The 288,358-nt window shown below is 43.3% G+C and overlaps 1 protein-coding gene across 2 annotated transcripts; it reads right to left on the bottom strand.

Annotated features, from left to right (window-relative positions):
* Positions 1-49,213: 49,213 nt before the first annotated feature.
* Positions 49,214-214,622, bottom strand: KLF12 (KLF transcription factor 12). 2 transcript variants are annotated; one of them, XM_066581095.1, is made up of 6 exons: positions 214,582-214,622; positions 117,450-117,537; positions 86,289-86,829; positions 78,384-78,519; positions 75,291-75,448; positions 49,214-54,998 (listed from the first exon to the last, which is right to left on the bottom strand). In XM_066581095.1, the coding sequence occupies exons 2-6, from the start codon at positions 117,513-117,515 to the stop codon at positions 54,817-54,819; spliced, it is 1,083 nt and encodes a 360-aa protein (XP_066437192.1). In that variant the 5' UTR covers positions 117,516-117,537; positions 214,582-214,622; the 3' UTR covers positions 49,214-54,816. The 2 variants fall into 2 exon arrangements, with proteins under 2 accessions (XP_066437192.1, XP_066437182.1); XM_066581085.1 differs by lacking the exon at positions 214,582-214,622 and adding an exon at positions 214,407-214,520.
* Between the last annotated feature and the right edge of the window lie 73,736 nt (positions 214,623-288,358).

The following is a 288,358-nucleotide window of genomic DNA, read 5'->3' as shown; positions in this document are numbered from 1 at the left end:
CTCTCTTATGTATAAACTGAGTATGTGTCAAGCAAGGCTTATTTTCATCTAAGTGGAATTGGGTGAAGAAGCTTCGAATCTGTTTGAAAAGGTATCCTGGCCATATTTTTATGGGCTGCTTGCATTGAAAATAGCACTTTAGATAAGTTCTATGTCTTGAAGATTATGCAACCCAAGCATTATGTGTATGGTATACTTGAGTTTAAGAGGTGGGATGTGATTTCCTTGACCAGGAGAGCACAATTTATTAAGAACAATTGTTTTAAATGTAGCTGTGATCGTGGTGTTTAGGTCCAGGATGTAATGCTTTTTAGAAGGGGCAATTGACTTTATGGATTCTATTTGCCGTGGGGAGACAGATGTTCAATGCCTCCAATTTACTGAGAGTTATCTTAAAATTTAAGCTTCAGCAAAACTCCTAAAAACATTCAGAATGCTAAATCATTGGGGTTAGTGAAGGGTCTGCAATTCATTGGCAAACACATGTGTACTGTTTGTTTGTAAAGTTTCCCACTTTCAGGCTTTCAATATCAGTTATTCCCATCTTTTGGTGATGACATATTACAAGGATATGCAAGCTAGGAATTTGACCCCTGGGCCAATGCAAGTTACATGGCTGATTCAGTCTTTCTCTGCACAGCAGTGCCATGCTATTCAATTGAATGGGGCTGCTTGCAGTTCCATGCACAGCTGTACAGTCTAGAGAGGTGGTGGATGTTGGGGGTTTCAGATGTCTTACCCCCAGTGATACATTCTAGTGATATGTCATCACTTTATGAGATAGGAATGGCCCCTTAACAGTTTTTTCATATACAGGTTTCCATTACTAAAATGAAATGGGTGGGGTAAAGTGGTCAGTGTGCCATAACTCCACCATCGTTGCCCACCTGAGAGTAGAGGGGTATGCACTAAAGAAAATCTGGGAAGGAAGGTATTTTGAAGTTTTTTTCATTAGGAAATAGGCTGTCCAACTGGAACTGGGCTCTTCTCATTGAGGATGGAGGTTAAGATTTCTAGATATTCATCTTAAGTAAAGAGGGCAATCACTCTATTTCTCTCAATTAAGTTGCATGTAGGAGGGAGACCGACGAAAAAGGAGAAAATAACTTTAGAGCTTCCATGTTATGCAATATGTCACATAAATAACAGAAGTTTTGTAAGATTTTCTCTGTAACTTGTATGAAGGATCTTTTCTTCTTTATCTTGAATAATAATTATGTTTTGGATTTCCTGCCTCCTTGTACTTGCATAATTGCAAAGCCTTGGATGCAGATTCAGGAACGAAGGTCCACGCCATTGTATTAGAAAGTTATTATTCTAGTAAGAGATATGTGTGGAGGCAGGGACGTATCTAAAGGCTCATGGGCCCGGGTGCAGAAGCTTATCTTGGGGCCCCCAACGTCTCTTGAAGCTTGATGCTCGTGGACCCCAATGCAAAACCTGTAACAGGGGCCGCAACTATAATGCTTTATTCATAGTACTGGGCTCCCTATATGAAGAAGAGAGGCCTTATGGGCCCCCTAAGGCTCCTGGACCCGGGTACAACTGCATCCCTTGCATCCCCTATAGTTATGCCAGTGTGTGGAGGGGTAAGTGACCAACAGCGACAGTAGTACCATACCTCCTGCATACTCCTCATGATAAATGTGTGATGACAAGTGCCCCTAAGGAGGCACACCTGTATCACTAGTAATTTGCAGTAATGAATTACAATCTAGGAAGCTGCAGTGATATAACCTGCATACCTGCATCATTATCCATATACATATCTCTATCAACATGCTATATTCATTGTTTGCACTGCACCATGCATTTAGAAAACTAAGCGGCTTTATGTAAATGTTATTGCGTTCACCCACTAATATCTAAATGGTAATTTGTTACCATATTACTTGTATAAGTATTACCCTCAGGGCCAGGACGAGGGGTAGGCACCTATCAAGGACACCACCTTGCCACAGCTGGGGTGAGGTGGTGCCCTAGGCAGGCGCCTACCCTTTCTCCCAGCCATGAGGGTAATACTTATACAAGTTACCATTTGGGTATTAGTTTTATTGAAAAAAAAATCTTGCACTACTTATCTTTCTAGGCAATGGTCGATTCCATCAGTGAGAGAAGAACTCATTGCTAGAGGAGACTTGGGGAGCGGTGACAGGAGACCTGATAAACATACTTTACATTGCTACTCCCTGTTCCTCCAGGTCCCAACACTGCGACTGCATTCTGACACTGGTGCTGGACCTCGTACTGACGCTGTGCAGCATCAGGGCACCGTGTGCGCCAGTGCCTAGTGCGCTACAGGACCCCGTGTGGTGGCTGCAAGTATGACTTCCCCTGATACTATTGAATTAGGACCGGTGTGGTGGTGCCAAGAACAGGAGAAGAACAGAGAGGTGAGGACATTTTTTTAGTTTCTAGTCTGAAGTCTCAACAGAGGATGGGCTGCAGGATCAATGAGCCAATGTCAGAGATGTAAAATAAATCTCCTGGTACTCAATGCAAAATCTGAAGCAGGGTGCTCCAACTGCCATTTATAATACTGATGTCTTCTCCAGGCTCCCAGAGTTAAGTGCGACTACTACCTTTTTACTCCTTTCAGCTGTGCTCCTGGTCAAAGATGTCTGAGCAAAATTAGGCAGTCCCTGGGAGAAATGTGAAAATGACCACAGGCCCAATTTCCAAGAGTATCAGTGTTCATTCAAACCCTGAAAATATCAGCGTAGTAGAAAAGCAGTTCAGTTATATGTCAGGTGAAAGAATGCACATTTTGAATATGTGAGAATCCTTATTAGTGCCACCTCTATTTGTATCACGGGTGTATTCGCACACACGATACGTAGAGAATAGAATCGCTTGATTTCAATGGGTTCGCTCACATGTGTGCATTTTTCCTGCATTTCAGGTCTTGTTCACATGGGCGTATAAGTAAAGCACCGCAAGTCTCACAGTGTTGTACTTATCGCAGCCCCTATGCTCTGCTAACAGAAGAGCCATCAGAGATTGCGTAGGGCTGCAATAGACACTGCGTATTCCCGAGATTATGTCGTTGCGGACAAGCGCTGTGTAACTTTTTTTTTTTCAAATCCTTCAAGGGCTCCATATGAAACGCAGAGATATAGAGCATGCTGCGATTTATATGTCCTGCCTTTTATACGTATGTCCCCTCGCAGCTCCAACGCAGGTGTGAATGGAAGAATGAAAGTCCATAGACTTTCATTGCCTCCATTCACCATGTGTTACACACGGGAAATACACTGCGTGATACGCGGCGACAATATGCTGGTGTGAATGAGCCCGCAGTCACGCAAAAAAACATACAGCATGCTCTATTTTCCTGTGCACATACGTGCCCAAAGTCCTCATAGAAATCAATGGGGATGCACAAATGTGTGCACAATATGCTAGGAGATGCGTGAAATACTGCGTAATTGCACAGGAAAAAGAAGACCAATTAGTCATTTCAATCGGTGTCTTTGTTTGCCATTTGCAAAAGAACGTGCCTTGTGGGTGCAAAAAGTACAGTAAAATATGGTGATGTGCACACAGAAAAGCATAGTTCATTCTGCAAATATGCAGGCACTTATGGTGTATCACAGACATGCAATACTGTCACAGCAGATGGTCCTCTAGTGACATCTAGACAGGTTATGGCTGAATCTTGCCAGAGAATCAGCAAAAAGTCTTTAATGGCATTCAAATTGTTTTGCGCAGTACCCGTATGGGAACGACTTGCTGGTTGGCCTAGACCCAAAGATCTATAGAAAATGATTTTCCCTTCATTTTGCTATATGCTTTTATTTCCTTTACTGTTACAATGGAAGATCCACATTATGTCAATTACTGTAATTCTCTCCTTTATGCTGTGCTCTTGCGGCACAAAGAGCTGCATTAACAATAGTCAGCAATGGCCTCCTTGTTTACTTTGATCTGTAAGTAAATCTATTGTCGATGGCTAACAGTGATGTCATCCCACCAAACACATAAAATATTTCTCAGCATTGTTCCCACAGTAGAGACATTCACTCGCTATAGTTACAAAGGACAGCAATTTATTTCATTAATACATTCAATAAAGAGGGAATTGTTTTCGCATCTCCCCTAATAATAATGGAAATACAACCGTTACAGAGTGAAGTGGTTGATCTTCACCTGGTTTCAGGAATTCCTTCCTTGAAATTACTTCTTAATAAGTTTGTGAAGGTTAAGTGGTTTCCATTCTGTAAGTGATGTGGTTACAAATATTTATAACCCTGACGATAGTTGCTTCAACTACAAAGGTGCCTGTCTTTCAAAGAATATTTATGCTGGAACTATTACAAGGTTGTAGAGTCACACAGTGCAGACAGCGCAGACAGTGGTTGAGAGGATGCATTTAGTTGCATCAGTATACCAATGCTAGTAAACCATTTTTAAAATCTTTCATTTAGTCTTAGATGGAATGCCTCACATTAATTAGATACAAATCGGTAGAAGATACTTGATATGTTTATTTTTTTTTAAATGTTGTAGCTATTTATTTTTCACTTATTGGAGACACACATTTCCTTTTTGTATTGTGTATATATATATATATATATATATATAGATGGTGTCACAGTTAGAGGTATAGTGACGCAGGATTCAGAATATGATGCAACAGATGGAGTAACCAAAGTGTACAATATTTATGTAAGAATGCAAAAATAAAACGTAAAAATAAAATAAGAATCATTATGCAATTGAATTTTCACCTTCAAGTTCCTAGGTGCTATGGGTATTATTGTATCTTGTCACCACCCGGAAGCTAGGCGTTTGACAGGGCTTGCATGGAGGAACACCCCTGTCTCACCCCTAGCTCCCGATAGGCTGACTTCTGTAAGGTCCTAGCAGCAGCGTATATATAGACTTTTGGCTACCCTGGAGAGTTAGGTTTAGGGATTATTTTCGTGTTAGACTTACATTACTAGTTGTAAATACTTCCATGTCACACCTGTAACATGGAAGTATTTACAGTTAATAATCTAAGACTAACAGCAAAACAATCCCTAACCCTTCAGGGCAGGCAAAAATCAATACACACAATACAGCTATCAGTTTCCCCATAGCAGCCGTTCCCCTTCCATCTCCCCTTGCCAACCGGTAGCCGCCACCTCCGCTGATTGTGTGATGCTGGCAGTGCTGCAGGAATCCCCCTGCAGTGAGGCACTGTTATGTGTGCTGCTGAGACATGTTGCACTATTGTGATTCCAGCAGCACAGCACTCTTAGGGTTAATGATTGAGCTGGCTGGGTGTGGTACTTTCTGCTAGCCAATCCCCTGGGTCTGTGCTCACATATAAACCCAGCTCCTGGTCAGTCTGTATGGCCACTAAGGTGAGCAGTCATGAATGCTTGTCTGGTGAGGTTTGCAGTGTGATCTGGTTCATGTCTGTTTGTACGTTTAAATTCTGTCAGTTTTGTGTTAGTTTGCTGTGTGACCTGCAATCTGTGTTGTGTCCTGTTGCAGCGTGCGGTGTGAACGGTGTACGGTTCTGCTGGACTCCTGGTTAGTGTAGGGACTAGCAGTATAACCAAGAGCCGTGAAGTGACCTGCTAGCTTTCAACATCTTGTACAAAATGTCAACCAATACCTGGTATTTATATTCAGCTTCCTATCTGTTACTAGTGGTTGCATGTTGTATGCGGTGTATTCTGGGTCTGTCATGTGGCATGTGAATGCATCCTGTTCTGGTGCGTGGCTCCCAGGATCAGCTAGGGCCCAGATCCGAAGACCGCTGGGCTGCCCTTATTGGGGCAATGTCCCCGCTTAGGTAGGGCCATGCCAACCTCCCGGTAGCCAGGGCCAGTTGCATGAAACCCGTGTGTGTCCCCCTTTGGTCACGATCGTGTGGGTCCCGTGCTTTGCCTGCCCACACGATCGTAACATAATGCCCCTCCACTTACAAAAGGGGGTGCACGCTATGTTCAGGTGTGGAGTATGTTGTATGTTATATGTTGTATGCATTAAATGTTGTGTGTGAACAGTGACTAGTCCAGTGTCTGTGCTGGTGGCCAGGCATCAGGTGTGGATAGTCATGTTCTGAGGATGTTGGTGTTCATATGTATGGTAGACACATTGTGTTGTAGTGTCTGTTGCATGCGGTTGTTGGAGCAAGTTTCCCCGTACTTCCCCGCAGATAGTTTGGACACCTGCTGTTCCTTCCCTTCCTGGCGTTCTGGGGTGGTGCACTCAGTAGGTGCGGTACGGTGACCGCGCAAGTGTAGCCACTCGCAGGTTTCTCCTTTCCCTTGGCAGGTGCGGCCTCCGAACATCTGATTTTTGTGTGTGCGTGGTGCGAGCTGGTGACGCCGTCCACGATTTTCCTTATAGCCAGATAGGTGTTCTGGTGGTCCTACCCCTTGTACGGTGGGTGTGGTGGCTCCATACAGCTTTGGTGGCATGCATGTTGTGTCTGAGTTCCATCTCAGTCTGTATTCCTGTTCCGGTGTCCGTTTTGTGGCGAGGTGCGCCCTGCGGACGTAATTTGTTGTAGACCCCTGTGCGGGAGGTACCAGGGTGTACTTCCTTCTCCTGCTGACAGGCTGGCGTCCGTATCAGGCCCGTAGTGATAAGTCCTGTTCACGCTATGTCAGTAGGGAGGGTAGCCATCTTTCCCTCTGGATTGTGCATATTCTATGCAGGCTACTGTTCGGTGGCCTTTTGGTATAAGGTGCAGTGGTCCTGCTTAGTTATTCCCTTACTCTCTCCCATTTTGTCATCTTTGCCTTGGTGTCAGGTCCTTTTTAGATAAATCCTGTACACGTGCGCGGTTTGGAGGAGTTGCATAATTTTTTTTGGTTATGCTTAAAGGGTCCAGAGGCCCCTTTTTTAAAGGGGAGGTACTGTTATGTGTGCTACTGAGACATGTTGTACTATTGTGATTCCAGCAGCACAGCACTCTCAGGGTTAATGATTGAGCTGGCTGGGTGTGGTACTTTCTGCTAGCCAATCCCCTGGATCTGTGCTCCCATATAAACCCAGCTCCTGGTCAGTCACTGCATGGCCCCTAAGGTGAGCAGTCATAAATGCTTGTCTGGTGAGGTTTGCAGTGTGATCTGGTTCAAGTCCGTTTGTACGTTTAAATTCTGTTAGTTCTGTGTTAGTTTGCTGTGTGACCTGCAATCTGTGTTGTGTCCTGTTGCAGCGTGCGGTGTGAAAGGTGTCCGATTCTGCTGAACTCCTGGTTAGTGTAGGGACTAGCAGTATAACCAGGAGCCGTGAAGTGGCCTGCTAGCTTTCAACATCTTGTACAAAATGTCAACCAATACCTGGTATTTATATTCAGCTTCCTATCTGTTACTAGTGGTTGCATGTTGTATGCGGTGTATTCTGGGTCTGTCATGTGGTATGTGAATGCATCCTGTTCTGGTGCGTGGCTCCCAGGATCAGCTAGGGCCCAGATCCGAAGACCGCTGGGCTGCCCTTATTGGGGCAATGTCCCCGCTTAGGTAGGGCCATGCCAACCTCCCGGTAGCCAGGGCCAGTTGCATGAAACCCGTGTGTATGGTCACGATCGTGTGGGTTCCGTGCTTTGCCTGCCCACACGATCGTAACAGGCAGTCCCTCCACTCCCTGACTGCTCTGGCTGTGTGTTTGCTGCCGCCACTAGAGCTCCAAACCTTCCCACTGTGGTCCTCGATGGACGTCACTCTCCTGATGCTGCTGCTTCACCATAATGTGGATCTCCTGCCATCGCCGCTCAGTAAAGAATGGAGATTGACAGCAGGGAGCAACAGCAGCGGGGAGGTATCATTATGGCCAGGGAAGAAACAGCAGCAGCGGGGAGCTAACATAACAGCCGGAGAATAGACGAGGAAAACACGCACAGCGGGTAGCCAGGGAGAGTGACACCAGCAGCGGGAAGGTTAAAACTGGCCCGGGAGCCAAGACAGGAGAATAATACTGGCCTGCCAATACCTGCAGGGGAGGCATCTCTGCAGCCAATCAGGAATAGGGGGTGTCACTGGTCTGTCACTCTTGTCTCCACAACTACTTCCTGGTGGTGACAAGATACAACAATACCGGTGCTATGTACTGCTAGCTAAAAGATAGGAATATGAACAGTAATACTCTGTAATCAATCCATAGCAATAGTAATACCTTGCAAACTATATCAATAACACTCAGTTAACACCAGTGCCATCTCAAAGAAATACAGATTGCAAAATATAATGTGCAGCTTCTCTTTTCAGGTAAACACCTTTTCACCTCTGTCATTTCTATTTACCCTTACCAAATGTCTCAACATTAAATGTCTCTCACAGACCTGTTTCATTGGTACAATCCATGTATGTGGCAGCAGGCCTGCTGGGTATTTAGTACTTGTCCCTAATGGTGTGCACACCTAGAATCCTTACTGAGGCCGGCCTCACTTACGAGTTGATGTGCAAGGATCACAGCTTCCACCGACCCCACTAATACTACAGCATGTCTGAGGAGTTAGAAGTGCACCTCTCCACGCCTCTCCCTGCCTCTCCCTCTGTGGTTCTGGTTGTAGTCACAGCATTCTACTCACTCCTGGATTGTGCAGTGACTACTTCTCTCCCTCTCAGGAAACACCATCCCCAATGTGCTCAGGCTCGTTTTGCAGCAGTTGAGCTCCATCAGTCCTCCTTACAGTATCTTCACAGCCACTTACACAGCAAAAATTGTCCATTTTATGTTAGGAAATCATCCAATCAGCCAAATTCCAGTTACCATTCTCAGCTCTGCTGTGTCAAAATTTGGTGCATGCAGCAATTTTGGTGAATTTTTCCAGTTCATCCCCATGGCAACATTAACCCTTTTCAGTTAGTTCCTTACAACAGTACAGCAGGGTGTGTGTGTGTGTGTGCACACGCATATGCTTTTTGACCTTTGTAATGAAAGGAAGTTAAAGGTTTTTTGATGAATACACCTTCATGGCTTATTCTAAGGGCCGGCATGAATATTTGATCAGTTAGGGTATGACATCTAGGACCCCTGCCAATCTATAGCCTAAGGGCTGCAGTTCTGCAGTAAGTGCCACAGTTACTTAAGTGACTTTCCAGGCTCGGTGGCATGTTGGCAGATGTGACTGTGTTTCATGCTGCAACTCAGCCCTCTTTGTTCTTCTGATGGGTCAGACTTCCACAATTCACAAATTGATGACCTAACCTAAGAATAAGTCATCTATATGTAGTCATAGAAAACCCATTTAATGGACAACAAAATGTGTCTATAGACAATATTTCCAAATGTATAATAATGCACTTGGTGATAACGAATCCTCCGAATGAGTATCTTATTGGCTGTTCTATATTACCCAGAACTTCAGAAGAGAAGGATTTAGGGCTTCTGATTTCTGACAACCTCATAATGAGTTCACATTGCGGTCAGGCAGCAGAGAAAGCAAGTAGGATGATCAGCTACATAGCTAGAGGCAGGGGCGTAACTATAGAGGGTGCAGGTGATGCGGTTGCACCCGGGCCCAGAAGCCTTAGGGGGCCCATAAGACCTCTCTTCTCCATATAGGGAGCCCAGTGCTATGAATAAAGCATTATAGTTGGGGGCCCCGTTACAGGTTTTCCATTGGGGCCCAGAAGCTTCAAGTTATGCCTCTGCATGGTTTAGGTATGGGTACGGGTACAGATACAGATAGAAGGGGGGGGGGGCCCAGTTCACCTTTTGCATCAGGGCCCCTGAGCCTTTAGTTACGCCCCTGGCTAGAGGTATTACCCGTAGAAAGAGGGAGATTGTGATCTTGCTGTATACGATCACATATTGAATATTGTGTTCAGTTTTGGAGATCTTATCTACAGAAAGACATTGATAAAATAGAACAAGTCCAAAGTTGGGCTACAAAAATGGTGGAAGGCCTCAAGAACAAAACTTATCAGGAAAGACTTAAAGAACTTAGTCTGCATAGCCTGGAGGAGAGAAGGGAAAGTTTTGGAAACTCTTACATATGTTAAAGGTATAAATAAGGTTCAGCAAAGAAGTATATTTATTAGTAAACCAAACACTAGAACAAGAGGGCGCAATCTGAGATTATTTGGGGGAAGATTAGAAGCAATGTCCGGAAATATTATTTTACTGCAAGAGTAGTAGATACCCGGAACAAACTTCCAGCAGACGTGGTTGGAAAATCAACAATAAATGAATTCACGCATGCTGGCGATAAGCATAGATCTGTCCTAAGAGAGAAATATAAGGGTGGACTAGGTGAACCATGGGGTCTTTTTCTGCTATCAATTTTCTATATTTGTATGACAAGTTTTTAATTTATTTATTGGAGTGCCGTGTATCCTTGTAGAATCTTTTGTTTTTCAATTAAAAAGAGAGAGAAAACCACAAAAAAATGTTTTATGATAAAAACCTGCATTTAAATAATATGTCATTTTTCAATGACACATAACTAGGACTTGTCTCCTAACGTTTCCTGTGCTGGGTGCACAGACTCCCATAAAGTGTTATGTTTCTACATAGTTTACAGTTATCTTGATGTATAAAACCTCTACATGCAGAGACATGCAAATTAGCAACAGAACAAGTTTTTTGTCTAGTCTCTACCAGTTTAATAAGAAACCCCCTGGGCATAAAGTAAGAACAGAACTACCTATGCCATTACTCACTTCATTGGAATTTTAATTTATCTGATTTTTTCGAGATCCCACTCAGTGCTGTGAAGTGATTCTGAAAGGAAATCATGCAAACACGCATTACATAAAGATACATATAAGTGGAAGCAAAGCATTTCTGAAATCTTGTACCTATGTGAATTGCTTCTCTGGTCATTTAATTGGCCACTAACAAAAGATATCTATCATTTCATCATTTGACTGTATGCTCTTCAGTTCCTCCATTACAAACCTACTCAGTTCGTACAATCAGGCATGTTCATAGTAACATAGTATGTAAGGCTGGGTTCTCACAGGGTGGATTCTCGGCGGAAATCTCGCGGTTTGGCTGCAGCGAAAAACTGCAAGATTTCCGCCGTGAGAACGGCTGCTGCAAAACCCGCAGCGGCTTTGAAGCGGCCTGGCCGCTCGCTCTTCCGCTGCGGCCGGTGCTCCTAAAGAGGAGAGCGCGGCCGCAGCGGGAAAAAAAAATTAAAATGCATACGCTGTGGTCGGCAACTCCGCAGCGGTGGCTTCTGCCGGCTTAGCCGCAGCGGATTTGCCATTCCGTGTGGACGAGATTTCTGAGAAATCTCGTCCACGTGGCTGGCTAATCCTGGGATTAGCGGCCGCATGCGGATTTGCTGCGGCGAAATTCCGCACGGAATTTCCACTGCAAATCAGCCCCGTGTGAACCCAGCCTAAGGCCGAAAAAAGAAAGGTGTGCATCCAGTTAAACCTATTAGCCTGCCATGTTGATTCAGAGGAATGTTGTTTCTCTAAATTACTGAATGGCCACCAATAATGCTTAACCTTTATTCATAACTAGAGATGAGCGAACGTACTCGTCCAAGCTTGATACTCGTTTGAGTATTAGCGTGTTCGAGATGCTCGTTACTCGAGACGAGTACCACGCGATGTTCGAGTTACTTTCACTTTCATCTCTGAGACGTTAGCGCGCTTTTCTGGCCAATAGAAAGACAGGGAAGGCATTACAACTTCCCCCTGCGACGTTCAAGCCCTATACCACCCCCCTGCAGTGAGTGGCTGGCGAGATCAGGTGTCACCCGAGTATATAAATCGGCCCCTCCCGCGGCTCGCCACAGATGCATTCTGACAGAGATCAGGGAAAGTGCTGCTGGTGCCGGAGCTGCTATAGGGAGAGCGTTAGGAGTTATTTTAGGCTTCAAGAACCCCAACGGTCCTTCTTAGGGCCACATCTGACCGTGTGCAGTACTGTTGAGGCTGCTTTTAGCAGTGTTGCACTTTTTTTTTTTTTTGTATATCGGCCGTGCAGAGCATTGCATCCGCAGTCTGCAGTCATTGTACAGAGTATAGGGCCAGTACTGGTGAGGCAGGGAAAGAGATATTCAGGCTATATAGGCAGTGGGCTTTTTCCAAAAAAATTGATCGCCGTCATCCTGCCAGAGGGAAAGAGTATACATAATATTATACGCTGCCTACAGTATCTATCTGCTGGGGGTAGTAGTCCTAATTAATACGCAGCTAAGCGTTACAGCAGGCTTGCGCAAAATTGTTTCCTGGATCTGCTGTCTCTGTTACATGATCGCCGTCATCCCGCCAGAGGGAAAGAGTATACATAATATTATACGCTGCCTACAGTATCTATCTGCTGGGGGTAGTAGTCCTAATTAATACGCAGCTAAGCGTTACAGCAGGCTTGCGCAAAATTGTTTCCTGGATCTGCTGTCTCTGTTACATGATCGCCGTCATCCCGCCAGAGGGAAAGAGTATACATAATATTATACGCTGCCTACAGTATCTATCTGCTGGGGGTAGTAGTCCTAATTAATACGCAGCTAAGCGTTACAGCAGGCTTGCGCAAAATTGTTTCCTGGATCTGCTGTCTCTGTTACATGATCGCCGTCATCCCGCCAGAGGGAAAGAGTATACATAATATTATACGCTGCCTACAGTATCTATCTGCTGGGGGTAGTAGTCCTAATTAATACGCAGCTAAGCGTTACAGCAGGCTTGCGCAAAATTGTTTCCTGGATCTGCTGTCTCTGTTACATCAGCGCTGTCATCCCGCCAGAGGTAAACAGTGTACATAATATTATACGCTGCCTACAGTATCTGTCTGCTGTATCAGCTCAGCATTTTAAAAAAATAGAAGGAAAATACTTAAGGCCTACTACTGGCCTTTGGCCACTTGTTTCCTGGATCTGCTGTCTCTGTTACATGATCGCCGTCATCCCGCCAGAGGGAAAGAGTATACATAATATTATACGCTGCCTACAGTATCTATCTGCTGGGGGTAGTAGTCCTAATTAATACGCAGCTAAGCGTTACAGCAGGCTTGCGCAAAATTGTTTCCTGGATCTGCTGTCTCTGTTACATGATCGCCGTCATCCCGCCAGAGGGAAAGAGTATACATAATATTATACGCTGCCTACAGTATCTATCTGCTGGGGGTAGTAGTCCTAATTAATACGCAGCTAAGCGTTACAGCAGGCTTGCGCAAAATTGTTTCCTGGATCTGCTGTCTCTGTTACATCAGCGCTGTCATCCCGCCAGAGGTAAACAGTATACATAATATTATACGCTGCCTACAGTATCTGTCTGCTGTATCAGCTCAGCATTTTAAAAAAATAGAAGGAAAATACTTAAGGCCTACTACTGGCCTTTGGCCACTTGACTGCTTCTGCGCTGTGAATTCCACTAGCTCAGTCATACGCACCTACGTCTCACTACTGGTGTGCGCAAAATTGTTTCCTGGCTCTGCTGTGCGTTCTGTAAGGTAGGTCAGCCTCCAACCACAGGCCAATAAGCGGCACATTTAATTACAGCGTTCTGTTTCTGCACTACTGGTAATACAGCATGCTGAGGGGTAGGGGTAGGCCTAGAGGACGTGGATGCGGCCGAGGACGCGGAGGCCCAAGTCAGGGTGTGGGCACAGGCCGAGCTCCTGATCCAGGTGTATCGCAGCCGACTGCTGCGGGATTAAGAGAGAGGCACGTTTCTGTCGTCCCCACATTCATCTCACAATTAATGGGTCCACGCGGTAGACCTTTATTAGAAAATGAGCAGTGTGAGCAGGTCCTGTCGTGGATGGCAGAAAGTGCATCCAGCAATCTATCGACCACCTAAAATTCTGCGCCGTCCACTGCTGCAACTCTGAATCCTCTGGCTGCTGCTCCTCCTTCCTCCCAGCCTCCTCACTCCATTACAATGACACATTCTGAGGAGCAGGCAGACTCCCAGGAACTGTTCCCGGGCCACTGCCCAGAATGGCCAGCAATGGTTCCTCTCCTACCGGAGGAGTTAGTCGTGACCGATGCCCAACCTTTGGAAAGTTCCCGGGGTCCGGGGGATGAGGCTGGGGACTTCCGGCAACTGTCTCAAGAGCTTTCAGTGGGTGAGGAGGACGATGACGATGAGACACAGTTGTCTATCACTCAGGTAGTAGTAATTGGAGTAAGTCCGAGGAAGGAGCTCACAGAGGATTCGGAGGAAGAGCAGCAGGACGATGAGGTGACTGACCCCACCTGGTTTGCTACGCCTACTGAGGACAGGTCTTCGGAAGGGGAGGCAAGTGCAGCAGCAGGGCAGGTTGGAAGAGGCAGTGCGGTGGCCAGGGGTAGAGGCAGGGCCAGACCGAATAATCCACCAACTGTTTCCCAAAGCGCCCCCTCGCGCCATGCCACCCTGCAGAGGCTGAGGTGCTCAAAGGTCTGGCAGTTTTTCACTGAGAGTGCAGATGACCGACGAACAGTGGTGTGCAACCTTAGTCACGCCAAGATCAGCCGGGGAGCCACCACCACCAGCATGCGCAGACATATGATGACCAAGCACCCCACAAGGTGGGACGAATGCTGTTCACCGCCTCCGGTTTGCACCACTGCCTCTCCCCCTGTGCCCCAACCTGCCACTGAGATCCAACCCCCCTCTCAGGACACAGGCACTACCGTCTCCTGGCCTGCACCCACACCCTCACCTCCGCTGTGCTCGGCCCCATCCACCAATGTCTCTCAGCGCACCGTCCAGCCGTCGCTAGCGCAAGTGTTGGAGCGCAAGCGCAAGTACGCCGCCACGCACCCGCACGCTCAAGCGTTAAACGTGCACATAGCCAAATTTATCAGCCTGGAGATGCTGCCGTATAGGGTTGTGGAAACGGAGGCTTTCAAAGGTATGATGGCGGCGGCGGCTACTCAGTTCCCAGTCACCACTATTTTTCCCGATGTGCCATCCCAGCCCTGCATGACCACATCTCCCGCAACATTGTACGCGCCCTCACCAACGCGGTTACTGGCAAGGTCCACTTAACAACAGACACGTGGACAAGCACAGGCGGGCAGGGCCACTATATCTCCCTGACGGCACATTGGGTGAATTTAGTGGAGGCTGGGACCGCTCACGTCCTACCCACCCCCAGAATTGCAGGCCCCAGCTCGGTGGTGGTATCTGTGGCGGTGTATGCTTCCTCCACTCAACCACCCTCCTCCTCCTACGCAACCTCTGTCTCGCAATCAAGATGTGTCAGCAGCAGCACGTCGCCAGCAGTCGGTGTCGCGCGTCGTGGCAGCACAGCGGTGGGCAAGCGTCAGCAGGCCGTGCTGAAACTACTCAGCTTAGGAGAGAAGAGGCACACGGCCCACGAACTGCTGTAGGGTCTGACAGAGCAGACCGACCGCTGGCTTGCGCCGCTGAACCTCCAACCGGGCATGGTCGTGTGTGACAACGGCCATAACCTGATGGCGGCTCTGCAGCTCGGCAGCCTCACGCACGTGCCATGCCTGGCCCACGTCTTTAATTTGGTGGTTCAGCGCTTTCTGAAAAGCTACCCACGCTTGTCAGACCTGCTCGGAAAGGTGCGCCGGCTCTGTGCACATTTCCGCAAGTCCCACACGGACGCTGCCACCCTGCGCACCCTGCAACATCGATTTAATCTGCCAGTGTACCGACTGCTGTGCGACGTGCCCACACGGTGGAACTCTACGCTCCACATGTTGGCCAGGCTCTATGAGCAGTGTAGAGCTATAGTGGAATACCAACTCCAACATGGGCGGCGCAGTGGGAGTCAGCCTCCTCAATTCTTTACAGAAGAGTGGGCCTGGTTGGCAGACATCTGCCATGTCCTTGGAAACTTTGAGGAGTCTACCCAGATGCTGAGCGGCGATGCTGCAATCATTAGCGTCACCATTCCTCTGCTATGCCTCTTGAGAAGTTCCCTGCAAACCATAAAGGCAGACGCTTTGCACTCGGAAACGGAGGCGGGGGAAGACAGTATGTCGCTGGATAGTCAGAGCACCCTCATGTCTATATCTCAGCGCGTTGAGGAGGAGGAGGGGGAGGGGGAGGAGCATGAGGAGGAGGGGGAAGAGACAGCTTGGGCCACTGCTGAGGGTACCCATGCTGCTTGCCTGTCATCCTTTCAGCGTGTATGGCCTGAGGAGGAGGAGGATCCTGAAAGTGATCTTCCTAGTGAGGACAGCCATGTGTTGCGTACAGGTACCCTGGCACACATGGCTGACTTCATGTTAGGATGCCTTTCTCGTGACCCTCGCGTTACACGCATTCTGGCAACTATGGATTACTGGGTGTACACACTGCTCGACCCATGGTATAAGGAGAACCTTTCCACTCTCATACCCGAAGAGGAAAGGGGTTCGAGAGTGATGCTATACCACAGGACCCTGGCGGACAAGCTGATGGTAAAATTCCCATCCGACAGCGCTAGTGGCAGAAGGCGCAGTTCCGAGGGCCAGGTAGCAGGGGAGGCGCGGAGATCAGGCAGCATGTATAGCACAGGCAGGGGAACACTCTCTAAGGCCTTTGACAGCTTTCTGGCTCCCCAGCAAGACTGTGTCACCGCTCCCCAGCCAAGGCTGAGTCGGCAGGAGCACTGTAAAAGGATGGTGAGGGAGTACGTAGCCGATCGCACGACCGTCCTCCGTGACGCCTCTGCCCCCTACAACTACTGGGTGTCGAAGCTGGACACGTGGCCTGAACTCGCGCTGTATGCCCTGGAGGTGCTTGCTTGTCCTGCGGCTAGCGTCTTGTCAGAGAGGGTGTTTAGTGCGGCTGGGGGAATCATCACAGATAAGCGTACCCGCCTGTCAACCGACAGTGCCGACAGGCTTACACTCATCAAGATGAACAAAGCCTGGATTTCCCCAGACTTCTCTTCTCCACCAGCGGACAGCAGCGATACCTAAACAATACGTAGGCTGCACCCGCGGATGGAAGCATTGTTCTCTATCACCATCAAAAACGTGGACCTTTTAGCTTCATCAATCTGTGTATAATATTCATCCTCCTCCTCCTGCTCCTCCTCCTGAAACCTGACGTAATCACGCCGAACGGGCAATTTTTCTTAGGCCCACAAGGCTCAGTCATATAATTTTTGTAAACAATTTTTATACGTTTCAATGCTCATTAAAGCGTTGAAACTTTCACCTGAACCAATTTTTATTTTAACTGGGCTGCCTCCAGGCCTAGTTACAAATTAAGCCACATTAACCAAAGCGATTAATGGGTTTCACCTGCCCTCTTGGTTGGGCATGGACAATTTTTCTGACGTACATTAGTACTGTTGGTACACCAATTTTTTGGGGCCCTCGCCTACAGTGTAATCCAATTAATTTTTTGCCCACCTGCATTAAAGCTGACATTACATCAGCTGTGCTGGGCACTGCAATGGGATATATTTATATACCGCCGGTGGGTTCCAGGGAGCCACCCATGCTGTGGGTCCACAGGGAGTTGTAACTGCATGTGTCTACTTCTAAAGAACCCCAGTCTGACTGGGGCATGCAGTGTGGGCCGAAGCCCACCTGCATTAAACATGACATTACCTCAGCTGTGATGGGCAATGCAATGGGATATATTTATGTACCGCCGGTGGCTTCCTGGCACCCACCCATGCTGTCGGTCCACACGGAGTTGTAACTGCATGTGTCCACTTCTAAAGAACCCCAGTCTGACTGGGGCATGCGGTGTGGGCCGAAGCCCACCTGCATTTAATCGGACGTTACCTCAGCTGTGATGGGCACTGCAGTGGGATACATTTGTGTACCGCCGGTGGGTTCCAGGGAGCCACCCATGCTGTGGGTGCACACGGAATTCCCATTGCGGAGTTGTACCTGCCTGTGACTATTTATAAAAAAACGCGGTCTGACTGGGGCATGCAGACACCTTGACAGAATGAATAGTGTGTGGCACATAGGTTCCCCATTGCTATGCCCACGTGTGCAGCTCCTGATGGCGGTGGCACAGGATTATATTTCTCATTGCTTCTGTACAGCATTGTGGGCTATCGCCCCGCCCCTTTTAAAGAGGGTCACTGCCTAGCCATGCCAACCCTCTGCAGTGTGTGCCTGCGGTACCTCCTCATGGCAGACGCACTTATAAATAGACATGAGGGTGGTGTGGCATGAGTGCAGCTGAAGGCTGCGCGGGGACACTTTGGTGGGCGCTGTGGACACTGCGTCGTGCGGGGGGGGGGGGGGGTTGGGCAGCATGTAACCCAGGAGAAGTGGCAGCGGAGTGTCATGCAGGCAGTGATTGTGCTTTGTTGGAGGTAGTGTGGTGCTTAGCTAAGGTATGCATTGCTAATGAGGGCTTTTCAGAAGTAAAAGTTGTTGGGAGGGGGGGGGGGGCACTCTTGCCGCTATTGTGGCTTAATAGTGGGACCTGGGAACTTGAGATGCAGCCCAACATGTAGCCTCTCGCCTGCCCTGTCCGTTGCTGTGTCGTTCCCATCACTTTCTTGAATTGCCCAGATTTTCACAAATGGAAACCTTAGCGAGCATCGGCGATATACAAAAATGCTCGAGTCGCCTTCAATGGGGTTCGTTACTCGAAATGAACCCTCGAGCATCGCGAAAATTTCGTCCCGAGTAACGAGCACCCGAGCATTTTGGTGCTCGCTCATCTCTATTCATAACCTCTAAAAATCACATAAGTAATATCTAGTAGACGGAGCAATAATCCAAAACAAGGATGGGAAAGGGGTGGGGGGCACAATTCTCACCCAATAATATCTTATCCTTCCTACCCTGCCTCACAGTCAGGATATTCACCTGGATAAGGGTCACGGGGAGCAGGGCAGGTGGGTATGGCTTTTGTTATGTTTCTACAGTATATTTGGCAACTTTATAAAGTAATACATGGCCCCCAGATAACCTTTAATGCATTATAAAGTAGTATTGAATGAGTTGGCGTCATAACAATGCAATGACAGTGACACTTTAAAGGCCAAAGTGATTCTGGGATGACCAACATGTGGAAGTATGAAGTGTGTTTTCTCTGTCTTACAGCTAGCTGCATGCAAATATTTAAATACTTATATTTGTGGTTCTCCATAAAAGACATTCAACAACCATTTCCCAAGCCTGCTGTAAAATACTGTTAAAAACAGTGTATATTTAACACAAGTACTTAGAATGCTGGAAACCATAAGACAAGCTACAAGTGTCTAGCCCTTTTACTGTATTACTAATATTTTCGTGTTTTACAGCACTCCACACTCTTTACACATGCGATATCACAATAGCCTTAAGGGCACCAACGTTTGTTTGCCTGATCATCTGCAAATACTCATTCATTGGCTGATGAAAAGAAGGTTCTTGTTGAATAACTATAAGAACTGATCTTAAAAACATGTGGAATTGGTATAGAACATAGTAACATAGTATGTAAGGCCGAAAAAAAGAAACATGTCCATCCAGCTCAGTCTATTATCCCCCAATGTTGATCCAGAGGAAGGCAAAAAAGCCCAATCAGGTAGAAGCCAATTTTCCCCATTTAAGTAAAAAAATTCTAGAGTCTAATCTGGAAATCGCAATAATCCCTGGATCAACAAACCTTCTGAAGTTATTAATGATTATAACATACAATATTGTAATGCTTAAGAAAGGCATTCAGGCCCCTCCTGGACTCTGTTAGTGACTTCACCATCACCACATCCTTAGGTAGAGAGTTCCATAGTCTCACTGCTCTTACAGTAAAGAACCCCCTTCTATGTCAGTGTAGAAACCTTCTTTCCTCTAGACCAGGGTTTCCCAAACTGTGCTCAGTGGAGCCCCAAGGGCTTCGCAAGCCATTTTCAGGGGCTCTGATGAGGGTCTAGGGCCACGCTATACTCACCACTGTAGTGGGGTCCCGACAGGCTATGCTAAAGAAAGCAATATCGAGGACCTGGGGTCGGCATAGCAATGTGGATCATATGAGCCGGCTCCGGTCATGTGATCTGCGTTGCTATGCCGACCCCAGGTTCTGGACGTTCATTTGCTCATAACAGTGGTGAGTAGAGCGGAGACCAATGGCTCCTTCACACTGGCGTAGACAATATCTGGCCATGATTCACGGACCTATAATGCCTTCGCCATCCATCTGAGCCCCCTGGATCTGAGGTGTTTTCATGTGAGATGCACAAATATGAACTCCATTCTTTTGAATGGGGTCATACACATGAGCGATGTTTTCTTGCATGGCACCACGATGTGATGCGGGAAACAAATCGCAGCACTTTCTATCTTCCTGTCATATCACCCAATATTTACAAAGGGGCCAGCAGCAGCGCCAGCCACAGTGAAACCAATGGAAGAACTCTGTGATCCTCTGATGTGGCTATGACAGCCATGGCAGGGGTTTGGATCATCCCCACAGTGGGCCACCAATATAGGAGGTCACTATTACTACTGGGGCCAATATAGTGAGCGCTATTACTACTGGGGTCACTATTACTACATGAGGCGGAATTTGCTGTGGCAGCAAAGTGGTTGACATTTTGAAAATCTCATCCACACTGTGGAAAAAATCTGCACAAAACCCGTGCGGATATTGACATGTGGTGCGGGATTTAATTCTGTAGCATGTTAATTTTAAATAGAATGTGTATGAATAGACCATCCAGTGCTTCAGCCTTCCTCCCTGTTTTTCTTTTTAAATGGCCCTGTTCTTTTTTATAATGACGGTAAAAATCATATGTTGTGATAAGCCACACTCCTAACCCCCCCTTGACCACACCCTCTGTCCCATTTTGGGGCTCCATGAGAAAATTTTGCTTCAAAAGGGGCGCTATGGCTGAATAAGTTTGGGAACCACTGCTGTAGACGTATATTGGAAATTGTATAACTTTTTCACTAGACAAAAAGTAATCCATATTTACTCTAACCATAATACTCATTTGACCCATCACTGGGATTATGCTGTCATAAATGTGTAAAAGTGGCGTATCTTTTCTGGGTTCATGCTGCCCGTAGTTTTGGCAGCATGAACCTGCTGGCGAGTTTCCTTTACTACAGCACTACACTCTTTTTAAGCACAGGGTAGTATGTGGACAGGTTTGTTGCCCTATTAGCCCACATTTCACAGAAATTGCTGCTGTTTGGCTAATAGCAGCTATCAAAGAATACAGTAGACTGATAGTTATGAGTCCTCTCTATTAATGAGCGGAATGATCCCTCCACCCCTCCCTGGCACATTTTGCCTCTATCAGTAATGACTGATAACTACTGTGTGCTTATTTTTGCATTTAGCTGTAAAGGGGGCTATAAACTATATGGCCATACTTGTGTTTTAATATTTACTTTTGATTTATTATGACTTGAACTTAATAAAGAGATTTATAATACACCAAGCAGAAAACTGCAAGAACAAAGAAAATACTACTGGACATAACAGAACTTCTCTTTTGTGGAACATCACCTGGACTAAATTAAAAGGCAGTTATTTTGACAGAAGCAGCAAAGATTCAGGATAAATAATCTGATCAAATTCCTGGGTGACTGCCCAATAAGAGCAAGAAGAATTCTGAGCCTACAAGACCCTTATCACATTTTTTTCATCGCAAGCAACTTCTCTGGAGGTCTGTTTATTGTTATGAATGTAGCACGGAAAGAATCTTTGCAGGTGTAGATTGCATGGAAGTGTGTTTCCAAGTAATGTTTGTTGTGTTGAGATATATGCCAAATTAGGCTTAATCTCCTTGTGTCTAATCTTAAGAAAAGAATTACAAGGTCTAACACTTAAATAATACATCCAACCAAGACAGGGCCGGCTCCAAGTTTTTGTGGGCTTTTGGGCGACAGTGTCTCAGTGGGCCCCTTTGCAGTGTATTACAACAGTAAATCTACAGTGACCATATAATGGTAGATACCAGCTCTACAAAGGTGCTTTGCAGACTATATAAGTGATTACAGTACCGTTTTATACATAGATTACAGGTTATGTTCTCTCTGGCTGGACTTGTTCAGTTCCCCCTTTCTCCTGCATCTGGCCTAGACCGCCATGACAAGTTCTTCCAACCAAAACTTGTCTCTGTGGAATTTGACATCTTTGGCTCCTTGATTTTCCAACACCCTCCCTTTGTTATCTACACCTTTACACAGTCCCCCTTCTATAGTACCCAAGATATTAATAATACCACATGTGCTATCACACACAGTAGCACTGTTCCCATTTTTGTGCCATGTGTAGGCCCCACACAGTAAGTGCTGCTTATAGTGACGCTCACACAGTAAAAGTGCCCCTACTTTGCAGTAATGACTTCTTTATGCCCCCACTCAGTAATAATAACTGTTTGCTCCCCTCAGTAATACTGTCCCTTTTGTCTCCATTCACTAACACCCTTTTTTTTTAGAAATAATGCTTCCATTTGCACTCTTTTGAAAATAATGTCCCCAATGCCCCCTTTCAACAATGTCCCCATCTTCTCCTTTTAGAAATAATGTCCCCCTTTGCCCCTTTAAAGAAATAATACCACTGTTTGCCCCCTTTTAAAATAATGCCCCTGCTCCCCCTCACCAACTAAATTTCAAACCCAGTTTCTTTACTATATCCTTGTTTCACAGTTACTACTTTAGGCACAAATCTTGAGGTATGCTACAGTTAGGGCCAGAAATATTTGGACAGTAACACAATTTTCGCGAGTTGGGCTCTGCATGCCACCGCATTGGATTTGAAATGAAGCCTCTACAACAGAATTCAAGTGCAGATTGTAACGTTTAATTTAAAGGGTTGAACAAAAATATCTGATAGAAAATGTAGGAATTGTACACATTTCTTTACAAACACTCCACATTTTAGGAGCTCAAAAGTAATTGGACAAATAAACATAACCCAAACAAAATATTTTTTTTTCAATATTTTGTTGCGAATCCTTTGGAGGCAATCACTGCCTTAAGTCTGGAACCCATGGACATCACCAAACGCTGGGTTTCCTCCTTCTTAATGCTTTGCCAGGCCTTTACAGCCGCAGCCTTCAGGTCTTGCTTGTTTGTGGGTCTTTCCGTCTGAAGTCTGGATTTGAGCAAGTGAAATGCATGCTCAATTGGGTTAAGATCTGGTGATTGACTTGGCCATTGCAGAATGTTCCACTTTTTTGCACTCATGAACTCCTGGGTAGCTTTGGCTGTATGCTTGGGGTCATTGTCCATCTGTACTGTGAAGCGCCGTCCAATCAACTTTGCAGCATTTGGCTGAATCTGGGCTGAAAGTATATCCCGGTACACTTCAGAATTCATCCGGCTACTCTTGTCTGCTGTTATGTCATCAATAAACACAAGTGACCCAGTGCCATTGAAAGCCATGCATGCCCATGCCATCACGTTGCCTCCACCATGTTTTACAGAGGATGTGGTGTGCCTTGGATCATGTGCCGTTCCCTTTCTTCTCCAAACTTTTTTCTTCCCATCATTCTGGTACAGGTTGATCTTTGTCTCATCTGTCCATAGAATACTTTTCCAGAACTGGGCTGGCTTCTTGAGGTGTTTTTCGGCAAATTTAACTCTGGCCTGTCTATTTTTGGAATTGATGAATGGTTTGCATCTAGATGTGAACCCTTTGTATTTACTTTCATGGAGTCTTCTCTTTACTGTTGACTTAGAGACCGATACACCTACTTCCCTGAGAGTGTTCTGGACTTCAGTTGATGTTGTGAACGGGTTCTTCTTCACCAAAGAAAGTATGCGGCGATCATCCACCACCGTTGTCTTCCGTGGACGCCCAGGCCTTTTTGAGTTCCCAAGCTCACCAGTGAATTCCTTTTTTCTCAGAATGTACCCGACTGTTGATTTTGCTACTCCAAGCATGTCTGCTATCTCTCTGATGGATTTTTTCTTTTTTTTCAGCCTCGGGATGTTCTGCTTCACCTCAATTGAGAGTTCCTTTGACCGCACGTTGTCTGGTCACAGCAACAGCTTCCAAATCCAAAACCACACACCTGGAATCAACCCCAGACCTTTTAACTACTTAATTGATTACAGGTTAACGAGGGAGACGCCTTCTGAATTAATTGCAGCCCTTAGAGTCCATTGTCCAATTACTTTTGGTCCCTTGAAAAAGAGGAGGCTATGCATTACAGAGCTATGATTCCTAAACCCTTTCTCCGATTTGGATGTGGAAACTCTCATATTGCAGCTGGGAGTGTGCACTTTCAGCCCATATTATATATATAATTGTATTTCTGAACATGTTTTTGTAAACAGCTAAAATAACAAAACTTGTGTCACTGTCCAAATATTTCTGGCCCTAACTGTATAACTATAAAACGGCATAGTAAACTAGGGAGGCTTGAACAATCCCGCTGTTGGGAATTACAAGTGTTCTACAATGGGTAGTATGTGATATGTATGCTATTGTTTGATATCTACTAATACCTTCAGTAAAAATGATCGAACAAGAACATAATGCGCCTGCTTCCCCCCTTTTGGAAACAACGCCCATTTATGTCCTTTTGGAAATAATACCCCCATTTGCCTTATTAAAAAATACCACCCCCAACATCCCCTTGTATATTGTTAAAAAAAAAAGTATGTAGATCCTGTATTGCTCCTTGACAGCTGTAATGGGCGCTGCTGTCCACCGCTGACTTCTGCATTGTGCAATCATGTAACAAACACATGATCACTGCGAGCATTCCCTGGCCTTACTAATGCTGAGGTCAGAAATTTACTACAGCGATCACATGACCGCACAACATGGAAGTCAGTGGTAGACAGAGGCACCCATTACAGCTGCCGGGGTGTGATACAAGAGGGGAGTATGTATGTTTTTTTCCCTTAATTAAACACACTGAAAATTAAAATTATGGGATCTAACTGCTATGCCTGATCCAACAGCCTGGGCACCCCTCTGACTCATCCATGAGACCAGTAAGTTAAGTATGCCCCCTTGGCTCACAGGGCCAAGGCTTAAAGAAGGTCACAATAATGTCTTAAAGAGGACAAAGACTGCAATTAAAATGACTTTAAGGACAGCTTCACATGCCCACAGTAATATCTACATTATAGGTTCCCTATCATGGCTCAAATACCCAGGGCTTTACTGAACGAAAACCTAGATAATCACCAGAGACATAGGTGGTTTTGATTATCTTAATTTTGATTGGGTAGAAATTTGGGAATCCAAGGGTTGCTGCTAAAACAAGAGCCTGTTACAGCTGTGATACTGACCCTAATTTGCAATTACAACAACTAATTTGACTAATATTAGTATGATAAAATCTGTGTGTGGAAACCCATGTAGTTTGAAACCATGTACAAGAATGTGAAAGGGAAACTTTAAAGTACATCTTTGATCAGGTCCCTGGACATATTTTATTTGCTATAGTATATAACTATTACAATATGTAGAAAAAGCCTGTTTCACACAGCTCTTTTCACCCATAAGACAAAGAGACATGCACAATCCGGGTCCGACTGGCCCAATAGTGAACCAAAGGGTTCATGGTATAGCACAAAAGTAAGCCTTAAAATCTGACACAAACCAGTCCTACTTTGGAGCTAACTTTAAAGCCAATTACTTGCAGCTAGGGTCTATTTTTATGGATTGGTTTACTATTATTATTAATAATAATAATAATAATAATAATAATTAGACCTTATTGATGATATGACAAAGTGGTAAAGTAGGGTTGAAAGAAATGTTTCCATCAATTTCAAACCGAGGAATGGAAAGAATGTGGATGAATAGAGAAGGGGGGTTAAATATTAAAAACTTTTCCCCCTATATGGCCAAGGGAAAAAAATAAACCTAAGGCTAGAACCAATCTGCCCTAAGTGTGAAAAAAACCGCCCCTGATCACAAGTGGGAATGCAACTGGATGAACATTTATACAAGAATTCTATATATTAACATAAGATTCCATCTAATGTTCTTCTAATAAACCCACAGACCTACCTTGAAACCATCAAAGGTTTGCTAAAACTAGTAGCTGAGGTGACTATTCCTCAATGTCATAGTTCTTATGGTAAAGAAGCTTTATTGACTCCTTACGTGAAACCTTTTTATCTTCAGCCAGAGCAAGGGCCCCGTTTCATTGACTTTTGCATAGAACAGTTTTCACCATTTTTATTATTAATACTTATACGAATTAACCATGCCCCTCCCCCTTTGACATGTCTTCTCAAGACTAAGTACATTTAATATTAATTTTTATTTATATCTAACATCAATCATGCCATTTTTTGCTGCATTGTTTTTCTTTGTATCTTTTCTATTTCCAGAGCCTCCTGTCTATTAGTTGATCAGCTGGGGTCCGCTTTGTATTTGCAAGCACAGTGCTCATTAATTTTAATGGGAGTTACGCCTGCTATTACCAGTGCCGGCCACTACACAGGGGTCGTTGCTGTCTGCTTCTGCTCTGCACACTGTGTTGTGGTGCTTACAGCAGGCACCCGAACAGCTGATCTGCCAGGGTCCTGAGCAATGGACCCCAGCCAATCAACTTTTGATGACCTTTCTTGAGGATGGATCAATGAAAATTGTCTGCAAAACTCCTTTAACTTACATTTTTCCATTATCCATTTACGTTGCCAAAGTGAGTGCCCAAACACTCAATGCCTTCACATCATGAAAACAAATCGTATTTTGCCAGTAACACAACAGTGCTAGCTAGTAACTCTGTGCTAAACCCTTGTTGACTGTGTTCAGCAATACCATCAAAGTTTATGATGCAATTAAAACTGAATGTACACATGTTGTGTATGGATGGTGGGTGAACCCTCAGAATCATATTCCCTAGTGAACCCCAGGAACCTAGGTCCAATTCTCTGCAGAGAAACGTATATATATTTTAAATGATGGCCGCTTGGATATATGATAATTTAAAGTTTCATTTTAGTTTTTGCCAAAGTGTTTTATTCCTTTTTTGCAAATTACTGCATTCATTTAATTACACATTTATTTTTATAGGCTTATTGCTGCGAAACGTTGAAAAGTTTATAACCCAAAACAACTAGGAAAAAGAACAGGGCACTCGTAAATAGTGAAGCAAATATTAGTGAGTATTCTCATGTGCTTTCTTGTGTGTATCAGTATCCATAAAAGATCATTAAACCATAAGAGTTTAAGACATGTGAAGACCATTAAAATAAGACTGGATGAACACAGCGCAGTTCATAGAACACTGTAAAACCACACACAATCATACTCCTACAGGACTACATAATGTGGGAATCCTTCCCAACAGTTAATCAAGGAGGTGTTGAGAGTTTGGATGAAATACCGTACATTATTACATGGAATTACAGACGTTGTTTCTGCGCGTTAAAGAACTTCAAGTTAGAGAATTGGTTTATGATGATCATATATCTCTCCTTTCTTATTTTAGATAGATAGAAATGATATAGATAAATAGATGTGAGATAGATGAGATAGATAGATGTAAGAGATAGATATGTGAGAGAAATAGATAGATGAGAGAGAGATAGATATGAGAGAGAAATAGATAGATATGAGAGCGAAATAAATATGAGAGCGAGATAGAGAGATATGAGAGAAAGATAGAAAGGTTTGAGATAGATAGATAGTAGAGATCTCTCACTCTCCCCCCCGCTACCCATCCGCTATCCCCCCGTCGCCCCCAGCCCCCCCCCCCTCCCCTCCCCGAGCACACTTGGGCAAGAATGCAGTTACTCAAGAAGAGCGAGGCTCGCTCGAGTAACTGACATATCCGAGCGTGCTCGCTCATCTCTAATAGATAGATATGAGACAGATATGAGATAGAGAGATAGATAGATAGATAGATATGAGATAGATTGATTTGTGGAGTCTAAAATTAGAGAAAAATAACTAGTTTAAGCTAGCAGGAAGGTTTCACAGTGTTATGCATATGAGCATCTCTGAATGTAAAAAACATTTAAGGGGTTATCCAACTTTAGGGAAAAAAAACAAAAACTGTTGCCATTTGTAACAACAACAAAAACAATGCTCTTCAACTGGTATTATTGCTCTGGATGTGGGTCATAATGCCAGGAGTACGGCATGTGACTGCTGAGGCTACTAATTTTCTGCACTTCAGTGGCAAATGTTTCTACTCCCCATATATAAAACACAAACCAGCAGAGGAGAGCAAGTGCTGGATTACCAGAAGACATGAGAGACCAGTGCTTTTTTTATGCACAAATGGAAGCAGTTTAATTTAATTTTTTTCAAAGTTGGATAGCCCCTTTAAAAGTTGGATTGGGTGGGCTACAGCAGCATAGAACTGTACCACAATAGCCTTTACTCCTGTCAGCTAACACTGACTCTATGGCCGTCTCTAGTGCAAATAAAAGGTCACAGTCATCTCAGAATGACATTTAGGAAGTTTTTATCGTTGGAGATCGAGGTGCAGAGACCACCACTGATTTCTAGAATGAAGAAGCAGAAACATTTGACTGAGCAAAGTGTGTCTTTCGCTCTCATCATCAAAGTGCTAACGACCACTTGTCTGTAAGTCCGCGAGTGAGTTACATGCTCCGTCCCTGATCACATGGCTGTGATGTCATTGCAGGTCCTAAAGCATAAAAACATGCAGAGCCTGACAACAACGTGTGCTGACAGGACCTGTGATTATAAATAGTATAAAGAATGTGGCAGCAGAAATGGTGAATATTAGGTCAATAAATCTTTATTCCTCCATGTCTTTAAAGAAAAAGCTATGTTTCAACCTGCATTCGGTCTTTATCAAGCTTGATCAAGACCAAATGTAGGAAAATGCATTTGTATTTGCTGCGGGATCCGTGTGCATTTGGCCTTAGAGTGCAGGAAGCTTTTATTGCTGGAGGTCTATTGCCGATGTGGAGATCTCCACTGATTGCTGGAAAAAAGAGGCAGAAACATTTGACTGAGCAATGTGCTCCTTTGGCTCTGATCATCATTGTGGTATGAACCACAGAAAATGCATCCACATCTAATCCCAGAAAGTGTGGAAAAAATGGCCAAAAGAGCACCTCTGTGCTAAGCACCTCCTAGTAATTTTTCTTCCTAAGGCCTCAGTCACACGAGCACTGTTTTGGCGCATTAGAGGCACGTAAAAAGATCGCTTCTAAAAGAACCAATGGTTCCTATAGAACCGTTCAGATGAAGGAATTTTAGACATGCTAAACACTTGCACCTAACAAAGGTAGAACATGTGTGTGCAATGCACGCATCTAAGGTCTGTGGTGCATGAAAAGATAGGACCTGACTAGAGATGAGCGAACGTACTCGTTTAGGGCTATTTCGCAATCGAGCATCGCTTTTTTCGAGTAACTGCCTACTCGGGAGAAAATATTCAGGGGGCGCCGGGGGTTGCAGAGGGGAGTGGGGGGGGGGGAGAGCTCCCCCCTGTTCCCCACTGCTACCCCCCACTCCACCACGCTGCCCCCCACGCCCCCCGAATCTTTTCACCTGAGTAAGCAGTTACTCGAAAAAGCGATGCTCGATTGCGAAATAGCCCTAAACGAGTACGTTCACTCATCTCCAGACCTGTCCTATCTTTGGTGCATGCTTTCCATAGACTCCTATGGGAGATGGATAACACACGCCATGCACCTCCAATTGTGTGAACGGGCTAATTAAAATAGCTGGAAATCACCCGTCAACGCGATCTTTAGTGTAGTTTAGCCGCGATCTTTTCACTAGCCTATACTATGCTAAAACAGCGCTGATGTGAACGAGGCCTAAGATTAAATTTCTGTATTTTCATGTTGGTCAGAAATATTTGCAGACTTTTACAAACTTACTGCTGCTTGCGGCACTTTAACAACATCTTCATTGACATGAACCTCTGCTACACAAGGCACTCAAAGATCGCAGGTTGTAGGAGATGCACTATAAGGGAATTATTTTTGCACTGTAAATCACATCAGTGCGGCCAACTATAACTTGACTCTTCTCAATGCCTTCAGCTGTGTCAACTTAAAGTTTGCTTCGACCGTGTATTTAAAAGGGCTATCTGGGGGCAAAGTATTCTGTAAAATCTTGCTCAGTTTGCTGTAGTAAAATAACAGATTATTCACCCTTTCTCTCTCCGCTGCCACTGCCATCTCGCCAGCCCTCCGGTCCTTTATCAACCTAACTTCATTACTTTAGCACTGTAAATCACGCAGCAAGTACCTTCAGTGTTGTTGTCTTCACTTCTAAGTGTTTTTCAATTTTTTTTTCTTCCATCTTACTTTTTATTTTATTAAGGTTAGGTATGAAAGTAATATCACCACTTCCATCACTACTGATGAATCGGTCATGTAGCCTCAGGTCCCTACAGCCAACGCATACTGAATCTATGCACGATTAGGCCTCCTGTCCACCGCCGGGTCGGACCCCGCAGGTGGGATTCCAGCAGCGGAGTTCGACCTTATGCCCGGCCGATGACCCCTGCGTAGCCACATACACACGGGCGGGTCGGACACCGCATGCGGGATTCCCGCAGCAAAGTTCGACCTGGTGCCAGGCCTGCTTACCTGTCCGGCGTCTTCTCCTGAGTTGCAATGTGCCAGGCGGCACATGCGCAGTACAGGAGGGGACGCCTTGCCATCACTATCGCGATGACGTGGCCTCCTCTGCTGCAAATGTGCCGGCCAGACGCCAATGATGATTGCGGAATGGCTGTGGCATGGACGGCTTCCATTGACTTCAATGGAAGCCGGACGTGCGTAGCCCGCGGCAAATCGGAGCATGCTGTGATTTCTTTCCCGCGAGCAGGAAATTGCAATTGATTTCCACTCATGGGCAGGAGATCGCGTTTTTCCATAGCATGCTTTAGGTTCAATTTGCTGCAAAATCCGGAGGTGGAATCCCGCTCTGGATTTCGCTATACAAATCCGCCCGTGGACAGGGGGCTTTACTCTGTGCATCACAGTAAATACATAGAAACTATGGAATTAAAACTTGAAAAATGATATACAGTACTGTGTAAAACTTTTAGGAAGGTGTGGAAATAGTACTGCAAAGTAAGACTGCTTTCAAAAGTAGTATGGTTAATAGTTTATTTTTGTCAATTAATAAAATAAAAGAGAAATTTAAGAGAAATCTTAATCAAATCAATACAAATAAATATTTGGTGTGACCCTGATTTGCCTTCAAAACTGCATAATTTCTTCTATGTACACTTGCACACAGTTTTTCAAGGAACTCAGCAGGGAAGTTGGCAACATTTGGAGAACTAACCACAGATCTTCTCTGGATGTTGGCTTGCTCAAATCCTTCTGTCTCTTCATGTAATTCTAGACCGACTTAAAGGGGTTGTCCGGCCATAAACATTAGGTCTCATTACTTCTGTTTGCCCATTTCCATGCACTTTGTAATATACATTGTGCATGGAAAATGAAGCAAACAGAAGTTTTGGACTTACCTGAAGGGATGCCCCCCCCCCCCTGTGTTGCTCCTCCGTCGTCCCTGGTTACCACAAGAATCTTCTCTTCTTCTTGTCGGGCCGCAGCAGCTCTTGTCGGCGCGGGAACGAGCCCCTTCTCATCCGCGCATGCGCAGTTCTTCTCTCTGCAGCCGGGACCGATATACGATCTTCTTGTGTGCAGGGGGGGGGGAGGATGGAAGAGCCTCAGAGCAGGAACTGAGCTCCCGCCCTCTCTCTGCCTCCTCTCCGCCCCTCGGCACTATTTGCAATGGGGAGAGGCGGGACGGGGGCGGGGCTAAGGTTCGAGAATTAGCCCCGCCCCCATCGCGGCTCTCCCCATTGCAAATAGTGCAGAGGGGCGGAGAGGAGGCAGAGAGAGGGCGGGAGCTCAGTTCCTGCTCTGAGGCTCTTCCATCCTCCCCCCCCCTGCACACAAGAAGATCGTATATCGGTCCCGGCTGCAGAGAGAAGAACTGCGCATGCGCGGATGAGAAGGGGCTCGTTCCCGCGCCGACAAGAGCTGCTGCGGCCCGACAAGAAGAAGAGAAGATTCTTGTGGTAACCAGGGACGACAGAGGAGCAACACAGGGGGGGGGGGGGGGGCATCCCTTCAGGTAAGTCCAAAACTTCTGTTTGCTTCATTTTCCATGCACAATGTATATTACAAAGTGCATGGAAATGGGCAAACAGAAGTAATGAGACCTAATGTTTATGGCCGGACAACCCCTTTAATGATGTTAAGATCAGCACTCTGTGTGAGGCAAATCATCACCTCCTGGACTCCTTGTTCTTCATTATGCTGAAGATAGAGCCAATGTCATTAAGAACTACAGGAGGTAGATAACAATGTGGAAACATTGTACAAAATTCTTGCCTTAAATTACATGGGATTCTAAATCATATTTTAATAAGATATGTAGAGACCGGTTTTAAGTGGAGGTAATATGATACAGATGCTGCCGGGCAGAAGTGAACATCTGCCGGAGCAACAAGCTTCCATTGATCAGGAGTTTGGACCACTCAGCTGCTGTTACCAACTGGCTCCCAAAACTACCCAGAGCAAGGCAAGAGGTGAAGTAAACACAAATTTGTCAGGAAAGCTCCCTGATAATCAGGGGTCAAAAGAGTAGTTCAGTGCAAATGATTAAAATTCCACGCATTTCATACGGTATTTCCATATTTTTGTCCAACCTCTGTATGTTTATGGTCGTTGTCCTGCTGCATAATGAATTTGGACCCAATCAGATGCCTCCCTGATGACATTGCATGACGGTTAAGTATCTGCCTGCATTTCTCAGCATTGAGGACACCATTAATCCTGATCCAATCCTCAACTCCATTTACTGAAATGCAATTCCAAACTTGCAAGGAACCTCCAAGATGCTTTACTGTTGCCTGCAGACAATCATTATTGTACCGCTGTCATTTTTCTGTCCCCCAGTTTCTATGTTTTCGCGCATAGTTGAGTCACTTGGCCTTGTTTGCTTGTTGAAGGTATGGTTTTTGGCCGCAGTTCTTCCATGAAGACCACTTCTGACCAGACTTCTCCAAACAGTAGATGGTGTACTTGGGTCCAACTGTTTTTTGCCAGTTCTGAGTTGTTGGCACTGTTGGACATCTTCCAATTTTGAAGAAAAGTAAGCATGATTTGTCTTCCATCTGCTGCACTAACTTTCTTTGGCTGACCATTGCATATATGGTCCAAACTTTGCCTGTTTCTTTGCGATTCTTAAAAAGAGCTTGAACAGCCCATCTTGAAACCAGAGTTTTCTTTGAAATCTTTGCTGGGATAGACCTTGCTGATGCAGTATAACTACCTTGTGTCTTGCCATTGCTGGCTCAGTCTTGCCATGGTGTATGACATGACATGAAATTGTCTTCCATAACATCATCTTTTTCCAGAGTTTGGCTCTTCTGCCTGTTCCTCACCCAGTTTTAAGCCTCTTAGGGCTTTTTCACAAGAGTGCATATTGGCCGCCGTTTTCTTGGCCAGCCGATATACGCTACCATCTGATGCATTGGAATCCAATGCATCAGATGAGATGGGTGATTTTCTGCCGTGTAAAAGCGCCTGGCCAGCCAAAATAGCGAATTTTGGCTGGGCGCTTTCATGACAGCCAGAAAATATAGTCCTGGAACTATCTTTCTGGCTGGAATACGTCACCCGCTGCATAGACTCCTATGGAAGCCTATGACAGCTGCCAGAGAAAGGGGCTACCAGAGAGTTTAGCAGCTAAGCTCCTGCCCCATCCCACCCACTACCATAGCAGGCTGCTGACAAGGGGCGGGAGCTTAGCACACTAGCTTCCGCCCCGCTCCACCTCACTTCTTTACCTTGGCGAGACAGCTAAACTGTCTCCCCTCGCCTGATGGTACCGCAGGCTCGGCGTATATGTGGCGGGCCATTTGAACAGGTGCAGAAATGGCAGATTTGTGCAGCTGTTCACACAATTTTACGGCAGCGGCGGGCGCACGTAAAAACGCCTACACCCGTGTGAAAGAGCCCTTATGCAGTGTTTTCTAATTGATTCACCTTGAATTAAGTTAATTAAGTTACAAATATAAACTATTAACTTCTAATTTTGAAAGCGTTCTTACTTTACAGTATTTTTTCACACCTGCTTAAAACGTTTGCACAGTACTGCGTGTACATTATATATATATATATATATATATATATATATATATATAATCTATAAACACACACAACCACACAGGATGTAGTGTATAGCAAAATTTTACTTAACAGTTGTGTCTGCTTCAAATGTTTGTGTGCGTATGTATGTGTGTGTATATATATATATATATATATATATATATATATACACAGAGAGATCTGTGTGTATATATATATATATATATATATATATATATATATACAGAGAGAGAGAGAGAGCGCTATCTATATATCTAGACATATCTCAATCTCATATATATATATATATATATATATATATATATATATAAAATCGCAGATTATATATATTCCATATATACATGTGCAAATATTTGTATACACACACACTTTTGACTATACAAATTTTTGGAAAAGCGTGGGAAACAGAGTTGAGAGTGAAAAGAAAAAAAAGAAAAGAAAAGTGATATCACATGGAGTGGTGGGCGAGATTATTAAATCTGCACAAAATCCCTACAGTGCAAGAGATCTTAGAACATGAAGAGAGTAACTAATCATTTGAGGGCTGTTTAGCTTGCATCAAATGTGCACATGAGGAAAGCATTAAATATTTCACTTGGTTGCTGTTTCAGTCATATCTTTGCATGTCAGATAAGTGCCTAGAGATGTTTTCCACGTTTTGTGTGTAGGTTGGGATCCCACAACTTCTGAAATAAAAAGTAGGTTCACACAGTAAAAAGTATTTGGTAGCCAAAGATGAAAACCATACGTTCTGAAAGGTAGAAGAAAGTCCAAGGAGCCCCACACAGGCTGATATAGCTGAATGATATGCATTTATTGATTCTCGCAATATTTCATTATGGTTATTAGGATGTTTCAGTTTATAACTCAAGGGCGGCTGGCCTCAGGGGATAAAATGAGACCAAGCATGAAATCGTGCAAGGATAGCAAAATAGGTTATGAAGAAATTGAGAGCTCTTTGGATTAATTCCATATATAGATGGAGGATAGAAACATCTGTCTCTCCATCATCACACTAATGTAAATGAAGACCAAATAGGCTTGATAGGAACAGCATATCTGGAATGAAAAACTGCAAAGTAACAGATATTTGTATCCTTGCATCCATTCGTGTTAATATAATTAGAAGCAATAAAAAAGGGTCTATAAAAACTATGACGGACAACTGATGACAACCGTTATAATCTTACCGTGAACGCTTGTGAACATTTCATGATAAGAAAAAGCAAAAATCAAGAAAACGCCTAAATTGCCCCCCAGCGCATATTAGCCTATTACTCCCCCACTTCTACACAAGCCAGCCTAAACAACCAATCACCGAGAACCAGCCAAACTAAATAACCAATCACTGGGAATAAGTAAATCCAAACAACCAATCAGGTTGTGAATGGTGTGCATTTGGGGAGCGATATAGATATATGCACCCCGCGTGGCTGCTAGAGGAAGCCATAGACTATTACTACTACTGAGTTCAGCAACAGAAAGAGGGAGATCTAACCAGTAAAATAGATGGATTGGCCAATTAATAACCAGAGTATTTTGGTCCTAAATGGCAGGCACTTTTTAGCAATTTTACACATGTGGTGGTTGAACGGCCCATTTTTATTTCTCAGACTACCAACATCATTTTCTTTTCCCATGAAATATGGGAATGTTAAACACTTTAATATACATTTTTTTGTTTTATAAAAAGTTCAAAACATTTAAAGATTTTTTTTTTAATTCAGAGTTCTTTACTCCTTAAATTCTCACAAAAACAAAGAGTTAAAATGGTTTCAGGTAAACAGTGCAGCTATGGCAACAGTTTGTGTTGGTGTAGGTGGTGTGATTTTTAGTTTCTTTTTTTTACTATGTTTCTATTTTTTTTTTTTAACATAATGTGTCCCCCACAAGGTCACAACTACCCTGCTTCCCTGAAAATAAGACCTACTCTGAAAATAAGCCCAGGCATACTTTTTCAAGATTTTTGAGGATGCAGCATGATTTTTCAGGTTTTTCTTTGAAGATGCTTGAAATATAAGCTACTCAAAAATAAGTCTTAGTTACAGTTAATAAAAACAAGTCAATCTAAATAATGCCCAGACATCTGTATATGTAAAAAAAAAACTATAAAATATTTTGGCGCAAAAATTAATATACGACCTGGTCTTATTTTCGGGGAAACATATGCATTACAGATTTTATTTTAGCACTTTGTAGTTTTATACGGTAACTGGAGCATTAATAAGAACCCCAATTGCAGCGAGAAAACAGCCCCCTTTGGTGACAGTCATGAATAGTGCTGATCTACTGAGACAGCAGTTTTGCCATCCTGGCGGACCTCCGACAGCCTTGTGGGACCACCAGAGGCAGTGATATTGCCAATTACTATGTAGGCTACTAAAGAAAAGACAGAAGTTGATATCAACAGCTCCTGTCTTCTCCTCGGGATCCCCGGCTGTCTTGGACAGCCAGAAACCTGAGCTGATCCTGTCAGTCGGCAGAAATATTAGACTTGCGATATACATGTATAAACAATGCAAGATTAATGCCCATGTCCATATGATATACATGTTTGCCACTTTGTCATTACTGGGTTGAGAAATTAATCAGCCTACGATGTTGGACCTACTTAGATAGAAAATAAAATGGACATTTACTTTGATTGAACTACTTTTTAGGGTGAAGTCAAACGAACGTATATCTGCCCGGTTTTCACGCCGAGCGGATATACGTTGTCCTCATCTGCAGGGGGGGGGAATGGAAGAGCCAGGAGCAGGAACTGAGCTCCCGCCCCCTCTCTGCCCCTCTGCACTATTTGCAATGGGGAGAGGTGGGTCGGGGCGCGGCTAATTCTCGGAAATTAGCCCCACCCCCACCTCTTCCCATTGCAAATAGTGCAGAGGGGTGGAGAGGAGGCGGAGAGGGGGGGGCGGGAGCTCAGTTCCTTCTCCTGGCTCTTCCATCCTCCCCCCTGCACACGAGGACAACGTATATCGGCTCGGCGTAAAAACCGAGCCGATATACGTTCGTGTGACTTCACCCTTATACTGTAAATGAAGGCAGGCACATTGCCAACAACTCACTTCTTAAAACGATCTTCCCCGCCAATAAGTATGTAAGCCACTTAACCTGCTCCCCACATTCCTATAAGTATGTAAGCCCCTTAACCTGCTCCCCACATTCCTATAAGTATGTAAGCCCCTTAACCTGCTCCCCACATTCCTATAAGTATGTAAGCCCCTTAACCTCCTCCCCACATTCCTATAAGTATGTAAGCCCCTTAACCTCCTCCCCACATTCCTATAAGTATGTAAGCCCCTTAACCTCCTCCCCACATTCCTATAAGTATGTAAGCCCCTTAACCTCCTCCCCACATTCCTATAAGTATGTAAGCCACTTAACCTCCTCCCCACATTCCTATAAGTATGTAAGCCACTTAACCTGCTCCCCACATTCCTATAAGTATGTAGGCCCCTTAACCTCCTCCCCACATTCCTATAAGTATGTAAGCCCCTTAACCTCCTCCCCACATTCCTATAAGTATGTAAGCCCCTTAACCTCCTCCCCACATTCCTATAAGTATGTAAGCCCCTTAACCTCCTCCCCACATTCCTATAAGTATGTAAGCCACTTAACCTGCTCCCCACATTCCTATAAGTATGTAAGCCCCTTAACCTGCTCCCCACATTCCTATAAGTATGTAAGCCACTTAACCTCCTCCCCACATTCCTATAAGTATGTAAGCCCCTTAACCTCCTCCCCACATTCCTATAAGTATGTAAGCCACTTAAGCTCCTCCCTAGATTCCTATAAGTATGTAAGCCTCACACCAATGTAATGCATACAGGTATAGATGAAAACGGATGAAACTTACTCCCCACATTCCTATAAGTATGTAAGCCCCTTAACCTCCTCCCCACATTCCTATAAGTATGTAAGCCACTTAACCTCCTCCCCACATTCCTATAAGTATGTAAGCCCCTTAACCTCCTCCCCACATTCCTATAAGTATGTAAGCCACTTAAGCTCCTCCCTAGATTCCTATAAGTATGTAAGCCTCACACCAATGTAATGCATACAGGTATAGATGAAAACGGATGAAACTTACTCCCCACATTCCTATAAGTATGTAAGCCCCTTAACCTCCTCCCCACATTCCTATAAGTATGTAAGCCACTTAACCTCCTCCCCACATTCCTATAAGTATGTAAGCCCCTTAACCTCCTCCCCACATTCCTATAAGTATGTAAGCCACTTAACCTCCTCCCCACATTCCTATAAGTATGTAAGCCCCTTAACCTCCTCCCCACATTCCTATAAGTATGTAAGTGTCACACTTGAAAAAGGCCTCCAGGCCGAAACGCGTTGTGTACCTCGATTGCACGCAATAAAACTTATGAAAACACCTCCGCTGCCGCTGGCTTTCATCCCCGTGCGACAAGCTAATCCTGGATTGGGAGGCGCCTGGGCTATAGGCGCCTCCACCGAGTAAGTTTCATCCGTTTTCATCTATACCTGTATGCATTACATTGGTGTGAGCGCTGAGGAATTTTTCTCTTTTTGTCTTGCCATTATATTGTCTCCTTCACTCTGTGAATGGAGTATCCTCTGGCTGCCGTCTCATCAGTGATATGAGATCTCTTTGGAGCACCTATACATTCCTGGCTATATCTGAGAAGATTGACCTTCTACTATAGAATATTCTGCAGGACCACTACAGTGTTGACATCTTCGCAGTGAGAGCTCTTCCATACATATTCTAGATTCCTATGTGAATTACTTAACGATCAGTGTTTAAACTGCCCGATAAGTTAACAAGCCGGTGCTGATTTTTATGCCGGCTGAAACTAAACGATGAATGAGAGCCTCACCATTCTCACTCTTCGTTCAGTCGTTGGCTCGCATTTAAGCTGAACGGTTGTCATTCACTTTAGTTCATTGGAACGATTCTGTGAATGATAAACATTCCATCTAAACGCAGCATAAGGCTCTGTACTAGTTGAAATGTGTTGGAAATATTTCCAGTCATGTGCATATTGGGCTTTTTATGCGTTTTTTATTAACGGATTGATATAAATGGAAATATCTGTGGATTGGTGCTGGACTTCGTTTACTATTCTACTTCGACACCGGGACCTGGCTTGGAGTAAATGCTTCCGTGCACCACTTGAATATACAACCGAGGACTTATTCCAGCTTTCTCAATTTTTGATGAATGCAGAATGGTGAGCGGGGTCTTATTTTTTTTTTACTACTTTTGTAGACACCGGCAGAATTTTTCAAAATCGTCTGCAGGCATGTGATGCATTATGTAACCACACATGATGCCTCACACTCACTCATCATCACCCTAGCATCTACAAGGAGGGCCACGGAACTCTTATGAAAATAGTCTAAAAGAAAGGTCTTTGTTGCCCATAGCAACCAATTACAGCACAGCTTTCATTTTACATCAGCAGTATAAGAAATGAAAGCTGTGCTGTGGTTGGTTGCTATGGGCAACAAAGACCTTTCTTTTAGACCGTTTTCATAAGAGTGTGGTGTCGGGATACTTTTCCACGGCCCACCTTGTAGAGGCTTTGGTGATGATGAGGGAGTGTGAGGCATAATGTGTAGTTACAAATGCATCCACATGAGGGCAGAGTTGTTTGGATAAACTGCACCACATCTGACTAAGAGGTTTTATATGTATGTGTATTTAGTATGTCAGTCAGTTATGATACCCAGTAGGAAGCAAAATATAATTGTACACACAGGATGATAAGGTATGGATACCAATTTGGGTGTGCAGTGTCAGACATGTGTATTTTGTCCCACGTGTATACAAAAATGCAATAAAATTCTTCAGAGAAGTTAATTTTATTCAATACAAAATGATGTTTTACCTTCATGCCTCCATTCAAATAATTATACAAATGCATACATTTAAAGTGTTTAAACTAGATTTCAGTTCACAGCTCAATCCATAGGAAAGTTGAATACAGAAAAGCAAAGCACCAACAAAATAGGTCTGAGACACTATGTAAAACGATAACACTTGTTCATCAAAGTCTCAGAGTAGAGACTGGAATTTTCATCCTCTGACAGAATTTTAATAGGTGTCCCTTTTACAGTGACATAGGGTAAAATCACCATAGTACAAGTAAAAGAAAAAGAAGTCTTATTCTATTTACAATACATACACTTTACATAAATACAAGAACCACACTTACATTATATTATTAACTTAGAGCAAAGGTATTGCCTAAATTCTACTTAGTATATGATGAGCAGAAAAAACACAAAGGGTCAGAAGTTACTGGAGGTGATTTCCATTGTAGGAGGATTTAGAATTCTTGAAGTATAAAACAATAGCTTTTCATAGATATTTTCTAGCTTTGCTGTCAATGCTTGTCATGCTTTCCACATACGGGTTTCAAATAAGATGACCTCATAACTGCAATCTAAATAGACCTGTACATAATAATGAATATTTTGCTTAATGTCGTAGTCCCACAATTAAGTAAAAATACATGTATGAGTTTACTGTATTATGTAAATGTTTAACCTTTGGTAGGATTTATTTATATATTATTTTAAAGGACATATCTACCACTTGCATAAATAACAAAGAAAGCCTTTCAGTATTTACTTGTAACATATCAGATTTTGATATAGTTATTATTTGTTAGACATTGTATAAATCTCTACAGAAGTAAAGTTAAAGTTCTCTGTAAGGGGGCAGAATTCGCTCCCATTGCTGGTACAGACCTGGAGATCAAGGTCTCTTAAAACTTGGCCCTTGGCAATATACACTGGTGTAAAAAGTTGTCACGTTCCACCAATTTTAGAAGACCACTCATCTCCAGGCCAGTGCTGGTATCAGTGGTAAGAGTATCCACCACTAGATAAAAGACATTTAAAGAATGTTCTCTCCTTCAACCGATTGTCTTCAGGCTTTAGAAACTTGGGAAATTATCACTTTATTTTACTGGTTACAATGGGACTTCGTATATGTGGTCAAATGACATCTCAACATACTTTACTATTATGTTTATTTCCTAATATAGTATAGATGCAAAACGACATAAAACTACAACCAGCCTATAAGAGACAAATAATCTGATGAACTGCTTTAGTTCATTGAAGTTGTGCTGCTAATTGTGCTAGGATCCTTTTCGGATAACCATTCTTTACAATCACTGGCCCTTTATAGTATCTAGGACTTGGAGGAAAGTTAGAAGAATATAAGCTAGAGATTCGATTCTATTGCTGCAAGCAGAAGGAATTAGTTTGGGGATGATCAAGAAAGTAGGTACAAAAGGTATTAAAATAGTGTTCCTTAATATACCTAAGCAGAGTATCTTCTACTCATATTAAAGTACCCCCAATACCATAACTATACACTGTGCTGCTTTTCAAAAGCATCGTTTAAGGGCAATGAAAGGTCTCCCCTAATGTGCTGTATTATAGATTGAAAACCTAGAACTTTGAGGATCACATGGCCTAGTGAGAAGTTACTAGATTATCAGCATAGAGGAAGGTGCTAGAGCATAAGTGCAAAAAGTAAAAAGTCATCTCACTCAAACCAGACTGCTACACACCATGAATTCCATTATTATGAGCGTTGGCAGGGTGCCACCATTGGCTGGCCTTGTTTTTAATGTGTTGTATTTTTAACATTGCCACAATTAAGAGCGTAACGCGCTCGACACGCTTAGGCAAATGGAATCGTATTGAACCAGTGATATTTTTTAACCAATGTGATTAATAAAGAAATACATTTTATCGCTTTTGTGGCGCTGGAGAACACTTTACTGCAATTGGCAGCTAGAGCATAAGCATTATTTGCTGCTTAGAAGGTTCATGGATGTGATTTCATGAGCAGATATTAGGTCATGATCTCCAGAGTAAACTACTAGAAAAAGCTTCAAATAGTATGTGGTCAAAGTAATATGGGAACAGGAAGCGCTTTTTGTTTTAAAGTAAACTACAACTGATGAAATCTGTTGGCCAAGGTCCTATGTCTTCACTTTCTACAATCAATATATGACTCCTATTGCTCATAGACCGTTGCAGAAAAGAGTTATTAAATCTCAATTGATAGTAAGTTTGCTACACTTTTAGACAAAAGTTTCTACTGAGGTTCCAAGACCATTTGCATTTTCAACGTCGCATATACATATAAATATACATGTTACAGTTTTTAATATAAGTAAAAGTCAATAATCAGGTTGTAAGTATCCCTACGGTAATTATTCAACTGCAGCAACAGCTTAAGAATTGTGCATACTATATGAGCTGAAATCATTTTTGTGAAATATTGAAAACTAAGACAATTTTCAATAGTGTAAAATAATCCTTTAATAACCCCACAATTGAGCCTAAGCAATCTATTGTAATGTGTTTAAATGAGATAGTTTGTGTTGACTTCGCTTTGTGCTTTGCTTATTGCATTGTTATGAAAGAATTTTCTATAGAAATCATTTTGACTCTTGATGTCCCAAATGTACAGCACATTGTAAGTCCTATAGAAATATTCTCAATCACCACCTAATCATTACAAGGCTTCCACTTTAAAAATGTAGATATTAGATTGATGCTAGATTAGTACTTCATACTTTATTTTCAGTGACATTGAGAAAAAAAGAACAGTTTGCACATTTTTGCCTGAACTCATTTTACATGTATTTCATGAGTCCCTCTAGAATATTAACACTATTGATCATGATGATTTTTTGCTTCAGTAAACATGTTGCTGTTGCAGCCCCAACATTTGTATCTTTCTTTATCAGTGTAAATAAACATAACTGTGCTTGTTGTGCTTTTAATTGTATACAATATCAAGTACTAAATACTAAATTCTGTATGGCCATGCTTTTTAATTTTCCTTTGTAAGGTCTATAAATGAATCCACTTGCCAATATTCTGTGCTTCTAAACAGTGCAATGATATGCAGATGATTCTTTTGAAAGGTACTGCGAGTATGTAAGGGACTTCTGTGCTTCTAACACCTATTGAGTATCAATTGAAAGCCTCTTTTACATGGCTGTGTTATGTCTATGTACAACCTCCTAGTAGACTTTTATGGTTCCTTTTTGAACCTCCATATGCCTCTAATAACATTCAGCAGTTAAAATAAATGGGCATTGGAAGATAATATACATCCATCAAAAATAATGATTAAGGCCCCCTGTCCATAGGTGTTGCGAAGTCCCGCGGCGAAATCTCCACCATGGGAGCCGCCGCTCGGGAGCAGGAGCCAGCAGACAGCATGCTGCGAATTGCCATCCACGAGTGGAAAAATCGCAATGATTCTCTGCTCGTGGACAGGGCTTTCCACAGCAGCGCTATGGAAAGCTTCAGACGGCGTGTTTCGCCGGCAAAATCACACCTGTGGACAGGGGGCATTAGTTTTTTTTTTTAAATGTAGAAGTCAAAAGAGGGGGTTGAACGCAGTCTTCAGGAGACAAGTAGATATCAGTGTTACCGTATGTTCAATTGTAATACAAAATAAACCACAATTCTGTATATTTAAGAAAGGTAGAGTTCAGAAAAGAATATTTCAGTACTTGCATTTGTCTCTTCACCTAAACGGGAATTAGATTGGTAATAAAAAGTAGTTTGACACTTGACCTCTCTGTAGGGTCTGGATTTGCAGAGGCCAGACAGTGAATGCACTAAGTAAACTCAGCCTTTAAAAAAAATTGCTCTGCTCCCCTGCCATCGCTGGCCCCTCCTTCAGCCTCCTTCATTTACCCTACCAACGTTAGTGAAGAGCAAGCTGCTGCAGTGACAATGCTATGGCCCAGCATTGTTCACTGCACTCTTCTGATGTGTTGCACCTATTTTTACATGGGATTTACAAAAGGAAGTAAGCAGATCCAGACAGAAGAACCCTTAAAGCAACCCTCTGGTCCTGGGTAAAAATGGCCAAACCACTTCTGACTACCTGAAGCACAGTGTGCATAGCATGCAATGGTAGTTTTAGATACTACATGCTGCTCTGACTGGTCAGCACTGCTGTAGTGTCTGACTTCAAGATGCACACTGTACATTAGTATGCATTATTAGACTAAGAAGCAGTGCAGCCATCTTTTTTTGTCCAGGTCTGGAAAGTCACTTTAAAGGGAGCCTGATATGGGCCTCAATGAGCCTCAAACAAATTACGGGCTCATAAGAGAGGGTTTGCCGAGTCCGGGATTGTGATTTTTATAGTTGCCCGTTTCTTCATTTTCCGTTGTCATAGGCCAAAGTGGCGTGCTTGGTGCATTCAGCGGACTCCTACTTTCCATTACTTGTGAACCAACACACTGTCCTCTCATTATGGACAGTGTGTGTGCATGTACGCAATGATGAAAAGGAGTCCGTTCAATGAACGGAGTGGTGGCTTTATTGCCAGATAGTAAGGAAACGGGAAGGTAGTATAAAAATCGACTTTGCTACCCCTCTACCATGAGCCATGGGATGTGCCAGCTTTCTGCATCTGTACAGAATAATGTCACAATAGGAGTCCCCACTGAAATTCTATAACTTTTACCTCGTTGTGCAATTTTCTTATGTTACTGCCCCTTTGTACTTATAGACAGTATATACTTTATGGGCACTGGGACTCAGTCTTAAAGTACACCGAACCAATTTTGAGGACCAGCACACTCTAGTTTTCAATACATAATTACGTTATGTAAAATACCCATGGTGGCCCTAAAACTTGATTACTGAAAAAGAAACATTAGTGCCCGTACAAGGTAAGATGATAATGTAAGTTCTATTTTTTATATTGCTAGCTACTGTAATAAGTAAAAGCTGTAGTACAATGAAATAAGTATCACTTTTGAGGTGTTAGTAATACTGTGTGCTAATCTATGGTTCTTACATTTCTTCACCTCAACTCTATCAGTGTAGGGCATTAGAATTAATATTTTTTCAGGGTGTGCCATGTATAACAATTTCAAACAACGTTCTTTACAGTTTGATTTGTAAGAATGAGTGACTTCTTTTGGGAAGTCCGGTAATGCACATAACACCTGCTGTCATAGAACAGAAGGACCAGTTTGACCAGTAGCTAATCAGTGACTGATAAATGTCTCTAGACTAACGAAAATAGACCACTAAAGGTTTGTTGACACACTACAAAATTAAGGAAGCAAGGGATGACATACAAGTCATATCACAATATTTCTACTCTCAATCACAGAAACTTATTTATAGATTGCAACTATTTTAAAGGTATTTCTCACATTTAGAGACAATTTATGTTTATAATAGGAAAGAGAAAGCTCTCAGTCCTAAACGCCTGCTAAAAACAAGCAAGGCAGAAGAAACCCACTAATCCTGGAAACAAACTTAAGACCCATTTACAATGGTCATATCTCATTGGCCAATCAGAATGCAGGAAAAGATCAATGAGAAAACATATCAATCATACAGAAATACAAATCCCCACCCATCAGACCATCACCACTGACTGTTCGAACCATCGATCATTTAAAAGCCGTAGCATGTAAAAGGTACCTTTCCAATGTTAACTACAGTTGGATTGTTTGGTCAGATAAGTGGGGTGTACGGGGCTAAGCTGCTAAACCAGACATAGCCCATGTACAAAAGTGGAAGAAAAAGGATGAAATGCAAAACCATTGGAAAGCATTCTTAACTTTTTGAAAGGGAGAATTCTTCATTTGTTATGCAGAATGCTATAATGTAGGAATTGTTTTTGTAAGTAACGCCTACAAAGCAGTTATCACTTGTCTGTTTATGCACTTTTGTTAATTAAAATGGCACTTAATAGATTTTATAGGCTATTTATACCAATAAAAAAAAAAAACATTTTGTTGTAACCATCATAGGACAGTAAACTTGAAGCGACCCTCTGAGCCTGAACAAACAAAGATGGCTGCTCTAAGTCTTTGTTTATTCGATGCTCACAGTGTATTCGTATACAGTGGTAGTCTAAGACACTATATGCTGCTCTGACTGGTCGGTGCTGCTCATGTGGACAACACTGGTTAATCAATGCAGATTTAGTGTCTCAGACTAATAATGCAATACTAATACACAATGTGCATCAGGTAGTCAGAGAAAAGGTGTGGCCATCTTTGTTTCTCAAGGTCTGGAATGCTGCTTCAACATGGGTTGTACCTTTCTATATTGTTATATGCCATTTGCTTAGCTTTTGTTAAATCATTAAAAAAGGTCTTCCCAACTTATTCAAATATCTCAAAAGCTCACCAAGTCTAAAAATAAATCCACTTCTATTCACATCTCCCGGCTCCCTGCTGTATCTAGCTTCACAGGTCTGGGTCTCTTCTCTGAAGTAACACTCACAGGCTGCAGCAGCCAGTGTACGGGATATTGCTGGCTGCAGCAGCCTGTGACGGAGCTCAGTGATCCATCAGTACGCTCTCTCATTGGCTGGAGCAGCCAACAATATCCTGTAGACAGGCTGCTGCAGCCTGCAAACATTAGGTCAGAGGGGAGGACTTGGGGCGGTAGTGCTGGACACAGTGGAGACCTGGGAAAGGTATCAGCTGGTTTGTAATTCTTAGACACGAGGACCCTTTTTAGAATATTTAAATAAGTTGGACAACCCCTTTTAAAAACTCCCAAATGTAGAAATATATTGCTGGAGCAACAATGAATAGAACATCTTGCAAAATATATCCACTAAACAGTTATTCCACATCTAATTTAAAGAGGGGTGGTAATAAAATATACTGCCAAAATCTAATAGCATATGTAATTTAAAAAAAAAACAAAAAAAAACAAAAAAAAACATTTATGGTCTAATTACAAACGAATGTAGAGTTCAGACAACTGAAATACTATTAATATGGTAGACACTGTAGCCTAGCCAGGGGACCATTCATTATTGGAAGTACATCTGTTTTAAACCCCTAAGACATGTCAACTACAGCAGCAGTAGAGCAGTGATGAGTTTGAAGGGTTGACCAGGAGGTTTGGGATTTTTTCATGCCCTCAGGCCAGATCATCAATAGATGATCGATGGGGATTTGCTGCTCACAATACCTGCTAATCAACTGACCGCTGATGCCATCACTATGAACCGTGAAAGAAGCATATCCCGCCGACCATAGAACAGCAGCCTGGTTTGGTTCTATACGTAGAGCTCCCACTGAATTCAATGGACGCTGCGCCTGAAGCACAATCTAGGCCGCTGCACTTTGGTCAGCATGATCTACTACTTCCTGTGCTGCTCGCAGTGACAGTGGCACTGGCAATCAACTGATCAGCAGACCCCGTGTCGATCACATATTGATGACCTGTCCTGAGGACAACAGGTCAGGTCATCCACAGAAAAAAAATCCAGAAAGTTGCCCCTTTAATACTAATGGTAAAAGAGTATTTAAAGTTCTTTCAGTACAGTATTCTGTTGGTAGCCAGTAACACTTATTGCTATGGAAATACTAGCTGAAAAGTAGACATATTGGATTCAGAGCGCTCATAAAAAAATTACACAAATGACACATTTTATAGTATATATATATATATATATATATATATATATATATATATATATACATACATACACACACACATACACACACACACACACATCCCAGATATCCTATATGGATTCTTTGATTGTAATCTGTTAATCTCTCAAATCATGCCATATGCCCTTTTACCTTTTTGATAATAATGCATTGCTGAAGACATACAAAGGAAATCAATTTACAAAAAGGAGAAGATCTACTTACAGTAAGTTCACAAACAGATGACAAAATGCTGCTATATTCTACATATTGACCCTGGACGGTTAACAAGTACCATAGACTGATTCCTGTCACCGCAGTACTACATGCTGACTGCAGACTTTGTGCCTTTTTATTAATAAAATTGGTCATATCTGTGCTTTCACACCAAAATCCGTCAACTCCATCAATGTTATCAGGGCCACCAACAGCACACGTCTACACAGTGATTCATGTCCCTCAGCACACTGTGTTCTTATTTCCAGCTACTCAAGATATGAATGTTAATGCTTTTTGATGCAGTTGTTAGCAAATTGTGTATATTAGTTGTCTCCGGAGAGACAATCCACCCACACACTATATATCAACTTGCAGTTAAAGTCTTCATTCATACTGGGAGTTGTCCTGTGTGGGCTAAAATTTGTAGCCAGGCATTCTGGTCAATAGGCTTCTATCACAAACATATGTGGTGGGGATACACATGTGGTCCAATCTGGAATTGTTTTACTGTGGAAGAACATTATAAAATTTCTATGTAAAATAGAGAATAATCACATTTTTAAAAAGACTCATTCTGCACTCAATTGTGTAATGTGAATTTGCTGACTATTTGAAACTTGGCAAATTAACTTTTTAGGTTAAAAACTGTCAGAACTGCATTTGGCCTTACTTTTTTTTTTCCATGCACAGATATTGTTCAGGTTTACTTGCAGTTTTTGAAGTCAAAACTTGCAGTAGGTTCAAAAACTTTAAAAATAGCGTTTTTCCTCTATAATTGCCTTTCCTTTTTTGAGGACACCTCATTTTGCTTTAACACGGCCTAAAAAACCTGAACAAAACCTACATCAGCATTTCGAAAGGGGATGTCATGACTTCCCGGATCACAGCTTTTAATTGCTGGTTCCCCCATACTCAGAACAAAGCAGTCTCATCCTCAGTTTTTCGGTTGGCACAGTGATGCTCCCAACCTACCATCATTAAGGTAACTACAACATACCCTATTCACTTGCATGGGGCTGGGTAACAAACCTCTACACAGCAGGTAGACAAGGATGCCACACAGCAGAGGAAAAGTCAAAAGAACCTCAGTCAGTTCTCACTATTGACCGTGGTTCCAGAGGTCGGACCTCCACTTATCAGAATAGGATGAAAGGTCTTGAAATATTTCATTAAAATGTTCCTAATTTTAGAATTGTATTATTTAGACTTCTTACACTGCCTGCTAAAGTTATGAACATCTTCAATACTATTACTGCACAGAGATGGAATTTATAGAGGTTGCCGACATGAAGCCTTCACCATCCTTAACACTTCTAATCCTGTAATCCGTACGGTTATACCCTAGGGTGTTCATACTGCTGTGTTCAAGATTAGCATCTACATGATGTTCAACACTGATAGGAGGAACCACAAGACTGAGTGCTGCGATCAGGGACAGGATTGGAGGAAGTAATAATATGAAGAGTCATTATTTGTATGTAATTGGCTGGCTCACCATCTGTCCTGCAAGCTGCATACGACCTTTCTGACTATAGCGCAGGCTATCCTATACAGGAGTTGTCCTATTACAGTACCCGCTTTGGTGTACGAGTTACTTACGGTGTATTGTTAACCATTATTAAAATGCATGTCCTGCAATAAACCGTAAAACTGCTTTCACAAACATTTATCAATACTCAACAATATTCCATAAAACATTTCCTATAGTTTCTAAAATCATCTGTTGTGCTTTATTTTAAATATTAGGTAAATACATAAGAGATTTTAGACTAACGTTTCCATACAAACTCTTGTATTCTTTGTGCCCTAATAGCAACTGAAAATCAGTGTATTCATTCTTCCCCCTACCGATGCAGAAGAGCTGACTATCATTAAACATAACGGGACACATTTATAAAATACTGGACAATTTTTTTTCATTCTGTGCAGATATTTGATTGGTGCATGTATAGGCAGAATTTGGCTCTATAGTGATGCTGTAAAGTTTGTGAACCCTTCAGAATTTTCCATATTTTTGTTTAGATTTGACCAAAAACTATAGCGATTTTCACACAAAGTCCTAAAACTAGATAATTGAATCGAACAAATGAGTCAAAAATATTACACCTAGGGTGGCTTCAACAGGCGGATTGCACACGCAAAATTTGTGCATGCGATATACAGAGAATAGAGCCCATTGATTTTAATGGGGTCATTCTTAGTGTCCTTTTTTGCATGTGTGAATAAAAATGCAGCATACTGTAATTTTGTGCGCGCCACCAGTCCCCATTGAAGTCTATGCAGTGTGTGCAAATGCACGCTCAATGCACGTACTCAATACGCTGCAAAGTTGTATGAAGAAAAAAAACACGTCTGGACCTCATTAGGGTGACCTCATCAGCGTTTTAAATTGGGGTGTGGTAGTGTCCTGTGCACAAAAAACGCCGACTTGCATGCGCAAAAAGCATAGTAATCCACTGCAATTGTGCACATGTTCATGTGAATCCGCCCATAGTCATTTATTTATTGAGGAAAATAACCCAATATCACGTCTGACTGACAAGTATGTGAATCTTTAGGATTAGCAGAGTCAGGCGTTTTCAATAAATGGGTTGACCATCTGGAGTGGATGATGTTTTAACCACTTAAGGACACAGCCCCTTAATCTTGTTTTTTTGTTTTTTACCCCCACTTTACAAAAAAACTACTTATTTTTTTGTTGAAGTAGCTGTCTGAGGCCTTTTTTTGTGGCAAGACTTGTATTTTTCTATTGTACTGTTTAACGTACTGAAAAACATAAAAAGAATTAAGTGGAGTGAAATAGAAAAAAAATGCTATTTCACCATATTTATTTTTGTGGCTTACACACTGCAGCAAATATGACATAAATTTATCCCGTGGGTGAGTACAATCTCACTGATACCAAGTTTTAGTTTTTGCAGTATTAAAAAAAAATAAAAACAACAATGCAATAACCAATAATATGGGATTGCATTATACTATATTTGGACAGGCAGTCTATCAAGATGTGCCACAGGCATGCCTTGATAGGCAATTCTTCATGGGAGCTCTGGGGGCCTTCAGAAAACCCTGGACTGACATGACAAAAGGAACAGCACCTTGTGATCTCATGAGCGAGCTATTCGGTACTCCTGAACACCAATCAGGGCATTCAAAGGGTTAAAAGCCATGAATGCCTTAAGCGTGGATTACGCCTGTTGCAGGCAGCTGTCATCTGTGAAAGACCCCCGATCCCACTCTATACAAACCCCCCAAAGTCAGAGGGTATAGATGTATGCCCTTTAGGCTTAAGGGGGTGAAAGAACAGGAATCTATAAAAATCTGATCATGGCATGAACAAAGGAGATTTCTGAAAACCAGAGAAGAGGCGTTGCTGATACTGATCAGGCTGGAAGAGGTTACTTAACCCTCTCTAAAGAGTTTGGATTCCACCAATCTAGTTAGATTACGTACAAATATAGGAGGAAATTCAAGACCATTCAAGATGTAAAACAGCATGAGGTCACAAAAGAACCCAAGTGTAACCTCTAAACAACTAAAGGCCTTTCTCACTTTAGCTAATGTTCATGAGTCCACCACAGCAGGAGACTGAACAATGGTGTGCATGGCAGGATTGCAAGAAGAAAGCCACCGCTCTTTAAAAGGAAAAAAAGAACATTGCTGCCAGTCTGCAGTTTTCTAAAGATCACCTGGACAAGCCAGAAGGCTATTGGAACAATGATTTTTGGACGGAGGACATCAAAATGGAGCTTTTTTTTTGCTTAAACAAGAAGTGTTTTTGGATAAAGAAATACACTGCATTACAGCATAGCAACCTCATAGCATCTGTGAACAAGGTGGTGGAGGCCACATAGTTTGGCTCCATTTTGCTGCATATGGGCCAGGACAAATTTTAAAGGAAAATCTCAGGACATCTGTCTGTGAGCTGAATCTCAAGAGAACGTGGGTCATGCAGCAAAACAATGACCCAAAGCACACAAATCCTTCTACAAAAGAATTAAAACAGAATAACGGTAAAGTTTTGGAATGGCCAAATCAACATCATGACCTTAATCCTATAGAAATATTGTGGAAGGACCTAAAGCGAGAAGTTCATGGGAGGAAACCCACCAACATCACCGAGTTAAGGCGTTTTGTACAGATTCCACCAAGCCGATGTGCAGGACTAATCAACAATTACCGGAAACATTTAGATGCAGTTAATGCCGCACAATGGGGCAGCAAAGCATACTAAAAGCAAAGGTTCACATACTTTTGCCACTCACAGATGTGATTTTGGATCATTTTCCACAATACCTAAATAACAAAGTTAAGAATCATTTGTTTTATTTGCTACTCTATCTACTTTTAAGACTTGTGTGAAAATAGGATATAGCTTTAGGTCAAACATAAGCAAAAATATGGAAAATTCTGAAGGGTTCACACATTTTTCACCCCCACTGTGCTATATACTGGAGTAGAGTTACCTGAAATCATTCACTGAGGTAGACTGACAATTATTAGTAACTTTTGGGTGTTACTGCTGAACTTTGTAAGGACTATGGCAGGTATGGCTGAATAGAATGGAAAACCGCTTTCAAGTTTGCATCTACAAGGTATATTGTACATTATGCCTCAGTTTTACTGACTTACAAAATTTTTGTCGTACAGAATACATGTGCCTTATAAGACTAGATTCATGCGGCCATAAAGGAGAGAGTTGCAAGAAAGTTGGGGGCAACGCACATCGGACTGCACAAGAACACCAGTCTGTGTTCTGTCTGATCTCCACAGACACTGCACGTCCTGTTCTCTCCCGTGAAAATGCACAATAGGCCCCTGCAGTGGTTTACATTAAAAATGGTTTATGTGAATAACCTTATAAGCTAAAATGGGGATGTATGCTGTCCGTGGAATACATGATCACACCCCCTGTATGAACTGGCCCTAATGGAGGCAAAAACACTGCAACATTTTCGAATGTTCAGACAGAAAAAAAAAAAAAGTGCAGCATTCGACAGACTTCTATCAGCACCATTTTCTATTTTACATTAACCCTTTCCAATCCACTGTCTGACGTCTAAAGACATTCTGATTGAAGGTTGTACAGTTTCCAATGTCAGAAGACGTCCAGCAGGGTATAATTACTGTATATTACTGGCCGCTCTGTTGTCGGGGGACTCTCAACAGCATGTCCAATACCATAGTACTGGCTCTAGCCAGCAGATGGCGCCATTGTATAATGACAAAGAGAAAACCCCCTAGGAAACCCTGAATCCACAATTGGATTGCAAAGGATTAATCCAAAAATACCTTCCACCAAATTTTATTAATGGTCCCCTGTGGTTGCGAATGACAAGCTCAGCTCTGCTACATCAGTATATCTTTCCTAGGACATCCGTGAAGAAGTTTTTATTTGCCATGGTTATAATTCATATCTGGTTAGTTATACACTGTGTGCAAAAGATTAAATTTTGTAAAAAGATTTTTTCTGTTTTTTGCTATTCTGAATTACAGATAATATCAAGAGGCAAAAAAACATAAAAACACAAAACTTCATCTCAGAAACATCACCGAACACAAGTAAAAAAAAAAAATAGTCACACTAAACACAAACTTTAAAACACATGTACCCCATCTGTTATAAAACAAGTTGTATATACCGACATATACTGTACATGCTTGCAACTTTTTGTTTCCTTTCCCTTCTTGTGTGTAACAGGGCAGGCTAGCAGTAGGTTAGACCCTCCAAGTAAAAACTTCCAAGATGACAGAGCCATCAGTCCTGGCATGGGCAACTGTGTGGTTGTCAGTAATCTAGATGAAAACAATTGATGCACCGTGATCATATTGCTTGACATTAAAACAATACTATAATTAGGAATGAGTGTGCTTAATATTGTATAAGAATACAATCTTCAATTTAGTGCTGAACAGAGCATTTATGATATGGTATTACCGATACTGATAGTTTATAGCTATATAATACTAAAAAATAGATCTCAATGCATATAACGATCATGCATTTTATTTGCAGTTAATACTGGTACTGATCCCATTTTATGCATCAGTTTACTCAGATCCTCTATTGCTTGCTTTTCTCACTCAACATAAAACCATTACGTCTACGGAGCAAGCTGGTATTAGGATGCCATTGGGAAGCAAATGATACATTGCTTCCTAGGTAAAAGCTGGTGAATGTTCCCTTTTCTTACACAAAAAGTTCTGCAGAACTACAAAATATACTTGACCTCAAGTCCAACTGACTTAGATGGGATACTGTTTATACATTTTATTCACATTATTTCAAATTGTCAAATTTTACCATAAGCAGCCTTTTTAAACTTGTAAGGGTTTTAATATCTAATATAATATATTTAGATAAAGGCCTCCTGTGATGTGGTAAAAAATGCAGTTTAAGTACTTGATCTAGTAAATCCATATAAGACAGTCATTATTGCTAATTAGCAGCAAGAAGTGCAACCGTTCCAGTTTGTGCTATCTGATTCCCCCTATATCCCTATTCAGGAAAGGGCCAAACTCCACCATAATACCTCAAATTGTGTTCTTTAAAACAGAATAATACTGAGAGCCTGTAGAATAGTTTAGAATTTCGATGTATAAATGTGGAGAAAATATAAGAAGGCTTTAGGCAAGGCCAAGTCAATTCACAAACACAAATAGTACTTCACTTAAGATACCGGCCTATATACTTTCACAGACAACAAAGAAAGAGGAAAAAAATCTGAATACTCAAAGGAGGAGTATGATATTGTTATGCCCACTTTGCTTGATGAAAATGATGAGGGACATCTCATTACCATTGCGGTTATTGCAAAATCCCATGTTCTGATGAAGGAACTTGCCATCAGTCCACTTTATACATGTACTTGTCATCAATTGTCCACTATTTCATGGTTACCTTACAAAAAAAACATTTCCCAAAAGAAAAAAAAAGGATCAATCATCAATTGAACGTTTCATCATCTTGAAAACAGTCTATGATACATCATTTTCGAAAAATTAGGAGAAAATCTTTCAAAAAGATCTGTCCGTATAGAAGGGAAATGTACAATAGATGCTGTGTAAAATGATGCAGGTCGTAAAGAGTGCCTGTGTCCGAAGTGTGACAGTCTCAGGATCGGAGGTATGGACATGTACTGGAGCGTCCATGCTTGGAGTTGATTCTTCAGAAACTTGAGAAGCATGGCACGTCCTGTTCTATTCCTTCACTTTGGGTCACTTGTGGGCATCCTGCTTCCATAACACTGTAGGTGGATTCAGCCCCGCTGAATAGATTAATAAGAAAAGAACCCGCTTTTCCGCATGTTTGGAAGGACTGTTGACTTAGACCAGCATGTGCCTTCGTCGATGCAATGCTAAGTGATCTGAACGAGAGAAACTGCGATCACAGTCTGCACATTTAAATGGCTTCACTCCTGTATGTTTGCGGTAATGCCTTGTTAGTTCGTCCGAGCGGGCAAACTTCCAGGTGCATCCTTCCCAGGTACACATGTAAGGTTTCTCTCCTTGACAAAAACAGAAAAGAAGAATGTTATTTGTAACTCTCTTAATAAACATTCTTCATATCAAGTTACGTAATGTGTTAGGTCATTAACTAGACCTCTTTGACTTATCTAATCATCATAGCTTCATAGGACAGTCAGTAAGTCTGCCCATCTATTCACATTACCTGAAGATGACTGGGCAAGGCAATGGCAAACCACCCTGCAAAAAACAGTCTGCCAAGAAAACGTCACAACCAGGAGACTTTACCATTACCTACCTGCATAGCAATTCCACAGCCACCTGTTAAGGGAACTAGTCACTTGAATGAGGCCGTAGGAAAAAAAAAAACAAAAACAAAAAAACACCAGCGCTGCATTCCCTTTAGGCTGGGTTCACACAGGGCGGATTTGCCGCGGAAATTCTGTCCGGAATTTCGCCCCGGCAAATCTGCTTGCGGCCGCTAATCCCAGGCTTAGCCAGCCATGTGGATGAGATTTCTCAGAAATCTCGTCCACATGGGACAGCAAATCCGTCGTGGCAAGGCCGCAGAAGCCGGCGTTGCGGGGCGGATTCACTGGCTGCAGCATGTGCATTTTTTTTTATTTTTAAATTCCGCTGCGGCCACTCTCTATATGGGAGCGCCGGCTGCAATGAAAAAGCATGCGGCCAGGCCGCTTCAAAACTCGTGGCTAAGTGCTGCGAGTTTTGAAGCAACGCTTTCCCGGTGGAAATCTCACGCTTTTTCGCTGTGGACAAACTGCAAGATTTCCGCCGGGAATCCAGTGTGTGAGAACCCTGCCTTATTTGCGGATCAGTGGTCCTTAGGTCTCATACCTCAAACCCTCACGATTTGAAAGTGATACCATAGCCTACAACATGCCATCACTTTAAGAGAAGTCTCTAAGTGATGCAAGGACTAACAGGCTGGGTTATCATACTGTGGTAATACTACCCTTTTACCAGCAAAATCTTCTACCTGTTGGCCATTGGAGATGGGAGGGATTCCAGTAGCAATGTGGAAATGTTATAATGTAACCCTAGGAGTCCTGCTTCCATCCACACACAGTGACTGACTGCACTATATTCATACAAGCTCAGGAAGGAGAACCACTGGCTTACGGTGTAGTATTAGCACTGTATTGCTGCTCCATATATATTGATTACGCAGCCTTATTTCAAATGTATCATCCAAACACAGGAATACTCCTTTAATTGGTCTCCCGAGATCTTACTGGTTTCCCTGGTTTACTTCCTCTGGATCATCTGGTGGCCTTTAGGGTGGTGTCATGCTCTACCCTGTAATCCGCATAAATACAATTTCTTCTGCTATGTATTTCACCTGCAAATATATCACAGAGGTATTTCTTTACACAGCAGGCACCACATGCAGACCTCTATGTTATTATGGAGGCAGCGTTTACTCATTGAAGAACTCTGGGTATGACTTTGACAGTGAGACATCAAGTTAGCTTGGAGGCTACACTTTGATGCGCAATGAGTTTAAGATGAAGCAATATATAGAGTGGTCCCTCACATTACAATGGCCTCAAGTTACAGTTACATTATTTTAAACATACAAAGGCATTTCATGAGTCATCGTAACTTGAAACCACATTCAATATACAACACCACAGACCGTTCCCATCTATGACCCATGTGTAAGGATAAGCCTCATCCATATTAGCTCAGTTCTTCATAAAGTTATGACCTAAAGTTATAATACATGCAACTTACAATGGACTTCCTGGAATGAACGGATATACTGTTGTAACTTGAGGGTCCGCTATCATGCTATAACTGTACACCATTGCTAGTCCGATATAAATACAATATACTTAATGTTCAGAGCTGTTCCTTCAAGTACCATCATTCCCTTTGCTTACATTTATTGTCTGGCAGTCTTTAGACTACTTCATAATATGCAGTATGAGATCCTTTATGTCATTTGAAAGAGGTTTTTATAGCACCCCATGAAAAAGGAAAGGGTTACACAAAACTTTGCACAAAGCCACTGACTTGTTTTACAATAAAAGTTTGGTTTCGGTTGCATTAAACACATTAGCTTTGTTTAACATATGTGCGGTTACTGTGTAATAAAAGGAAAGCAAACACAGGCTGTTTTATCAAAACCTGTCCCAGCAAGGAAGTATACAACTCAAATAAGTTTAAAAATGATTCTAAAATGCCTAACAAGCAACTCAAACAGTACGGTTAACGTTATCTTGGCACCGGTTTGTATATAGGCTCATTAAAACCAGGGGGAAAAAAAAGTTGAGATTCTCATACCTGACAATAGAAAAAGATAATATTTCTAGCATAAAGTAGCTCTGTAGATCTCCCACATCTTAGATGACTGACATGGTTTAATGATGTTCCAAGTAGTAAAATCTAGTCACACACAAAGATTTGGCTCTTGGGCAGGGAGTCACATAACTATAGAGCATAAAAACATTGTTAATTACATTCTGGGCCTTTGCCGAGAAAACATGCAATCCTGAAGTGTACAGAAATACCTGCAGGTCAAAAGAGACTATCATATAATTAGTGAACTTTGGCAATTAATGAGGAAGAAAAGAAATGACAGTGTTCTTGAACAAGTAATGAAATGTTTGTAATGCTTCATGTGGGCAAAAATGGAAGGCAGTAACTTGTGTCTACAGGAAACATTGGACCTTTATAGATCAGGAACTAACAGACAGTATACAGTGGAGGTAAAGAAAGGTAGAAGGGAGGTAAAAGCAAATGGGATTGTACCTTTGTGAAGGCTACTGGAAATTTTGGGACTTTGTCCATATAGCCGGTTTCACACGGGCGACAAAATTGCACGATTTTCTCACGATGCAACAGTGCGACAAATCGCATGTATTGGAAGCCAGTGCTTTCCTATGGGTTCCTTCACATTAGCGATGTTTAGTAGCATGCCACATTGCGAGAAAAAAAAACAAAAAACAGAGGTTGCTAGATATGCCTGCGACTTTTGAAGTTTTGTTGCCTATGTTTCCCATGGAGCCTTCCTTTCTGTTGCAGCGTACCGGCTTTCAAGCGATGCAACTTTTTGTAAAAGCCCTAAAATAAGCCCTAGTTACATATAAAAAAAAAATTTACCTAACAGCTGCTTTTCGCTCTGCCATGTCTTCTCTGCAGGTCCCTGACACTTGCTTGAAGTCTTCTGTCATCGCTTCCTGGATTGGAGGTTTAGATTCCCCGCCTCCAGGAAGCACTGGCTGTGATTGGTTTTCGAGCTCCGCAGCTCAGCCAATCACAGCTATTGCATCCAATGACTGCGATTGGTTCATCGAGCGCCACAGCTCACCCAATCACAGCCAGCACTCCCTGGAGACAGGGAATTTAAACTTCCAATCCAGGAAGCGATGGCAGAAGACTATAGAGGTTTCTACATGATAGGTTTTAATTAGAATTACTCCTAAACACCACTATATTTCACGGGGCCTAAGAGATATATACGGATATTGAAGCTCTCCATGGAAACCTTCAATATGCCCCATCACCTGTACAATTCCACTGAAAAACAAAAAACTTAAATCTTTTAGAGTGGAAAATAACAAAAACTAATGCAGTGCCATAAATAGCCACACCCTAAAAAAACTTTGAATAGGGTCATAAAATAAGAGTGTATCAACAGTCTTTTTGGGTAGGTGTCTTAGCAGCATGGTACATCTTAACTTGGTAATCTTTGGCGAATCTTCCTTGTAAAGCACTCTAACTCTGCGGGGACATCTCATGTGTACCTCCCTCTTCAGGTCAACTCACAGATTTTCGATGGGATTTAGGTCTGGGCTTTGGCTGGTCCATTCCAAAACTTTGAACTTCTTCTGGCACAGCTATTCTTTTGTTGCTTTTGGAGGTATACTCTGGGTGGTTGTCGTGTTGAAAGGCAAAATTCCTCTTCATCTTCAGTTTATTTTTTTTTAAGCAGTGGACTGAAAGTTGCTGATATTTGGAACTATTCATAGTTCCCTCCATGTTGACTAAAGACCCAGTTCCAGCAGCAGAAAAATAACATCAATGCATAATGCTGCCTCCACCATGCTTCACTGCTGTAAGGTGATTTTTTTGGTGATGTGCAGTGTTAGCTTTGTGCTTAATAGGTGTCTACAACTATCTGAAGGGCTGTGACAGTGCAGAGGGATCAGCCCTATTCTCATTTGCACAAGGAAAGACTGGAAGCAAAGGGATGAAACTGAAAGGGAGGAGACACAGCTTAGATATTAGAAAAAACTTTGACAGTGAGGGTGATCGATGAGTTGAACAGGTTACCATGGGAGGTGGTGAGTTCTCCTCCAATGGAAGTCTTCAAACAGAGGCTGGACAAATATCTGTCTGGGATGATTTAGTAAATCTTGCACTGAGCAGGGGGTTGGACTCGATGACCCTGGAGGTCCCTTCCAATCTACCATTCTATACTATGATTCAAACATAGCTTTTGAAATTATGGCCAAGTTGTTCAACCTTGCTTTCATCATACCATACCATGCTTTCTCACACACTTTGAGCAGATTTGCTGTTTGTTTTGGTAAAACATGGCCAGGCTTGAATGTTTTTGTTAGAAAAGGCTTCTTACCACCCTACCCCACAGCCCAGACATAAGAATACAGGAGTCATTGCCACGTGGTGACACAACCATAACTACACAACCAGTACTTGGCAGAAAATACTGTAGCTCCTGGACCAATTTTCTTCTGGTATTTTCATCAAAGGGACATCCAGTTCTTGGTAAGGTCACAGTTATACCAAATTTAATCCACTTCTTGATGACAGTCTTCACTCTGTTCCATGGTATATGAATGCTACTTTTCAAGTATCCGATCCCTTTGATGTGTTATAAGCTCTTTATAGACCATGGCTTTTGCTGAAAACGCAACTAATAAAGTTCAGCTCTTCTATTAGAGTCTTCCTGACATTTTCTAAGTTGTAAATTAGAATCACTTTGAATAATGGTAAATGTGTACTGACTATTTATCAAGAGCTTAAATGTGATTGGCCTATTCTGAACATAACCACATCCACCAAATATAAGAGGGTTAATTTAATTTATTTTCATTTTTCCACCCTAATTTGGGTTTAATTGGGGAAAGATTTTGTACTAATTTGCCTGTTATATGCTACTGTGTATACTATATTACCCATAGCTCCCAATCACAGCTCGGCTTTCATTTCATATTTTTTCTTTGAAAAATGAAAGCCGCACTGATTGGTTGCTATGGATAAGAAAGACAGTTTTCATTCTAGACAAGTTTATAAATCTCCCCAAATTTTTTTAAAAAAAAGGCAACAAGAAGCAGCACTCAGACAGTAAAACACTGCTATGATTAAGGACTGAAGTGTGCAAACTAAGTGATTACCTATTCCTCTAATCACTATTACTGTTTATAATGAGAAAATGAAAAGGTTAAGCTTCTTACTGCTGGTCACTGTCTTTATAACTTTAGAGATACCACGGCTTTGGGATTGCAGTTGACAAGTGTGCAGTGAAGAGAGGTAAGACGGCTGCTTGTATTACCTGCTATACACCACTAGGAAATGCCTAGGTGTCCCACCAATCCCATCAAACCAGATTTTCCCAACCGGCACAGCGAGTGGCCAGAAGCACCACTGGGTCGGTTGAAATGCTGAAGACCCCTCAGTCCTTAGTTCTATTGATAAGAAGTCTCAGAGGTCAAACAACTTGAACCATAACGTTCTAGTAAAGTATATCATACTTCTACATGCCCGCTGTCATTAACGACACACAGTAAGGCTGCTCCTCCATAGGCGGTTTTTATAGCAGTTTGCGCTGTGTTAAACGCTGTAAAGCTCCTTCATTGATTTCAATGGGGCTTCTCAGATGAGTGTTCGCTGTCCGCTTTATTTCAGTGCATTTCAGCGATTTTTAACAGACCTCATCACATCGCAATGATGGGGTGCATTTAAAAACGCACTTGAACATGTCGGTCGAAAATGCTGTAAAACGCTGCATTTAAAAATGAACCATTTTTCCAGATGCCGGTGTGAGAGCAGCCTAACACAAGCAGACTTTATAGTTTGAGATTTGAAATCACTAATGCATGGCTGTTGCAGTATATCTAACCTCAACAGGGTGGTATGTACTGTACACTAAACTTTCATAAGAGTTACCTGCAAATGTCACATGACGAATATATAAATAAGACATGGAATGAAAAAAAAAAGGTGTCTAGGCAGTACGAAAGCCACTCACAAGTAGCGTTAAATTGCCATTTAAACATACGTATACAAGGTGTACCAACATTGCTATACAGCCCTAGGCTTAAAAGATATTGAAGCTTATTTATCAAAACGGTCTAAGACTGTCTTTGTTGTCTCGTTAGAGACAACCAATCACAATCTAGCTTTCCCTTCTTACAGTGCTCTCATAAAATGAAAGCTGAGCTATGATTGGACGATATGGGCAACAGTGTTTTACTTTTAGACCGTTTTGATAGATCTGCCCCATTGCTTCCTTTGAACACTATGTTACAGTTTAAATACATTAGTTTCTTATTTTGCGCGGATTTTGAGTTTTTCTGTTTTATATTCCAGAGATGCATTCATAGTTCATCTGGTTGCCACTAGAAATAATAAACAATCTTGCTTCCTAGAATGCAAATTAGACCAAGCTCTGTGCAGACACCGAGCCATTATGAAATGCTCGAATCTTAGAGCTCTCCAACATTCGGAACGGTGAAGGCAGCGCAGGTCTGTAATTTACATCGTCGTGACATTAGAGCTTAGTACAACAGTGGACATACTTGCTAATGCTTTCCATGTATCAACTTGTGATAAATAGCAACACAAATGTACAACACAATTATTGCACCATATCTAATGGTAAAAGCCTGGTTCTCAATCAAGGATCTTTACTCTCCCGATGGATGACATTGTCAGATATAGTCAGTTCTACAGGTTTCACTTTTGAGGACTGATCATCTCTCTTGACATGTCTGTTTTAGTAAGTACCTGTACAAACAGTAATTCTAAAGCATCTTCACTTAGAATTAGGAGCTGTACATTCTGCTGTTGGGCTACCTACACACGGGCGAACGCGATATTGTGCTCGCCAGCATGTGTTTTCACACCGATGCAAGGGGTTATACTGGCAAAACCGCCTCCAATCAGTTCAGTAAAGTAGAGATCCTCCGAACGGCTTTCAACCACATTAGAGGATCGATAAGCATTTCCCATTGTTTTCAATGGGAAACCTCATATCACACTCACATGCACATCACAGGCTGTGTGATGTGTTTTACTGTCCCATTGAAAACAATAGGCGATGCGTTCCAATTAAGGAAAGATGGGACATACAGGGCTTCATATTCATGTCTCGCAAGCACAAATCTCGTGTGAGTTTCTTGGCCCTGGGAAACTAGCCTTAGGAAGCATTTATGCAGTCTTTTTTACTTCGTTGTGGAATCTCATCTGGGGCTTCCTTCACAGCTACTGAATACAGCACTTTGATGGAGTCCCCAACAGAACCATGTATGGTCATTAGTGAAACAAGACACCACTTTGGTGTCTGTTTTATAAGGATTGTGTTTGTTCTGTACACAAAATATAACAGAAAGAGTCGTCTACCAAATATAACAGAAATAAATGGAACCCCAATGTGGTATAGGTTTCATTAATACAAGTGCATGGTTCAGTTCGGGGGTTCTGTCAGTGATATTTTAGGCAGATGTGATGGAACCCCCTGGGGAAAAAACAAAAAACAAAAAAAAAAAACACACAGGGTGTGTCCCTACAGATTTACACTGTATCATTGAATAGTAGAGTTGGAAGGGACCTCCAGGGTCAACTGCTCAATGCAGGATTCACTAAATCATCCCAGACAGATATTTTTCCAGCCTCTGTTTGAACACTTCCATTGAAGGAGAACTTGCCACCTCCCGTGGTAACCTGTTCCACTCATTGATCACCCTCACTGTCAGAAAGCTTTTTCTAATATCTAATCTGTGTCTTCTCCCTTTCAGTTTCATCCCATTGCTTCTAGTCTTTCCTTGTGCAAATGAGAATAGGGCTGATCCCTCTGCACTGTGACAGCCCCTCAGATATTTGTAGACGCTAAGCTTCTCTTAATACATCCCAGAATGGTGTTTGCCTTTTTGGCTGCTGCATCACATTGTTGACTCACGTTCAGTCTATGATCTATTAGTATAGTCTTTTTCACATGTGCTGCTTAGCCCAATTCCTCCCATTCTGTATGTGCTTTTTTTCATTTTTCCTGCCCAGATGTAGGACTTTGCATTTCTCCTTGTTAAATACCATTCTGTTAGTCGCTCCCCTGTAGGCTTAAAGGCCCATTTAAACGTAACGATTATCACTCAGCAATTCGTTCAAACTATGGCACGAGTGACAATCGTTGAGTGTAAACGCTACCATCGTGCGCTTTCCGGCTGAATGATGATTTTAAGGTGAGCTTAAATCCATTGCCCAGCTACAGAGAGACTGCACACTGTGTTCTGAGCAGGTGTCGGGAGATTACATTGTATTCGAGTGCTGTTGCCACGTCTTCCTACATATTTGCACTGTCAGGACAGATTGGTCGGCATCAGACTGTATAGGTATATGCTCCACTGAAAAAGATAATACCCAAAAAACAAGTGCAGTAGGTGTAGTGAACGAGTTAATAAAGAACACTACTTAACTTGAGCGATACATGAGTCAATGTGCTGCAATCTGCTTTACAGTTATAACAACATTGCTAATGGATCTTTTATAAATAAAAGGTTTTCAGTGCAGCACTTCTCTCCTTTTTAAGCATTATGGATGCTCTTCTGAATGGTGTCTTTCTGAATGAACAAAAGGAATATGATTAAATGGCACGGCACACCCAGTTTCTTCTTTTATATTTAATACGTTAATACCACTTTTGCTAATTACTCAGACCTGAGCCTTTACTTTAAATCTATGTATTTAGGCTGGTCTCTAGCATGCAACTCCAGTCCATTGTCCTTCTGCCCTGGCTTTTTTTCAATGTGCTTAATGTTGATAGATAAAAAGTGCCAAGCATATATTATAGAAGGTAAGGAAGGTGTATGAAGTACTGATATATTATCCAAATGACTGTATGGTGTCTTATACTCCCCGCTATCTTGTAACCACAAACTGTAGCACTGTAACCATGTAAGATAGTCAACAAATCCAAGACGTATCCAGAGATCATGCTGGAAGTCTCACTATGCTTTGTGTTGTGAAACTGCAGAGAAAGTTTTTTAGAGCGCAAAAGAATGTAATATTAAAGGTCAGACAATGTTGGGGGTGGACATTTGGGTCTACATGGCCCCCAATAGTAAGCCTGTCAACTGCTATCTTCATATTTAAAGAGGTTATCAGGTTATTGGACAACGCCGCCCCTATACTGCCAAGTACAGCGTTACAGTTCTGAACTCCTGCCATCGGGGTGTCCAGGATATGAGCGCGGATTCAGGATAACAGGTGGGGATGCTGTAGCTTCTCATTGGCTGAAGCGGTATGTTGACTTTCTGTGACATCTCCACAGCACACACCTGCAGGGCTACAGTGCCGCTGACCTGTGCCAGAGGAGGAAGTCCACTTTTTATTTTAACACTGTTAGGCCTTAGTCAGACGGGCGTTTTTTCGCGCGATTTGTGGATCGCATAACGGATGCACATCCGCAAATCGCGTGACCGGTGCCCGAAAATCGCTCGAAAATCTGCTCCTAGCCGCGTTTCATTAGAAACGGGCTGGAGCTGTCCAGCGCATTGCATTCAATGGAGCCTGCAATACAGCCGACTCCATCGAAAGCAATGCGCTGCAGGCGAGTGTGGGATGAATTGTCAGGAAGGGCTTAAATATATAAGCCCTTCCCTGCAATTCATCCAGAAAAGTGTTAAAAAAAAAATATATATATATACATACTCACCTGCTCCCGGCAGCCGGAGTTCCGCGCGGCCGGCCTGCAGTGGGTGTGAAGGGGGTGTGAGTCAGACCTACCCCCTGATTAGCTCAGCGCTGAGCCAATCAGGGGGCAGGTCTGACTCACATCCCCTTCACACCCACTGCAGGCCGGCCGCGCGGAACTCTGGCTGCCGGGAGCAGGTGAGTATATATATATTTTTTATTTTAACACTTTTCTGGATGAATTGCAGGGAAGGGCTTATATATTTAAGCCCTTCCCGACAATTCATCCCGCGCACGCCGGCATCCCATTGCTTTCAATGGAGTCGGCTGTATTGCCGGCTCCATTGAATTCAATGGGCAAACATCGTTCTTCCCTGCCACAGCTGTAACAGCTGTGGCAGAGAAGACTGATTTGTCTTCTATATGTTCTCAATGGGGTTGGCGCTGCTGCCGCCGGCCCCATTGAGCGCATATAGAGAAGAGAACAGGAATCACAGATCGCAGATAGGTGCAATCTGCGATTTCTGTTCTATAATTTATCAGACGAGCGCATAAAAAGCGCTCATGTGTCCGATACCATTGCAAAGCAATGGTTTAAAAAAAAACAAAAAAAAACGCTGGACGCATGCGCAAATCGCGCAGAAAAACGCCCGTCTGACTAAGGCCTTAAGGGAAAGGGGACAATGCTGTCCAGTAATAACTCCTTTAAATAGTAGTATGCTGACATGTAGCAGATATGGGGTAAATCTTCTCTCCGGATTTGCATGTGGAGAATCTGCAGCATATTAACTGAATTGCTACATCTGTAAATTAATTTAATTTACCAATGTAGCCAATATTAACATGGGTCGGTGGGGTGATATCAACTTGGTCTGCAGTAACTATACAATAAAGTATATATTTGGTCAAGAATAACAATCTGTTTATTGAAGCACTCAGAAACTACGCAACACTAAAAAATGCAATAGTGCTTAAAGGGGTTCTGTCATTAGAAAAACAAAACTAACAAGACTTCTCTATTCCTCCCCAGGCAGTCTTCTTACCGATCTGCTCCTGGCTCCTCCAGTCCCCCGGGTCACCACCTCTAGCCGGCCGAGTCCTCTTCTTCCTGTGACGTTACCTACAGCCACAGGCATTCTGCTTCTGCCAGGTCAGTGTAAACAATATCACCAGTGATGTAACATTCACTACCTAGCAGGGAATGCGGACTCATATGCTGGGCTATTGCTGAGACTGAGCATGCGCACTGTCTCACCGCAACAGTATATGAACACTCATGGCAAAACACTGGGCATGCACAACCTCAGCAATAGTGAGACATAGCATTCACTGCCTAGCAAGCCGAATCCCATGTCACTAGTGACATAGCATATACTGTCCTGCAGGAAGCAGAAGAAAGAGAATGGACGCTCCATAACAGGAAGAAGAGTATCTGGCCGGCTTGCGGTGAGGTGACCTGGAGGGCTGCAGGAGCCAGGAGAGGATTGATGAGGAGAAGATGTGGTAAGAAGACTGACAGGGTGAGGAATAGGTAAGAATTGATTTTTTTTTTCTAATGGCAGAACCCCTTTAAACTACCAAAGAAGTTTACACCCTATTAAAGGGGTTGTCCCGCGCCGAAACAGGTTTTTTTTTTTTTCAATAGCCCCCCCCCGTTCGGCGCGAGACAAACCCGATGCAGGGGTTTAAAGAAAAAACCGGACAGTGCTTACCTGAATCCCCGCGCTCCGGTGACTTCTTACTTACCTGGTGAAGATGGCCGCCGGGATCTTCACCCTCGGTGGACCGCAGGGCTTCTGTGCGGTCCATTGCCGATTCCAGCCTCCTGATTGGCTGGAATCGGCACACGTGACGGGGCGGAGCTACGAGGAGCCGCTCTCTGGCACGAGCGGCCCCATTCAGAAGACAGAAGACCGGACTGCGCAAGCGCGTCTAATCGGGCGATTAGACGCTGAAGATTAGACGGCACCATGGAGACGAGAACGCTAGCAACGGAACAGGTAAGTGAATAACTTCTGTATGGCTCATAATTAATGCACAATGTACATTAAAAAGTGCATTAATATGGCCATACAGAAGTGTATACCCCCACTTTGTTTCGCGGGACAACCCCTTTAAGTACAACTACCTACATCTCCAAACCCCTCATATATAATAATTGCCAGACCCATAAAAAAGATGAGAAAGATAGACTATGAAAAACAGAATAAATATAAATATCTGAATAAGAAGCCATAATACTATGGTAAATGGATACAAAATTATCTAATAATCCACCATATCTCCACATAATGTAACCCCTGAGGGAGCCACATTAGGTGCCGGTACATATGGGGTTTCCAAGCTCTCTCTCTTCTACTTTATTTTGGCCAGTGGTATAACATCTTTATCCTTAAGATGCTTCGGATGTATTATTTATGCTGAGATATTATATCTGCAAGACGCTATCCTGTCCGCATGAGCCAATATACCTGCAGAACGACGACATCACCTGACAGAACCTATTTAAAATAAATCACTATGGTTCTGGAGGTCAAGAAGGGCCCGATGCACTAGTAGATGGGTGCTAATAAAGCGGCTATTCAGTGTACATCATGCCTCCACCATTATGATTTTTTCCAACATCCTTGTGCCTCATGGGTTCTGCACCTGCACTTTATGCTTTCACTTGCTACTGGCTGGTATTTGTTGCATTCAATGGGTTCTATTCTCAGTGTTTACTGCAAACACAGTCGTGTAAAGTCCAAGAAGCAATATGGGTTAATTATACTATCCCAGATTTTTTATTTTATTTTTTTAAAACTTACATTTATAGCGAGAAATTTAGCTTTGTAAATGCCTTAAAAGGAGTGCGCACGTTCTGGAACTTTATTATTAGTAGGTCCCATATTCTGTGATACATTATTTCATGATATACCTTTCCGTGTGCTGTCCGTATTTAAAAGTAAACTGGTGTATTCAGACACGCGACGTTTTATGTGGACTGATGTTGCATGTTGGAAAAAAAAATTGCAGAATGTCCTATTCATGGACCAAAATCAACCATGATAGTCTACAGGAGCATATAAACCCCCCAAACACTGTAAAAACATTAATGTTACATGCGTGTGCTACTTTTTTTTTTACGCATGTTGTCAGAAGACCGTGTAAACAAAAAATCTATTTTGCCTTGTATTTTTTTGTGCACGTGAAGAACAGTTGACATATGAGAAAATGCACACAAAAATACATGCAACACACACATATATACACAGTCAAATTAGTCAGACTGAGATTGTATATCCCCATGTGGATGAGCCCTAAGGGACCTTATAACTGCACATACACCTTTTTACAGCCGTGCAGGTTTACCTCGGCACTGATTGCCCATGGCAGTAAGAGCCAAATCTCAGATATCTGACAGCTGGGCTCCTGCTCTAACCAGGAACAGAGAACTACCAGTCAACAGTGTAACCCCTTCCATGCTGTGATAATGATCGCGGCATGTAAGTGGGTGACAGGGAGTGAATAGAATCGACGAGGTGCTGATGGCATTCGAAGGGCCTGACAAAGGCCTCTGTGTCTGCCATGTTACTCGGCCTATCAGACCCTGCTTCTGGCAGAGTCTAACAGGCTGCTGTAACATGCACAGTGCATTATATTACAGAAGTAATGCAATGTACTATGCTAGTGATCGAATGAAAATGTAAAGTATAAACGTGGAATCGCTGTAATCATATTAACCCACAGAATGAGGTTAAAATGTCACTTATAATGCAGTGAATACTGTAAACTTAAAAACAGTTTTGAAAATCCTGTTTTTTGATAATCCTACCTCCAAAAAATAGATTAAAAAGAGATTAAAAAAGTCATCTGTACCTCAAAATTGTAGCAAAATTTTGTATAAAAATTACAGGTTGTCCTGCAAAAAATAAGTCCTTATGCAGTTCTGTTGAAGAAAAAACAATGTTATAGGTCTTTGTAATGCAGCATCTGAGGAACTAAGTATTTAGGGTGCTAGCGTAACACCTTGGTATCACCATAATTGTGCTGGTCCACATAGTCCTGTTTTCTTTTACCACAGGGTGAATGGCAATAAGACAAAACCCAACAATTGTGTAAATTGGTTTTTACAATCCCCCCAAAAATGAATAGGTGGTGTGTACCCCAAAATAATACCATTAAAGAAAATATAACTTGTACTGCAAAAAAAGTGATTACGGTGATAAAAAAATTTTTTTTTAAAAACTTTGGCTTTTTCAAAATGGTGCTGAAACAAAAATTAACATAGCTTGACATTAAGCTACAAAATAGGCCTGTCACTAAGGGGTTAAACAAACAAAAGATGAACATTTGTTTGCGGGTGGAGCCCGAAAACTGCATAGAAAATAGTCTCATGATGAAAAGCTAAAGTCCGTTTTGAAGCCTCGTACAACGGAATGCTCTACACACCTTTACCATAGACACAGACAAGAATAAGTGTTATTCCGCAGCCCTAATTTGTTTTTCTAATTTTGTGTCTCATTAAATGAAAAGGAATTTAGAGCATTTTAATCTGTATAATCTAAAATAATGACATGGAGACACAATAAAAGTTGTGAATGAACAAAAGCTTTGGTTATTCAGGAACACTGCGGTTTTCTTCGGCTTCTTAAATACATTTCAATTAACAAGTTATTGATTTATTTTTATTTTTCATTTCAGACATGAAGAGGAGGCAAAGAAGAGACACGTGAGCCGTAGAGATCATTCTCATGGACTGGTAAGGAATTTATAACCTCAAAATGACTATATAACCCCAGGCATTCACAGCATTATGTATTTGCCTAATCGTGTTTGATGTTTTCAGTAAAAATAGCGATGATGTAAGAAATTTAGATCAAACAAAATAATTAAAATAAAAAACCCTATTGTTTTAGTGACAAAATAAACCTCTAGTAACCGACATCACACGGCCATATGTAATTCTAGTTCACCATCTAGTGGCGGACGGAGTCATTGCAAAGCTTCAACCTGCAAATAGAAGTGCTTTCAGAGGGCATCGCCAATTCCACTTCCATAATCCGATCCATTTCCCACTCATTGCCTTCATTTTATTACCTTAAGCTTCCACATCTGTAACTACACTTGCAACCTAAAATTGCAAAGGCATAATACAAAAAAAAGCCTTTCAACAGCAATAGGTTTTCTAAAGCCAAGACTACCTAAAATGTATGAATGTATGAAGTAAAATTATTTACTACAGTTATAAGTTCAATAGAAGGAGCATAGCAGTGACTAAAGGATACTTTTACACTGCCCGACAGTTGCCCATGTAATCGCACAAACAAGCAGCTGTTGCCCTGTCCGGTCTCATGTTTACACGGGCCAAGTGAGCTACAACTGCGCACTTGTTGGAGTTGTTCGGTTTTCAGCTCACTGAGTGACAGGCAGCCTGTACAAACAGGCGGTCCATCTATGAATGGCTCCCTGTTTTCTCTGAATGGAGGGGGCAGAAGAGATCTCCAATGCACTCCAAGTTCATTCAATAAGCGAATGTTGGGCACTAAACGCAACCATCTGGGCCTGCAGAAACAAAGATGGCCTCTGACTACCTGATATGCACCATGTATAGTTTGCATTGGTAGTTTAAAGACACTACATGCTGCTCTGACTGGCCAGTACTGCTCATGCAGGGAGCAGTGGGTAATCAAAGCAGGTGTAGGGTCTTTGACTGCTTGATATACACTGTACATTAATATATACCATTAGTCTGAGAAGCTGGTGTGGCCATCTTTGTTTCTCCAGGACTGGAGAGGCGCTTTAAGCTTGATCAGTGTCTTAGAAATAGATCCCTCACTACTGGAAAAATGGGGGTAGCCTGCTCACTTTCTTAATAATCGATCGGATACCCCTTGTAGAGGCGCACTACAGAGAATGGTCTGTAGGGGGCAATAGACAGGCAGTCTGGTGCTTGAGACAAGAAGAAAACACCCGCAGGTGTGGTCAGTAAGGAAGATAAAGGTGTTTGTTCCTGCTGCAGTCAGGGGTGAAGTGGGCTGCAAGCCAGAGACAGGTCCAGTGAGAGGGACCTGGGTTGTGAGCCAGAGAGGTCCAGTGAGAGGGACCTGGGCTGTGAGAGCCCAAGACAGATCCAGAGGGAGACCTGGACGCAAGAGGTCTGGAGAGAGACCTGGATGCTGGAGAGACTGTTCGTGTGCCTCAGGAAAGTTGGAGTGAAACCGTCCTGAGGAAAAGCAGAGTAAGTCCTGAAGACAACTGTATGAAGCTGCTCTGGAGAGTGGGTGAGAACCACAGTTAGACTGTTTATCAAAAGCTTGAAGTAAAAGGACATTTAAGTTTATTTGCTGAAGAGCTGTGCTGAAACAAGCTGATATTGCAGAGAATAGTGAAAATAAATCAGAATTTGGAGTTTAATCCATTGGTGTCTACCTTGATGTGAGCAAATGATCCCCGGGTTGTTACACCCTTTAAAGGAGCAATCTGGGTAAATTTGAAGCACCATGTTATACCTAGTGCAGGGTACAATGCATGACTGATAGGAATTCAGACCAGGGAACAGTCATAATTCATATCTCCTGGATTGCTTTTTCAAGTTGCTGAAACTAGGGCTCCAGTTTCCCCTAACACACTAGTCATACTCTCTATCCCCTTTTCATCCTGATCGTGCCAGCCTTGTGGCTGAGGGCTGCACAGAATGGCATCATGGGTTGCATGCGGCCCCTGGGTTGCAGAGGGGGTATCCTTGAACGAAGCAATACTTCGTAGATGTGTACTGTATTTTTAAAATGGAGCCCAATAGGTTTTTAGTTGACAATAATGACACACTGCTATTAAATGTTCCTTTTTCTCTCTTAATATAAACTTTCTATGAGGTTGCCAAGGAAAGGTGTAATAATTCAATATATGGCGTTCCTGCCACAGATATTCTTACAAGTAGAGGTCACACAACAAGTTGCCCATACAGTTATCCCCCTGGCGCTACAGTACTTAGGATATCAGTGAGCAGGAGTGAAAGACAGGAAAATCAATATGTTCATACAGTGCAAGTCTTTTAACATGAAGATTGGAGTAAGCAGATGTAGTTTCCACACCAGGACCCAGAAGCGTCAACCATTTATATGCCGATTTAGCAATCTACGATCAGCCTGCAGTAAGTGTGATTCTGACACACTGATAGAAGTGAAGATTTGTGCTTCATCCTCAGGGCGGACACCCACTGGCGTTTTTTTCTCCACTGCGCTGCGAGAGCAAGTGAAAACTCTCGCCTCACAGTGCGAGAAAAAAAACGGGATGATGCCAGGATATCGCCAGTCTTTTCAAAGGGGCCAGCAGCAGCAGCGATAGCCCCATTGAAAAGATATGGAGAATACCGCGGACTTCTGTCACAGCTGTGGCAGAAGTGCAGCATGCTATCCCATTGCTTCCAATAGGATCGGTGCTGCTGCCGGTCCCATTGAAAGCAGTGATTTTTGGCAAACCCTGCAGTATGATTTTCGGGGAAGGGCTTGAAATATAAGCCCTTCCCTGAAAATCATCAATAAGTGGTTAAAAAAAGTAAAAAAAAAAAAAAGTACTTACCTATCCGCCACTCATATGCGTTCTCTGGCTGGCTCCCAGACACTGCTATCCAGCACTTTCAGCAGGTGGGGATTTAAAAAAAAAAAATCGCCGCCTCCTGAAAGGGCTGTGCTGATTGCCTGAGCGCTGAGCCAATAACAGCTAGTGCTTAGCTATTGGCTGAGCACTCAGCCAATTACAGAAAGAGCTTAGCTATTCATGAATGAATAGCACTATCTTAGCTATCATAACCCATCAGGGTTTGCCAAAAACCACTGCTTTCAATGGGACCGGCAGCAGCACCGATCCGATTGAAAGCAATGGAATAGCATGTTGCACTTCTGCCACGATTGTCACAGCTGTGACAGCCGTGGCAGAAGACCGCGGTATTCTCCATATCTTTTCAATGGGGCTAGCGCACTGCTGCCGCTGGCCCCATTGAAAAGACTGGCGATATCCCGGCCAATAGTGCTTAGCTATTGGCTGAGCGCTCAGCCAATTACAGATAGTGCTTAGCTATTTATGAATGAATAGCACTATCTTAGCTATTCATGAATGAATAGCTAAGCACTATCTGTAATTCACTGAGCGCTCAGCCAATAGCTAAGCACTAGCTGTTATAGGCTGAGCGCTCAGACAATCAGCACAACCCTTTCAGGAGGCGGCGATTTTTAAATCCCCGCCTGCTGAAAGTGCTGGATAGCAGTGTCCGGGAGCCAGCCGGAGGACGCGTGTGAGTGGCGGATAGGGGAGTACCTTTTTTTTTTTTTTTTTAACCACTTATTGATGATTTTTCAGGGAAGGGCTTATATTTCAAGCCCTTCCCCGAAAATCATACTGCAGGGTTTGCCAAAAACCACTGCTTTCAATGGGATCGGCAGCAGCACCAATCCCATTGAAAGCAATGGGATAGCATGCTGCACTTCTGTCACAGCCGTGACAGCTGTGGCAGAAGTCTGCGGTATTTTTCATATCTTTTTAATGGGGCTAGCGCTGCTGCCGCTGGCCCCATTGAAAAGGCTGGCGATATCCTGGTCTCATTCTGGCGTCTTTCTTGCGCTGCGAGTGTTTTCACTTGCTCTCGCAGCGCAAGATAGAAAATATCGCCAGTGGGTGTCAGCCCTCACACTGAACATTGTAATCTCACTAATGTTTTACAGAAACCTAAAGAAACCTTGAACACAGATCCTACAAACTCGATATTTTTGTTCCGGTCTTAATTTCTAATATATGCTCTTTAAAAGGAGTTGTCCCACCAAAGTTATCTTCTGTGCATAGGTTTGACTGCTGGGACCCCCTTGGATCTTGAGACTGGTCACTGAATGAATGGAGCTACTGACTCGCATGCACACTGCAGCTCCACTCATTTAATTGGGACTGTTGATAAGTCATCCATTCAGATACACTCTTGGCAGATGTTCTGAAGATCAGTGGAGGTCCCAGTAATCATCAAGTTATCCCCTGTTCTGTGGATAGAGGATAACTGATTTAAAAAAAACACAGCTCAACTTAAACAGGTGCTAATGGGGCAATGTTCTGCTAGGAGGGTAGGGCAGAGTTTGACAGGGCGAGGGGCTCCTGCTGCTACTACTTGCCATATAGCCAGAAAGAGGTTTGAGAGAAGAAAAGGGGGAAATGGCTGACGCTCTGAGACACTTATGCAAGATTTATAAAATTCAACACAGTTTTGATGGCAATACGAGACAAGACAGAATCAGCGGAGAGATATATTAAAGTGACCGTCTAGTCCTGGACAAAGATGGTGACAGTACTTGTGCATCAGGTAGTCTGACACTACATTATTGCGCATTGGTAGAGTAAAGCCTGGTTTAGACACAACGATTATCGCTCAAAAGATGTATTTTAAGTGACTTTTGAGCAATAGTCGTCGTGTGCACTTACCGGGCAAAGTGGTCGCTCAAACGTCGAGAGATCACTTTGCGCTCTGAGAGGGGTATGCAGAAGAGAAGCGGAGCCGCTTGTCTTCCGCATCCAGCTGTTCTCTGCTCGGTGCGCTCAGCTGATACAGAGCTGAGCGCTTCGAGCTGGTTATGCAGAACACAGCTGGACCGCTATGTTCTCTATACACTGGCTGTTCACAGAGCACTCAGCTGCTATACAGCTGTGTGCTCCGTGCGTTATTTGCAGAGGGACCTCTCTGTTCTTCAAACCCCGCCTGTGTTCAGGGAGCAGAATACAGCTGAAACAATAGTATCAGCTGTATCCCACTGTGAACTCCCGATAAGGCATGCTGAAAAGACAACAATCAGCGACTGGTTAACGAAAACTGCATGATGTCAGTGTAGTCAGACAACGATTATCGCTCAAAAGATGGCTTTGAGCGATTTTTGAGTGAGAATCATTGTGTCTAAATCAGCCTCAACATACTACATGCTGCTCGGAGACGCCAGTGCTTCTCACAGGGGTAGCACTGGCCAATCAAGTCAGCATGTAGTGTATTAGACTAATGATGCATACTAATGTATAGCGTGCATCAGGTGTCAGAGAAGTGGTGTGGCTATCTTTGCTTGTCGAGGACTGGCAGGTCACTTTCAGCTCAGCATCATAGATCTTGCTATGATAACTGAGAAAATGCCAGCTCGCATGCTGGAAGCCCGACATTATAGTCAATTGAGTCCATCGGGTCTTTTTGTCTGGCATGTGTCGGATCCAGGGGTTTTATTGTTCGGCTCCTGTAACTGAGCTGAACGACTGAAATAAATAGCGCTAGTGTAAGAGAGGCTTATGAAGGTAATGGCAAACAAATTGTCATTTTTAATGCCTTATCTACATACAGCATTCCTTTAAAATTTACTGCAGGAAAACAAAAACACTGAACACAAAGTCTATGTCCATTGCAGATATAGGACACCAATTCTAAAAGATCGCACTCTTACCTGTATGAGTTCTTCTATGTGCCTTCAAGTGAGAACTTTTTGTATAGACCTTGTTACATCCTTCAAAATCACACCTGTGTATTCTCCTCCTCCTGGAGTCCGGAGATTCTGATCTTCGCTGGCGTCTTGTGCTTTCAATACTAAATGGCGAGACTGAGCTGCAAAAGAGCAAATCCAAAAACTCAAAAACAGATCCATGAAAGAAGTGCTAACAGCATCGTAAACACTGCAGATGGATCTTCTCGAATCCTAACTAACATTTCCACAACTCCAGCAATTTACTTGAAGTGTTGTTGAAACGGAATATGAATGCAATTTGTCATCCAGGATGAAGTCACCTTTTGGGATGTCATACAGAGATTTTGTAATTAAAGTCATTATCTATACAGCAAATAAAATGGATGGCCTTGATTGGCACTCCAATAAATTAACTGTGGCTGCTAACAAGGTTTTTCTTGCAGCCCCCTGACAATCGACGGCTTAAGGTGCTTTCACACGGGAAGGAACATTCTGCAATAGCGTTGTCCTGTATGCTGTCCTGTGGAACATTCAGCACCGAAATCTGTAATGTAATGCTTTCCAACCCACTGTCTGACATCTAAAGACATTCTGATTGAAGGCTGTACAGCTCTGATGCCCCTGCCGGACTTCTTACTGTATATTACTGGCCGCTCTATTGTCGGGGGCCTCTCCAGCATGTCCCATACCGTAGTACTGGCTTTAGCCAGTAGATGGCACCATTGTATAATGGCAGAAAGAGAAAGCCACCTAGGAAACCCTGAATCTGAAATTGGATTGCAAAGGGTTAAACATGCAGATTTTGATGCTAAATTGAAGTTGATAGAATCCTGTCAGCAATTCAGCATCAAAAATCTAGTTAGACATGCAAATTGTAGTGCGAAATTCCACAACAGCATATTCTACAACACTGTAGCGGAATATTGTGTCCAGTGTGAAAACACCCTTAAACCGGCAATAAAATTGAGCGTTTTTTTGCGCGATGCGAGAGTGCCTTGGAAACGTTGAATTATGAAACCCATGATTTTCGATGGTTTCCTTCACATTTGCGATGTTTACATTTATGCGATTGTTGTTTTAATGCAGATGGAGAGAGACTACACGGCATTGTGTAGTCTCTCTAGACTATGTGTGTCTAGAGGTTGTGGTTCTTCATAGTGGTTATCCATGTAGCTGAGAAAGCTTAGTGACAAAACACTAGGGAAGCTGCTATATTAGAGATATAAAAAAATGGTGGCAGAAAACGTCCACATGGTCCATGTAGTCTGTTCTGATATATTATTGCCTTTTATATACAGTATGTTTTAGGCTGGCCATCCACGTTCTCCTGAAACACTTTGTGGACAAATAAAAGGACTTGAAATGTCTGCTATGTATTTTCTTCCAAATTGCCTTTCTCTGGTGCGAGTGAATTACAATATAGCTTGCTCCCTGTGTTCATAGATGCAGCCACCAGGGGGAGCACTTGCTGTACAGAACAGTGTTACTACCATGTGCATCATGCAATACTATCAATTTCTTGTCAAACTAATGTAACATAAGCTGTGATCCATTGTGACACAATGTTGCAGTTCTACTGAATATTCGGTATTCATCCCCTAATTGTAAAACTGAGTTATAAGCAGAGGTAATGGTGGGAATCCTCCTGAGTTCCATCTTACAGTTTACAATCAGTAATTGTAAAATAAATGCATACAATGAAATAAATAAGTGTCCAGCTTTGTGCAGCGACCAGGGGTGAAGAGGACTTTACTCCTTATGGACCAGTCTGTTTTGGTCCCAAAGGACCGGACACTTTTTTAGGGATTTTACCCATGTGGTGGTTTTACTGTCCCATTTTTTCCTTTACCTACCAAAATAATTTTTGCTGTGTTCTTTTACACAACATATGGGACGCTAAAATAAAGTAAGGTAACGGGTTCCTCCTTTTGTTTCAGAGGTTTTGATATACAATTTGTACAGTTTTGGATGACAGGGCACACATGGCAACGGATTTGGTTGGCATTGGGTCATTTTCTTTATGTTTATATTTATTTCTCTTTTTTGTTTTTATCATTTATATCCCCCATGAGGTCATATAAGACCTCTGGGGGGGAAATTCACATTATTTTTATTTTATTTTTATTTTTTTATTACACACTTTCCCACTGTAGATAAGGCATACAAAGGAGCCCCAATTACAGGAGACAACATCCTCCTTTAGCGAGAATAGTCCCTTACAGAGCTGATCTGGGTGTGCTAGGACCCTGCAGCTCTGCTGTAGCAGGGGGCACCCGATGGTCACGTGATCACTGGGTTGCATAGTGGAATTAATACTTCCAATTTCACTCTTTAGTAGATCAAGCTCATTGAGTGCTATGTAGCCTGGGAATGAGAAGGCAGAAGTGATTAAAACCCGCTTCTCTCTTCTCCTCTGCTGTGTCTGACAGCAGGGAACCTGACCTGCTCCTGCTGTATTGCAGTGACGTCCCATACAGGCTGGGACAGCATGTACACGTGACATCAGAAGGGAGACCTGAAGCAGCGGGGTGGGACACAGCGGTAGCAGGTAAAGACGAGTATATACGGGTTTATTTTATTATATTAGAGCATATGGAATGGGGTTAAAAGAAATAGTACAACTCAATCAGCCCATTCAAAGGGTGTTCTATCTGATATCACAACCCATTTAAGCTTTCAGGTTACCAGGCTGCTTTTTAATCTCTTCCATAACCCTTGCCCCCCTACGTTCTGGTAATACACCATATATAGTGGTACTGGTAGTGGGCATGGTGTGGTGGTATGATTTGTTTGAACAAATGACTGATAATACACAGTGGTGGAGCTAATATTTAATCCTGCTATCTGATAACTAGAAATGTACATGATTTTTTTTTGTCAAACAATCCCTTCTCATGTGGCCACAACAACGATTTAAGTTCAAACGCTGAAAAGTAACAAGGAATTTATTATTTTCTGATCTAGTGACAGTATCAATTCCCATTTTCGTTTACTCCCTGGTTAGCAGAGTCTCCAATTCCCAAAGCCACAGAAAGCATGGTCATCACTGTCTCGGTGGGAGAATAAGATACTCACTCTTGTACTGCCCGTGCTATGGAAAGAGCTGTAGATCCAGTTTCATTGACACTATCTAAGGTCACATTTGGCAGGTCGTCATCATCACTCTCACTTTTTATCTGTCTAGGAGACAATCCCCGGGGATCCACGTGTGCTGAAGGAAAATTAAAAAAATTGAAAATATAAGGTAGCTTTACGCACTCAAGTAAACTGTGGAATATAGCAAAGCCACTCAGCAATTCTGAGGTAGACTCTAAGAGTATTTGTTATAAATGTATGAATACGATAATACAATGCCAAACACAATAATATAGTTTATTGTTACAAAATAATTCAAATAGCAGTTTTTACCCCCAGGACTGAGGACCCCCTAGAAGTACCGTGGACGACTTCTGTAATTAGAAAATTGCATTGCAGATCACTGTAAGGGTAGCTTCACACTAGGCAGATGTGCTGCAGATTTTATGCCAAAACTATGCAGCCTATTACAGTGCAAGCAATATGGCGGAGAGATCAAGATATCTTCTCTATAAAAATCCACAGCATAAAGTAATTTGCACTGCGGATTTTAAATCCACAGCATGTCATTTTATGCTCCAGGTTCATTGTAGATTTATTGCAGATTTTACCCATTGAGTTTAAAGAAAAAGTCAAAATCCCTAACATATCCAAAATTCCTGTGGATTTCGTTGTGAGCCACTTCAAAATTTGCAGGAACAGTTTATCATATAAAATCTTTAAAAAAACCACACAAAAAAACCCCAACACATTTAGGGCGGCTTCAGCCGAGCGCGTATGCATACGCAACATGCAGAGAAAAGAACCCATTGTTTTTAATAGGTTCATTCTCAGTCGCTTTTGCATGTGCCGAATTAAAAAAAATAAAACACAACTTGCTTTAATTTAGGCGCACATAGACGTTTATGGCGAGTGCATAAATGTGCACCTAACCCCTACAAATTGCGCAATAAACTGTGCAATTTCACAGGGGAATCAAAAACACCATGGGTTGGGGAGGGGGGGGGGGGGATAATTAGGCTGCACAGGCCTTTAAGTCACAGAGTGGGTGTGTTCAACTGCTGATGTGAACAGTTCCTGGAGAGCAGAAACCATGGTAAAATGCGCAGATACACGCGCTAAAGTGCGACCTTCACTGCACAAAGTCGTGCCATCATGTGCATTTTTTTGCACTTATGATTGTCTGAAGCCACCCTTACTTAGCTTCTCAATCATCTTCCCTCCTATAAAGTGACCTTGGTGACCCAATGGTCTCTCCTGTCCTCCAGTGGTGGTATGATAGGTATTATTGTATCTTGTCACCACCAGGAAGCTAGAGGTTTGACAGGGCTTGGATGCAGGAACGCTCCCGTCACACTCCTAGAAGAGTGACAGCGGCCCCGGTAAGGGGAACACACAGGCACTTTAGCACTGCTGTGGGGCCCGATAAGGTCAGAGCCAGTGCAGCGCTGCTGTGCAGAGGGCGCCGCGGCCTACAGTGACTGCGGGTCCAGCAACACAGCTGGTATACTCACATGGGGATACTGCTGTGCTGAGTTCCAGGACCTGCTCCATTTCTGTGCGGGTTTCCGCCTGGACGGCTTCCATTGAAATCAAGGGAAGCAGTCCATTCTGTGGCCCTTCCGCAATAATCATTGCAGAAAGGTCGCGGGATCTGCGTCATCACCTAGCAAAGGCATGGCATGATCTGTAGTGCGACGGCCGGTGCTTCCACAGTACAGATAAAGAAAAATCCGGACAGGTAAGTGGGGTCACCGGCTGGGCACAGAGTCAGATCCTGCATGCCAGATCCGCCCCTGTTGTGTGCAGGAGGCCTTACTGCACAGAAGGAACACTGAATGCGTTCCAGCATTTTCTTTCCAAGTATGTGAAGGTCTTCGGTAGGACACTGGTTTAAAAAAATAAAAAAATTATAAAACTGGTTAAAATCTTAGCAAACAAACAGCACTTGTGCCTGCAGACAACAGCTGTAAAATAGTACTAATTGTAAAGCGTACTGTATTCAGCACTACCGATTACTGCAGAATAGGTGGCTGTTTCGCAGGCGTACCCTACAATTTTGTGCGTTTGTGGTAAGAGGTGGTTGCCTGGAAAATGATGATTTTATGAGACATGTAGTCTTATATTCTTATTACTTCTTTTATGGTGATTTTAGAGAGCTGCTGAGAATAGCAACACATAAATTACTACTGACTGCTTGTATTGTACACACTGCGCCCTTATGAATAAGAGATAGCGGTAAACAAGAAAATAAGAGGCTGAGATTTCCCTTGTGGCTGTATTTAATGTTTCTGTGCCACTAAATGTAAATACATACTTGCTATACATAATCTATACAAGCATGTTAAATGAAATACTCAGTGACCCATTGCAATTTAATGGAGTGTGGATGCATTATTATAAAGAGCTAAAACATTGGTAAAAGCTTTTGATATCATGCCACTTAGGAGAATGCATGAATTAGTGGGAAATATGTTGTTTGGAATAAAAATTAGCCTAAGTGAGCTAAATGGCACCATGTGTGATAAGTAGGCTCAGTATTACAGCGCATTCCATACTTTCCCAAGCATCCAGGACTGCTTCTGGATCCTGAAACAAACCCTTGCACATTATTCTGTTCATCGGTTTCCAACTCTAACGTACCCTCTACACAGCAAAACATGGTGGGTGACCATTACTGATGGCGATTACTACAGTGCCAATAGCCGAGGTCATCCAACTGCCCATAAATCAGGAAAAGCAGACACATTTGCACGGTTATAGGGCATTACAGGTCTACATTGCTCTTTACTACTGTTTCATGCACAAAAGGTCTCCATACAAATAATACTCCTAATACAGAGACCATAGCAATCTATAGGGCCAGACCGCACTCCAATGACACAGATTTCAATTGCATACATGTAGAGTTTTATTTTTTTCTTGGCATGGGTTTTATGGAAAATCAAACACAACACTCTGCTGTGTTCCATCAGTTACTATACTGTAGAGGCATTGTCTCCTTGAAGGGAGTATTTCATGAATAGGGTACCATATGGAGGAAAATACTGGGGCACAGAATATTAATGGCTCCATCATAGTATGGAGCTGAAGGGATTCTATATACTGCTGGAATAAGGCCCATGTACACAGTTATGCCATATGCAGGAAGTTTAAATCTATGTACACCTTTATAGTTTTCCTTCTTTTTGGAAATGAAGTATTTTTGTAATTGGTTGTCATTAAAAAATTCTGACGGTTTGATTTCTATGCTTGTATTATTTTCCAAGGCACTGCAGCCTGGAGGACTGAAATCTTTGCAAATTCTAATCAGTCAACTGACTGACTCCTCTCATAGCTTTCTCCTCTGTTGTGAAAGTACATTCACTGACTTTCCACTGAGCTATTACAGAGGGTTGCTTGACAGTGCCTTGGGATGGTGGAGGAGAGCAGAGAAAGCCATTATCACACAGGGCTGTAATTCACTCCAGGTGAATATTCTGCTCTTATCAGCAGTGAGGAGGAGACAAGTGGCAATTCAGAGAGAGGATGAGTTAGACTAATAGATAGCTGTGTAGTATTGAATGGGTGTTGTTATGCTACACAGCCTTTGGAAGAGGAAAGGGGAGTGGGAGCTGAGCTTGTGGGTGCTTACAAGAGACCATTTGATCAGTTCTAAAAACACCCCAGCCAGAAATTTGAATGCAGAGGAGGCTACAAATCAAATATGAGGCTTTCTAAATGCATGAGAAGGGAAATTCAATGCAAAAACGGGTAAGTGCATCATTTTATTCTTCAGGGACTTACTAAGATATGTATGTATTTATTGTTCACACACAAATGTTTCCATAGACTTTTAAAGGGTTGCACACTTGTAAACTATTGATAGCTTATCCTCAGGATAGGCCATCAATAGTAGATCAGCAGGGGTCTGCTGCCCAGGATCTCCACAGATCAGCTCTGGGCCAGTGAGCTTGTATTTCTGCAAGAAGCAGACAGTTCCATTCCCACTGCAGTGGCCCAGTTTGGTATTACAGGTAAAGTTCCCATCAATGGGAACTTTGTACCAATATGCCTCCCCACTGCAGTTAGAACAGAACTGTCTGCTTCCTGCAGAAATCAACTCAGTGCACAAATGCATTAATAGTTTACAACTGGACAACTCCTTTAACCCCTTAAGGACCAAGCTGTTTTGTACCCTACGGAGTAGACACTTTTTAGGGATTTTACCCATGTGGCGGTTTTACTGCCCTATTTTGTTTCCTTTAGCTACCAAATTTATTTTTACTGTGTATGGGGCGATTTTTTAAATATCTTTTTCACTGACTTTTTTCCGTTTTTTAGTTTTATTGGGGGTAAACTAAAAAAAAAGGATTTTCTAACATTTATAGCTTTTTTTATATTTAGTATATTTATGCTAAAATAAAAGTATGGGAATGGGTTCCTCTATTTCGGACGTTTTGATTTATAGTATGTATGGTTTTGGCTTACAGGGTGCATACGGCGACGGTTTTGGTTGACATCGGCTTTGCGTTATTTTCTTTCTTATGTATATATTGTTGTTTTATTCTGTAATTTTTTTTTGTGTATGTAACTATTCTTTTTACTACCCATGTCCCCCATGATGTCATATAAGACCTCTGGGGGACATTCCTTTTTTTTTTTTTTTTTTTTAATTTGACGCTTTCACACTGTAGCTGGGGCATCCATAGGTGCCCCAGTTACAGGGGAAAGCAACCCCTATAGTGACAGTCACTGGCAGAGCTGGTCAGGGTCTAGTATGACCCTCTGCTGTAGCAGGGAACCTTGGCGGTCATGTTACCTGCCGTAGTGAAAGTTACACTGTACTTTTACTTTTGGAGTGCACAGTGCTCATTGAGCGCTGTGTTCTCGGGGAAAGAAAAGGCAGGAAGGGTTAAAAACACTAACAGCTGATAAACCGTCCTGCCTCTAATTAATTGCAGAGCCGGAAGCTTAAAGCGCTGCTGTAATTTTACCATCGGCAGTGCTTTAAGCCCAGGACCAGGCACCGTATATTTACTGTGCCTGGTCCTTAATGGGTTAAGTGTCATAGTGCTTATGATAATTTTGTAGTCCTTACTGGAGGCTCAAGATGAACAAAGCCATAGGTCCCCTTCAGATAAAAGCGTTTCAGTATATGACGTTATGGATGAGGTTAGAAAAGTGAAATGTAAAACTACATGAATATCTAAGCTACAGTGTATCTAACTGTAATCTATGGCAGTCCCATGCACAAGATGCAGCTGTATACAAGTCACTGTCTGCAATAGGAACCATTTTCAAAAAACAGGTACAGTGTATTAATACATGAGCTCCTGGAGTTAACGGGGTTGTCCCGCGCCGAAACGGTTTTTTTTTTTTTTCAACCCCCCCCCCGTTCGGCGCGAGACAACACCGATGCAGGGACTTAAAAAAAAAACCGCTCAGCGCTTACCTTAATCCCCACACTCCGGTGACTTCTATACTTACCGGCTGAAGATGGCCGCCGGGATCCTCCTCCTCCGTGGACCGCAGCTCTTCTGTGCGGTCCATTGCCGATTCCAGCCTCCTGATTGGCTGGAATCGGCACGTGACGGGGCGGAGCTACACGGAGCCCCATTGAGAAGATAAGAAGACCCGGACTGCGCAAGCGCGTCTAATTTGGCCATTCGACCATTTTAGACGGCGAAAATTAGACGGCAACCATGGAGACGAGGACGCCAGCAGCGGAGCAGGTAAGTGAAAAACTTTTTATAACTTCTGTATGGCTCATAATTAATGCACAATGTACATTACAAAGTGCATTATTATGGCCATACAGAAGTGTATAGACCCACTTGCTGCCGCGGGACAACCCCTTTAATGTTCTCTATAGTAGCTCTGGAAGCAAGTCAACACTGTAATTGTGGTTATGGTTAAACTGCTCAATGCTTGTAGTTATTCTCAGATGGTGCTGAAACCTCTTTGTGAGCCCAGCAGTTGTGCAATGTCTTCTAGTTCATCAAGGGAAGCCTAAGAATAGTACAAGGAGAACAAGCGCCCCAGGGCTGCTGTTTGCTTTCTACAGCCAGATTGGTGTACAGTAAGTATAGAAAGGCAGAGCTTCATCCTCTTTAGATGCAATCAGCAGTTCAGTAAATGGAACCAATGTAGCTTTTTTTCCTTCTTCTCAATGAATTGTTCAGAGCACAAAGCACATTCTCCTGCAAGGCTTCATACCACGAGTCCCTACTCTGTCACATCCCAATTTACAGTCTTCCCCTATTCTGTTGCCTGTTAATGTAAATCAATGTTCCATAGTAATGTGCTAGTGAATTTCTGATTTAAACTTCAGAAAATTAAGTAGTTTAGCAAAACATTAGAAAAACTGCTTAGATGTCATAAATAGTTATCAAAATAGGACTAAAAATGATGATGCTATAAGTGTTGCTGTCAATAAAATAACAGCTTTCAAACCAACATAAAGAATTGCATTTGAAGCAATTTATGGAACACATCAGGCCCAGCGGTGTGCACTGTACCACTGGAGGAGCAAACATAAAAGCCATTGTACAACAAACATAGCCTTGGGGTTCTGTACTCCAATCATGTTTTCAGTAACCTCGCAGAAGTGAAATAAAGCAAAATACCCACATTATAAGTCTGTTTTACACATCATCTATATACCGCATTACAGGCAAGAAAATGGGATCATTACGATGTCCTTGTGTTTGAAAGACTGATTTCATGTTACCTTAATAAAAATATTCAAAGTCATTAATACCACATAAATACTTCTATTACTGCTTGAAATTCACGTATGGCTGAGAGAGTACATTTTGTGCAGTCAAGAGAAACAGATTTACGGACTCATACCAATTGTATCTCCTTAGAGGTGATGGGACAACATCTGTGGAGATACAACTATGAGTAAGATTACTTATTAGAGTATTTCAGTTACTTTAAAGCAACCCTCCGGTCCTGGAAAAACAAAGATGGCCACAATGCTTCTCTGACTGTCTGATGCATACTAATGAACAGTATGCATCAGTGTACTAAGACACTACACAATGACTGGTCAGCACAGCTCATATGGGCAACACTGCACAATCAAAGCAGGTGTAGTGTCTTAGACTAATAATATATACTAAGACACTGTGCGCACCAGGTAGTCAGAGAAGTAGTGCAGCCATTTTTGCCTAGCTCAGGAAGGTTACTTTAAGTTAATGCCCATCCACAGGATAGGAAATAGCTCGCGGATTAGTGGGGGACCAACTGTTGGGTTCCCAGCTAATCACCAAAATGGGTCCTGTGTCCCCTGTGAGACAGACAAAATGAATAAGGGGCAGAACACATGCTCAGCCACTGCTCCATTCATCTCAATGGGTCACTGCAAATTGCTGGGTTCAACTGCTTGGCAATCTCTGGTGCTCTCATTGAAATGAATGAAGCCATGGCTGAGCATGTGCACTATCGCTCCATTCATTTCGCCAGTCTCAAAGGACACAGAATTCCCAATCTGGCATTCGGTGGGGATCCCAGAGGTCACAACGATCAGCTAGCTATGAGCTATTCTGCAGATACACAATAATCTATAATAGGAAATAATCAGAAATTCTTTAACAGAATCACCCAAAAAAACAGAATGCTGTATTTTCCCCATTCTTGGGGAAAGAGCTCCTACTATAGAGTAGTACTACACAATCCTACTATCTCAAAGCCAAGTTCATTTACCATTACAGAGATACATTCTAGTCACTGTATGTTTAATGATCAAACGCTCTTAGCAATGAGGGGGAGGGGCATTGGTTTTTTTCAACTTTAATTACTTATGGAAACAACTAAGTGTGTAAAAATGGATACAGGGCAACAGTCAACATTTACAATTTCTGCTTTGGGTGACCAGATGGCTTGTCTCACCCAAAAAGGTTTTAATATAGTATTTACCTTTAAGATGGCTTCTTCCATCCTCCAACAGAGGTACCACAATGGTCGAATTCATACTCCCTGGTGACCTCACAGCCGTATAAACAACAGGAACGGACTGTACAACAACTGGTATTCTGTGAACATGACTCAGTTTGTTAGACTGTAAGTTCATGGGACCAGAAGGTGGGACGGGGTGAATAATGTGCAAAAACTGCTGTCCACCAACTCCAGATGCTGAAGCCACAAGAGGCCCTGGAGTCAATACTGTTGGCACAGATGCTGTGGATGGTACAGAGGTTATCACTGTTGGTGAAGAAGCTGGACGGCTGGATGAAGATGAAGAATTAGAAGAAGGTGAGGCTACTGAAGTGGTAATGGAAAGCGGAGAAGACGACACTCCTCTCGGAGAGGATCGAGCTTTGTTTATTGACAAGTCCACTGGTTCTGTTTGTGTTTGAAAATGGTCAGTTGCCAACAAGTCCTCTGGAGGTTCTGCCTTCACATTGTTGAGGAGGAGGGGGACAGCTTCCATGTCCTGGTAGCTGTGAACTTTTGGAGACTGATTAAAAAAATAAAAAAAAAAGATTAATATCAAAATCTAGTCAGTGTTTCAATAAAACATTGTAAAGCCATAACTGCAGACTGTACATTGGTTTATATTCTCATATTATATCTAGTAGTTCTGGTCTTCAGAATAAAAAAAAAGTTGTCCTAATAATCTTATTAGCGGTGATTTATACTGCATGTAATTAAAGTTATAAAACCGTTCTCTAGATGGCCTTTTAGCAAAACTATAAAACTTGAAGTATTGTATTATGTGCAATTTAATATGACAGTTATATGGAAAATCAACTAATTAAATAATAAGACATAATGAAGATCCTAAAAACATAAACCCAACAATACCAGCAAATGGATTTAGTGCATTTATTAACAGTGCTGACCTGAATTCAGTTACAGGGAGAGTCAACAGTTAAGACCATCCAAAATATCTCCTGAACAAAAAGACATACAAGTAGGGAACTTTGTAGAACACTTACATGCATGGGGGAAACATTTTGGCACTATGGTGGTGCCTGACTACCATCTTGGTGGCAGCTATTTTGAGTTCAGCCCAAGAAAATTCAGTGGAAATGGGGTCATGGGATACATGATTTAAGGGTATAATTTCATAAAACAATTGATAGGTGCAGTCACTTTTTTCAACACCTGCAATGATTTTCGAGTTATGGATGATATGGTGTATTAATAGAGTTATGTTTGAATTACGTAGTATGGAAAACACTTAAATCACATTTCTTTTCAGGTACCAGAAGTTAACAATCCAGGACAGAATTGAGATCATCCTGATGGTCGGTAACGGTTGCTTATGTGAGGTGGACAACATTTTCAATGAACATCCAGGAAGTATTTGTTAGGGTCATCTTCACACAACTTCTTTGCAGTTGCAGGTTGTATTGGTTACACTTGTGTGTCTTGAAGATCCTTTTGACAGTTGGTTGAGTCACAACATGTTCCAGAGCGAGCCTCCTAGTGATTTTCTGTGGGCTCTTCGTGAAACCAGCTAGCACAGCTGTCGACACCCGGGGATCGGCAACACTGCTAGGGTAACCAGTTCTCGGTTTATCATAGACTCTACCTGTTCCCCTGAACTACTAAATCAGCCTCCTGACAGTTCATGCAACTCACTGGCCACCTAACGTGAATGTCTCCTACCAACCATCAGGTTGATGTCAGTTCTGTCCTGGATTGTTAACTGTATCTTCTGGTACCTAATGGGGTTTTCCATACCACATAAATCAATATAACGTTATTAATACTCAACATACATCATCCATAGCTTAAAAATGGTTGCAGGTATTCAAAAAATGACTGCATTTATCAATTTCTAACAAAATCCTCCCCTTAAATCATGTATGCATGACCCCCTTTTTAGTGACGTCACCAAGGCTGCATCCAAGATGGCTGCCACCAAGATGGCCCAGGCACCGCCAAAGTTTACTACTTGTATGTCTTTTTGTTCAGAAGATATTCTGGCCCTGACTTTTGAATCACCCTGTATTTAACATGGGATCATTTCCCTTGGAAGTTAATGCTTCACAGGAAACAGGTCTATAACAGATCCTAACAAATATATGAAGGGACTTGGAAAGGCTCTGGAAGTATAATTTCTTTTACATGTGAATGTTACTTGCATTCACTTATATTACAGAAAGCATGGCTTAGGCTGCCCAGATATGAGATGATAGTCGGCTGAAAGACTCACTTGGTCAATAGTTAGTGCTCTCTATGTCCACGCAAGCGTGCATGTGTAACAAGGGTAGAAAGGATTGTCTCTTGAGAACAAAAGGATATGGCAGTTGAAATACAACTGCCTGATCCTTATCTCCCTCGACATATGCCATCAGGAGAGAGTTGGAAGGCCCCCATACACATTAGATAATTGGTAAATATTACCAAAACCAGCAGATTTGGCCAATCTATATCTATTGTGCATGGCCATCCTACTGGAGCTTTCGCAGGTCTACATTTCAAGACAAAATGCTTAACAGCAGGGCATAGTGTACAGATTTGCCATATGCAGGGTAGGTAAATAAGTAGTCTTGAAATGTTGCAGCTGATGTCACTTCTATCCCTAAAACCCTATTTTGCTGGATACATTATATTTGCGCTGCATGATCTAAAAAAAAAAAAATCATTTTTCATATTATGAATTTAAAAAATAAGTAAGCGCCATTGCTCAGCCAATCACAGCCGGCGCTTCACAGCCATTCAGTGAATGACATCACGGAATAGCTGTGACTGCTTCATCGAGCACTGGCTCTGATTGGCTGAGCAACAGCTCTCATGACCCAATCACAGCACTCACTTGCTGGAGACTGGGTATTCAAAGCCCCATCACCAGAAAGTGAGTGTCAAAGCTGAGGACACAACAGCCTGCCGCAGCAAAAGAGACCAGCGCGAGTGAACCAGACGCCGTGGGCTACGTGAGTATAGCTCCCCCCTGAAAATAAGACACTGTGCCTCTTTTGGGGCAAAAATTTATGTAAGACGGTGTCATTTTCAGGAAACACAGTAGATCAGTACAATGCAAAATTAATTTGCAAGTCAGCAAACTAAGCTCAAGGTTTCTAGTACAGCCTTCTTGTAGATGGACTGCAAATCACAATATAAAGTATTCTGGTTTTTACCCATGCACTGTGTACTGATGACCGGTAAAATACGCAGTGCTCAATGTGTATTGTGCATCTGTATCTGAATCTCTTTAGAACGTGGCATCAGGTTTATTTTGAGACCTTCAAGCCTGCGTCTCATTGCCAGACAAGTTCTATGTGCATGGTGTGTAGAGCTAGTAGGTCTGACAGTAATCATGCCTGGGTGTGGCTAATAAAATTGACCATAATTATCAATTTGGTTACAGTAAATTGTTGACTTTGTAGCTAAGGGGGACATATTTCACATAGGAGCAGGTAGGACTGAAGAGCATTTTTCCTTCAGTAAATGAAATCATTTGAAAACAGCATTTTATATTTAGTTGGGTTATCTTTGTTTAATATTAAGTGCAGCTTTATGATCTAAAACAGTCAAGTACGACAAATATGCAAAAACTGAAGAAATTGCGAAGATGGCAAATCATTTTCATAGCCCTGTATCTATCAACGTATATCCTAAAATATAGCTTACCATTACTTTCTCTTCAACCCCATTAGTTTTATAGCATTCACACTGCTTTACCAAAAACAGAATATACTGTATATTATAAATGGTGCAGAAAAATGCTATGTATGGCTCATGCCATAGACTTTAATTCTTAAACCATGTATTTTTTAGCCAGAATCTAAAAAGGAGAACACAATCCTCCAAAGAACCATCATTAAAAAAAACAACACAAAAACATCAGACAAATTAACTTGTTAGAGAGTCTTGTGGACTTGTCTCGTAAATGAGCAGGCATACTCTAATATGCACCCACAAAAAACCCCCCAAAAAATAAGTTGTCAACTTCCTATTAAAAGGACAACACTTAAAATATAACAGCACAGACAATATACAGTATCCGGATATTTGTTGAGTGGTCAATATGTACATTTGCTTTTCTGCTTTGTCCTCATATGGGGAATTGTTTATTTAAAAAATTAAGATAGGATATTGACTTTAAACAAAAAAGAGAGACAGACATCTCCCTCTCTCCCTATATACACACACACACCCCACATTAGATCTTCAGTATTATCTGCGTAGTAAAACATGCAAACGTGTAGTGCCTCTAAATCACCACTTGATGGAGCTACAACATATTATATTCAGACGCTAAAAAGAACTAAGCTAACAATGCATTTCCGGACTGCAAAAAGCTGCAAAGCGTCATCTTACAGTATAGAGCTAAGAGATCATTTAATTACAAAATACATACTAAATGTTACTTATGTTATATGGGTTTAAAGTTGTGCATTTTCATGTAAAATCTAAACAATTTATGACCAAAAGTCCCAATCTGAAAATGCTTGCAGTAAATTGGATTAGTGTAGCTTTTACACTGGGAATCTGTTGGTCACCAGAAGTTCTTTCACATAACTTCTTTGGGCTTACAAAACCACAATTTTTGGGGAAAGGCTACAGTGTGATGACCCTGCAGAACAGCGCTCCACATTTCATCATCCCTGTGTCTATGACTGGGGATGCCGTAATCTGCAGTAATGTCACCTGAATGTTCAGGCTTTCAGTGTAATAAGTGATATTGTTACATATGTCATTCATTTCTATCAAACGGTCACCATGGAGATGAGCGAACATACTCGCTAAGGACAATTGCTCGATCGAGCATTGTCCTTAGCAAGTATCTCCCCGCTCGGCAGAGAAGGTTCGGGTGCCGACGCGGGTGACAGGTGAGTTGCGGCAGTGAGCAGGAGTGAGTGGGGGGAAGAGAGGGAGAGTGAGACCTCCCCTCCGTTCCTCCCCGCTCTCCTCCGCCACCGGCAGCCGAACCTTTTGTCTCAAAATCGGGCAGGTACTCGCTAAGGGCAATGCTCGCTTGAACAATTGCCCTTAGCGAGTATGCTCGCTCATCACTAGTCACTTGGGATAACCTGTATTAATATGGCAACCAAAGTGCAAATAACTATCTAAAATTATGTTTTTGTGCTGAAAAAGCCATCTAAAAGTGCTGCCCATTAAGGTTCTCCCTTCTTTGTAATTCGCTGTCCACTGTGAAGCCCATCTCTAGTAAGAGGGATAACAGTAGGGCTAACAGGAAGTGGGGGTGTTGTCACATGCTGCCCATAAGAGTCTATGGAAAGGGTAGGATAGAGAGAAGTAAACTCACACAGACATGCTGCTGCTAATAGTGAGTGATTTACTATAATCCCATCTACGCTCCTGAGCATTGCTGTATTCCAACCACAATGATCAGGTTATTTATGCATATGTGCTACAAAGAGTTACAGGGATTGTCTGAGTTGTATTTTTTAAGTAAAACCCCAATCCCCATATTATTATATAACTAACCAGTCTATACTCGCCTCCCCTCTGACGTCACATTTACAGGCTGCAGCAGACGGTTTACAGGACATCACAGGTGTTGCCACCAATGGCATTTCATCGCTCGATCGCTAAGCTCTGTCAATGACTGCAGCACCTTTGACGGACCACAAACCGCAAGGGACTGCAACCTTTAAGCAAACAAATGAGCGGAGTACCGAGCAGCGCCGCACGACAGTGGGGAGAGACGAGAATATGCTGGGTAATTAGGTTATAGCACGGAGAATGGAGTTTTACTTAAAAAATACAACGTGGACAACCCTTCAAGGAGCAGAATCTGCAGTTTTCTCCATCTGCAAGAAATAAGTTGCAAAAAGACCCCAGGAGAAAGTTTAGAGCAGGATGCATGTTAAAAAGAACCTGTAACAATACTGTGCTGCTCTATGTAAGGCTAGAACCGTATGGGGCATATTACCTTTATTAGCTTAAATAGCACAAAAAGAAAAAATTGTGACACTTGCTAATAGGAGCAATCATGCAATATACACTGGACCACTGTAAAAATATTGTTTCGGTATTTTTTCATACACAAGTTAAAAATAAAAGTAGCTGAAGGGCTATAAAAGTGGCTATAATGTAATAAGCTAAAGGTAAAGTCCCCTAGTGCAAGCACCAAGTCATGACCTCCTTCTTGGGTGAAGTGACATTGTGACGTTTTCTCGCCTGACTGTTTTTGCAGGGTGGTTTGCCATTGCCTTCCCCAGTCATCTTTACCCCCAGCAAGCTGGGTACTCCTTTTACGGCCCTCGGAAAGATGGAAGGCAGAGTCGGCTACCTGATCCACACATGGACTGAACCCACAATCTTCAGGTCATGAGTGAAATCTTAGGACTGCATTTCTGCTGCCTTAACACACTGCACCATACGAGGCTCATTTGTAATAAATCTACCCACAAATGTTCGTGTTTTTAATATTCTGCTAACAATATACAAAGAATTTTCTGAAATTACATACAACAGCCTCTGCATCTAGCTGCCATCAGCCTAAGGCAAAATGCTTACAAAATTGCATATTCTGCAATAATTTTAATATAAAAGCCTTTGTTAGAGGTTACAGGTTATGTAAAGGGTACACAGTGATACAGTAGCTGGTTCTGGTTCTTCGTATTTAGTAGACCCCTCTAGCCTTTATGAAAGCATTGCATTGACGGGTCAGTGAGAAAACAAAATTATGGCTGTACTCTTCAATCAATCTGTCATTAATTAATGGCTCCAGAAGTTCCCTAAATATGGTTGGTTTCTTCCACATTACAGTGGTACCCGACTTGTTCCAACAATTTCCTATAGGGTTAAGATCTGGGCGGTTTCCAGAACAGTGTAGATCATTAATAGAGTTTTCTCTTAGGTAATTTTTCAATTTAGGAAAATACTGTATTAGGAAACATGTTTTCTGTAATACTACTGTATATACAGATACTAACTAAACAATAAAAGGCCAATTTGGCTCAATGACATGGTATAGGCTGCAGATGAAACGGGGTCCATACACAATACATTGTGTACAGGTAGTGTTTTCATAAGCATCCCTGCTTTGAAACACAGCAGAGAATTAAAAAAAAAAAAAAAAAAAAAAAAAAAAGGTCACACTGCGCATGTCAGTATGTGGATGAAACACAGCTATGCGCAGTGCACCTGCAGCCATATGCGATCTCTGCAGACTCTCTGCTGGCAGAGCCAAGGTTTACAAAATCTGTAGAATGTTGCGGGAAGACCAGCAGCGTTATACGCATATTCCTGTGGACATGAGCCCTAACAGTAGAGGACACAATCTGAATGAACTTTTTTTGGCGCCAAACAGTCAGATTCCCCTCTGATCCATGCAGGTTAAACCTGTTTTCGTGAGAGAACGTTACCCTTTTTCACTGTTATTCGGTCCAAGTAACATGGTCTTTCGCTCATTTAAGATGGCAGCTTTTTTTTTCTGCATAGAGAGGTTTTTTCAGAGGACGTGACCAGACCACCGAAATTCAGGCATCTACTCACATTCACTCCAGACACCTGATCCCACATTGTTCTTAGGTCGGAACTTGAAAATCTTCTGTTGTGCGGGGTCAAATGCAGCAGATACTGGGCTTTGTGATGCTGAGCACTTCTTGGGACATCCGCTTACTTTCAGGGCTCATTGTTTCTGCCACGTTCCACAGCAGCTGCGCAAGTGATGATGGGTTACAATTCATTCAGTTAGCCATCTGACATATAGAGTAGCCCTCATTACTCAGGACCACAGCACCACTTGCCATCATGCCGAAGTCCACGGAAGAAAAAAAACCGGTCTAGAAGAGAAACTGGAGATCTAGAGGGTTGGGCGGGAGTTCCTATGTCGTGGTTTGGAAGGATGACTCATCAAGATGGATGTACTTCCCAGACTGCTCTATGTTTTCCAGACTGCATCGTGTTGCCCACCAAGGTTTTTATTTTTGATAGATTGCAGGGTCTAGTACTCAAATTTATATGGAAAGGGGAATACAAGAGGCTTAGCTATAAGAGCCTGACCAAACAAAAAGACAAAAGGTCGGGTGGGCCTCCCTGACCTCCAATTATACCATGAGGCTGCAGTGGGAACATGCATATGGGACTTGTTCCACCAGGGGTCTGACAAACTATGGGTGTCAATAGAACGGGAAAGCAACCCATTTGAGATACGTGGGGCTTTTTGAATACCAGGGAGGGTCAACTGGAAAAGGATAGGATAGGAGCCTCGGTTATGATGGTCACTCTGCTTAGGGCTTGGATGGGGGGGGGGGGGGATGTGGAATGGTGGTCCTGGGACTTCTCACTCCTTTAGTTGGGAACCCACAGCTACCATTTACATTAGGTCTACATGGTTTGGGGTTTTTGCCTGGAAGCCAGGGTGGGAGAGCTGGTGGGTGCAGAGGGTTTGCGACCTTTGACTGACTTATGTGGATCAGGTAGACTTGCCCCCGGGCTCTTGGATGCAGTATCTTCAGATACGCAGCTATGTAGGAAAAATAAAACCTAAACAGGGCTGGGACATGGGGCGCACCCCTTTCGAGAGGCTGTGTGGTGCTTTCAAGACACCTAGACGTACGGTCTCGTTGATCTATAACCAATTAGAAGAGGAGCACCTGGATAGTCACCTTCCGAGATAGAGGGGGGCATGAGAAGAGGCTCTGGGTAGGTCTTCTGCCGGTGAGCTCTGGGGCAGGGCTTTTTAGCGAACACACAAAATCTCTATTTCTAGCAAGCTTCAGGAGCAAAATCTCAAAATCATCTCACAGTGGAACATGACCCCGGAGAGGCTGCATAGACTTTTCCCTTCAACCCCAGACGTCTGCTGGTGGTGCCAGGGTGAAGTGGGCTCCATGCTTCATATATGGTGGGAATGTCCCATGGTGGCATCCTTATGGGGGGAGGGGACTCGTCTATTCAGGAGGGTGAGCAGAGAATCGGTGGTTCTGACACCGGAACTCCTGGCATCGCCCTTTTACTCAAAACGGGTTTATGGAGATTCTTGCTCATGGCCACGAGACAGGCGATTCCTAGATTTTGGAAGCAGGCTTTAGAAGTACCCAGGAGTGGGTACTTAAACACCTAGAAGGGCTCAGATTAGAGGACTCCGAGGCAAGTGTCGAGAGTTTCTACTGTACGTGGAGGCAGTGTGGACAGATATCCAGAATACCCCTCCCTTCAGCAGATGGCTACAGGATGGCACCTGTGGAGTAGTGGAATTAAGTACCACAGCGATGGATACTCAGAGGGGCATACCTGGATTTACTCCACCCCCCCCCCACTCCACTCGTGTCTCCCCATGTATGTGGTCTTTGTGTGTAGTTTAACATGGCAGAGATGTGTTATGTTGTATTGCATATCTAGATACTTAGTCTGAGCATCGGGGCTATATTATTATTCTGCAAAAATTATTTTGTTAGCAATGTGTTGCCATCGAAACCGGTCATTAATGTGGTTAAAGATTTAAACTGTATACGATGTTAACGGATTGTAAAAGCAATAAATAATTTATTGAACATAAGAGAATCTGTCTTTGTTGCTCATAGCAACCGATCACAGTGCAGCTTTCATTTTACCCACAAGAGTTCAAGAAATCAAAAGGTGTGCTCTGATTGGTCACTATGGGCAACAACGACAGTCCAATGTTTTTCGTGATCATGTAATTTTTTGTGGTCCAATGTCAGACTCCTAGTCTGCTGTAAAATATTATATTAAAAAATTTATTTATTTTTATTTAGTTAGGTTTATTAAAGCCCAGCATAGACCTTTGTGGCAAATTATGCCATATGAACAAGAAGCATGCTTGACTGTTTTTGGAGCCCTCATTAATGTGTATGGAAAAAGAGGCCCACCTCATCATTACAGTAGCTATGTCACCAAGCAGTAGGGTCATTCAGGAGGTATTATTGTATCTTGTCACCACCCAAAAAGTGGATTACTCACATCTATTCACGTTTATAGCTGGAAGTGTTAAAACTAGAGATGAGCCAGTACCCAAATGCTCAGGTCCTCGTTATTCGAGCTTCTTATAAAATTCGAGAGCTCTATTCGAGTAACGAACCCCATTTACTTCAATGGGAGACTCGAGCATTTTTGTATGGGACCCGCTGGTTGCCGAGCGCTCTCCCTCTCTCCCCTCCCCCAATCCAGCCACAAACTAACGTTAACGTGGGCAGCAGGGAGGGGTCAAAACTAACATGTCGCAGCGGGGAAGGGCCAAAACTGTGGCGGGGTCGAGCACGGCGTGATGCTCGCTTGAGTAGCGAGCACCATAGAGTATGCTAATACTCGAACGAGCATCAAGCTCGGAAGAGTATCTTCGCTCAACTCTAGTTAAAACGCATCTACACAATATCAGCTAAATTCACACAAGTAAATGTCCTCTGGCTTGTTCTGTGCAGAACTGCCATGATTTCCAGCTATTTCTAAAACCCATGAAATGCTACTTAGAAATGGGATAAGGTAAGCTTTCAACAGTATGAGACATTCAGGAATACAAAGATGCACAAAATAAAGAACGGCCATTACTTTAGTTTGCTCATATTCAATGTAAGCTTATTTTTATCATTCGTTGTATGCATTTAGACTGAACAACAAGCGTTCCCATTCTCGTTGGATCGCAGGAATCTGAAGCATTTATCTGCCTGTGTAATAGGGCCTTTAGACTAGTAATACAAGCGATGCAGTGCACATCAGGTAGCCAGAAGTTGTACGTAGTTTGTCCAGGCCCAGAGGGTTGCTTTAAATAGGAGAGGTGCCATGTCTAGAAGTGTGACTGCACAAATAAAGGAGAGTGAAACATGCCCAAGGTGTCTTTGAAGGTCGTAATGGTCACCGACTCAGGCTTGCTTCCTGTCAGTTTCAAACAGTTTGTAATCTAAACACATTTTTTGGACTTTGTTATAGCTGCCACGCCCAGACCCTCTGGGTATCAGAAATTAACTTTTGAGGTGTGTTTATATGTAGAGGTTTTTGCTAAAAACTTAGATCATAATGTTATATGTAAGTGACCAAAAAAAAACATTTCCATCACATCCTGCAAAAGCAATTTTGCCTCCATCGCAGTTCTAGCTATGATTTGTACACGTAAAATGTGATTGAAAACTATTAATATTGATGTAAGAAGCAGTTTTGTCTTATTCTACAGTAAAATAGTTCACTCTAGTGTAAATTCGCAGCTCAGAATATGGTCTTTACAGATTAGTCAAATTGTGAAACAAATTAGTCAACTTGGAAAAAAAACAACTAAGAATAAACAAAGTCTCAACTTCTAACATATGAACCCGGAACAGACCACATGTTGTGGCTGAGGTGCAGACCAGATGCATTTGAGTTTTTAAACTTTTATTTAGCCTCCGGCACACTAGGGTTTTTCTTTAAGGGCCCATTCACAATACATTGCAAAGGGGCATTGGTTCGATAGAGGGAAAACCATTGTGCATGTCCGCGACGTCATATTCCCAAGCATGCACAGTGCCAATCGCAGCCCTGCACAGTCTCTGCCGGAGGAGCGAAAGGGCTGCGATGCGTACAACACTGCTGGATACTTAAATCAATGTAGCAAGACAAATGTCAGGTTTTGGGTTTTTTACATGGACAAATGAATCGCAAGAAAAGACTCTCAGCATACACTATTCTGATGTGATTTTCAGGCAAGACTTTCCCATTTAATATCTGTATGCAGTCAGCTTTTCTTACCAGAGCAGATAGAACAACAGGAAGAGGGGTTTCTGTTACACCAGCCCTCAGCTTAAGGGCTCATGTCCATGACCATGTTCTCACACTGTATTCGGTGTGCGTTGCACGGCCGCGTGATATGCAGTGAATGGATTCAATGAGAGTCCAATCGCTGATAGGACTGCCCATTGGATCACTCATCTCAGAACAAGCAGGGATTTAGATGAATAAAATACACGTTATATGTTTATGGTAAAAGATGGAGTTCAACATGTATTTTAACCGCTTAACGACCAGCCCATAGTGTTTTTACGTCCTCCCAAAGTGGGCTTTATTCTCTGAGGACATAAAAACATGTGTCTTGCAGAGAATAAAGCCCCTCGGGGCTCTGGACGTGACAGCTCCATGCTGTCGGTGCCCGCAGGTAGCCGACAGCATGGAGCTGTCATCCCGGGCTGCACGGACCCCCCCCCCCCCCAGCAAAGCGATCGGCGCTATCCAATGGATAGCGCCAATCGCAAAAAAGTAAATAAAAGTGCAAAAAAAGTTACATATTCAGCTGCCCTGATGGATCGGATCCATCGGGGCAGCTGAAATTACTCACCCCCGTCCGCCGCACTGCTCGCCGCTCTCCCGCTGCTCCGGGCCCCAAAGCCAGTCTTCTGCGCATGCGCGCCAGGCGGCATTACGTCAGCCGCATGCGCAGAAGGCCCGGCGGCGCGGGAGATTTAAAATCTCCTGGCTCCCGGCTCCTGTAGGTAGCCGGGAGGCAGGAGATGTCAGCAGTCCCCGGTACCGCGATCGCCGTTATCCAATGGATAACGGCGATCGTGCAAAAGTGCAAAAAAGTTTTTAAAAAAGTAAAGCATCACCTCCCCTCATGGATCGGATCCATGAGGGGAGGTGAAAATACTCACCTCAGGTCCGCCGATGTCCCCAGTGTTCCGGGGCCCGAAGTCTCCCTCTGCGCATGCGCGCACGATGATTGACATCGGGTGCATGCACAGAGGGGCTCGAGCCCCGGGAAATTCAAAATCCCTCTGCTCCTGGCTGCCATGTGTAGCCTGGAGCAGAGGGATGTCACCCAGCATGTGATCACTGTTATCCAATGGATAGCAGTGATCATATAAAGTAAAAAAAAAGGGAAGTAAAAAAAAAAAAAAAAAAAGTTTAAAAAAAGTTAAAAAAGCGAGGGAGGATGAAAGTACGTACATAAGGCCCCCGGATTTATCCACGGACCTTACCCCAGCTTCTGCACACGTGCCCATCGCCAAAATGGCGGCCGCATGCGCAAAGGCTGTGGATTGCCAGGATAATTTAAATTCTCCCTGCTCCTGGCTACAAAACGTAGCCAAGAGCCTGGAGATTTCACGGAGGGCCGCGGTGAGCGGTTCCTGGTCACGTGTTCGCCGTTATCCAATAATGGCGATCACGTAAAAGTAAAAAAAAATTTTTGAAGTGTCATCTCCCCTGACTGATGCGATCGGTGAGAGGAGATGAAACTTTATCAGAGGCCTGCGTATTTGCACCCAGACGCAATCCTCCTTCGTGAACCTTCCCGAATTCTGCATATGCGATTGCCGGCAAGAAAGCCGGACACATGCGCAGGAGTTGGGGAGCCCAGGAAATTTAAAATCTCCTTGCTCCCAGCGACCAACGGTCGCCGAGAGCCTGGAGCAGTGACGGGTGGCCTCGTTGAGCGGTCGCCGGTCACGTAATAAAAAAGTAGCGCTCTAACATAGGTCGGTCTCACATGACCGGATAGGAATTGCGGATTCCGCATGCTTCTGATCCACGGTAATCAATCGCATTGGATTACACAATTCCGCCCACATTAGCGGGTTGGAATTGTGTAATCCACTCGCAGAAAAGAGAACGCAGCAGGTTCTATTTTACCGCGGATATCCGCAACAGAGCTTATTGTGCTCCATGGTCGTGGATATACCCGCTGCCCATACGCAACTACGTTGTATACGGGCTGCGGGTACCTGTGTCATCGCTAGGCGACGGTGCGGGAAATGCAAACAAAAAAGGTGTACTGCGCATGACTGCCTGTATAAGTACGCAGTTATGCGCAGTACATTACGCGGCCGTACGCAGGGTCACAGCCGGGCTCACAGAGGAGATCCGCTGCGGGCCTCCGCAAGCGGATTCCGCCTCCGGCTGCGTGAGCATGGCGTTATTCAGACCGCTACCTGTAATACGTAATTTACAAGAAGCCCTGGGAACGCTCGCCTTCATGCAGTTCCAGGAGCAGCTTGTTGAGTGCCTTCTATGTGAGACCGCCGCACCTCATCAAGCTTACGGAGACTCACGGAACGCCACTTTTTACACCCCATACCCGCCACTGAGGTCAAGAAATGACCCCCAAAAAACATGAGAGGAGGGGGGATACACGGTTTTATTGCCCCATGGGCCCATTCCAACCAGCCTCCGTAATTACCCCTGTCTTCGGAAATACCACACAGTTCACATTATTACTTTTATCTAAGATTTGCGAATGCCGAAAAGGGCGTGAAGTGTGTGGGGGAGGATGGGGGAAAATTTAGGGAGTCAATTTTTATTCCGTACAAATAAGCAATGGGACCTGGAATTTATTCAGTTGTGCCCTGAAATCCAACGGGTGTTCCCTCCTTTATAGGCCTTGCCATGGGTCCTGTAAGTAGATGAGGGCCACAACGGGAATGTTTTTGAACACTGGACAAACGGGGGTATCCATTTTGGGGTGAACGTCTTCATTCCTATGTACACTGTACAAAAAAACTGTTTTTAAATTTAAAAAATTGCCAAAAAAATTGAAAATCGTAACTTTTTCCTTCTGCTTTGCTTAGATTCATTCAAATACTGTGGGGTCAAAATACGCAGTACACCCCTAGATGAATTTGGTAAGGGGTCTAGTTTTCAAAATGGGGTCATTTGAGGGGGTTCCTTATAGTTTTGGCAGCTCAATGGCTCTTTAAGTGGGCAATGGGGCCCGAAATTTATTCAGTTGTACCCTGAAATCCAACGGGTATTCCTTTCATTGTAGGCCTAGCCATGTGTCCTATAAGTCTATTAGGGCCACAATGGGTATGTTTCTGAACACGGGACAAACAGGGGTATCCATTTTGGGGTGAAAGTCTTCATTTATATGTGTGCTGTACAAAAAAACCTGCTTTTAAATTGACGCAATAGCCCAAAAAATGAAAATCGTAATTTTTTCCTACTGCTTTGCTTAGATCTATTCAAAAATTGTAGGGTCAAAATACACAGTACACCCCTACATAAATTCCTTAAGGGGTCTAGTTTTCAAAATGGGGTCATTTGTGGGGGTTCTATATGGTTTTGGGCACTCAAGAACTCTACAAATGTGCTATGGGGCCTAAAACGCCTTCAAGGAAAATTTATGTTCTGAAAGCCACTGACTACTCCTTTCATTTTGGGCCCCGTTATGCATCCAGACATAAGATTAGGGCCACAATGGGTATGTTTCTGAACACGGGACAAACAGGGGTGTCCATTTTGGGGTGCAAGTTTTTAAAATGACAGAATTGCCAAAAAAACAAAAATCACAATTTTTTCCTTTTGCTTGGCTTGAATTCATTCAAAAACTGTGGGGTCAAAATATGCAGTACACCCCTAGATAAATTCCTTAAGGGGTCTAGTTTTCAAAATAGGGTCATTTGTGGGGGTTTTCCATAGTAACATAGTAACATAGTAACATAGTATGTAAGGCCGAATGAAGACATTGTCCATCTAGTCCAGCCTGTCTATCCTACTGTGTTGATCCAGAGGAAGGCAAAAAACCCCAAGGCCAGAAGTCAATTGGCTCTTTTGGGGAAAAAATTCCTTCCCGACTCCCTAATGGCAATCAGACTGTTCCCTGGATCAACCCCTAATAGTTCCTACCTGCCTATATACCAGGATTGACACTTAAACTAAAATTTATATCCTGTAATATCCTTCTCCAGAAAGACATCAAGTCCCCTTTTAAACTCCTCTATGGATTTTGCCATCACCACTTCCTCCGGTAGAGAGTTCCACAGTCTAACTGCTCTTACAGTAAAGAACCCCTTTCTGTGTTGGTGATGAAACCTACTTTCCTCTAATCGTAGCGGATGTCCTCTTGTTACCGTCGTGGTCCTGGGTGTAAACAGATCGTGGGAGAGATCCATGTGTTGTCCCCTCATGTACTTATACATGGTTATTTGGTCGCCTCTTAACCTTCTTTTTTCTAGAGTAAATAGTCCCAATTTGGACAGCCTCTCTGGGTATTCCAGTCCCGTCATTCCATGTATTAGTTTAGTCGCTCTTCTTTGAACCCCCTCAAGCACTGTGACATCTTTCCTGAGCACCGGTGTCCAGAATTGTACGCAGTACTCCATGTGAGGCCTGACAAGTGCCTTATATAATGGAAGGATAATGTTCTCGTCCTTCGCCCCTATACCTCTTTTAATGCACCCCAAGACTTTATTTGCCTTTGCAGCGGCTGACTTGCATTGGTTACTCCAGTTTAGTCTATTATCCACTAGTACCCCCAGATCCTTTTCCATATCACTTTTCCCTAGTGGTACCCCATTAAGTGAATATTGGTGACATCCGTTCCTCCTGCCCATGTGCATAGTCTTACATTTTTCAACATTGAACTTCATTTGCCATTTTTCTGCCCAAGCCCCCAGCTTGTCCAGGTCCGTTTGTAGCCACACATTGTCCTCCGTTGCATTAATTATATTGTATAATTTTGTGTCATCTGCAAATATTGATATTTTGCTGTGCAGCCCCTCTATCAGGTCATTGATAAATATATTGAACAGAATGGGGCCTATTACTGAACCCTGTGGCACCCCGCTAGCGACTGTGGTCCAATCAGAGTACGAACCATTTATTACCACCCTCTGCTTTCTATCGTTGAGCCAATTTTTTACCCACTTACACACGTTTTCGCCCAATCCGAGCTGCCTCATTTTGTATATTAGCCTATTATGAGGCACGGTGTCAAAGGCTTTAGAGAAGTCCAGATATACAAGATCAATAGATTCTCCCTGGTCCAGCTTAGAGCTTACTTCATCGTAGAAACTGATCAGATTTGTCTGACATGAGCGACCCTTCATGAATCCATGTTGGTGAGGAGTTATTCCCTTAATCTCCTTGAGGTACTCATCGATTGCATCTCTCAGAATCCCCTCGAAAATTTTTCCCGTTACTGAAGTGAGACTTACTGGCCTGTAGTTACCAGGCTCACTTTTGCTCCCTTTTTTGTAAATTGGGACCACGTTGGCAATGCGCCAGTCCAATGGTACTACTCCGGTCTTAATAGTGTCTAGAAATATTAGGTATAGCGGCCTAGCTATCTCGTCACTTAGTTCCTTTAGTATCCTTGGGTGTAATCCATCTGGGCCCGGTGATTTATCAATTTTAGTTTTCTTTAGACGCTTCCGCACCTCCTCCTGCGTTAGGTATGAGATATTTTGTGAGGGGTTCGTTTTATTCCCCTGCATCTCGTATGGCATTTCCTTTTCTTTGGTGAACACACTTGAGAAGAAACTGTTTAGTAGATTTGCTTTCCCTTCGTCATCATCAATGATTTCTCCTGCATTGTTTTTTAAAGGGCCAGCGCTCTCCCTGCAAATCCTTTTGCTGTTTATGTAGTTGAAAAATAGCTTCGGGTTGTTTCTGCTCTCTTTTGCGATCCGTCTTTCTGCTTCCTCCTTGGCAGTTTTGATCGTATCTTTGCATATTTTGTTTTTTTCCCTGTATGATTTTAGCGCTTCTTCGCTGCCTTGTTGCTTTAGTAGTTTGAACGCTTTCTTCTTTTCGTTTATTGCCCCTCGTACCGTCTTGTCGAGCCACATTGGTTTCCTTTTAGTTGAGTTTCTTTTATTTTTAAAGGGAATGAACTGCTCACATGAGGCGATTAGGATCCTTTTGAACTTTTCCCATTTTTCCTCCGTGCTGATATTTTTGAGGATGTTGTCCCAATTAATGTTACCGATAGTAGTTCTAAGCTCATCAAATTTTGCTTTACTAAAGTTTAGTTTCTTTGTCACTCCCTGATAAGGCTTCCTATTGATTGACAGCTGGAAGTTGATTATATTGTGGTCACTGTTCCCCAAGTGCCCCTCAACCTGCACCCCCTTTATACGTTCCGGTTTGTTGGTTAGTACTAGGTCCAGAATGGCCCTCCCTCTTGTTGGTTCCTGCACAAGTTGGTTCAGGTAATTGTCTTTAATTACTCTCAAGAACTTATCACCCCTGTGAGATTTGCAGGTTTCGTTCTCCCATGTTATATCTGGGTAATTAAAGTCCCCCATGATAATTACTTCGTTTCGTTTTGACACCTCTTCTATCTGCCTTAGTAGTAAGTCTTCAGTTTCTTCTGTTGCTTTTGGTGGTCTATAGAAGACCCCTATCAGGATTTTGTTATTTTTTCCTCCCTGTATTTCTACCCACAGAGATTCCACCTGTTCGTCTCCTTCCCCTATATCCTCCCGTAGCCTCGGCTTCAAGTTAGATTTGACGTACAGACATACCCCTCCCCCTTTCTGGTTCCTTCGGTCTCTTCTGAAGAGATTGTACCCCTGCAAATTCACCGCCCAATCGCACTTATCATCAAGCCATGTTTCCGTAATTCCGACTATATCATAACTTTCATCAGTCATTCTTGCTTCAAGCTCACCCACTTTACCGATCAGACTTCGTGCATTCGTGATCATACAATTTATTTCATTTTTTTTGTTTTTTAAATTTGTTTTGTTGCTATTCGTACTATTGGCTGATCTATCAGTTCTAACTGTACTAACCCCACCCCCTGCTCGTCCCCCATTCCCTTTGCTTGGACCCAGATCGCTAATTACACTGGCTACCCCACTATTTCTCATTTTACCCTCCCCCCCAGTCCCTAGTTTAAACAATCCTCCAGCCTTCTAGCCATCTTTTCCCCCAGCACAGCTGCACCCTCCCCATTTAGATGCAGCCCGTCCCTACGGTAGAGCCTGTAGCCGACCGCAAAGTCAGCCCAGTTCTCCAGGAACCCAAATCCCTCCTTCTTGCACCAACTCCGGAGCCACTTGTTTACCTCCCTAAGATCCTGCTGCCTTTCTAGTGTGGCATTAGGTACAGGTAGTATTTCCGAGAAAACTACCCTGGAGGTCCGTGCCCTGAGCTTGGACCCTAAGTCCCTGAAATCATTTTTGAGGGCCCTCCATTGACCTCTAATTTGTTCATTGGTGCCAACGTGCACCATGACCGCTGGATCCTCACCAGCCCCTCCCAGTAATCTGTCAATCCGATCCGCGATGTGTCGAACTCGAGCGCCAGGAAGACAACACACCGTTCGACGATCCCGGTCTTTATGGCAGATTGCCCTCTCTGTCCCCCTAATAATTGAGTCCCCCACCACTAGAACCTGTCTAGCCTGCCCTGCGCTCCCCGTCCCCGTCTCACTGGAGCAGTCATCCCCCTGGCGTTCAGAGGGCGTGTCGTGCTGCAGCGGTGCTGGCTCTGTAATGGCATCCCCCTCATCTGCCAATCGTGCAAACTTGTTGGGTTGTGCCAGTTCAGGACCAGCCTCCCTGGTTCTCTTCCCTCTAACCCTCCTTCTTTCTGTCACCCAGCTGACTGCCTGCTCCCCCTGCACTTCCGTACTACCATTCGCCCCCGCCTCTACCCCAGCGAGTGCCTGCTCAGTGAGCACCAAACTCCTTTCCATGATGTCAATGGCTCTCAGTGTTGCCAGTTGCCCATTTAGATCCAGATTTTGGGCGCTCAAGAACTCTACATGTGTGCTATGGGGCCTAAAAGGACTTCAAGCAAAATTTCTGTTTTGAAGGACACTGACTACTCCTTTCATTTTGGGCCCCGTTGTGGACTCAGATATAACATTAGGGCCACAATGGGTATATTTCTGAACATGGGAGAAATAGGGGTATCCATTTTGGGGTGTAAATCCTCATTTTCATGTAAACTATAGGAAAAAAAATTGTCTTTAAAAATGATAGATTTGCAAAAATATGAAATTTTACTTTTTCTCCTCTAAATTGAATTAATTCCTGAAAAAAAAAACTGGGGTCAAAATACTCATGACACCCCTCAGTGAATACACTAAGGGGTGTAGTTTTTAAAATGGGGTCATTTGTGGGGGTATCTATTATTCTGACACTCATGAGCCTTTCCAATCTTGGCTTGGTATAGGAAAACAAAAAGTGTTCCTCAAAATGCTAAAAAGTAATGTTAAATTTGTACGTCTCCTAAATGGTTAAAAAAACAAAAAAAAGTTTTTCCAATGTGCGCCCAAAATAAAGTAAACGGGTGGAAATATAAATCTTAGCAAAAATTTCTATATTATGTTTGCACATATTTAAGATATTGCAGTTGGAAATGTGAAAAAATGACTTTCAAAATTTTTCCAATTTTGGCGCTTTTAATAAATAAACACAAATTCTATCGGTCTATTTTTTCCGCCTAAATGAAGTACAACATGTGGCGAAAAAACAATGTCAGAATCGCTTGGATATGCAAAACCTTTCTGGTGTTTTTCCATGTTAAAGTGACACATGTCAGATTTGCAAAATTTGGCCTGGTCATTAAGGCGCAAACAGGCTTCATCACTAAGGGGTTAATAGTGTAAATCCCTGCTCATTCTGAGATGAGTGGTCCAATGGGCGGTCCTATCAGTGATTGGCAGCTAAGGGTACATGCACATGGGCTATTTAAACGTTGTGCCCGAGACTCTTGGTCTAACGCTCTTCAGACAGCACTTGGACATCCATGAGTGTGCTGTCCGATGTGCTGAACCCCACACATTGACAAGTACTATTCTTATCCGAAAATCAAGCTGCATTTGTTTTATTTTATTTTTTCAATCAGACTACCAATCCAAATAAAAAGCCCATGAGCAGACACCCATTCAAATGAACGGGTCTTCTCTTTATCAGATTTTTAGACTGATTTTTCAATCTAAAAATCAGAAGGACAAATAGTCTCTGAATGTACGCCTCTTCGGTATGTACAGTCATTTCTTGATGGCTGTCAATCACCATTAGGTCCGCCCATTGGATGACTCTGCGAGGAATGAGCAGGAATTTACATGAATAAAAAACATGTTCTACTGAATCTCTCCCCATAAACCTATAGATCAGTCTGATCAGATCCTCCTGCTCTTTGCTGCCTGTAGTCTGAACAGCACATTTGACAGAATCCCTTTAACTACTCTTTAATTTGTGCCATTTGGAACAGGAATGGTTAACTGGTTCAACAGAAAAGCAACCAATATTATTCACTGGAATTTGCATTTGAAAGGATCGCTAAACAAATCAGTCAAGAAAATACCAGCCAAACAGTCCACCCACGTTCAGCACCTTTTTTTTTTTTACCTGATGATAATTACAGATTGGAGAACAAGTAACCTATAATAACCTGCTTAAAGTTTAGGAATCAAGGCATCGGTAAACACCTTCTTGTTGCTATGGAAATATCTTCAGACCACATTGTCTAAAAAAATTGTCTCCACTAATGTCAGGAGTATCGAAATGCGAGTGTATTATTATTTAAAGCATCCTGGTTCCAATTTGGCTATTTATAGCACATTATACATTCTGATTGCAGCTTGTTTTCGAATTTCAACCATGGAAATGTTATTACTGTGACCATTTAAAGGAGAACACACAATATTACATGTGTGCAACCTACTTCTATCTAAGGTGCATAACCAGCTCTAGGCAGAGTGTCTTGTTGGCATCCCCAGCTGGCACAACCCCTCAACAACAGCTTCCGCTAGCTAATGCTGTTGTGCAACAGATACAATTCAATTCTTAGTGCTTCAAAAAATATTAAGGTGGCCCCAGCCATAGGGTAAACTAAACTATTGCACAGCAGGAATAGTGTTCACCGGCCTGGGAAAAGGCTATAGCTGAACATAGGCTTTTTGTAGCCTATCCCCAGCTTCAGTTGTTACATGACCAGTTGAGGTCCATAGAAACATAGTGAGTTGCATGTACATGCATCATAACAATGGTCTTACAACAAATATTGATGAGAGACAGGAGGTTAATATATGTTTTCCACTGATGGTTAAAACTGAAGCAGTCACACTACAAAATATCTATGCGGTATGGGTCTTCATAGATGAGCAATGTCAGAGAGATCTTCAACCCAACCTGTCCATGCAATTACAGGAGCATAGCTAAAGACTCATGGGCCTGGTTGCAAAGATTTATCTTGGGGTCCCCCAAACTTCCCTTAACGCAGAGGTGCAACTTGAAGCTCCTGGGCCCCAATGCTAAACCTCTAACAGGGGCCCTAACTATAATGCTTTATTCATAGTACTGGGCTCGCTATATGGAGAAGAGAGGCCTTATTGGCCCCCTAAGGCTCCTGGGCTTGAGTGCAACCGCATCCCATGCATCCCCTATAGTTATGCCAGTGGTTGACATGTAATGCTGCCTTTAAACAAATGTGTGGCTGCCATGGCTTCCCTTGTAGTAACAGCTGATCACCAATAGTGAGAGAAGCCAGCTCTATTCTTAAATGGGGTTGACTTCATGAAGCAACTCCCTTAAGTCCTAATCGTTATCACTTTAAACATCAAGACATGCACAGTCTAAAAAAATTTAGAATGCGGTTTCCTGCCACAAAGTTTCATGGTCGTACAGTTTCAGAACAAATGTAAAAAACATCTATAGCCATTTTAATGAATGCTGATAGCATTCCTGTACAAATAGTGACCAAATGGAAAAGCGATTTAACTCTTGAAAGTACTGTAGATTTTTTTCCCCCAAGTCAATTACAGCAGGACCACCAAATTTATGCATGATGCTTAAGCAATACAACTCCCAGTAAAATACTATTTTATCTACATTTCCTGAATGGCGCACACATTTAGTTTATCCTGCTGACATATGCCAGACAACATTGCTAGTCTGTTTGTTGCTTTGTCTTGTAAGTCTAAGTGTAAAAACAGATGTAAGAGAAAACTCCAGGCATATGTGTTCCCCGGATCTGCCAGCCTTCTCACTTCATTCCAAACCACTCTCGCAAATAAATTATTAAAAGGACATAAACACTTTCGAATGTTCCTTTCATATTTTTTTTCCTCAAATGCTTTTTAATTTTTGATGAACTGAGTTAAAGTACTGAGATTTTCATACATGAGATTTATGGGGAAACTGCTTTAAATCACAAAGGAAATGCAGATTATTAAAACCCTGTGCTTCCCTTTCCCTTACAAGATATGATTTTATTTAATTGCTTCCCACCCTTTTCGTCAGTACAGATTTTCTCTAGCTAAAGAACTACTTTGTTTCCATGGGAACACAATCCCACCCTAGAACTGTTCATGTATATTACGTGCCTGCCTCCTCAAAACCAACTCTGAAGCTGTTGGCAACTTTTGTCATAGCCAAGGTAAAAACAGGGGCAGCAGTCTACAAAAAACAACTGAAGGAATAGTTTTTACAAGTGAAGGAGCTCAGAAGGATTTCACCATTTTATGTTGGAAAGACTTTGAGAAACTTCACCCTTGATGCACTTTAGGGAATTGCATAAGTAGAAATTCTCTAATATAGGGTTTTTTTAGCGCCATTACACTTAAGTTCAATAGCTGTACAAGTCGATCGTTCATGCGGCTGGCAGCTATTCCTCCTCATCTTCCCATATGCAGGCAAGTGTTCTCAAGAGGGAGTAAAAACACGTGCGGCTCAAGGATTGGACATGTTGAATTCAACATGTCCAATCCTATCTTTCCCCCAACATCAGCCAAACATCCAATACACATTAGATGATCAGCCAGCCCCTGAAAAATTGCCAGGTTTGTTCGACCTTAGATGAATGTCTATGGCCACCTTTACGATATTAACTTGAAGGGAAAGCCGGAATTCCATACTCACTGCATTTGTCCCATAGGATATTCAGCTTGTCTCTACAGTCTAATTCCTAAGGGCATTGAAAATGGAAGTCTGCAATCTGTTAAAGGTGTACAGAAGGATCCAACTTCTAAAGCAGCCATTTGCCTGCTGCCAAAAAGGGACAAGAAAGCAGAACCAAAAGCACAGATGTGAATAAGCCATAAGGGATATTGAGAGTTAGGTAATTTCTTATTTGAAAAGGTTCAAAGATAAAGCTTCAATTTAAGGCACAGAGCAGTAATCTAGAAAACTAATAACCTAATAATAATGTACAGTAACATTTTACCAGTCCAGAAACTCCTCTAATAAAAAGTAGTTTGGCACTGATGGATGAGGTCTGGCGGCATCCAAAGGAAGACATGTCTTGTCAGCTTAAAGAGAATGGTGGTCTACAAAGCAAGGTGTGCCAAGAAGCAAAAGGTAAAGTATGCCAATACATGTGTCTGCATGTATATTTATGTAACTTGCCTTTTTGTCTCCTACACTAACTGAAAAGTAAATCTTACATAACTGGACATAGGATTTTAAATCTAATCTCATTTCATAAACAAAATACATTTGAACCTAGTTTCATATAGTTACTGTATGTCCCTGAAATTTAAGATATCCCCATCCTTTCCAGAGACCCTGCTTCATAGTATTTGGAGATTATGCTGTTGCTGAGCTGTCAGTCTGTGACTAATTCTCCTCCATTCCAGTCTTCTCTTGACAATATTGCATGCAGATCTCTCCTCTCTCATTTAGTTCTAATAGTCATTTGCCAATTGACGCAACTATTTTTTAAAACTGCCAATCACTGACTTTAGACGCCCATTTACATGTGTGTTTATTTTTCCATTTGTGTGCTGCCCATGTATATCACATACATCACACAAACATAGCCAATTAGTAAATTTCTAAAACATGGATATCAATTTTGTGCCAGTCTTCGTCACTTGTTGCCCTTTTCATTCAACTATTTTATTAAAAATCTTTTTTTTTTTTTATCATGTAAACATTTTATTTATCCATGCATTTATCCTTTCATGCGTTTCCAACTTTCTCCTGTCATGTACAACTAGCCTTTTTGTATAATTAGTTTTTGTACAATCAGCTTTCATGTATTGCAGTTTTAATGCCTTACTTTGTGCCTTGATCATTTTTTTATCCATCTAATCCATTATGTACCATTTTTGTTAAAATGATTGCCTCCATTTTATATTTTAGCACCCTGCTTTTCTTTGTCACCAACTTCCCACATTTCCACTTATACGCTATCATTCTACATAGTTCTGTACCCAGCATTACTGATTAACCCTTTCCAATCCACTGTCTGACTTCTAAAGACATTCTGATTGAAGGCTGTACAGCTCCGATGTTGGAAGCCGTCCAGCAGGGTATTCTTATTGTATATTACTGGCCCCTCTGTTGTCGGGGGCCTCTCAAGCATGTCCCATACTACAGTACTGGCTCTAGCCAGCAGATGGCACCATTATATAAGGGCAGAAAAAGAAATCCCCCTAGGAAACCCTGAATCCAAAATTGGATTGCAAAGGGTTAAGTCTTGCACCTCAAAACAAATTTAATTGCTGGTTCTAATACAATAAATGAGAAGTTGGTCAAAAATATTCAGGCCTACCATTTCTACTTTGTTTCTTGGAAGGTGGCATCATCCTACCAGCTGCTTTTTGCCTATTTACAAGTTAGAGTAATCTGATAGTAGAGCAGAGAAACAAGGGTGGTCGAATCTCCCACAGCTTTCCCACTTTGCAAAAGTTACTCTGTAGAAGGCGGTCTGGGTGTTGTAACTTCAAGGAGTTATTTATATCAAAGACTTTTATGGCATATCCTGTGGCTGCATCATAAAAATGATTGATTATTGGATATCTCCATTCATTTTCAATAGTTAAGGTAACAGTAGATGCAGGATAGGGAGAAGGAAGGGCCTCTTGAAGAATAGAAAAGACGACTAATGACCGACATCCTGGACCCCCATCAACGTTGCTACCTAACCAGGAGAACCAGCCCCCCTAACAAGGTCTGCGTAAAAAACTATTTAGTGATAAGAAAAAAAAAAACTCAAGTAAAGGGGTTGCCCACCTCTACACCGTTGATGACCTATCCTCAGAATAGGTCAACAGTAGCCGATTAGCCAGGACAAGTGACATGAATGGGACAAGCCAGTAGCTTAGATGTTAATATTGGAGACTGCAATGATTGCACAAATGCTGCAGCCCCTTCAATCAGCTGATCGATGGGCATCCCAAGCCGTGGACCCTCAACAATCAGATATTGCTGGCCTATCCCGATAGGTCATTAATGTGAAAAGGTAAATATCCACTTTTGATGAGGTTTGTAAGGTAGAATTTACCACTCAAGCCTGGATTAGTCTATTGGAGAATAAACACGATCATGTCTTATTTGATCAAAAATGATGATTTCTATTTCTGCAAAAGGCACCTTCTCTATAGAACCCTGTCCAGTAATCTAAATGTGGTTACGTTCTGGTACATTTGTTCCCCTATTATTTGTAGAATATTCTAACTCTTCTCCCTACATCACAATAAAACTCAATAGATGTTCCTGTGTAATGAGCTTACTCAGTACTACAACCAGGATTCCATCTACCCTGCATTCTTAAATATATATTTACTGCACAGAAAATTGAAATAGATGGGCATTTTTTATTGAGGAAATTATTTGGAATTTTCTAATATGCCTACAGTGTAATAGGGCGAGATGGAAACCAATCAAGGCAGTCAGCTTTAAATAATGGCTTATTAAAACACTTACTTCCGCTTGTAATAAATAGCAATTCAGGCACAGTTAAGTCGCCTATTTAAAGTACCACAATGAAATACTTTACTCCACACAACCGTGATGATGAAAATAACCTGATTAAGTATGCATGATCCTCATTTTCATCCTTCCTAGCTGCACATTAATACTCGTATAGACCAAGATCAGCCGTAACATTAAAACCATTGACAGGTAAAAAGTGAATAATATTGATTAGTTTGTGACAGTGGCACCTGTGAAGGGGTCAGTTATAGGGGGCAGCAAGTGGACAGTCAGTTCTTGAAATTGATGTGTTGTAAGCAGAAAAGATGGGCAAATGTAAATATACACTGTCAGAAAAAAAAAAAAAAATCAAGCCACTAGTTGTCATTTTACTGCAAAACCTGGCATGCAGTTACATCTCAGGCAGGCATGCAAATAATTAGAGTTGTGGTGTGATTGGATGAACAGTCTTGCCACCTGAGGCCCTAAACATGGTTCCACCCTTGGCCTATAAAAAGGTTCTCAGGGGCTCCTTGTGTGCAGTGGACCTCTTTTTCTGCTGGTTTCCGCTTGTTGACGATTAGACACCTCTACGACACAATTGAAGAGATGTTGCCCAGTTAACAGAGTCTGAGAGGGGGCACATTATTGGAATGTGAGAAGCTGGTATTGACAAATTGCCCACCACCTGGACCGTTCTGACCAGATTGTTAGGAAGTGTTGGATGCATGAGGGCATCAGGATGCCTACACCCGACTACCAGAACAGAGGATTACTTGATCATCTAACAAGCACCAGGTGATACCATCATTACAAGCCCCTGTTTCTGTCAATCATTTCCAGGTGCTTGGTTAAAGAACATTGGGTCCCACAAAGTGCATTAAGTGTACTGCCTTTGACACCCACCCATCATTGCCTCAATTTGTAGTGGTGTCCTGGACAAAACTGGACTACTAGAGTGGAACTGGGTTGTCTTAAGCAACAAATCCAGGTTTAATTTTAGCATGGATAATGGCCATGTTCAGGTCTGGAGACCTAGGGCTGAGCGTCCCAATCCTGCCTTTGATGTGGAGTGGCACACAGCTCCCACTGCTGGGGTAATGGTCTGGGGGGCCATCGTATACAATAGTAGGTCAGTGATATGTTCAGGATATCTTGCAGCCACGTGTTGCCCTCATATCGGCTTCAAAGAGGTATTTTCCAGCAGAATAATGCTCAGCAGCACACACAAGGGGGTTACAGGAATGTCTTCACAACATTTTCAGAGTTCTGTGGCCTGCTCAGTCACCACATTTATTGCCAATAGAAACATGTATGGGACCATCTGAGATGCCACCTTTGACAGTCTACAAGCTTGCCCAATCTAGAGACCGTTACAGAAAATGTGAACCGATATGCTGCAGGATACCATACGGAACCTGTATGCCTACATGCCCATGCGTATTACATCTTGCATCCAAGCTAGAGGTGGTCCAACAGGGTACAAGGGCCTCCATGCCCACCCGTATCACATCTTGTATCCAAGCTAGAGGCGGTACTACAGGGTACTAGAGCCTCCCTTCACAAGTTTAGTTTTCTGCAATGAATTATCCTTTTTCTCTAAAATTGTAATCACTCGTATCGACTCATATCAACATTCCAATCACATAAAGAAAGTTTCATTCCCAAAGACTATATAGATTCCTACCATGAGGACCTTGTTTATATACACATGAAATTATCATAATCTGATTTGGAAAAGGTTATATTTGCCTTTTATTCAAAAGAAGTCAATTAAAATAAAATTTTCAGATAGAATTTTAACATAACAGGATGACAGGACAAATGTTCTCAAGCTAATACGATGAATAGACAAAACACACAAACTATTCATCAACAAACTAATGAAATGCAAGTACATTATCTTTTCTCATTAGGGAGAGCACCTAGACAGTGAGTGAAGAGACTCAAAAGGCCATTCATGCTCTTCTGGGTAATATTCAAATAAGGGACATGAAATAATACCTCCCCAGTGCCACCTATTGGAAGGCAGCATTCCTTTAAGCAAAAGTTAGACTCTTTATATAAGCAAGTACACTGAAACAACACTGGTGTACTGCATATGCTAACTAGCCAACTAAACTACTGCTTGGATTCAGTTCACGAGTCCCTATATATAGTCAGATGGAAACTTCATGGAGGCTTTTTATTTAAAAACCTTGTTACATCAAAGCTAAAAGCTGCCGAGTACAACAACGCTTAAGTCAATTTAAAACTAATAGGCCACCAGTAGTAAGACACCTGCAACTACACAACACATAAGAGCTGGCATATACAAAAAGCATCATATATGTATTTTACTGGAGGGGAAGGGGGGGGGGGCAAAAAAGGATTGAATTCATACCAGTAGATGAAGCAATATTTTTTTCTACAAGGAAAAGTTGTTCCCATTCTTGAAAAATATATTGGTGTAATTGAGCCCTATAGGTTTCCATTTGCCCTCTGAAATTAATATAAGGAATTCTACAAATAACCATTTACTATTATGGTATAGAAATATGGCATTAATAAGGGCTTATTCACTCAGGCGTATGTTCTATCCGCGCATTTCACAGACTGCACAAGCTTATTAAAGCCTATGAGGCTATGGCCTCATGTCCATGGGGTTAAAATCCGCAGCGTTTTTCCCACACACGGATCCGCGCCCCATAGGAATGCATTGGACACCCGCAGGTAGTTAAATCCCTGCGGATGTCATTTTTCCCTTCAGGCGTGGATCCGTTACGGGAAAAAATCCGGACATGCTCCATTTTAGTGCGGGTCTCCCGCGGGGACGGCTCCCGCAGGCTTCTATTGAAGCCTATGGAAGCTGTCCGGATCCGCGGAACACCCATACCATAATTAAAACTCACCTGTCCTGGACGCTGCAGGTCTCCCTTCCTTCTTCGGCCTCGCGGATGTGCCCGGCGCATGTATGCGGCACGCTGCCGGCGTGCCGAGCACATCCGCCAGGCCGAAGAAAGAAGATCTGGCTGGGAAGAAAGGAAGAACCGCAGCGTCCGGAGAGGTGAGTTTATTCTTATTTTTTGGCCTCATGTCCGCGGGGCAGGAGGGACCCGCTGCGGAATCTCCATGAAGAATCCGCGGCGGGCCTGATTTTCACCGTGGACATGAGGCCTATAGGCTACACACACTCATCTCTATTTATGGGCAAGAATAGGACATGCAATGTGTACTGCCATGCAGATCGGAAAACACGTGAGTGGACAGAAGGCTCTATTCTTGGGAGCAACTCGCCCGTATGACAAAGCCGTGTAGCATTTGATTTCATAACTTTGACCGGTAAAGAGTTGTTAAGGCCGCCCGCACACGGGCGGGTCGGATTTGCACAAAAATGGAGCATGCTGCGATTTTTCTTCCGCGAGCAAAAACTGCAATTGGTTTCCGTTCATATGCAGGAAGAATCACTTTCCATAGCATGCTATGGATGGTATTTGCTGCGGAACCTGGCGTCGGACGCCCACTTCGGATTCAGCAATGCAAATCTGCCCGTGTGCAGGTGGCCTAAAAGACTAGAAAAAAGGGGTCTGATTTTTTTTTCCCCCACACAAATAGCACCACTCTGGAAGTGCAGCTTAGCAAAAGTCTCAGGCTTAAGATGAATGGCGGAATTTCCGTGCAGAAAGTATGCATGGCACTTTCGCCCGGTGTGAACCCAGCCTAATGCCCCCGCTCACACAGACTTTTTTTCCCCCAGAGTTTAGCGCTGCATTTTTAGCACAGCACTAAACACTGTCAGAGGCTCCCATTGTTTTCAATGGAGCCCCTCACGTAGCCTCGGACATCCACTCTATAGCGGCGCTTTTCAGCGCCACCATTTTCGAGCAGAGCCTTTCAATTTTTGGGTGTTTAGTGCTCTTCATCAATGATGAGGAGTGCTAAAAGCTGGTGTCGGCCACAGCATTGCTGTGGCCAAAAACAAAGATAAAATACCGCAAAGTGATGCAATTTAAGTTGCTGCGCTTTCAGCAACTCCTGTGTGAGGGAGGCCTAAGAAATCCTAAACCCAAGAATCCTGATAAAGATCCTCTAAGCCTCCATATGATATTTCAATGATTGCATGAAAATCATTTAGCTGTAAAATACTATTCCAATAAAGATAGGGAAGTTTAAAAGGGCATAAACATTCGGAGAGCCTTATTATTGAGTAGCACTGCCTTGTAGGACTGGTAAAGCAAAGACTTCAACAGGATGGGAATCGGTTTTACCATAATTCGTATTGTTGAAGGACTCTGAATGGGTCAATTAATGACCATATCTTTACACTGGGCAGAACAAAAACTGGTCATTGTGTACCAGCTATACCCAGAGCAAACAGATTTGAGCAGGCATCTGATTGGTCTCTTTAAAGGAGTTGTAAACTATTAATGACCTAGCCTCAGGATAAATCAATAGTTGATTAGTGTGGGTTCGTTGCCTGGGTCACCTGCCAGTCAGCTGTTCACAGGGCAAGTGCACTGAATGGAAATCTGCAGGAAGCAGACAGCTCTGTTCTTACTGTAGGGGCCAGACTTGGTATTGCAGTCCAAATTCCAACTGAAATGAATGAAAACTTTGTCTGCAATACCAAACTTGGCCACTGCAGTAGGAACTGAACTGTCTATGTCCTGCAGAATTCAGCTCAGTACCTAAGTGCATTGGCCTGGCAAACAACTTATTGAAGTAGTCTCGGGTAGCAGACCCCTACCTGTCTACTATTGGTGACTTATAAAGGATAGGCCAATAATAGTCTACAACCAGACAAACCCTTTAAATACAGTGAAACAAGACAGTTCTCATGTGAAGTAGACTGCTGTATATTATAAAGTCTGCTTACCACTTGTTCAGATTCCAGTAGCTCGGTTTTGACTCTTGCTGCCGGCATCCCATCCAGCATTAACATTCTGCTTTCAAAGAGGTCTGTTCTACAACAGGAAAAAGAATTGTGTGAGCCAAGAAACTTGTGTCCAAAAATGAAATTTTTATTTCATTTAAATCTTAACATATTTTAAAGATAAACAGAGGAAACTGAATGCTGAGGAGTCATTTCTCTTTACTAGATTACACTGCAGGGGTGGTATTATCAGGCGGAACTATCATGAGATGCTTTTAAACAGTGTCTATGGGCTACATCTAGAGATATGTTTAATTAGCAAAAAAAAAATAAATCCAAAAACATATCCAGTAAAGTATTCAAGGTCAAACAAATGCCAAAAGGGCATACATGTTATACTAGCATGTTTAGGGCTAATGCCCACGACCAGATTTCGGCTGCGTTGTACGCACCCTTAAATCAGATAATCGATGGGATATTTGCCATTAAAACTGTTGACAGCCTGAATCATTACACCAATTCTTACTTTATATTACAATGTCAGGCTTATCCAACAAAAATACTGTGGAGCATTATACTTTACGGTTACAATTGAGTGTCATGTAGAGGTCCTTGTGAGTTATGGACACTTTTCCAGCTTGTGTGTTAAGAGCATGCATCAGAGATGGATTTGGAATATCTGCCAGAACTCTATGGAAACTTCCACTGCAAGTCAATACTGCAACTCCAACTCCATGGGGATTTTTTTTTCCATTTTGCACGTTACAGTCGGATTTACAATGTTTACTTGAAGGATCTCTGACTAGATCATCTTACATCTATACCCAAAAGTTAGGAATCTCGCAAAGTCTGTTTAATTTAGTAAAATAAAACCAAGTCAAGTAGTAACAGGCATCAATTTGTTATTTAAAGGGGTGGTCTCGCGAAACCAAGTGGGGTTATACACTTCCGTATGGCCATATTAATGCACTTTGTAATGTACATTGTGCATTAAATATGAGCCATACAGAAGTTATTCCACTTACCTGCTCCGTTGCTAGCGTCCTCGTCTCCATGGTTCCGTCTAAATTCGCTGGCAGCTTGCTTTTTTAGACGCGCTTGCGCAGTCCGGTCTTCTCCATTCAGCACGAGCCGCTTCAGTGTGCTCCCCGCTACAGCTCTTCTGCGCATGCGCAGACGAGCTGTCACTGCTCGGGAGCGCGCTGAAGCGGCCATTCTGCACCATCCTCTGTTAGAGGAAGGTGCAGAAACTGGAGCTGCCCAGCGGAGAAGACCAGCCCAGCCGCCCCGAGAAGCCTCCCAGGTAAGTGATGGGTCGGGGGGGGCTGCCGCTACGCCGGGCTGCGCCGGGGGGGGCTGCCGCTGCGCCGGGGGGGGCTGCCGCTGCGCCGGGGGGGCTGTCGCTAGGCCGGGGGGGCTGTCGCTGCGATGGGGGGGGCTGTCGCTAGGCCGGGGGGGCTGTCGCTGCGCCGGGGGAGCTAGCGCTAGGCCGGGGGGGCTGTCGCTGCGATGGGGGGGGCTGTCGCTGCGATGGGGGGGGCTGTCGCTGCGATGGGGGGGGCTGTCGCTAGGCCGGGGGGGCTGTCGCTAGGCCGGGGGGGCTGTCGCTGCGATGGGGGGGGGCTGTCGCTGCGATGGGGGGGGGCTGTCGCTAGGCCGGGGGGGCTGTCGCTAGGCCGGGGGGGCTGTCGCTAGGCCGGGGGAGCTAGCGCTAGGCCGGGGGGGCTGTCGCTGCGATGGGGGGGCTGTCGCTAGGCCGGGGGGGCTGTCGCTGCGCCGGGGGAACTAGCGCTGGGGAGCCGGGGGCTAGCGCCGGTTACCTGCTGTCTGGTCGGCGGCTGCGGGGCGTCTGGTCGGCGGCTGCGATGCGTCCGGTTGCCATGGAGACACAGCTGGCGGCGTCTCGGGAGCGCGCACGTCGGGCTGCAGCGAGCGACTGGGAAAGAGCCGGCGGCCATCTTGAGGAAACTTTTATAACTTGCTGAAACGCTGGAACGGTAAGTACGAACCAGCTAGAAATGTCATTTACAGGGGGGCTTAGTAATGTGTGTTTAATGGGGGGGACTGGGCAAAAAAAAAAATTAACTGCTTCCTCGAGACATCTCCTTTAACTCTTCAAAACATAACCATGCTGCATCGTTTCTGCAGTCGGATGATACAGTGCGTTCATGGCTTTTACAATGAAATGAACGACCAATATAAAATATAGATGCAAGTATGTTTTTTTTTATATCCTACTTTAAAAATCCTTATAAAAACCAATGATTTATGTAGATAAAAACACTTATGTTTTTAATAAATTGTACACAACATTAAAGTCAGATGACTATACACATCTAATGATCTAAAAGACTTGCTACATTTCTCATCTAAGCATGTTACATGTGTTAGAAGCTCCAGGTAACATCAAGAGGACACCTAGTAGCCGCGTCCTGGAGGTGCGCATACACCTTCAATAGCTGTTCGGGAATGCTCAGACCACTGCCATTTCTCCGAAACTAAACATGCATGTGTTCTACATGGTGGAAAATTATCTCCAGGAAGATCAAAAGAATCGGGCACTGAAATTGAAAACCGGATGGTTCCATAGGTCTCCGATTTCAGGACATCGGCAGCACACTTTTTTTTCCCCCCTCCCACAAATTCATAAGGAAGGTTTCATGCATTTTCCATCACATGCCATTTTCTCCTAAAATGCACTGGACAGAAGGCAGGGCCTAAAGAGACACTATATAGGAGGGCCAATGCGTTGGTAATACAGACCTATATGGACTTTGCACCACCACAAAGTGGTGGTTAGTCACTGGCAGCTTACAGTAGAAGCAGTGACTGCTAATGACCTATAAAATGTATGCAGAGGCGTTTGAAATATAATGTACTGTAAGTCAGACCAATTACACACCAATGAGAAAATGATTATTGGATCAGAACTAAATTCTCCTGTATGTAGTAATGGAGCGGTCATACTATATTGTAATTAAAGCTCATTTACCTGTGTCAAAATTTTAAAGGGCCACTCCAGAAAAAACAAAAACACATTTTACTGAGCCCCTCACCTGAATGTATCTATGTATATTCGAGTTCCTTCCATGCAGTGCAGCCTTCTGTCTGATACTTAGCAGGCACCATCTTGATTCTCAGATTTCTCCGTGCCCACTTTCTCTATACTCTGCCACTATACTCCTATAATGCAACAGCATTGCATGACAAGCTACAGACACAGTACCATCTCTGCCTGCAGAGAGGACATTGCCATTACCATCTGTATTCACCTAAATAAACTAAAGACCATAAATATACAGCCAGAAGAATGAGCTGTAACCTCCATTATAACTGACAGGAGCATCTAATCAGCGGTAATTGTGATAGGAGTGTCTGTGTCTTCTTCTAAAGAGCTTGTGCAACAGGATCCATTACACAGGAATTATGAGGACTGCAAAACAGACTAATTTGAGAACACAAACCCAAGCAAGTCTGAGCTGGTCAGAATTGGGATCACATGTCTAGTTGTCGCAAATTAAATGGAAATAGACAGACATTCTCCAAACTACTAACAAAAGGCTCACCGATTCATGCCGCTCGTGTCAAAATTCTATCAGCATTGTGTAACAGAAATCTGGATTGGTCTCACCAGGTGATGTTTTTCCACTGATCTGTGATCCAGCTTTTGCATAGTTTTGTCCACTCAAGTCTTGCATTTCTGTTTTAGGCAGCAATACCATTTGAACTAGTCATTTATTATAGCCCATCCATGATAGTTGGAGCATTGTACTCGGCTGTAGTTTGCTTAATTATACACGGTCTGCGCATTAGAACAATTCTTGACATCCTCCTCTGACCCCTTTCATCAATGGAGTGGTTTATATCCACAGGATCCCCCTTCACTGAGTGTCTTTCCTCAGTCACACCATTCGCAGTATAAGATTAAGTGAAGAAGTGACAGCATCAACGGTGTAGTAAAAATAAAAAGATCTTTATTGTTCCATGTTACAGGATGAAACTTTTCACCATTCTCAGTATACTCAACACCGTTGCATGAGAAAGCCCTGTGGGGTTGGCAGTTTTTGTTTTTTTAAATACTGGCCCTGGATAGCTTGCACCAATGACCATTCCTCTTGCGAAGTTGCTCAGATGTACTACGGCACACCAATGCACAATATGAGCAAACACCCTTAAATGTCACAATAAAGGATGCTTTAAACTGGCAATATAAAGCAAGAGCACTCTATTATCTGCTATTTGTACATAATGGGAGGCTGCAGTAATTTGTACCAGTGCATTCAAGTGTAGAGCACCCATAATTCACAAGGCAGTGTACTACAGAACGGCAATTATATATCTACTTGAGAGAGATCTTGTCTTAGCAAGAGCTTAATATCCCTGACAATGTGACAAGTCAGCACTGCAAGTTTGGCTGAATTTCAGGGACTTGACCTGCTTCAGACACCATCTCACCTCAATATTCTGGCATCACATCCTGTTCTCTGCTTCTTCAATTAAGCTTAAATGGGACACTTCATTTTGTACAAACTTCATCAAGCCATTTCTCAGCTTTTTCGAGATTTTTATCTGCTTTAACTGTTGACCTTTCTAAATTTATCATAACACTCTACAGATTTTAGAGCAAATTAGGTCTTGGCTATTTTAGGTCTGCTGTGCATATAGGACCAAATCAAAAATGTCATCTGAATCAGTGATTTTTAAAGAAGCTGAATAATAAAACGCGAACCCTGGATAGAACTATTAATGTATCAAACAGACCACTTTGGTCTCCATTTGACATGGTTCTTGTTCTTTTTTTTGGCATTTTAGGAGGACAGAAAAGCATACTCTACTAAGATTTTCGGTCCTGATATACTGCCAGAAAGGAAGGGAAACTGTCAACACGGACACCAAAGTGATCTCTGTTTGATACACTAATAGTTCTATCCAGGGTTCCTTTGGAATGGAATTTTTTTTGCATTTCAGCGGAAACAGAGGACGGAAATCGATAGCAGAAACAAAAATGCTGTGTCTAAAAGATCTTTAGTGATCTCATAGAAAAATTGCCACTAGATAAAGAAGTGTAATATTAATTCATAACTTTTGGAAAGCCATCTAAACCGGCTAAAGATATAGGATTCTTGCATTAACTAATATATCTCAAACAAAAAGTACATTTTGGTTTCTGCCAGGATTGACATAAAAACCTTTCTGCACTCAAGTGTTCCCTGTTATTGAAGTGTCAAGCTATTTTCATGACTGTTATGTTTTGAGCGAAGCACACTCAATGCTTCCAGCAAGGATCTTGGAGAGGAAGTACTTATTTATACATAGAGTTGGTTTAATACCAGCTACTGAAAATGCCATGCTACAACGGGAGACTGCAGGATCAACTCCCACAACATCTACTTTCCATGATTACAGACAAGTCACATGGTATTGGGTTGGTGATCAGATAGTATTATAAATGACATCTTTAGCAATGGTATTCTTGTAATTTAGTACCACACAGTGATTTGAATAAAGATATAAAATTATGTCAACCTTCCACAAAACAACTCTTGTAAAACAACCATTAAAAAGGAAAAAAAGAGTAAATTATATTAATGTTTAAACTCATTTTAGCAGTTTTTTTCTCCAGTCTTTGCTCCCCATAGGGGACCAGAACTTGCGATTGTTTGATCGCTCGTAAAGTACAATGCAATACCATAATATTGCATTATACCATGCTTTGCCAATCCATCAAGCCATGCCTTCAGAGGGCCCCAGGCTGCATTGGCAATTTGGTAGCCGAATGGTACCCCGCGATCTCATGGTATGGGAGGGTTACTCAGGACCCAGTCATACCAATTAGGGCATTTAAAGGGTTAATAGCTGCAATCAGAGTTCACCCTGATCAAAGCTGTGGGTGGGTGTCAGCTGTGTTCCGCCCCATACAAGCCCTGCATGCTCAGGACGTAAAAATACGCCCTGGGACATGAAGGGGATAAAGATGGCTTGACCATTATACAGAACAAGCACTTGTACCTCTTGCTAAGCTCATGAGCAGGGCCTTCACTTCTATTGCGCAAATTCTTTATTAGTTTATTATATGTAAAGTCTGATTTTCTAGTCTACCCTTTTACTTGTAAAGTGCTGCAGAATATGTTGCTGCTATGTAAAAGGGATTATTTCTCATGTTGTTGTAATCTTTTAGTGTCCATCTCAATCACCCGCAAGCAAACGCATCCTTCTATTATGCTGAACTTACCAGAATACTTCACATGACGGACTGCACAAAAGGTAACATAACCTGTGTCATTTTCCTGCTGCCTGTTAATAGGTGTTTCAATTTACTGTACCCTTTTCACTTTGCCAGGTAATTGTAATACAGCCATTTGCTCTGTGCAGAAAGAATGGACTTTTATCCAGCACAGTATTGTTTTCACGTCTCCAGCAATTTAGTTATGTGCAAACAAGGAGACAAACCGTTATGTTAAAAGCTTCAAAAATAAACTCTCACCCTCTAAATTCCATTCATACCATATCCAAATGATACCGAAGCATCACAAAGGGCTTCATATCAAACATTGTAATTTAATACATTTTAAGGCTTTTTCAGGTGAAAACCAATCCTCAGTTTAGGCCAACACCACCAGATTGGCAGGGGTCCGCCGTATGGGTCCCTTGTTAATGGAGTTGGTGAGAAGGTGCAGACAGCTAAACTCTCAATCTGTAGCACAGTAGCAGAACCCCTTGAATGTAGTTGTCGGTGTATTGACATGGACAGGGCTGAACACATTCCCGGAGCCTGAGCGTATATACATTTGCTACTGCTGCCAGTGTTGGACCAGCATGCCTTCAGCCCACCAGGGCAGATAATTCTGAGGGTCTATGATCAATCCATACAGAACATTCCATGTTCGTTTTTAAAATTACATCCTAAATTGAACCGTTTGTATGCAGTCACATAGATCATAGCATTAATTTATCAATCTATAAGAAATGTCCCCAGCAGCAAGTTATTGCCAAAGTCATGTTTTTGCTGAACCTTTGAAGCCCAAGGTTTAAAACACGCATACATTTGCATTGGATCACATAGTTCAGTGTGCAGTACTGCATCACTGTGGCTGCAGATCAAGCCAGATGACCAAAAGACTAGGCTGTAGATGACTGTTGCAACTCATAGCAGTACAGCATCAGCATGTGGGAGGATGGAAAGCTTCCCTCCCAGCAGTGATCGGGTCCAGTTAAGCGTTGAGGATGGGCGAGAATACCAATGTAGCAAAATCATTATGATGGTGGAATATATATAAAATCAAGCTCACCAATCAAATCCAGGCATTTGTATGTAAGGCACATGCTTGCATAGACAAAGCATGAAAATTAAGTAAATTGTAGAAAAAAGGCACCGCAATCCAATCAAAAACATTCATGAAGACTCAAATTTCAAAACAAAATGTTCCCAATCTCTGCTGTGACTAGAGAGACCAACATGTTTATGGTACATATGATGAGATCACATGCCAAAGAAATATAAACTACAAGAGCAGTGTCAAATGTAGAATGATGAATGCAATAGATCTTACATCCAGGGTGGAGTACAGTTACAGACTGCCACAGTAACATAGGCATTGTTATACACGTGGAAGAGGGCTGTCTGTGGTTGGATGAAGATAGCAAGGTTCAAGGTCCAGCCAGACGAGTGCATGCCTCCAGGACAAAGCCATATGCGCCAAGAAGGGCTGCAGACCAAGCTGGAGTAGCTGACCCAATATTAAAGCTTATGAGAACTGCAAAAAAGTATCTCCTTGCCTCCATCTGTCAACTACTAAAACTGTCACACCTAACTTGCATTCAGTGTAACATTTAAGCAAGACCGTCCTACTGTCCTTGTAGAGGTAATGCATCAGTGATTGCTTAACCTGGAAAGACATTTATGTATGTACCGTGTTTCCCCGAAAATAAGGCACCCCCTGAAAATAAGGCACCCGTGAAATTGGCAGAAGTCCCAAATATAAGGCACCCCCCTGATAGTAAGGCATAGTAAAGTGTGCAGGCAAGTCAAGAGGCCTGTCCCCTGCTGCCATCCCGGTTGTCTCCTACCTCCAGATGTATAGGTAGATCTGCAGACAGTCTGGTATTATCCTGTCCCTGCTGTGCTGTACGAGTGTGCTGTTGTGAGCTACCCTTGCTGGCTGGAAAAGTCCATACTGTACGTTCTGTTCCTGCTGTATATGTCTGCTGTGATGAGCTCCCCCCGGTGGCCGGAAGCTGCAATACCATCCCTGCTTACAAGTGGTACAGGAACTTCTGTCTGCAGACAGGTACGTTACTTTACAGCCCTTATTTTTTTATGGCTCTGTGTGTGAGTCAAGAAACCTGTGTGTGATTCTTAAGGCTGGGTTCTCACAGAGCGTATTTCCAGCGGAAATCTCGCAGTTTGGCCACAGCGATAAACAGCAAGATTTCCGCCGGGAAAGCGCTGCCTCAAAACCCACGGCACTCAGCCGCTTGTTTTGAAGTGACCTGGCTGCACGCTTTTCCGTTTCTGTGGCCGGTGAATCCGCACCACAACACCGGCTTCTCCCAGCTTTGCCGTGACAGATTTGCTGTCCCATGTGGACGAGATTTCTGAGAAATTTCGTCCACAAAGCTGGCCAATTGAGGGATTTGCAGCCACAGACGGATTTGCCGCAGCGAAATAAGACACCCCCTGAAAATAAGATGTAGCGCATATTTGGGAGCAAAAATAAATATAAGACGCGTCTTATTTTCAGGGAAACAGGGTAGATTCACAGCAGATTGGTAACTGAACCTCGTGTGTAATTAAACCATGCGGTATGAGTGGATGAAGCATAAAAAGTTAATTTTGAAGGCACTCTTAATTTTAGTAAGGGGTACTGTAGCAGATTCTGGGCCACTGTGATTGGTACCATTATGAGGGTACTGAAGTACCAAAGAAGGTTTCCATAGTACACTACCCAAACCACAGCTACCAATTCCTGTTTTGAAATGGTTGCCAACCTTTGTTGAAGCCCGGGTGCTTTGTCTGGTAAGAACCCAGAAGAAAGTTTTGGAAGTCCAGATATTTACCAGATCATCTCAAAAGAAAGCTGTACTCCTTTTCTTTAAATAGCTTTCTATCAATTCAATTAGAGTCTTTATAGCATATTAATGTGATCAAGAATAGTCAAACCCCACCGTTTGGTGATTCGGAAGCAGGTACACCAAACAGCATACTAAATAAGAATAATGCCTTTTTTACATGTGATTTAAGAAGTGTGGTGAAGTTTTACTGCATGATCACAGACACAATGCAATAAAACATCCCTACGGCTGACTAGTTTGCAGACAAAGAAGAATGAGCATAGGCTGCTATATATCCCAGAGGAGGCCAAAGCTAGATAGCACACAGATTATCCTACCTAGTGCTGAAAGAATGAAGAGATAAAGTAGACACAAAGAACACTTCAGGAAAGCCAGGTTTAATGAACCGTTAGAATATGATTAGAGTTTAATGTGCCTTTTAGTATTTTGTGCCTATTTACTAATCATAAAGCTTAACTGTTCGTTTACTGTCATCTAATACAATACCAATCAGGTTGGAAAAAGAAACATGGTTCTTGAAGTAGAAAAGCATATTTAATTAATTATACTTTTTTTTAACCAATTTTTGCGTGTTTTATTTCACACTTTGTCTTTAGGCTCTAAAAACATCATCTGTATTAAAGGCTTTATTCTAAGCTTCCATTACAACACAATTTTTGGCATCCAAACAGACAGCATACTGGAACCTGGGAGACCCTATTATAAGTGAATGGGATCTGTCGAGTATCGGTGGTATCGATCATACACTCATTGTCAAAATCAAGCACAGAGATGGAGTTGTTCAAATTGATTGAAACTTTGTATATGTGATTGTGACACTGATAAAAGTTATTGCAATCAGAGCAAAAAGGATAATTTATTGTTGAAAACTAAACACTTGAAGGGGAGGGGGGGGCTCTACAACCCTGTTGGGCCGCCTCCAGGTTGGAAGGGATATGGGCGGGCATGGAGGCACACAGATTCTATATAGTATGCTGCTGCATATCGGTCCACATTTGCTCTAAGTGAACCTTTAGATCATGCAAAGTCGTAGGCTACTGAAGTTAGCATCCCAAATACGTACTATTGGTGATTAATCTGACAATCGGGCAGGCCACGGAAGTGTGACAATGTTGTGAAGGCATTCTTGTGACACCCTCACTTTGTGCAGTTGAGCATTATCCTGCTGGAAAATGCCTCTTGGAAGTCCTGCCATAAGAGGAACACATGTGGCTGCAGGATGTTCTGGACTGTCATATGCGATGGCCCCTCAGACAATCACACCAACAATGAGGGCCAGTGTGCCATAGCAAAGACAGGATTGAGGCACAGACCTCTAGCTGCCTAAACACGAACATGGGTGTTGTCAGTCCGCAAATTAAAACTGGATTCCTTAGGAGACCAAATGTCCTTCAGTCAAGCCTGGAAATGGTTCTAACAGACACAGGAGCCTGTAACCATGGAGCCACTTGTACCTGGATAGTGGACAACGAAACAATTGGAGCTGCTCAGGCTTGTCGGACGATCAGATGATCCTTTCTGTTGGTGGTCTATCAAGAGTGTCCTGAGCCCTGTTGCATGGTATGCATGCCCTCACACATCGCCTGGTCACAATGCCTCCTAACAGTCTGGTCAGAAAGGCCCCGGGGGCGGGCAATTCATCGATACGACCATTCAGCTTCTCACATTCCAATAACGCGTCCCTCTCAGACTCTGTTAGTTGGGTGAAATCTTTTATTATATTGTAAAAGGCACCTTTTTATAGGCCAAGGGTAAAATCACTTTTAGGGCCTCAGATGTCAAGACTGTTCATCTAATCACACCACAACTCTAATGTTAAATTTGTATATCTGCCTGAGATATGACTGCATGCCGGGTTTTACAGCAAAATGACAACTCCTCTTAGGTGCTTGATTTTCTTTGACAAAGAGAAACAATACTCATGAAAATTAAGCCACTCGTTTTATTAATAATTTGACAGGTTCCACTAAAGAATATGTTACATTGAAAACTGCATTCTCAAGTAGTGGTGTAACTATAGGGGATGCAGGGGATGTGGTTGCTTCCGGGCCCAAGAACCTAAGGGCGCATTCAGACGACCGTATATCGGCCGAGTATGCACTTAGCTCCGCCCCTCACCACTATTTGCAATGGGAGGGGGCGGGAGCTCAGAACACTGCTCCCGACTCTTCCAGCCTCCTCCCCCTGCAGAGAGGGACGCCGTAAATCGGCTGGGCGTGAAAACCCAGCTGATATACAGTCATCTGAATGCGCCCTTAGGGGGCATATAAGGCCCATCTTCTCCATATAGTAAGCCTAGTACTATAAATAAAGCATTATAGTTGGGACCTGGTTACAGATTTTGCATTGGGGCCCAGAAGCTTCAAGTTACCCCTCTGTCCTTGCCTGAGCCAAAACATTTGAGAACAAAAAGTAGTTAAAGGATACTTTTTACTGCTGGAGTAGATTAAAGATGACAAGTTAGGACTCAGACTCATGTGATGTCCATGCATGCCTTAGGAATTGGTTAAATTGTCTTGGAAGCTTGTTCTGACCTTTTTCTACACTTAGATAACACAGTAAATTACTTCACTGCTACAGTGTTAGGACTCTTTCACATTTGCACTTCTGGGTTCTGTTTTCCTGTGCAGTTATGGGAGAAAAAAAAAAAAAAAAACACAAAAAAAAAAAACGACACCTAGTAGCCAAATGGTGCCGTCATATGAGGAACCTAACAAATGCTATTGACTATAATGGGGTCCATTCAGCTCATGGCCGAACGTCCTGCACTTTACAGGACAAAATAGCGCAGCATGCTGAACTATTCAGTTCTTTTTTTAATGGAGTGCGGCAACAAAGGGTTCTAAAAAGAAGGCGATAACACACCTATATTGTACTATAGATATTTAAATTCCCCATTTGCTGTGTGCTATTATAAATAAGCGCAACATGCTCCTCAGAAGGGCCAACGAACTGGCAATTCTGTTATCAGCAAAACATTATGAGAATGTTTGAGGTTGTCATCAAGACACTGAGGAGCAACTAAATGGTACAAAGCAAAGTAAATTCTAATAGGACTCCTAGGAGACAGTTAGTCCTGCTTAGTCCATCCATACAAAGACTGCTTTCCCTGTAATTGTCACAGAAGTCTGTCAGTCTGTGTGGGCGAGGTAAGCAGGACTCATGGATTCTGCCGAAAGTCCAGTCAGGATTTACTACTTTCTACTCCGAAAACCTGCTCCAAAAATCATATAAACCTTTATTATCAGAGAGTGCAGTTTCTCCATCTCTAGTATACCTTAGGCCAGGCTCACACAAACGGGTCACATTCTGCTTGCGGATATCCAAAGTGGAAGACCTGCATATGATCGCTAAAGCGAATTACGTATGGTTGCATGTGTGCAGCTTTCTGCGTGGATGTATGGCATATGGACAGCGTATGGTCTGTGCGGAAAACTGATCGCAAGCAGGGAATGGCATCGAATAGTTGCCCAACCTCCTAGAAACACCTCATCATCGCTCAGGTGACATTCCCTTATGCCGTCGTGGCGGGATGTTCTGAGAGCCTTCAGACCGGGATACTGCCCTCCAGGCTCGGCTGGTTTATACTACTGGAAGTAGTAAACTCTTATTATTGAGGAGGAAGAGCGCAGAACTAGTAGAGGTTGCAGACAGCAGTCTGGAAGGTGTGTTGCTGTGTGTTCGCTGTAGCCACGCGTGATACACAGTAATTTGCAGGCAATCAAACACATTGCCATACGTTGTTCCGCTCACATTTGTGTGTAGGAATTGCATAATACACAAGCTCAAAAAAAATGTAGCATGTTCTATTTTGCAGCGTATTACCAATGATGATTGTCGTGTGAATAATCGTTAGATGGAGTTATTGCACGATGAGTTGTTGTTAGGTGTAACTGCATGCAGCGACTGAACAATCAGCGATACATCATTTGATTACCGCAGTTAGGATCTTTAATGCAAGCCTAACAGTCATTCGTCTGCTGCAAATAATCTCTTATAAAACATGCCTTGTAGAAATTTACTGAATGGAAAGCAGCGATAGAAGGTTGACTCAGTGAGAGAAACCAAGTAATCTTGTAGATCTGATACCTTTTATGGCTAACAAAAATACATGATGTTATAGCGAGCTTTCAAACCTACTTAATGGGATAGATCTGAAGAGAGGTGTGTGTATAATTAAATATATATATTATATATATTCCAATACATATGAAAAAGGCACAGACATGGTGTGATTAATTTGCATTTAAAACAATACCAGACCAGGATGAGTAGAAGCCAGGTTATGTTCCACAAAATGATCAAAACTACCCAATTATTGCCCACTGTAAATGCATATCAAGCAAACAATATACAATCACTACCTCCCTGGTGGTTGCATATGCATGTTCCAATTTATCTCGGTCCCTTAAAATGCAATAACAAGAAGCTGCAGAAGTCAAATGGTGCAACAATTTTTTTTAATTGACCTATATTACAAAAATGACTGGCAGCCCAAAATGCATGCATATCCTTTAAAGCTAGACCTATTGATGAGTTTACATGCCAGATAATCTGAGCCTACAGGCTTCTGAGATGTAAATCTAACTAGGTTTCTTGAATGAAAATGTTAAACTAAATTCACTAAAATCAGTAGTCACCACACTCTATGATAAAGCCATCTGTCACATTAGAAAGCCGTACTTATGGCCATTATAGTACGGATTCTTTCCTCTATAAAAGGGATGGCAAAAGGAGTCGCGTATCCTTAATCTTGTGTCACAGACCCAGCTGAGAACCAATGTCCAACTCCAACATGTCCACAGGTAAATTCCTTCACCCCGTGATAGGATGTATTACACATGAATGGCCAACGCTGCATATTGTACAAACCTCAGGGATTCAGTCAGCAGGATCCAGCTATGCCGAGATCGTATTAATATCAGATATCCTTCTTATTACTGTTGGGTAAGTGAAGACTTCAGCAATTCCCCATTGTACAGATATATAAATGGTGGTGACATTATGCATACCGTTTCCCAGTATAATTAAATGGCATTTTATTTGGAGAAAGAGCCAGACGCTCACAAGTACAAGAAGGCCAAATCGTAACCCTGCGCTACAGGAGAGCAGCGGCGCAGCAGGCTTAATATATACTTGCAGGTGCAACGCTTGACAGATGAACCTATTATTGTTCTTTGTTTTGTTTTCTAGTTGCAGAGGTGACTCACAAGAGGCCAAATAGCCATTTAGACTGTTCAGCATGTTTTAACCACGTATGCGATTACTAACGTGAACCCCTCCCCCCCCCCCCCCAAGGATTTATCATGTATATTAGCAGCTAGAGCCACTAATATTAGTTATGTGGTATTACAATAAAGCTAAAAAGTTCTGTCTTCGTTTATGCCAGTTATAAGTCTACACCTTCATACAATACCAGTTTTATCTGCAGTTCCAGGAGATTCCATCAATTGCAGTAACATACGGTACACTATTGCTTTGCTAATGACAGTCATTCATCTTGCCTCCCACAATCACACGCACTGCAGGACACCACTATCTAGGTGAAACCAAAGGCACAGTTCATCCAAAGCTTCCTGGTTCATATACAGTACTGTACAAAAGTTATAGAATTGCTGTGTAAAACTGCTGCAAAGTAAGAATGCTTACAAAAATAGAAGTGGTATTTTATTTTTGGCAATTTACAAAATACAATGCAATTGAACAAAAGAGAAATCTAAATCAATATTTGGCATGTCCACCCTTTGCCTTCAAAACAGGATAAATTCCTCTAGATAGACTTACACAAAGTCAGGGATTTTGTAAGATTGTAGACAGATGTTTGATTAACCAAACTACTAATGACCACTTGTCAGTTAGTATGTGAGTGCTTCAGATGCTCCACCCCTAGTGACATCATCAAAGGTCCTACAACATATATAAAACACAGAGCCTGACCAACAGAAGAACACCACAGTTAGGGCTCTTGGAAGGAGAGAACAAAAATAACACCATGAGAATACAACTAAGCTGTTATCTCAGACACAACTCAGCAGTCCTGACAGAAGACACCGACATACCACCACCACAGAGATCCGGTGGGCTGAAGAACCTTCAGTGACGTCACTGCTGTGGGAGGAGCCATTGTGCAATTTGGTAGAAAGTACTGTACACTGGAGAAGCCGACAGCAGCTACTACCAGGACCTGTGATGATGTCAACCTCATGTGATCACCTGTGTGAGTGGGCACAGTAATCACATGACCAGGGGCTGATCACTGTATCAAGGAGTCTGGTGATGTGTGGAAATCAGGATGGATGTGGATGTAGCAGAGCTGTGTATGTGAATCCGGATGTAGCAGAGCTGTGTGTGTGTGTCATGTGCTGTGTGTGTAATGTGTGGGAATAAAGATGGATGTAGTAGAGCTGTGTGTGTGATGTGTAGGGATCATAATGGTTGTACCATGTAGCAGAGCTGTGTGTGTAATGTGTGGAAATCAAGATGGATGTAGTAGAGCTGTGTGTGATGTGTAGGGAAAATAATGGATGTACCATGCAGCACAGCTGTGTGTGTGTGAATCAGGATGTAGCAGAGTGTGTTATGTGTTCTGTGTGTGATCTGTATGAATATAGTAGAGCTGTGTGTGCAATGTGCTGTGTGTGTCATGTGTATGAATCAGGATGGATGTTGTAGAGCTGTGTGTGAGGTGTGGAAGTCATAATGGATGTACCATGTAGCACAGCTGTGTGTGTGAATCAGGATGATGTAGCAGAGCTGTGTGTAATGTGTAGGAATCAATATGCATGTAGTAGAGCTGTATGTGTGATGTGTGGGGATCATAATGGATGTACCATGTAGCACAGCTGTGTGGAGCATTGCGCCACCAGAAACACTGGTACCATAATTTCCTAATAATTACTAGTTATACTAAACTGGATAAAATGATTGTCATTTTCAAATGTAGGTTGAAACAGTCCTAAGCTGAAACAGCTATGTAGGAGGCTTAAACCTGGGTAAGAAACAGCCAAACTTTGCTGCAAAAAAGTGAGGTTGTGGAATACCATTTCATGTCGCAGGTCGTACACCATGGCAAGACTGAGCACAGTCAGAAAACACAAGGTAGTTAAACTGCATCTGCAAGGTCTCTCCCTGGGAAAGATTTCAAAACAAACTGGGCTTTCAAGATCTGCTGTTCAAAACCTTTTGAAGCAGCACCAAGAAATTGACCAACATTGAAGACCGTAGACACAGTGGTCGGCCAAGGAAATTTCATACAGCAGATGAAAGACAGATTTTGCTTATGTCCCTTCAAAACTGAAAGAGGTTCAGCAGTGCAGTCAGCTCAGAACAGGCAGAAACCAGTTGGACCCAGGTACACCCATCTATTGTTTGGAGACGTCTGGCCAGAAGTGGTCTTCATGGAAAAATTGTTGCCAAAAAGTTGTTCCTTAGATATAGAAACAAGGCCAAGTGACTCAACCATGCATGGAAACATGGAAACTGGGTTGCAGAAAAATGGCAGCAGATGCTCAGGACTGATGAGCCCAAATGTGAAATATGAGGCTGTAACAGAAGGCAGTGTGCTCATTGAAGGGCTGGAGAGCAGGACAATAATGAGTGTCTGCAGGGAACAGTGACACATGGTGAAGGTTCCTTGCAAGTTCAGGGCAGCATTTGGGTAAATGGAGTTGGGTATTTGGTCAAGAATAATGGTGTCATCAATGCTGAGAAATACAGGCAGATACTTATCCAATCACAGCCAGCGCTCAATGAGCCAATCACAGACATTCAGTGATGTCATTCAAAAACTGTGTGCAAGTGTACCTAGAAGAACTGATGCTATTTTGAAGGTAAAGGGTGATCACACCAAATGTTGATACGATTTAGATGGCTCTTTTGTTCATTCACAATTTTCAGCAGATAAGCTATATTTATAGGGCTAAAAGTAGGTGACACCTTCCCTTTAAAAAAGGAAAGAAAAAAATTGCGTCATCTTATGTCCGTTGGGAGAGAATATGTTAAACAGGAAATAACCATTGTAGACAATAGAACTAGAAAAGGTTAAGGCAGATATGCCCGTGTCAATACATCTTTTGCAGGAATTCAATACCTGCCTGAGCACATCGTTATCTGACTGCAACCAGGCATCTATCTCCCAGCAGCTATTATGCTGTGGCTAACCGCATATTTCCCATGGCAAATTATGTAAGCAATTTTACATGAGCGTACCTTTACCAGCTTCATATGTGGCCGATGGTGATAGAAGCAAAACATCCAATGGATTATCTACCAAAGTGAGTGTTTACTAGTCGTATTCCTTGCACATTAGACATCCCTCTTGCACCATAAAACAAGCATAAAGCATTATCTTTGAGGACATACTGCTATTCAATTAGAAGTGGAGCAATTAAATTACAACTGAACTTCACAGTCCCTTGATCCTCATCACACAGTCATTCATTTCCTGCATGACTAACCCTATAGGTCACAAAGCTCCACAATTCGCATCTTGTTTAGCCATTCAGTGACTTCCAGGAGAGCAGTTTTCGATTTTTCTAGTCATAAGTGTGGCAAAAACAGGTTATATTTGTATGGGTGAATATGATTAGAACTATTTTTTTTGTAGAAATCAAGTTGAGATTACCAAAATTATGTTGTTTTAGAAACAGGTTATCTGGAGGGAAAAAACCCCCACTTAAAATAATAAAAACAAATGGGTACCTGCCCTCCTCAGCCCCGGGTAATTCAGGGCTGCAGCCATGTGATTCACCTGGTCTCTGTTGACAGCAGATGTCAGATGACTTCCGCCTGCGAATCAGAGGGTGCAGAGTACCACTTATTTGCCTGGCATTAGTGCCCACATCCTGGGTGCCATGCTGCCAGGAGTTTAGCAGACTGTTACGGCGACCAGTGATTGGTAGGTGGTGGCAGTGCTGGATTGCTGGGTCTGGGGAGGGAAAATACCCCTTTGTTTCAATTTTTTAAATTTAGAGTCTCATCATTTAAAGCAATACATTTCTAACTGGACAACTCCTTTAACTAATAAGCAAGACCTGTCTGATAACTTCAGTGCGCATGCACCGTAGGACAAAACTTATTATCCGAGTCACAATCATAAGACAATGGTAACAAATTCAAGATTGAAAAGTGAAATCAGGCAACAGATGTCACCTTTTTTGTTTTGAATAACAGAGGCTTTCCATTCATAAACACTTCAAGGCTAAGAATAGTAGAAATGTGAAGTCCCAGTTTAAATCATGGCGTAGGAATGTCTATTGCACCTCTCTTAAATACATTTTTAGGTAGAATGGCTGTAAGGGTGGAGAGAGCAGCAGCATGAACCAATGATGAAACAGGAGGTGTGTCTCAAACCAATGATGAGTCAGGGGTGTGTCTCAGACACCTCAGGCTTCCTGCAGGCAAAAGTAGTCTTTTGAGCGATAATCGTTGCGTCTAAACGTGTGGCCATTGTACACTGTTAGTGCCTCACTCATTTCTAGCCAGCAAGAAATTAGCAATAAGCATTATCAGCGCCGCACACTGATATCTCAGCGGGAAGTGCTGATTGCATTCTTTCAGCTTGTATCCCGCTGGCAGTTCTTAGCGGGACACCAGCTGAAAGCGCCGAGAACAAAACAGCTGCATTGTTCTCGGAGCTTATCCGTCTCCACCTGCATTAACTCTTTAGTAGCCAATTAGCTACTTGGAGTTATGCAAATATGATTGCTCAAAACTGTACGGTCACTCAAACTGTCATTTCAGCGAACTTTGAGCGATCATCGTTCCGTGTAAATGGGCCTTAAACTATAGTCCATAGTCACAGCTGGAATGGAGTAAAAAGCAAACAAGCAGCAAAATAGCAAGCAGTGACAGTAAGATCCGCCTAACATTAAGTTTAGTGTCTATCAACATCCACATGTTTCTTTCAGTATCCGTTTTACCCAGATTTTTTTTTACCATTTAGCAGGTCATTATATAAAAAAAAAAAAAAAAAAGTAATAATAAATCACAAGTCCAGATATTTACATTCGCCTACAATTTAGATTGCCACTTTTCGATCCGAGATTAACCCATTAGTGACCAGGCTTTTTTGCTTTTTTCCCCATTTTTGTTTTTTCCTACTCCCTTTTAAAAAATCGTAGCTCCTTAATTTATCCATCGACGTCGCTGTATGTGGGCTTGTTTTTGTGGGACGAGTTGTATTTTTTAATGGTGCTATTTATTGTACCATATAATGTACTGAAAAACTTTTTAAAAATTCTTAGCGGAGAGAAATGGAAAAAAATACAAAAAACGACATTCCACCATCTTTCGGTGCGACGCACAAACTGCAACAAAAACGACCTGATATTTTTATTCTATGGGTCAGTACAATTACTACGATACCAAACTTATATAGTATTGTTTTTGCTGTAGTACTTAAAACTAATTTTTTTTTTTTTTAAGATATTACATTTTTTCAATTATTTTCTGCCGTCCTTTTGTGCGCGCGATAACTTTTCTATTTTTTCGGCGACGTAGTTGAGCAAGGGCTCATTTTTTGCGGGATGTCCTGTAGTTTCCAATAGTATCAATTTGGAATACATATGACTTTTTGATCGCTTTTTATTGCGTTTTTTCTGGGAGACAGGGTAACTAAAAAAAATGCATTTCTGGCGTTTTTTTTTTTTTCCGGACGACGTTCACGGTGCAGAAAAAATAATGCACTACTTTGATAGATCGGACTTTTACGGACACGGCGATATCAAATCCATATTTTTATTTTATGATTTAGATTTTTTAATAATACATATGGCAAAAGTGGGGTGATTTAAACTTTTATAACTTTTTTTTTTTTACAATTTAAAAAACTTTATTGATCTTTTTTTTTTTACTTTACTTTGAAGTCCCCCTGGGGGACTTTAACATGCGATGCTTTGATCGTTCCTGCAGTATGGCGTAATGCTATAGCATTACGTCAAACTGCTTTTTTGTGTGGATGGCTTGATAGGCAGTCTGCTAAGGCAGCCCTGGGGCCATTCATTAGGCCCCCGGCTGCCATGACACCTGCACGGCTCCCCCGATCTCACCGCGGGGGGGGGCCGTACGGGACCCCCAAACAGCGTTCGGGGGATTTAAATGCCGCTGTCAGAATTGACAGCGGCATTTAAAGGGTTAATAGCCGCGATCGGCCGAACGGCCGAGCGCGGCTATTGCCCGCGGGTGTCAGCTGTAATAAACAGCTGACGCCTGCACTGTATGGAGGGAGATAGCGGCGCTACCTCCCTCCATACACATCCTGCAGCTGCAGGACGTAAAAACACTATGGCCCGGTCATTAAGGGGTTAACTTCTCTAAATCCCTAATTTATTATTAAAATCATCTGGTTTATCACTCTTCAGTTCCTGGTATTATCTGCAAACGTGGAAGTCTGTCCGGATTGGCCAGGGACTGGAAAGCTGGGTGCGCATGCTGGCGTTTTAAAAGGTGGCTCGAGAGTGCACACCCTCTGGACAGAAGAGACAGCAATACTAGGATGGGACATCTGCTGCAGGTGACAGGCAGGGACTGTGACCACCAGGGGAAGAAGATCAAAGAAGTCAGCGGCTACGGGTCCAATTTAGCACAGTAGGCATCTTTCATAGACTAGAAGACGGAAAGAGCTTTATCTGATTTTTCCACAAACAAATCACACAAGCGCAGCCACCTATGTACGGGCTCCTGCACACTTGCTTTTTCTTGAGCGTTTTTTTTTTTTTACGCGATTGTCAATGGGACTTTCTAATGTTAAAAAAGTATCGCAAGTTTGTGCTTTGCGATTTTGGTGTGATGCGTTTTTAAAATTAGAAAGTCCCATTGACAATCGCGTAAAAAAAAAAAAAGAAAATTAAAACGGTGCGATATCGCGTGAAAAAAACACTCAAGAAAAACGCAAGTGTTCAGGAGCCTAAAGGTATGGAAACAGCTGCTGACCTAGTGATTTATGTGGGTTCTAGTATTTACCAACTGTCTTATAAAAAAAAGAAAAAAAAAAAATTAAAAAAGCATTCTTGAAAACAGAGGAGGATACTTCCCGCGGTTTTAATAACTTTTTCTGTTATAGCAACACGAGGAAGATTTTCTATTCAAAAGTGTGAAAACGTAGGGGACAGTTATGAGGGAGACCAATGTACTGCATTAGCCGTCACTCATCATTCTCAGAAGCAGATAAAACTATGACATGCGTTAGGCATGTTGCAGCTATACAGTATAAGGTATGCCTCTAAATAATTGGCATTTTGTTAAATAGAGCCTAGCAAGAATTCCCGTTAACCAAAGCAAGGACTCTGATCCCTCTCTGCCCCCATTTCCCTTTAAAAGTTAACTCCATTTGCCCCATATCAATTTAAATATAAATGGTTTTCTTTTGGATGAGTAACAATACAAAACAAAATGTACATATCAATCATTCCTAATTATGTACTCGGCTATATAATGTATTTTACATATACTGTACACAAATATCACTAAATTCTACACAAACACCATATAGTATACATAACTCAACATAAACCGTACACATCAGTAATAGCACAATACACTGTTATACTTACATATACTGTATATCTAAAATGTTAGACACTGTACATAAGGAGTCTATAATATAGGACACCTACATACACACCAATACCATTATATACCTTACCTTTAATTGCTGACATTGATGCTACAATACTGACTGTCAAAGTTAAACAATTAGCTATCACAGTGCAAAATCTTCCTACTGTGACCAAAATCACACGTAACAATGCAATTATATATAGTATGCATATATTGAATATCTGTATGCAGCCAAAACACACAAGCATCCGTACTTACATATACTAGCTGACTGAAAAACAATGGCGTAAAAGTTTATTCATACAGGAATTGACATACAACAGCTAGTATAATATTAAAAGATTGAAAAACTTTTCAAGTTTTTAGTGCACCTTACAGAAGTTCGATATGGGCAACGTTTGTGACACGGCAGATGTCAAGTCGTAGTCCAGTCCTGCCCAGACGTTTCCCAGCATATCCTCCATTATTGATGCCACCTCAGCGGAGAGGTGTTATGTAGGTGCTGTGATACTGGGGCCACAGAACATCTGCATGGTGCATTAAAAACATGAAAGGCTCTTTTATATTTTCAAGTCATTCTGGCTGTTGTAGGTCAATTTCCGTATGAATAAATCAGCTTTACTTTTTCACCACTTTTTGAATTACCCTGTATACATGATACAGAGGTGTAACTTGAAGCTCCCGAGCCCTGATGCAAAACTTGTAACAGGGCCCCCAACTATAATGCTTTACTTATAGTACTGGGCTCCCTATATAGAGAAAAGAGGCCTTATGGGCCCTTTAAGGCTCCTGGGCCCGGGTGCAACCGCATCCCCTGCACCCTCTATAGTTACGCCCCTGCATATACACACATATTCACATACTTTGCAGAGACCAGGCCAGTGACCAGACAAACCTGAAAAAATGGGAAGCAATGTGCGTCGTCAGAGGATGCGCTCTTGTAGCTTCCTGTTCCTTCTCCAATCACTATGTATAAGCACTGCTTTCTCCTTATAGGAGTACCATGTATGTGGTGGGGAAAACTGCATCCAAGGACCCCCCTCCCTGACCTACTTCTTAGGTATGTCAACGACTGCTTAGCATTTTTGCAACAACAAAACTATTTGAGTTACACCGATATATGGTTAATAGTCATGAAGCATGTTGTGTTACAGGACAATCCATTTCACAGCTAATCAATCCAGTGCTCTCATCTTTCATAGATGCCCCAGAGAATGTTTTCTGTAAAGTGTGTAGACGGCTCAGAGGATCAGGAGCAAATAGTTTCCATTGTTGAGTCTGAATCACGGAGAACACTTATTATAAGCACGGATATTCTCCAATGAAAATAATGCGTTTCAAACATAGGAGTTTTTAAGAAAGAGTGGGTCCTATGTATCTGTATTTCTTTATTAAGATCCCTTTACACAGGACGACTGTTGGGTGCATAAACACCTGACAGTTATGTCAAGGGCATGCTTTACACAGAAGACAGTCATTCAAGTGAACACAGGTGGTGCAACCAGGGGTCATTATAGCTACCCGCATCCAGTACTATTGTACTTTGTCACCACCAGAAACTAGGGGTTTTACAACGTCCCTGTCATGCCCCCAGCTCCCGGTTGGCTAAATTCTTCCCTGCCGGCAGGGACCGCAGGGAAGATTTTCTCCAGCCTCCTCTCCACGCCGCACTAATAATGTGGGCTCCCATTGCCCTGGCAAATAATTTCCATTGTCGAGTCTGAATCAGGGAGCACACTTATTATAAGCACGGATATTCTCCAATGAAAATAATGCGTGTCAAACATAAGAGTTTTGAAAGTGTAAATCTTCAACCAACCCTTTCATCTAACACATTACCATAATGTTTTTGTGCACAAGTCTGTCTATCGTATCTCCCGCTGTACTTTCTACAACAGCGGCCTGAAGCCAGGACCGCTGTCATGTAGCTCCCCGCTGCAGACCGACACTTCCATTTCTGTCCCCCTGGTCAGCCGCTGCTGGTGGGGACCGCAAGCAAATCTTCTCCAGCCTCAGCTCCACGCCACAGTAATAGGGTGGGCTCCCATTCCCCGATGCATGCTGCAGCTGGTAGCACTGTCACTGGGGTCCCCACTGCTCTCCCTGCCATAGTGTCATCTCTGGTACTGCTCCTCCTGCGGCAGGAACCGCTGTGACTCACCACCCGCAGTGGTCAGCTGCCCTGCTACTATGTATGACTGGTGGGGGAGCAGTTGCCCAGGAGAGATGCAAGGGGGACGTCTGCTCCGAGTGTTGTACCTAGTAGCGTCTTTTTGGCTGTGCTGGAGGGTTAGGGTTAGTTTTCCTGGTAGGCTTAGATTATTTGCTGTAAAAGCTTCCATGTTACAGCTGTCACATGGAAGCATTTAGAGCTAATAATGTAAAACCTAACTGGAAAAGTAACCCCTAACCTTTCAGGCCAGCCAAAAATCAATATAGACGCTGCTAGGACCTTCAAGGGCCTTGACTAATTCAGCCAATCGGGACCTAGGGGGTGTGACGGGCATTCCTCCATGCAAACCCTGTCAAGGTACAACAGTACCCCCGCGTCCATTCACAGTAAACTGGAGTAGTTCAATTGTTGAGCAGCTGCTGTTTACACAGCCCAAGAGTCACTCTTTTCAGTTGTGCCTCGTCGGCGGCCACGTGTATATGGGATCATTATTGCCCGAACGCGCCGTTTCCAGCGAGAATTTGAGTGACAATCACCCCGTGTAAAGTACCCTTCAGTAATAAAATGTGTCCTGATTGTTATTCAAGTCACAATTCTAGACAAACTCTAAGGACACAAACTGTTGTACCATTCATGCCTTTAATTGAGCACATTGAGTAAAGATCCAGAGTATTGCAAGAAAAATAAGTGAACCCTTAAATTTAACAACCTATAGATCCTCCTTTAATGGATTGGACTGTTGCTAAAAGTTTCCTGACATAGATGGTAGAGTTGGAAGAGACCTCTAGGGTCATCTAATACGACCCTCTGCTCAATGCAGGATCACTAAGTCATCCCAAACAGATATTTGTCCAGCCTTTGTTTGAACACTTCTATTGAACGAGAATCCACCACCTCCTGTGTTAACCTGTTCCACTCATTGATCACCCCCACTGTCAAAGTTTTTTCTAATATCCAGTTAGTCTAGCCTTTCCTTGTGCAAATGAGAATAGAGCTGATCCCTCTGCACTGTGACAGCCCCCTTCAGATATTTGTAGACAGCTATTAAGTCTCCTCTTTTTGCAGGCTAAACATTCCAAGATCCTTTAAGCATTCCTCATAGGACATGATTTGTAGGCCGCTCACCATCCTGTTAACTCTTCTCTGAAATACATTTGCATAAACGTTGTATAGGAATTGTAGAGCATGGCTCCCTCTTGTGTTTCAGTCAATTCTGGGTTTCCTTGCATACACAGCCCTCTTCCGGTCATGCCACAGCATCTCAGTAGGGTTAAAGGTAAGACTCTCTTGGCCACTCAAACACAAATGTTAACAAATCATTTTTTTTCTATTTTTAACAAAATGGTATGCTTAGATATAAAATTTCATGAAGGCAACCATAATTGTAAAGTGTCGGGGAACATTTTAACAATGTAACTGTCACGACTGGAGTCCGGGCAGGTGGAAGTCCCTAGTCCTAACCGCAACCCCTGTCCCTACATACTTGTCCCCCTAGGCTAGGTCCTAGGGCGACAGTCCCTACGCTCACTAGAGATGCAGGGCAGGAGTCAGACTCAGACAAATACAGATGAGCAAACAAACAGAGGAGCAGGTCAGGCAATCCGGGTCAGAAACAGGAAAGAACGCGGTACAAGGGGTCAGGCGAAGTTGAAGTCAGGTCCAAAGCAAGCGAGTCAAAACAGGGCATCAATTCAAGGTAACGTGGGTGTAGCTGTAGACTAAACATACACTGGCAACCTCTGAAGGAAACTGAGCAGTTTAAATGCTGTCAGAACTCCCGCCCCAGCAGCTGATTGGGGCGGGGAGCCCGACAGCAGCAGGCCCCAATCACAGGACGCTGGGAAAAGCTGCCCCCGATGCCTGCTAAAGACAGGCAGAGACAGAGCAAGCGCGCCTGGGTGTCTTGGCAATAGGGATGCAGTGTGGTAAGATACCCGCCGCATGCCCAGCAACCCGGCTACCCAGGCGCCTGCTCACTGAGCATGGGAGCGCGCGCCTGGAGCCAGCATCCAGTATTATGGCAGCCAGGGGAGGTCACAAAAACCGGGGCTCCCCTGCGCCGCACCCCCGCAGCCCAGGTGATAGGACCGATGCTGCAGGCACGGAGACCCCAAGAGCCGCCAGTCCTGACAGTAACTACTTTCAGAATATGAGTATAGGGATAAAGTGTGATTTTTTTTATATTATATAAAATTGAGGCTGTGAGTTTGTCAAAATAGAACATTGTCCTGGCACTACAAGGGTTCATGCCCTTGGCACTGGCACCACAAGGGTTCATGCACTTGGAATTCGAACATGCACTTCTTAGAATGTCCGGTGCCAAGTTTAAAAAATTGTCTCACACACTCCATGAAGTAAACATGTACTATTACTAGACCGTTAGCATAGAACATCGTAGAAGAAATATTTTGCACTAATACAAACATTGGAAAGAACAATCTTCACATTTTTCATTTTATCAAGCCCCCCCAATAATGTAAACTTCACGTGTTCACACAGTAAGAACTCTAAAAGGTTATTCCCCATGAACACAAGTGAGATCACACAGCAAGAGAGGCATCACAGAGACATGATGTAGTTAAAGGCGTTCTGCTGCCGTCTCTTCTTCTACAGGATATATTTTAATCTTGAATGAACAAAATTTGTATGTACTGGTTGTGATGTTAACACTACGCTGTAGGCAAGGTTTCACCTTTCAAAAATAGCATCTCCAAAAAGAAGGAAAAAGGGAAACCGTACTTTTACCATTTTATACTACATTTTTCCAGCTTTCCTCCAGTTAACTTGGTCTAGTTCTCTTTTAACCAAATTAATATTGACACTTTTAAGTGACAAGATGTAAAATTAAGAAGTGTACCTCCTGCAAAACAAGACATGACAGTACTTCTAAAGCCGCATAGAACTGTGTGCCGATTCTCAGTTGTAAGCTCAGCTATATCCACTCGAAAACTTGTTTCTAACAGAGTAGGAAGCTAATTCCTGTCGGCAATATTAGCTCCCATGGGGCTAATATCTTGGTCAGCCAGCCTTTGCATCTGTATGTATGCATTCACTATTGGCTTCTGCTCCTCTTCCTCACTGCTGTTCACTTTCCCTGGCAGCCAATGAATGCGAGACAACCCCCCCTCTAGCTTGGCAGTAACATGCCCAATTGATTCTGCAGCTAAGGGTCCTTTCAGTTTGGTAGATGCCGTGAAGATGATCAACAATCAATGCAAATATGATTGGGTTGAGTAAAAATCCCCAAGCACTACAATGGTAAGATCTTGTACATTTCCCTTTCCATTTCTTAGTATTATGAATAAGCCCAAAGTGGGGGCCAATGCAAGTTAGATAAATAAAAAACGCATGCGCCTTTTGCACCAGCCTCCAGCATTCCAAACATGAAGTTGTGAAAATCCAAGCATAATGTTGCAGAACACCAATATAAACATAAAGTTATCAGTTATTCAGGCGACCGAGCATTAAAATAACTCCTACAGCTCATATAAAATATAGCTGAACTACAGAAGGGTGCTGACTGCTGATCATTTCCCAGTGAACTACCTGCCAGCTACACTTCCTTGCTGGGCTGTGTAGATTAGTGAACCTATCAGTAGTGGAGAACATTATTGCATGCAAGATATTGGAGGCTTGTTCTTTCTTCCAAGTTAATGAAGTGTAGTTTATGTGCAGCATAGTACGCGTAAAGAGTTTATTTTTTTTAAAGGTATTGTCCAGTTGTAAATTACTAATGGCCTGTCCACAGGATAGGTCATCAATAGTAGATCAGTGGGGATCTACTGCCCAGGATCCCCAGTCAATCAGTTGCTCGCTGGATCAGTGTCCTTGTGCATGGATCCAATTTCCACAGGAAGCAGACCGCTACATTTCCATGTTAGTGGCCAGGCGTGATATTGCAGGCATTGAAGCAAATGGGAAATTTGCCTGCAATAGTACCAGCCTGGCCACTGTAGTGTGAATCCAGTTGTTTGCTTTCTGCAGAAATTGGCTCCATGCAGAAGCACATTGCAGTGGCTAGGCCTGGTATTGCAGGCATTGAAGCAAATGGGAACTTTACTGCAGTGATACCAAGGCTAGCCATTGCAGTGGCAACAGAGCGGTCTGCCTGGTGAACAGCTGATCAGAGGGGATTCCAGGTGACAGACCCCCACCAATCTACTATTGATGGCCTATATTGAGGATAAACCAACAGTTTACAACTGGACAACCCCTTTAACCCCTTAAGGACATGGCCTATTTTGAGCATAACACCACAACGATTTTTGGCAGATTTTCATCTCCATTTTTCAAAAGCCATAACTTTATTATATGGTCGTGTCAACGGAAAAATAAGGGCTTGTTTTTTGCGTGGCAAACTGTAGTTTTTGGATACCTAAGAGTATATTGTAAAACTTTTATACAGTTTTTTATGATAGCAGGGAGAGAAAACACATCAATTCTGCCATAGATTGTTGGGTTGTTTTTTTGAACAGCGTTAATCATGCAGCATAAAACGACAATACATTTCTCCTGGCGATCGATAAGATTACAACGATACCAAAATTCTAACATTTATTTTTTTAGGTTTTTCCACAATAAAAACCATTTTTGGGGTATTTTTTTCTAAATCACTGCATTAGTTTTTATTGGTACTATTTCGAGGGACATAAGGCTTTTCTGAACACTTTTTTTTTTTTCTCCTTTCGCCTCCCAAAAACACAATAAAAAAGAAGAATTTTGACTCCGTTTTTGAGGTTTGTTTTTTTATGCTTTTTGCCAAGCAGGAAAAAAAAAAGTTCATTTATTGTATGCATCGTTACGGATGAGACGATACCAATTATGTGGGATTTTAATTAAAAAAAAAAAATGATGCCATTATGGGGAAAAGCACAAAAAAGGTTTTTCTTTATAAAAAAATATTACATTACATTCATACACTGAAGAGGCTGGTACTTGCGCACTTCATTCATCCACATCTGATGGGCAGAATCTCAGGAGCGCACACACACTAGCTTTTTGCCCAGCAACCAGCTACTGTTGTGCTGTTCTATTTCTTTACATAGAATCGGTGGTCCGTTTTCCTGGCAACAAGCAGTAAACAACTAGAGGAATCAATATTTCCAATATCTGGAGAACGGAGCATTTTGGAAATAAACATCTTATGGGTGAATGCGTCATTTCGCGTTTCCGAACACATGGAAATGGGATTCCCAAGATTGGAATACACCTTTAACTCTGAATGAATTTTTTTACTCCTATACATTATAGTCTATTACATATATCATTCTTATGCAGAACATTTCTGCCATTAATTCTACAATGATGGACAAGAAAAATAATCTACCACTTCTGCCACTAAAGATACCAGAACCATAATGTGGACTATAGTAATCCTGCTTATGATGAAATAATGTCAAACTGAGCTGAAACAAATAACAGGCAGATCAATAGGATGTGACAGGTTCTCAACTGAATGCTTGCCCTATGGTGACCTGTCACTGCCCTGTGCACAAAGAAGATTTAATGAATGGTCAGAAGCACATCAGATAACCAGTGATTCATTCTGGATACCTGAATGTGCTTGGAATTTAAAGCGGATCTTCCAAGAGAGTCTCAAGGGCTCACTCATACGTGCATGTGTCGCCCGCCTATCACGTGTGTATTTTTCATGCACGTAATACACGGAGCAAAAAGCCCATTGATTTGTATTGGGTCACTCACACTTAAGTGTTTTTTTTCACATGTGTATTACAGGCATGTAAACAAAAAAACGAAAAAAAAAAAAACGCAGCATGTCCTATTTTGGTGCGTAATATAGGCTACGGAGGTTTTACATATATAGCAAATGCACATGTACACGTGGAAATACTAAACATGTATTACGCAGAACACATACACCCATGTGAGCCCTAATGCTAAGCAATTTTCAATTTATTTCATATCCCATTTGCAAATCAGATTGACCAAAAATCACACTTCAAGAATAGAGCAATCCTGATATATATGAGGTTATGGCCATCACCAAAGTTTCCCATGAGTGCAAGGACCCCTCTGCTCTTCTAGTATGCCTCTAGTATACACATCATTCACACAGTGCTGCATTAATTACTTAAAAAGAAGCTGTGGTTTGGAGCCATAGAACAGACTAGGTTATGGATTGAAGTTATTAGCAATTCCCTAATCTGATATTATGTGAAATCACCCACTATATAATCAGGAGTGATCAGAAAATAGCCCTGCAGGCACAGTCAACAGAGCACAGGCACATTAAATGGTGCAGAGTATAGCAACCACTGCAACAGAGAATTGCTTAGAACACATTTCCTTACTAGACTTCTTAAAGTGGCTTTACAATTTCAAAAAATCTAGCATTGACTCTGTGCCACCCTCTACAATCCATAGACACTGTACAAATCACCATATGATGGGTGCACAAAACGGTGGGATTTATTTCTAAAAAGTTGTCTGCCTTCGTACCATGCTTAGATCTGCTCCAGTGAAAACCATTTTTGCCCACCAACAGCGAGAATGCAGATTAGTATCGTTAGTAAAGGATAAAAGGAAACATTATTTAAAGGAAAAAAGTGTATGAAAAGGTTTCCCTTCTCCTTGGAACTAGGTCAACACATCTGAATGCAAAGAGAGGGCAGCTTAAGGGCCCATTCAAACTAGCATATGTAAGTCATGCCTGGGATGCGGTACTATTGTACCTTGTCACCACCGGAAGCTAGGGGCAGACAGCCTTAGCTGCAGTAGACGCCCCTAGTCATGCCCCTAGCTTCCCATTGGCCCATGGTATAGCACCAACTTTGTTAACCCAGTCTGCAAGACACCGCAGCTGGACGGAGGACAAAGGGGGAGACAGAGACCAGGCATCAACGGTGCGATGGAGGGTGACTGCAGTGATACAGAGGACACTGACAGCAGAGAGGGGTTGGGCCCATGGGCGGAGATACTGTGGCTCCCACGGTGAGACAAAGCAGGGGCAGCGGCTGCACAGAAGCAGATCGTGCAGCGGTGAGGTTAGGCAGTTCCTGGACTGCGGGGCCTCCCGCAACTCCGAGCACCGCTGGTGAGTGGCAGTCGCTCACTCTCCCAATCCGCCTCGCAGCGCTGCTGCCACTGTGTCGGGGGGCCAATTGGGACTCAATGTCCCCGTGTGCCTCGCAGCGCTGCTGCCAATGTGTCAGGATACACAGTGTGCTGCTCGCTCCCCTGAACCTTTTTCCCCCTAGATGCCGATTTGGACATGACAGGGGCGTTCACTCCTGCTAACACCTGTCACACCCCTAGCTTCCGGTGGTGACAAGGTACAAGAGTACCCTGGAATGCTTGGGCCTAACTCGCATGGGACAGCACACAAATGCAAGTGCTGTCAGAGTGGCGGAGTAGTGGACATTGCATGTCCTACTCTACTCCGTGATACAGACCACAATAGGCCACCAGAGATTTTTTTTTCACATGGGTCATTGGTGCATCTGAAAAATTACTCATGTGAATAGCCCAATTAACGATAATGGGTCTTCATGCTGTCCATTGGTTGGGGTGTGAAGCCATATCAGCGCAGCTTTGTAAAACAGGTTGTAGCATATTGCAAAGTTGCACGTTATCACCCTATGAAGCAACTTTCATTTTGAATCGCCGGGATACCCCTTGAAACAAGTTTTAGACAACGTAAACAAGACTTTGGGAATCAAATTTAGAGATTATTAATGGTTTTCCAAAGGGAAAGTTACGCAGTTTTTAGTAATTATACGGCGGCAACACAACTCCAATGATCACTATTTTAATTCAAGTTCAAAGTCTATAAAATAAGGGATCAGATTTGATTTTAAAGAATTCAGTTTTTTTTTATTTTAAGAATATTTATTGCATCATAAACATAAGAGGATTTTTGCCCATTTAAATCATGGGGGAATACTTGTTAGTTACATTGCAGACAAAAAGTGTAGTCAGCTGTTTGTATGTAGATTAATCATGTAAATGCAGCACACGCCACAGTACATTTGATGCAGATGTCAGACATCGCCTGATCTAAAAATAAATGAAATTATTCAGAAGCCGAAAAGTGGTGAAAAGGCGAAAAATTAAGAAAATCACAACTCCTCCCACTGATGTCCTAGAGGCCAACTATGGAGTTAACATGTCAAAAGCATAATATATATTATCTACACATACATACACAGACACTGAACCCAACTAATTTTTTTACAATTCCACTATTATGGGTTTCTCCAATATAAGTGGTTACCGGTAGTGGTAGTCAGGGTATTTCCTATACAATTTCCCAAATAACTCATGGCATTGTGATGATATTGTCAGTGTGTGATGCAGTTGACAAATGTAATAATTCTTCTGAGAGCTCCCAAGTGGCTCATGACCCGGCTTCTTGTGCGCCATGGCTAGCTGAAGCCTCAGCTGTGGCACATCGGAGAATAACGAGAAGTCTCCACAAGGTCTTCTACGCTGATCACACATGGCAACAATCTATGAAGTAGGTAAAAGCACATACTGACCAGATATTAGGAGGTACCACCACTGATTTTAATGCCGTTTTGGAATGATAATGTACTTAGTTGCCAAGAGCTCCGTTGAACTGCGACAACCCTGCACTCAGGAATGCACATTATTAGTTCAATTATAGTACAATAGGAATACACAATAGGTACATAATCAGATATTTATCACAGTACATGTATGCATATTCACTTGAAAAATTCATGAGGTCACAGCAATTATGTGACAAGTGCACAAACTCGACAACTTTGATGTTATGCTGGATAATGCAAGGCTTCTGAAATGTTTTCTTGGAAGACCTAAAGCCCTTTAAAAAGGATTATCCCAATGCAGCATATGGACGTTGTGGAGAGGGGTCCTGCCCTCCATATAAAGAGCAGCTCCCACTCTAGAATACGCTGGACTGCCATATACAACAGTCACTGGACCTGAAGGCCATGTAATACTAGAAGGGGTGCCAGGTGAAAAACCCCTTTGCGGGCAAATACGTAATGGTAAAAGGTCATGGTATTGTAACTAAAGATGTACACAAACTCATCATCTAACGGGAATCAAGAAGAAAAAGCAGATATTAGGAGGGTTCCAAGTACTCGACAATAAGTTTACTGTAGTCCAATCTTTCTTCTGTGTGAAGCAACATGAATATGCAGCTGACAACGCTTAAAGGGGTTGTCTTGCGGCAGCAAGTGCGGTCATACACTTCTGTATGGCCATATTAATGCACTTTGTAATGTACATTGTGCATTAAATATGAGCCATACAGAAGTTATTCACTTACCTGCTCCGTTGCTAGCGTCCCCGTCGCCATGGATCCGTCTAAATTCGCTGTCTTCTAGCGTTTTTAGACGCGCTTGCGCAGTCCGGTCTTCTGCCTGGTGAATGGGGCCGCTCGTGCCGGAGAGCTGGTCCCGCGTTGTCATCGTAGCTCCGCCCCGTCACGTGTGCCGATTCCAGCCAATCAGGAGGCTGGAATCGGCAATAGACCACACAGAGCCCACGGTGCACCATGGGAGAAGACCCGCGGTGCATCGTGGGTGAAGATCCCGGCAGCCATCTTGGAGAAGGAAGAAAGAAGTTGTCGCAGAGCGGGGATTCGGGTAAGTAATATATTTTTTTTTAACCCATCCCTTGGGTTTGTCTCGCGCCGAACGGGGGGCCTATTGAAAAAAAGAAAAAACGTTTCGGCGCGAGACAACCCCTTTAAGCAGCCGCAGGATGTAATGTCAAAGATGGACAAGAGTCTGCAAGGAATATTTACAGCACCTAGCTCTGCGCAATGTAAGGCTGGGCTCACACTAACTGGTCGGATTCCACAAGCGGATATCTGCAGCGGCCGAGCTGTGTATGTTCTCAGAAGCAAATTCTGAATGGTCGCATATGCGTGCAGTATTCTGCACAAATGCACAGCGCATAGTCCACGCAGAAGAAAGAGCGCAAGCAGGGAATGACATCAGGAGTCTCCGGAAACACCCTTCTATCATTCAGGCGACATTCTCTTGTGCCACCGTGGCGAGATGTTCGGAGAGCCATATTCTTGTGGAAGAAGAGCCCAGAAGAACAAGCGGAGGTTGCAGACAGTCTGGATGGTTGTGTTGCTCCCCAGACTGTTCGGCATAATCTGCCCCATGCTTTCTTTATACAATTTGTTCTCTAGTCCAGTGTTCCCCAACTCCAGTCCTCAGGGACTGCCAACAGGTCAGGTTTTCAGGATTTCCTTAGTGTTGCACAAGTGATGCAATTATTGTCAGTCCTCCGACATTGCACAGGTGTTCTTACCATAGGATATCCTGAAAACATGACCCGTTGGTGGTCCCTGAGGACTGGAGTTGGGGACCCCTGCTCTAGTCTTTTAGCAACTTACACACAAATCCATGTCCATACGCAATGTGCGGACCGAACGCATCCCTAGAGATCAATGGGGCTCATACTCGCAGAATCTGCAGTAAAAAGATCAAGCTGCGATTTTTCACTTGCAGAAACCGCAATTCCTACCCGCAAGTGTGAACAAAACGGCAACACTCAATGCACTTGAATGCCTGTGTACTACAGCGTATCATACGCGTGGTCGGCAATCGTAGAATCCGCAATTCAAATCTGTACCTCAGAACGGTATTGTAGACCTACTGAAGTCAACGTACAGTGAAATATGAGCAGTCTCATACTTGTTAGTAGCTGTTCTGTCCCCAGATGTCTCCGCTCTGCCGATACCACATCCTAAGTATGTGGTACTACATAAATGACAGGGACAGAGGCGCAGGTTGTACAATTCACAGGTTACAAAGCTATGCTCATTAAAAAGACAATCCGATTCAAAACCATGTCTAATCATAATCCCCAATCAGAAGAGTATAAATGAATACCAGCATCTCTCATTATCTAGCAAAGTGTTAGTTGAGGGGTATACATTCAGGCTGCAAGTTTTTTTATTTTCCCCATTCCCTCACTCATTCCCTCCCCCCCCCCCAAAAAAAAAAAACTTCATGAATTTGTCTGGCTGCAAGGTCAAATAGAAGATGGAATTAAAGTAGTAAACAATGTCTAACATGACGACACAATTTGAGAGTTAGCGTTTTTTAAGCTTAACAAGCTTAACAAATGCCTTCAGGTGGCAAGATGTTACTGTCTGCCTGCCTTCATTTAACATACTTAAAAAGGGGTTGTCTCACTTCTGCCCATTTTGTTGTGAAAAGCAGACAGCTCCGTACAGTGCACAGTGGGCGAGGTTGGTACTACAGGCCGAGTCGTAATCACTTTAATATGACTCCGCAGTCCATCAATCCGGGCCACTAAGCAATGTACAGCAAAACAGCTAGAAACAAGACAAACCCTTTAAATATGCGGGATGTTACTGAACCGCATCCAGCAGTCACATTTTAATCACCGTATGAGTCTATCCTTCCATGGTTTTCCTGCTGTTTGTAACATCACATTTAATTGGAGCTGCATCTGCAGATTGTGATGAGCATGAAGAAACGTTTTTAAAAAAGGAGTATATTCACAAAATCTGTTGTAAAACTTTCTGCAACTATCCCTGTTCACCTGAATGGAGCTTGTAGAAATCCATGCACACGCTGCAGAAACCCAGAAAGTCAGATTTATGCAACTGCTGTGTGTGAATGTAGTGGCTTTTCTCCCGTGTGCAGAAGATTATTTTGGTAACTTTGGGGTTTGTAGAATTCCACTTCAACACAAGACGTTGATCATGCTGAAAAATATTTAGATTGTAAACTGTTCTTGACAGGGATTTGTCTTTTTTTTGCCTCGTTTGTTGATTACTAACAGTGGCGTACACAGAAGAGATGGGGTGCCATGTACGTGTGTGGGAACCAATGGGAAGCTTTTAGATTTGACCTGGGCATTACCTGTAGTGGAGACAACCCAACCCATACTTTTGGTGGAGACATACTATAGCAGTACTGGCAAATAAAAATGGGTCCTTTATTGAGATTCTCGATTTTGACACCCAAAAAGATACCAGTGTGTTTTTCCCCTCCACTCCTTTACCATAATACTTAACATATTTCCCAACCACCTTGTTTTTAAGCAAATCAGTTCCTCTAGAGAAGGAAGTCCTGCAAGGCTGCCAGACAAGCAGTAGAGAAGGAGTAGGTCACAGGGGTCGCAATTGTGACCAAACTCTGTTGGACTTATGCCACAGCCACCACCACCCCAAACATTGCTGTCAAGTCAAACGTCCTGTCAGATTGCTCAGTTACATGATCAACCATTAACATCCGACCTCAACTCCTGCAATTCTCCAGTGCTCAGAACATAATGTATGAGGTGAAAGAAATGGGAGTAGTTGGGCTTTGATGCTGCCAAGTGACCACAACACTCAGTGTGACATCACCGCTGACCAGAGAGGTGCTCTATTACTGTTAGGGTCCACATTTCGGAGCACTATTGCTAAATACCCACATTAGGGGTAGTTTTACTATAAGGGGCAACAGTGGCTACACTAATATTACGTGGTGCCACTATTACTCTTAACGCCTTAGTGCCCCAGTGGTTTGTATGGAGGAGGATTGTGAACTGAGCCTGCTGCAAACATGGCAAGTGTAAACTGTCAAAGAGAGGACAGCTGGCTGCGACAGCTGCGATCAGCATGCAAGCCAATCACAGTTAACCTTTGAAACGCCCCGATTGGAGACACCTGTCTCGAAAGGCCCTCCGGTGAGGAGATTGAGGTGCCATCTAGTATTGCTGCTATTAGGACGGGCCTGTAGTGATGGGAGCCAATCATAGACCTCAGCTGGGCTCTGTGATTGACTACAGCAGCCTGTGACATCCTGTACACAGGCTGACTGCAAACAGTGTCATAAAGGAGATGGAAGGATACGGTATTGGAGCCATGGCAACCCATGTGGGCATTAGGAGCACCAAATAAAAATGACTTAAATAACTAGGACAACCTCTTTGCCCTCATCCAATCTCCGCTTTATTATTGCAACTCGCTGCTGATCAGCCTTCCATGCGCCAGACTTTCCCCTCCAACCCATCCTGAATGCGGCAGCCAGGCTCATTTCCCTGTACAGCCGCTACTCTGACACCTCTGCCCCGTGTCAGTCACTGCACTGGCTGCCCATCATATACAGAATTTAATTTAAACTCATTACCTTAAATCCACAAACCTCTCCACAGCACCGCTCCACCCTACATTGCTTCCCTCATCTCAATCCACCACCCAGCTTGCACCCTCCTCTCCATCAATGAAATCAGATTAAAGCACCCGGTTTAACTTGAACCTTTCAGTCCCGCCTCCAAGACTTCTCCAGAGCAGCACCTGTCCTCTGGAACGCACTACCAAAGGCTATCCGGGCAATCACTGACACACTAAACTTCAGGCATGCTCTAGAAACGCACCTCTTCAGGGAGGCATACCACATCTAAACCAAACCCCTCTGTACTGCACCAGATAACATGCTCCCTGTCCTAGTGACTACAATCCCCGCTAGCTGCAATCAACTGCCCCTGCAGTCATACCGATTCAGCCACCACATGGCTTAAGTCTGACCTCTATTTGTCTAGCATCCCACACTCTTCACCTCGCCACACTGTGCACATCTCCAGCCCCTTTATCTTCTGTATCACCCCATCATTTGTAGTATTGTAAGCTAGCTGGAGCAGCACCCTCACCCCTACTGTTTCTATCAACTGATTACTCCATGAAATAGTGGTTTTTGTAATTGTGTATCCCCGTTTTGTATATAACTATATGGTGGTATTATCCAGTCATGGTTTGGGGGCGTTACTTAGTCACAGTATGGTGGTATTTAGTCACGGTATGGCAATGTTATCCAGCCATGGTATGATGGTGAAATGGAGGGTCAGCTGAACTTTTTCACCAGGGCCCACAAGCCTGTAGCTACACCCCTGAGTTAAGCCAAACATCCCAGGGGCCTCTCACCACCATGGGCCCCACATCAAGGGCATACAAGCTTCTATGGTACGTGCGTACACCCTTGATTACTTATTTTTGTCCTTCTCCTCACTGCAAAGCACTGGGAAATGTGCTGGCTCTAAACAAAGATTATTATTAAATCCACTTCTACATCAATATTGTTACAGAATAAAACGGATTCTGCTTATACTGTTCTACAGGGAACGTCAGAAAGACAGAAGAAACTTTGAAGTGCCTAAAGGGAAGTATGTAACGTTACACTACACAGCTAAAAACAGAGACAAGAGGAAGCTCCCAAATGAACATGGCATACCCCTCAGCTTCATCCATTTCCTGGCTAGGGGAGACTCTCCTGCTAATCCCTGTCAGATGAAGTTTCCGGATGCAGAGGAATAGTCTAATACTGGCACATCTAGGTCACTTCAAAGGTCCTTGCAGTTGGTACACTAGTATTTTATTTGACCTTTCCTAAATAGAATTAGACTACATTGGCTGTAATATCTTGTAAAGTAGAGAGAGGTTACCTTGTACTTCAGATAACTGACTGCAAACACGTCACTACATATCAAGGAAGCGGTGAGCCCTTATCAATGTATAGTCCTCTGTGTGCAGTAGGGTCTCCAGCATACAAGGTTTCTAAAAGCTCATACTAAAATTTATGTGAAATAGAAATTAAAATATAGCACTGAAAAACTATGTTAACCCCTTAATTCCTTTTAACAAAGATGATGGTCATGCTGTGTGGCCCCATCATATATACTATTTAACGTTGATCTCTGAGCCAACCCCCTTAGTTGGTTTCTTAGGACAGAGAGAAACCCTTTCAAAATGCAGGTGCGGCAGTCAATCTGATGATCACTGTGGGTCCTGATCCCAGATTCTGTCAGGGAAATGTAGCATTACATAGAGGCAATTTAGATGAAACAATGATAATCAATCATTCTGTTTAAGACACAAGTCAACGACTGAGCAACGAACGAGAAATGAGCGCTTCTCGTTCATTTTCATAAAACTCTTTTTCTTATCGTGCAGTTTAAACACAGATTGTTCAGTCTTACACACAGGAATATGAAACACTGAACAAGAACTGCACAGTTCCCAAGAATCGTGCAGTCTAAACATGCTGACTGAGCACGAACAAGCTGGCGTCTTCAGCTCGTTCACTTCGGCAAATGAGAATCACTTGATTCTCGTTCAGAGAAAAGGGGGCATTAGGGCTCTTTTTCATATAGCAAGTGTCGGGCAAACGATGCCCAACACTCGTCCCTGTGTATACTCGCTCCCGTACTACACAGGAGCGAGTATTGCTGGATCATTCACAGTGTGGCCAGCAGGGAGGCGGGGCGGTAGGAGGAGAGTTCTCTCCCGACTCTCCCCCCGCCCCTCTTCATTCACTGTAAGCAGCAGCTGTTCAATACTGAACAGCTGCTGTTTATACCCAATGGAGTGTCGTTCGGATTTTAAGCTGCTTAAAAATGAACGACTCTCGTGCAGTCGTTCACTTTCAGCATGCTGTTACACAGGATGATCATCGTGCCAAACCCCGCGGGAGAACGATAATAGTCTTGTGTAAAAAAGCCTTAAGGCCTAGTAGAAGCCTTAATGGCTAATAGGAGGCTGTCTGGCAGTTACAATACTGACAGTAAGGTCACAATACATTGTACTAAATAAGAAGCAAAAAGAGAAAACCTATTTGGCATGTTCTGCAATGACGTTTACTCTAAAATCATTTACTTAAAAAATAACAATAAATTTGAGAATGTAATTACCGTATATACAGAGTATAAGCAGAGTTTTTCAGCACAAAACTCAATACTCACCTATCAGCCGGCGTCTGTGTTTCCGGCGCGATGCTCCCCCTGGCGGTGCGGCCAGCTGCTGCATTCTCCTCCCCGCTGTCTTCTCCCTGACTTGCTTTTAAAATCCCCGCCATCAGCGCTGTGATTGGATCGAGCACCAGCCAATCACAGGCGGCGCTCGATAAACCGATCACAGTCAGTGATGTCATTCTGAATGGCTGTGATTGGTTTATCAAGCGCCAGCTGTGATTGGCTGACACTCGATCCAATCACCGCACTGATGGTGGGAATTTTAAAAGCAAGCCAGGGAGAAGACAGCGGGGAGAAGAATGCAGCAGCTGGCCGCACCGCCGGGGGAAGCATCGCGTCGGGGACACAGACACCGGCTGATAGGCGAGTATTGCTTTATTTTTAGCCACAAATTTTTGTGGTAAAAAACTTATTGACTTGGCTTATACTCGGGTCTGCTAATACTCGAGTATATACGGTATATCACCAGACTTTGTCCATCTGCGATACATCACTTCAATGCTAGGGGAATCCTTGAGGGTTTCCACTTTACTAGCACCTAACTTTTCACTTTCATCACCCAAATCTATTAAAAATCAATGAAACTCCAAAAGGGTCAAAATGCTCACTACACCCCTAGATTAATGCTTTGAGAAGTAAGATTTCATCTTCATAGCCCAATTTCACAGTCTACTAAATGTATATAGATAACATTGGATCCACCATTACTAATAGATGAGCCACAGGACACAAAACATACCTAGAACAGTATCCAATAGAAGTCAATGGGTCACACCCCCCCCCCCCCCCTCCTGTCCATTGTGTCTATAGCCCATGAGATTACTTTACAAAAGCTCTCTAAAAGTTGCTGTAAAGCACATCTCTGCAACCCAGGCAAGATAACCACCCCAATAGCCATGTGCAGAGATTTATTTTTTTGTTTTTTTTAAATTCTAAACAAACCCTACAAGAATCTGAAAACACATTACAAAAATTGAAATATATTTTTTACTAATTAAAACCATACAGGAAAATCGAACAAATACATCCCTTTCAAAATATATATTCTTTTCAACTGTTTACTCTTTTGGAGGAACTAAGATGACTCCAAAGTCAAGGTGGAGTCAACATTCCTTTTCCAGATGCTGATGTTACTATAGAGAACCAGAGTTGTTTCTGTAAGCGCAGCAACAGCTACACCAGATAAAACTCATCATTTAAGAACCTGTCTACACGTAAGTGATTTCTCGCCTTGTGCTCCAAATGTCATACTATGCCACTGGTTTCATTCAGAGAGCAGTGAAATATTCAGACTAGATGACAACGAGGTCTGTAATATCTCCTTTCTTGGCTGCCTCAGCATTTCAGGTCTGTTTGAATGGTACATAAGGCTTTGCATAGTGTACAGCTTATAAAATAGAACAGCCAGTTTCTATTTAAGAGAATAGGTGGCTACATTCAAGTGAATTAGGTTTTTCTTACAATTTTCATGCATTTAAGGATTTCGGGCTGTAATTTTATGAGGTTTGTTATTGCAGATTTACAGTAGCTTTGGATACCCGCATTAACACTTCCATTATAATTAAACAAAATTGTAAAAGTATCCCCAGAGAAAGGAAAAGTGCCCAAACTTCTGAGTTCTGTTTAGTAGGGAAGAAATGCAAAGTCCTTTATCTGGGCAAGAAAAATGAAAAACAAAACAAAACACAACAGTGTGGGAGGAACTGGGATAAGCAATAGCATGTGTGAAAAAGAATTGGGTATACTAATAGATCACATACTGAACACGAGTCGACAGTGTGATGCAGCAGCAATAAAGGCAAACAATTCTGGAATGTAATAAAAAAAAAAAAAAATTCATCCTTAGGCCATTTTCAGAAGACCAAGAAAATCGTGCAAAATTTGTGCGTTGCGCACGAATAGGAACCCCATTCTTTTAAATGAGGTCACACACATGAGCAATGTGATGCAAGGTGTCCCTATTGAAAACAATGGGAGAAACTCGTCGATCCTCCGCCGCAGAGAAGGATTGTTACTTCTCCGAAGTTATGCGAGGCAGTTTTGATATAAAAACACCTCGGATCCGTGGGGAAATCGCATGTTGGCGAGCACAATAGCAACAGTGATTCACAGCCCGATATTGCACTCGCCTGTTTGAAGTTAGCCTTTGTCAGACCTAATCTGGAATACAGTGTCTAGTTCTGGGCACCGCAATTAAAAAAGAAAAAAAAAAAAAAAAAAAAAAGATCCACAAACTGGAGCAAGTTCAGAGAAGAGCTGCCAGGACGGTGAGCGGTCTGCAAATCATGTCCTATGAGGAACGGTTAAAGGATCTGGGAATATTTAGCTTGCAAAAAAGAAGGCTGAGAGGAGACTTAATAGCGGTCTACAAATATCTGAAGGGCTGGTCACAGTGCAGAGGGATCAGCCCCATTCTCATTTGTACAAGGAAAGACTAGAAGCAATGGGATGAAACTGAAGGGGAGGAGACACAAATTGGATATTAGGAAAAAAATAAAAAAAAAAAACTTTGACAGTGAGGGTGATCAATGAGTAGAACAGGTTACCACAAGAGGTGGTGAGTTCTCTTTCAATAAAGGTCTTCAAAACACAGGCTTTACAAATATCTGTCTGGGATGATTTAGTAAGTCGTGCACTGAGCAGGAGGTTGTACCCGATGACCCTGGAGGTCCCTTCCAACTTTACTATTCTATGATTAAAATCCATGGCTTAGCCACAGATTTCTGCTGTGGTTTTAGAGACAGAATCCTGTGGGGAAAAAATAATCTGTCCCCGATTCCACAGTATGAACATACCCTAAAGTGGCAAACTTCTTTAAAGGTTCTCCAGTTCTGGATATTGTGGTCTCTCCTTAATAAAATAGTTCTGGAAGCACTCACTACTGAAAGATTTCACATAAGCTTAGCCTATTGGAGGCAGCCATAATAAGTAGTAAGTTCAGGACTCGCAATTTTCTGGGAAACAGCACCACTCCACTTCATAGGCTTTGTTTGGTATTGCAACCTCATTCAAATTGAATGGAGCCAAAAGGTCCCTTTGCATGGATTGATGGTAGGGCGCTAATGCGCCCGACAGCCATTCCACTGAGGATCGTTATGAGCATGCTGAAGGCAGGCATCCAGGCTTTAGCATTTTCTACTAGCAGCGAGTTACAAAACCTCACTGCTCTAACAGTAGAGAACCCCCTTCTATGTTAGTGTAAAAACTCTTCATCTGGACTTAGAGGATGCCCCTTTGCCACAATCTAATTATACATGTGACGATAACAGAGATCTCTGTATTGTCCCCTGATATATTAGTTCGCCCCTCAGCTGTTTTTTTCTAAACTGAACAACCTGTCAGCATGCCTGTTTCACCCAACTATGCAAGATCCCAAGAAACAAGTGATGAAGACAGCACCTTAGAATGGATATGGATACATGATGTTAACCAGGGAGGTCTTCCCAGATCCTTACAAAATCTACCTCAGTGGAGAGCCACATGCAGGAGAGAAAATGCCCCCCCCCCTTCCCCCATCATGATGGTGGGGGTAAAAGCACTTAGGGAACAACCAAATATGCGCTCAGATTAATAGTCAGAAGGATCAGGGTTTACTCACCCAGTAGAGGACCTGCGATATACAGTGCAACGCGTTTCAGTTCACAAGAGGAGCCCTTTTCAAGCACACATACAGTACATATCAGTCGCTATAAATAGTTGTTATAACGTAAGTAGACTTCTATTTATAGCGACAGATATGTACTGTATGTGTGCTAGAAAAGGGCTCCACTTGTGAGCCGAAACAGGTTGCACTGTATACCACAGGTCCTCTCCCTGAGGCCTGCTTTTATTGTATTTTTACCAATAAATTGGAATCTTCATTCACCTACTATCTGGAGGCGGACCCAGTGGTTTTCGGCTGTACAAGGTGACCCTGGACTTCTAGGGTGGACATTCACCAATCCGCTGACTTTCTTCCCCTCTACTGGGCGAGTAAACCCTGCTCCTCCTGACTATTAGTCTGAGCGCATATTTAGTAGTTTCCTAAAAGATCCCAAGCAATGGCATCCATCTGCTAGGTAAACCTGATCTAATAAAGCAAAAAAGAACATAAAGGCTTGTTTATTATTTCATTATGGGCTCATTCACACGTCCATTGGCGTTTTTACGTGTGCCCCCCCCCCCCCAGCATTGTAAAAATGCGTGAACGGGCGCACAATGCTAACGTTTGTGCGCCCTTCAGATGACCGGAGCCCTGTGCAGATATGCAGAGCCTGCAATGCCGTTGGGGGGGCAGTTTAGCTCTGTTTTCCCGCTTGCCGGCTCTCTGCAAGGGCAGGGTGCAGGAGCTAGCGTGCCAAGCTCCCACCCCCTCTGAGCCCCTTGTCGCAGCCAACAAGGGCAGGGTGGAGCTCTGCCCCTCTTATTGCAAACAGCAGGCAAGGAGCTGCTAAACTCCCTCCCATCTCCCTTCTCCGGCAACTGTCATAGGCTCCCATAGGAGTCCATGCAGCCGGCGGTGGCATAAAAGCACCCATTGGAATGCAGCATCTTAGCTGGCCACTTAAATATGTGCACGGATACATTGTAAACCAATGCATCAGAGATGCAGCATATATCAGCTGGGCGTGAAAACCCGGCTGATATACGCCCGTGTGAATCCAGCCTATGCCTGAGGAAGAACCCTGAGTAGGTTGGAAACCTCGCTGTAACATCATGTATTTGTGTTATCCAATAAAAGGTGGTATATCTACAAGATTACTTAGATTCTCTTACTGAGAACAAACAAAAATTAAAGTGACATATGTGCATTTAGATAAACTATCCACTTAGTGCCACTACATTAGGTTTGATTTTTTTCTATGCAACAAATAGCACTGCAGACTGCGCAATACATTCCATTAAAAACTAGAAACAAATAGACACCATTCAGGTTTTTTTTAAGACCCACTTAAATCAAAAGGGGGGGGGGGGGTATGGGGAAAGGGGTTTATTCAGTTTCTCTGCTCCAAAAAAACATTTCAAAATTTTCCTCGTTGATTTAATTGGGATTTCCAAAAATAGAATGGGTTCTATTTGCTTCTGTTTTTTTTTAATGGAATGCATAGCGCAGTCTATTTTTTGTCATTAAAAAAAAAAATCTAAAACATAATGGAACAGAAGCAAATGAATGGCATTCCTTTTTAGAAACCCTTTGGGCTTTTTGCCTGATCTGTTTATTTCAAACACTAGTGTGAACACAACCCAACTACAGTATGCCTGGCATTTCAAACCTAAGCACAGATCAAAAGTAAAAATGTAACAATGTTTGTGTCCATTACCTACGAGGTATTACGTTACAGAAACTAAAATTGATAGCATTTTACCACAACTGTTTAAAAAAAAAAAAAAAAAAAAAAAAGCACAAGAACAAGAAATATGAGGAACATGTCAAAGAGGCATACGTTATCTCAAAAAGAAACCCATAGTAGCAGACTATGAGCTGGCATTATTCAGAGTGTGAAGCAGCATTCTACTACTCAAAACGAAAGCAGCCATGGAATTTTAACTTGAGACTGCGGTTATTTGACTTCTTGTAAACAAAGCAACTTCCTGCCATTTGAGTCTCAGTCAGTTCTAATCATGAAATGCTGTCATGACCCCAGAATGCACCCGCATGCTCTTGGCCTGTAACACTGTCTAGAAGTGAGAACTCTTCCACTGAAGGAGGACTTGTCCGCTGCCTCGTACGTAGGCGATTCTCACCAGACATGCCGAATTTACAGTACTAGTTTTGTATCATCCACTTTCTGAAGACTGAACTGTATGTTGAGCAGCGATATGTAAAGAATGCAATAAGATTCCATACGCTGATTTCATATCATCTTAATGTATACCCGCTTGTTTTGACACTTTGTGTGCTTCGAAGCAACACGTCAAAAAGGCACGCTAAAGATTAGAACTACGAACACCAAAACTAAACCTGGACCTCATTTTTTCCCCACTTACCTTACAATTTTTACCAAAGTTTAAAACCATGTTCTGTATTAGAAGGGACCTCTACCATTGTTCATCCAGAGGCTTCTGGTTTAATAATTAAAATACCCCAACTACAGACAGGAAAAAGTACGGAATTCTCCCCAATCCTGCAGGGACGACCAAAAGCTGGATGATCACTTTAATGGATGCAAGTAGAGTCTTTCATTTATGCTACCCGTCTAGGAGACCAACACAACTCAAATGGTTGAATCCAATATTTAAGACTATAAAAGAAAACCTCTTAAGCCAAGTTCATACAACAGAAAAAAGGTGCGGATTTTTCACTGTGGAAAGTATACAACAAAACCACAACATAATGAATCAAAATCCATGCCATGGGTGCGGATTTTGATGTGGTTTGTGATGCAGATCTGCAGCAGAATTCATCCTTTCAAATTTCTACATTAAAATCCGCACCAATGGCACAGATTTTGTTGCGGATTTTCCACTACAGAGAATTCACACAGTTTTTTTGCCATGTGTGAACGTTCTCTCAAGGGCTTTTCTGAGAATCAAAAAAAAAAAAACACTGAGTGGGCAGATAAGAGTATAAGGAAAAAAAATGTAGATTTCAAAAATCCAAACCACCTGCGGCAGTCATGCACTATTCATCATTCACAGCAGTCATGAGTGTATGAATGGCACGTGACCAATGATGCCAATCATCTGAGGATAAGAGCTGTGGGACTTGAAAAAGGAGAGTACTTTATTTAACAAATAAAAATAAACTCAGGACACGCCTTTTAACTCCGGCAGCTTTTAGAGTTTTAGAGGGAGGGAGGTGCTAATCTGACTACAATGAAGATATTATAATAGAACCAGTTAAGACTAATGCCAACAGGGGCACTTCTGCATCACTTTGAATACCATAGAAATGAATAAGGTTTGTTATGACCTGTATTGTAGCCGATATACACACGTCGGAATAAGCGCCGAGGTGACAAACTGTCCAGAGACCCAACAATGACTGGAATCTACATGAACAGTTTCTAATTGCGGAATCCGCAATCGCCGTCTGCGCTGACTTTCTGTGGCAAAACACAAACATTGAAAAGCATCTAGTTTCAATTTTTCCTTCACACTCATGGATAAGATTTGCGTATCCCGCAAGCAGAAGAAAGATCGCAGCATGCTTTACTTTGCCACAGACTCCACTGAAGTCAATGGAGGCATCCAATCCCCAGCATATGCATTAACATTGCGTATGGGCTGCGGGGACCCACGTTGTCGCTTTGTGAAATGCAAACAAGGAAAAAGAAAGAAAAAAAAAGCTGTACTGCGTATGACCACCTGCGAGCCGCCACGGGCATTCACAATACAGTTTAATCAGAGGACACTGGGTCACTGGCTAGGCTCACTGCCGGAATCTGCTGCAGGCCTCCCGCATGAGGAATCCGACCCGTTCGTGTGAGCGTGTCATTTGTAAAAATTACCTGTAAAGTGGCCAACCCCCTTTTGAGGAAGAATTCTACTGCACATTAATTGGGTATTAAGTGGAGCCCATTTAGGCTAGGCATTGTATGGCGGTATTATATATATTGCAGTTATATTGACAGAAACTAAACCTCTAGCACACAGTTTTGTCAGCTGCCATTCCGATTACATGCACAGTAGTATATGGGTCCATCTGCAGTTGTTGTAACTCCATTCAGCCATGTGTAAAGTGTTCTGGCTCAGTGCTTTAGATTATCTATTAAAACTGCTCCGTTTCAACCTTTGTTCCAATGTACTGTCAGACTTTCCTGGACGTGTCAGCACATCAGCAGATTGCTGGAAGTGATAAAAGGTAAATATGCTGGCACTTTGAAACCGCACATAACTTCTCGCTATGAATCCTCATTTTATTTTAGTATACATAGCTGACCTGTCACCTAGTCTTCGAAACGCTCCACTTGGACAGTAGGCCATCTTACTACACATTTTTAACCAATCTTTACTTTTACAGTATATATCAAGTAATCAAAATAGAACCATTAGGCTGCTATTACACAAGGGTTAGGCCTAATGCCCACGGCCGTTACGGGCTCCGCAAGCGGAATACCGCAGCGGAGCCCATCACGGCGCCCCCCCAGAGACCCCATACTTACCTCCGGATCTGCTGCCCGACGTCCCACATGACACTCCAGCAGCGTGATATGACACGCCCACAGCGTCACATGATGCTCCGGCCGCGTCATATGACACGGTAGGTGGGGAAGCGCTTTCACGCCATCTTCCGCTGTGTTACAGTGGAAGATAGTGCGACGGACGGCTTCCATTGACTGCAATGGAAGCAGTCTGTGCGTACGCCCGCAGCAAAGAGAACATGCTGCGGGTGAGTACGGGAGAATTCACGGGGCGGATTTTCACTGTGGTATTCTGCACTGTGAGCATTGCGCTATTAGGTTCAATAGAATCCGCCCGTGGGAATTAGCCCTTAGTGGCAGTTCACGTTTTCCCAACAATTGTTGGGCTGAACCTGCATGTGCAGCCTGGCAATTAGCACTATTATGTAAGCGTTAACGGTGTATAAAAACAGGAGCGATTCAGGTAATCGGGGATAGATGACACATAGTATCTGAGTAAGGTAAGGGGCTGTCATGTTTTACATCTTCTGATTGTGAATGGATTGTAAAGGGAACTATTTAGGCAATAGATACATCATAATAAAAATCTGCTATATAATAAAAATCTGCTATAAAGATAACTTTCTAACTTCCAAGAAAATGCGCTAAAAGTCAGAAGAATAGCTGGGGTGGCTCTCACAACATATGCATTTGGGTATGGATTGCCAAGGTGAGGGAATTGCAAGAAGCAACTCTTCTTAATTGGGGATATTTTAATGCAGGGCTAGGGGTAGGCTACTGAAATTTTACCCCAAATCAAAGAAAACCTACCTCCAAGGCCAGCCGCACATGAACAAGTCGGAATCCGCATTCGGGAGCCCACAGCGGAATCACACCCTGCGCCCAGCAGTCATCCACGCATACCCGTTTGCCTCTTTTGCCGGCTATGGTGCAAATGGTCCGCACGGCGAGCCGTCGGACATATGTAGTACAGTTTTTTTTGGTTTTGTTTTTTTTTTTATCCCTGCTTTTACCGCTTCTGACGGCTTCCATTGACTTCAAGGCAGTCGGCTTAACACTGCCACAGATGAAACCGTTTTCTACAAATCTAAACCTGTCTTGATACTAAATTTCAATTCTTCCAAACAGTGAGTAACCATGATATATAGGTCATGAGATTATACTGGACTACAGAAGGAAGGACAATGGAAAGACTTTGATGGAGATCAGCTAAAAGACTGATTCCCAGAAATGGTTCAGCATTTGACATCCCCATAAGATATAGAACTAGGTTACCTCTACTGCCGAAGCCTCTCCCGCAGGTTGGGGGGGAAGGTGGGGTGTGTGTGTGTAACCCTATTCTCATTTGCACGAGGAAAGAATTGGAGGAATGGGATAAAAGTGAAAGGTAGGAGACACAAGTTAGAGATTAGAAAAACCTTTTGCCATTGAGGGTGATAAATGAGTGGAACAGGTTAGCACGGGAGGTGGTGAGTTCTCCTTCAATGGAAGTGTTCAAACAAAGGCTGGACAAATATCTGTCTGGGATGATTTAGTGATCCTGCATTGAGCAGGGGGTTGGACTCGATGACCCTGGAGGTCCCTTTACAACTCTACCATTCTATGAAATATTGATATGCAGAATAATAATTACAAATATATTTGACAAAATCTAAAAACGTAAATGAGGCCCAACCAGCTTTTTTTATTTGTCATGAAAACATGCTAATAGAACGTGAAAGATGAATACTGTTGTGTCAGAGGGACATTAATTAGAAGACAGGTGTCTTAATAAACGTGTCACAACACTAACGTATAGGACAACCACAGGTCTCATTTCCTTCCTGTGAATAATTCATGAAGTAAAGCATAAAGAGCTTCAAAATTTATAAACTTTTTTTGCATGACTAGCTTGTGTCTAAACCTTGAACAGGGTGGAATTTCCAGGGGAAAAAAAGTTAGAAGCAACAATTATGTGGTCTTAGCCAATCAGAAAAGACATTGTTCATAGGGGAACGGCCATCGAACATTAATCAGTGAAGCAGTGTGGACACAGCCATTGTGTTAAAGACAATTCAAAACTATTATACTAAGTGCCATCACTCAATAGTCCCGCTGGCCACCTACAGTATCATAGAGTTGATGGTATACACATGAAAAGTGGATTTCCCGTTTAATACGTTTAAAGAGGCAGTCCCACTCAGAAGCCCCAGGACGTGGGGAGACAACAGCTCTGTAGTATGGGTTATTCTACAAGGCTTGCTCACTTCAAAAAAGGGGAGCTTAAACAGCCATTCTCGAATACATGAGCAAATGGACCTCAAATGTACGGTAGGTTTTGTTTTTATAGATCCAAAAAGGAAAAAAAATGGAAATCAATGTCCTAGAACCATTTGCAGCTCCGTCTTTTGTTTGATATACAGGGACTCTATGAGCCTCCATACAGACTCTGCCGTATTCATGAGGCCTCACTGTAATTTGGCTGTTGACCAAATGACCAACTTGACTTAAAATAAGGCAACTTAATTACAAGTTGACACAATGTTTAGGATGCCAGTTCAATCCATGTATCTGATTGTTCCTTGTTTTTGAGAGTCATATTCTTTATTTTAAAAGGGTATATTGACAAAGACTTTCACGTACTTTTTAAATCCATCTTTGAAACAATGTTTCCTGTATTTACCAATGTTTTTGGACATGGTTTCGCTGCATCTTTCATTTACGTAGTTGATGATCACAATATAGAAGTTTTCAAATAGAATAACAATGAGTTATCGGACTAAGCTCTGGCTAAATGAGCCTTCAGCCACAGCAGTCAGATGTTACATATTGTCAAAAACTCCTGTTCAGAATATGCAGTCTAGAGCTAAGTGTGTGTGTGTGTGTATGTGTATATTATATATATCCGTGGAAAACCACATGTAGAAAAGCACCTGTGTTTTTTGCTTTTTTTTCTTTAATATGCCATACCACAATGCATTTCCTCATAGAAAGATTATTATTTAGAACTGAAATATAAAGTCCTTATCACTGCAGTGTCTGGATGCATATAATCGCCTCAGATGAAAATGAGCACCAGTCCTATGTCAAGAGAGGAAAAAAAATGTTTGCAAATGTAAGAATATGTTTCTCTGCAACAGCAGCACACAACTATAGGATGTTACTGTGAGAGGTCTGCCCTCATGGGTGATGGATAGCATAGACCAGATTCCCGTGCAAGTATAACACAGTGTTTAGGGATTGAAACAAACAAAAAAAAAAAAAAAAACTGTTGTTTGCAATGAAATGTGGTTACTTCGATAATCCAAAAAAGGAGCGCAGTGATCTGTGTATATTACGTATGAGAAAGTCTCAGTTTTGCTTGTAAAGTTTCCTTTAAGGTTGGGATACAGGTAGAATACTTACATGAAAGTAGCTTTACTGGTCCTAAGATGTTTATACCTTTAATTCAGGGTAGGAACCCAATAAAAACAAAAAAATGTAACTTTAGACAAGACTCCCCCTTTAACATTAGCAATGCTCTGTTTACACCATGTGTCACTTGACATTCATAGACAAACTTAGGGCCAATGCCCACGGACGGATTTCCGCCGCAGCATTTCACCGCAGCCATTAGGTTCTGTTGAACCTAATAGCTGAATGTTCACGCTGCAGAATTCCACTATTTGCCGTGGGAATACGCACGGACGGCTTCCATTGTAGCCAATAGAAACCGCCCGTCACGCTATACTTATGCTGTAGCACAGCGGAAGTATAGGATGAATACGTACACTGCCCACTGCCAGCCGCGTCACATGACACTGCCGGCGCACCATGCGCTATACTGCGCATGCGTGCCAGCGTGTCATGTGGGAGCTACGCAGTGGATCTGGAGGAGAGTGTGGGATCTTTATTTCATCTATGGAGGAGCTTCAAAGAAAATTTAATACTTTGCCAGTTACCCACAAATTACTACTTAAACTGATCACAGGAGGCCTGACACTAGCAGCGGGGGACCTAACAAAATAGGCATTGGTCAAAGTGAGCAATCCCTTTAATATCCCTTCTTTTGGAAAGCTATAATGCAGCAGAGATTTTGTGAATGGATGACACCAAAATAGAGCTTTTTGGGTTAAATAAGCGTTACGAGAACGAAAAACACTGCACTGCATCCTAAAAAAAAACAAAAAAACAAAAAAAACACACACAACCTCATACCATCTGTGAAACAAGATGGTGGTGGTAGCATGTTTGGGCCTGTTTTGTTGCATCTGACTCAGGAAAACTTGCCATCATTGATGGAACAATGAATTCTAAATTATACCAACAAATTCTAAAGGAAAAGGTCAGACATCTGTATATGAGCTGAATGTCGAGAGAATGTGGGTCAAGACAGCGAGCCAACGCACACAAGTCATTCTACAAAAAGAATTGTTACAGAAGTATAAAGAAAGTATTGGAATGGCCATGTCAAAGTAGTGACCTTAATCCTATAGAAATGTTGTGGAAGGACCTGACGCGAACAATTCATGGGAAGAAACCCACCAACATAACAGAGTTTGAAGTCATTTTATATAGAGGCTGAAATTCCTGCACGAAGATGTGCCGGACTGAACATCAATTACTGGAAACATTTAGATGCAGTTATTGCTGCACAAGGGGGTCACATCAGATACTGAAAACAAAAAGGTTCACATACTTATGTTAGAATAATGTTTCTCAATAGATATATGATCAAGTCTAATATTTTTGATTTATTTGTTGGATTTGGTTCTCTACCTACTTGTAGGACTTGTGTGAAAATCTGGTGTAGTTTAGGTCAAATATAAGCAGAATTATGGAAGTTCTGGGGGGTTCACAAACTTTCAAGTGTAGTGACCTGAAGTGTGACACTACAGTATAAAAGTACTTAAAGGGGTTGTCCCGCGCCGAAACGTTTTTTTTTTTTTTCAATAGCCCCCCCGTTCGGCGCGAGACAAACCCGATGCAGGAGTTTTAAAAAAAAACCCGGATAGTACTTACCCGAATCCCTGCGCTCCGGTGACTTCTTACTTACCTTGCGAAGATGGCCGCCGGGATCTTCACCCACGGTGGACCGCAGGTCTTCTCCCATGGTGCACCGTGGGCTCTGTGCGTTCCATTGCCGATTCCAGCCTCCTGATTGGCTGGAATCGGCACACGTGACGGGGCGGAGCTACGAGGAGCAGCTCTCCAGCACGAGCAGCCCCATTCAGAAGGGAGAAGACCGGACTGCGCAAGCGCGTCTAATCGGGAGATTAGACGCTGAAATTAGACGGCACCATGGAGACGGGGACGCTAGCAACGGAACAGGTAAGTGAATAACTTCTGTATGGCTCATAATTAATGCACAAATGTATATTACAAAGTGCATTAATATGGCCATACAGAAGTGTATACCCCCACTTGCTTTCGCGGGACAACCCCTTTAACTGCAAGTCAAGAGCAATTGTGCCAACTTCAGCTCATTTAGCAGAGGGTAGTTATGCTGGATATCGTTTAATAAGATAAGTCAGGATAAGAAACTAAATAGTTAATTAAGTGTAGTCATTTTTTCTTTACTACAATGAATGAGGGACCTTGGGGAAAACTCTCTGTATGTAGCAGACAGGATCGGGGAGATCACGTGACCCAGCAGAAGAAAAAAGCTCCCGATTGGTCAAGGGCGAAGTTAACTGCAGCTGAGCTAAAACAAATCTCCTGAGTGGAAGAGAATAGGGAATTTCCTGTTCCTTTCATCGGTGGCGTAGTAGATAATTATAAAAGTGTTATAGACACGAAAACAAGAGGGTCAGTGGAGAGCAAGCAAGGCAGAGAGGCAAAAAGACAGCCGCACAGTCATAAGCTGCAGAGATGAGACATCTGTCAGACGATCTCACTGAGTACTGGAGAATTTTAGCGCATGTTTCAGGCTGTCAAATAACTGTTAGTCGTGTTGATAAGGGTTTTGTTTGCAGTCCTTGTCAGTCTCTTGCTTCCCTTATCTCAGGTGTTGCCTCCCTAGGGCTTGTTTATCAGTCTTTCAATTGTTAGTCTGAGTATATGTTTTACTGGTTAATATTTTTGCAGACTGCCACATTCAACAATAAATGGTGTGCCTGCAGTTTACTCAAATACATGCATTAGTGTTCTTAAGCTACCAAGATCTTTTAAGTCAGGCACTGGCGTCACGTTCACCTAATTCCATTAGTCATCCATATCCTGTTATCTACCTTTAACTGTACGCGAGGTTGTATAGGAGCGCTGCACTCATTGCTACCATGACACGGCTCCTCAGCCAACTCTTAGAAACCGCTCAGAGTGTGGGCCTCTTCCTGTTTGTCGCACAAGCACCACTGTACATGTTCATGTAATAAAATGAAACAAACCTCCTCCCCGCCCCCCCCCCCAAAGAAAACAAAAAAAAACAAAAAAACACAAAGTAAAGTGAAAGCGGTTTTTCATGCAATTTCTATTGATCACCTACCCTCGGGATAGGTAATCAATAGTTTAACGGCTGGAGACCACCACCATGTGGGACCCCAGCCAATAAGCTACTTGTACACCATTTTGGCACTGACAGCAGGTAGCAGGGAGGAAACATTGTTCCAACCCCTGTGTAGTGGTTGGCATCATCTGCTTCCGCTCCATACCCTGTATTGTGGCGCTAACAGCAAATCGGTCACTCTCCTCAGCAGTGGATCCTAGCCAATTGATAATGTATTCTGGGCAGCATTAGTAGAAATTGCCTCCCCCAAAAATGTAATAAAAACATTTATCCAGCAACAAATAGGTTCTTAAATTAAGTGCAAGATCAAACAGTGGCAAAGAAAAAATGTAAAAAAACACACTGTAGCTTATGGGTAGAAAGTTACTGTTTATATAAAGTCAACAAAGGGCAGGAGTGTGATTAATCATCTACAGCAAACCTCAAAAGCAAGCATAAAATTACAGTAATACACAAGGATAAGCACCTGAGCCATTTGCTTCCCTTATGCGCTGTATTTCATTCCCAGCTATTATTTCTATGGGATGAATAGATTTTTATAGTCAATCGATGTAATGGAAGGGGAGATTATTTCGTTTCAATAAGACAATGTCTGAAAGTGAAATCGTTATGTTGCGTTTTCCCCTCATTTCCTCCCTGTCTTGATGTTATTCCGCATTATTTTTTTTTCCAGCATGAAGCACAAGCTGTCTCCGTGCACCGAGCTAGTGCCCTAAAATAGAGCTGAGCGATGACCTCACTCACACATGCTGCCATGTAGCAGAATGCGAATATTGTTTCCTGTACAGGAAGATCATTTTATGGTTATATTATATGGGAAACTCGCCAAAACCTTATTTTCTTTGGTGGGCAAGGGTTACATTTCATGTGAACATTCGAAGAACAAAGTAAATACTATTACATCACATCTATACCACTTCCATAATATAGTTTATGGACATATTCTGCAATATTAAGTGTATAATTAAAGAGGTTCTCTACTTTTTAACAGCCCCCAATGTCATGCTTAACTAAGAGGAAGAGCAAGTCAGAAAACATCTGTTAGAGGAAACTATGAAAATGCTAACCCAATAAAAAAAAAATGTAGTTCTACTGACATAGCACTAATTACACTGATATCTAACAAACGGAATGAATGAGGGCCAATATTTGCTGGCTGAAAGATTGTCCATCCAACAGCTATCATGCCCTGCTATACAGATTGAATAGAAGGCCCCCTGCACACGGCAGAGCCGGATTCCGCATGCAGAATCCCGCAGTGGAATCCGGCTCTGCCAGCAGCGGCACCCGTGTGTACTTGATCATTTTCTTTTGGGCTGCGGATGGTTCACACGGTGAGCCATCAGACATGCATAGTACAGTTTTTGTTTTTTTTATAGTCCTGCTCTTCCCACATCATCGCTGGGTGATGACGCACAATCCGCGACCTTTCCGCAATGTGATTGCGGAAGGGCCGCATATTGGATGGCTTCAATTGACTTTACACAAAAATGGAGCATGCTGCAATTTTTCCTCCGCTTGCGGAAACTGCAATTGGTTTCCGCAAGTGTGCAAGAAGAATCTATTTCCCATAGCATGCTGTGGGTGCCATTTGCTGCGGATCCATGGTGCGAATGCCCACTGCAGATTCCGCAGCAAATATTTGTCCATGGACAGGAGCACTAAGAATGGGGGCCTTTTGAATCTCTTGTCTGGGCACGGTTACAGATTGGCCCTGCCATGTATAGCATGTACATCCAAGATAGAGAAACTTGATTGTGAATGCACTTGTGACAACCACTGATCCATATAAATACATTGGCGCTGTATAAATTAACTTGCCATCTTTCTTTATTCAAACTATTATCTTAAAAGGGGCTGTCCAGTAGTAAACTATTGATGGCCTATCGTTAAGTTAGGTCATCAATAGAGATGAGCGAACGTACTCGTCCGAGCTTGATACTCGTTCGAGTATTAGCGTGTTCGAGATGCTCGTTACTCGAGACGAGTACCACGCGATGTTCGAGTTACTTTCACTTTCATCTCTGAGACGTTAGGGCGCTTTTCTGGCCAATAGAAAGACAGGGAAGGCATTACAACTTCCCCCTGCGACGTTCAAGCCCTATACCACCCCCCTGCAGTGAGTGGCTGGCGAGATCAGGTGTCACCCGAGTATATAAATCGGCCCCTCCCGCGGCTCGCCACAGATGCATTCTGACAGAGATCAGGGAAAGTGCTGCTGGTGCCGGAGCTGCTATAGGGAGAGCGTTAGGAGTTATTTTAGGCTTAAAGAACCCCAACGGTCCTTCTTAGGGCCACATCTGACCGTGTGCAGTACTGTGGAGGCTGCTTTTAGCAGTGTTGCACAATTTTTTTTTTTTTGTATATCGGGTGTGCAGAGCATTGCGTCCGCAGTGTGCAGTCATTGTACAGAGTATAGGGCTAGTACTGGTGAGGCAGGGAAAGATATTCAGGCTATATAGGCAGTGGGCTTTTTCCAAAAAATTGGGGAAAAATACTATATTTGGGCTGCCTGTGACCGTCTTCAGTTTACTGCGTGTCTGCTGGGGGTAGTAGTCCTAATTAATACGCAGCTAAGCGTTACAGCAGGCTTGCGCAAAATTGTTTCCTGGATCTGTTGTCTCTGTTACATCAGCGCTGTCATCCCGCCAGAGGGAAAGAGTATACATAATATTATACGCTGCCTACAGTATCTGCTGGGGGTAGTCGGCGGTAGCACTGTAAAAGGATGGTGAGGGAGTACGTAGCCGATCGCACGACCGTCCTCCGTGACGCCTCTGTCCCCTACAACTACTGGGTGTCGAAGCTGGACACGTGGCCTGAACTCGCGCTGTATGCCCTGGAGGTGCTTGCTTGTCCTGCGGCTAGCGTCTTGTCAGAGAGGGTGTTTAGTGCGGCTGGGGGAATCATCACAGATAAGCGTACCCGCCTGTCAACCGACAGTGCAGACAGGCTTACACTCATCAAGATGAACAAAGCCTGGATTTCCCCAGACTTTTCTCCACCAGCGGACAGCAGCGATACCTAAGCAATACGTAGGCTGCACCCGCGGATGGAAGCATTGTTCTCTATCACCATCAAAAACGGGGACCTTTTAGCTTCATCAATCTGTGTATAATATTCCTCCTCCTCCTCCTGCTCCTCCTCCTGAAACCTGACGTAATCACGCCGAACGGGCAATTTTTCTTAGGGCCACAAGGCTCAGTCATATAATTTTTGTAAACAATTTTTATACGTTTTAATGCTCATTAAAGCGTTGAAACTTTCACCTGAACCAATTTTTATTTTAACTGGGCTGCCTCCAGGCCTAGTTACAAATTAAGCCACATTAACCAAAGCGATTAATGGGATTTCACCTGCCCTCTTGGTTGGGCATGGGCAATTTTTCTGAGGTACATTAGTACTGTTGGTACACCAGTTTTTTGGGGCCCTCGCCTACAGTGTAATCCAATTAATTTTTTGCCCACCTGCATTAAAGCTGACGTTACATCAGCTGTGCTGGGCACTGCAATGGGATATATTTATGTACCGCCGGTGGGTTCCAGGGAGCCACCCATGCTGTCGGTCCACACGGAGTTGTAACTGCATGTGTCCACTTCTAAAGAACCCCAGTCTGACTGGGGCATGCAGTGTGGGCCGAAGCCCACCTGCATTTAATCGGACGTTACCTCAGCTGTGATGGGCACTGCAATGGGATACATTTATGTACAGCCGGTGGGTTACAGGGAGCCACCCATGCTGTGGGTGCACACGGAATTCCCATTGCGGAGTTGTACCTGCCTGTGACTATTTATAAAAAACCGCGGTCTGACTGGGGCATGCAGACACCTTGACAGAATGAATAGTGTGTGGCACATAGGTTCCCCATTGCTATGCCCACGTGTGCAGCTCCTGATGGCGGTGGCACAGGATTATATTTCTCATTGCTTCTGTACAGCATTGTGGGCCATCGCCCCGCCCCTTTTAAAGAGGGTCGCTGCCTAGCCGTGCCAACCCTCTGCAGTGTGTGCCTGCGGTTCCTCGTCATGGCAGACGCACTTATAAATAGACATGAGGGTGGTGTGGCATGAGGGCAGCTGAAGGCTGCGCAGGGACACTTTGGTGTGCGCTGTGGACACTGGGTCGTGCGGGGGGGGTTGGGCAGCAGGTAACCCAGGAGAAGTGGCAGCGGAGTGTCATGCAGGCAGTGATTGTGCTTTGTTGGAGGTAGTGTGGTGCTTAGCTAAGGTATGCATTGCTAATGAGGGCTTTTCAGAAGTAAAAGTTGTTGGGAGGGGGGGGGGGGCCCACTCTTGCCGCTATTGTGGCTTAATAGTGGGACCTGTGAACTTGAGATGCAGCCCAACATGTAGCCCCTCGCCTGCCCTATCCGTTGCTGTGTTGTTCCCATCACTTTCTTGAATTGCCCAGATTTTCACAAATGGAAACCTTAGCGAGCATCGGCGATATACAAAAATGCTCGAGTCACCCATTGACTTCAATGGGGTTCGTTACTCGAAACGAACCCTTGAGCATCGCAAAAATTTCATCCCGAGTAACGAGCACCCGAGCATTTTGGTGCTCGCTCATCTCTAGTCATCAACAGTAAATGGATAGCCAGATTTCTGCAGGAAGCAGACAGCTCTTTTCCCATTGCAGTGGCCAGACTTGGTATTGCAGGCCTGGCTCTCATTGATCTGAATGGGAGCTTTGCCTGCAATACCAAGCCTGGCCACTGCAGTGGGAACAGAGCTATCAGTTTCCCGCAGAAATCAACTGATTGGTGTGGACCCCAGTTGAGTCCCCTCACCAATCTAATATTGAGGACCTATTCTAGGGAAACCACTGAAAGGGAGGGGAAAACTGAATAAAGCTCCTTTTACATAGGACTGTCAGGCGCTAAGGCACCATCTATAGCCATCCCAGCAATGATCGCTCCTGTGCTTTCACACATAACTCAGTGGATGGAAGCTGAGTGCGCTGGAGATAGTTCTGACTTGCCTGCCTCCATTTACTGTAAACAGGAAATTATTAATAAATGAACCACTGCCTGTTTACAAAAGCAGATACAGTTGAAGGATCATTTTATGGTCTTTCATTGCATTCATTTACACTACATATTTATAGTGCAAACCCGTACGTAATTGAGAAGAATGTATAAAAATGCTGGATCAGCAGCTCAACTTCTTAGTTTATTGGTATTACTTGCAAAACAAAGACTGGTTTCGCAGCTAAACCACCTCTTCCTCAGCAATTGCTGCAGACACACGTCAGATGCAGTAGGAAGTGTCAGGTCATGCATCAGATTGTGACAGAGAAGCATTTTTAGTATAATAGCTTTAAAGAAATCTACCGTATGTACAGTAACCTTCTCAGAAGAATAGTGTTGATTTTCTCCTTCAGTTAGTTTCCTTATTAATCTGATTATTGTCACATGTTATATGGCACCACCATGTGTCTAACTTTAGTAAGCTTCTTATCAACATGGCTATTCCTCTGTAGAACACATAAATGAACACTGCACATTTAGAAAGATGCATTACTTAAATTCTTATCATATGACTTCTGCTTTCCCACATCATGAAGACTAGCTACTCAGGGCTTTAAAAAACCATTTGACCGCATCTGGCAACCCCACCCAAGTATTACAGCAGTGTAGGCTACTCCCATAGAAACAAATAAGGTTTGTTTGCTGTACTATGTTCTGCTAAGGCTATATTTACATGAGTGTTAAGACGTCTGTATTTAAAGGATTCATTATAAATGTGATGGATCTGTTTTAGTACATCACGATCTGTGATGATCCATGATATATTCATCATGATCCATTAGGATCAAGTTGTTGCCTCCATTGGCTTATAATTGGTCTGCCAGGTATCAGTTTTCATATGGATAGAGTGAAGCATGCTACGCTATCTCAAGTGTTAAAAAGGAATGGAAACCAGATGGAAATATAACTCGTGCAAGTGTGAACAGCGCCTATGTAAGGCCAGAAATAAAGAGCTTCCTCCAACTCGAGTAGTTGTGATACCTTTCTCAGACTCCTTAAAGGAGATGTCCCGCGCCGAAACGGGTTTTTTTTTTTTTCAACCCCCCCCCCCCGTTCGGCGCGAGACAACCCCGATGCAGGGGTTAAAAAAACCACCCGCACAGCGCTTACCTGAATCCCGGCGGTCCGGCGTCTTCATACTCACCTGCTGAAGATGGCCGCCGGGATCCTCTATCTTCGTGGACCGCAGCTCTTCTGTGCGGTCCACTGCCGATTCCAGCCTCCTGATTGGCTGGAATCGGCACGTGACGGGGCGGAGCTACACGGAGCCGCTCTCTGGCACGAGCGGCTCCATAGAAGACTGCTGAAGACCCGGACTGCGCAAGCGCGGCTAATTTGGCCATCGGAGGCCAAAAATTAGTCGGCACCATGGAGACGAGGACGCTAGCAACGGAGCAGGTAAGTAAAAAACTTTTTATAACTTCTGTATGGCTCATAATTAATGCACAATGTACATTACAAAGTGCATTAATATGGCCATACAGAAGTGTATACCCCCACTTGCTGCCTCGGGACATCTCCTTTAAACATTCTGGCAAGAACAGTAGGTTTGCACTTTGCTATATAACAGATGATCTGAACCCTGGAAGTATTCAGCATTTTCTCAAGAAGGGTGTGTATATTAACCCATTCCTCTGGGCTTAGTTCTGTATTCAAAATTCTATTGTTCAGTGGTCAACCATCACTGCAGCACTCTACCAATCTTTGCTTTATGGCAAAATAGCCAAAAAGAAGGCCCTCTTCAGTATAAAAACAAAAAAGAAACACACGAAAGCGGCATTCAAAAATGCAGTGCTTAAAACATGGCATTTTACAGATGTCTGTGTGAGCATGGTCTCTACAGTGGAGCATGGTGGTGGCAGCATCATGCTGTGGGGATGTTTTTCAGTGACTTGGACAAGGAGACTGGTCAGGGTTGATGGAAAGCTGAAAAGAGAAACGTACAGAGATATTCTTAATGAAAACCTGATTCAAAGCATATGGGTCTTCAGACTGGGCAGAAGGGTCACCTTCCAACAAGACGATGACCCTCAGCACACAGCCAAGACAACACAGGAGTGGTTTAGGGACAACTGTGAATGTGCTTGGAGTGGCCGAGCCAGAGCCCTAACTCGAAATCAATTGAACATCCCTGGAAAGACCTGAAGATGGCTCTCCACATGTGGTGACCATCCAACCTGACAAAGCTTGAGAGGCTCTGTAAGAAGAATAGCACAAAATGCCTAAAATCTAGGTGTGTAAACATTGTGGCAGCATACCCAAGACGACTGGAGGCTGTAATCACTGCCAAAAGGTGCGTCGACTAAGTACTGTGGTTTTTCTTTAGTACTATTTCCTTTTCCAGCCTTTTGTTAACAGTGTCCCAGCTTTGAGATACATTTCTGCCATCAATTTCTAAATAAATTTTCCATTTAAAAAAAATAATAAAGTCTCACTTTCTGATATGTGTTTTATGTTCTATTCTGAATGAAATATGGTTATATCAGATTCCCCCAATCATTGCATTCTTCTTGTAAAATGTGTTTGTTCTCAGTAAGAGATACCGAGTAATCTTGTACATAGGATACCTTTTAATGGCTAACAAAAATACATAATGTTATAGCGAGCTTTCCAACCCATGCAGGGTTCTTCCTCTACTCTATAAGCCTAAGAAAGAACCTTGCATGGGTTGGAAAGCTCACTATAACATCATGCATTTTTGTTAGCCAATAAAAGGCATCATATCTACAAGATTACTTGTTTTTTCTTGCTGAGAACAATCATATTTTGCCTTACGGACCAACACTGCACCAAACTTTTTGCATTCTTCTTAACATTTACATTTCACACAGCATCCCAACTTTTTTGGTATTGGCTCTGTAAATGTATATTTTACTATATATTACACTTACACACACACTTACACACACACACACTTACACACACACACACACTTACACACACACACACACACACTTACACTTACACACACACACACTTACACACACCCCTTTTCCCTCATGTGTATGAATTATGTAATTTTTGCATCACCTGACCAGTGGCGCTGTGCTCACTAGAGACCGCCAGGTACCAGGAAAAGGGGGGCACTGACAGCACGAAGACTTAAGGCCATTTTACATGCAAAGATAGTCTTTCAAGTGACTGAAAGATTTAGCGATCTATTTGCATAAAGTGTTAATGGCCATTAACACTATCATTTTCCTTTGCATGAAAAAGGACCTCCATGAGTTGTTTGCAGAGCCCAGCGGGTGTTTAAACACACACCCAGCTGTGCAAACCGCTGCAGGCACATTCCATTGTTCTCCTCCTGGCTAGTGTAAACATGCCGAGTTGAGAGTATCATGCAGTCTGTTGAAAGATGAGCAAAACACATTCAAATAGAATGTATTTGCTCAGTCTTTCAGTGGCCGAATGATAGATTTTAAGTTAAGTAAAATCCATCATTCAAACGAAAAGTGCACAAAGCCTGTGTTTACACGTAAACTTCGTCCCATTTTACCAAAATCGTTACATGTAAAAGGGCCTTCAGGGAGGTGAGGGGAACACTGCATCTTCTGAAATTGGCTGCAGATACACAATGGTGCGGATTTTGATTCTGTTTTGGATGATAAAATGCCGCAAAGTTTACAGTTGAATTTTCAGCTACATGTAAAAGTACCCTTAGACAGCTTTCAGGAGAGTGTGGTGCCGGGCTGATTTCCTGTGGCCATCTTGTACAAACTTTCATTGAAATGTTTACCAAAAAATATTTTAAATTAGATGCACTAAAATAAATAAATAACCCCCCCCCCCCCCAGAAAAAAAAATTTAAACAAAAGCCTGCAGAGGATTTTAAAGAATTACGCCACATGTTTGCTAAGCGATCATAAAATATTTGGAAAAATGGTTGTAAAGGTTTAAAAACTGCCAGCCCGAGGATTCGGCTTCAACTGTTTGCCGTCGATGGCTTGGTCTTCCACGATTTCAGGACATGGCAACAATCAGACTGGTAAGCACTCGATATGAGCATCTCTCATCAACCCTTGACTCTCACTAGTGGCATTGTTGGCTGAAGCACAACCGTGCCGCTAGACTTAACATAGGAGCTTTGACCTTGCCTGACAGGTCACTCAATGTAGCAAACTCACATTTTATGATTTTACGGCAGTGGTGAGGAGGTCACAAATCTAACAACACCAAAATCATCCTCCAAAGGTCATGCAAATGGGTCATATGAAGGAGCCCTAATACTACATGTAAATATATTTTCCAGGAATATCAAGAATCAGTCAGCTGATGTCCATGGCACCTGCCACATTAAAAGGGTGTTATTAGGACAACCCCTCTAAGAAATTGGTAGCATCTACCAATAGCCATACCTGTATAGAACTACCTGCTAATAACTGGTAGTATGCCACTTATAGCGCTGATGAATATGAAAAAATTAAGTCGCCTTTCAGACCAGCGTATTTTAACTCTGTTTTGTGGAGCGTAATAAGGAGCAAATAGAAAGTCATAATCTCCCTCTCTACATATACACTTTTTTTTTCTTCTCACGTCTGTCTTTTTCATGGCCTCGTTTCAAACAACGCAGTATCACCTATTCTTGCCCCTCTATTGGCATGGATATTAATTTATTTTGGGCAAATACATATCCGTATTTATCCTAGAGAAAATAAAACCAAATGCAGCAAACACGGGTCAAATATTGATGACATACACTGTCATCTGTAACATGTCCGTATTACGGATGTGACAATACGCTTGTCTGAAACTGGCCCAATGTCTTTTTTTTTTTTTTTTAATTTTTAAAATTAAAAAAAAACAAAACAAAACAAAAAACCAAAAACAAAACAAAAACCAAAAAAACCCCCCACATTTTAAATTACAGCTAGCATTTTAAAGGAATTCTTTGCTTGTATTGTTCGTAGAGAAAATATTCTTTGGGGGACTGTTTTTCTAAGCATTCCTGGCCTGTTTTTAGCTGCACCAGCTGTAAAGAAATTACTATGCAACTAGAATATGTTGTTTCAACTGTGGCCACACAGAAGCTCTCTTTATGGTGCTTAAAAGGCAAATTACGTGTTGGTAAAGCCAGGAGACATAACCACACGGGACACTCATACACATGTATTCCGTATTTACCATACTATAAAAAAGTCATAATTTGTCAGGTGAAAAGAAAACTTGGTCTTCCACTAAAAATTGAACTTGCGAGGGATTTAGTACTTCGAGAGAGAAAAAAAAAAAAAAAAAATACTCACTATAAGGGTACATACACATGGACGATATTTCCATCCCATTCTCATTTAGTTTTAATGCTAGTACGATCTAAATGATAATTTGTTTGTTATTCGGACCCATCAAGCATAAAAATCAAAAACTACAATCAGTCTGTGTAAACAGCCCGTTACCGGTGAATGGAGGCGGGCAGCTGGAACGATCCCTGGTCCGCTCCGCCTTCATTCACTGAGCGATGATCACTCCTGTGTAAATGCAGCAGTCAAGTATAAGTGCAGTTTTAAACACCCCCTCCTCTCCCCACCCCTTCCTTAGCAGGAGTAAAGAACCCGGATGGTTATAGTCTATGGACAGTCAGAAACTGGTTAGTCGAAGGCTTTGTTCACATTGACATTGTGAACTTACATCAGGGGCTCCAGCAAGCTTTCCAGAATCAAGAACAACACAGGATGAAGCACTATGTTTGATTTTTTAAAATACTGGTACTCAAATTGAAGCGACTACGTGGATCCGGAAGGGGGATTTAATCAGTGTGTCAATTCTCTTTGTTATAAATGAAATCTGTGACACTAGTGTGACCATGGCCAAGAAATATCTAACAAGCTGTACTCAGGTTTTCTTATTCCTTGATTTTTCTTCTAATTTGAAATGAAAATGACTAAAATGGAAATACTAGATTAGAGTAATATGCATGAGCACGAGGACAATGGAATCAACACCACACACAAGTTTAAGATCTATGGTTATTTACAGATTAGTGATCATAGAAGACAAAATGACATGGCTCATTGCTTGAACATCTCAGTAGAATAACTGGATCCATTACACATGCGCATCAGCAATGTCACTGCTCATCAAGCTGAAGAGTGAAATGTTCAGCCAGTTATACAAGGAATGGGAATAATCACAGAACAACCCGGAGTTGTAGTAAGGGTAGATGACTGCAAAGCTGCCATGGTCCACAGTAACCATGTATGTCCATCTATGTGTTATGGTTGAGGTAATCTTTATTTGTATAGCGCCAACTTATTCTGCAGAGCTTGTGATCATGTGAAGGACTATGAAGTTCATATTAAGCATCATACATTAAGGCTGCCTGTCCACGGGGAGTTTTGAATTTCGTTCCCCGCAGCGATAATCCTGCTGCGGAGAGCGCAAAGCACGCTTTCCATAGCATTGCTATGGAAAGCGCAGCCCCCGTCCACGAGCGGAGAATCATAGCGATTCTGTGCTCGCCGACAGCAATTCGCTGCATGCCGCAAATTGCTGCGGTCAGCCTATCAGATAGACTCATCGTGGAGATCCCTCTGCAGGCACCTGCTCACAGGCAGCGGCTCCCGCCGAAGGATACCGCAACGCCCGTGGACAGGCAGCCTACCAGATTCATGCTTTTAGGCACTCCGAAATTGGCAGTAAGCCATTTCATATATTCTGGTCCTGGGGTGCAGTGGAGCCACTACCCTAGAACTTTTGGGGGCTTCCAGGGCATGGCAGGGTGTTCGAGACCTGCCTCCCTTTTTTTTTTTTGTTAAATACTGCCAAATTGTGTTGCCAGTGACAGCAGGACTGCAAAGGGCCACCGACACCTATAGGCCAGTTATCACGACAGCCGCTCACTGCTCCGAGCATCTGTAAATCCAATATAGATGCCGCTGGTATTATTGTGCCTTATCACCACCAGAAGTTAGGGGTGGTGACAAGGTAGCAGCTGTCAAATCATTTAGTAACGCCCCCAGCTTCTGATTGGCTGGGGAGGGGGGCATTACTAAATGCATACAGGCCAGGAGGACTGCGGCGAGGCAGGGAGCGGGGGCACAGATGCTGCTTTGGTGGGTACGTCCCCTGCACTAGAAGAAAAGGCTTATAGGTTATAGAATGGCTGTCAGTAGTAGCAAGTAAGCGGTGTGATAGGCAACTGCTTTAACCAATCGTGTGCTTACCTTCAGTGCAGAGGAAGCATCTGATTAAAGCAAGATGCAGCTCAGCATCCATCAAGCAGAAGCATGGGACTGAGTACAGAACGAAGAACTCTTCACAGTAATAACAGGAAATTCCCAATGCTACATACAAGAATGACCTTTGTCCCCCCTACTTCCTGCATACTCTTCATTCATCATAGCATGGAGTCCACATTAGTCTTTAGAGACAGTGCTACAAAGTCAGAGTCCCCTCACTCCAGTAATAACTGTGAATGGATAGGAGGCAGCCTACTAGAAGTTTATGGAGAGCGGATGACGGAAGCATGCTGTTGTACCTATAGGTGAAGTTTTTAACAGAGCATAGTATATTCTATAAACCCTCATTCTTTTAACGTGTTCAAAAATGGGCAGGTCTTACTATTTGCATGAAATGGACCATTCCCATTAGGAGATGGGGTTTAAATAATTGGGAATTCAAATATTTGGAGTTATGGGTATGCTGAAATTGATACATTTTGGGCCACTGCTTTGGCCATTTTATAATTAAAACTTTTATAGGTATGCAAAACAGGCTAAGCCCTTCCCATCCCAATTGAAATAGAGAGACAGCATTTATAAACGGTTGTGTAGGGTTTTAGGACTGCTGCTGGAACACCTCAATATAAAAAGGTATAAAGTATTCTGGCCCCTCATAGCTACAAGGTTTTAATGTGCAAACAAAACCCGGACATTAACCTCTGCACTGCCACAGGACATTGTATTACCTGTGTTGTCATATGGCATGGGACCCTGTTCTACCGCAAGCATTGCATAAACTCCTATACAGAGTTTATCTGGCCCATTATACAACAGCAAATTAATGTTATTTGAGGAATGGATATTCTATTGCCTGGAGCCTCAGCAATCAGATCGTATTAGCCACTTTCGGAAACCTGTAGCCAGCGTGAAAATTTTGCTTTTTTTTTTTTTTTTTTTTAACTACTTCCCTGTAACTGTTTCTCCAATCTATTTGATCTATAATTTCATCCATATTATTTTCGTAATATGTGACCGTTCATACACTATGCCTCAAATCCTTACATCGTCGGGATTTCCATACTTCAGAACAGATTATATTTTAATTTCAAGGTCTTGTCCATAATATAAAAATGAAGATTACTTGAGGTGAATCTTGTACTATACCTCTGACCCAGGCGGGTGATCTAAATTTAACATTTTAGACAACGGCTTTTCAAACTTTTTCTTCTGTGACCCCACCATTGTTGTCACCCATGCCAAAAGATGGACAAAGTAGACATTGTGTGGATACCACCAACCATAGTGTCTCCAATAACAGCTAGTTGGAGAATCACAAACTCTACCTTTCAAAATATCGCGTTTCTGTATTGTTCAGCTTCTCTAGGACAACGGAAAAGACAAAACCAAAGAAAGAGGGTCTATGGACCCCACTACAGGAAGACGCTGTATGGCCTCTAAGTTTGCCTATATTCTTTCACTCAGAGAATACATAAGAAACATAGGAGTTAGAGGTAGTGCATATAAACTCCACCAAAAAGGTATCATGGTTCTTAAAAACAAGCTTTCCAACACAACAAGAATTAAATAAAAATATTTCACATAAAAAGTAATTTTGTAACGCACACCGTGAACATTAAAAAGCAATTAAAATAAAGCAAACAGTATTTTAAAACCAATTACCTAAAAAAAAAATGTAACTATGTAGTTGAAGGAGTAAAACAAAAAAGTTGAATAATTTGGCTGTTCAGAGTCAGTGTGACGCAGAGCCTCCTGGGTTTTGTCCCCTTTGCCTATTCTGACACATTAAATCAGTACCTCTACATTACAGTCAATGCCAATGTCAATATATTAAAGGCAAATGCCATTTTAAACTAATTAAATAAGACATGATCCTAGATAAAACATAATTAAGGAATTAGCATACTCCTACTCTCACTTAAATGTGCAAGCTTTTTGTCTACTTGTCACTGGTATAAATTGCCCTAATTTTCCATGTTTAGAAAACTGGTCATTTACAGTAAACTTCACAGAACATTTAATGCTTGTACAAAAGAATACCGAGTGAACGCGGAGAAACAGCCTTATTGCTGTGTTGTAAAGCAAAATGCCAAGTTTGAACCTAGTCTTACCACCACTCGCTATCTTCTGTGTGATATCAATTGACCTGGCGTAAATTTTATTTATTTTTTTTCCCTCAAAACTGTACTCTAAGCACAATTGTTTTCTCGAACTGTAAGGTTTGCAAACAAGCAAAGCAGGAGTGGGAGCGAAGTATTAGCCAACCGTAGAACCAGCCAAGTCCAGGCTACACGGCAGCCCCTCAAGGTGGCCCAAAAAAAAAAAAAAAGGAAGAGGTAGATTATCTCAAGTTTGGATGGCCTACAAATACTGCTATAGTCTTTTGCGTGTCATAACAAAAAGTAGGAAAATTGTCTTTCGAGACCTGTGGTTCAATATGGGACTTGGGTTGGTCATTGGGGCCACCAGTTTTTGGAATAGTTCAAGTAGCAGCACTTGATAGAGCCCCGATATAAATGAAAGCTGTGACACTCGTGAACAGAGCCTTAAATTTATTTAGACATGTTTAAATTAACGCCTACAAGCCAAACCTCAATCTATATATATTGTATACACCGACCAATCATAACTTTAAAAGCATGTAAGGGCGCTCTCACACAGGCGTTTGTAAATACGTTGCATTTTACCTTGTTTGCTGGCGTTTTCACTGCATAGTTTGTGCAGTAACAACGCAGGCAAAGTAAGCTGATGACACCACCATTTTTTCCCCTCCTGGTGGAAAAGTAAGCGGCGCTAAACTCTGTAGACAGGGCTCAGAGTTTTTGTTAAATTTTACACAGTTTTAAATGCTACCCATTCATTTCAATGGACGATGCATAGCATCAGAAACGCAGAGAAATAGAGCACACAGCATTCGTTTTAGCGTGCTTTAGAAACACTTTGCTAAAACACTCATCTGAGAAGCCCCATTGAAATGAATGGCAGCTTAGTACAGAGTTTAAACAGCGTGTTGCAAACGTGTGTTAAACGCGGTTAATAACCGCCTGTGTGAGAACGGCCCAACACTGTGTAGATCACCCTCTTGCTGCCAAAACAATTCTGATCCATCGAGAAAAACTAAACGAGAGCTTTGAAGGGGTCGTGTGGCATCTGGTACAGAGACAGTGGCAGATCCTATAAAGTGGTGTAAATTATGAAGTGGCCCTCCATGGAGCAGACTTGTTTTTCCAGCACATCCAACAGGTGATCGGATTAAGATCTGGAGAATTTGCAGGCCAAGTCATCACCTTGAACTCCTTGCTATGTTGCTCAAGTATGCCTGAATAGTTCTTGTGGTGTGCCACGGCACATTACCATATGTCACTGCCATACTGTTACCATGGAGGAGTGTACGTGGTTCGCAAGAATATTTTTATGTGGTATATGCAACTTAATATCCATGGATGCCAAGACCAGAACAATGCGCACAGCATCACACCATCTCCACCAGCTTGCTGTCTTCCCATAGTGTATCCTGCACCATCTCTTATCCAAGTAAGTGACACACATGCATCCTGCCACCCCGTGATGTCAGACATGATTCAGCAGACCTGGGTGCTTTCTTTTATTGCTCTATGGACTATTGCTCATGTTCACATGCCCAGTACTCCAGTAGTTCTTCTGTGGCGTTGGGCCAAACAGGAAGGCTTTGCTGCCGATATGCATCAATGAATGAACCTTGTGTCCCCCATGAACCTGTGCCTGTTAGTCACTTCACCTATCAACTGTTTCAGTGATCTAGCCAGTTGGGGTGTAGAATATATATATATATATATATATATATATATATATATATATATATATATATATATACACATGCTATTTGGTGCAAGTTAGCTCGTGGGGTTATAATCTTCTAGGCAAGATTATGTGTTAACTAAGGAGATTCACCTCAAAACAGAGCATCAGGCTCAAAACTAGCCTCCGCGAGTGTTTTTGTCCTAGGCCGGGCTCACACGGACATATTTGAAGCGCGTATTTTGTGCACAAAACAGTGAATGGCTTCAATGAAGATACATTGATTTTCATAGTTCCACTCACACTTTTCCTTTTTTCGCGTATTATATACACAATATACATACACATGTTCTATTTTGCTGCATATTACCCGTGTACAGCCCTATTGTTTTCTATTGGTACGTTCGGAATCCAGTATATTACGCACTTACCTTGTGTATGTTTATTTATTTTTACACGCATGTTGCTAGGAAACATGCGAAGTTTAAAAAAAAAAAAAAGGAAGCAACCAGGAAGCCAAGTGCATGACAATATATGTAGACACGCTGTTCATGCACAGACAAAAACATGACAATACTGCAGTTCTTCGCGCCAGTAAATGCTGTGACTTTTACGCAACGTAATACCGTACGGTCATGTGAGCCCGGCCTCACGCTGTAAGGTAATTCATACGTAAACAATGCAAAAAGAATCCCTAGCAGTCTGTCCTCTAGCTAAACACGCCATGTCCCTCCCTGTAAGACCCTTGGCCTGCTGCCTAGTATCTCCACATAACAGCCTTCATACTGTCGCGGCTCCCACAGACAGGCTACACCTGTCCTCCCAGGCCGGAGAGCATTGAGAGAAGAGCTCACACCTCCCTGAGGGTGGTTTCAGACACACATTTTTGCATGGGCGGCCATATTGCCTGTGCAGCCAATTCAGCTACAAAGGGGTTCGGGCTGCTGAGCCTCATGTTTAATTTACTTATATGAAGGCAGTTCAAATAACGAAAAAAAGCTCATTTTCACCTTTCAGCCACTGCAGTCCACACCGCAGCGGTTCCCGACTAACTGCCTGGTAGCATGTTCAGGTGACAAGCTGTGGTAAATCCCTAGCCTCACTAGCGAAGGACACAGGGTGCGGACTGCAGTGTCAGGAGGACAATATATGCCATTTATCTTTTAATGCATAAAAGGAGGCATAAGGGGACATTAGTATATGACTGGGGCATATAAGGAAACACTGAATGAGGGGCACTTAAAGTAGTACTTATTGTGTGAGGAATAAAGGGAGTACAACATGGATGAGAAGATTGCTTAGAGATGTGGAAAACAAAGGCTGGTTGCTGGAAAAACAAGGAGCAAGAGATGTTGTGTAACCCGAACAGATTTTGTATAACCAGATGAATGCTATATATACGGATATGCCAACAGCACATGAGGTATACCACGCCTGTGGTCAGACCCTTATTTGATGCAGCAGCCACACGGAGCCTGGGATTCCCTTCGTATTGTAGTATCATATAAGTAGAAGATGTGGCAGCATCAATGGGTGTAGAAAATAAATAAAATTTATTCTCCCATAGTACAAAAAAGTGCGACGTTTCGGACCCCAATTGGACCTTTGTCAAGCAAGACAAAGGTCCAATTAGGGACCAAAACGTCTCACTTTTTTGTACTATGGAATAATAAATGTACTTTTATTTTCTACACCCATTGATGCTATCACGTCTTCTACTTATGTGTAACCAGATGAAGTCATCATAGCAGTCTGGTCTGGATGGATAAGAAAAGGATAAGTTCTCCAATCAGAGGAGATGTCACCGGCGTCACTACAGGCAACGGCACAGAAATCGCCTAGACCGTCTTTAGAGTGCCTGTCTGGAGCTGGTATAAGTACGCACTTGGCAGGAATGCATGTCCTTATCTAAGCTTTTGCATGGGGATTGTAAAATGTTTAATATATATTACACATAACCTTTTTTTTCCTCTTTTCTTTTGGAGAGGAGTGGGGAGGGGGGGGGGTGTGTGAGTGCTCAGGTACATTCTTTAAACATTGGCCATCAGCACTTTGTCCATCCCTGGCTTTTTATTACAGTTTCTCGTGCAGTTTTTTGAGCAAAAGCCAAAAGTACATCAATTACTTTTCAATCCATTTCTGATTTGGCTCAGAAAGCTGCCACAAAAATCTGTTGAAAACCCTCCACAGGCCAACTTCATAGTTGTGAGTGCGATACACACCCGTGCATCATGGCCCTATAACGCACTCCCACCATGTGAATCCCCTGTGGATGTGACGCATTTTCATGTCTATAAAAGCATTACATCACTTCAGGAACGTAGCGATTAATGATGAGCGAACGTACTCGTTAAGGGCGATTTCGCAATTAAGCATCGCTTTTTTCGAGTACCTGGCTACTCGGGTGAAAAGATTCGGGGGGCGGCGTGGTGGAACAGGGGGAGCTCTCCCCCCCCCCCCCCCACTCCCCTCTGCAACCCCCCTCTCACCCCGGCCCCCCCGAATCTTTTCACCCGAGTAGCCAGGTACTCGAAAAAAGCGATGCTCGATTGCGAAATCACCCTTAACGAGTACGTTCGCTCATCATTAATCTTTTGAAAGATAATTGTTGAATGTAAATGCTACCATTGTTTGTTTTTATGCTAAACTAAAAATCATCCTTTGACCAGCCAGCTGATAGCAAGGACTGCACACTGATTCTCCATGGGAGTGCTGATAACATTGGAGCTGTATGCAAATAACAGACCACCTGCTGTTCTCTGCATACAGCAAAGGGATGCTCATTTACATGCAAATCAAGCTTATAAGCTTCTAATAGGCATTAGTAGCTATGCAAAATGATCGCTCAAAAAATGTTTTGAGCGATCATCTTTGCATATAAATGGGGCTTAAGCCAGCAATCAATTGGATTGAAGTAGAATGCATGTCCAAACCATCTTACCCAGAAGATGACGATCTCCCTTGAGCTGAAATCGACCCCAAGTGTCACAATATATCTATCTAGCTTGAGAGAAGTTAGAAGAAAGTTACAGGTCTCCCCATGTTTAGAACTGCTAGATTTTTTCCCACTGCAGTGGCCTGACATGGTATTGCAGGTAAAGTTCCTATTCATTTCCATGGGCACTTTGCCTGCAGTACCAAGGCAGGCCACTGCAGTGGGAATGAAGCTGTCTGCCTCCTGCAGAAATTAGCTCAACACATGAGCACACCAAGCCAGTGCGCAGCTGAGCAGCAGGGGTCAGACCTTGGTTGATCTATTACTGATGACCTATCCTAAGGATAGCCTAATCAATAGTTTACAACCCCCTTAAGTCTATGCCCGATTCATCATCAAGTCATCTGCCTTGCTAATGAATCTGGTTAATTCTACACAGTGAAATGTACCACACTTATGATAGGCATATTAATACTGGTGCAATGACTACAGCCATCAAACAATGTTGTTTTCAAGGGGTTTATATTTAGAGGACTATTTTCTCAATATTTTTTTGTAAACAAGGTCAGCACTTGGGGGTGACTATGCACACTCAATAGTTATGTAACCAAATCACATGTACACACACCGAATCAAAAGTTAAAATCTAAAACTTATCTGCACACCAGACAACCAAACACATTGCCTTTCTGCAAAAATGAGCCAATTGCAGCAAAAAGCATATTTACTTGAGAGAAGCTAGATTAAAGAGGGACAGTGGGAATATGAGGGAGGAAAATCATTCAATTTAAAAACATAGTAACTGGTATCCCATGGGCCTAATTAAACATTCTCAGAGTTGTTCAACATACATTTCACACCACAGGTAGTCTTACATGAGTTGTAGGATACTCATAACAAATAATGATTTATCTTAAGATTTCAAGTTATATGTTAATATTTTTTTTGGTCACTGCTGTATACATGGTCAAAAAAGGAACTGAAAAGCCTGTGGTGTTGGCACAGCTACAACGGCTTATTTAAGTAAATATAAAGCATCTAGACAAGCATATGAAATGCAACAAGATATATACATTTAGGGCTCCAGTCCACGGGCGATCGAGTATTGCGTTACTTGTGGCGATAATCCGGCCGCGAGTAACGCAGGGCACGCTTTCCATAGCGCAGCACCTGTCCATGGGCGGAGAATTATAGTAATTTTCCGCTCGCGGGACTCAAATCGTGACATGCTGCAATTCTCCGCAGTGAGCCTATCTGTCAGATAGGCTCAACGCAGAGAACTGTCAGTTCTCTCCCCTGCTCCCTAGTAGCGGAATATCGCTAGCAATATGTTCGCCCGTGGACAGGGGACCTTATACAGACACTGTCATTGCAACAAAAACTTTCATAAAAGCAAAGTTAAGAAATTTTGCGGGGGGGGGGGAAAAAAAAAAAAAAAGTCTCTTTTTTTACTGCTCTTTTCCATCCTGCACTCATCATTCACCCTGGAAATCCACATGGCAGCTGTCTACCGGTAAAATCTGCCTTGACAAACAACTTCAATGAGGCATCAAGATACATGCTGCTGCCTATAGAAGTCTATGGAGAGGAGAGTGAGGAGGAGGAGACAGCTGCAGAAAGTGAGAGACACCTAGATGTGGGTGATGCCAGTAAGCATTCACTGTCTCTGGATTCACAACCACACTATGCAGTGCTGCTCAATAATGTGATATCCTCCATGATGCTGCTTCTATGTGCGCGTTGTATGGGAAACATCGTAGAATCTGGTCTACACTGACTCCTGAGCCGAGCACAAGAAAAACTGATAATTAGAAATGGAGCCTGCAGCAGGGAAAACTGGTGGTAAATGCAAGATAAGAGTCATATCATGGCCGGATATAATTTTATTTCTCATGCCAGCAAAATAACGGGTCATGTACACAACTATATTACCAAGTCCAAGCCGTACAGAGCCATAATACGACACCCACAGAAATCTTTGGGGCCCTACTGCACACCTCCAATTTCAAAGTAAAACATAGAATGGCGAAAAAAAGTAAGTCCTGCTCCATCATTGGGGAGGTACTTTTGTAGGTCAAAATATCTGCATAATATGGAGGTACCACACAGCAGCACAAAAAATGCCCAACACGCCATAGCATCTATCCATAGGGGTCCGTGCACACTGCTCTGCCTAACGCCTACAGAATACTTGCAGTAGTATAGGGAAAGGCTCAGTCTACAAGAGGTAATGCATGTCAACTGCTGTCCTGCAAAGCTGCTACATTAGTAAAACCTTTTTTGCAGACTCGTTTAAAGTCATCGTCCCAAGATAGAAAATCATCTGCAACCAAACGGATATGGAATAATTTTGTGATCAGTGATAATCTGACCGCTGGTACCCCCACGATCCTGAAGGTCTACACATGACTAGAGAGGTAGTCATGCATGTGTGCAGCCACTCCATTCAGTTCAATGGGAACATTGGAGATTGCCAAGTTCAAGCACTTGGCCATTTCCAGTGCGGTCATTGAAATACATGCAAGGGTGCTTCAGGATCCTTGTTTAAAATCTGTGTGCGCCCCAGGAGTCAGACCCCCACCGATCACAAAATTACCACCCAACTACCTTCCCTCTTTAACTAAGAAGTCAGGCAGATGTACCGGATGATGTTCACTTTCAAAAACTGTCACAATTACAGCAATATGCCCTTATAATGGAATTGAAGGCTTTTCAAGTGCAACAATGTGACAAAAAGTGGAACTAGGGGATTGCTTTGAGGCAATAATTAGCATAGTACATAAGATAATTATATGCACCAATAAGGTTGTTTTCACATTGTGTCAATGGTTCCTGTTAAAAAGTATACACTAGGAAGAACTAGTGATTGATATATTGAAATGGAGACTGACAAGTGTCTAGCAATCGAAATGACCAACTCTCCCCCCCCCCCCCCCCCCCCCAAAAAAAAAAAAACGCAAAGAAAAAAAAAATGAAAACTAAAATCATCAAAAATTTTCATGCACCTTCTGGAACAACTTTGGACTTTCTTTTGCCATACATTACCATATAATTGAGGTTTGCATATACCTCTTGCTGTATTGTTATCCATATACGTTTGCGATGTAATGTACATAGAGTACCACTAGTCCTGTGGGCATTTGTTTGCTAGATGCTTCAGTTTTTGGATCGGATTCCTTTTTTTCAGCTGCAACTGTAGTGACAGATTCTTACCCCGATTTTCAGTCTAGTCTTTTTGTTATGTTTTTCATTTGTTTTCTCCATTGTACAGTCTGTGTCTACAGTGTTCTAATAAGAATAAAGCACTCTGTCATTGGCTGCTGAAGCCTGGAAACATTACTTCAGAGAGGAGACCTGGAGCAGTGGCTCTGGATACAACGGGGAGCCAGGAGAGGAGAGTACAGGCTGTTTGTTATTTTAACACATGGGGAGCATGTTTCCACCAAAGTTAAATAAGTTAGACAACCCAGTTAAAGCATCCTTGCCTTTTCAGTTGATTTCTCAGAATAAACTGCCATGTGTGTACATGAGCAGCAGCAGTATTTCTGGCCATTATGATTTGTAACCTGCATTTTTCACCAGTTTTTCCCTCTGCAGGCTCCCTCTCCAATTCCAGTTTTCCCTGAGCTAGTGGGTAGAGACTAGTTGCTATGATGTCTCCCTTGCACATCACACAGAAAAGAGCAGATCTTGCTCTCATGTCACCATCATACATGGAAGACCTTATACAGCAGAACTGAGCAGTGTAGCTGTGAATTTAACATGGATGCAAGATAAAACACTAGAAGCTTCAGTCATGTCAGCAATGAATTGGATGATCAGTACACAAGGCAGAGTGAGGAGAAGACATGACTTAAAAGTAGAGAAAAAAAAATTCAAAATAAGATATTAGGTTTTTGAAATTCGCTTACACTATTGAGGATAGAATTTTAGGACCATATTTAAAGGGGGAAGAGATTAGTGGTCTGGGACTAAAATTTGTTCTCATAGCATTTTTTGAAGGTTGAAAAAGACTTCTACATTGTTAAAGGGGTTGTACCAAGATTTCAAGTTATCCCCTATCCATAGGAGATAACTTGTTAATCGGTGGGCGTCTCACAATTGAGACCCTACCAATCTCAAGAATGGGGATCTTATGTCTCAAGCCAATACTCCATTTATTTTGATATCATTGCAGGAGGAGAAGTGAACCCCGCAGTGACAGGCAAAGGGGGACATGGGACCCCTTTTCTTGAGATCAGTGGGAATTCCACTGGTGAGACCACCACCAATCAGGAATTTCCCCCCATGGTGAGGTGATAACTTGAAACTTTGGTACAACCCTTTAAGTAAAACGTTAGTGATGGACTCCCGAAAAAACTGTTTTACCTAAAGATCACAACAAGACCGCTTCTAGGTCCAGGTGCACTACCACACCGTGTGCACTGCTGGCAGAAGAACACACAAAACAGAGTCCATGTAAACTGTTGCTTAGTGTTAGTGCGATTAGGATTACTTCTTCACTCAGTCAGCAGATTACTGCTTAAACCACTGTTGCCATTAAGTAAGGGTGGGTTAGTGCAAATTGCTGGACATAGGCATCCTGATTAACAGTGAGAACCTAGATGAGCAATTCTAGTACATCAGTAAAAAAAAAAAAAAAGGTACTAGAATATATATTTTGTGGGAAGAAAAATTAAAACACCACAGGGCGGCACTTTCACTAGTGCTCTGAACAGTCACCGATTTAAAGGCACAACCGTATAATTTTAAAATATGACTTCTCAAGTGATGGAGGGATATACAGTAGTTCTCTTTGAATGTCTGAGAACACCAGTGGCTGAAATGTATAAACTTCTAGCATTTGACTAAAATAACCATTTGATGGCATTTGCACCAACCAAGAATTTATGGCATATGCCATCCATTTTTAAAGTAGAATTCCTTCAGCAGGATACACCTTCACTTATGGCAGCTTTCTAATAACGTGTCTGATCCTTTAAATGTAAAAAGCAGTAAGGACAGCGCCCCTCTTGTGAATCTCCAAATAAGCCAAGCAATGTGGTGAAGTAAATATTTAGAAACGACTTACCCGGTGTAGGTGGAGGGTGCTTCCCATTGGGGGAGGACCCTTCCACTCCACACCTCCAAGTCCTGGTCGGCACGTAGAATCAAAGGACGAGCATCAGCAGGATCCAATGAAACATAGAATGTGTTCCTTAAATAACCCCCCGTAAACACGGGGAGGAGCTCGCCCAAGTTTGTTGTATCCCCCAAAAATAAGGGGATTCAACTCCTCAAGAGGAAAAACAAAGGGAAAGATATACGAAAATATCTTAGGCGCTCCAAAGGACCATTCATATAAAATGTAAATGCAGGAAATCCCTGCTAAATTTATTCAAACAATAAATAAAACAATGGCAAAAAATATGCCAATAGCAAATTATGCAAATATGCAACGCGTTTCTCAAGCATGCTTGAGAAAGTCGCAACTAGTGGCGACGAAACGCGTTGCATATTTGCATAATTTGCTATTGGCATATTTTTTGCCATTGTTTTATTTATTGTTTGAATAAATTTAGCAGGGATTTCCTGCATTTACATTTTATATGAATGGTCCTTTGGAGCGCCTAAGATATTTTCGTATATCTGATCCTTTAAATGTGGTAACAATATTGATCGGGCACTGATTAATGATCATGGAAAAATATACTGGAACATCTGATCATAATACACCCGGTCGTGTATCTGAACAGCAGCAGATAACATGTAATTTTATACAGGCATGAAATCTTAGTCAGGGTCAGTGGACATGCAGTATTAAAATCAGTCTGGATGGGAAGTAAACAGAAGAGTATCTTAAGCCTGACAAAAATAGATTGTCACTTGACCACAAGGGTCCCTCGCTTACTGAGAGTGGATTTTTTTGACAAACTAGCTAGCAAAGTTGGCTCCTCTTCTGCACAGTGATGTTCACTACCAGGCATTGTGCTGACAACTGCAATAAAACACATTCATGCGGTCTCACACGACTAGATGTAAATTGCGGATTCCGCAAGCGTATGGGCCGCAGGTATCTGCGTCACCACTAAGCGTCCGCTTAGGAAATAAAAAAAATATTTTTTAAATCCTGCGCATGACCATTTGTGTGAGTACGCAGGGTCACGGCCAGGCTCACAGCTGGAATCCACAGCGGGCATCCACAAGCTAATTCCACTTACGGCCCTGTGAGACGAGTTTTAGAGGTATTTTATACAGGACGATTGGCAGGCGCAATACACACGTACTCAAAAAGTGTGCCATAAATGGCTGTACAATTGAAAGAATGTCTCATGTGGAGTACCACAAGGCTCTGTCCTGGATCCAGTGGTGGTCAACATTTTTTTAGAAAATTATTCAGATGAGGGAAAACTGATCAAAATTTGCCAATAAAAAAAAGCTAGGAGAGATAGCTAACACTAGAAAAGATTCAAAAAGATCTAGACAAGCTTTAACAGTGGGCTGCGACTAACAGAATAGTATTTAACAGTGAGAAATGCAAAGTCTTACATCTGGGCAAGAAAAATCAAAGAAAAAAAAAAATGACGTGGGAGGAATTCAGATAGGCAATAGCATGTGTGAAAAAGACTTGGGTATACTAATAGACAATATACTGATCATGAGTCAACAGTGTGATGTAGCAGCAAAAAGAGACTATTCTAAGTAGTCTCATACAGTATGCATGCACTGCTACCAACATGCAATTTTCTTCAAAACTATTGCACAGATCACTATAAACAATGTACCTGTTACTACCTTATGTGGTCCTCAGTGGTACAAAAAGATTGCGACAGTCTCTTTAAGGACTTTCCAAGGAAGGTTACACAGTTTAAAAGGTTTTGTCCAGTTGCAAGCTATTGATTTGCCTGTCTGCAGAATAAGCCATCTGGAATCCCCATCGGTCACCTGTTTTCCAGAACAACGCGCTTGAGAACTGAGCTGATATTTGCAGCAAGCAGTCAGCTCCACCCCCACTGCAGTGGCTGGGAGTGGTATTGTGGGTCAAATAGGCACTGAAGTAACTAGAAGCTTTCTGCAATATGTAGCCTGGGAACAGAGCTGTCCGCTTCCTGTAGAAATGAGCTCCGTGTATGAGTACAGTAGCCCAGCGAACAGCTGACTGGTGAAGATCTTGGATAGCAGAGCCCCACTAATCTACTACTGATGGCCTATACTACTGGACAAGCTCTTTAATGGAGTTCAGCTCTGATACAGTAAGCAGCCAGACAATGGTGGAAAGGATCTTTGGCCCCACTCCCTTACGTAACTCTACAGAGGTTGCCATTTTTGGAAGAGTGAATATGCACCCAGGCAATTAAAATAAAGCCGTGGACTGTAGCTCCACCCGTCTGCTAGTATGGGAAAGCTCGGGAACGGTATTAAAAAATAAAAAAAACAAACACAAACACAGTCTGCACCACAGGCCAAGCGTTACTCCGTTTTAGAAGTACAAAGAGGAGCGGGAGTCCTATGAAGACAGCCTACACATGTAGCTGAAGTGGTGGAGGCTAGCCAGGAAGGAGAGTGGACCCAACTAACAGGAGGCCCAGAGAGAGGCCTAGGGGACTATATACGATGTAAAGTCCATGTAGATTGACCCTCCTCTTACTTTACTGCTGTAGTGGCTACTACAGTAGAGGAAGAGGAGGCTCATGTGCATAGCGGATGGGAGGAGAGAGAGTCTCCCTCCCCACAGTTTCTTTGAGGCAGAGATGGGATGGCCATGTAAAACATCTGAGTAGTGGCTCCTGCACAGCCGCAAAAAGGGCAAGCCACGGTGTATTCAAAGTATTCAAGGGCTGTTGCGAGTGCACCCTTTTCCCCAGGTCCATTTAAAATCTCTGGGCAGGGTGGCAGTCTCGGACCTTACGGGATTACCTAAAAGGGTTAATGCTACCATATAGTGTCAAATATGGTACCACTTTAGAGCAACAGCTTGCGTAATTAGGTAATATGTAATAGTTATGATTACGATTGTTATGGCCCAGCAAGGCACTAGAGGTAGGCCCCCTGTCCACGGCCGTAACGGAATATCTCCAGCGATATTCCGCAGCGGGGAAGCAGGGGGAAGAACTGTCAGGTCTCTGCGCTGAGCCCATCTGACAGATGATTCTCCACGGTGAGCCTACTATGATTCTCCGCTCGTGAACGTTGGGGCTGACGGATTATCGCCTCGGATACCGCAATGAACCATCGCCCGTGGACAGGAGCCCTTATGCTGAAGTTAAAGACTTTTTAGTCATGGGGGATGCTATGTGAAGCCATGGACAGCAGAATACCAGACAAGGCTTTTGCGCATTTGCCAGAATTATTTTGGTGGCCGTTTTCTTCAAGTGTGGACTGATAGATTAAAGTAAAGTCAGTCATGAGAAGCATATATTCTAGTGAAGGCTTCCATGCACTTGTGTACTGAGTGTGCGTATCTAACCAGCTTCCACATGATATTGGCAGAAGGAAGCTAGATGTGAAATCCCAGCAGCTGCTTGTACCAGAAATTATAATTAGAGCCCTGCCTGTTTTTCAATTGGACCTGAGAAGCGAGTCAATTTCTAGCCAGAGCAGGCATATATGGTAAGGGCCGGAGTTGACAAGTGCCTTGATGTTACACCAGAAAGGAATGTACAGATCCATGGGTTATACCTTTTATAGCACACAGTTGGGATTCCAGTGAAAGCTTAGTTATGGTCACTTGAAGAAGGTGCTACCAACACAGTGTTATAATGCAACATTCAAGTACCGTCACCCTCCTATGGAGTGCAATGTAAATAATATTTAGGTTACAGAAAAAAAAAAAATGTTTATTGCTACAATGAACCGCCTTGGTCTGTCACCACCGTGCCATCATAACTTCCACCTGTTGCATGTCTACACAGAGCCGTGTTCTCTTACAGGACATTCAGCTACAATAGTAGCACAGGGGAGGGGAGTGGAGGACCCGACAGCGTAATGTCCTCTCCTAGGAGATACCCCCTTTTTCAGGGAGTCTCCCGGAGGTCGACCTTCCAGGAGAGTTGGCAAGCATTTACATTTATGCAAATAAACACAATAATTTGATGTCCCAGATTGTATGTGTTGTGGAATAATATGGTCATGAGAAATGTAAGGTTCTTTAGACTGGTAACCAATAGGCTAGAGGATTTTGTAGTCTGCCACTTATTCTAAAAGCAGAACACTGTTCTCTATCTCACAACTTAAAAAGGGCACTAACTTTTGATACAATTTATTCATCTAGCTTTTGTTAGGGTGAACGTCCGCGGGCAAATGCACTACACGTTTCCCGCTGCGGAAAAACAGTGTAAATTCCGCAGCCATTAGGTGCTATTGAACCAAATAGCTTTCTGCCTGCCAATGCTAAGAGTTCTGCGAACAGGAAACAGAATGCGGCATTTTCTATTTTCCACGGATTTATGCCACAGGAAGTTTCCATTAATATAGCATTAATGGAGACCGCGGAAATCTGCGATCATTCGCAGACACTTTGTTTTTAATCGCGGTACTCCAGTGGTGTAAATCCGTGGGCGTATCCCGCGTCGCTCGTGGGCATGAGCCCTTAGTCTCATTATTTCTGTAACATATTTACATTAAAAGCTTGTTACTTTACCACTCCAAGGCTGCCTGCACACAAACGGGTTGGATTCCGGATGTGGGATCCCTCAGCATAATCAGACCCTAGGCCCAGCTGGTGAACAGTTGGGGGACTGCACTCTGCCTCCACCCATTCTACTGGACAGCCAATCAAGTTGTGGGCCTTGTTTGTGGGCGTACTGTTTATCTCCACCCATTACTGTGGTGGAGACAAGATACAACAACACCCCTGCTTCTTGCCTTTTGTTGTCCTGTAGATGCTCCACATGGCTTGCCATTGGACATTTGCAGTACATTTTTTTTTTTTTACATCCCTGCTTTTTTTTTGTACGATTGCTAGACGATGATGCAGGTACCTGTGACCTTTCCGTAATGTCATTGCAGAAGGGCCGCAGGTTGGACAGCTTCCATTGAACTCAATAGAAGCTGTCCATGTGAAGCCCACACGAAGAGAAAAAAAAACATTTTAAGTGGTTATCTATAGGGGATTCCCTTCCAGTGTCTCTGCAATCCACTCTGTTAGGTACAGAGCTTCTGTAGTAATGAGACAGTCCCACCTCCACTCCATTGCTAAGGAAATAATCTTCACAGAGATGCTCCTGTGCATTCAGGGACTGCAGACTGACAGATCTGCTGACACTGTGATAATCTCCAAAATCTCTGCCTCTCCTAGGGGTGTCTATACGCATACTGGGTTTACTCACCACTTGGGCAGAATGCCTAAAACGTCCTGGGAAAACAGGGGTGGGCATTCAGATTCTACTACCCTGCCGATTGGACCACAGATTGTGCAATGCAGCATAGGAAGGGCAAGGAAGTGCAGGACAGTGAACTACTGACAGAATGCTAGGCTTGCTACACACCCCTGCATGACAGTGGATTGTAAGACTGCAGGGAAACAGGAATATGGGGAAGACTACCTGAAAATCAGAACACAGACATGAAACAGGGTGTAAACAGAATTAAATTAGAGGGCAAGAAGAACTTGGGTGTATTTTAAGAGACTTATTGAAAACTTAGGTACACTTTAGCTTTCCATTAGTTGTTCACCTTCAGTTTATGCTGAAGTAATAATGCAATAACTGTGGATATCCCATGTGAAATACTATATATTACTGAAGTGGTTTTGAACTTTTGAAAAATATTTAAAAAAAAATTATATTATATTAATATATATATAAATTTAAAAAAAAAAATAAAATTATATATATATATATATATATATATATATATATATATATATATATATATATATATATATATATATATGTCACCTGAGAGCACATATAGGAAAAGGTACCACAGCAGAAGAATGAAGCCTGTCTGACGCGGTTCATAATGCCATATAAAATAAGCCCAAACTATTTAAAAACCAAGTAGGACAAAGAACAAGCTAAACTTCAGAGTACATAGGTCAATTGGCCTAAAAATAGATATCTTTCCAGCAGCCGGGTAAAGAGAAGAAAGTGAAATGTATAACCTGGGAAGAATAGCATTGGTAATATAATACCGGAGATCTCCTCTCACTTTCTCTACTTACGTCCGTACAACTCATTATTTCTACTATCCATGAAAAGAGTCAAACGGAGAGACACACCGGAAATAAATAGCAAATGCTTTGTAATCTGTTAATTATTTCACTCAGCGGCACATTATATTAAAAAGACAATGATCACAGATATAAACAAGGATACATTATAAATTTTACAGACATGCAATTAAGATATGGAACCTTTCATATCCTGCTATGATAAAAGCTTAATATTTCCATATTGCCTGCTAGAAGACTGTTTAGCCTTACACTGTGAAGTCCTCAAATAGTAGACGGACCAATACAAGTAATGCAACTGAACATAAAATACTGCCTCATTAATCCATTTTAGCAGAATAACCAATTAATGGACAGTTAGTAAAGGACACATGTGTAACCCTTTTATGTTATTGCCCCAGTGCATCTAAAGTAAGAAATAAAGCACCTTTTAAAAAAGTTTATATTAAACGTTCTCCCATTTTGTCTATAGCTCTTAAGCCAGCCTTTGTGCTTCTGTACTCCCCTCTACTTTTCCTACAATACATTGATTTCCATCCGGGGTCTCTAACTCCATCCCACCTCACCTCTCTGCTGGTTGCCACATCCAGGCTCCAAGGGGCAGCCAGGTTTCACTAAAACAGCTGAGCATCCTATCACACAGTTTTTGGAATTTTTCAGATGCAGTTCAGGGACGGCATCATCTCTCCTTAAGATGAGCGAGGCGACTTACCAGGCCATGCATGCCCCTCTAAGAAATATATGTAAATATGGATATTTCCCAGGAGGAGCATGCATGGCCTTATAAGTCTCCTCACTTACTTTCTAGGTGCTCTCCTTAAGCCTCATGTCCACATCAGAGCCCGAGTGAATGGGCTCCATAGATTTCTATGGAAGCAAGCAATCCGCAATACATCTGCAATCAAATTGCGTATGCATTGCGGATTTGTAGACAGATACCCCTCTGGTTCAAGCAGAGAGGTGGATAGGAGGAACTTTGGTCATTCGTGTACACCCACGCAGGGAGAAAAATAAATTTGCATCCGTGACTACCGGCAATCATTTAAAAATAATTTCTGCTGCGGAAATTTGCGTGCAGAATCCACGCGTGCCATGAACATGAGGTCTTAGAGAGGATACCCCTCCCAAGCCACATCATAGGCCTCTCACTGGCCAAGCCAGAATCCCAATGCGCACGGATGAGGGGCAAAAACCCGGAAACCGCTGTCTGTGTATGGATTCAAACCCAATTACCGGAATGCAAGTCAGCAATAGTGCGAGAGAGAAGTGGTTGAAGTTGGTAGAGCTGAAAAAGGTCAAACGATTCCTAAATGTCAAGGTATTTAATGGAGTCAGAGCACCATTGGAAAGGAAAGGATTTGGGAGTAAAATGTTCAAAATTTCAGTTTTGGAAAGGTTAACCCTAGGGTTACTAACAAAGACCTATTTTGTGAACTGATCCAAGATTCCAAGATGTAGAGAAGGGAAACCCTGTGATTGGTGATATAGAGTAGCAGGTGGTTCATGTAAAGGACAGCTTTTCATTCCCTCTTTTTTACCATCATAGTATAGCAATCACAAAATGCTCCATAATGCTCTCCAGGGAGAGAGGGCAACCTTGTATGGTCCCATTTGAAATATTAAAATGTGGTCAAAGGAATCTCATTGGTTCATACTTTTGCAGTAGAAGCACGATATAAAGTCATAATCCTATTGTCCATTGTTATGAAGACCTGTATGAAGGGTTAGACATTGATTTGCAAGGGGGCTGCCATCCAATAGGTGGCTTGTCAAATGCAGAAATAGCAGAGCTCCATATACTACAGTTTACAAGAATTCCTCCTCACTTCTGCAGCAGTTACTGAAATAGTGAAGTACAGGATTCTTAGGCATTTCCACAAAACCAGCCACCTCCTAGAGCCTGGATGCAGAGGATTTGGGGCAGGACACAGCCAGGGACCTACACGTTTTCAGGAGATAGGGGTGGGACCCACAGCCAGTCATTTATGGCATAGCCTGTTCATATGCCACAAAGGGAGTACCCAGAAGTAGGGGACAGGTTGTAGTTACCAATACATGACTGCAAGAGCAAACAGATTTTTTTTTGTAGACTGTAACCATGGAAACACAAGTGTTTGCACAGCAGCTGCAGACATAAAACAGGAGGAGACTTTTAATCAAGACTATTCGCGAAGTTACTGCATTTTAGATGCACCGAAGCAATAAAATCATTGTGAAAGTGTGCATAGTCAGTGCTGAACAATTACCGCTCAGTATAAAAGGGCCCTTAGAGCTACAATTAGGAAACACTGGGTAGTCAGAGAAGGACCCGAGTGATCACACATCAGCAGATTGACTTTAGAAAAGGAAGTCGACATTAAATAAATAGCATGGACCGATTAGTTATACCAGAGCAAGTTCGAACCTCTTATTGTTATATTTGGCATGTAATGCTGCGCAACTCCACACTGATGGGAAAACTAGTTATGATCCAGTGTCTGTTCAGTGCTGTAATATCCATGCTACTTGGTGCTATTCACTTACTGAATTTAGTCACTGATGTGGTCACTGCCTCTACAGCATTATAAATGCGCCCTAAAAGCGCCGCGGAATAAGTTGGCGATATACAAATGTCAAGATTTATTTATTATAGATCAGGCAGTTTTACATGGATCCTAAACCACAGGGATCTAGGACATTCTTAGACTGGGTTTTGTGCCCTTCACAAAGTCCCACTGCATCCTTCTGTTTGTATGGAATTGGAGTCACTGTAATATATTATTCTACTTTTTTACAGCTCCTGCTATGGCAAGTATTCTTGTTTAGAAAGTGTGCTACAATGCCTAAAACTGCAGAAGACAGGGCTAAAGACAGTTGTCAAAGGTGAGAGGGCTTCCCAAACAGCAACACATGTCTGTTTCCTGCATCCCTTAGAGCAGGGTTCCCTAACAAGTGGCTTAAAGGAGTTGTCTCGCGGCAAACCTCAAAATTTTACCTTACCCCATTCCCCCTGTCACCCCCCTGGCATAAAATAGCAAAGTAAAGCGTTTTTTAAGCCGCTTGTTTCTTACCGATCCGACGAAATAAGGACTTTAAAAAATCTTCTCCCAAGATGGCCGCCGGTCCTTTCCAAGGGATGCACTGCGGTTTTCTCCCATGGTGCACCGCGGGTCTTCTCCCATGGTGCACCATGGGCTCTGTGCGTTCCATTGCCGATTCCAGCCTCCTGATTGGCTGGAATCGGCACACGTGACGGGGCGGCGCTACGCGATGACGCATAGGAGGGGGCGGAGCCAGAACGCCGCTCGTGCCTGGACCGAGCAGAAGGGGAGAAGACCGCACAGCGCAAGCGCGTCTAAAAAAGCAAGAAGACATCAGAATTAGACGGATCCATGGCGATGAGGACGCTAGCAACGGAGCAGGTAAGTGAATAACTTCTGTATGGCCAATATTTAATGCACGATGTATATTACAAAGTGCATTAATATGGCCATACAGAAGTGTATACCCCCACTTGCTGCCGTGAGACAACCCCTTTAAGAGCTGAAAGCTCTTAGGGCTACAGGTGGCTCTCCAGCTGTTGCCATTACGGTATGTGGGGCCAACAGAAGAAATCAGCGCTAGGATCACAACCATATCTTTAACACTTTTTCACTGTTACAATGTAGTGAGGCTCAGTACTAATATTCAGGTTTCAAAATGGCTCACACCTAGGTGTGTCAACAGTTTTGCCAATGCAAAACTGCTGATAGTGCTACTTAGGTCTGGGGGGAACTGGGATTGTACTTACCTTTGTATAAGTTTTCAGAGGATTTAAACTTAATTTTCTCATACTGTGTGCTGCTGCTGCAAGTGCTTCAGAGGCAGACCCTCTCACCTAAATAATCTGTTCGGCACGCTGCTCCACAGCTCCGATGGATAATTATATCCAACCAGGAGTCCATTACAGCTGTCGGAGCACCTCCAGAGCACTTGTAGTGGGGGGAACAGTGTGGATTAATACGGTTTTCTCACAGTAGCCGATACTAACATGCAGAAAAAAAAATGGTAAATATAATCTCCTCTCCCCTGGCCCCAACCAGCACTGTCAACTTAAGGTAGTTTTGAATAGGCAAAACTGCTAACAAAGTTTATAGTCACCTTTAAGCCAGTTGCACGAGTGTATTATAAATTAATTTATGCGCCCAAAATACAGACAGCTGTCAAAGCCTGACCGCACATCTAGTGACCTGAACTCAGAGCATTATGGGTCAGTACTGGTGTATCATGTCTCCACCAGAAGAATGGGTGGTGACAAAATGCACACTCACAACTTGATTGGCTGGGCAGAAGAATGGGTACCCATCATCTCCCCAGCTGTGACATCCGATCTCCGCTGCTGCTAACCCTGTCACTCTCCCCCTGCCGGGGTGCCATGTGCGCTCTCGCTGTTGGAGACTCTGTAAGTGACTTTTCTTGCTGCTTTCCTATTATTCCCTTTGCCGGCTTCAGCTCTCCCGTGCACTCTGCCATTTGTACTCCCCACTCCGGTGCTGTCATTCTCAACCCCCAATCCCCCTTTCACCGCCATTCCATCTCCCCTCCTGGAAATTTTCACCTACCAGCTCCGGCGCAGTGTGTCTCCTGTAGACTATCCCCAACACCCTTCCATCAGCGCTACAATGTGTCCGCCGCTTACAGACTTCCATCCCCTCACCTGTCAATGGCCCCGGCGCTCTGCCTTCTCCCCTCCCTGCTCCAGCACAGTCAAGTCAGCCGCTGTCAGTCTCCTCAACGGCCAGCCTCGCATAATGGCTGCAATATGTGACGACAGCGAGGAGACTGACAGCACAGAAGTTGGGAAGGGGACAACGGAGAGCAGTGGAGGGGTGAGTGACACCAGGCGGGAGGGGAGAGGATAGGCACCCATTCTCTTGTTGTGGCAAGTTGTGGGCGTTTGTTGTGGGCCTGCATTTTGTCTCCACCCATTCCTCTGGTGGAGACAAGATACACACCAGTACCTCATGGGTCCCTATGCTCTAAGTTCAGGTCAGTGGAAGCACAATCAGGCCAGGATGCTTGTCCATATTGTGGGGGCATGAATGTGCTCGTAATGAACCAATGAGAAACTGGCCTAAAAAAAAAAACAAAAAAAAAAACGACATGTGGAATCTAGTCCGCCCATGTGAGCACAGCCTTCGAATGCTCCCCTCACACTTGCGTATATTTAGTGCGTATGTTACAAACATAAAAAAAAATTCTAATTTTACCGTGTATGAAAACACCATAATACACAGGGATATTCAGTTACCTACTCTGGTAAAACACAGCATACTACCACCATACAGTCAGATGAGCCCGGCTTTATTATAGCCTATATTATACAGCAGATGTGTGCAATGTGTGTCACTTTGTGAGCAACAATCACCCTTTACCAACTAAGTTTTCAATTTTAACTAAGCTTATTCTTTAAAGTATATCTCTACTTTTACGGTATATTCACACATAGCCGAAAAACTGCATTTTCAGTAGTGGAAACGGCTGCAGAAAATCCACAGGATTTTGCACTGCCAGTTTGGATGAGATTTTAAGAAAGCTGGGAAAATATACCTGCGGTGCAGATTTTAAATCCACAGCATGTCAATTTATGCAGCCATCGTCTGCCCAGCATAGCGCATTCACGTCTTGCTATAGCAAATGTATATGTGCATCAGCCCGTGAGAGACTGCCCTAAATCTGCAGTGGATGAGCATGTCCTTTAGCCTAGTCCCTACTTGGAAATAGGTTTCTGGAAATGGTTTGTGAACAGTTTGCAAACACTGGAAACATGTTACTGAGAAACAATGTTGCCATGTTTGTAAAATGTTTGGAGTCCAGAACTGCCATAACGGTTCGTATCCAAAACCACGCAGTTTCTTTGGAGGAAATCCACTTTTCTCTCAAAGACACAATGATGTGTTCTCTGTAAAATAAGACATAGTGCTTTTAATCTCTTTTCAACCTCAGGTCAGGATCACACAACTAGTAATACGCTGCGTTAGGAAAAAATTTTTTAAAAAAACACAGCGTTTTACCAGCATAGGAAACTGTGCATCCCTACGCATGGTCACGTTTTTTGCACGCTTATGCCTGCGTACGAACAGTATTTTACGCACACTGTCATACACTGGCTTCCTGGTTTGCTTGCTTTTAAACGTTCTTCCTAGGTTTCCTAGCAACATGAGTAAAAAAAACACCATACATACGCAATGCAATTGCGTACATAGTGCATGTAGGACGCACTACAGAAATAGGGGGAAAAAAAGTCTGTGTGCTGCGTAACGGAACAATGAAAATCAATGTACTTTCATTTATGCCATTCTCAACATATTACGCGTGCGTAATACCAATTCAAATAAGTGTGTGTCAGCCTGGCCTCATTGTGTCCACTATTTCATTAGACCAGTTTCCCACGGACAAGATTTGTGAATTGCGAGACACACAAATATCAATCCCATTCTTTTCAATGAGGGGGGGGGGGGTCATACAAAGGAGTGATTTTGGCGGGGGGGGGGGCGGGGGGGGGAACAAACAAACAAAAAAAAACGGTGAGAAAAACATGGCATGTCCTATCTTTGGGCATGTGAGGTTTCCCCTTTGAAAGCAATGGGAGAAACTGCGCGATTCTCTGCCACAGCCCTCTGCCGCAGCATAGTGATGCAAGATGATTTTGACACAAGGGCACCCCCTCATCCATGCACTGTGGTGTGAACACGCTTCATGGCCCGTTATCGCACTCACCCGTGTGAAATTAACCTTAATGCATCATTTCTGTTTTTGAACTGCGAATTTGACTGCTGTTGGACAAACGCCTCAATGAGTTTAAGGGTATGTTCTCATGGCGGACTTCACTGCAGAACTTTCCACATGAATTCCACAACAGAATAGTCTTTCAACCATGGTTTTCGCTGCAGTCCCACACGCAGATTTAGCCCTGTCAATTAGCAAAAATTGGCACGTGTAATTCCAATGACTTTCCGTGTCAAGTAACTTGTCACTTCTTGATGAGGAAACAATTTTCTTCATCAGACTTCCACAACCGGATTTTTCCCATTGACAGGGCTAAATCCCCCACATGGAGCAGCGGCAAAAACTACAGTAGAAAGATGGGGATTTTACCATGGTTTTTGGAGCTGGAATTCAAATGGAGAATTCAGCAGCAAATTCCACCGTCTGAACATGCCCTGGCGTATAATCCCTCATCCACATAACATGCAGATTAGATGTTGACAGCACAGCTGATCGAGCCTCCATGTATATTTCACAAACTGTTGGGCATCCCAACAACTACTGCGCCCTGCTTTCACACAGGAGCCATGGTATAGAGAATGGAGGAGGATCAGGCCAGAGATCTCTTCTGGCCGTCCACCTCTATTCACTGTAAACAGGCAGGCATCCATAGATGAACGACTTCATACTAGTTGCTTGGTTTTCAGGTGAGCTGACAGGTTATCAATTCCTCACTTATTGCCCACCTTGTGTACACAGGACAACCATCGCCCGTTTCCAGAGATTATTCAGACGCTAATCACACTGTGTAAAAACATCTAAAAACATCCAAACATGCAAGACCTTGTTTCTAGTTATCCATTTGAAGTGAGAAACAGACAGTATTTGTAACACTGCCCCAATAATTCATAATCGACAATGCAAGTTTAGGGTGCCTTTACATGGGACAGTCATCCCAAGACTTATCGCTCCTGTGCTTTTACACAGGAGGAAGAGTCGTCCGGAGAATGGAAGTGGAGTGCACAAGAGAGCTCTTCCAGCAGCACATCTCCATTCACTGTGAACAGGCAGTCGTTTAAAGATGATCAACTGCCTGATGACAGAGTGAGGAAACCTCATTAGTCACTTTGTTTCAGTGGGTGATTTCTCACTCAGTACCCTGTGGGGTCCTGTGTTTACATGGAACCATCATCACTAAAAGTAGTACAGTGTGATTTTTCTCAGTAAGAGAAACAAAGTAATCTTGTAGATATGATACCTTTTAATGGCTAACAAAAATACATGAGGTTACTGCGAGCTTTTGGACCTCTCAGGGTCCTTCCTCAGTCAAATTTCCTGAGTAGGTTTGAAAGCTCGCTATAACATCATGTATCAAATCTACAAGATTACTTGGCTTCTCTTACTGAGAAAAATCACACTTTGTTCTACTGGCCAACACAGTACTACCCGACATGGTACTAAACTCTTTGGCGAATAGTTGTCCTGCATAAAGCCACCCTAGAGACAGTCTTAAAATGCTCCAGAGTCATCACAATGACTTATGCAGGATGATAAATTTGATACATTATTAGACTGTCTAGTCTAACTTTATACCATCTATTAGTTTGCTCAGTCTTAAAGCAGCAAATAGAATATAGTCTAAAAGACAGAAATTCTCTAGTGCTTGTAATCGACACTTTTTAAAGGGGTTCTCCCGCGAAAGCAAGTGGGGGTATACACTTCTGTATGGCCATATTAATGCACTTTGTAATATACATCGTGCATTAAATATGAGCCATACAGAAGTTATTCACTTACCTGTTCCGTTGCTGGCGTCCCCGTCTCCATGGTGCCGTCTGATTTCAGCGTCTAATCTCCCGATTAGACGCGCTTGCGCAGTCCGGTCTTCTCCCTTCTGAATGGGGCGCTCGTGCTGGAGAGCTGCTCCTCGTAGCTCCGCCCCGTCACGTGTGCCGATTCCAGCCAATCAGGAGGCTGGAATCGGCAATGGAACGCACAGAGCCCACGGTGCACCATGGGAGAAGACCTGCGGTCCACCGTGGGTGAAGATCCCGGCGGCCATCTTCGCAAGGTAAGTAAGAAGTCACCGGAGCGCGGGGATTCGGGTAAGTACTATCCGGGTTTTTTTTTTTAACCCCTGCATCGGGTTTGTCTCACGCCGAACAGGGGGGCTATTGAAAAAAAAAGAAAAACCCGTTTCGGCGCGGGACAACCCCTTTAAGATTACTGCAAAGAGCACCACCCCAGCAAGTACAGATGCATCAACTATTTCACCAATAAAATTAGGGTCAAAAGTATATTTAAACGTAGGGGTTACGTCCACGACTGTTTTCACCGTGTATTACGCATACGATGAGTGCACACGTGATATAGGATGAATGGAGCCAATGGACTTTTATTGATCCATGCACATGTAGACACTGCGTGTCGATACGCTCAGTAAATAGATTGCAGCATGCTCCATTTCTCCACGTACCCACGCAGTGCGAGCCCTAAACTTTTGTGTAGGCTGCGTATGAAGACGCTGTCCATACACAATACATTGGAGAGTTTACAAAAAGTGTCACACTGCACAGTGCACATGCAGCCATACATGGTCCATGCCCATAGAGAGTACGTTTGCAAAATGAGTGAAATGCTGCAGGGAGTCCATGGGCGTGAACCCTACTATATGTAGTTCTGGGCTTAAGTCTTGCACATACAGCGTAGTCGCAGAATCAGTTTTGCAGTTGATAAGGTGTACAAACTGAGGGTTAAAACAAGCATGCATACAGAGCCACAAGTGTCCTTATCTTCCTGGAGCATGAGCTCCATTAATGTTGGACAAAAAGCCATTTACATGGCAATAACAAATTTGTGACTTTCTTAAAATAAAGGCAGAGAGAGGTGGGGGGGGGGGGTTGACGTTATATTGACACACACACACACGGAACTTTAATTTCATTATCAAAGATGGTTTCTATACTACACTGCAATACATCAGTATTGCAGTGCTTTATATTGGCCTATGAGACCCTGCCTCTGGCTACCGTAGAGGGGAGACCCAGAAACGTTCTTACTTCCAGGTGCCATAGCAACCCATTGGCACTCTCCTGTGATTACATTGCAGGGGCCCAATGGGTAACAAAGTGAGTTTCCTCCTTGTCCTCCTTTTACATGCCATGGTCACATAGAGAGTTAAATGGTTGGGATCGGAGGTTTTTCCACTCCCAGCTGTGAGACAGCTGAGCCCAACTCCTACCAACATGCCAGCTTTATTCCAATGCGCCATAAAAAGGCACATGTATTGGAATAAGGCCACTTAGTGACCTTATTCGTAATCCGTAAAAAGGAGTATTGGCGGTCTCTAAGGGATTAGGAAACATTATGGAGCTGAATGCATTGTAATTTCCTAATCTACTGTTATTAATGGAAATTTTCCACTGGTCTATAAAAGAGGTCCTTATAAAAACCTGCAATGCTGTGGGAAACCTCAAATTTCCTGCAGTTGTATTGCAAATCCATCAACATACTGTAGGCTACTATTTAATGACAGCTTGTATTGTGTTGACAGTCTACAGACCCAGGCTGGTCATAAAGCAGTCTAAATAAACGGCCATGCTGGTTTTAACAGAAAAGCTCCTGTGGCTAACAGCTCAAGTAAATGACTAACAGTAACTTTATCCAAATGTAGGTAAAATTTCTTTCCCACCAGTTCCATTAAAATCTAGAATAATTTTAATTAAATATAATCTACTGTTCATACAATGATAACATTTAGCTCTTGATAGCTGAAGTTTCCTCAGATTTCATATATGTAGGTTTACAAAAATTTGCTCATTTCAGGCAAACCAGAGACTCTTGGTTTGTCTGATGAACTAATTTGCATACTGTTTTCCCATGCAGCATTGCATGAAAATAAGTCTCAATACACCTGCTGGGTCTCTTCAATGAAACCCACCCCCTATATGTAGGTCTAAAGAGATACAAAAGTCTGTAATTATGCATGTTCCTCTTGAATAGCCAACATGTTTTTAGATGACTTGTTAGAGGTAGTAAAACAATACTCCTCATCTACACAGTTGGGAACATGCAAAGAAAACTAAAATGCATGAAATTGCAGTTCTGGAGGCAAAAGTATTTCACTAAAGAAATATATCCCATATTAAGAAGGCAGCCATATTTCATAAATATGAAGCACACGTTGTTGGAGAAATTCCAAGCAGTTCTAGCACAATGTTGGATCTTTATTTGCACTGGGATGTGTAAGCGGTCACATGACTCTGCAGCACATACAGATATAGTAACAGATCCATGACGACATAGACCTGAGTAAAAAGCAGGGAGAAAGAGGAATGCAGAATTCACAATGGATTAGCCCAGTGATGTCTCCCTGACTGACAGATGTCTCTGTTGGGACTAGCATTGCACATGCCTGTATTGTAAATGGCTCTTTTCTTTCTCCACGTCAGGCGCAAATGATGGAGAGGAAACAATCCTATACCCAATAGCTATTCGTGCTAAACAGATCATTAGTCAAGACTACTAAACACCCATCCAAGTCACAGCTATGCTAAATGTCCCTTTATCCAGATTACAGATTTCTGTCTGTGTTAATGCTTCAAACTGAACACAGCTTTTAGCAGCTGACTATAAGCAGCTAACACTAAGGTGATCAGCCAGGGCTATGTAGCAGCAGGGTACTGTCCATTGCCTTGTAATGGCTCTTTGTACTGTATGTACAATAGAGGGGGGCTCAGTCACAACCCCAAAATGTACAGTGTTTTTCTCTTGTGCCTTTTTTCGTAACTTAGGTTCGTCTTTGCTTTGTGATCACTGATACAATGTCAAACAACTTCATACACTAGAGGGAAAAAAAAAACCTGGGATGAATATTAAGGATAATTATGATGTCACCACAAGGCTAAAAGGAAGCCAAAGTGAGGGAGTCGTGAAGAGAACAGAAATGCTAGCCACTGGTGATTATAAAAGGCACACTTTACAAAATACTAAAACGTGCGAAGATATTATAGGAGATGTATTATTTCGGCTCATTAAAGCTGTATTTACACAGGTTATTGCAATATTGGAACGAGAAACTTGGACAGATATCACACTTGCAAGCCTGTTTTTTTTTTTTTTATGCGAGTGCAAAACAATTTGCACGAAAAATGCATTGCTGCATGTAGCGGTAAGAAGAAAAATAGAAAGCGCATTGCACATGCATGAAAATTGCATGCAAGTTTTTTGCCCCCATAGGGAATAAACCACAATATTGCAAAAAATGAAAATATAGGACATGCTTCACTTTTTCTATCTTGGTCTCACTTCGAGAAAAATCGCCTATTCGAGTTCTGAACATACGCCAAATTGGATGGAACTCACGTGAGGAAGTCATCTGTATATAAATACAGTCTCATATTTTTCTAAAAAAGTATCCATTCAATTCATTCTAACAGCCAACAATATCAAATCTTGCAGAGAGGATAAAACTGACACATTTGCCTGTTATTTATTTCTGCAGAGCAAATGTGGCAACAAATTGCACAAACAGTAAACAGTCACTAAGTATCAGTTCCACTATTTATTTTCTGCAGGATCCCCCCAACCATAAGCAGACAAAGGAAGATCACTCATCACTTTTGAGAAGCCAATCCATGGTGCCACCAACTAATGTCAGCGGGTCAGTCCTCAGTGGTCTCATTACACCTAGGACAGCAGCTGCTCTTTGTATAGTGCAAGGCTTCTCCACAACACCATGCTAAATCAACATGCAAACTTAGAAGCTGTCAGCTCAGACAACCTCCAACCTTAATTGAAAATTACTGCCATAGGCCAGCCCTCTGACTACTTTTTGGAGGCAAGTGACAGTTCTGGATCATTAGCATGCAGACAATGATGATCATAGGGGGGTTGGATGGGGGGAGTGAGGGGCCTATGACTGGCAGGTCATCAGCACTTTCTTCCAAAACACAAGGAGAAAGTAGGAGCCCCCCACAGTGCCAACATACAGCTCAGCCCCACACCACCCCCAATACTAGCAGAATGACAGCACAATATTGGCAGCTGACTGGCTGGGCACACAGGTAGAAATGCATGTCCTAGGTAAGAAATGGAAGAGTCACAGACCTGGTTAGAAGCTGCAGAGCAGGAGGAAAGGGTTTCGTGAGCCTTATAGAGAATCCCCTGTCTGTGCCCTTCTCACATACACACATACATACAGAGACTCCCTCAGCTGCTCTATGCAGTTCTCAGGAAATGAATGGGGGCACACAGAGAACTGTTGTACTTGCAAATGACTTACCGGGATCACGTGATCTGCTAAATCTAGGGTGGGCCGGTGGGTGGAGGCTTCATAAACAAGAGAGGACAATATACTGGGAGCATTAGCAGCGTGCATCGAGTTACACGGGGACCCCCAGCCTGGGGGGATGCGGACAGCCCACGGCGCTGAGCCTCTTACCCAGCGGCTTCTCTGTGGCCTGGCCGCCTCTAGGACACGTTACATCCCTGGTACTGGTTGGGAGAAGCGGCAGTAAGAGTATAGTAGGATGTATACCGCTCGTAGTCTCCTATGGAAGTCACAGAGCGGTCGCTGCCGCTGCCGTCCGAGATCCCCTTTTTTCCTAGTGAACCCCTCCCTGCTCCCACCCTGAGGAGTAGGCGGCTACACCCACAGACTGCCCGCCTGGAGATGGCAAGGCTGCCCTGTGCCCAGACACCGCCTGTACACTGTATAGTGCAGCACTGAGGGGACATGGAGGACACAGCCCAGCTTCCCCGCAGTACAATGCTGGAGGGAGATAATGGAGCAGTTACTGTAATGAGACCTATAGAACGTAGTTGTTACTTTATTCCCATCGAGCATGCCGAAGGGACGTTGCTATAGGAGGCCGTGTTTACGCCATTGCTATATGGACAGAATGCACACAAGAAAATAACCTAGGATTTCTATTACACACGTGCGACCAAGACTCAGAAAAAAGCACAGCCTGTCCGATTGTTGGGCAATATCGCCCATTCATTCCTATGTCTGTGTAAAAAATGATTAAAAAGAAAAGAAAACCCGTATGCGTATGGACAGCGTATCATACACTGACCATACTTGGTATAGGGCTCATGCTGCGTACCAACGCAGAGAAAGAGAGCATGCTGTCATTTATTTCTCTTGCGTATCGATACGCAGTGTCCACACGCCTGCGCACATGGAGCAATGAGAGTCCCTTGACTCTACCCACCGTGTATCATGCATCGATGCAACCCATGCATGTTTTGTGGTGAAGATGCCATCGTGGGCATGAGCCCTAACTGTATTTTTTTGCACCAGCCAAAAAGCAGGCTTCCATACTGTAATTAGTTCAATCCGCGCTATTTTCCTGAGCAATTAGAGCGTGCTGCGTATTTTTTTGTGTGTGTGAAGGAAATGATTGTGCAAAATATGCACATGTGAACGGGCCCCAGTCCCTGCGAATCGCATGCACAAATACACCCATGTGACATCGCAGTTGCTCATGTAAGTACAGCCCTCGCCGGCTCTTGGCAAGAGGATGGGGTGGGAGCTAGTGTGCTCGAGTGCATTACGGCTGGGCGCTTTTATGCCAGCCAGGAAAGATAGTTCCTGAATAGAGATGAGCGAGCGTACTCGTTAAGAACAAATACTTGAGCGAGTATTGTCCTTTTCGAGTACCTACTCGCTCAGGAGAAAAGATTCGGGTGCCGGTGGTGGGCGGCTGGGAGGAGATCTCTCTCTCCCGCTCCCTCCTGCTCACTCCCGCAACACAGCGCTCGCCCCCGCCGACACCCGAAACTTTTCTCACGAGCGGGAAGGTACTTGAAAAGGACAATACTCGCTCGAGTATTTGTCCTTAACGAGTATGCTCACTCATCTCTATTCAGGAACTATCTTCCTGGCTGGAATACAACGGTGGCTCCATAGACTCCTATGGGAGCCAATGGTAGCTGCTGGAGGTAAGAGGGAGTTTAGCAGCGTGACTGCTAAACTCCCACACCCTTCTCTCCACCCCTTGCCGGTTGTTTGCAATGGGAGGGGGCTGGAGCTAGTTGCTAAGTTTCCGCTCCCTCCAATTGCTGGCAGCCGACAAGAGGCAGAGAGCGTCGGGAGCTTAGCAACTAGCTCCCGCCCCCTCCCATTGCAAACAGCTGGCAAGGGGCGGAGAGAAGGGGGTGGGAGTTTAGTAGTCACACCGCTAAATTCCCTCCCACCTCCCTTCTCCAGCAGCTACCATTGGCTCCCATAGAAGTCTATGGAGTCACGTTATATTCCAGCCAGGAAGATAGTTCCTGAACTATCTTTCCTGGTCGGCATAAAAGCGTCCGGTCAAAATTTGTTTGTATACGTCTATCTAAACTGATGCATCGTAAATCAATGCATCAGATGGGCAGCGTATATCGGCCGGGCATGAAAGCGTGGCCGATATATGCTCGTGTGAATAAAGCCTTAGACCGGCTTCACACTGACGTATTTGCACAGGATTTTGTGCACACAATGAATTGAACCCATTGATTCAGTTTGCGCAAAAAAAAATGCAGCATGCTCTATTTTTCTGCATATTTCTGCAAGAAAGTAGCACATATTGCACCAGTTACAGTAATTACCCATTGCCATCAGAGTAGGCTTGCATGTTTTTGTGTGTGCTAATATGCATGGTCTGCATGCACAAAAAATACAGTAATATGCACAGGTGCATGTAAAAACGCAATGCCCTTCACGCAAATATGCAGCACAAGCGCACTTAGGGTGCATTCAGACTACCGTATATCGGCTGGGTTTTCACGCCCAGCCGATATACGGCGTCTATCTTTACAGGGGGAGGAGGCTAGAAGAGCTGGGAGCAGTGCTCTGAGCTCCTGCCCCCTCTCTGCCTCCTCTCCACCCCCCCTGCACTATTTGCAATGAGAGGAGGCGGAACGGGGGTGGGGATAAGTTCCGGGAATTAGCTCCGCCCCCGTCCCACCTCTCCTCATTGAGAATAGTGCAGAGGGGCGGAGAGGAGGCAGAGAGGGGGCGGGAGCTCAGAGCACTGCTCCTGTCTCTTCCAGCCTCCTCCCCCTGCAGAGAGAGACGCCGTATATTGGCTGGACGTGAAAAACCAGCCAATATAGGTCGTCTGAATGCACCCTTACATTAATGTCACACAGGTGGTAGAGTGTATTCACGTTGATTGTCATGGACTTGTAGACCTACATCAGATTTCACCCTTTTTGAAATAAAATTGCGTCAGATGTGAACCAAAATCCGCAGCCAATCAGCTGTATGTGAATGCACCCTTAGGCCTCCTTCCCACGAGCGTGACGGGCTCCGCCGCGTAATATTACGCTGTGAAGCCCGTCACGGCGCCCCCCAGAGCCCCTATACTTACCTGCGGGAGATAGCGTGAAATCGCTTCCCCGCCCACCGCCGCCGCGTCACCGCCCGTCACCGCCCACCGCCCTCGCGTCACCAGCCGTGTCACGTGCACGGCCGGCCGTGTCACGTGACGCGGCCGGACCGCGTCATTTGGCGTCATATGACGCTCGGCGGTGGGCGGGAAAGCGTTTTTTCACGCTATCTCCCGCTGGTTACAGCGGGAGATAGCGTGAATGGACGGCTTCCATTGACTGCAATGGAAGCCGTCAGTGCGTACAGCCCGTCCTCACCCGCAGAAAATAGAGCATGCTGCGGGTGAGGACGGGAGAAATCGCGGTGCGTAATTCCGCGGTGGAATTACGCATCGTGAGCATTGTGCTATTAGGTTCAATAGAACCTAATAGCTGCGGGCAACGCAGCGGATTTTCGCCGCGAATTACGCGGCGGAAATCCGTTCGTGGGAAGGAGGCCTTAGGCCTCTTTCACATGACCATATGCGTTTTTACGCTGGCTGCATCGTGGGCAAAAATCGCATGCAAGAAGAAAAGTCGCCATCAAGCCCCGACTTAATTTGCGTTCTCTCGTCCATTCACATGGGCAGCTGCAGCATATTAGTGAAAATATATGCTGCAGCGTGGGAATACCTCGGCCGGCAGAAATCCTCGGAATGACTACTAATGCTTAAATAGAGGCAGCTGTCTTTTACCAGCATTGGACGCAGCTAAACTCCCTCCTTCTCCTTTTTTTCAGCTCCCATAGAAGTCTATGCGAGCCTTCAGCGTTTCTCGTCAAAAGGTAGGGCAAGACGGATCTTTTGACGTGCCGTATTAAATCAGTTGCCGATGTCCTGTTACTCCCGTCACGACTTTTTTACGCGCCTAAAAATCACTCATCAGAACTAATACATTGCAACCCAACGCTTAAGATGGTCACGATGTAGGCAGCTAAAATAGCTGCAAATATACAGCTGTGTGAATAAGGCCTTAGGCTAAATTCACACAGGTGAGTACTATATTGCGCTTACCAATGTGTTTTTTTTCACACCAATGTGAGGAGTTTTTTAAAATTGAAAACAACTCGCTTCTGTGAAATTGCGATCCTCAGGGCGCATTCAGATGACCATATATATCGGCTGGGTTTTCACACCCAGCCGATATATGGCGTCTCTCTCTGCAGAGAAGGGAGGCTGGAAGAGCCGGGAGCAGTGCTCTGGGCTCCCGCCCCCTCTCTGCCTCCTCTCCGCCCCTCTGCACTATTTGCAATGTTGCAAGTTCTGGGAATTAGCTCCGCCCCCCATCCCGCCTCTCCTCATTGAAAATAGTGCAGGGTGGTGGAGAGGAGGCAGAGTGGGGGTGGGATCTCATAATATTGCTCCCGGCTCTTCCAGCCTCCTCTCCCTGCAGAGAGACACGCCGTATATCGGCCGGCGTGAATACCCAGCCGATATACGGTCGTCTGAATGCAGCCTCAGGTGTGTTTTACACATGTTAGAAGATCGCAAGTGTTTCCCCGTTATTTTAATGGGAAACATCACCACATCACATGGCATGCGAGTGCATTACATACGATGTCTTTTAAGGTTTTGCTGAAAATAATGGGTGAGGGATTCTGAGGGAACACCAAACGAGAATAAAAAAATAAACTTATTATATATCCATTTAAAGGAATGGATTTATATTCATGGGAGATTCTTGCCCATGTTGCAATGCACAAAACTTGTACTAGATTCTTGCCCTTATAGTATTAATTTAACAGCTGAGTTACATGTAGAGCCAGCAAGACTGTGTATCACTGGGTCATTTTTCGGGAAAAAAAATAGAAAAATTGACATCCCAACTTTAAGAACAACTTTCCCAATAACATGCTTACAAACTACAACGTAACCCAAGTGTCAGCGTCCAACCATATTGTACTATGAGGGGTTGTTAAATGTCCTTATGCTCAGAGCAATTTGCTGTTGGAACAAGTAGCTTGCCTTCATTAACAAGTGCAATTAATAGTTAAATTTTTGCGTCATTTTCTCTCTCAGCTTGTTTAGTCCATCATTGGTCTGTCAGGGGAGTCTGGGAATGGTTCGCGAATGACTGCCTTTTACACAGAATGGCTGTCAAACAACAAATTATAATTTTTATGCCTGCATAAAATGGACAAATTATAAGCAAACAAATTACCCTTCATCATTCAATAGTTGGCCAAGTTTACACCAAACAGTTAGTTTAATCTAAACGATTCAATGTTTATTTCAGTGATAAATCGCTATGTAAAAAGGTCTTTGACCGCAAAAATATATATATATATAAATTGACATAGAACAATGAAATTTCAGTTATGACACATAGTTCCCCCGGATATTGATATACCGCTGGCTGCAGTGTTGTAGCTTCTTCAACCCACGCAGATAGTATTCTATTGGTTGGGCAGCAAACCTGGCGTCAGCTGCTGTAAATGTATCTGAAATGGACGCAAATTTGGTTCCCTTGGTATTTCATCAACTTAGAATACAGACGATATTCGCTTGGTCTGCTACCCTTAGCCTAAGGGCTCCTTCAGATAGCGTGTCCAAAAAAAAATTGCATGAACGAGAGGCAGCATCTCCCGTTTATGCACTCATTCAGACATTCCGGGTGCGGCGAGTATGCACTGTACCTGGAATACCGTCAGGCGGGGGAGAGAGTTTAGCTCTGCTAAACTCCCTCCCCCTCTCCACCCCTTGCCGGAGGGGACAGGGCGGGAACTAGTGTGCTAATCTCCCGTCCCCTCCCTTTGCCAAGAGTCGTCAAGGGGCGGAGAGGGGAAGGGAGTTAGCAGTGACACTGCTAAACTCTCTCCCACCTCCCTTTTTCGTCAGCTCTCATAGGCTTTCATAGGAGTCTATGGGACTCGCCCCCGTATTCCGGCTGAAAAGATAAATCCAGGCCTATCATTTCCGGCCAGCGTAAAAACGGATGACCGGAATGTGCACCATATGCGCTATTGTTTCCGGTCGGCCATTTTTATGCATCGGAAAATCAGCCGTCTGAACTGATGCATCCACTGTCTGACCTCTGAAGACATTATGATTTAAAGCTGTAGAGCTCCGATGTTGGAAGATGGCCGTCAGGGTTCTCTTACTGTATATTGCCAGCCTCTCTGCTGTCGGAGCCTATCCAACGTGTCACCTCATGCAGTACTGGCTCTAGCCAGCATATAGCGCCGTTGTATAACGGCAGAAAAAGAGTAACCCTCCCCTAGGAAAACCGGGATACAAATTGGATTGAAAAGGGTTAATGAAAGTGACACGGTTAGAATAGTCCTGCCTGCTGTGCTTTTCACCAAAAGTGACGGGACTATGGACGGAGCCCCCAAGTGCCATTGTGGACATGACCATACACATTTGAAGACCTTGAACATGACACTAACAGTAGTCGAGGAAGCAATTTTCAATGCCAAATTTCTGACACCCATATTTCAGATCAGCTGAATGTTTTGTTCCATGTGGACAGCAGCAGGATATATAGCTGTAATGCGGCACCAGAAAAAAAAACACCAACAACATGGGGCTTTAAAAATAAGCAAGGGCATCAATATGGAGAGATGGTCAGAAGAGTCCATATTCATCTGCATACTCTAAAATACTTTTTGAATGAGGCCTAAGATGGATCTACCACAACTCCTGGCATGTCTGTTTTAGTAAATACTTGCCTTCTTCATTAAATGAATATTTTTAAAGGGCCACTCCAGTAATTTGTTTACAATTCACTCATGATGTAGCTAGTCTCCGGTATATATAAATGAGCTTGTGTTACCTTTGTCAGTTATTTCTTTCTGTTTGACACTCCTGGCCTCTTTTTCTTCAGGTGATTTGAATTCTTACCAGCTCAGATCTGCTGGGAGTTATGAGGTCTGAAACTAGTCAATTTCACAGTCTGAGTGATGCTGTTGCTTGAATCTTACCTCAGGAAATGCATAGGGGAGGGGGGACGACACACAGATTCACCTTCAAAATTATTTAGAATGATCACACAGCTCCTGTCACACAGTTATAAAGGAGGAGATCACAGCTCATCGTCCGAACAGTATACGGATGGTCTGTAGCGTATTTAGGTGAGTAAACAAGGTAATTACAATTAAAAACTGTCCTCCAGCAGGCAAAACTGGCATTTTCACCTAATGATGCATCATGGAATTGGTTTGAAAGTAAAAGTTAAAAAATTGAAATCTCAGACTAAGGGCTTATTCACATGAGCATATATCGGCCGCCGTTTTCAGGGCCGGCTGATATACGCTACCATCTGATGCATTAGATTCTAATGCATCAGATCACACAGATGTATTCCCGCGGTGTAAAAGCGCACAGCCGGCCAATATAGCGCAGGGCACTTTCATGCCAGGCAGGAAAGATAGTCCTGGAAATATCTTTCTGCCCGGAATACATAAGCCTCTGCATAGACTCCTATGGGAGCCAATGACAGCAGCCGGAGAAGGGAGGCGGGAGGGGGAGTTTAGCAGCGTGACTGCTAAACTCCCTTCTCTCCTCCCCTCCATCTGCTTGCAATGAGAGGGGGTGGGGCAGAGGGGGAGCCAAGCTCCACTCCGTTCCAACCCCTTTCATTGCTGGCTTCGGACAATTGGCGGGAGCTTAGCTCCACCCCCTCCCATTGCAAACAGCTGGAGGGGGAGACAGCTTAGCAGGGCTAAGCTGTCTCTCCCCACCCAACAGCATTGCGGCCTTGGCGTATATGCGCTACGCCTGGGCCGTCTGGAACAGGTGCACAAACGTTAGATTCACGTGTCTTTATGGGTCCAGCAGGCGCACATAAAAACAAATACGGCCGTGTGAAAGAGGCCTAAACATGGATGCCTGATAAGCATCAGACAATGGGCTGCAGTGCATGGAAATGACAATATACAGAGGAGACCTTCAGAGTGACAGGCAGTCAGGTGAGGGGGACATAGATGGAAAAATGTTTTCCCCAGAGTGACCTTTTAAAATACATAGACCACGAGAATTAGAAACACCCAGTTGTCTAAGGCCTCCCTCACACAGGGCGTTTTATACAGCGTTTAGCGCTGCCTTTTCAGCCCAGCGCTAAACGCTGTACAACACTCCCATTCATTTCAATGGGGCTGCTCACACAGGGCTGAAAACGCAGCGCCTCCCAACGCTGCGCTTTGACAGCGTTGCATGTTCTATTCTGGGGCGTTTTCAGCCCTGCGTCGCCCATTGAAATGAATGGGCAGCGGTTTTGGCACTGCTAAAAACGCGGCAACACTTGGTGCGTTAACCGCTCGCCGATTTTCGGGGTGAGGGCTTGTAATAGAAGCCGCTGCAGTCCGGGTCGCGGCCGCTGGTCTCTGCTGCTGATCCGGGCTTCCTCGGCACCCCAAAGTGTATTGCCGGAGGCCAGGTTTGAGAACCTCGCCTCCGGCAATAGAGTGCTGTGATTGGTTGTCGGTGCTTGCTCGATGCCCAATCAAAGCCCTTCATTGACTGTCTCAGCCAATCAGAGCTTGCCGGCGCTGATTGGCTGAGACAGTCAATATAGGTCTGTGATTGGTTATCGGCACGCTCGATGCCCAATCACAGCCCTTCATTGACTGTCTCAGCCAATGAGCGCCGGCAAGCTCTGATTGGCTGAGACAGTCAATGAAGGGCTGTGATTGGTTGTTGGTGCTTGCTCAATGCCCAATCACAGCACTCTATTGCCGGAGGCGAGGTTCTCAAACCTGACCTCCGGCAATAGACTTTGGGGTGCCGAGGAAGCCCGGATCAGCGGCAGAGACCAGCGGCCGCGACCCGGACTGCAGCGGCTAGGTGAGTATAGTTTTTTTCTTTCTTTTCAGCATTCTTGGCTGCGTTTTCAGCCGAGCTGAAAACGCAGCCAAAACGCTGGCATAAAGTATGCCAGCGCTGCTGAAACGGGGCGGAATCTGCAGTAACGCAGTGTTGAAAAACGCGGCGTTTCTGCAAACGCCCTGTGTAAGGGAGGCCTAACAGGAATGTCCATATACAGTCTAGCACTAGCAGCACTGTTGGGTAGTTGCGCCACTGTTGCGCCATGCACAGCCTTTTTTTTAAACGCCTGCTCTCCCGCATATCTGCAGCACAGCACAAAAACAGCTATGGCTGTACCGCGGATATGGACAGCTTCCATAAGCTCCAATGGAAGCCGCGGGAGCAGTCCGTACGGGAGATCCACAAAAAAATGGAGCATGCTGCGATTTCTTCCCATGCATGCGACCCACATGCGGGAAAGAAATCCCATCCGCATGCTTTTAGCTGCCCTACGGATGCTAATGCATCCTTATGGGCAGCAAGACGCACGGATTTCCCCTGTGGGGGCCACACGTGGGTTTTATAAATAAAATCCGCACGTGGACATTGGGCCTTAATGAATATGTGCCTCTTTAAACATCTGATCAGCAAGTTTTGGTGAGCCAAGGCCACCATAACAATCACTAGGCCTGTAATGTACTGTCAGTTTCACCTATAGCGAAGTGAAGAGGATGTATAGTGACTGTGCAATTCTGTTCTAGTGATGTAGTTCTTCATCTTCTGATGTGCTGCAGTAACCTATAAACTGCAATTTAGAGCCTTTAGATTAGAAGAGAATTATGTAGATCTTCTTTTCTTTTATGATTCCATTACACACAGTGATGCAGCCAGAAAATTGAATTTTTTACACTAAAAAAAGATGTACTAAACTTTGATATCCTGAAAAACAAAGCGGATGGAACCAAACAGAAAAGTATGTATAGGCCCCACACAGGAAAGCTCATCTGAAATTTGTTGACAGTTGATATAGATCTGCATTCCACATATTTGCACTTTGGCCGTGGTACCCAGATCGATTTCCTGCAAGTCTTTTGGGGACTGCGCTCATTACCATTCAAATGGCTTATTCACTCCTTGGTGTCCTAACTTGGGAGCCTGCATATGTCTGACCCAGTTGGGGCCCTGACATTCCTAACACAACATTGGCTTGGCGCCCAGAACTACCAAGGAAACGGCGCAGGCAGGAATAATTTAAAATCTCCTAAGCTATCGCACAGACACATACACATGGTGTCCTATACTGCGGTTCTGGATGTAAAGGGCTATACATTACATAACCGTCAGCAGTGGGACAAAACTAATTAATAAAGTGCTAGAGTTCCTGCACAGTCACTGCACTGCTGATGCTACAGCCGCCGCCGGGAAGATTCCTATACTAATCGCTGGCATTTACATTTTAAGGGATTACTTCAACAAATCTTTTAAGACAGCACATTAATGCAGCTAAGATTCTAACTTCATATTTAGAATGTGATTTTCTAGTTTGTAATTTTCCTTATTTTTTTTTTTTACAATGCGGCCATCGTATACATCCCTATGTGTTTAGTTAAGTGACAGTGCAGCATCTTTTTAACACAGCGAGGTGATGTGTCTAATGAATTCCAAAATTAGAAGAGCCATAATACTGCTCAGCCTTTCCCTAGAGGCAATTTCCATTCCAAGGAAGACTAATGGTTGCTTCAAGAGAGGCCAGTGCTGCATTTGGAACTGAGAAAAGCCCAGTGTGCTGCACTTCAGATATTCTGCAGCTGCAGAGGAGTATGACAGAAAGCCTGGGGTTGCCATGGGAACTCAGGATGCTGAGCACAGTAGCACACACTCAGGATGTTCCTTCCCAGCTCTGCAATTATTTAACCCTGTGTGTAGCAGGAATCCACAGAGATCTGGGAAAGTCATTGCAATTCTACAACATTATTGTTGTATATGGTTTATAGACATAGGATTCCTCTGTTCCTATAAGTGTATACTGGGATCATGTTGGCATCTGTCAATCCAAATAAATGCTGCAAATAATAGAATGTAGCAAGAATCTTAAGCTTTTTTTTAGTCCATATCCTTTGTGGAGAACCCAATTCCAGGCTTAAAGTGAACCTGTCATAATGAAATGGTAGTCCGATCTGCAAGCAGCATGCTATAGAGCCGGCGAACAGGTTGATAAATATCACATAGAGAATCCTTTCCTAACTAACTAAATAACTTGTATTTTATTTAACTCTTGTGTGGTGCAATGGGGTGTATTTGGCCCCAGCCTTGTTCATTCAGTCCTGCAGTTTGAAACTGGTACCGCACAAGGGTTAAATCCCTGCTGCTTCTGTGCTTGTGGCCAGTCCCATCAATGATTGACTTACTTCTGTTGTCCTCCTCTACTCTTCCTAAGGCCTTCTGAGCGCAATGTACTCGGGGGAAGCAAAGGCATAAAGGGTTAAAAACCCTTCCTGCCTTCTCCTCAGGGTTATCAGCTGTCACTAACAGCTGATAACCCCCTCCTGCCTCTGATTGATTTCAGAGGTAGGAGGCTTAAAGCGCTGCCATAATTTTACATACAGCTAAGGCTGCATTCCCACAAATGTATATCGGCTCGGTTTTTACGCTGAGCCAATATACGTCGTCTCTCTCTTCAGGGGGGGGGGGGGAGGATGGAAGAGCCAGGAGCAGGAACTGAGCTCCCGCCCCCTCTCTGCCTCCTCTCCGCCCCTTTGCACTATTTGCAATGGGGAGAGGCGGAGCGTGACTAAGTTCCTGCTCCTGGCTCTTCCATCCTCCCCCCTGCACAAATAGTGCAGAGGAGGCAGAGAGTGGGCGGGAGCTCAGTTCCTGCTCCTGGCTCTTCCATCCTCCCCCCCCCCCTGCAGAGAGAGACGACGTATATTGGCTAGGCGTGAAAACCGAGCCAATATACGATCGATCGTCTGAATGCAGCCTAAGCTTTAGGCTGCATTCCCACAAACGTATATTGGCTCGGTTTTCACGCCAAGCCGATATACGTCATCCTCATCTCCAGGGGGAGGAGGATGGAAGAGCCAGGAGCAGGAACTGAGCTCCCGCCCCTCTCTGCCTCTTCTCCGTCCCTCTGCACTATTTGCAATGAAAGGAGGTGGGACGGGGCGGGGCTAAGTTCCAAGAATTAGCCCCACCCCCTTTCCGCCTCTCCCCATTGCAAATAGTGCAGAGAGGCAGAGAGGGGGTGGGAGCTCAGTTCCTGCTCCTGGCTCTTCCAGCCTCCCCCCCCCCTGCAGATGAGGACGACGTATATCGGCTCGGCGTGAAAACCGAGCCGATATACGTTCGTGTGAATGCACCCTTAAGCCCAGGACCAGGCGCAGTAAATTTACAGTGCCTGGTCCTAAACGGGTTAAACTCCTGCTATCCTTAAACTCCTGCTATGCAACGCTAAGGAAGGCTCCATAGTAAAACATGGGCTACAAAACATTGCAAATCACGGCTGTATAGAGCATGCCACGATTTTGTATTCTCGCAATGTAGCAGCCTATAAAACATCACTAATGTGAAAGAATCCATTGGAAAGAATGGGCTTCACATACATGCGATTTGTAGCACTGCCGAATTGAAAATCGCACAATTTTGTTGCACATTGTATAGGAGTATTTCAGTTTCAGCAAATAGTTTATTCATTTATATAAAAAATGTATACAATTTTTTAAATATACTTGGTGCATCAATTCAGTTTCCCAGATATCTGCTTCCCGCCATTGACAAGGACTAGAGATGAGCGAGCGTACTACTCGAGCGAGTAGTGCCTTATGCGAGTACCTGCCCACTCGTCTCAAAAGATTTGGGTGCCGGCGGGCAGGAACGGGGGGAAGATCTCTCTCTCACTCCCCCCCCCCCCCCGCCCCCCCCCCCCCCCGCTCTCCCCCGCCGGCACCCTAATCTTTTGAGACGAGCGGGAAGGTACTCGCATAAGGCACTATTCGCTCGAGTAGTTTGCCTTAGCGAATACGCTCGCTCATCTCTTACAAGGACCTTTTTTTTTGTTACTTCGAGAAGATAAAGATCTCTCCTGCTCATGTGAGCCATGCTCCCAGGTACATGGCTCATTACCAGGAGGCTCTGATAAATGCAGGGTGACAAGCAATCCACTTTTGTGATTATATCACCTGGATAAGTTAGTGTCCTTTGGAAATAATCAATGAAGAATCCAATTTTAAAGGACCATTTAGACACAACAATCATCGCTCAAAAGATATCGCTCAAGCGACTTTTGAGCGATAATCGTGTCATTTACAGTGCAAGATGATGGCTCAAGATAAGCGATCACCTTGCACTGCCAGCAGAGGATGCAGAAGACAAGTGAGGTGTCCCTGCTTGTCTTCTGCATCCAGCTGTCCCCTGCTCCGAGCGCCCGGCTGTTATACAGCCGAACACTCTGAGCGGAGGATGCAGAAGACAAGCGGGGTGCACCTTTATTCTGATGCTCATCCCCATGAGTGTATGCATAAAACACTGCAGGTCTCCCGTGGTGTTTTATACATACACAGCCCATACGTTCTTCTAAGCGATAGCGCAGGGGAAAAAAATTTAAAAAACTCTATACTGCCCATCCACGACGGCAAGCCGCTGGGTCCAGCCACAGTACAGAAACGACTGAATGACAGGTACGTATGGACGCCACTGCTGCCAGAACTGGATTCAGCTTGCAGGAGGCTTAAGACTCAGTAATGGGCTAATCCCAAACACCTGCAGTATTTGTGGACCAAGGGTAAAACCTATACTGGACTGGAAGCAATGACATGCCTTTTACCCAGTCTGCTTGTCACTCCACAAAGTCCGGACCCACAAACTTATCTCAGCAAACTCATGCCTTTACTAGATGAATCCAGCTTTCTTGGATTCCACCCAGCTTTCCTCAATTCTAATCCAGTAAAGCAGGATTCTACGCAGCAGCCCTCTACTACTTTCCCTGTCACTATCTACCTAATAACTGTAAATTCTGAAACAAATTGCTGGTCTATACTGCATTAAAGGAGATGTCCCGCGCCGAAACGGGTTTTTTTTTTTTTAAACCCCCCCCCCGTTCGGCGCGAGACAACCCCGATGCAGGGGTTAAAAAAACCACCCGCACAGCGCTTACCTGAATCCCGGCGGTCCGGCGTCTTCATACTCACCTGCTGAAGATGGCCGCCGGGATCCTCTATCTTCATGGACCGCAGGGCTTCTGTGCGGTCCATTGCCGATTCCAGCCTCCTGATTGGCTGGAATCGGCACGTGACGGGGCGGAGCTACACGGAGCTACACAGAGCCCCATAGAGAAGAGGAGAAGACCCGGACTGCGCAAGCGCGGCTAATTTGGCCATCGGAGGGCGAAAATTAGTCGGCACCATGGAGACGAGGACGCTAGCAACGGAGCAGGTAAGTATAAAACTTTTTATAACTTCTGTATGGCTCATAATTAATGCACAATGTACATTACAAAGTGCATTATTATGGCCATGCAGAAGTGTACAGACCCACTTGCTGCCTCGGGACAACCCCTTTAAATGAACTTCTCTTTGCTGAAGTATTGTATTCATGAAGAGGTTAATCTTGAGTAATGACACAACTCTCTTACAATATTTACTTCCTCCCTATAGTGTTTTCCTAATACCTTCTCATGCATCTTGTGGTTCAGCGTCTCCTGGTTGATGTTCCTGTGTACATTCTGAGTACACTTCTGGTTACTGTCTGCTCTGGGTGTTCTCCATTTCACTGACTCCTGGTTTTCTCTATATCATCTGTTAGTGCTGCTGCTAACTTTATTTCTAGTAAGAAGAATAACTTTCTCTTTGGAACATAAAATATAGTGAAAAAGCAACTTAAAAATATATTCCCATTTCAGATGTGTATGGCTTATCCACGGCATTCGCCATAAAAGCCTTATAGGTGCAGATCCCACCTCTGGGACTAGCACCTATCTTGTGTTAGGCCTCCTCACTGCCCCCAGCACATAAATGTGGCAGTCAGGAAGACGGAAATAGCTAAGCGCCCTGCTCAATGTTGCTTCTGTAACTCCCATAGAAATCAATGGGAGTTATGGGAACCGTGTAGCACAGCAAAGTACTCTATGCTGTTTTGGTAATTCCAGAGTTACATAAGTAGTGTCACCGACTGTGCTGTGCTGTTTGCGTAACTCTCATTGATTTTTATGGAAGTTATGTAAACATCGTAGCTTAACTGTTTGTGTCAACCTGGATACCTTGTCATCACTGGTGTTCCCATTTCGGCCATGTTTGGCTAAGATGGGATCACCACTTTACACAGGGATTCCCCATGCTTACTTGTTATTCCCTTCCATCCCATGCTGAGGAGCAGGGTGTGTCTTTCCCGGGCAAACCCTACGGGTGAATGACCTACTGTAGACTGGAAGGGAACTATGCTGATCTCTATAGGTGTGCTGAGAACGAGCATTGTCATTCAGAGCAGGCGGTTCTTGTTGCTAGATAGCAGCCATATTTGGGCTACTTATTGCAAGCACAATACAAGCAAGCAAATTAATAATTTCAATAGAAAACTTTAACATATATTAAAAGTTTTTGCTACAATTATGTAATTATTCAAATAATGATTCTTCCTTTGAAATCATTAGAAAATGTTTCTGCCACTATTGCTGTTACATATTTATTATGGCGTACCCTGGTTTTCTTTTCATTCCCTCTCAGAATGTCATGCAATGTGTCCAGTGCTAGTAAGAAGAAGCAGCTTTTATTTCTTATGGGCCATCCTGCACTATAGCAGGGATTACTGTGCTGCCTGTATACCAGAGGATTAGCTGGTCTGACTGACCTGCTGAGCATGTGTGACCACTGACAATGGACACATGAAGAAAGGGAATCTAAAGAATACCAAATGGAACCATATTAAATATCTTAACACAAGAACAATTCTCAATTATTCCAAATTGGAACCCTACTAATCTGATATGGATAACTCTATCCAAAGGCTGGGTCATCAAAATCTAGGCCTCATTGCACAATCCCTTTAATATTCTAGTATGTACAGTGTTCATTTTGTGTCTTATTTAACAACAGTCAGCAATTCAGCATTGCTGTTTTAGAGAAAAGATTTATTGGGGACTGATTAAAATCAGTTATGATATTATTAAAGTGACAGATTACAACCAAGGTTTCAGAATAATTAGAAAGATTATATATCGTGATTATCAGCCTTCATATGGGTAAACATGGGGTGTTTCTGATGTGTTTAAGCATGACCTAATGTGCACACCCCTAAGCTTTTACTTGACCATCAAAAACAGAGTACCTCAATATACATTAACTAGATTGACGCAATGTTCGCTACGTGAACATAAAATGGGTTCATTCACATTTGGAAGGTTTCTCTGCATGGCACCGCAGTACAATGCTATGCAGGGATAGAAATTACAGCATGTCCTTTCCTTTCGTGATATCGCCCATTGTTTTCAATGGTCGCCGCCCCAATTTAGAACAATGGGAGTACATTGCAGTCCCCTGCCAGTTGAAGTAGTCCTGACTCTCCCTAGTGGCGCTGGACATAACGTAGGAACTTTAGCCTGACAGGTCACTCAATGTATCAAACACACATTTTATTGTTTTACAGTTCTGGTGAGGATGTCATAAATCTAATGACAACAAAACGTCACACAAGGGGGTCAGATTGTGGTGCAAGAAAAAGCCTGTAGCCTTTTTTATATTTTGCGCATATACAAGATAAGATATAACAAACACAAGCTTACCATGTATCATATACTCTTCAATCCTACATTGCAGTGAAGAGCAGTGCTGGAATCGTCCTTGGTTCAGACAGTAATGAAAGTAGTGCTGATAGGTAAAGTCGACACATGCCAAATAAAATTAAATAATTTTTTGTCAGAGATGAGAGAAGGGGCTGACCCGATTGACCCTGCCTCTGTCGCCAATTTGTAACTACTCCGAGAGCCCCCACTGCTATGGCCACTTGTCACGGCAGAACCTCGATCGATCACTATAGCGGGATTGCAAGCACTGAGTTGTTAGAATACAGGTCGATTTTTACCCAGGTTTCTGCAGGCATGCAGAATGAAAGCTCAAATCACCCCCTGGAGTTATGGTTTGTTTTAAAACAGACAAGGTTAAACTAATAAATTGCAGATTTATTCATTTATTCTAGAAAAAGACTAGCAGTGCTATATATATATATATATCACTGGCGTACATATAGGGGGCGCTGGGGGTGCAATTGCGACCCGGCCCCTAAGCCCCTGGGGGCCCAGGGGGCTTACTTTCCACCACACTGACTGATTGCACTTACTTCCACTAATGTCTCTGTGCGGGCAGGCAGCTTCTCCTGCACACCGGCGCTTCCTCCCGGACCTCTGCTCAGACTCCTCCCCCATCTGGTTCTCCAGCACTGAGATCATCAGAGGGGAGGAGTCTGAGCAGAGGTCCAGGAGGAAGCGCCGATGTGCAGGAGAAGCTGCCTGCCTGCGCAGAGACCATAGTGAAAGTAAGTGCAGTCAGTGAGAGGAAACGTCCTCCTGTGTGATGGGGGAGGAGAACGAGCAGTGTTCGGTATGATTAAGAGGGGGGAAGGGGGATCCTGTGTGATGTGGAGTGGGGGGGGGGGGACGAGGGGTGTTCTGTGTGATGGGGAGTGGGGGCAAATGAGGGGTGTTTTATGTGATGTGGAGTGGGGGGGAACGAGGGGTGTTCTGTGTGATGGGGAGTGAGGGCAAGTGAGGGGTGTTCTATGTGATGTGGAGTGGGGGGAACGAGGGGTGTTCTGTGTGATGGGGAGTGGGGGCAAGTGAGGGGTGTTCTATGTGATGGGGAGTGGGGGAAGTGAGTGGTGTTCTGTGTGTGATGGGGAGTGGGGAAGTGAGGGGTGTTCTGTGTGTGATGGGGAGTGGGGGAAGTGAGGGGTGTTCTGTGTGTGATGGGGAGTGGGGGAAGTGAGGGGTGTTCTGTGTGTGATGGGGAGTGGGGGAAGTGAGGGGTGTTCTGTGTGTGATGGGGAGTGGGGGAAGTGAGGGGTGTTCTGTGTGTGATGGGAGTGGGGGAAACGAGGGGTGTTCTGTGTCTGATGGGGAGTGGGGGGAACGAGAGGTGTTCTGTGTGTGATGGGGAGTGGGGGGGAACGAGGGGTGTTCTATGTGTGATGGGGAGTGGGGGGAACGAGGGGTGTTCTGTGTGTGGTGGGGAGTGGGGGAAACGAGGAGTGTTCTGTGTGTGATGGGGAGTGGGGGAAACGAGGAGTGTTCTGTGTGTGATGGGGAGTGGGGGGGAACGAGGGGTGTTCTGTGTGATGGGGAGTGGGGGCAAGTGAGGGGTGTTCTATGTGATGGGGAGTGGGGGAAGTGAGTGGTGTTCTGTGTGTGATGGGGAGTGGGGGAAGTGAGGGGTGTTCTGTGTGTGATGGGGAGTGGGGGAAGTGAGGGGTGTTCTGTGTGTGATGGGGAGTGGGGAAAGTGAGGGGTGTTCTGTGTGTGATGGGGAGTGGGGGAAGTGAGGGGTGTTCTGTGTGTGATGGGGAGTGGGGGAACGAGGGGTGTTCTGTGTGTGATGGGGAGTGGGGGGGAACGAGGGGTGTTCTGTGTGTGACGGGGAGTGGGGGGAACGAGGGGTGTTCTGTGTGTGATGGGGAGTGGGGGGAAACGTGGGGTGTTCTGTGTGTGATGGGGAGTGGGGGGAAACGTGGGGTTTTCTGCAGAATGGTGGCTGGAAAAAGCCCTAATGGTGGTCTGGGCCGGCTAGAGATAAAAACTGAAAGTGACGATCACTGGAGGTAACTGCACGGTAATCACTATCAGCAAGCCGGCATCTGACTTCACTATTAGAGGTATGCTAGAACTGAGCCGCTGTTTTGGTGACTGTGGCCTCAATACCACAACCGTAAGCGTACAACACTGTGGGAGACCACCAGCATGTCACACATTTCCCAGTCATGCACGCTGCCAGCAGGGACCGCATATGGCTTTGTGTGGCACTGCGCATGCACAGTGGGATTTTTATTTTAATTCCCCACTCTGTTTAGAGTGACAATGCGTATGGAAACAATGTATTGTGTATGGGCAGCGTATCATACAAGTGTACAGGGCTCACGTTGCGTGGTACGCAGAGAAAGAGAGCATGCTGGGATTTATTTCTTTTGCATATCTACACGCACTCCATTGACTTTCACTGACTCCGTTCACTGCGCACCACATGTGTGTGCACGCAACGCATGCATAATACGCGGTGAAAACCTGGTTGTGGACATGAGCCCTAACATGTTATAAAAGTTAGCTTATGCTGTCTCTATTGTATATATTGTTATTATGTCTCCAATCAATGTGTATAGGATCGGTAGCTTTTAGGATCGGTAGCAACCTGGGCATAAGCAGTCAGAGACAGTGACACATAGGATAAAGTCTTTAGTCCAGGCTTTGCCTGGGTTTATTTCCAAGCAAACAAAAGCAAAATACAGGCCTTAACATCAGGCAAACATAACGTAAATCCTGCTCGTCCGAGCACTTACTAAACATGTAGCGTCCCTGTCTACGTACTGGTAAACAAATGGCTCCTGCACACAGCCAGCCAGGACTCTCAGACCTGCAAAGGTCTCAGCTCTCCCTCTAGGCCCTGTAGGCCCAGGCTTTATAAGGCCTGGTACCAGCCCCACCTGGTACGTGGGAGTGACCATCCCACCCTTCACTTTGGTCACTCCAGGAAAAGCCGGCCCGGATTATGCGGCTTGGAGCCACCTACTTGCTACAACGTGTTAGTAGCTTAATGCTACTAACACTATACTGCCGGCTTCCTCCACCGAGCCCAGGCTGCTCGGTGGCACGTATCTGCCCAAGCGCTCCCCAAAGCAGCATAGGAGAGCATCCTAGGCGAGATATACCTGCCCTCCAGCACCTTGCCGGTCACCGTCTCACATACCCTCCCCCTCTGTTCGAGCCTGTGGGGTCGGACACCTTTAGCCGCCATGCAATGCGTCCTTAACAAGGCATCGGCATTGCCCTGTAGCTTTCCTGCCCTGTGTTCAACAGAGAAACTGAAATTTTGAAGTGTCAGGAACCACCTAGTGACTCTGGCATTTCTTTCTTTTGCCTGTGACATCCAGGTTAAGGGGGAGTGGTCTGTGATCAGCCTGAAGTGCCGACCTAGCAGGTAGTATTTTAGGGATTCCAGGGCCCACTTGATGGCTAGGCACTCCCGTTCAACAATACTGTAATTTTTTTCCGGTGGCGTGAGCTTCCTGCTCAGATAAATTACGGGATGTTCCTCTCCTTCTACTTCCTGGGACAGAACTGCTCCCAGTCCCACATCGGACACGTCTGTTTGGACAATAAATTCTCTTTTAAAATTGGGTGTGACTAATACTGGACGTTTACAGAGGGCCTGTTTTAACTCTTGGAACGCCTTTTCTGCGTCAGGGTTCCACTTGACCATGACTGACTTACTGTTCTTGGTCAAGTCTGTTAGGGGCGCTGCTATGCTCGCAAAGTTTTGCACGAACCGCCTATAGTATACCTACAATGCCTAAAAAGGCTCTCACCTGCTTTTTAGTTGTGGGTTGTGGCCAGTTCTGAACGGCTTCAACTTTATTGACCTGGGGTTTTATAATACCCCTACCTATTATATACCCCAGGTATCGGGCTTCTTCAAGACCTAGGGCGCACTTCTTTGGGTTTGCTGTGAGCCCTGCTTTTCTAAGGGAGTTCAGTACTGCCTGTACCTTGGGTAGATGGCTGTCCCAGTCTTCGCTAAAGATGATGATATCATCTAAATATGCTGACGCATATTGACGATGGGGTTTGAGTATGATATCCATCAATCTTTAGAAGGTTGCTGGGGCTCCATGCAAACCGAAGGGTAGGCAGATGTACTGAAACAACCCTTCTGGTGTGGCAAATGCAGTCTTTTCTTTCGCGCTCTCTGTAAGGGGAACCTGCCAGTAGCCTTTAGTAAGGTCGAGAGTGGAAAAGTACCTGGCATGACCCAGCCTCTCAATTAACTCGTCCACTCTCGGCATTGGGTATGCGTCAAATTTTGACACGTCATTTAGCTTCCGGAAGTCGTTACAGAAGCGCAGAGAGCCATCAGGTTTTGGTATCAGCACGATAGGGCTGGACCATTCGCTTTTCGACTCCTCAATTACTCCGAGGTCTAACATTTTCTTGACCTCCTCTGAGATGGCTCGTCTGTGGGCTTCTGGAACCCTGTATGGTTTCAACTGCACCTTTACCCCTGGTTCAGTTATAATGTCGTGTTTTATGACACCAGTACGCCCTGGTATATCAGAGAACACATCTGAGTTACGTTGTATAAATTCCCTCGACTCTTGTTGTTGGGATTTGGACAGGGACCCTGATACACACACCTCTGGGACCCCACCATGGGGGGTGCTCACTGCAGTCAGGGCTTCTCTGTCCTTCCATGGCTTAATTAGGTTTACATGGTACAACTGTTCTGGTTTCCGCCTACCTGGCTGGTATACCTTATAATTTACCTCTCTGACTTTCTCAATTATTTCATAGGGCCCTTGCCGTTTTGCTAGGAATTTACTTTCTAGGGTGGGCACCAACACTAGTACCCGATCCCCAGGGTTGAAGGTTCTCACCTTGGCGGACTGGTTATATACCCGGCTTTGGACTTCTTGAGCCTGCTGTAAATGTTCTCTAACAATGGGCATGACCGCCGCAATTCGATCTTGCATGAGGGAGATGTGTTCAATAACACTCCTGTAGGGGGTGGACTCGTGCTCCCAGGTCTCCTTAGCTACATCAAGGAGCCCTCGGGGATGTCTACCATAAACTAATTCAAAGGGAGAGAACCCAGTGGAGGATTGTGGGACTTCACGGATTGAGAACATTAAATATGGCAGCAGACAGTCCCAGTCCTTCCCATCCTTATTGACTACCTTTTTTAGCATGCTTTTTAGGGTCTTATTAAATCTCTCAACCAGGCCATCCGTCTGTGGGTGGTACACAGACGTCCGTAAGTGCTTAATATTCAGCAGCTTACATAATTCCTTCATGACCTTTGACATAAAGGGGGTTCCTTGGTCCGTCAGGATCTCTTTTGGTATGCCCGTGTGGGAGAACATGTGAAGTAGTTCCTTTGCAATACCCTTGGATGACGTATTGCGTAAAGGAACGGCTTTGGGGTAACGGGTGGCGTAGTCTACAACCACCAATATATGTTGGTAACCCCGGGCAGACTTTACCAAGGGCCCAACTAGGTCCATAGCGATCCGCTCAAACGGCACCTCTATGATGGGCAAGGGCACTAAGGGGTTCCGGTAATGGGGCATAGGAGCTGTTATTTGACACTCCGGGCACGACTCACAGTACCGTTTTACATCACCATGTACCCCAGGCCAGAAAAAACGCTGAAGGATGCGTTCCTTAGTCTTTTCGCTCCCGAGATGACCTCCCAGCACATGCTTGTGCGCCAGGTCTAAGACCATCCTACGATAGGACTGAGGTACCACCAGCTGTTCCACAACCTCCCCACGGACCTTGTCAACCTGATACAACAATTCTTGGTTGACTGCAAGGTGTGGAAACACAGTATCAGCCCCTGGGAATTGAGGCTCCCCATTTATTACTTTAACATTTTCCCTAGCTTTTACTAAGGTGGGGTCTCGGAGCTGCTCAGTTCCGAAATTGGCACGTGAGACCTCTAAGTCAGGCATAGCAACCACTTCGTCCTGTACCTCCGTCTCACCCGCTAGTACTGTTAAGGGAAAGTTATCCCCATTCTCTTGGGTCACCCCTACTGCTGGAACCGTACCCTCAGGGTCAAACAGTTCTGGACACACATCATACACATTTGCATTATCATGAACCTTATTTGCAGACGACCCTCGGTGTCGCCACAAGTCCCAAAATAGGGGAAAGTCTCTCCCGAGGATCACGGTGTGCATTAAGGATTTTATGACGCCCACCTCATGGGTGGCAAGTCCACACGGAGTATCAAGTCGTACAAGGGCAATAGGATACTCCTTGGTGTCCCCATGCACACAAACAACCCCCATGCGACGGCTGGTGAAGGTTGTGGGATCGACCAGGCTGGAGTGCACCAGCGTAACCAAGCTCCCTGAGTCCAGTAGAGCTGTCACCGAAAAGTCATTCACCTTTAGGGACAGCTCAAGACACTCATTTTCCAATGTTTCTTTCTCCTTTAAGAGAGCTGCATTTTTTGTCTTCAGCTGCTGAGCCATGGCCTCCTGTTGTGTTTTCCGCTGCTGAGCCACGGTCTCCTGTACCGCGGTACGGGTGGTGGGGAGCGAACCAGACGACCTCTGCACACTTTGCGCCAGGAGAGCATTAGTCTCGGCCTGAGCTCTCATGGCCTCCTCATGGACCTTTTGCTGGGTCGCCGTCACTTGTTGCTGCTGGGCCAACGCTTGCTGTTGCTGCACGTTCATTTGTACCAGCTGCTTTATCAGTTCCTCCATCTTGGCAGTATCTGATGACTGTGCCGTTGCAGCTTTCACCCAGGACATGGGGGTTACAGCACTCTCCAGTCAATCTCTCTTGGGCGGTTGCCCTTAGCAACGGTTCACCAGCTGCTGCAGCAAAATGTCCATTAATTGGTGTATGTCTCTTTAAGACCGCTGCCCGCATCCAAACACCATATGTGAGGGATTAGCGTTTAGGATCGGTAGCAACCTGGGCATAAGCAGTCAGAGACAGTGACACATAGGATAAAGTCTTTAGTCCAGGCTTTGCCTGGGTTTATTTCCAAGCAAACAAAAGCAAAATACAGGCCTTAACATCAGGCAAACATAACGTAAATCCTGCTCGTCTGAGCACTTACTAAACATGTAGCGTCCCTGTCTACGTACTGGTAAACAAATGGCTCCTGCACACAGCCAGCCAGGACTCTCAGACCTGCAAAGGTCTCAGCTCTCCCTCTAGGCCCTGTAGGCCCAGGCTTTATAAGGCCTGGTACCAGCCCCACCTGGTACGTGGGAGTGACCATCCCACCCTTCACTTTGGTCACTCCAGGAAAAGCCGGCCCGGATTATGCGGCTTGGAGCCACCTACTTGCTACAACGTGTTAGTAGCTTAATGCTACTAACACTATACTGCCATCTTCCTCCACCGAGCCCAGGCTGCTCGGTGGCACGTATCTGCCCAAGCGCTCCCCAAAGCAGCCTAGGAGAGCATCCTAGGCGAGATATACCTGCCCTCCAGCACCTTGCCGGTCACCGTCTCACAATATGTATATGTATATATATATATATATATAATATGAATTATTTTTTTCTTTCTTGGGGAAGCAAAGCATGCCTTGAGGCTTGTGTTCTGGATGTTTTAAAAACCTGCTAAAACCCCTGATTACTAATGTGATCCATTGATGGGTCATTAAAAAGAAAACAGTAATGTAGCTAAAAGTGATATACAAGGAGTAGCCATGAAAAGGAGTGGCGGTTGGACGGCTCTGGAAGGGGGCCCCAAGCTAAACTTTTGCACCCGGGCCCATGAGCCTCTAGCTATGCCCCTGATATATATATATATATATATATATATATATATATATATATATATATATATATATACACACACACAAAAATATACAGAAAAAGATGTTACAGTGGAAATAAGGTATACACAACAGACAGTACTTAAAATAAAACAAGGAGAGAATAACAAAGATACCAGATTTGGGATGTTCGACCCAAGGTTCTGTTTGTGTGGAGTCACATGAAGCAAACAGGAAAGTCCTTACGCTGTGGCGTATCTCTGAAGGTCTGACCACTGGATCTCTCTGAGCCCCTAGTTTTAAAAGTTTCCCCAGAACACACCTACCCCCGCCTCTGCGGTTATTCAGAGAAGGGAGGGGTAAATGCGTCATACTGGGAAGAACCATGATTCCCCATTTTGGTCATAACTCCGCAGGAGATCTTCTAATTGGGGATATATGCCTGGCATATTTTTGGTCATGATTGTGTCTATTCAATGATACAAAAAGTGACATGTAAATTATACCCAGGTACGTGGGTATGCCATTTGGGGGTGTTCTAGGCCCCACACCCCAATGTGCTTAGATGCATTTTGTTCAGCTGGCCCGCCCAATTCTGAAAATATAATTCATATTGGGCTAGGTAGGACCTTCACATGACCAATAATCCTTATTAAAATATTTTTCCCTAATTTGAATGTCGGAGCCATAACGTCTGCGAAAATCCAGCTCGTAGTTAAATAATTTTCCTCATTATTCATTCACAAGTAAATGATCACACAATGTGGTTTCCTCAGGCTAATTCTAAACCAATCAGACAGGTGAAGACAGGAGCAAAGAAGACAGGAAGGGCTCATTTACATTATAGATCTTATCCAAGGTAAGGTGAGCCCAGTTGCCTTTCTAAATGCGAATATTCAACAGGCGGGAGTGAGGAAATGGGTGAAAGATCGACTGAAAAACTACAAATGCAAACTAACTACACACAAAATGGATGACAATATAGCCAGGCATAACACACAAAATGGCTGACAGCCCACCAGTCTCTATATCACATCTTTATTTAGGCAAATTAAAAGAATAAGCAGGCAAAAACAAACATGCAGACCCCAGTCTAGTCCCGCTACATGTTTCAAACCTATTGGCTGTTCATTATGACATTCTTTAATTTTGTTTGGGATGGGAGGACTTTACCTACCAACAATACATATATGGGTGTCAGACTACATGTCCTTAAACTATTGAACCAAAAATAAGTATATAATAAGGCCTCATGTCCAGGGACGGGGCAGGTTCCGTGGGCGGGAGCCCTGGCCCGCATAATGAGGACAATGCTTAACAGTCCGGATGCCTGTGGGTCCTTCCTGGTCTCCACCGTGCATGTGGGCGGGCCCGCTGGTCGGCATGCCATCCGCACATGCGCAGTGGAGTTTTTTTGTCTAATCTCCTGCTTTCCCGCGGGATCTGCGGCACACCCGGAATTACAATTTTGAGTGTGCTGCAGATCGGACGGCTTTTATTGACCTCAATAGAAGCCATCCCCACAGGATTCGCGGCAATATGCAGCATGCTGCAATTTGTTTTCCAGAACGGAAGGTCCGGAAAACAACCCCCCATGCTTTAATTAGGCTGCGGGCGCCCATGTGGGCGTCTTGAACTCCGGATCATCCGCGTGGGTGCCCTAACATATACATAATGCTGAACAGTGGGGCACAATCAATTTATATCAGCTAGTTATCATAAAAGGGTATCTAGTATATGAAGGTAAGCACACACTGCTATGCCCAGAGCCCTCGCCCACCGCAGTGCTGTATGCAACCTCAATACTGACGCTCTCCTGCAAGCTGAACAGAAGAAAATGAAAAGGCTAGTGGCAATTTTGTGTGGTGTGTGTAATTATACATGCATCTATTTAATGTGTTTATATGTATGTAGCGAGTCTGTGTTTGTGTGCATGCATGTAGTGAGTGTACGTATGCAAGTGTATGTGCTTGCAGGTATGTATAGAGCTTGTGGAAATGTATAGCTTTGGATCAGGTTTATTATTTGTAAATGAATAGGTGAAGTGTGCATAATACTGTTAATACACTTATATACTAGGCTTGGTTCTGCTACTGTAACCCTTCACTAGCACGGTATTATTGCAGTAGGCTTGGTTCTGGTATCATATTTAGGATTATCAACTATATGGGAATTAGCAGTCAGTCTGTGTAAATGAGGACTTTTGACAAGTGCCCATAATAAAAAAAATATGAGTTTATGATTTTTTTTTTTGAAGCTGGGAGGAGCTTGTATAGGTTAGTGTTATTATAATTATCACAATTTTACTGTTCTCAGTAAATGCTGCTAATGTGTTCATAGTAATATCTGTGCTACAGTACAGACAATGGTGAATTATAACAGGGACAATAGTGGTGGCCAGCTCAGGCCTGAGGCTCCAAGCCCCCCCCCCCCCCCCGGGCTGCCCAAATTACTTGTATTGATAATTTGCTTCTCCTGTTCTCTATACAGCAGTTGGTGGGCACAGCTGAGGAGAGGAGGGATACAAATGTTTGAGTACCTCCAAGAGAGGAGATATTGACAGAGCAGCAGTAGAAGCTTATTCATCTAAATGCTGCTGACTGCGTTGCTGTCCATATCCCATGCCCCAACCCATCTCCAGCCAGCAGTCCAGAATCTGGTCACTAGACCGGACTCCAAGTGAAGTAAGACTTTATAGAAAATTTTACATAGGTAAGTTTGTTTCTCTGGCTTGCCTGACCCTACAATTAAACGAAAGGTGTGCACATACATAATGGATTTGGTGAGGATTTTTAGCAGTGGAAAAACTAGCATAATCAGCAGCAAAAACTGTATCAAAATCCACAGCAGGCTTCACTAATGGTACGAATTTTTATGTGGATTTGGTGCAGATGTTGCACTGCGGAAAATTTACACCAAACCTGCTACGTGCGAACATATCCTTAGGGGAAATCAGATTAGGACTATTAGGGTATTTTCACACACGAGTGGATTTACTATGGACGTGGGGGACACAAGCTGTGTGAACAGCTCCAGGCCTTTGGTCCCCTTAATCTCCCACTGAGCACAATGGTATATTACTTATCTTTATAATTCAATTTTAGTTTACCAATATTCCTGTAAAAATGTCTGTAATTTTGGGTCAAGTTCTAAAAAACAGAAACATAAAAGAAGGTTGGCAACCATGATTATAGTTATACAATAGGTCTTGCTTAGTTACTGTATTAATGTACTAAGCTTAGATCAGTTGCCAGCCCAGTGAACTAAGTTTGATTGTAACATCATATTTATATACTAGAACCACATCACTATAGTATAGAGTAAAATAGTCAAAAGTAGTTGTAAAGTCCAAGACAGATGCCAAATACTGGATTGGATATAATAGTTGTCCTATAAGGAAAAATAAACACAAATTATATAACATGGAGAACCAAAATATGAATAATGAAACTAAAAAGTGAGGTAAAGGGAAACCTCACTTAAGGAAACCCTACCTAAAAGCGGGGCGATCACCTGGACAAAGGCAACTCACCTTCGGAAGCTGGGGCAATCTAGACTGTCCCAAGATGATGATGAGGTGGGTGACCATTGACAGATGTAACTCACAGTTGATACAGCAGCACTAGGAAGCAGTTACTAAAGTAAACAATAAGTATAAACACCACTGACTTATATACTAGTCACCTTTATTCATATAGTGCATATATATTACGCAGCAGTTTACATTATATGATATTGGATTCTGTCCCCAGTGGGGCTCACAATCTATAGTCACCTATCTGTATGTTTTTGGAGTGTGGGAAGATACCAAAGTATGGATGAATCCCATGCAAATATGAGGAGAACTCCATACAGGTGTCGTTCTTAGTGGGGTTTGAACCAAGAACCCCAGCTCTGCAAGGCAATAATAAAAACCATTGTACATATTATGTTGACAGCAGGAGAAAGCAGATTGAACCAGAACTCCGCCATGCAGATGGATAACTAGTGCTCTCTGAAAGGAGGGTCTGGAACACATACATTACAATAACGGTTGATTGGCCGGCTGGGGGGATCACCTCTCTGCCAATCAGTTAAACCCCACCACAGCAGATAGTAGTGTTCACATGGGAGCCTAGCATTAAATGAGAGGTTGCATGCGCTGGCATCGCATTTGGATGGGCAGGGGCAGATGTCACCCTGGATTCACTTCCGGGTTGCAGCAAGCACGCCATAACAGTAGCATTAATATGGTTAACAGTATGCCGCAATTGCCTTGGCCTAAGGTGATTTGAATAAACATGCTGTACATTATCAAGCCAAAGATAAGTTACAAAAGGGTCCACTGTAACCCTGTCGCCCAAGAGCTCACATATTCTTGGAGCCAGCACTTGAAAATTCTTTTTAATTATTAACTGTATCTTGTTAATTTTGTAAATGTTCGTTTTGACATTGTGTTTTTGTGGCTTCCAGAAAATCAAAAATGTTAATCCAAAAAATGTTTTAGGTGTCGCCAAGTGACTAAATTTACAAAACACTAAATGGTTCATTGTGGCAATTAAGCTCTGTATTGTGACATATGCTTCAAATGATCTTCATCTAATTGTTTTCTATTAGTAAATAATCGCATTAATGATATTTTGTTTTATTATTTCACTTCTTTTCTAAAATGCATGTGGCTTTTCTTAATATAAACCGTCCTTGATAAATATTCCACTCAGATTAAATCAGTGAGCATAATGATTTGATTAGCTACTTGCTTAGCTTACTTAGAAGAAATGTTTAACTGCATTGATATTATTCATCATAATGCTTGTCATTCTAAATAGTGCTTGCATTTTAAAGATGTCCTCAAGAGTGAATTTGGAACGTGAAATTAAATTGCTTGGAATGAATGCGAAAGCATTTCAGAGATGTATGATAAAGCAATTAATATATACAAATCCTAAATTCCAATGTTTATGCAATTATTAGTCTCTTCATTCCTCCTTTTCCAACCCTCTTGGCCTGTTGGGACCTGAATAACAAATACATTTGTATATTATAATCTTAATTTGAAGGTTGTTGTGCTGCTCAATAAGATTAATATTTCAGGATTTCCCAGTATTTAATTAATAGTTGCTAATTTGAGACAATGTTAATGGGATACAATTGTATATTGGTGTAACAAATCAGGCTAAGGCATGTCTAATGATCTATTTAGGTCCAGACCTCAGGAAGCATCCTTGTTATATACTTAACCATCCATAATTTATAGTTATTCTTGTAATGTACTTTCCTTATAGACTTGGTGTTTATTTAATCATTTTGCTGCTTGTTGACATTTTATGCATTTCTGTAAGACTGGTTTCGGACAACACTATTGTCTACAATCTGTGGCTCTCCAGTTGTTGTGAAGTTACAACTCCCAGAATGCTCTGACAGCCATTGACACTCAGGAAGTTGTTTCCCAATAGCTGGAGAACCAGAGGTTGGAAAACCCTGGTCTAGAATATTGAAGGTTTCTCCACCAACATAGGTCATTTTTCACTGTATAGGCAGTGAGACTGTGGAGCTCTCTGTCATGGGAATCTGTCATGGTTAATTCATTGAAAAAGTTTAAAAGTGGCCTGCAGAGCCATCTTAAAGTTATTAGTATTACAAATGGTATATACTAAACTACTGAAGATTGGTCATTGGACAAGGAGTTTTGCCATACTAAGGCCTCATGTCCACGGGGAAAATCAGGCCCGCTACGGATTCTCCATGGAGAATCTGTAGCGGGTCCCTCCAGCCCCGCGGACATGAGGCATAAAAATAAGAATAAACTTACCTCTCGCCCGCTCTGGATCTTCCCTTCGCCGCGGCTTCATCTTTTCTCCATCGCGGCCGGATCTTCTTTCTTCGGCTCGGCGGATGCGCAGGGCACGTCGGTGACGTGCCCCGCGCATGCGCCGACCCAAAGAAAAAAGATCCGGCTGCGACGGAGAGAAGATGGAGCCGCGGCGAAGGGAAGAACCGGAGCGGGTGAGTAAATACCGATTTTTGTCTCCCGCGGATCCGGACGGCTTCCATAGGCTTCAATAGAAGCCCGTGGGAGCCGTCCCCGCGGGAGACCCGCACGAAAATGGAGCATGGTCCAGATTTTTTCATGCTCTATTTTTTAAAAAATCACTTTTATTGACCATCCGCGGGTATGTATCTACCCGCGCGTGGTCAATGCATCCCTATGGGATGCGGATCCGCGTGCAGGAGAAGAGTTAAAATCCGCTGCGGATTTTAATTCTTCTTTTGCCCGTGGACATGAGGCCTTAGAGTTGAGAAGGAAGGTGAAAAAATAAGCTTCTGCCTCATTTTATTTGACTTTCTCAGGATCAACATTACTGGGGACTAGGTTAAGTGGTTGAACTCGAGTCCCTTTTCAACCTTTACTATGTTAGTATATGAAGACAAAAAGAAAAATCAAGTGATAATAATTAGAGATGAGCGAACATACTTGATAAGGCAAACTACTTGAGCGAGTAGTGCCTTATTCAAGTACCTGCTCGCTCGTCTCTAAAGATTCGGCTGCCGGCGCGGGTGACAGGTGAGTTGCAGCGGTGAGCAGGGGGGAGCGGGGGGGGGGGAGAGAGAGATCTCCCCTACGTTCCTCCCCGCTCTCCCCCGCCACTCCCCGCCCCCTGCCGGCCCCCGAATCTTTAGAGACGAGCGGGCAGGTACTCGCATAAGGCACTACTTGCTCGAGTAGTTTGCCTTATTGAGTATGTTCGCTCATCTCTAATAATAATAATTCAACACTGTAAATCTTTAAACAATCATTAATCCACATAAATAGTTTTTAATTAATTATATCAATTTGAAAACTGACTATATGAATCATAATTATGTTTTCTTGTATATTAAAATAACATAAGTAACAATACAGAAATATACAAAATATACAATTTTATGGCATCAACAAAGGCTTACATGTTTCTTTAAAAACAAAATAAAATTAATGCTTATGTTGATCCATTCTACTCGCTATGTGCGTTTAGCAATTAAGAATCTTGTCTAGTTACTGGAAAACATTCAATAGCTGTAACCATGTTAAAACAACAAAAAGAGCTGCACTTATCCCTCCTCTGCCACTGTGATCCAGCACTGCAGCCTCACCATGGTTCCAATGTTTATTGTGGCAGATGATGTCATCAGAAAGGAGGTGACCATTGTAGCCTATCACAGGCTGCAGCATGACTGTATTAAGCTCCAGGTATCATGGTGCCCAGGATGTGAGCGCTAATACTTGCAGAATGGGTGGTGACTCTGCAGCCTCTGATTGGCTGTAGCCGTCACCTGATTTCCAGTGGCATCATTTGCCACAACAAAGACTGAAATGTCTTCTGAATGAACAGTGATAAACAAAGTTCTAAGATTTACTCCTCCATCCTTTCGTTCTTGTCATCTCCCCTACCCTGGCTGAGCTCGATGGATTCACAGAATGTCTTTTTTCAACCGTACTATGTAAGATTTGTGGAAACCTTAGACTTTGCTTACAGGGTTGTGTGAATAAAAAAGGGTTTCTTTTCATCCAGAGACAGCAGCACTTTTGCTCATGTGCTGTGTCTGATGTTAACCCTTTTCAATCTACTGTCTGACCTCTGAAGACATTATGATTTAAGGCTGTACAGCTCCGATGTTGGAAGACATCCGTCGGGGTTCTCTTACTGTATATTGCCAGCCTCTCTGCTGTCGGAGCCTATCCAACGTATCACCTCATGCAGTACTGGGTTTAGCCAGCATATAGCGCCATTGTATAACAGCAGAAAAAGAGTAAGCCCCCTAGGAAAACCAAGATACAAATTGGATTGGAAAGGGTTAATACTCAATCTCACTTAAAGAGTAACTGCAAGTTTTAAAAACTTTTGGCATCTCAAAGCGACATGTCAAAGGTTTTGATCAGTGGGGGTCCAGGTGCTGAGAGTATGGCTGAAGTGAAGGGGCTGCAGTCTTTACTTGAGTCTTGTGGCCCTTTGGCAGTCTTTGTTCCTTGACGTCTGCTGAAGATGGACACATAGATTTCTATATCTATGTATGCATCCATCTTTGGCTGCCAAGAGGAACCAAAATTTCTTAAAAAGTGCAGTTACTCTTAAGTGAACGAAGCTGCAATATCAGTTACAGGCCATAGATAAAAGTGGCACTGTTTCCAAAATATAAAACATATATACATGCATACTGGCAAACACGATGCCAAACTTTTTTCTTTTTAATTGCTTCCCAAGCACAGCAGCTTTATGAAACCAGTGGGAAGGAGTAACTAATGGCCTTCCACATGGTGGGCGATATGGTAGGTAATGGGAGTGATGGTAAATATTTAAAAGTAAGTCACCATTTGAGTATATTTATATTGTGGGGCCTAATTCACTCTGTCACGCTCACAACCTCCCCCTCAAATATATTCTTGCTCAATAAAACTGTTTCTCTGTCATAAACCAATCCAAATACGACATATCGGAGCACAAAAGAAAACTTTAGGCATTAAATCAGGCAACTGCTTACACTACAGGTCCATGACTTATTTCAGTCTTTACTTCTGGATTGTACTTGCTGCCAGTTTTTATTAGATTTCCTTACATTATATCCTATTTATTCTCCATGTAAATCAATAGAAGCACTTTTTCTACTTTATTAAAAAGAATAAAACCCCACAAATGCAAAATCAATAGAGCAAAACAATGGAACTAACCGTGAACATCATCATAAAATGTAAATAAATATGATCAAGTTGAATTGAAAAGAAGCAAGATGCAATAGGCAGGGTAATCACACTGCACATTTGTCTCTTTTATTCCAGCAAGTGCCTAATAAATGGTAACATGCCTGATCTGTGTTAGATATGCCATAAATTTGAATGTGATCATTTAAAACCTTGAAGAATATACTGAAGGAAATCCGGGAAAAAGTACCAGTCATAAATACAAATGCTAGTCATTCCATCTCGCGTCTAAACTGAAGTCTTATTAGCATTTGGGCTGTCAGTTTATATTGAATTAAATAAGAATACACTTCAAAGGTAATGAATATTTCTATTCATATGCACTCCCAGAGCAAAATATCGTTCTGGTTTTGTGCAGGAAGACAAATGGGAGTTGTTATTATTTGTTGTTCGGAATAAAGCAAACTGCTTCACACATACTCAGCTGTAAGTAAATTGATTAAAATATAACAATGTACTTTCCTTATAGACTTGGTGTTTATTTCATCATTCTGCTTCTTCTTGACATTTTATGCATTTCTGTAAGGCCGGACTCATGTGACTATATTTTCATGGTGTATTACGCGTCCAGTGTATGTGCAGGTAATGCGCTGTAGGGTGCGCTATAGAAGATGGCCTGTACGGGGCAACAGACAATCAGTCTGATGCCTGAACCGAGAGGGAAAACACCCATAGGTGGGGTCAGTGGTATAAAAAGGGTGGTTCCTGCTGAAGTGAGAGAGTGTCTGGCTGAGAGAGCCAGGAAAAACAGTTCAGTGGAGCTGGAGGGCTGTTAGCCCAGAGTGTGTGGCTGAGAAGGCCAGAGGTGGACAGGGAGACGCCCCTCACCTCAACACCTAGCAGAGATGTGTGTCTGGGAGGACCAGACTTCAGCTAAGGCTGTTTTGCGACCAGACTGGGAGCTACATGGTTCCAGCAGGACCCCTGGAGTACGCCTGCCCGTGGACTAAGGGTCTGAAGGCACTAACGACTGAGGACCAGCTGCGCTCTGGACATCCACAGGTCTGTGCAAAGCAGATGGACTTGTTATTTCTGTACCTTCAACCCTGTGGAGGACCATATTGAAGGGTCTTTGAAAAGGACTGTGAAGGGACATTGTATGGAAGAGACTTTGTTGTTTCAAGCATTTATTATTTCCCTGGAGACCCAGTCGCCTATGTTTCCGTGAAAGATTGTGTGTAAATAAACCAAGCAAGAAGGAAAGTGACCGTTTGGCGTGATATGTAACCCCCGTGGTGATATTTAACCCCCGTGTTGTCACAGCGCGGTAATAGGCAGCAATGAAAGTACATTGCTTTTCATTGTGCCACTCACATCTGCATATATTTAGTGTGTATATTTGTGGTTAATGGGGCCGGCGGCAGCAGCGCTGACCCCACTGAAAACATACAGAGATGATCGCAATCCTCTGCCACAGCAGTGAGTCCCCTCATCACTGAACACTGTGACAGCACTGTCACAGTGTTCAGTGACAAGTGGACTCCCCGCAGGGATTAAAAATTCCCTGTCACAGTGTGGCACAGGAGCACGATGTCCTCCCATTGCTTTTAATGCTGCCGCCCTATTGAAAGCAATGGCGTGAAGGCAAGACCTGCAGGGATTGTGATCATCTCTGTATGTTTTCAATGGGGACGCACTATATGTGCAAATTTTAGGTGCATTTATGAATCGCTGTCCTATTTTTGGCAGATACAAATTTTTTTTGCATGTAAAAAATGGATATATGTGACTGCTTTCATTAGAAAGCAGTGGTTCTAATAGATGCGAATCGCAAACGCACCTAACATGCATTTTGCTAGGAAGTTAAAAAAGAAGCCAGGAAGTTGGAGGCAGACAGTGCAGGACAGCATGTAGGGACCACCACACCATCCAACCTGTTCGGTGGTAATATTATAAACCCTGAATATGGGGATATTTGATATAGGTGAACAGACTGCCCTCATGCAGGACCACCCTGATTGATAATCTGGGATATCAATCGTCCTGATTATCAGGAAAGATATGCAAAAGACAGGGCTTCAGATGAGCTGGGATCACAAACGTACAAGGAGCAATGGATGCCTGCCTCCGCCGTGCAGAAAAAAATTTACGTGAGTATTGTTTTCCTTTTTTTTTCTATATTTTTTGGCAATTCTATTATTTTTGTGCATAAAATATTGTATGCAGCCTGTGTTGACACTACTGTTACGTTTTCTTTGGTCTGTGTGTTTTGTTGGAGCAGAGAAATGGAAATAAAAGTGAAAAGAGTTTTTTATTTTTAATACTATTTACATTTTGATAGCTTTGGTAATAACGTAAAGGTTTACTTATGCTTTCATTCTCTTATGTTTTCTTTACAAGAACAAATATCGCACCTTGCTGCACTATTTGTACTGTTCAAAGAAAGGAAGCAAACAGAAACTGTTCTGTGTTGTTAGAATCCACAGATTTTTGGGTAAAAAGCACACTTTTTCCACAAATTATATTTTCGATTTTCTGCAACCACGACAAAACAGACAGGTCAGCCGTAACGCTACAGTGAACATGGCCTACATGTCATATTTTAAGCATAAAAATAAGAAAAAATGTTAAAAAATGTCTGATTTTGTTCGTTATATGGCAGTGGATGAACTTAAAACTAAATGGCACAGCGTACGGGACCAGTTCCAGCGCGAGTACACAGCTAAGGGAAAGACCGAAGCCGGCGGATAAAGAAAGAGACCCTAATGTATATCTCCAGCAGCTGATGTACTTAGCACCAACCATGGACCTGCGTCCATAAGTATGATTTTACATAACAAACGTGTTAGGAAATAGGACTACCTGCAGTTGAATAGAAATGTATGCCTGCCATAGAGACGTGTCGAAAGCAGTGGGGATCCCACTGCTCAGACACATGCAGTTCAATACAATAACATGGCTGCACTGTTGTTCCGTCTTGACCATCTCTTGGGGTTTTACAGTGCATCCATCAGCGGTTGACGGATTAGAATGTGGTTTGACAGTGTGGGGGCAGTAGAAAAAATAAGTCGATAACCAGCTAAAAGATGGTTGTGGGGAACATTGCTTGGGTCCGCACTGCTGCCTACATATTGTAATGAAGAATGTGTTTCTCACTAGGAGCACCACCACTGTTTTTGGTAGGTCAGTATGACATGTCAACAGTTCACAGTTCAGGTAGTGTTGAATTAGCAAAATTCAAAATTAGCAACAAGGCTTTTTTATCATTGTAAACAGGACTTGTGACAATATGGACAGTTTACAGCAGGAGGAGGGAGATGTATCATTGGGGAAAGTGCTGAGCTCGCCGTCAACTCCTGCTACCATCATTACGGAGTTGACAGATGAAGACCCAACCACTAGTCAGGCTACTGCACAAAGGTCTTAGCTCATAAACCCTGCACACCCACCACCCCGAAAAAGAGGCAGGGTAGTAACTGCTCAAATGTCGGCTGCAAATCAAGAAGCTTTACAAGTCAGCGCTCAGTTGCAAAGATGGGTGCGGGAAGTTTTAGAGCAAAAACAGACAGGACTGGGGGAATTTTTTCAGGCGCACTATTGGACGCATGATCCAACTGCAGATCGCAACGCAAACATAAATCATTAGTACCACCATCCAAACCACAAGATTTGCATGCATTAATAGATACTTTCATCACCACCCCCATCTCAAAGCAGCCATCTCCACAGGGCCATGTGTAGTCTGCAGCTGATGAGCATCACTTTCCATGTGAACATATAGCGGTATCAGGCCCAAGTGATCTCTATTTGGAAATGCTACTACAGCTTCAAAGTCACATTGGACAGATTTCAGGTCTTTCCCTTTTCCTGGTGAGTCTGGCCCACAGCTCACTGGTTTGTAATGTCTGGGGATGTGTTTGATTGAGTTTTTGTACATAGTTATTTATTTTTGAAAGATTTTACAATGTTTTACAGAATTTATATTTTCTCTATTTCTTTAAGAAATGTTAGGCCAGGCTCACACAAGCGGGTCAGATTCCGCATGCGTATCATTTGTGAAAAAAAAAACTTGCATCAATTTACTTCAATGGTGGCTGTCCATGCACAATCCGCTCTAAAATAAAGCATGCTACGATTTTTCTTCCGATTGTGGAATGTGCAATTCATATCCGTGAGTGTAAACAAAAAAGCAAAATGCATGCCTTTTAATGCCTGCATTTTACCATGGATTGCCCACGTGGATGGTGATCGCAGAATCCGCAATCTAAATCTGCTTGTGTGAGCCCAGATAGTGTTCAATCTTTGTATTTTCATTAATGGTTATGGTCTTTATGTAAGGAGAATTTATGTGTTTATCAAAGAGAAGACAATCCCAGATCTCGTGCAGAAGTCTGGGCCCAGGAGAAATACAAATCACACCAGCCTGTGCGGTATCAGATGATTTCTAATTTATTCTAAGATGTTCACAGCTTATGTACCATAAATGACATCACAGCAAAAGTATATACCTCCAAGATTAATAAGAATACATAATAGGCTGAAACTAAAATGATTAACATAAGTTACACCTCTTAAGGTGTAACTATAACATACAATAAAACCGTTATGAATTCAGGGAAAAGGAATGCAAGGGGGGTCTTTTAGTCTATCCTATTTCCTGTGGGCCTCATCTATAAACATGCATACATGGGTGGTATATTAGACTGTCTTATCGCTTATCTGTCTACCTCAGAAGACATGCAAGCCTATAGAAGGGTTTCGTTTAACCCCTTCACTACTTATACTAGTACCATGCTATATATTTCTAGTCTACAATGCAATAAAGAATAATTAACTGATACATTGATCTACAATTTTCTTAACATTCCCCACTTTAGATCAATACATCAACACAGTATAATAGTAAATACACATATAAAATGACTCTACCACAGACCCCCTGGTTTCATCAGGCCCAAAACTTTATTGCCAGGAGATCCGGGTTCACACTTCAAAACTAAGTATATAATTATTTCATATAAAAATGTTTCATTGATGCATATATCTCTATATAAAGTTCTTCCCCCAATTGTATCCACAATTAGTCCCGCCTCCAAGAGAATCTTGGCCTTGATTTATTATTATCCGATTGATGCTTCTTTCATCATATATAAATCATTGTCCATTCTGATATAAAATCTTACTTATCGAAGTGTCCATCAGTTATTTAGAGCAATCCTCCGGTACAATCAGAACACACTGGAATCAAGATGTCACACTTCAAAATCATCAAAGTAAAATAGCGCTTTCTTCATAGAACTTTTACCCATCACTTGTCAGACAGAGGTGGTCACCTGACCCAGTAAGCCATCTTGTTCTTCGTCATCTTGTATATTTTGGAACATCGTTTTGGTGATGGAAGTGTCAGTAAGGTTTTGTAACAGTCCTCGAATACATAGAATACAGCAGCAACCGCAGAGTACTAGAATGGAGGCACATACTGATACAGACTAGTGTGGAGTATATGACTTGTGACCAGTGTCCGAACAAGCTTTCAACCAGTCCCTGAATGGATCGTCTATGCCAGAGTTACCAGCTAGTTCATTTTATTATGCATTTAACCCTTCCAGTGCTCAGGTAGCATCTGGTGCCGTGTTATTAGGAATGATAGTACAACAATATCCTCCAATCCTTTTACAAACTCCTCCTTTTTCTGCTAGTAACATATAACAAGAGCCATTCTATTTTGCCATGCAATGAGTAAGGTGTGTCCTAGTTGTTTCTCTAGGCCCCTGATTGCATCTCTTGTATAATTAACAAATCTCTGTTGGTTATAGTATGTGTATATAATCCAGTCTACATCTTTATTCACTGTTACCCACCATGCAAGAAGAGACTCAAACCCCCTGCAGCCATCCGATTTCTCGCCCCATACTCGTCCGGTACCCCCCTTGGGACCCCGATGGCATCAGAGGAACCTTTGGGAGAGGAGTTCCTAGTTCTCCAGACACGGCCCTTGCTGTTGCCCTCGGAGGTCATGAGGTGCGCAGGCATTATCAGTTGTACCAAAGCACAATCCCGTTAGGGGCTGTACCTGGCACCTGTTCTAGGCCCGGTCACCACACAACCATCACACGTCTGCGTGTGCTCTCTGTAGCTCAGGCCATATCCCAGAGACAGCGTGCCCTCCACGGTTCTCCTCTCCGCACAGTATCCCTCAGGCAGTCTCCCGTAGTCTGCCTTGGTCCCATTACCAGGTAGCACGAAGCAAGTATAACCCCAGGATCAGAGACAACAGCAGGTATTTGGTCCATGACCACAGGTGGAAACAGCAAACTCAATGTATAACATGGATCACTTATCTGTGGGGGGTAGGTACAGTTAAGAAGCTTAATCACACATTTTACGTTCATCACAGCGTGAAGACTTGTCATTAACTTTTATCTATCGTGGGGTCAAGTCTTTCTATCTCATATAATTATTAAAAACATTCTCTATACACAATATTTACTGCATAACATTAAGATTCACACAACTACTACTACTCCAATCATCTGCAGTCGCTTGATCCTCCAACATTAACAACCCCCCTTCTGGAATTTCTCTTATCAAGGAGAGGTGATGGAGTAAGATAAACAGAGCTTTAACTGTGTCTGGATTCCTACATCTAACTGCAGCATCCTTGTGCTATCCTTCCCTTAATAGGAACACTCAGCTCTCACATTATCAACAACTTCATTATTATTATTTTTCTCTTACATGACATTATCACATTGAAAACACCATTTAACAATCAAACTCACTGCAAACCAATCACAGAACTGACATGTACACAAATAACAGCAAGAATGTACGTCCCCTATTCACACAGGTTTACACTAAACTTCATTCCTGATCATCTTCATTACAGGTCTATTCATTTCAAGCAAGCAGAGCATCGCTAGAGTCAGTCACACTCCCTCCCTTTTTCTCACTGAACTCTAAAGCTGAAAGGCGGGGGTGAGGGTGAAACAAGCATTCCAATGTAACAGATGATTTAACCATTTGTGAGCTGACCCCACCACACAGAGCAGCACTCAAGCCATTGTCTGTCAACTTCATCTAATACTACTGTAAACTTTCATTCCTTCACTGTCTCATCCCAGGACTGTCTGCATCATGTAATCATCCCTTCTGTCCGGCTGCCTACTATCCCTGATCCTTGTCAGTACTACCGTTACCCATAGCAACCTGTCCCCTCACTACCGTCACCCATAGCAACCTGTCCCCTCACTACTGTCACCCATAGCAACCTGTCCCCTCACTACCTGACACTTATCTGAAGGAGACCTTACATATTCCTCGCTAGACTAAATATCCCGCAGTATCATACTGACCCTATCTTATAGCACACACTTAATAAGATAGACAACATATCATCAACACACAGAAGACAGTGATGGAGGCTTCTGACTATTCCTATGCAATTCAGAGAAGGAACTTAACACTGGTGTTGCATACTACAAGTGCAAGCATTGGGATGCCAGGTAGAAGGTACATCTATGGGAGATAAGAAGCCAAGATGGCGCCTGGGCGGTGGCCGTAGGTATTACAGCAGGTACTAAAATGGCCGCAGGCCATGACTAGCACTAAGATGGCCGCCAGGGACGTGGCCTGACTAGGAGTACTATCAAGCCAGGCAAGCATCTAGCCACACCTTATTCCTTTGTGTGCAATGCCAACAAGTCCCTCATCTGACACACATCTATAATAATCTTTGTGTATAGCGCCAACATATTCCGCAGCGCTTACATAGACAGGGGGAATACAGAAAGACAATACAAAAATTACAGAACCACGGTTACATAGTAATCAGCTGATGAAGACAGTAGGGGTGAGGGTCCTGCTCCAACGAGCTTACATACTACAGGTAATGGGGGGTACAGGAGGTAAAGGGGCTGGAGATGTGCACGGTATGGTGGGGCTGGAGATGTGCACGGTATGGCAGGCTGGAGATGTGCACGGTATGGCGAGGTGGAGAGGGAGGGATGGTATACACATAGACAATGGTCAGACATTTAGCCGTGTGACGGCAGAATCAGTATGACTGCAGGAGCGGTTTATGATGGCTACCAGGGATTGCAGTCAGTAAGTCAGGGAGTAGATCTACCAGTATGGCGCTCGTCACTCCTTCTATAGAAGTTACACTCAGAGCTCTCCCAGCATCCCCCATGTGTAGGATCGGGTAATATGATGATCACCTCTGACAGTTTCAGGACTGTCATCAATAGCGTTTCCCAGATTCACCAATACACCAAAAAGAAATGCTATTCCTATCATTGTCCTTACCGAGGAGGCCCTCGGGGAAGGGGTGTGGATTTCTTCACCGGTTTGAGACGAAGACCACCTAATCTGGCCCCCCCCCCCCTTTGTAGTGGGCTTTTAAACCAGACCCCCTCGGCACACTGTCCCTGCTCTGCCTGTGTCACCTTATTACAGGTAGATTGGTGAATCTAGATCTGCCATTCAGCAATCCTTATTGCAGTAGGAGTGGTCAGCAGTACCTGGTAAGTACAAGTGGTACCTGGTAAGGTCTTTCTCACTTTGGGGTCTTCCAGTTGTTTTTCTTTATCCCCTTGAGGACCCAATCACCTGGTATTATTTCCCTTAGTGATGCTTTAGCCACTGTGGCTGCATCCGCTGACCTGTGGGAAACACTTCTATCCACTTGGCTAAAGCATCCATGATAACTAGGCAGTATTTCTTACCTTCACATTTGTATAATTCTATGTAGTCCATATCAATGTGTTGGAAGGGATACTGCGGTGTAGGACAGGGTCCCCTCCTGGTCTTATACTCCCTTCTGCATTGTGTTTAGCACAAATAATACAAGACAAAAATATTTTTTAGAGTAGTTTGTAAACCCCTAGGCTGTGAATAATTTCCATATGAGTGCTATCATCCCCCCTGTTGAGACATGACACAGGCCATGGCTCAAAACTGCTGCACATCTGAAGAACGATTTAGGTAAGATATTTTTTTTTCCCTTTTTTCTCTACGGAGATGTACAGTCCATCTACAAAGAGTGTATTCAGCATCTACAAGAATTACATCCTGCAGATCTGGTCTGAGTAACACCTCATGTGCCATCTCTCCTAGACAATTGTGTGGAGGACCGTCTGAAGAAATAGGCAGTAAGGTAGATGGATGGAGCGTAGTACATCCCTAGGTTGTCAGGTGTGGCTGTGAGAGCAGTAGTGTCCTGCAGGGGGATGTCTAGAAGGACTAAGATATGAGTATAACTAACTGCGTGCGTTACTCAGTGTGTGGGGGGACAGCACTATAGTGGCAGAAGGTCTGACTACCGCTTGTACACAGGGTGGGAGCGCTCGGCCACTGGATCTAGTCTGCAAGAGTAGTATGCCAGCGGTCTGCTTCCCACCGTGTTCCTGAGTTAACACAGAGGTCATATATCCTTCCCCTGAGTCAACAGTTAGCACAAAGGGCTTGCTGTAGTTCAGCAGCCCCCCAGACTGATGTGCCCACCAGAGTCTGTTATAACTTGACAAAGGCTTCCTCAGAGGGCGCATCTCACTGGATCCTGTCAGCTGCAGCCAGAGGTTCATCACAGATGAGTCTGGTAAGAAGCGCTGTCAGAGATGCAGAATTTGGGATCCAGGAGCTGCAGAAGTTTGTCTGTTACGATTGTGTGGGCAGGCAAAGCACGGAACCCACACGATCATGACCAAAGGGGACGCACACGGGTATCACCACGGTCACACGGGACTCACACCGGTTTCAGGCAACTGACCCTGTGCTAACGGGAGGTAGAAATGGCCCTACCTAAGCGGGGACATTGCCCCAATAAGGGCAGCCCAGCAGTCTTCGGATCTGGGCCCTAGCTGATCCTAGGAGCCACGCACCAGAACAGGATGCATTCACATGCCACATGACAGACCCAGAATACACTGCACACAACATGCAACCACTAGTACCAGATTGGAAGCTGAATATAAATACCAGGTATTAGTTGACATGTTGTACAATATGTGGAAGCTAGCAGGCCACTTCACGGCTCCTGGTTATACTGCGAGTCCCTACACTAACCAGGAGTCCAGCAGAAGCGGACACAGTTCACCACACGCTGCAACAGGACAAGACACAGATTGCAGGACACACAGCAAACTAACACAAAACTGACAGAATTTAGACGTACAAACGGACATGAACCTGATCACACTGCAAACCTCACCAGACAAGCATTCATGACTGCTCACCTGAGGGGCCATACAGACTGACCAGGAGCTGGGTTTATATGTGAGCACAGATCCAGGGGATTGGCTAGCAGACAGTACCACACCCAGCCAGCTCAATCATTAACCCTGAGAGTGCTGTGCTGCTGGAAACACAATAGAACAACATATCTCAGCAGCACACGTAACATTGTCATTCCCAAAGAGGACATCATTTGCTCATAGTTTTGGGACCTCCAGAATTGCTTACCTACCTTCATCTGACAGGTTATACTCCAAATATTTAACCGTTTGCTGACCGTATTGGAGTTTCTACCTGTTTACTTTATGGCCTTGCTCATAAAGAAACCTCAAGAGTGCGACTGTGTCCCCTCCACAATTCTCTTCACTGTCTGCTGCTGGCTACCAACATACAGTAGTAGCTGACTACCTCTAAGAGGCTGGAACTGCGCTAAGTGTACTGACATAGCCTGGGAGAAAATTGTTGGAGATTCACAGCAGCCCTGAGGTACTCTGGTGAAGGCATACCTAATTTTATCATAATATCTCATCTCAACAATTTTACTGGACATATTCGAGACTACATAATTTGACATTTCACAGGCTTATTTGTCTCTAGGTCTGTTATAACTGATTTAGAGAGGGATTCCCTGTGGGTCCGGCCATTAACCCCTCTTACCAGGATATGACTATTACTACATTTTACATTGGCTACATATTGGGATGTATTAATGTCCTGGTGGCTCCTGAGCCCACCAGGAAAGTAATCATCCGCCCATTCACCTGGAGATCTATCTCAGGCAGTAGAAATTGCCATGAGATCCTCCAAGTGTTGTATATCGACCCCTCCTAGTCATTTTTCCCCAAGGTGCCTGAGAACATTGTTTCTCAGGGAACTCTCGGGCAAAATCACTAGACTTCCCATAATTCCAGCACACATTTAAATCCCCGAGCTGCATCCCACCTCTGCTTCTTCCTCTGTCTCTACTTTCACATCCTCTCGCTGTCCAATGACCTCTCTGACTTTCTTGAACCATCATATCACATTCTTCTCCCCAGATAAAAAACCTCACTTTCTCACCCTTTTCTTTGTAACACTTTTCTGCATGTTTTGCATATTGCAAAACATCCTGCAAGGATCCAATCCTCAGGGTAACCATGTACCTCATTATATAGCCTCCTATTTCCTTCTTTACTCCACTTACAAATGCATTCTTTAATGGCTGATTATATGCAGCATTAGGATCATCTCTCATGCCCCCTGATTATACTATGGAAGGGGTCTACCATCTCCTCCCCTCCCATTCTAATTTCTGTCTACAGAACTCCAATCTGGCCATAGAATTCTTCTATCTGCTCTCTCTATTTTTCATTCAATTGGAACTCCTCATTAACCCTTTGAATTGTTCATCAAACTGTCGGGCGTCTATTTTTATATGGGCGTGACAGTTTGGGGCTTCTTTTAACCAGACTTCAGCAGCGGATAATCCGTATTTCTGCTGATCTTTTAGCTGATTTTGTCCGTATTTTATCACATAATTCTTTACAACTAGGAACTTTTAATTTATTTATTTATTTATTTTTTTAAAATCCATATTTTTCCCACTTATGTCACAATATTTGACATAGTCAGGATCTAACTTGTGCATGTACTTCTTATCCCCTTGAAGGGCTTCCTGTCGTTGGCAACAACAACAGAGACATGCACAGGAGAATGCCTTACAGTTTATATTTCCCATTGTTAGTAATTATGTTCTTGGTGCCGATTTACAAGACAAACAACATAAAACAAGCCTCTGGCCACTAAAATGTTTAGTGAAAACGCAAAGGTCCCTTACCAGAATCGCTGCTTCGCTATATACACGAAGACCCCTTTTAGTTTTACCGAGTAGGGCCTGTGAACATTGAACACAATAAGGGGCTTGTCCGAAAACAACCTGCGCAGCGAGGTTGGTCCTTAATGTGTCCTAGAGGTCAATGCCCACGTATCGGATCCACTCATCTCAATCACTCACACATTCGCTAATGCAATATAAGATAGCAATACAAATATTACAATATGTTAGTAGGCGGCCGCCCTCTTTATATTCTTAGTTACTCTATAACACAATATCAAAGAGAAAGTAATAGAAAGATGAGAAGTAAAGTTCCTGGACACCCCTGTGTCCCATGACGTCATCTAACCGCTTTTTACGTGTCGCATGGAGTTAATTCTTTCCTGTAGCCTTCTCACAATGGCTATGGTCTCACATAGACTACTGCTATTGCCCCTTGGCAACCCATTCGTCTATACTTCTCATTTACCTTACACATTTCACATAGACTACTGCTATTGTCCCTTGACAACCCATTCGTCTATACTTGCCTCTCATTTACAATACACATTGTAAATTCTACTAACACTAAAGTATACAGAAGAAGAAGAGAGAAGAAAAGTTTAACCATTGTTATACTTACTACACGTTATCTGGGAGGCTTCTAAATTCTCCGCGTAGTTCGGAAAAACGTCACTGTTTCAGACAGGATGCCCAACTGGCCTCTAATGACGTCTAAGCAAGACGGAGGTCTTTTAATGATCGGAGAGTACTTCAGACCCACCTTTTCACAGCCAGGCTGTCCTCTCTCTCTGCAGTGAGTCTTTCCGGCTCGAAGGACCAAAAATGTAAGGAGAATTTATGTTTTTATCAAAGAGAAGACGATCCCAGATCTCGTGCAGAAGTCTGGGCCCAGGAGAAATACAAGTCACACCAGCCTGTGCGGTATCAGATGATTTCTAATTTATTCTAAGATGTTCACAGCTTATGTACCATAAATGACATCACAGCAAAAGTATATACCTCCAAGATTAATAAGAATACATAATAGGCTGAAACTATAATGATTAACATAAGTTACACCTCCTAAGGTGTATCTATTACATACAATAAAACCGTTATGAATTCAGGGAAAAGGAATGCAAGGGGGGTCTTTTAGTCTATCCTATTTCCTGTGGGCCTCATCTATAAACATGCATACATGGGTGGTATATTAGACTGTCTTATCTCTTATCTGTCTACCTCAGAAGACATGCAAGCCTATAGAAGGGTTTCGTTTAACCCCTTCACTACTTATACTAGTACCATGCTATATATTTCTAGTCTACAATGCAATAAAGAATAATTAACTGATACATTGATCTACAATTTTCTTAACACTTTACCTCTAGACTTTTCATGCAGGATGACTACTGTATTGTGCAAATAAATGACCGACAGCCATTTCGCTTTGGCATCGCGATTTCATATGTCCTCTACAAAGCCCATATTTAATGGGCTTAAGCCTGGGCTTAGTATTTTTGACAAATTTGATAGCCTACATATTTAAAATTACAGAATACATACTCCCCCAGCCTATATACACCAACGTCCCCATTCCACGCTGGCTTTTATGGTCATGTGTTGGAAGCTGGTGATACTGTCTGTCTCCAGCAAAAGGCACATGTGAATGGTGCAGCTAATCAACAGCTACCTTCATCCAGTGAATAGCTGCAGCGTTCTTGTGACTCCTTATTGTGCTGTCAACAATCTTCTCCTAGAAGTGTAGTTTAGCCATGAATGGAGAAACACCAGCAGTGGTGGAGGTAATACTTCCATAGAAAAGCACATTTAAATGGTCTACTAACTTGCCTTATGCAGCATCTCTGCTTGTTATACAGCCTTCCTGTGTTTCCAGACAATAGCAGTTTTTGTTTTGCGTTTTAAAAAATACTTAATTCTTTTTTTAGTGCTCCAAAAAGACTAATGAGGTATCAGTTTATAATATGGCCAAAATTTGCAAAGGAAAAAATAAAAACAAAAAGGTCTTTTAAATAATATTATTTTGAAGAAAATCTCTGGATAATTAGGCCACATTATATAAGCTCGCAACCCATGCCAAGGGTTCTCAGTGTTGGGCGACTCCCTACCAGTAAAAATAGTGCAGAACTACGGTGGCTTTAATTATCATGCACACATTCTTTATTTTCGTCTGAATAGTGCCCAGGAAAACTTGCCACTGGTAAAAATTCCAAAGGTACATTGAACAAAATGACGAGCCCATGTGAGATGGTAAATTAAAACCTATATGCTGGTGTCCAACCGTAAATGCGAAAAGGGGTGCAGAACATGGGTTGTCAGGCCAAAGCCCACATCCGCCACAATAACAGATGAGGGTGGTGAGCCTGAAGAACGAAGAAGCATCTGTGGCTCAGACAAGGCCAGCTGGTTGGGAAGAAACCGCTGACCCATTCTGAAAGTCCTAAAAATGCAAGCATCCACAGTGCTTCCATAGTACCCAGTAACAACAATTATATACCGACAGTTATCAGCAAGAGCCAACAGAACTACAGAAAAGTACTGTTTATAATTGTAATATTGGGACCTAGAGTGTGTCAGCTTCTTCCCACGGATGTGCTTGCCGTTCAGGGCCCCAATGCAGTTCGTTAACTGTGCGGCAGCTTCAAAACCATCTGCAATGTCCATCCACACTTGCGGAGAGGACAATGGCATCACCAATTGCTTCAGCTGCTCCCAAATCACATTGTAGGGTCTCCTGATGATCCCACAGATGAACAGGAACTCAAAATGCAGTGATGCAAATGAGTTCCCGGTGGCAAGGAATCAGAAAAGAGATACAAATACTAAAACTATTTAAATTACAAATAAACACTAGGGAGCACATGTTGGAGAAAAAAACCCCTCAACATTATACAACTTACATAAAACACAAAAGACACATGGAAATCTGCATGTTCTTACCTTAGGGTGACCAGTAGGCGCTCTTTAGAGGAGATACACTGGTGCATGTGTCAGTGTAGCACAATCTGGAACGTATTTCCTCCAGCCAGGGGCATAACTAAAGGCTCAGGGGCCCAGGTGCAAAAGTTCAGCTCAGGTAACCCCCCCCCCCTCCCCCGTAGCATTAGCCATACCTAAACTGTGCTGCAAAACAAATTTACATACATGATCTAGACCCTTGGCATAAGCTTTCTAAACATGAAAGTCCCAGTAGTAGTATTAACCCCCTTAGTAGCCCCAGTAGTAATAGCTTCCCCCAACCCATATACTTACCTCCTACTTGTAGTCAGCACCACTCCTTTTCAGTGCCTGGAACGCTTCCTCCCTCCTCTTCTCCTACGAAACTAAGGGGAGGACGATTCCAGGCGCACACACTGACATCAGAGTGTGTACTCGGTACCAGCACCGCTAACAGCACCGCTGAGTGATAACCGATAGGGAAGCTGTGGCAACCCAGATGGTAATCACTATCGTGGTGATCAGCTGTCGGTGCGCATGCTCCCTCCAGCACGTGTGCCATAGGGTCGCCAACACAGACCGCTTGCCTCTGAGCCACCTCAGCACAGGGGCCCGATCGCTTTTCCGACCCCGGCAACCCCTATCAGTATGCCTATGCCTCCAGCAGCTTGTCAGACAGTGCCACGGACAAACGGCAGAAGGCACAGAACGTTTCTGGATGCTGGCTTAAGTTGCTGTAAAGGCTGTTGAAGTTCCCCTTACCGCCTCACTGCAACACCAGAGGGTGAACTCAGAACCTCCACTTCTTTCTTCTGGGCTCTTCCTCCAGCATCGGACATGACTCTCCAAAAGTAAAAGAAACCAGCCAAGTCAAGAGAGCATCATCCTCTATTGAAAATATGGTTCACAGAGCATATTAACAACTCTCATCAACACAGGAAAGCAAAAGAAAATGGCGCTTTTACAGTCATGTCACTGCTAGAAGTGTGTTTTATGGGGGTTGGGCGACTTCTGACATCATTCACCTGCTTATATTTGTTTTTATACGCATGGAATATGCAATACTTATGCAAGTGTTACACCCACTAAAACAAAAGCAAAACCCAGGATACGCAAATCAATGTGTAGTTAAAACGTGGCAAATTTTACGCAGGGTATTATGATACGGTCCTGTGAGCCTAGCCTAAAACTATAGAAATGTTTAGAATTAGATATTAGCAAATCTTTTTAAGGAATGAGCGACATCTAACTGACTTTCATTCACAAAACTCAATGGTTGGGTTCCATGGGGTTTCTATCCTTTATAATGAAATTTGCTCCATATATCTCAGAACCCTAGTTGGAGCAAACAATTAAGAAACTTCAATACACACTACATTCTCATGTTGCTTCTCATCAGTAGTAAATATGTAATAGTAATTCTGGCTAGGAATATACATAAACATTGTTTTATCTGCTAACACACCTGGAGCACTGCCATGTAATCTAGAATTCCCAAAAAATAGTAGCTAGAAAAATTGTTAGGAGTCACTAATTATTTCTTTCTCTTTTATGATCTTTTGTGTAATGATCAGAGGTAGACAATTTGAATTCACTCTGCCAGTATTCTGCCAATGGACGCTTTTCCTATTACAGAGCATCCATTGTTTTACACACTCTGAAATAGGGAATTCACAAAACATGGCTACTTTTTTTTCTGGGTTCTTCTTATATTTAGTTACCATTTGTGCAATGAAGAATTACAGTTGTTTCTAGAAAATATAGCAAATATTTAAAAAAATTAACACCCTCTACCAGCACCAATAGAGGTCTGTCAAGAGAAACCCAAAATGTCTGGGAACTATGCAAATGTGTACAAAATAGGAAATTCCATGCTGTTGAAAAAAAAAATGCCCCACAACTTGAGATTCATATCATGGGAAATCTACAGCTACAGTAATACCTGCTTCGCTGGTGGTCTCGGGGACGGAGAAGTTAAAGGGGTTGTCCCTCTTTTAGCCATTTTCCTGCAGGAAGCTGATAGCTCTGTACATTGCACAGTAACCTAGGTCAGTACTGCAGGCTGAGTCCCATTCACTTCAATAGGACACAGTCTGTAGTACCCATCTGGACCACTGTATAATTTACAGAGCTGTCTGCTGCCTTCAGCAAAACAGCTAGAAGTGGGACAACCCCTTTAATAGCTGCTTTTGTGATTAGAAGAGAATATGAAGAGTTAATATCTGCTTCCTTGCTGGCCTAGGGTAGTGAAAAGGTTCATTTAAGCTTTATTAACTACCTAGGGTATCAGGGAGTGGTGATTGCTTTCCTGGTGATCTAGGGGAGTGAATGGCTATCCCTCGGTGTCTAAGAGTGGTAAAGAGACTAGTGTCCAGTTCTCTAGTGGTAATGGTAATGAAGGCACTAAAGCCTGTTTTCTGAGTGGTCTAGGGTAGTAGAGGTATTAATCTTTACTAACCTGGTGGTCTACAGTAGTGGAGAGATAAATGTCTTTTTCCGTAGTAGTCTATAGTAGCGAATATTTGGTGTCAGGCAGTAATTTGCTTACCTTCCAAGCCTCAAGCAATGTATGCTGTCTCTCGATTCTTCAGCAGGAAGCTGAACATAATTTCTCCTCCTTTTCAGCTCTCTTCATACAGCACAGAACATTGAATTGCACAATTGGGCTGCTGTAATTAAACAGTTGTGTTACAAAAGCGTGTGTGGACCCACCATGTCACTGACTGATTTGGCCTTGGGCTACTCCTGAGAGCAGCACCCAGGGTCTGCTTGGTTTCACCCTTTAGCCCCTCCATTACCCAAAGAGTAGTATTAGTTCAGTGGCAGCTTGCATGGACAGGTCATAAGCACCGTAACATGGTACTGGAGCAGTAGGCAGATATGTAGTTGTAATGATGTCGGTTGCATGATGCGAGTCCAACAGGTGAGGCAGACAACAAAGCTTCAACTTAAGTCTGATCTATTACTAAAATAAAATCACAACGCAAACAAATAACTGGATTTCAGTATAGAAACATTTGATAACATTCTGTAGCATGAGACATAAAGGAATACAAACTGTGTTGCATCATGGAATAACAGATCCAAAGCTATAATATGGAATAGCAGACCCAGAGTGCAAAGTGGAATAGCAGAGCTAAAAGTTGCATACATCTAGGTAGGACATCAAGCATAGGCTTCCAGGGTTAGAGACAAGGCTTAAGATACAGGCCTAACTTCAGACCTCAGGAACAAGACTCAAAATATAGGATGCAGGGAGGCAAGATTAATACTCCGATTTGACCGGGCGGGGGGCGATGGAAACACATCCAGGTCCATATACTCAGGGTGCACGTGCAGACCAACCTCCAAGTCAGCAAATAACTGGCCCAGGCTCTATGCATAAAGCCCAAGTACATGAGTGTTCACTGTAATACAATACCCAGGATACAGAATGATAAGCTAACAAAATAATCAGGCATGCAGGAACAGGAAACTCATTGTGATTGGCCACAGAACAGGTGATGTTCAAATGCCTGCTAGCACAGTTTCCGACAGTAGTCATTATACAAAACCAAGGAGAGGATAGGCAGAGTTCTTACATAATGGTTAGACAGGTAGAGAATCAGGGCAGGCAGCCAACAGTTATATCATGGTCAAAGTACAAGCTGAAGTTGGAACAGGAAAGCTGGGTGAATCAAGAGTCATTCTGGATACAAGCTTTTCAAAAGAATATGCCTCAAATAACCAGAGAGCTGTTGGGACTGGCCAGAGATGGGAAAGCTGGTGGGCCAAGCACGCACACCATCAATGCAGGGAAAGTGCTGTGTCTGTAGTACATAACACATGGAGATGGTTGGGAGTCACAACTGGTGGAAGGAAGAAGTAGAAGGACCACTAGTCACGGCCATTGACCATAACAAGTTGCACAGGTTTCTCTATGGTTCTGCAAGTGCTTTGTGAGCACACTGCCCAATCTCTAAGGGAGCCTCGTGATCATGCATTCCTTTCCAAGTTGAAGAGAAGGTGGCATCCCTTTGCAACTCTTAAAGACGGGCTGATCACAACCCATCAGTGACAACAACAAGATTTGATTCCTGATAGCAGAAATTCTAACAGTAATGTTGTTAATATCACAGTAGATTAGAGATGAGCGAGCACCTAAATGCTCGGGTCCTCATTATTCGAGTCAAGCTTTTTCGTAAAATTCAAGAGCTCTACTCGAGTAACGAACCCCATTGACTACAATGGGAGACTCAAGCATTTGTGTATGTGGGCCGCCGGGTCCCGAGCTTTTTTTTTGGGGGGGGGGGGGGTTAGTCTCTCTCTCTCTCGCCTGCCAAAAAATTTGCCGTTGATGTGCGCGCTGCATCGCGGCGAGGAGGGGCCAAAACAGGCACTCACAGCGGGAAGGAGCCAAAAACTGGGGCGCGGTCGAATACGGCGTAATGCTCGTTCGAGTAACGAGCACCATCGAGTATGTTAATACTCGAACGAGCATCAAGCTCGGCAGAGTACGTTCGCTCAACTCTACTGTAGATATAAGTTTAAAATATGCATTATCCTGGAGAGGAAAAACTTAAATACAGCACAATTTTTTATTTAGTTAAGTTCTAATGTCATGTTCTGAAAAATTTAAGGTACTGTATGTTGCAAATATTTAAATATCCTGTTGCCAAAAGAAAGATAAATAATATGAATTGTAGTTATTGTGATGAAGAACAGTTAATTCAGTTCTTTGCATGTTGCAGCTGAAAACTGCATTAGCTCATAATCATAAGTCATTAGGTACGCTATCATGTTCTGATTAACTTTAAAGGTACAGTTCATGTAGTCTGCAAAAGCAACCTGTCACCCTAGGAACTATTTTAATATGTATGAAAAGTTATATGAACTAAATTCTCTGCAACGCACATTAAATTACATGTAATGGTAATACGTTTTAAAAATGTATTTCTGTTTTATGCGTTTTTTTTGTAATTCAAAAGAGGTTTATTACAAGCCTTTCATTTAGGATCCATTTATAGATAAAATGTATAAACTGGGCCACAAATCCACCTGACCTTGTGCGTTTTTGTTAAAATGTAGCCATTAGACCAATATGTTAAAATTACCATAGTTCGAAAAGTTGTAAAACAAATAAAGCAAAAAATGAAAACTCTTCACAAGTTCTACAGAAACTACATAACTATGTCACATGTGGACCATGTAGTTATTGCATATATTATTATTGAAGAAAAAAGCCTAAAACTAAAAACATAAAGTGGTACAAATACATGTATTCTTCTGCATTCCTTTAATATTTAATTATTTCGAAGGTTCCATTTAAAAAGTCCCCTGGTGCAAGCATCAAGTCATGACGGGCTTCTAGGTTGACGTTACATTGTGACATTTTCTTGGCAGACTGTTTTTGCGGGGTGCTTTGCCATTGCCTTCCCTAGTCATCTTTTACCCCACAGCAAGCTGGGTACTCCTTTTACCGACCTCAGAAGGATGGAAGGCTGAGTCAACCTTGAGCTACGACACAGGGATTGAACCTTCTAGTCGTGAGTGAGTGCTTAGGACTGCATTTCTGCTGCCTTAACACTCTGAGCCACACGAGGCTCAAAGTACTATGTATTTAATTATAGTTTCAGGAATTAGATTTACGTATGTAGAATATAATTAATGTGTTTGTTAGTTTTACTAAACAATTTTCCATTGTACAAACAAATATAAGAAACTTTCTGATGTATTGTATTAGAGGAAAGCACCTCTTTCTCTATTTATCAGGCTTTTTTCCTCCTCCCCCCACCACCTTAAGGGTACCTACACACAGGATGTATTAGCTGTGGATTCGTCTTATGGCAAATCCACAGCATAGTGTAGTGGCCCGAAACACCTATTTCTGTCCCCTCCTTAATTGTCATACATGTCATGTCTTTAGTATGCATGCACTGTACAAAGTGTCTAATTTCTTGTTATGTGTATTGCACAGCTGCAGCATATGAGAGGTTAATGTCTAAAAGTGCCTGGGATATGTCTAGAAAAGTATCAATATCTGTCTAGTCACATGATGTCTGTACCCTATAAATATGAGTGATTTAGATGTGAGGTATCCTGAAGATTTCTATGCTAGGAACTGCCTCTGAAAAACGAGTGAAGTGAGGAGTCCGTCGTGCAGAGCTGTCTACTAGAGTGAGTGTCTGTGGAGAGTTCCTACTCCAATCCTCCTTTGGAGTGTTCCCCTTCCAGGAGCGGTACCTTACAGATAACTTGGACTGTAGGATTAGTGTCATCCTGTGTCTCCTCCCTGAACTCACATTCTCTGTCTTGCCTGCACTGATGTGTAAAGCTGTACTCTGCAAAGCTTCAAGTAAGAGTCACCGGTCATTACCTGTTCCCAGGTCATTACCTGTTCCCAGTGACCGAGTTATCAAGTTTCAACTGTGTGTGTGGACTCTCTTCAGTTAACCACCGGGTACAAGCTACTATGTGAAAGGAATGGTGGCATTATGCGTGACAAATCTAAAGTCTACCACACCTATACAGGTAACCACTGTCCCAGCGTTGCCTAGAAGAGGCCTAGTGGTACTTGGGCCGAGGTTCAGAGTGTCCCTCCGGGGAAGAGTCTGGTAGAGCCACCGTGACAAGTGCCAACTCTACCCCCCAGGTCCTCAGTTTGGGCCTTGTGTCTAGTTGGCCGTTGGGATGTTGCAATAGTGCAAACAGCAAAGTAGATAAGATTTTAAAAATCTCATCTAAATGTTGCAAAACTTTTTTGAATGTCAATTGAGCTGCAAGGGAAATTTTGAAATGCATAGCTTATAAATTCCATCTGCAGATTTTCACCATGGATTTCAACCTTGTAATGCACAGGGTGAAATCTGCAGCAAAACTGGCATGTTATACATGCAGATTTTGTTACTACTTCACTGTGGATTTTGCTGTGGAACTTCTACAGACAATCCTCAACATTTGCATGTACCCTAACTGTTCACTCTCTGTAAATTCACTGATAAAATCTGTCTCCAGAGAGTATACAACTTTTAAGCTCCACTGAGAGATTAGATTACAGTTGCTGCCTACAGAAGTCTATAGAGGACGGGGAGAAGAAAGCAGCTGCAGAGTATAGGCCCTTTTACAGTCTTTCAAAACCACTGCACCGCTAATGTCGGCAGTGCTCATGCAGAGCCTTTAAACTGAAAGACTTGCTGTTGAATCGAGGGCTTCTTATCCACTTCTCGTTCAGAGCATTGCCTCCTATGGGAAGCGCTGAGCGGGGAACATTTACACAGGACAAGAAGCCAGCGGGCCAACAAGGTTCTTTGAGCTGACTGAAAATTTTTTCCCTTTCACACTGAACGATTATCTCTCAAATTCATTCATTTGAAGAATTTAGTGCGATAACCATTACGTGTAAATGGGCCTTAAGGGGGAGGCCAAAAGACACAAAGAGACTGCTGCTTCTAGTAAGTATTTTAGTATATCTCACTCCAGTGCTGGATTCACAGCTACAATGCTTAGTACTGCTGTATAATGACTGTCATACTGCTGCTGCTCTTGAGGGTGTGCTATAGAGAGATAAGGGAACAGGATCTCACAAAAAACAAGCCCTCATGTGACTGTCATTAGAAAAATAATAAAAGTTATGGCTCTTGGAATGTAACAAGAAAAAATTGCAGTGTCTTTAAGACCGAAACTGGCAACGTCCCTAAGGAGCTAAACAAAACAAAAATAAATTCTGCCCGGCTTTACTCTAGCTATACAAACAATGGTTCTCATACCAGGTCCACTATAAATAGCACTGGAGACACATGGACATTTTATCCAAGATGTTACTCACTGACTCCTTATAGACGTAATCAGCTAAGCTCCAGACTCAGTCACTAAACACTGTGAATGAACCTTCTTTATACATGCTACAGGTGTAGGGGTTGGAGAACATACCCTACTGCTCTTCATTCAGATTCCAGGGCATTTTCAGTGTTTACCAAAAGGCAAAATTTGGAAAAGATGTGTAAAATAAGTGGGCTTGAAGGTGACTCATAAGTGTTTCTACTGTAAACCCACATGGCATATCTTTCAAAGATGCATTAAAGTGTGATTCGTAGGCGTTTAGCCTCGAGAACTGACACATATTCTAAGTGTTCCTAGGTTTCACTTACTGCTGTAATGCGAAATATCATGGAGCATTCCACAATTATTTCTCATGGATTTATACAGCAACATGCCAAAAGTCATGGGCTAGCAGTATGTAAATTGATTATTAAGTGGTGTTACCTCAGGTGATGGCTTTGGCATGCCCACCCCTGTATAAGTTGAGAGGCATTATCTTGTGAGGTAGAATACTGGCCAGTGTGCTCATCATAAGGCAATGTGAATTATTGACGTTCAAACAAGGCATCATAGTTAGTGCCAGCTGGATTGGATATTCCATTTCCGAAGTTGTGCAGGGGTTTACCATTCCTTGATCCATAGTGGCACATGTGTACCAGGAATATGTCATTGAAGGAATTATTGGCCACAGTGGCCGATGCAGTAGCCACCCATGGGTGCTTAATGATCATGACCATCTCGGTGCGAAAAGAAAAGCAACTCTGTTAGAAATTACAACCACATTCAATGCAGGAGGACCTACAAGCATATACTGCAAGTTAGTGCAGTGCTCTCTACCCTCCATGGGATATGGGAGCAGAAGTCCACAAGAGTGTAAACACTACAACACCGGACACAGCATGTCCAGACTGCAGGGGGAGCCACAGGCATGGGCTTTTTCATTGCCCCTGACGTCTGAGGCCTTGGCCTCAGTGGATCACTTTTTTGCTGCATTAGGTCTTATCTACGATGACCCCGATAAGATATCGGTGGCTGAGGGAAATACAAGACGTTTGCGACAGAGAGACTCCACTGTTGAGGATTATTGTACTGTTTTGATGTTGGGCAGCAGAAACTCAGTGGAGCGACCCTGCTTTAAAGAGCCAGTTCCATTATGGCCTGTCCAATGAGATCAAGGACGTACTGGTAGGATATCCAGTACCCCGCAGTCTAGATGAGGCCATGTCTCTGGCTATTAAAGTTGGGAGACGGATCATGGAGAGGCATCAGGAGCTGCCTATGGATCCCAGCCTCCTATCTGCAGGTATGGAAGAGCCCATGCAGCTGGGGTCCCTCGCTGGCGGGGTTAGGAGGAGAAGGACGGTACAGTTTAATGGCCGATACTTTGTAATCGTACAGGTCATATGGCCCAGTTTTGCCCACATCGTAAGGCGCAGTCGGAAAAACTAGATGGCCTGGAGGTTAGAAGGAAGGTTCCTCAAGGCCATCAGATTGCTTGGGTATCCTCTTCCAGGCTGGTACTTCCCGCCGAAATTCGTTGTGGCAGTGTTGACAGTCCCATACGAGTCTTTCTGGATTGTGGAGCTAGTATTAATTTAATACATCAGGAGACGGTCAAATGTTTAGGCTTAGAGATGAATGCCTTGGATTTTCCCATCCCAGTGTCCGCCATTGATGCTGCTCCACTATCTCAGAAAAGTCTGTGTTTTTGTGTGCCTAATGTCCATTTAAGTATTGGGCTGTTCCACACGGAGATCATAACACTATATGTCATGGAATCCCTCCCTACGCAAGTAGTCTTGGGGTTGCCCTGGCTGCGCTTACACAACCCAGTAGTGGACTGGGAAAAGGGGGACATTGCGAAATGGAGCCCTGGTTGTCTGGCCGGTTGCATTTATGTTGATATAGCTTCTATTCAGGCAGAGGAGTTGCCTGAATTTATCGCTGACTTCTCTGATGTGTTTTCCCAGGAGGAGGCAGACAAATTACCACCACACAGAAAGGGGGATTGTGCAATTGAACTTCTCCCTGACTGCAAGTTTCCCACGAGTCGCATGTACAACATATCTGCCCCAGAGAGACTGGCGCTCAAAGATTATATCCAGGACAGTTTGAGAAGGAATCATATACGGCCATCTAATTCCCCAATAGCAGCTGGCTTCTTCTTTGTAAAGAAAAAAGATGGCGGGTTACGTCCCTGTGTTGACTTTAGGGAATTGAACAAAATCACGAAACGCAATCCATACCCTCTCCCCCTTATCCCGGATCTATTTTCGCAGTTGAATGGCTCCAACTGGTTTTCCAAACTAGACTTGCGCAGGGCAAATAATTTAATCTGGATTAAGGAGGGGGACGAGTGGAAGACTGCGTTTAATACCCCAGAGGGGCATTATGAGAGTCTAGTTATGCCTTTTGGTCTCACTAATGTATTTCAGTCAATGAAGTTCTCTATCAGTTTGTGGGCAGATTTGTATTGGTATACTTGGATGATATTTTGATCTTTTCCCTGGATTTTGAGTCGCATGTTTCCCATGTTTGCCAGGTCCTCCAAGTTTTGCGCGAGAATTGTTTGTTCGCCAAAAGAGAAAAGTGTGTGTTTGCTGTACAAGAGATAAAATTTTGGGGGCATATAATTACCCCAGAAGGTTTCAAGATGGATCCTGAGAAGGTTCGAGCAGTACAGGATTGGGTCCTACCAGAGAATGTGAAAGCCCTACAAAGGTTCTTGGGATTCGCCAACTATTACCGTAGATTCATTAGGAATTTTTCGGTGATTGTTAAACCTCTCACGGATATGACTAAGAAAGGGTGCTTTCCTACTAAATGGTCGGCGGAAGCAATGCAGTCATTTCAGAGATTGAGGAAGTGTTTTGCTACTGCTCCGGTTCTGGCGCAGCCAGATTATTCTAGGCCTTTTATTGTTGAGGTCGACGCTTTAAAGGTGGGTGTTGGAGCAGTTCTATCTCAGGGAACGGAGACATTGCAAGATCTCCGGCCGTGTGCATTCTTCTCTCGTAAATTTTCGTCTTCAGAACGAAATTACGATATTGGGGACAGGGAATTGCTGGCGATTAAATGGGCATTCGAGGAGTCGCGTCATTTTCTAGAGTGGGCGCGACACAAAGTAACGGTTTTCACAAAAACCTCATATATCTGGAATCTGCCAAGAGACTTAATTCCAGACAGGCACGCTGGTCGCTTTTCTTTTCCCGTTTCAATTTTTTTGTTACATATCGTCCAGGCTGGAAGAATGTGAAGGCCGATGCTCTTTCAAGAAGTTTTCCTCCAGTAGTTTCTGAGGAACCTCCTGCCCCGATCCTGTCTGAAGGGGTGGGGGTGTCAGCGGTGTCATTAGAGTTAGAGGAGCAAGTCCGTAGAGCACAAAATTTGGCCCCGTCAAAGCTTCCGGCTGGGAAGCTTTTTGTTCCAGTTCATCTAAGGTTACAGGTGCTGGCCGAGATTCAAAGTTCGGTGTTGGCCGGGCATCCATGAATTAATAATACTCGTAGGCTACTCTCTAGAACGTTTTGGTGGCTGTCATTACGACGGGATACGTTCAGTTTTGTTTCGTCATGTGAGGTGTGTGCCAGAACCAAGTCATCCCACAGTCGGCCACTGTGGTGTGGGTGGTAGTGGACCAGTTTAGTAAAATGTGCCATTTTGTGGCACTCCCCGGTTTACCTAATGTGAAGACGTTGACTAGTTTGTTCATCTGCCACATCGTTAGACTACATGGTTTGCCAGAGAATATAGTCTCCGATCATGGCGTACAGTTTGTTTCCAGCTTTTGGCGAATAGTCTGCTCTCGTTTGGGTGTCCAGCTTTCGTTTTCCTCCGCATACCATCCTGAGACCAACGGGGACAAACTGAGAGGTGTAATCAGAATCTGGAACAATATTTACGTTGTTATGTCTCGGAAAACCAGGAGGACTGGTCGAAGTTCTTACCACTAGCCGAGTTTGCTCTAAACAATAGACCACTGGAGGCTACGGGGACATCACCGTTCTTTTGTAACTACGGTTTTCACCCATGTTTTGTCCCCCTTTCCAAGAGGGTTTCGGAGGTACCAGGAGCAAATGAGTTTTGTTCTGATATTGAGGCTGGGTGGGTGGAGGTCCAGAAAAATTTACAGCGATCAGTTCGGCGGAGCAAGCGAGTTGCAGACACTCACCGCTCTGAGGGGGCGGGATTCTGTGTGGGAGACTTGGTTTGGTTGTCTACCAGAAATATAAAACTCAAATAACCGTCCGCTAAACTGGGCCCGCAATTTATCGGTCCGCTTAAAATAATTGAGAAGATTAACGCGGTTGCTTTCCAGTTGGAAATTCCCAGTGCGATGAAGATTAACAATGTGTTCCACAAATCTCTGCTCAAAAGATTCATCGATTCTGGTAATGACTCACCACCCCCGGCTCCTGTGCTAGTGGATGAGGAGGAGCAGTTTGTAATAAGTCGCATTTTGGACTCCTGTCGAGTCAGGAATTCCTTGCAGTACCTTGTACATTGGCGCGGTTATGGCCCAGAAGAGAGATCATGGGTTCCTGCAGCGGATGTTCATGGTAAAAAATTTTCACAGATCTAACCCTGGTCGTCCTGGTCCTAAGGGTCCTGGGGCCTCTTCTAGAAGGGGAGGTCCTGTTGCAGCCGTTCTGAGGCTTTCGCCTTGCTTGCGGGCCAGACCAGGGTTTACCAGTGTCCTTACCTCTCCCGGAGCTGAGGGGTGTGGTGACTGCAAGAGTGATGTCAGTCATCACCTGGTGAGGAGTAGCTCTCCTCCTATTTAAGCAGTGCTAGTATTGACCCTAGTTGCTGGTCAATGCTTCAGTTGCCGCTGGACAGCTGCTGTGGAACACCTCCTGGTTGAAGCTCCTGCTTGTTTAAGCTAAGTTTTCTATTTCTGCATTTGTTTGGTTTTCTGTTCCTATCTTTTGTATTAGGGCTCCCTGATAGGGAATTGTTAGTAGCCCAGGCACGCATGCGGGTCCGCACCTATCAGAGCGATCAGCCCGCCGAGCAGGCAGGGCCCCTCCCCGGGTTAGGGGTCTGTAGGGAGAGGTATTCCCGTAGTTTAGTATTTTCATTGCACTGCTGTGCCTTTTCGTTTGTTTTGGATATTGCACGTCCGGTTGGACGCGACAACCTCAATTATTTTTGGCTAATGGTAGGGTTTGTGTGTGGCTCAGACCCTATGAAGCCATGGACCACAGTTGTCAACACCGCATTGTGCAGGCTAGTGGTGGTTCCATACTGGTGCAGTGTGCTCTAATTGCAAGGGTTGGGGCAACTGGTCCATCTTAATGAGTAATTGACCAGTCCCTGATGGATTTCACTGCTTGGAGGCTATTTTCAGCTCTTCATGTACGCTGTGTACCCCCTCAATGGTTGGATATTCTAGAAGGATAATGCAGTGTGCCATCAGGCCCACCTGGTCCAGAATTGGTTAATTGGTCTTAAGAGTGCATTCATGAGTCATGGTATCAACTGTTTTGGGCTGATGGTAGGGTTTGATTGGTGATTGGTCATTGACGCTGCCCTCTACATTGCACTGCTTGGTGACCATTTGCAGCCCTTTAAGAACTTCATGTACCCCAGCAACAATGGGATATTCCAGCAGGATAATGCACCATGTCATTGGGTCAAAGTTGTCCAAAATTGGTTCAAGGAGAATTCTGGAGAGTCCCTATGAATTGTGTGGCCTGCACGTTTGCCTGACATGAACCCAATCGAGCATTTATGGGATGTGGTGGAGAGGTCCTTTTGCACGCAAGATTCTCCACCTACAAATACAATGGAGCTGCGCGCAAATACAATGGAGCTGTGCGTGGCTATCAAGACAGCATGGCTCAACATCCCTCCAGACGTCTTTCATCTACTTGTGGAATTGATGCCACGTCGAGTTGCTGAACTTCATCAAGCTTGAGATGTCCTACACAATATTAGCTCAACGTATGTAATCCTTTCCATAAAAGATATCTATTTGTTTCCATATAAAATTGGAGCCACACAAAGGTGTAGTAGGAGCCAACAGCAGGCTATAAGCACCATGTTATGGATCCATACAACATGAATTTGTTATGTGCAGCACAGGATCCTGAAGAAGAGACCCTTGCAAATATATTTTAAAACTTGGATCTTGAAGATCTCCTTTTTTCTCTTAATGATAACAGCATCATTAGTGTATAAGGTTCAATTCATATTATTACATACTAGATTAAAGTCAATTTTATTGACAGAGCAGTATAAAATGCCAAACGATGGAGATTCCCGTATTGTTGCAGAGTTTTCTCTTACAGCATAAGCATACTTCGACTTAATAATCTGAGGAAATAAGTGTGTCTGGAAATGATTTTTAAACGAGACACTGAGCATTGCTGTGACTTTGTTGAAGAAAATAATTGTGTCACACTGTACAGGAAGTGCCCTTTGGCTTGCCTGGCTTAGTTATGTGCAGGCTTCTTCAATACTTAGACAGCGATGCTGTAAGTGGTTTTGCATATTAAGTAAGTGCAAAGTAACCTTCCTTTACCTCCTCTCAGCCCCACATCCTCCACCCAGCCGCCTCAGGAATCAACACTAGGGCTCAGTATGAAATGCATTGAGGAGGTTGCCAGTGGGTTGTCATGGTAACTGTTCTGCTTTCAGCAGCAACTTTTCTGGTTTGAGAGAAGAAAGTGATATGACTAGAGAACCTTCATAGTACTACCCTATAGGGAAAAAAGTAATAAAATGAATTATGATCCTAAATATATGTATATACATACTATGTTGTTTGGAATACTGTTTTTTTTTTTTTGTTGCAAACAAATCAAACCATTCGTCTGCCCATGCCATAGAAAAACATGACTTCTCTTATACAAAGGAAAATGAAGCAGTAGGCTCCTACAATTTTACTAGAATTGTACATTTTTAAAGGAAATGCATCATCAGAAAATTGTCATATTATTTAAGTCAGGATTATATTATAAATATAATTCTTATTTTTTTTATTTATGGTATTCTTTATGTGACTATCCATATAAAAAAGTTCCAAACATTCCAGTTTCTGCGCTACCCATTGAAGCATCAACAATTGCCTGACATTTACAACTCTCTTGTCATCTATGCTGTACAGACTAGGGTAGAATGAGCAGAGTCATCTCATTACTGTTAGAGGGCATGGTTAAAGAGGAGCCCTAGATAAGGCTAGATAGCAACACTAGAGATAAGGTTCTGTATAGATCTTCCAGGGATCTGGGGAAATAAACTGCACTCCATTTCTTCCTGAGGACTGTATTTGTCTGTTTACAAGTTTTCACCATTGAGGCCCAATGCCCACGGATGGAAATTCCGCGGTGAGATTCTGCGTGGAATTTCCGCCATTGCATGCTGTAATAGGATTGCATTTGTGCAATCCTATGCCGGCAGCCGCGATTTGACCGTGTGAAAACTCGGGCGGAATTAAAATCGCGGCATGTTCTATTTCTGTGCGGGCCTCGCAAAGGCTCGCACAGGAACATCACCACTAGCGTGCCGGCTTTGCTCGGCGCATGCGCGGCTGTGCACCAGCCGGCACATTGCAAAGCGGAGGGAGAAGCACCAGACAGGTAAGCAGGAGGTCAATGCCATGGCATGGGCTGCATCCCGCTGTGTGAATCTCGCAGCAGGAATCCGACCCAGCCGTGGGCATGAGGCCTTACTCCCATTCATTGTGGCTGATACAAAACATTCACACCCTGCTGCAGTGTCTATATCAGAGGTCCTTAACATTTTATACCTTGTGAGTCACATTCAACTATGAGTGATGGTCGGGAGCCACATTCAAGTGAAAAAAAAAGGTTAAAGGAGTTTTCAGAGATAATAAAAAAGCTATTGACCACCCAGAAAAATAATAAAGGAACATATACTCACCTGTCCTAGATACCACAGCTCCATCGCCGCGCCTGCCATTCACCCTGACGGTGCCCTATTTCGTGAGCCTATATACGGATCTTCACAGACTGACTGCAGCCAATCACAGACCGAAGCACTAATTTTTTCTAAAACCATACAACAGTTAAACAGTGCTTTCTAACATTAGACATTAGACAGTCTTAACCCTTTCCAATCCACTGTCTGTCCTGTGAAGACATTATGATTTAAGGCTGTACAGCTCCGATGTTGCTAGACTTCCGTCGGGGGTTCTCTTACTGTATATTGCCAGCCTCACTGCTGTCGGAGCCTATCCAACGTGTCACCTTATGCAGTACTGGCTTTAGCCAGTATATAGCGCCGTTGTATAACGGCAAAAAAAGAGTAAGCCCCCTAGGAAAACCAGGATACGAAAGGGTTAAAATGCATAAACAACACAAACCATAAACTACATAGAAAATATAATCAAATGTTAGTATTACACTTGAAAATAAAGGACAATTAAACAGTAGGTCATCCCTCTCACTGTCAAGCCCCATCTCAGAAATACATAAACCTCCAGATCCTAATCAATTATACCAGAGACCCCCATCGCGTTCAGTAACATGTGTTTTTGACAAGTGTATTTGACTGGAGGGTGTAGTACCGGTATTTACATGTTCCTTCATTTATTCATGATTGATTGAATTTTGCACATCTACTTTATATTACATGTCAGGTTCATGATTACTGATATAATGGATTAGATATTGGAGGTTTATACATATCTGGGATGGGCTTGACAGTGAGAGGATGTACTGCTTTTTAAAATGTGTTTCATTTTTAAAGGGGTTGTCCCGCGAAAGAAAGTGGGGTTCAGCACTTCTGTATGGCTATATTAATGCACTTTGTAATGTACATCGTGCATTAATTATGAGCCATACAGAAGTTATTCACTTACCTGCTCTGTTGCTAGCGTCCCCGTCGCCATGGTGCCGTCTAATTTCAGCGTCTAATCGCCCGATTAGACGCGCTTGCGCAGTCCGATCTTCTCCCTGGTGAATGGGGCCGCTCGTGCCGGAGAGCTAGTCCTCGTAGCTCCACCCCATCATGTGTGCCGATTCCAGCCAATCAGGAGGCTGGAATCGGCAATGGACCGCACAGAGCCCACGGTGCACCATGGGAGAAGACCCGCGGTGCATCGTGGGTGAAGATCCCGGCGGCCATCTTGGTAAGGTAAGTAAGAAGTCGCCGCAGCGCGGGGATTCGGGTAAGTACTAAACCTTTTTTTTTTTAACCCATCCCTTGGGTTTGTCTCGCGCCGAACGGGGGGCCTATTGAATAAAAAAAAAACGTTTCGGCGCGGGACAACCCCTTTAAGTGCAACAATAAAAGTTGATTATATTTCTATGTGGTTTCTGGTGTGTGTTCTTAACGTAGGATTATATGCAACTTCGATAATCGTTCACATATTGTGTACTCTTTTTGAGGCCCTGTTTGTATAAGTTACATATATTCTTAAAATGCACTAAATTTATCATGGTCGCTCATGTTGGATCATAAACATAGTGCATGTTTAAGCACTTTTGTTTATCGCTATTCCACCCATGCCCATTTCTTCCAACAGGCAGAAGATGCAAGAAAAGATGCACCCAAGGTGCAAGAAAATTGGGAGGCGCTACCAGGGTGGAAGTGCAGTATAAGAAACAACTCACCTCATATACTCACCTCTCCCAGGCCTGGTCTCTGTGCTGCTCTGTTCACTGCCGTGTAGTTCGATGCATGGCTGCTGCAGCCAGTCTTCAGCCTCAGCATTGACTAGCAACAATGGGACCACTGCCAGCCATAGTGATAACAGTCCCAAATAAATGCAGATGTTGTAAGCTGTGTACTGGGGTAGGCCCCCCAAGATACAGCGAAGTCTTGAACAAAAGAGGTGACTCCAACTCACTTGTAAAAATGAGATTTTACTTAGTTTAGCAAAACTCTTTACCAAAAAGAACCCCTCCCGCCTTCGATAGCAACAGGGCCACATAAAGTTCGTTACCTTAAGTTGTTATCTGCCTTCGATAACAACAGTGCCAAATGAAGTTCGTTACCTTAAGTTGTCATCATGAGGATGACAACTTAAAGGGGTTGTCCCGCAAAATGAAGTAATAGTATGGCCATATACATGCACTTTGTAATATACATCGTGCATTAAATATTGGCCATACAGAAGTTATATACTTACCCCCCTGTGTTGGCGTCCCCGTCTCCATGGCGCCGACTGAATCCTTCTCCTGGCTGGATTAGATGCGCTTGCGCAGTCTGCCTCTTCTGTCCCGTTGAAGGGGCCGCTCCAGCGTGCTCGTGCCGCACAGGTCGTCTGCGCATGCTCACTGTTGCTATCGAAGGCGGATATTGCGACTGGCTTATTGTACTTTGGGTCGCTTGGGAGCTGATGGTAGAGCTACCATGACATAACCACCATCTTCCCCTCCTATCGCTCCCCACCAAAGGTCGGCCTTGCCCGCTGCACTAACAAGGGGCCATAGGGGCATTATTATTAGAATACTTAGGTTATGAGAGGGCAATTATTATCCCTAAACGGAGGCCATGAGTGGCATTTTTACTTATAGGGGCTCATCATGAGGGATACTATTACTGCATGGGCTTTATTATTGAATGGAGATGATTATGGGTACGGTGCTACAGGGCTCAGAGAATTGTGAGCAAAGCAACAACTTTACTATACAGGCAGAGAAACCTCTGCTCTACAACATTTAACCCTTTGATTGCCACAATAAAAGGAGCTATTCAAATAGAGAGTCTGAGCATGGGTCTGCTCTTTGATCGCATAGCAGAGATTCTGAAATTTGGTATGGACAAACAACCATGAGCCCAATGAAGGACACCAAAAATATCTAACCATGCTTTCTGTTAGGGCAGTAGACAGGGTAATTTACTAGCATATACTGTTTCTGTCTGTAATTCTCTAGCTAGGATTCCCAAACATTCCTTAATAAATTAGCAGATGTCTTTTCCAATATGCTGACTCACATACGAAAGTGCTTTGATGCAGTAGAGGAGCATATGCTCTAGGCACACCTTGCTTTGCAACATACAAGGGAAATACATGTCAATTTTCATAAGGAACCATACAACAATTACAAAGTCATTGAGGAATATTTGGGTATCTTAAAGTGACTCTTTGGGCCTGGAGAAACAGAGATGGCAGATGGCTAACACTGGGTAATCTAAGGTGTAGTGTCTTAGCCTGCATACTAATGTACAGCGTGCATCAGGTAGTCAGAGAAGCTGGTGTGGCCATCTTTGTTTCTTCAGGCCCAGAGAGTCGCTTTAAAGAAACAATTATTCTATAGTTAAACCAACGTAAATGACAAAACCATCTAGTGATTTAAAAAAAAGAATTGAAAAAAATCATGTCAACATATCTGTTAAAAGACACACATACACACATTTTTACAGTAAAGTTAATTAGCCCCTTAAGGACCACTCATTTTTTATCTATTTATTTTTTCTTCCCCACTTTCAAAAAAATCAGAACGCTATAATTTATCCATCGACGTTGCTGTCTGAAAACTTGTTTTTTTGCAGAGTAAGTTGTATTTTACCATTTAACATACTGAAAAACTTTTAAAAATATTAATACTTCCAAGAATACCACTGTAGAACTACACTACATAGTCACTGAATAATCCCACCATATGGTTGCTGAAAAGAAATTTCTATACAAAGACCAATATTGTCACCATATAGTCAGGGCTACTTTATTCACAGGGCAAATGGTCCACATGCTTCCATCCTGCTGCTGCCTGCTTTGTGCCCTCACTTATTTCAGCAATACTGGTAAATCCTTCTTTAATCAGCTCCTTTCCCGCAGTTATTACATCCTTAAATCACCATACATTGCGGTGCCTGGTCAGCACTGTGTGTGCATCTTCCATCCTCACCTCCTCTGCAGAGCATCTGAATATATACAGTACAGTAATATATAGTGACTCGCAGTGACATTGTCTCTGACTGTAGTTCTTCAGTTTTCCCATCTCTTTCATCTATCCCAGATTTCCTTCTTCTAACTTGACTTGTGTTTGCAGAGTTTGCAACAGAAACCTGGCTTTCCCCAACCTACACAAGCTCCCCATGCCACTGCTAGACCCATTTTTATGCCTGTTACTGCTTCGTCAGCCCATCTTACTGTACCTTTCGTGTACCATGGTGCCCCCAAATACTGCGCAGAAATAATGTTGCCATAACTATCATCCTCCCCTTTCCCACTAAAATATAATACCATACAGACTACATTCTTAAAAATAATAGTGGCAGAGAAAAAGGTCCCTAGATTGCTTCCTACAGATTAAGGCCAGTTTCACACAGGCGACAAAATCACACAATTTTCTCACAATGCAACAAATGCTACAAATCACATGTATGTGAAGCCCATGCTTTCCAACCGGTTCCTTCACATTAGCAATGCTTTGTAGCCTGTGACATTGTGAGAAAAAAAATTATAGGTTGCTAAATATTGCCGCAATTTGCGAGGTTTTGTAGCCCATGTTTCCCTATGGAGCCTTCCTATGTGTTGTATTGCATCACACGAAAACATGGTTTTCGTGCGGTGCGATGCAACTTTTACAGTAGGCAATCCTACTGTAAAAGCCTTAATATAAGCCCTAGCTGCTTTAAAAAAAAAAAACAAAAACATCACCGAAGAGACGCTGTCCGGCGCACTTCTCCTCTGGTCCCTGGCAGACTTGCTTGTAGTTTTCCCTCAACGCTTCCTGGTCAAGAGTTTCAAAAACCCTGCCTCCAGGAAGCGCTGGCTGTGATTGGTTCTTGAGTGCCGCAGCTTAGCCAAATGGAGCCAGCGCTCAATGAACCAATCACAGCTACTCATTGATGAACCAATCACAGCCATTCATCTATCCTCCAAGGTGTGCAGCGACTCAGCTTTTGGCCTGCTGGTCCCTTTGTTTGTTCTGTAATGCAGTGCCATTCAAGAAACCTGTGTTGGACTTATTTTTATAGACATAGATTTAGGTTAACTTCACCATAGCAAGCGCGATATGGGGCTGTGAATCCCACCCCCATATCGCACTCCCCACCATGTGCATTCCTCACGGAAGACGTTTTGATGGCAAAACAGCTTCGCATTACTTTGGGGATGTAACGATCCCCACCCTAGCTGTCAGCCATGGTGGAGGATGACAGAGTTTCTCCCATTGTTTTTAATGGGAGGCCTCTCATCACGTGCACCTAGCATGTGGTGTGCTGCTGCCAGCCCCATTGGAAACAATGGGCAGTGAGATGTGTGAGCACACACAGTAATAGAACATGTCACGATTTGTTTCCTACATCAGTGCAGTGCCATGCAGGAAAACATCGCTCAGGTGTATGACCCCATTCAAAAGAAGGGGTTCATATTTGTGCAAAATTTGTGTGTCTTGCAATGCACAAATTTTGCATGATTTTCTCACCTGTGTGAAGCCAGCCTAACTTGTATGTATTGTACTTATTAGACTTATTTGTATGATATAAATGAATGCATCTCTTAGGAACAAAGTTCAAACCACATTTTAAAACTCTTAGTAGTTCAGGCAATATGCAGGCTGACATTAATCACTGTTAGATCCACCGTAGTTGCCTCATTAACATTTTGCGGTTCTGATTGCGGGTTGCATACCCATGCCCTCTTATGTCTCCATCGTCTACCCTCCTCATTCTATGCTTGTTGAATTTTTTTGATGCCTCCTGACTAAATTGGTGTTTCTTAAGCCTGTAGTGGAATTGACTCTCACAGATGAAACAGGACTTTCAATATCTGAAGAGCTTGATGTATTATTCTCACATCCGCTACAAATGTGCGGTAACTGTATCCCTGAAATAAATGCTCGGGAACTGTTCACACCACTGAAACCAGAAAGCAAACAGTAAGTGGTAAAGAGAAAACAAAGAAGAAGAGAACTATCACTGTCTAGCAAGCAATAATCCCTACCGAAATAGTGAATGGATCGTCCTGATAAGGACGCACTCATGCAGGAACCTGGGGCTCTCACTATCCCTGACCTAGAGATAAATATACCACAACGCCAGTGTACAAACTCCACTATAAATTAAACACAGAACTTATCTTTTATGGTTGTTGTTGTCTCCTACACTCCCTGAGACAGCAATAACAATTGACTAGCACAGAACCATGGCTGAGGTGGAAAGAAAAGCCCGCCCTGATAGCCCTCAGGTGTGCTCCAACAGTAACAACCCACAACCACTCCCATCAGTGTCAGACAGACACCAATGCACAGAAAAACCAAACCACCAGCAACAATTATCAGATTCGTGGAGGAGCAGCTTGTTCTTGGCAGGTTAATATGCAGTCACCCACTCAACCCAGCCCAGATTGGGGAGGAGTGACTGCATATACTAATAGCCTGCACAATTGTGCCGATGGCGATTGTGCCTGCCTTATGGCGATCGTGCCTATGGCGACCGTGTCTGCTTTGCAGACCTTCAGGTATTGTATTTTTGGCTTTTTCTGTGAATAATGTCTTTGTTTTTTCCCTCACCTCTGTGATTTTATGTAATTTATAGTGAGTTAGCGTAGGTACTGATGGAAGCGGTGTGGCCTCGGCGCGGCCCGTCAGCCTATGCGTTTTGGCCAAAATGCAGTACCAACACCCGCATTTTATTAGTATGCATTAGTACTTTTGTATGTAGTTTGCTAGTTGGTGGGGGAGCCCAAGATGTCAGACAGTGTGGCCCACTTTAGAGATACAGGGCAACCCGCTGTTATATCAGCCAGGGTTGATATCCTGTATGGTGGGTCACCATCAATCTATGGCTCGCATCTTTGGTATCGTTCATATGTGCAGGCTATTAGTATATGCAGTCACTCCTCTCCAATCTGGGCTGGGTTCAGTGGGTGCCTGCATATTAGCCTGCCAAGAACAAGCTGCTCCTCCACTTTATTGTCTGGCTGACTGCATATCTCCACGGCTTACGGCCATTGCGCCCGCCCTACGGCGATTGTGCCGATGGCGATTGTGCCTGCCTTATGGCGATCGTGCCTATGGCGACCGTGTCTGCTTTGCAGACGTTCAGGTATTGTATTTTTGGCTTTTTCTGTGAATAATGTCTTTGTTTTTTCCCTCACCTCTGTGATTTTAAACAATTATCAGTTGGTTCAAATTCAGATAAAGCAAAAGAGACATTCCTTTTCCTGCTTTTACTTTTATTTCTATTGTGTCTCCTATTATATCACAAATATTTTTAAGAATATTATTATTAAAGGAGATGTCCCGCGCCGAAACGTTTTTTTTGTTTTTTTTAACCCCCCCCCCCCGTTCGGCGCGAGACAACCCCGATGCAGGGGTTAAAAAAACCACCCGCACAGCGCTTACCTGAATCCCGGCGGTCCGGCGTCTTCATACTCACCTGCTGAAGATGGCCGCCGGGATCCTCTGTCTTCATGGACCGCAGGGCTTCTGTGCGGTCCATTGCCGATTCCAGCCTCCTGATTGGCTGGAATCGGCACGTGACGGGGCGGAGCTACACGGAGCTACACGGAGCCCCATAGAGAAGAGGAGAAGACCCGGACTGCGCAAGCGCGGCTAATTTGGCCATCGGAGGGCGAAAATTAGTCGGCACCATGGAGACGAGGACGCCAGCAACGGAGCAGGTAAGTATAAAACTTTTTATAACTTCTGTATGGCTCATAATTAATGCACAATGTATATTACAAAGTGCATTAATATGGCCATACAGAAGTGTATAGACCCACTTGCTGCCTCGGGACAACCCCTTTAAGTATCATTGTTGTAATCATGAGCATCCCAACAAAGTTGTTACTTTTGATCTCTGTAATATTGTCCTTGAATGCTGATATTTTCTTACATCTCTTAATAACATGATTTATCATTCTCCCTGATCCACAATTAATTGCATGAGTTTAATGGAACATTCTGAGATGTTATTCCAACATTTCAAAAATGATTAAGCAAAAGTAACAGTAGGTTTTTTTTTTTGCAAACCCAGATACTAGGAGTCATGGACTTGCCTAAGTAGAACATTAGTGTTGTTCAATCCCACCAAACATGGGGTGGACTGGCCATTGTTTTCACCTGCAAATCTTTAAGGCACCGGTCACATCCTGGGGCCGATGCAGGGGCAGACCCTTTTTTCTTACATGTCTGCGGAAGTGAAGAAAAACACATATACTCATCTCTATCTCTCCTCCTGTCTCTCTTTTAGCTACCAGCCTGTACTGTATGCGTCACACACTGACATCCGCATAGAGCCATCACCTGATTGCTAAGTCCAGTCCTTGGTATCACACATGCTGAGGTCAAAGACTGGACATAACGATCATGTGACTGTGCAATGCAGATATCAGTATGCGTACCTTGCAGCGCAGACAGCAGAGGCCAGGAATCGGAAGGAGAGACACAGATAAGTATATATGTTTTTTTAATGCATATAATGGGCAGTACTACAAGGGGGACAAGAGAGGCATTATAACTACAAAAAGAGGACAAGAAGGGCATTATTACTAAACAGGGTCCGGGGGTGGTGGCATTATTACTATAAGAGGGACAGGAGGGGCATTATTATTAACAGGAGCCAGGAGTGGCATTACTACTAAAATGAGCTCAAGAGGGGCAATATTACTGCTAAAATGGGACTAAGAGGGGCATTTTTTTTTATTAAATGGGGCCATGAGGGACATTATAACTGAGTGGGGGCATAAAAGTGGGCACCATTACTGTGTAGGAGGGCACTAAGAGTGACAGTCTGTGGTACCTATGGGGAGCACAAAAAGGGGATACTATTACTATTTGGGGCACATGGCATTATTACTGTCTGGGGCAACATGGATGGGAAGATTGTATAGAGGTGGGGAAAACAAAGGCAGGTGGCTGGAAAATTGAGGAGTTAAAGATGATTGTATTTAAGAAAGAAATTGTGACTGGGAGAAGTCATGGTGGTCTGGGTCGGATGGAGAAAAAAAAGTGTGTGAAGGACCTCAGTTAGAGGGGACATCACCAGTGATTACTGGAGAAAACACTACTACAATCACTAATATAATTTGCAGAGTGCCTGTGTACTAGTACTGTGAACTGGTATCAAGTGCTGTATGGTCATTGTATACTTTTTTTAGTAACACTATGGGGGTATTATGTGGTCAGAATCTGTGGGTATTATTTGGTTTCATATATCATTATTGGTAATATCAATCTTTGTAGTTGTGATTAATAACTAGTATTATGGTCATATTACTTTGTCACTGTCGTGGTCCAATACCACCTTTACGCTATTCATTGACCTCCCCTGCTCCAGACTCTCCGCTCTCCAATCCATACTAAATGCGTCAGCTAGACTCATTTTTCTATCCAGCCGTTTCTCAGATGCCTCTGCACTATGCCAGTCACTGCATTGACTGCCCATCCACTGCAGAATGAAATTTAAACTCCTCACCCACAAAACTCCAGTACATCGCTTCCATCCTGTCCGTACACCACCCAGTCCGCACAATCTGATCTGCTAACACACTCAGACTAAATACCCCTCTAATACGAACCTCACATGCTCACCTACAGGACTTCACCAGAGAAGCACCCATCCTCTGGAACACTCTACCCCAAGGTATCCGGACAATCCCCAATGCACAAAATTTCAGACGCACCCCAAAAATGCACCTCTTCAGGGAGGCATACCAAATCCCCTGACCTAGTCCCCTGCCCCTCCCCATGGCTCCCTACACCTTCCACTCTGCCTATCGCATATAACCTCTACGCCTGTACCTCCTTACCGCCCCCACCCCATTTTGCTTCCTTATAACTGATTTCCACATGTAATTCCTGTACTGCCTGTGTTTCCCATGCCTCATCTACACCCTCCCCCTGTACTTCCTGTATCACTCCCACCCCTTTGTTTCAAACTGATTATATACCACGTATAATTTGTGTGCATTGTCTGTGTTCTCTCGTGTTTGAAAGCGCTGTTGAATAAGTTGGCGCTATATATATATATATATATATATATATATATAAAGATTTCTATTATGTGATCATGGTGTGCGGTATAATTTGGTTCTCATTTAGTATTATTTTTTTGTAATGCTGATATTTGTAGTGATCTATATTCAGTTACAGTATGGTGGTATT

The sequence above is a fragment of the Eleutherodactylus coqui genome, chromosome 1, assembly GCF_035609145.1.
Source record: "Eleutherodactylus coqui strain aEleCoq1 chromosome 1, aEleCoq1.hap1, whole genome shotgun sequence".
NCBI classification, from domain to species: Eukaryota; Metazoa; Chordata; class Amphibia; order Anura; family Eleutherodactylidae; genus Eleutherodactylus; species Eleutherodactylus coqui.
The sequence above is the reverse complement of the archived record's forward strand: the minus strand, read 5'-3'. Positions and strand labels throughout refer to the sequence as shown.

Excerpts from the sequence above, each read along its gene's own strand:
- KLF12 (XM_066581085.1), bottom strand. The coding sequence starts at position 214,492 with ATGTGTGTATGTGAGAAGGGCACAGACAGGGGATTCTCTATAAGGCTC. Across the intron at positions 78,520-86,288 it reads TGGAAGAAGCCATCTTAAAG|CACACGTGGATCCCCGGGGA; the intron begins GTAAATACTATA and ends ATTTTCCTTCAG. Across the intron at positions 75,449-78,383 it reads ATAGCACGGGCAGTACAAGA|CTCAGTCTCGCCATTTAGTA; the intron begins GTGAGTATCTTA and ends GCTCTTTTGCAG.